This window comes from Pieris brassicae, chromosome 13 (assembly GCF_905147105.1).
Source record: "Pieris brassicae chromosome 13, ilPieBrab1.1, whole genome shotgun sequence".
In the NCBI taxonomy this organism is placed as follows: domain Eukaryota; kingdom Metazoa; phylum Arthropoda; class Insecta; order Lepidoptera; family Pieridae; genus Pieris; species Pieris brassicae.
Window position 1 is genome coordinate 3233841 of NC_059677.1, and position 260909 is coordinate 3494749.

Sequence of the window (260909 nt, forward strand, 5' to 3'; positions counted from 1 at the left end):
GTTCATCGAGAGCAAACAACGTATACGGCGAGACTACGTTGAGGTAATAAATGGACTTCCCAGTCAGTTATTACATAGCCTAGCGTTAACGAACATAAAATTGAAAAATTATTGGTATATACATTTATCGCGTTAAACAAGACTGCTATGGTTACATTCATACAATCAGCGGTTTTCTAATATTAAGTTTCTGATATTCTGTAAATAGATAAATTAAAATATAAATATATACATTTAATAACTTGAAGTAGCCACTTTACTTAAGCTGTTCGCTGTAAACCACTAAATAAATTTAATCAAGGATATATAAAGATTGATATATGAAGAACACTAAGACATATAATATTTCGACAGATTTCACATAACATTTATAAAACACAAAAACATTTGCATATTCTTCAGCAAATTTGTATCAAATATTTTTATTTAAGTTGTTTGAGAGTGATTTAACAGTCAGTACATTTATACAATATGGGACTAATTACAAATTGTAGACGGATGTTTGAAAATAACAATTGTCTTTATTTTCATAAAAATAATTAAAAATATAAAAATAAATAAAAGTAAAGCACGCGAAACGTCGAAATGTAAATTATATAAAATAATTATAAGTTTATAATAATATATAGCTTCAATCCTGTAAAAAAATGATTTCTTTAAACTATAATAAATTTAAAAAGTTTGGTCCCGGTGGCAGTGAACCTATAACGCTGGTAGCATTTCCTCGCTATATTACGAAACTTATTCGTAGAGTTAGGAAAGCACCAGCAACGGTCACCAGGCGCAAACATACCAAAGGCCAGAACCACGAAAGATGTTGCGCCTACTGAATGCTGTCTGCAACACTATCGACATATTTATGTGTTCGCAGAGTGAATTCTACCTATTTGGTATTCGTGTCTCTATAAGGTACTGAGTATTGTAATGAAAGGCTCTTCAAGACACCACTATTTAATACGAATGTTGGTACAATACTGATCTATATTAAACATCAATACATTGGTATCAATCATGTAGGCACAGTTCATCCCCCTTAATAAAAAAATATATATATAGATACATAGCAAATGTTACAATAACAAAGTATAATAATTTTTATAACACTTCATTCATGTAGGCACAATTCACATTAGCAATATTGTGTTTATTATGTATTTAATATTATATATTATATTTTATCTCGGCATTCATCTGTAATTATAATGAATGTATTTCTATAACAAATAGAACGTAAATCTTTAATTTACGCCTGCACTTAAAACGTGCCTGTCTACTCCAAACAGAACAAAATGAAATGAGGAAAAACTGTTATAGTTAAGACGTTAATTTTTTACCACTGGCTGTGCGGTATCGGTCAAGGGAGATGAGAAAGGGCTAACGAACACAAGTAGCATCTCATACCAAAGCCCGTGTTCAGGGATCAATATAATTGATGTCTGCTGTCTCATCTAAATAAAATCCACTGTTAGAATATATAGTTTTATTGAATAGGTTTGAAATTGAAGACACATATATTTTATGAATTGTTTATTTTTCACTCGCGTTTCTCTCAAGAGTATGGGATTTACATTTTTCATTTATTGAAAATTTGAAATATTTCACCTGCGCCCACTAGCGGAAATCCAATTTGGCCTGGCTTCCGAATTGTGTAAAATTATGTTTACAAATCGATGTATTTACATTCGCATATTGCGGGATTAAGCTATCGAATAAAGTGGATGAAATGAAACTCCGCTCTTTAAATCAACCTTACCACAGACAATGCGTAAAATCGAAAAGTTATTGTAATAGAATGGTCATGTGAGCGTATTTGTTTTACAGCTTAAGTTAAGTATGGCGCAGGATTATCAAAACTAAAAACAATAATGGCAATTATAAGTTCTAAAACTTGCATGCATAAAATTATAGATCACAAATTTTATCACAAACTATATTAGAATATAAGCTAGAAAGGGAAAAATCCAACAAGGATTAATAAACAATAATAACCAAATAAGCCAGTGGCGCTACAACCTTTTTAGGTTTGGGCCTCAGATGTCCAAATCTGCTTTTTGATCATTTATCTTATAGATAAGAATCAGCTTTCTGTGACGCCTTTGACTTCTTGGATCTAAGGCAAGCCGGTTTCCTCTCAATATTTTCGTTCACCGTTCGAGCAAATGTACACACAGAAAGAAAGTCCATTAGAGCACAGGCGGGAATCGAACCTACGATAGAAATACCTCTAATACGTTCCCACCAACGCATTTTCGGTCCCAACCTGATACCTCTTGATCTACGTTCCTTTCTTGGCCTCCAAGTTCCTTTCTGTACCAAAACAGCAACTATTTCGATGGGTTTAACGTTTAATTAGGTTATCATAGACTAAATTCAAGAACAAGTGTCGATTTGAATCGCAAAGTCGTATTTCACGCGTTTTGCGCTACGCTTACCGCACACTGGTCACACGCGTCATTTAAGAATTCCCACGTCATAAATGTAATTGTACCGCCATATGGCCGGTGTGGCCATCAACTGTAGCCAACGACTTAAACGGGCGCATTGTTATGTGGAATGTCATAAAGCCTTGTGCTACTACGCGATGGCTTGAATCACTAACTCAATACTTTTCCATACACTACACGTTTCGTTCGTCACTTTGCTCTTTCTACACTAAATAACTTTTAATAGCTAGAATGTCAGCTGTTTACAAGACTATTTAGAATCCTCCTAGACTCAATATTCCACCATGCGGTACTGGATAATTGAATCATTATTTGAACTATAATCGTGTATGGAAGTTTATCGTTGTTTCTCTTAATAACTGACAGTTATTTTGTATTCATAATAACAAATAACAATTCGCCTAGTATATATAAAGAAATTGTTTAAAATGTGTATACGAAATTGTGTAATATTAATGTAGTTGTTCCCTTGGAAGATGTTGGGCTTTGGGATGGGATGCTACTTGTGTGGACACGTTTGCCCCGTCTCACCTCCGTCGGACAAGCAAAAAAGCTAAATATTAATTAATATATTGGGCCGTGTGGTTCAAGAGCACAAGCGTTTATTAAACACTTAAGTTGGCACCTGGTAGATAGTTCCGGTGAGCACAGAGCTGGTGCTTTTCTCAACCAATAAGTATAGCAATACAGCGAGGAAGTACTGACAGCGTTAAAGGTACACTGCCACAGGGATCAAACTTTTAAGGTTAAGAAAATTGTAAATACTGTATATTAGATTGTAATCATTACTAATAAACAACATTTACAATTAGTATTTGAAACTAAACAACGGTATTTGCATAAAAATCCCTCAAGTAAGGTAATGTCTATCGAAGTACAATTATATTTACACGCATGCGCACACCATAAAGAAACTCAGCGCAGTGGTGCAGCGCATTTACGCTATATACGAGATACGAGTTACGACCTACTCCTGCGCAACCTCTTACCTCAGTGTGCGTTTAACAGCCTTCGACATTACACGCGTTTTGTGTTTGTTAATTCGTGTTTTGTGTATCATGTGTTGTTTTGTGTTTTCTTATAATGGAATTAGGTATGTAGTTATTCCATAGATTATAGTTTCAAGTTGAATCTAAGTTGTGTAACTTAAGAGAAAATATATACGCTTATTTGTATTATGACATCATCAAGATCGCCCACAGTATGCTTTAAGGTTGTGTGAAAAATTTACGTAAATTGTTGAACAAGTTTCGATTGATAAATTTGTTGAATTATCTCGTAATTGACGAAGTTCTAAGTACATTAGCATGATACCAGCTTAACTTTAGACGTACTTAGTCAATTAAATTGTCGAATTGAACATTGATTGATCTGGGCGTAACTTAATTTAATTTTAACAAAATTTTACGTAGAACTTTTGCTTTGGATTACCTTATTATTTATTAAACTTGACCACTGAATTATTTTTAAATAATATACACATTCGTCTTATTCAAATACAAATAACATATACAATTTATAATTAAAATGTTTATGAATTACATAGTGTCCGACGTTATGTTAGCTATTGATTATGTAATACACACGAAGTATGATTTAATATATAATGTATTCATATAGGTAGCATTACACTCATGAACTATATTGCCAGTTCTCAAATTAAAAGCGTAGAAAAATGGCAAGAAACTCTCCACTACTCTTTTCAATGAAGATGCAATATGGAGCTGTGAACTCCACCTGATTTGGTGATAACACTCGTTCGGGATCAAACAGTTATAAAAATCGACGCATGTCTCGCATTGAAGATGACCTACATCTTAAAAAGGCAGAGGCAGAGACGATGCGAACTTGGCGAAACTGATTGACTGACACATAAGGTAAGATCATTTGGCCGGTCACCAACCAGATGGACCGATGAGAGAAGCGCTGGGCAAAACCGGTGGAAACACATTGTCCGCTCCAGATGTTTTCTTGATGACCATGCTGAGACATGAGCCATGACCAAGAAGAGAGATAAATTCCTATAATCATATACACTGTGATGAAAGGACTCCATGACTGAGTTTCAGATACTAGACCTAACGCCAACTATGACTTCTTTTCTGTATCTTATTTTACCTTCTGTATGTTCCTGACTCACTAGATTTAAAATGCCTGCTGAAAGATGAATCCGGATTTCGTACTCATGGTTGTGATATAACAACACTTCCACCATCAAACTAAAAGATTATATAATAAATACTAATTCCATTTTACATAGAGAATTTTCTGTAATCGCTTTTTCCGTAACGAAATTAAATTTTCATGATAATCATATTCATAATTGTATTGAGATTTATTTTTGAAGTGAAATTTCTTTATTAGCGTTCGAAAAAAATTTAGCATCACATTTTTCGGTTACACGTCACAATTTTCCGTTACACGTTTTCTTGTTCCTACCATGGTTGATTCAAAGAGATTCAAAGCTATTAATAAGAAAAATATTTAATAACGATAACAATGATAGTAATAATTCTATTACAATTAATTAAATTCTGTAATAATCTTAGTACTAATAAGGTAAAATTAAATAATTATATCATGTCTATGATAATAAAAGCCTTTATCTAATTTCACTTTATTTAACCATTTTCTGTAAAGTTGCATATAGTAGATCATTTTTAAAATTATAAGACACTTTTTCATTTGTATGTGTTGTTTTTGTCCAAAAGAAATGTCTCCGTGTCTTCGTCAATGCGTATCAATAAGTTTCACTTCTTACGTGTACACACGTAGTAGGTACACGCACACATTTTTTTATTATTATTATTAAGTTAAAACATCCTACGAACTTTTAAGTTCCGTGTCTTAGGGTGAAATTCTAAAACGACACAGCGTGTATGTCAAGGATGAGTGGTGCTTGTGCGACTCTTATCCCAGTTCGATCCCAAGCCCAACCAATAGATTTTCTATTTGCGCATTTACCAAGTACGGTGAAGGAAAACCATCGCGAGAAACCTGCCTGTGTCAGACACAGAAGGATGATATAGGATATTACTTGTGCCATCCTACTCTATACAGAATGTTCTAGATTTTAATTTCTCTACTATTATTGGTATTACTGTTTACTTTAATTTCAATAAAAAATGAAAAAAAGAATCAAGCCGGTTTCCTCACGATGTTTTCCTTCACCGTTCGAGCTAATGTTAAATGCGCACATAGAAAGACAGTCCATTGGTGCACAACCGGGGATCGATCTTACGACCTCAGGGGTGAGAATCGCACGCTGGAGCCAATAGGCCAACACTACTCCTTTAACATTTTAATTTTAATAACTATTCAAAATCGTATATCAGGCACAAAATGCTGGCAACCAACTTGCATATTAAAAAAGAGTTCACATTACAGACATAGAAATCTGAGGCCCAGTTCTAAAACGGTTGAAGCGACACTGGGTGTTATGTAACTAAATCCAGACTGAGTCTTGCTTGTGAATACGTCTTTGATTATGTACCTATAGGTAATTACAATAATATCAGTCTTTGACAGCTACTATATGCTATACACGTATTCCAATCGAACGATATCCATCTATTTAGTTTCGAATACGGCCACGGACTGGTTCTTTAGTTTATTAATGCTATGGGAATATACTCCTGTATGCCAATATCTAACACGTTGACATACGAGAGTCATACTTAAATCTGGACTCCGAATCTCTGCTATAAGATTTGTTAATCGCGACCAAACCATTTTTATATAATTCATTCATTCAATATTGTTCTATTGTCAAATTTCACCAAGTTTTCAGTATATTTTGGCCAAAATATAAGCACTGCAGACATATTTAAAAATATAATTATCAAGCAAATATTATTTGAGAGTGTAGAACTGAATGAAGAAAATAATAAATAAACGACATTTATTTCAGAGACTTTACTTATTTTATTTATATATTTATTAACACATCGTTGTATAAAAAATGTAATAAAAAGACACAAATAAAAAGGAGGACAACTGGCGGCCTTACCGCTTTCGACAAATCTCTTCTAGGCAACTATCGTGAGAAAAAAAAGTTAACAAGAAGATTTAGACAAAACTAAAATAGGTTCAAAAAAATAAACTAGTAAAGGACACATGAAAAATAAAAAGTGCACATGAATCACGATAATATTAGATCACTTAAATATATTTATATCTTCTCTTCATTCCATGGTGTGTGTGCTCTTTTTTGACAAAAGCTTCCAAACCATTTCTGTCTGCACCGTACAACTGCCTGCCTGCTTATGTAAATCTAGTCTGACCATGGGCACCAGTTTAACACTTTGTTTCTGCTTTTATTATGTGCTCCACCCATTTCCACTTAAGTTTTTTTATTATATCATTGTGACCTCTGCTACAGATGGAATGATTTTGTTCAATAGTAGTTTTTAACCAATAAATATGGAATAACTAACCAGGCCTAGCGAGGTAGTTATCAAGTATGTAAACTTGTCTTGGCTTGTCTGTAAACGGCTTGCTGTCTTTTACAAATAAAGATTTATTTTACTAATTATATGGATTTTGTATACTGTAAAATCAAGTACTGTATACAATTTTTTTAACCTAATAATAAAAATTATTAAAAAGAAATCTAAACAAATTTAAAAAGTTTGGTCCCTGTGGCAGTGTACCTTTATTATATAAGACATCTTTTATTATATCATCTGAAACAATTTTTTAACATATTGAATGTTTTGTGATGTGTGTTAAACGTTACGTCATTATCTGTATTTAATTACATCATTTCCCGTTTAGCGCCAGACGCTTAGTACGTAATATAACGTACTAGGGCACTAGGGCCATTTTTGTCTTCTCTGAGTAAGAATATTAACCTTAGGAAAGGACCTGAACCTTTGAAATACGGAAGTTTCTAAATTTTAACTTTTCTAATGTTATTTTTAAATAATTGTTAAAGTACATACACCGTCGCAGTGGTGTTAATAATATGCTGTATGTTAAGATATTATTACCATCATTAAATATATGTTAAGATAGTTGGAAATAAATAAAAACAGTAAAAATTTACGAATATTTATTTATTCAATTTTACCACAGCATATATAATAAACATAAAAAAATCTACGGTTTATGTTACAATTTCCTTATCTAAAATGTTTGACAATTTAGCTAAACATAAATGTTACAAGAAAAATACAATTAAAATACATAATACAAGATAAAATTAAAATACCAGAATTTTGTTAAGGAGAATAAAAATTACCACCAAATAAGCATCTTAAGTTCGAAAAAGGCACTTAGCAATGATTTCGTAAAATGATAATCAGCCCAATAGTATATGAACTCAGGATAAGTACTGTTTAATCTGTTATAATCGCGTAGAATTAACGAATTTAAAACGTCTATGTTCAACGGTCACTTCCGAATCTATTTGTATAACCACACATATATATGTTATACAATTGAAGGTAATGGTAAATATTTAATTTAAATTGAATGTCAAATGCCAGGGGAACTTGTATTCCATTAAATATTAGACAAATACACTAAACACCATCTGCAATAGACAATAGTTTTGCTTAATAATTTTTACCTCTTCAATAACACTAAAAATTACTAACAAAAACATTCTTATAATATTCATTACTATTAAACAGAACTTCTGAAATATTTTAACATTACATTTTAAAATTAAGCTTATTTTAACAAAATGCAAAAGTACTTTATAGATATGGAAACAAAAGATGTAACTTTGAGTTCAAAACTTTTGATCAAAATGGCAAAACTAAAGTTAGTTTGACTTTCCAGCTTTCTAGACTTAAATTTACTACTACTATATACTATGTGTGGTGTGTTTTACGTTCCCTCATAGCGGATACAAACAAAGGAACCAGATACTACATACTACTTTTTAAGCGCTGAAGTTACGTTCGTGATTTGTTTTTAATATGTAAGGTGATGCTTCTGTGCGTGACACACGCCGTCGACTTGTTGTCTAAGGCATGTCGGCTACCTCACGATGTTTTCCTACTCCGTACGAAAGAGTCTTAAATGCGCCCATTGACAGCAAGTTCATTGGCTTTATCAGCAGTACATAGTGAGAGAACTTTTAGGTTTTTTTAATGTAATAGGAGGCAAACGGGCAGGAGGCTGACCTGATGTTAAGTGATACCGCCGCCCATGGACACTCACATTGCAAGATGCTCGCAAGTGCATTGCCGGCCTTTTAAGAATTGGTACGCTCTATTCTTGAAGGACCCTAAGTTCGGAAACACTTCAGTTGGCAGCTGGTTCCATATAGTGGTGGTGCGCGGCAAAAACTGCCTTAGAAAACGCTCAGTTGTGGAACGACGGACGTCGAGGTGATACGGATGGTATTTCGGATTTTGCCTTGACGTCCGATAACTGGCTTATTATAAAATTTCTGAAAAATACTGTTAAAGAATACTGAAAAAAATGCACGCGAAGCTTCAACAACAACTTGAAGTATTGACAACAATTATAAATAACTTGACTGTATTATTATAATGAAAATGATATTTGAAAGCCAATTTTGTATGATTGTGCGGATGTAAATGTATTCGAAATGTTTTAATTACGAAAGCAAGTACAGCACTACTAGAATAGATGTAAGATATTTATTAATTAGTATTTCGCTGTATACTACCATATATGGGCATGCGTCAAGGCATGAATCAGTGACTTATTAGTCACTTGTGTACATTGAATAAGTCAAGAGATGTTTACGGATATCAATACAGGAAACCGCAATAAAGGATTCCGCCTCTGATAAAAGAGCGGCAAAGCTTAAATACAGAGTTAGGGAAGAAACCAAAATGTATTTAATCCTATTGTCAACAAAGTCTAAAAGTGCGGGCGAGATGAACTGGCAAGAAATTCTTCGCCAAGTTTTGAGTCATACAAATTGCCATCAATGTTTGAATCACTCCAAGGATTAGGATCGTTTAAAGTAAGAAATTAAATATTTCGGACATATGCTACCTGAAAACCTAACACATAATATCGATATTGAACGGGAACTTAGGGCGGTGGCAGCCAGAGGTAATATGTTGGCTCGTAGATTTGTTCGTTGTAAAAAACAAGTGAAAATCACAATTTTCGAGGCGTATTGTCAAAACTTATACACGAGTAATCTATGGGTCGACTATACTGTCAGGTCGCTAACTGCCATGCGTGTTCAATACAATGTTTTTAGGATACTCTTGGGATTGCCTCGTTTCTGCAGTGCTTCGGAGATGTTCGCCCAAGCCCGAGATTTCTGGGCTATTATTAGAATTAAAACATGATCTCTGTTGAGCCATGTACCGGGTAGTTGAAACGCCATCTTGTAGGCTGTCGGCGACTATCATGAGGAATTTTGTGCGTACACTTGTCGGTACAGATCGACTGGTGTATGCATAGATTTCTTCATGAGTTTTATGTTTAGCTTTTTAATAACAATATACTAACACTAGTCTTTAAGTTTATGCTAACATAATGATGGATTATTTTATCTGAACAAATAAATAAATAATAATAATAAAAGGTGGTCAAATTTATAAAAATTGTTATTGATTAATTTACATTGAACGAGAGCTTTGAATTTCTTTAGTGATGATATTCTATCAAACACACTTCCAGAGAACCTTCCAGCGCCTCCTGTCTGTACCACCTCGGACTGGTAGTAAATGAATTTATTTAACATCTCCGTTGACGTTCATAAGTGTACTTGGTTAACTATGAATATTTTATAGTGAGTTTGAGATTGAAAAATCCAGAGGACGCACGATTTGGATTGGGAGACGTTGTCACAAATCTTTGGAAAGTAAATGCATTGTTTCTGTAACAATGAGTCAAGACGAGGCTTATGGAATACAATATACAATTCAAAACATTTAGTAGTTAAGATAAACGGCCGCCTAAATAGATGAAACTATTAATTGTCAATTTACATTAATTTTCCATATCTCGACCTAAATGTTTATAGTTATAATAACTCAATTAAAACTAACGAGAGTTAGTATTCAAAAGGGTTTTCGCGTTCTAGTTCGCTTGGTTTTGTGCATATTGTGTAGGTAAGGTTTCCGGTTCAATTATTATATTTACTCGGTTAGATGTAGACTTCGATATTAATAATATCGCTGTTTATTTATAGTATATAAAAATATTATTTACATTCTGGTAGGATGAAGTTTTTCCTTAGTTTTTCTACGTAAAACGACGAATATTCACGACATTTGTCCCATATTAATTTAATCATTATTTTTATGTAATTATATTTTCTTAACTATACATTGTTTCTCTCAATATTATTACATACAATAGGGCCGTATACATGCAATATAGTATAGTATCATTGTTGGCGACTCATAAATAAAAATAGAAATACATTATAAGTTAGATAAGAATATTGTTAGCGTCCGTATAAATGTAATTGAATCTGAGTTGTAAGTTAAAGAGTAATATTGTTGGCGGCTTATATATAGAAATTAAGTATGAGTTATAAGTTAGGTAAATTTATATAATTTTAGTTAGAAATATGGTTTAAATAAATGACGAAAATGCTTCGCCGAATAAAAGGGTCGCGCAGCTCTCGTCGCGGTATACTGTTGTAGTACCTAAGCTCGGCGCATTTACGCAAATTCCCTTTCCTCTTGCCTCGACAACGAACTGGGACCCACGACTAACAAAACAAATTCTTAATATTCCTAAATTTATTCATTTTAAATAAGGATTATTTAATGTTTCTGTGGATTTTCGTTTATCACTTTAAATACATGTGAATGTTAAGTAGTCTTAGAATAAAAAAAAACACTACATTCAATTATTTGGTGGTAGCACTGCGCTGACTCGCATTATTGCGTTGCAGAGCCAGAGCAGCGCCAACTCTGGAAGCACTGGTACCTACTGATGCATATACAGACATAAAGCTGGGTTCATACCAACGTTACGAGGTGTAATTTAACATTCGCATCGAGCATGTTAAGCTGTGTTCTAAAATCTGTCTTCAATATTTGTTCTCGCTTGAACTGTGCGATCCATATCCTCTCAGGCAAGATGTTGGACAGAGAGGTTATGTTGGGATCTTTGTTTCTACTAAATTGTTAATCCAAACTGGTTCTTCTTTGTATTTTTCTATAAAATACAGAGTTCTCTATTGACTCCCTTCGCTTTTTCAAGAAATGATACCAGAGGAAAGACGTGTACTCGTGTGCTCGTGACGCTGGCTTCTCCGTAACACGTACTAACTGCACGAATGCTCGCTGTGTAATTTCACGTTCAACACACCAACTATGCCAACAACTCAGTTTTGTATCGCGCAGCCTGGACATACAACGACCACTATTTAAGCCTTGACCTGTTTCAGCTATCGCGGAATATGGTTAAAACGAGTTTTAAGAATATCCATAGCTCTAAATCATGAGTACACCCCACATGCACACCTTCACGTACATACGCAATAAGATAATAATAATCAATGGCCTTACAACCTTTTCAGGTCTGGGCCTCAGATTTCGGTATCTGTTTAATGATTATTTGTTAATCGATTCGATTCAAGATTCGAGGCAAGTTTGTGCCTTCTGTGCCTGACGCACGCCGTCAACTTTTTGGGTCTAAGGCAAGCCAGTTTCCCCACCATGTTTTCACCGTTCGAGCGAATGTTAAATGAATGTCATAGAAAGAAACTCCATTGGTGCAAGTCAAGTGCCGAAGCCACTACGCCAACACAACACACAACACTGCTCACGGACATACATACCCTCACTTTTACACTATCACACAATACAGCTAAATTAGGCAGTACTTAGTATAATTGAATAATTTTTTGTACATTGTTTTCCTTCTGTTGTAATTTAACATTTTTGTGTATATTATGTTTTTCATCTTGGGTATATGTTTTGTATAATACTACTTAATACTTAATTCTACTTTACAGTGCAAAATATCCTGCTATGGAATACCTAACCAATTTATATCAGAAGAGCTCAGTCTTTAAATTTATTACAAATTTTCTTTTTGATCATTTTTCTTCTGTCTTGTAATTAGCTACTTATGTATATTAATTGTGACGCATTAACCCTTGGATTAGCTTGTATATTTAGTATATCTTTTTTTATTATTCTTTTACACTTCTGTTCACCCTCTGTACGAAGTGTGTATATGAGTTTCTTTTTTTTATTGTTCCATTAAGGGTTACCTGGAAGAAATCGCTTGTTAGCGATAATGCTGCCTGTGCCTAGTTACTTATGTAATCTTAACTCTAATTTCATATGATTTTTTTGTATGAGGTAAGGAAATGTAAGAATTCCAAAATCATTGAGATTACAACGAAGCGATTACATACCTTATTCAAAAAAACTTGTCTTATTGTTTGAATTCCTGTCTTTCTCTGTCAAATTGCAATTACGCAACGATATATCAGTTAAAAGGTTACAATAAAATAATGGTTTGTTTAAATTCTGGTACAGTCTTGCCATTTTAATAATTTTATCGTTAAGGTATAAAACATTTGTAATAGTTTTTATTTACACTGCGCCTCAGGTCTTGTGTACGTTAAACCGCGTGTCGGAGGTGCTTCGTAAATTATTTATGTAATTACATGTTCGCAAACAAACTCCTTATACACTCTGATTAAATTTGTATTAATTAATGCTTAAGTAGGATAACATCTGAACGTACGTAACGTTAATAATAAAAATGTGTGCGTGTACTAGTGTACACACGTAAGAAGTGAAACTTCTTTATGACCTTATTCTTCGAAAAATGATCTTCTATGTACAACTTTACAGATATTGGTTAAATAAAGTTAATTAGATAAAGTTTAGCAAAATGCTTTTATTATCATAGATATGAATACAAATAATACAATTATTACATTTTACCTTATTACTACTAAGATTATTACAGAATTTCATTAATTGTAATAGAATTATTACTATCATTGTTATCGCTATTATATATATTTTTATAGCTTCGAATCTCTTCGAATCAACCGTTGTAGGGACAAGATATGGCGAGTAACGGAAAAATGTGACGCGTAACCGAGAAATGTGACGGTATTTTTTTATTATTACAATAAATGATAATAATAAGGTAAAATGAAATAATTGTATTGTTTGTATGCATGTATATGATAAAAAAATCTTTTAGTTAAACATTATCTAATTTAACTTTATTTAATCAATTTCTGTAAAGTTGCATATACTTAGTAGAATTTTTTTCGAAAAATAAGGTCATAAAGAAGTTTCACTTGTTACGTGTGTACACTAGTACACGCACAGAGATTTTTTTGTGTTGTCACGTCAACTATATCTACGTTTGTCAGCCATATCATAACATTACAAATTTAAATTTAAATAAAACTACTCAAAGTACACTAATAATAAATGTCTTTTTGAAACTTAAAATTTATGAATGTTAACATTGACAGTTACTTAATCAAGTTTTCAACAAGAAGACATCCACTTCCTTTTATGCAGCATATTCTGGATAAGTCATTTACAATTTGAAATTTTGTTGCAAAGGATCGTGAATATTAAAATCTCGTGTCATATTCGTGGATGTACTACTTGGAACATGTAAACAGATTTGTTTAGACAAGGTTAGGTAGTTAAGTGTTTCACGTTTTTAGTTGATTAGACCAGACAAAAATCAATTAGGGAAGGCGTTCTCATAGTAAAAACGTAGTTAATTAAATTAGCAATAAATCAATAGCGCTACAACCTTTTTAGGTCCTGTTTCATGTTCCAATCTAATAGGCAAGTTGGTGATCAGCCTCCTGTACGCACGCCGTCGACTTTTTGGGTCTAAAGCCGGTTTCTTCACGGTGTTTTTCTTGTTAGAGCCAATGTCAACCGCGCACATAAATAAGTCAAGGTGTAGAGCCGGGGAGCGAACCTACCACCTCGGAGATGAGAGTCGCACGCTAAAGCAGCTAGGCTAACACTGCTAGATGTACCACACCTAATATGATGAAATGTGGAAAAATTTTATCATAACGGACAATGTTAATCTCGGCATACTTAAATCTGGACGACTTCTAGTGTGTCTTATCTCAATCTTACACCCTTAAGATGGCGGTGGAGCTGATGTGTTTTTATTTAACAGCAGAAGGCTTTGAATGTACCCCACACTCACCTCGTTGGTGATTGAATTCTTCGCCTTCTATCATTAAATTCAAAGATTAGCGCTCAGGTTTTATACTAAAAATCGTTAAAAAATTGAAACAAAATGAGCAATATATAATCGATTACTATAGAGTATTTATCCATAATACATTAATACAAGTTATGAAACTCAGATAATTTTAGGATATTTTTTCGAATTTGGCGTCAAGTTCGTTTATTTAATGTAACATGAGTGATACACAGAAGGCTCGCTTGCCTTTAAAGAATTGGTACGCTCTTTCAAGGACCCTAAATCGAATTGGTTTAGGTATACATCAGTGAACAGCTGGTTATACATAGTTGTGCTGTTTTTCAAGGCAATTTTTGCCGCGCACCACCGCTATGTGGAACCAGCTGCCCACTGAAGTATTTCCGAACCAATTCGACTTAGGGTCCTTCAAGAAAAGAGCGTACAAATTCTTAAAAGGCCGGCAACGCACTCGCGAGCCCTCTGGCATTGAGAGTGTCCATGGGCGGCGGTATCACTTAACATCAGGTGAGCCTCCTGCCCGTTTGCCCCCTATTTTATAAAAAAAAAAAAAAACTGCCACGCTTAAAATAGTCAAATGAAAGTTCATCGATTTCGTTTGACCATCCTTGTAGTCAAGTATATAGATAGGTTTACAATTGTAGCCAGTACATCTTCATCACTCTGATTGAGTCACAGACGGAGGAGCTATGCTACACACAAAATCAGGTCGAATTGATAACCTGCTGTTAGTGAATGCCATGTGTAGATTGTCGTACATCTAGTAGGTTTAGTACTTATTAGATCTATTGCTAATTTTAGATGTAGGTGTGATTTATGGCGTGTTAATGTAGGCGTCGCCCACCTGTATCGGAAGTATTTTTTACTTGAATATATTATCAGATGTTACGAAATAAACCAACCAAAGATATCTGCTATCGTCATACTGTCGAATACATTATTAACATAACGTTTCAAGTGCTTTTCAGCAGCTGTAAGCGAGGGACTGTCACTTTGTGTTGTCTATGATTGATGTGAGATAGTAAAAATATAAATAAAGCAATCGTTTGTCAAAGGGACCTCAGCACAGTATTCTAAATATTAAACGAATTAAGAAAATACAATAGTCAAGTATACCAAGCAATTGCAATGGTGGGCGGGACACGTGGCCATCTTAAAGCATATCAAAGTAGAAGATGGACAAACGTGTCCATCTTCTCATCTCCATCCATCTCACTTAAGGAGTAGCTAACGGCGCAAAGGACGAGGCCAAATGCATTGGTAGAACGACCTTTAATTCCTTCCTTCCTAAGGTCCTTCAAGAAAATTATTAAAAGGCCTGCAATGTACGAGCCTTCTGGCAATGTGACTGACCATGGGTGGTATCACTTGACATCAGGTGAACCTCCTGCTAGTTTACATTACATAAAAATAAAAAGAACTTGCTCCAGGTAGCTTGCGTTAGTGGAAATGGTTTACCTTAATAGAAGTCCATACCTGTAAAGATTTAATCATAATGTTTATTTTATACTCTATATATATTATATAGTAACTAAACATATATACAATGTGTTTTAAAGTAAATCCTTCTTCAACCCTTTTAAATAATTACGAATTACTTGTGATATTACAAAATCATTCATAACTTTTATATTACGTATATTTAGGTAATGTGCGTGTATATGTATAATAAGTATAAAAAAATGTGTTTGTGTTTTTGTAAACATTCTTATTAATATGTAATTGATTTTAAGAGGAAATTATTGGCATTTTGATATATGATATTGTGTTCTTCAAATGTCACACTAACACATCTATTGCCTCAAATATAATTTGAACGTTGTTTGCAAAATTAACTACTTAGTGAGGAACTAACTTGATGTGTCAGTCCCTCTCACAATTCTTCATAAGTAATTGGTTTAATTAAAAGAAGTTTTAAATACTGTAAAACTAATATTGCTTTACGAGAGTATAATGTCTGTTTCATTCTCCGAATCGTTAGTAGTGATCGCTCAATTTCTTTGTTCAAAGAAACTCAGACTTGCAATATTGAAGCAATTTCATCAACATTAAGGGAGGTGGAAAACTAGTTGGAACTTCGGCTGCTTAGAGACGGAACTTTATAAAGAGTTCAGAGTAAATGATTTTCAGAAAGAGGTTTCTACATTTATATGCACATTTATAAACATTATAAGTAGGATTTCAATATTTTGATGTTTTTGTGAATAACAATCAAATATACAGTATATATGTCGCAGTAAAGTAGTTAAATCAGAGAGTTAATTGAATCTCTAATCTGATAGTTGATTAAAAATACATATTTAATCTTGTTAAAAAAGTTCCGTCAGACAAGTGAGTGCACGAAACGTTTCTTGACGACTAACTGCTTTATTTAAATCAAAATGCTAGCGACTTGATTGAATATCGATATTTAACCAACTATCTAGAGATTCAATTAATCTTTCTGATTAACTACTTTACTGCGACATATACAATTTTTAACCTAATAGAAATAATTAAACATTAATAAAAATACAATTAAAACAAATTAAACAGGTTTGTTCCCTGTGACCGTGTACTTTTAACGCTGGCAGCATTTCCTCACTGTATAGCGATCTTTTTTTGTTCTTAAATATTAAATATTTTAATTCGTACGAATGATATACTTCCTTTTTTATTTGGGAAACAGTTTACGGAAGCAAATATATGATTTATATGTAGGATTTTGTTTGAATAACTTTGACCGATAAAAAATTGATTTTCTATAAAGGCTAACAAAATAAATGCAAGGCGATTACCTTGTATTATATTTTATACGCACGGCTGTTAGCGAGCAGGAGTACTACCTAATCATAAGTGATTCGGTCGCCCATGACCAACGACTAACGAGTAGGTACAATGCCATAAAGCACGAAAAGCACAAAAACAACTGGCCTATTAAGAAATAATCATGAAAACTGATACCGAAGTCTGAGAACGTTTACATTGTTGGATTTCAGCCAATTATATAACTGTTTTTACAAATTACACCTTCCCAATCCAGTACAAAACAGGGAGAAAAACGTTCGGAGATAAATATTTAAAGTCAAGTCATCAGTTAGTTATATCATAATGTTCATTGTTTCTTTCCCGAAATCTTGAACGCTGACTAACAATTTCTTTTGTTCGGAAATTTCTTAGTAAAACAGATTGGGCGAATAAGGCTTGCTTTTCGCTTAAAGGCAGCCAGTTAGACTTGTACTTTTAAATGGAATTTTGTTGTTTAAATAATTATTCTTAGTTTTTGAATAGTTTTGGTTGCTTGATACCGTTTCAGGCATTACCTTTTCAATTGTGTACTGTGTATACTGTGCAACGTGTACAGGCACAGAAGGCCGACTATAGCAACGAACATACACACCCATGTAACCCGCCTCCAATAAATTTCCTAATTTGTTTATGATATTGTTTACAAAATTCGTTCCAGAAATCAAATACAAAGATTGAACATTATTCACTTTTTGATAATGCATATGTATCCTTTTAATCGAATGAAAAATAATCTTCAACCAGTAGTTTTGAGCTTATAGATAAAAATAATAGTATTTAAAAGATCACATTGTCAACTTCCACAGTTAAACTTTAGATTTTTTATAGTTTAGAATAGATTTTCTATGCGTCCTTCTGGTTATGTACGAGTATATCGTAGTATAAATGCTTGTAAAGGAAAGCTCCAGTCTAGACTAGAAATAAACACAATGAGAAGTGTTTTGAAAGCAGATACTTTGCGAGACTAATAAACTAACAGAAATATTATTATTTACGAACAACTTAATTTTATGAGACACATACTTTTTTATTTGGAAAAAAATATTGAACTAACAAAAACATGACTAAATATTGATCCCTGTTTTAATGAGGTGCGAATGCGCTAACGTCAAAGTCAAATTAACTTAATATAGGTAAACAAGCACACTTATGAATGTCAGCAAAGAAGTTAAATTAATTGTAAATTTAAATTTACCCGTCCGCAAGTCAAGGGCAAGTTTCAAGGTCAAGTTTTGGGTCATACAAATTGTTTGGACTGGAGCAAATCAATCCCATGGATTATTACAAAACTTGCCATGGTTGTCGAGCTGTGGGGCTGGGTCAAAAATAATATAAAATATGTTTTTTATGGTATATAAGATACAGACATTACTTATTCCACGTCAATAATTTGAATCAGTAGCCATGCCTACTAATCGGCAAAGAAGACAGAGGGTGTAGGCCGAGAGAAAATCCGGTGTGTAGCGAGACACCAACCACTAAAAACTGAGGTGTTAGGCCCGTCAGACGCCTTGAAGATAGGCCCTCGGGGTTCGCTAGGGTAGAATACCTGGGCTTAAATCCGATATAGAGACTGAGACAAAAAAATATGTTCCTAAGTAAGCTCCCATTATGTTACTGAGATACTAATACGTAATACCTCCTGTTACTGTCAAGCAGCACCCTGCAATTTCTATATCTATAGCGACAAAATAAGTGTTCAATTCTATTTTTTATTTTATTCATAATTACTTCAGATGTACTCAAAAATGTGACTATACACATAAATCTCTTATATTCCATCCTGTTCAATCATAAAACCCCTTCCTATCTCAAAAACGATTTCAAATGTTTGAGAGCCCAGCTAGCTTACGCTCTTCCGAAAACTATATCCTTGAAATCCCATCTCAAAACTATTACTTGGCGAATCCTTTGCGGTCTCTGCAGTGAAGCTATGTTACTTCCCTAACCACTATTCGTTGAGCTCCTTCTCTATCTTTCTATTAATTTCTACTGTACAACCATTAGCTGTTAACTGACCTAAAATTAGTGATTCATGTGTCCTTTTTTTAAATTTGTCCTCATCACTGCGTACATATGTTGCAATTGCTTTGTCTTGTTCTGTTAGTTTTGTCTAATGTCTATATGTCCTATTTTTGCACTTCTTGCTAGGCTTTGTTTAATCATTTTTCTCACAGTGGTTGCTTGGAAGAGAACACTCGATGGCGATGAGGCCGCTCCGTGTATTCCATTTCATTTAATGATGTCAATTGTAATATCTGCAACGAAGTGTTAATAAATAAATAAACATCAATAGTATTAGAATACAAAAATAAATTGTTCATGAATAAAGAGAAGTCTGCAAATCCGGGGTCACACACTAACAATGCTCATTAAATTCCAAAAAGTAATATTATTAACAAATTATTATGTGAAATCGCCGCATAATTGAACAAATATTTCCATTGAAGCTATTTATTAATCGGAAAATGTATGACACTATGTGCATTGTACACGTTGCACCTAACCGAATTCAAAAAACATTGATCCCATGTATTTTTATCTCTACGTGAAATTATCATTCTTTGTCTTTTGGTGCCTCTCAATTACTGGAGATTGACCGTGCCTCGTGAAGCGTATCTTATCCTGTGCCTCCCAGCAACTCTTCCGCTATTCCCATCCAATCGTTAAATTCATTTAATTCTCTTGGACAAAACCTATCAATAGAAATAAGAAATATTCTTGTTAATTTTTTTAGTGCGTTTTGAAGACGTTTCTATTGTTTTTGAAAAACCAAATTATTTACGACCAGTTTAATTAGATAAAGCAGGAAAAACATATCAACTTAAGAAGAATTATGTGAAATCGTCTCTAAAATTGACGAGTGACTACTGTGTTCTTGCTTGGGCGACTTCAATACTGCGAAGTCGTCCAAGCGTAAATATGTGTACAATCTTTCTAGTGCTCAATCCGATTCATTGTGAGCAATAATTCAATATTTAAAAACACCGGTGCCGCGACAACGTTTGAGGTTTGGGCCTCAGATTTCTGTATCTGTTTCGTGATCATTTGTTTTTTTCTAATTGGGTTAGAGAGTCAGTCTCAAGGCATGCCGGAAAGTCGCTGTCTTTCACGGCAAATCGAAAAACCTCAGGTGAAATCAAACCGTGGATCTCATGAGAGTCACATGCTGAAGCATCTTACGATGCAATAATTAATATACATACAAGTGTGTGTGTTAAAAATTGTTGAATCTTGAATAAATCATGAGTCAACTTTAACTCAATATCAACGCAAAATAGACATGACGCTATGCCTAACATATTTTACACCAACATATAATATACATATTCATGTTTGAAACTTATTTTTTACTATATCCGTCATACTAAACATGACATGGGCTTAAATGAAATATACTAGCTACCAGATTTGCACATATATTACAAATATACTGCCTAAGTAAATATTGCCTAAGTTGCTCACAGATAAAGAATTTGTAGTAAGAAGTTGTCACTTCTATATGTAGATGAAATTGTTAAATTTCATCAATTTTTATAATTAATCTCTAATTTACCTTTTTTCACATATGTTTTTTTAATTCAGAAAATGATCAAATACATAATAATTTAAAGCATACACTGTATAATGCTTTCTATCTCATTTTCTCCCACGTAAAATGTTATACATTTATGTGTCTGTCTCTTTTTACCGTCGATTTTTCGTTTCATCGACTTTCAAATCTTAACAATGCTAAAGAATTTGTCACTTCAAAAGCGTTGAGAGAAGAAAGTGCGTTTTTTGTTGGCTGCAGGTTTGCGTTGTGTGTGATGTGTGGTTGTAGGAGTATAAATTTGATTTATTGTACAATTATAAAGTTGAGGTGCAAAAAGGTTTCCTATCGGATATCTTAAGAATGACTAAAGCAATGAAAAAATCAAGTGAAATCAATAACACACAATTCACTTTGAAATTTTTAACTCTATGTAACATTCTTACTTGAGGAGTGTTGGCCTAGCGGCTTTAACGTGCGACTCTCATCCCTGAGGTCGTAAGTTCGAGCCCCGGCTGTGCACCAATGGATTTTCTTTCTATGTGCTCATTTAACACTCGCTCGAACGGTGTAGGAAAACATCGGGAGGAAACCGGCTTGCCGTAGATCCAAAAAGTCGACGGCGTGCGTCAGGCACAGAAGGCTGAAAGGCGATTATCATATCATAATATTTAGTTTTGTGCCGTGTTTTTAAACATTGACTTAGTACATCAACCAAACCATTGTCTAGCAACTGGGGCCAGGTCTTCTTCCACCTGCCACTTTGTCTTGAATGATTAGTTGATATTTTTTTGTTGTTACGTCCTTGTCTTTAATTAGATAAATCACTTAGTGTCGTTGACAGGCGATATTCTACAGGTTGTAGGTGTCAATATGTCTTGAGACCACGTTTCACGTCATTTATACTTGTAACACTAGAAAAAAAAGAATTAGCAAGAAATAAAGTTGTTAACTCGTAGGCTGGTAGAAGGAAGAAGTCGTGGTTGGGGAAAGTATCTGAGTATACCGGCTTCCTATCAACCGAGGAGCTTTTTAGACTAGGGCAAGCTTTAGCAAGAGTGGCACTATAAGAAGATGAGGAAATTTGTCAAACATGTTATATTCTTTCGGAAGCTACTTAAAACTTATTAATCAGCACACGGAAAAAGAAAACAAAAGAACTAAATGCGCGTTGATAAAGGATATACAATTTAAATTCAAAGTGTTCCAATAGATAGGCTTTTAACGTCCAAAGGACGGAAGGTAGCATAGGTATACTGGCATGAAAAGCCAGTATATTTTATTAGATGGGTAGAAGGGTTTTAGTGGACAGAGTAGAAGAGGATCTACTACAGTTGAAATCCAAGCAATTGGCGAGAAGTTGCACTAGACCGAGGAAGGTTGTCGTTTTGGAGGCAAGACACTCTTTGGGTCTCAGAGCCAGCGGTGAGGGTGAGTGAGAAGGCCTTCAGTGAACTAGGACATTTACATTTAATGCGCATTTGCACAGGCCTATACTATAGGCCACCGAAAAAAATGTGTGCGTGTATTAGTGTACACACGTAAGAAGTGAAACTTCTTTATGACCTTATTTTTCGAAAAATGATCTACTATATGCAACTTAACAGAAATTGGTTAAATAAAGTTTAACAAAAGGCTTTTATTATCATAGACATGAATACAAATAATACAATTATTTAATTTTACCTTATTACTACTAAGATTATTACAGATTTTTATTGTAATTTTTGTTATTAATGGCTTCGAATGTCTTCGAATCAACCGTGGTAGGGACAATAAAAAGAAAGGCGCCTAACGGAAAAATGTGACGCGCAACGGAATTATGTGACTCGTAACCGAAAAATGTGACGGTATTTTTTTTACAACGCCGATAAAAAAGTTTCACTTCAATATTTTTTTTAATAAGCGACGTAGTAAGGGCTGTTGCAATATGCATGTGGCGGTGTCCAGGCCACATAGGGCGCATGCATAAGTACCGATGGACCTGCATTCTCCCTGAATGGAGACCTCGGTAGAACAAAACACCGCGCCTCCACCGACTACGTGGACTGACGACATCGTCAAGAAGGTTGGCTCCCAGTGGATACAGAAAGGCAGGACTTACTGGAGGAAACTGGAGAAGGCCGTGCATAAACAGACCAAATAAAGAGACTGATGATGATGATATAAACCACTAACCAAATCGGTAAATTCTTGCTAAATCAAAGTAAATATATGCAAGATGTAGTCTAGTTACTCAAAAACCGGTTTGGAAATTACATCAAGTTCTCAACGTGAATTGTGCAAATTACTATTTGTGAAAACGAGTCATCTGTCATAACGCAGTCACCTTTAATATAATTTATCTATATATATATATTTATTTTCCAACACACAAATACCTACATAATGATAATAATTAACATAAAACTCAAATTAAAAATAATTCATAAAGGTAAACTTATGATCGTCAACAGAAAAGATATTCAATTGATTGTAAATTTACATTTACTAACCGGCGTCCATGCGTCGGTCACTAAAATGGTCCCTAAAATATCGCGAGGGGGCCATGCGTACTTGAATTCGTGTATGCGGTGATGTTAGTTATTTGGTCTATTAAAAAATAATTTATTTATTTATTTTAAAAGCCACACTAACGAAACACATCCAAATACTTACAGAAAACACACGACATATAACAACACGATAGATGCATGTATCAATCATGTCATATTAGTCATCAATAACAAATGTGCACAACATTTAAGGGGAAACAACTTAAACATTAAAAGCAATAGACAAACCAGACCAAAAAATACAAATAATAAATAGGTAATTAAAATTAATTTAAAAGATTGGTCCCTGTGGAAGTACCTTTAATGGCGAAATTTCCGCTGTATTGCGATACTTATTCGTTCAGTGGAGAAATCACAAGCTCTGGAGTCACCGGTACTATCTATTTAGGAATGAAATCAAAGTTGAAGGAAAGACTCTTACATTCATTCTAGATTACTTTAATACAGGAAGTATAAACGACAAAAGTTTAAAGAAAACACTTTTTTACCGGATCGAAGCTTTGTATTATCATAAACTTATAATTATTTTACATAATTTTAATTTTTTTCCGACGTTTCCCGGAGTTGATTTCGACTCAAAATAAATACAGATAATACAACTTTCTCTTGTCCTGTTGTCTTCAGTCACCGTGACCGCTGCATGCGAAACGTCGGAAAAATTTAAATTTAGAATTATGTAATAATTATAAATTTATAATAAAACATAGCTTCAATCCTGTTCGCGCTAAATCAGTGTTAATCAAAGGAGGATGACAATTGTCGATTTGACTTTGACACACGAACCGGAGACGGTAGGTGGTGTCCCGGCGTAATGGCGCAAGGGAGTTTAACTGTCGCGCGCGCACTAAATATATACCGCATACCGTATAGCATTTACTTTTTTTTTGATTCATCATTGAAGGATCCAGTGTTTGGAGTGAGATATGACACTGTTGATGGTAAGTGCTAGTTTTAGTCTTATCGATTATTGGATTCCTTTTTTTATTATACTGTCATGCGACAGCCAAACCAGCGCATATTATTTCACCGAAGGAAGGGAGCATCCTGGATATAGCTTCCGGATACCCAGGCCCGGATATACAGCTTTTTTGGTCTTTGTCGAGCCGTATATGTATCATATCTCTTAGTTAGGCATATTTATTTTCGTATCTTTAACGTATTTTAGGTGCGTAATTAATATCTACCTACATCACTTTTTTCTAAAAATTGTTTCACAGTTAACGTTAGTAATAAATCTGTTTATGGTTAAATTTAATCGTATTGTTGATATTTCATTTTATTTTAATATTTATATTAAGTTAATTTTGGAATAGTTAATAATTATTTGTTAATAACATGGATAAAAGAACAAGAACAAAGGCCGGTGAATGTTCACCAAACGAGTAGGAACATGTTCCAAGTTCCATATTATTATTGCAAGCACGACAAAATTCGTATTTTTCTTAGATTCAATCATTATATGATTTAACGTTAAACCTTAATAGTAAGGAAGACGAAAAAAAAATCCAAATCAAAACGTCTAATATTCAAGTACTTCCGATATAAAAGTGTTTTCTTTAAATGTGTAAAAGTTATGTTAATAAAAGACAATACTAACGACAAAAGTATGAAATGTCATCAATATCCTAAATCCAGAGACGAAAGAAACTCCGCTACTCCTTTTAATCGTTAGTAAAAAGTAGCGGATCATAAGTAGTTCCATTACACCAACTCCATGTGCCGTAAAGAAAGGTAAATAAAATATAGTCAAAAAATCATAATAGATTTAGTGAAATAAACCTATTATTTCAACCATAGAATCATGGTATATCATATTCATTTTTGTAGTCTGTGGCCTATTAATAATCTGTGGCAGTACCAATTTCGCGCGTTTCTGTTATTTTTAATAAAAGAATATTGATATCTAATATTATGTATTATTACTAGAAACTTAAAATCATTGAACAGATGTTAAAAATATTCGTTTTCTATATGTTCATAAACTTCTATACTTCTACTTCTATACTATAGGTATCAGTTAGTTTTACGAGTTCGCCTTATGAACTTCAGCCCTAACAAAACTATTTCAACTTAATTGTTTACACTTCTAAACTAAAATACGGAACGATAAAATAGCTAGTCTCGAGAAAGAATTCTTTGTTTTCGTTTCCTTTCTCGATTGAGATGTATTTGGAGTGAATTAACTTTATTTTCTTAATGAAGCCTAAGAATCGTGTAATTAATATCATTATAGAAATGTGGATTAATAATTTTTCCACTATATTTTAGTAATAGACAATTTTATATTTAAAATTATGTTTTCTTTTTATGCAAATTTCAAAGTCATCTGTCAGCTGTCAAGTCTAACATAACTCATTTTTAAAGTGAATGTGTTAGTTCAATTCACTTATAATATATTATACTAGCTGCCCCCACGAACTTCGTTCCTCCTTAATGAGATTTTACTTAGCCTACCTTTTTAGAACATACCAACATGGAACATTTTGCTATACTACCCCAGAGACTGTTCGGTTTTCCGGAATGAAATTTTTTAGGTTTTTCTGTGAATATTTCTCTACATAAACCTCAGAGTTAAAATCATAATTTTCTAATTAACAAAATATAGGGGTAGGTTGGTGAAAATTAGGGTTGTATGTATTTTTGTATGTTGTATCATAAAACAATGTAAAAAATAAATTTTCTAAAAAAAATGTAAACAAACTTTTTCACTAAGGGGTTTGAAATATAGATGGTAGCTTTTTTTTTTTTTTTTTATAAAATAGGGGGCAAACGGGCAGGAGGCTCACCTGATGTTAAGTGATACCGCCGCCCATGGACACTCTCAATGCCAGAGGGCTCGCGAGTGCGTTGCCGGCCTTTTAAGAATTTGTACGCTCTTTTCTTGAAGGACCCTAAGTCGAATTGGTTCGGAAATACTTCAGTGGGCAGCTGGTTCCACATAGCGGTGGTGCGCGGCAAAAATTGCCTTGAGAAACGCTCAGTCGTGGAACGTCGGACGTCGAGGTGATACGGGTGGAATTTTGTATTTTGCCTCGACGTCCGATGCTGAAACTCAGCTGCAGGTATTAATCCGAACAACTCCTCTGAACACTCCCCATGGTAAATGCGGTAGAAGATGCAGAGTGACCCCACATCTCTACGCAACGCCAAAGGATCGAGCCGCTCGGAGAGGGATTGGTCATCGACGATTCGAACCGCTCTTCGTTGGATACGGTCAAGTGGAAGGAGCTGGTACTGGGGAGCCCCCGCCCAGAGGTGAGAACAGTATTCCATGTGGGGCCGTATTTGCGCTTTATAGAGTTGCAAGCGGTGGCCCGGAGTGAAGTACCGTCTCGCCTTGCTGAGCACACCAAGCTTTTTGGAGGCTAATTTAGCCTTTCCCTCCAAATGACCGCGAAACTGAACGTCGTTCGATATGTCAACGCCAAGTATTCCGATGCTGGCTGTGGCTTCAAGAAGAGTGTTTTCGAAAAGAGGAGTAGCGACAAAGGGTATTTTTTTCGCGGAAAACGCGCAAACTTGTGTCTTCTTGGGGTTAAATTGGACTAGGTTTAGTCTACCCCAGTCCGAGACTCCACGTAAAAGAGTTTCGACTTCAGACACAAGTTTGTTCCGGTACTCATCGACAACTGCCCGAGAAATACCTGCCCGGCCAGTGTAAAGAGTATCCCCAGTGCTGTCGTCCGCATAGCAATGAATGTTGCTAAGTTGCAACATGTCATTGATATGCAGAAGAAACAGGGTCGGGGACAGAACACAGCCTTGTGGGACCCCAGCATTCACGGGTTTAAGGTCGGAACATGCTCCGTCGACGACGACCTTGATGCTCCGATCGGCTAGAAAGCTGGAGATCCAGTCGCATAATTTCTCAGGAACCCCGTAGGCTGGTAGCTTCGAGAGCAGTGCTTTGTGCCACACCCGATCGAAGGCTTTCGCTATGTCCAAACTAACCGCTAGTGCCTCCCCCTTGGACTCAATTGCCTCTGCCCATCTATGAGTAAGGTATACTAGAAGGTCACCAGCTGAACGACCACGACGAAAGCCGTACTGATAATCGCTAATCAGCTGGTGGCCCTCTAGATAACTCAAGAGCTGGCCATTAATAATGGATTCCATTATTTTGGAGAACAAGGAGGTTATTGCGATTGGGCGATAGTTGGATGGATCAGTGCGATCGCCTTTTTTAGGGATCGGATGTATCGAAGCGGTCTTCCAGCACTTCGGGACAGTGCCGAGCTAGTACAGGTACCGGAAAAGGCGCGTCAGGACCGGAGCCAACTCAGGAGCACATGTACGCAGCACAATTGGAGGGATACCATCCGGCCCGCTCGACTTATGAATGTCCAAGGAAGATAGTGCTCTGCGAACAGCACGTTGCTGGAATGTGATTTCCGGCATTGAGTTATCACACCGCGAAATCGCCGGTGGTGATCTCCCCCGGTCATCCAAAGTCGAGTTGGACGCAAAGAGACAGCCCAAGAGGTCGGCCTTCTCCTTCGCAGTGTGGGCGAGCGAGTCATCCTCTCTGTGCAGCGGTGGTATCGATGGCTGACAAAAATTCCCTTGTACAGCTTTGGCGAGAGACCAGAAGGCTCGAGTCCCAGAAGGGAGTTGGGCCAATCTCTCGCCAAATCTGGCGATGTGCTCTGACTTTGCCTTAGCGATTTCCCGTTTGAAGGACCTGGAGGCTGAGTTATATGCTTTTTTATGTTCGCTGGTATTGGCATCACGAGATATCGCCGCTTCCGCCCATGCATTAAAGCATTCTCGCTTTCGACGCGATGCCGCCTTGCAAGAACGCTTAAACCAGGGCTGTGACCTGCCACCGATCGGCACCGCAGAGAATGGAATAAAAAGTTCCATGCCCTGCAGAACCACTTCGGCGACAGAGGCAGCGACGGAATCTGGAGCTTCCGACGAAAAGCACATAGGCCCCCAAGGGTAGGACGCAAAGAAAGACCGCATCCCATCCCAATCTGCTGACCGATAGTGCCAAATACGACGACAACCCGAAAAACGGGGCCGAGGAGGGCGCGTAGTAGGCACAGTACTCCGGACCACACAATGATCCGATGAACCCAATGGCGGGTCAACAGAGACTTGATAGGTCTCCGGATGTGAGGTCAGCAGAAGGTCCAACAAAGAGGGTTTATGACCATCCACATCTGGTATTCGCGTAATCGCAGGGACCATTTGTGACAGGTCGTAAGCTAAAGCAAAGTCGTGAAAGGATCTTCCCGCGTGATCGGTGGTTTCCGAACCGAGCCAATCGGCATGGTGGGCGTTAAAATCGCCAAGTATCACGATTTCAGCGGTAGGAACCCCTTCGAGCAGGGAATCTGTAGCCATTTGGATGTGCTCAATGAGTCGCTCAGTTTCGGTATTTCCGCTATGGGACCTATACAGGCATGCGTAGAATCGCGGATGGTCATCGCAGTCTACGCGCAGCCAGAGGCTAGATAGGTCCCTTCCTTCAAGCGACCCGAGGCGACGAGAACAGATATCCTCTCTGACGTACACGCAAACTCCCGCCCGCGGCACAAATGAATGTTCCAATTTGTACCCCGGGTAGGAGAGGTAGGAAGTATCAGCCGGGAAGGATATCTGAGTCTCAGTAAGGAAGAATAAGGCCGGCTTCGCAGTTTCGAGGTGAAAGTGAACCGCGTTAAGATTAGAGTTGAGCCCCCTAACATTGGTAAAGTCCACTGAGAGCGTGGAAGGGGATGCCTTCGGTAAATTCTTCCGTTTGCCCCGAGATCGAAACTTATAGTTTTTTGAGCAGTTTTTGCCCACCCCAGAATACGAAGGGCAGCCTGTGCATCCACCACCGAATACTGATTGTTCCGATGATGGACGCTCAGAGGGGGATTCTCCACAGCGGAAACGTGTGGTACCCCCCTGGGGTAATCTCTGTTTAAACTGCATCTTCATATTCTGGGGGAGGGGGGAATTGATGGGCTCCGGGAGTCGAAGCTGATACTCAGACTTATTGAATATGCCTAAAAAATTCATCAGACACGAGAATTTTATATCTATAGAGCTATTTCGAACAATATCAGATTAAAATTCCTTAATCTGTTTTTTAATGCAAGTAAATGATCAGCTTATTGGGTCTATCTAATATACAAGAAAATGCATAGTTGCAAACTAAGATTTTAGAGAATCCAAATACAAAGGCTATCCTAAAATACGCTTTTAAATATAAAAATCGTGGACTCCAACCAGCTAGTATTCCGTAAACTGCATAAGCCGTACTCCGTAGCTTTGATGTCACACCCTTAGAATCGCGTATCAGTAGCGCTATTTTTACAGAATCTCACATTTAAACCTAAAACTGGTAGTTATTTTGCGTTAAAATGTGGCAGTAAAGGCATAATCAATCACCTCAACTGACAATACGTCATCTGGTGGAAACTCACGCTGAAACTTCCGGCTCTGAAATTGACGACACCTAAACGCCATTTTATACCTAATAGGCCATAGACTACGTATACTTCTTGGCCATTTAGTTAACATTTATTAACATGAGTAGAAGTTGGGTTAGTATAAGGTTTAAAAAAAGGTTTTAGCAGTCTAGTTCTGGTTGGCCACTTTTAAGGTAAAAGCCTCCTCCATATTTTCCATTTCTCTTACTTTTTTTATCAATGCATTGTTCAGAACTTTGTCTTTTTTTAATGACCAGACGTTGAAATTGCATAATTTTATTTATTGTTACATGAGTTAAGTTCAGTTGCGGTGGTTGTATGAATATGTTCAGATATATGTTAAATAAAACACTGTGTTTGAAGAGTATTAACTGGTTTTAATGGTTTAATTAATTAACGTAAAGTTAAGTTAGTCGGTTTGCGACTCTAACAAAAACTAAGAAACTTATCTAAGAGTTCATAAATCTAAGAGACACTTATGTTATTGGACATTATCGGAAACGAATATGTTAAATTAAAATTTATGAGTGGACAAAACTAAAGGGATTATTTTGGCTTTAACAACGCGATTATTGCTTACATTTCGTTAACGCTTCTAATTATTAACTAATATATGTAATTTGATTAATGTTAGGCTACATAACTCGTGAAGCGCCTTTTATAGATTTTAGTACTGTCCCGTTCTTCGTTTTTCATATGTAATGGAATCGCTTTCCCCACGGGGATCAGCCGGATTGGGGAGTATTTTGTCAACGTGGTAAATGTTATTGTTGTATTTTCTTTGCTTTGCGGGTTTGCTGTGTTTTATTTTCTTTGTTTATTGCTAGATTCTCGAGTCTTTTATTTACATCAAAATAACTAAATTAAAAAGCCGGCAACGTTTAAAGGGCTAAATAACGACAATTATATTAATTTTAAAAGACTGGCAATTCACTTATGAGCCTTCCATATAACTTGACATCCGGTGAGCCTCCGGCCCATTTGCTTCCTATTGCATAAAAAGCTCAATATAGTTTCTTTAATTCCTTAGTTTATTCAAATTTTCAAATGGAAACATACTGAAACGCGCTAACAAATTTTTAACAAGTTATTTGACCGCTAAGTTTACTTCTTGAACTTAGCCACTGGAGCATTCGGGCCAGTCAGTGGTTCGACTGCTCTAGTCCTCTTTTTGGGTTGGAGGAACAGTAAAACATCCTTACTCCACTCTTACATGCCTTAAATCCTAGGAAGAGTCCTGGTATCAGGTATCAATCATATCAATTGAAATCGAAATGGCCGTCGTGTTAATTATTGAAGTGTTCTCACGTTACTAAATATGTTATCCAAATCCCAGACTAGAGTTATAGATATATATAGAGTATACTGTCAAAATCATAAAACAATTTTTTCAACAGAACATCTTGGAGAATAATTATTTATGTTTTTTTTAATAAACGTAATATTTGTATTTTGAGATTTTTTAAACTATAATTAATAACAATTAATAAAATCTGTTAACACAAATGAAAGTGGGTTCATTGCTGTTTATAGTATAATGTATATTCTTATTACTCTTATATTGTATATACCATTTTTTTAAAAATTAAATAAAGGACCCATACTAGCCTATCGGGCAAGCAGCCAGTCAGATATGTGACCGAGTAGCTAGGTAGCAGGGGAATGTCGAAGTCTAAGTTTCTTAAAAAGGGACATTATTAACTTAGAGGGTTGGCGTCTCACGCCCTGCCCGGGCGACAATTACTCCGGAAGTATCGTCATGATATTTATGGGCGAATCGGAGCCCGCTGACCGGCGCCACCCGCGTTACCTCTCGTGCTATTAATGTCAGTGACATGTTTGACAATCTTGCCGCAGGATTTTTCCAGCTGCGATCTGTGCTTAAGCAACATGTCGGATAGCCCATCCCGGGATACCCTCATGCCAGTATCGAGCTCCAGATCACACCTGGCCCTTTCAAATGTTGCACAGTCAACAAGTAAATTAACCACTGTTTAGTCGGTTCTGTCGTCACAGTCACACACGAGGCTCGTCTTCAGTTTGATTCTGTGTAAATAGTATCCAAAAGCTCCGTGGCCACTAACATTACAGTGATTATGATTTTGTATCTATGTTTGTAATTTTTGATACAAAATCTACTGGACCGATATCAAACCACCAATTTGCATCTTCACTAACTGACATATATTTATAGGCAAAAAGGATATGGATCCCTAATAAAAATGCAATGATCCAAAGCTTGAAATAATTATCCATAAAAAATCCTTCATTGCGTGCGTTGTGGAAACTATTGATCATAGAAGAAAAAAAAATTGTACACATATTATAGATCGTATCAATATCTACAGAAATAATGTTTTACCCATGGGCAATTCTATGTTGGCCTATCCCGAGTCGGAGTTCTGAAATTGTAAAAACTTTACTGCCACAAAACAAAACTACTACTATGTGTATAGGGAAGTTCTAAGACTCTGAAATTCTACAAATAAATATCTTCTCTAATATTACAGAACAAAAGAATTGCATTTCATTTTATTTTTTGATTAAAACTGACTGATTAAAAAAATCTTTCGTCACCTACTTCAAAACAAGAATTGTCCAATACCTGTAGAGTATTTTTAAATTTACTAATGTCGGAAATTGTACGTAACATCATTACTAATTTAAAAATGTATTAGTTATAAGATCTTTGTAAAGTATAATATGTATGTGATTAGATTATGAATGTAAGTGTGTAATAATTTGAAAGTAAGTAATTAAAATATAAGAAAACTTTTATAATAACAAAAATATATCGATAATCCGACTTAGTAGAAGAAAGTACCTCGAGACTGATATCTACGCAAGTGAAACCGCGGCGCATTGCTAATTATTAATAAGCACCTTGTCTTTCGGTCCTCCTAAACGTCGCCATGTTGATGTGTCCTTCGCTATTCCCTATATCGCCTCGCCACTTCATCATCCCAACGCCTCACCTGCCTTCCTAGCCTAAGTCTTTCGCTCCTAGCGTACCACTCTGTTACGTTTCTTTGTCTTCCCTTTTCTTCTCTTTCTTCTTAACACAACACTGATTGACTGATTTTGATACTTGTTAATACATAATTAAAAAGTTTGAAACTGTTTAAATCTTTCAATTTGTGAATACAATGCGCAATTATCATAAAAATTAATTGCATTCACACTACGTGATTGCATTCTGTATTCTTTAAACAGATGGAATTAATATAATTCCTGTAATTTTATTTATAAATGCAATAAGGCATGTATTGTACACATGTCTGTGTAAATATGTAAAATTTAATCCCATTATGTAATTTACATTTAAAAATTGCGTATAGCGCCACCTGGCTCTCGGTAGTGTAAACAAATAAAAACAATTATAAACGTAAACATTTACTGTGTTTTTTTATTGTTACCTACTTCATCATATGCTTTCCGTTGTTCCACTAGTTTTGTAAGTTATTTTATGTTTTATGTAGTTTTGTACGTTTAGATAAGGAGAGCGCAAGAAGTACAAAACCTATTTTACTTCTCACAGTGGTTGCCTGGAAGAGACCGCTCAAAAGCGCTAAGGCTATCAGTTGACCTCCTTTATATTTATTTAAATAAATGTAGACCTCACAAGGTGTATTTCAACTATTTTCAGGTAACAGAAGGAACTGACAGCCGATTAAAATGGAGGGCGTCAGGGTAACCCACCATGGGCTGAAGGCTCACACGCCCGAAGGTTCAGCTGGCCGTATCACGCAGGCCGGGCTGGCAGCTCGCAGTCCAGAAGGCACTGCAGCAAAGGCCATGGCTATAAAGGGCCATGAAGATCTATGGGTCGAGATCCAGGCGAATACATTCCGAAATTGGGTTAATGAAACATTAAAACCTGTGGATATAAAGGTATTGGTTATGTTATTTGATTAATTTGTTGTCTTTGTAAAAACGTGGTTCAATTGTTAAAGACTAGTGACGCACTCGCGAGCCCTCTGGCATTGAGCGTGCCTTCATGTGTCAGATGAACCTGCCCGTTTGCCATCTTAAATATCAAAAAAAAATCTTAGGTAATGGTGTAATTGGTACAAATTATAGTTTTTTGTGTATGCCTAATAAACACGGTTACTTATACAATAGGTAATCACTACGCTTTAGTTGATATATCTATAGAAAATTATGTCCAAAACAGTTTTCTCATTCAACCCAGACAAAGCAGCTGGCCGATAGTGAATATCTTTGATGTTCTGTTCACGCAATTCCCAACGTAGGGAGTTTAGGCTTATTTATACAAACGAAATCTTAATTCACGATTATATTGTAATGAAACACATAATTACGATTTATTTATTATTAAGGTAAGTTGTCAGGGTATAACTATGATCTATGCGTTGAAAAATATTTAATTTAATTAATTCTCATGTGAAATGAAAAGACATACGCGGCGACACTTTTTGAAAGAGAAGATAAGAAGGGTTGCCTGAAAGAAATCGCTTGTTAGCGATAAGGACGCATGTTGCCTAATAACTTATGTAACTTACTTACTTTTTGTTTTTTGTTTGTATAATTATTTATATTTATTAACACTTCGTTACAATACAATATAAAAACAATTGAACATAATTAAATCAAAAAGAGGGCAACTGGCGGCCTTATCGCTCTCGAGCAATCTTTTCCAGACAACCACTGTGAGTAAAGAAAAAAAATGTTTTAAATTCCATAAGATAGGCAAGTAGTGCAAAAATACATGTTATACACAGTCATTAAGACAAAACAAAAAAACAAACTATACTAAAAAGATGATACATTAAAAATAGAGAGTAAAAAGCCACATAACTCAGTATATTATTGTAACAAAGTATAAATATATAAATAAAAAGTCTCGTGACTGGCGAGCGTCTGCAAATATACAGTGTACAATGTAAATTCATATAGAGTAGGTAGGAACATAAAAATGCAGCCAGAGAATTAAGTTGCAAACAATTATCTACAGATTGAAATTTTGTCACAGTTAGATAACTAATAAAAAAATTAAATGTGTTAAGTTAAAAACATTCAGCCATTTATTTATGCTCTCAAAAAATTAGGACGATTAGATTCTTATGAAAATATTTTATAAAAAGGCTACACACGTGTGAAAATGACATGGAACTTAAGAAGTCACCAGACCAGATCCATGCAACTTCCTCACAATCGAGTGTGAGGATGACGCGATGACGCAGCACAAAACTCACGAGGGGACTATTTGTATTGCGAAGCCGCATGGGTCCGCCAAGCATCCGCGAATACACAAAAAAAATCAATGGCGCTACAATCTTTTTAGGTCTGGGCCTCAGATTTCTCTCTGTTTCATGATCATTGTAAATCTAATAGGCAAGTAGGTGATCAGCCTCCTGTGCCTGACATACGTCGATTTTTTGAGTCTAAGGCAAGCCGGTTTCCTCATGATGTTTTCCTTCATGATTCGAGCTAATGTTAAATGCGCACATAGAAAGAAAATCCATTGGTGCACAGCCGGGGATCGAACCTACGACCGAATACAATGTAAATAAATATATAGCAATTAGGTATACATCAAAACAAAAGAAAACTATAATAGACAATAATTAACAGTGCAAGGTTGCTAAAACGACAGCGAAAGGTCACTGGAGTTGCTAAATATGTCAACCGCCATTATTAATCACAGTTTCATTTTAAATCCGACACATTCTGTGACAACATCAGCTTGAAATCCTTACCAAGATACAGCCATTACAGAGGTTGGGGCTGCAAGTACCAATTAACCACACTAAGCATGGGAAACGTTCACAACTTCTGATTGTGCCTAACTTGCTCAAAGATGCAGCACTGACGCGAAATTCCAACTCATCCATAAATATCATGAGGATATATTTGGACACCAAGCCCTCTAAGTTTAAGCAAATAAAAGTTTTTTTGGAAAGTGGAGTGACACATCTGCCGCCTAGCTTCTCGACCTGAGCAGATCTGCCTGATCATGTGGCAGGGATCCTATTAATAAAATAATAAATGGGGATATACTGGAGCGCGTCATATATTGATAGTATCCATGCCCTACGTATTTTTAATAATATACATATGTTAATCTGATTGTTTCCATGATGGGGCTGGTCGTGCGTGAGGGTTGAAAATGAAAAAAAAAATGCACGCGATTTTCTAAGGGGTGAACCTTTTTGTAGGTAAATATTATGTATCTCTGGCTGTATTTTAGTGTAATTGTTTGTTATGATATATAATTTTTGTTAGCTGCAGGATTACGAAATAGATAAATTAACTTAAACTCTCGTCTAATAGTTAAGTGCCAAATAGCTCTCGCCGCTAAAGTTAATTCTGTTTTCCATCTTAAAATTATATGAACAGAATCTCGTTTCACAGTGTACGCTGTAAAATCGTTTTTACAGTTTATTTCATATTAAACCGTAAATTTTGTAACGTGGAGATGACGGAGTTTTGTTTAGTCGAGAATTTTAATATTCAAACTAGCGGATCCCACATACATTGTCCTGTAGACACGTCTATCCTTACACACACAAAAATCTAATAAGGTAAATCATTCTCGACTGTGGTTGAACACACAAAAAATGTTATCAAAATCTGTCCAGCCGTTTAGGAGTTTAAACACGAACACTTGCACAGAAGATATATATATCCCACATACCAAACACACAAGTATGCACTAGAACGTCCACAAAGAACATTCACACGGTTCCTAGAGTACAAAACCCCCAAATTTTGCTACAGAAGTGATTATGTTGATCGATTACAGAAGTTCAATTTGCACACTCTCGAGGATCGTCGTATGATTGTGGACCTGGTGTTTTTGTACAAATTGATGCACGGCACGATTATTTGTCCAGATATTTCAAAAAAGATTTACTTCGTAGTGCCTAGAATCAACGCAAGAAGAAGACATACTGATACTTTTGTCGTTCCACAGTCCTTAACCAATCTAGGTAAACATGCGCCCCTCAGTAGTATACTTAGGAATTTTAACCAATGTAATTGTAGATATGGTCTTGGCGTGTATTATGACTCACTTCCTAGTTTTAAGAAAAAAATTCAGTCATATCAGCCATAAGTCATGTAATATTTTCCACGTTTCAATTTATTTATGTTCAAAGATACAAATACTTAAGTAACTCTGTCCGCTACCATTTATTAGAGTCAATGTTGTGTACACCTATTAGTAGATTGCATGCTAGAATAAAACCCAATATTGTTAATTAGAGAATGTATACATGTAATCTGTTGGTTTTCCTTAATAAATAAATAAATAAATATATATTATTATGTATATTAACAAACTAGCAGCTTAATAAGCTGATGCGCGTGTATTTGGAGATTTTTAAAAGAGTTCAAAGAGGGTGCCCTTATTATACCTTCCGGACGCCTATTCCAGTCAGCTACTTCTCGTTTTGGAAGAAAGTTCTGTAGGGAATTTGTGTTATATTGAGTAGTTTTCAGTTTTAAAGAACTACCCCTCAAATGTGTATTTCACTTAAAATAAATAGCTTCTCAATTCCTGGAACATTATAGTGGCCAGTGAGGATCTTATAGCTTTCAATGAGATTTCCTCTTAATCGCCTACTTCCTATATCAGTAAGGCCGAGCTTGCGCGTGCTTTCAGACAGTCATTGTAAGATTTGTTCCCGAGTCACCTGATCATTTTCGTGGCTTTTGAACCCTTTCAATCATACTAATATCGTTTTTGATATAAGGATCCCAAATGCTGTAAATATACCGTATATTTGCTGTATAAATAAATAGCCTAGATACCGACTGCAGCGCCATCTGCCGGGCTGATTAGTAAACTTAAACAATTCAGGACGAAACTCAAATAAACTCAAACATTCAAACCGGTCCAGCCGTTTAAGAGTTTATGTTGAAATATTTAAACACATTTAATCATGATATAAGTTGTAATACAAATATTGGTCCAAACGTCAAACCTGGTGGTATATGGACCTCTCGCTCCAAGGGATCAATCTCTCCGCCGTATTCTGGAATAGCAGAATAGAACAGTATTCCCGAATAGCAAGTAGATCATGCCCACAAGTCGATAAGCCATGTATTCCGAAGAGATTTGAATCACATCCAGCATGATTAGATCCCACAGGGAAAGTGATAGCACAGCCAACCAAACCTGACGACGTACACTTGCAGATGACGCAAAGAGAGTTGGAAAGACTTATAGCGAGATAAAAGAAGCTGAAGACCGAACGAGATGAAGCTCATGGTGGACGCACTCTGCATCCAGGGGTCTTAGGACATTCAGTCATTAAAAATATACTTTTGATCAGAGAGCCATGTGACATCTCAGCTCGTGCTTCGTGTTACTATGACAATTTTATTTTTAAACGGCTTGAAGTTAAACAGTTTTTTTTATAGAACAACGGCAAACGGGCAGGAGGCTCACCTGGTACCACTGCCCATGAGCACTCTTAATGCCACAGGGCTCGCGAGTGCGATGTCGTCCTTTTAAAAATTGGTACGCTCTTTTCTTAAAGGAAGAATTGGTTTGGAAAAACCAGCATCTTCTTATAATAATTATTTGAGTAGTATGAGCCAACAGAACACGTGCCAAGTTTTGCTAAGTTTTTAAGTTTGTATGGTTTGGCAACAGTAAGACGTATAGGGATGTTACTTAGGTTCAAGTTTCATTAAAATCGGTTAAGTATATTTCTGATTTAATTTTTTTATTTAAAGGTGGTCGACCTGGTCGAAGATTTAACAGATGGGACAGTCCTCTGCTCCTTGGTGGAAGCACTCCAAGGTCGTAGGCTTAAGGGTTGGAGCAAGAATCCAACCAACCAGCACCATCGGTTGGAAAATTGTACAACCGCCTTACAAGCTATTGAAGATGACGGGGTCAAATTGGTTAACATAGGTAATTTTTATTTCTATCACGCCGTTTTGCCGAAGGCAGTGACCACCAAGGTCAAGAATATTCAAAGACATTTATCTGTGGTTACTCCTTGCGCGAGTTATGCAACCAAATATTAGTTAAGTTACATATATATTTTAATTAATCATAAGAAGCGTAAACAATGTAAGCAATCATGGCAGACTTGAAGCCAAAATGAGTAGTTTTTTTCCACACTCCAAAATTGTAATTTAACATTTTCGTTTCCAATAATGTCCAATACCATAAGTGAGTAGATTTGTGATCCCTTAGATAAGCCAAGTTTGTTTTTGTTAGCGTCGCAACCTCACATTTAATAATTTTGTATTAGTTATAAGCTCATATTTTAAATTATTAAAGTCAGTTGTTAACCAGCTTCAATGTGTCATTCGCGTTTCGCGCCATTTTGTCTGATTCTTTTGACATTACACATTTTTACAGATGGTGCAATTAATTAGTTGTTTTTGAATTTGTTAATTTTTCGGTCTTTATCGTTACTTAAAGCTTGTTTTGATGGACATAATATAACATTTTTAAGTTGTTACATTTATGTTTATTGTTAATTCTTTATTTTACAGGAAATGTGGATATTGTCAATGGAAATCTAAAACTAATATTAGGGTTGATATGGTCCCTAATCGTCCGATACCAGATTGGAAAGAGTAAATTCCCACCAAGGTTCGCCTTTATTTTCATTTTATAAAACCATAATAGTGTGATATTATAGCTTTTGCATATGTCTAGTGGTGGTTACAAATTTTCAAGGTATATCATGTATCTATATAAGTTTTTGCTGCCCTTGCCTCAATGTCTAATGACAATTGTCTTGTCCTAGATTATTTTAGAATTCAACAATTTTGTTAAAATTGCCGTTAAATAATTTTTGGCCTTGACTTCTGAGCTCAGAATTATACACCCACTACCAGTAGTAGGACTAAAGTCAAAGTCAAAAATGATTTATTCATATAGGTACACAATATACACTTATGAACGTCAATAAACAAGAAATATACATTAAATGCTTCTAATTTTACATTTACTGCTACTAGAAGAGAAAATCTGCCGCCCTAGAACAACAGCCTACTCTACACTACTACTCTAGCCTAATACAAAGTTAAACAATAGAGCAAACCTCTACGCGTGAACTGAGAGGAGAATTGGCAAAATATATTTTTATAATTCTTCTTACTCACTTTTATACATAATAAATAAAATAAATCAATGGCGATACAACTTTTTTTTAGGCCTGGGCCTCAGATTTCTGTATCTGTTTCATGATTATTGTTTAATCGAATAGGCAAGTAGGTAATCGTCCCTTTGTGACTGACATACGTCGACTTTTTGGGTTTCCTCAGGATGTTTTCCTTCACCGTTCGAGCGAATGTTAAATGCGCTCATAACAAGAAAATCCAGTGGCGCACAGCCGGGGATCGAACCTACGACCTCAGGGGTGAGAGTCGCACGCTGAAGCCTCTAAGCCAACACTGTTACACTTCTCCTTATTTGAATGTTTGATAAGTTTCTCTGACATATTAACAATGATAGTATTGTAGAAAATAATAATTGTACCAAGATGTATATAATAAAAATTGTATATTTTTTTATACAAATCACTGTATGTTATAGTCTTAATTATTATTTAAAAAATATATCTAGATACACGGCAGCAACATTGTTAGCCTGATCCCTGAGGTCATAGGTTCGATCCTCGGCTGTGCAATGGACTTTCATTTTATGTGCGCATTTAACATTCTCTATAACGGTGAAGGAAAACATTAGAAGGAAATCGACTTAACGATAAAAATCGGCGTGTGTCAGGCATACGAGGCTAACATTACTAACTGATATTTGCTTACTAAAATTAACTGTTACCTAATCCGACATTAAACTGCGTCGTTGATTTTTATCGTATTTGTTACAATGAACATATCTAAAATTATACCAGCCTGGTATTTCTTAATTGTTGACAAGTATCAAAATGTCTTTCCTGCCATTTTTTAAATGGATGAATTAGTTATGAAATTTTAAATTTTAACACTTATTAATTTCGACGACAACATTCTTTGTTTGTTTGTCTGGCACGTATATAACGTACGTATTTAGTTCTGTTGATATTCCGACATGGGAACAGACGACATATAACTGGCCATGTGAAAAACATGGATTTTCAAGATTAATGCCACAAACAATTAGCGATTGTAATTATTTTATATGTATTTTATCTATAGAATAACTCGAAGCATTTATTTTAAATGATAGCAGCAAGTAATCTGTCAATGTTATGTCAAATGCCGTGAGGTTACATGAAAAAAGATTAAATTCTAAAGGCGCTATGCACTGAAAGAGAAATTTGCTTTCGTAACAAAAGTATTCTTAAATTTTCTAATTTTCCGCGCAACTTTATAAATTTTATCGTTTCATAAGAATCTTTTCCTGACAATAACAAACACAACAAGATTTTTTTGCGAAATCGGTCAAGTCATTCACGCGTGATGCCGTGGCCAAGGGAAATAGAGATTCTTTTAGATTAAAATCCATAATGAAACTCAGACTGTAAATTTTGCAAAAACAGTTCGATTCAAGTACCGAACGGTTGAAATATTCGTTACCCCAGAGTTGTATCGATAACAACTTTAACAGACATAATTTAAATTATGACGTTATATACAAATTTAACGTCCTATTCCATTGAGCCACTTTTACCTTTTAATAGTCGTTAATCTACTAAATAAAATTACTTATAGGCAGCATTTTCATAGATTATCTTATTTTCCAGGAAGCTTATGTTATCTTGGCTCCAGTCGAGCCTGCCGGAGTGCCGTGTCAGCAATCTTACAACTGATTGGAACAGTGGAGTCCTGCTTTCCGCCTTGCTTGACCATTGCAAGCCGGGAATCTTCCCACATTGGAAGGAATTAAGTGAGTAATATTATTGCAATTGTTAAAATTATGGAATTAATCGTAAAAAGCCGCTTAGGGAGCGTTCAAGTATTACGTAACGAATTTTGGGGGGGGGGTCCTCTTGTAAAACGATACGATACGGGGCGTGGATTAAATTACGCGTTATTGATAATATTATTTTCGAATTTCCAGTACATTACACCACATAACGGTAAGTTTTAGGTATAAAGAGTCACTGGGGGTGATCACGAAACGTTTTACTATTGGATACAATTGGATTGGAATCTCTAAAAATTGCGTGACGTAATACATCAACGCTCCTTTAGCTGTTAAATATTTTCGTTTCATTTTGCGATAACATTTTAACTATTGACATAATGAAAGATACATTATTATTTCCACGTAATACGAAATGATAATGCTCATTTTGAATTTGGAGCAGTCCACTCACACTCCGACGCTCTTACAACTTGATTACTAACATTGATAAAAATATTGATATTTTAAACAATATTCCAAAATACCGAAACTTTGTTTATAATGCTCTTAATGAAGTTGAGTTTGCATTTAGTTTTAGTTATCTATTTTTGTGTTTTTATTTTTGAAGTGAAACTTCTTTATCGGCGTTGGACAAAAAATATCGTCACATTTTTGGGTTACGCGTCTCATATTTCCGTTACGTGCCACCTTTTTCTTGTCCTTACCACGGCTGGTTCGAAGGGATTTGAAGAGATTTGAGATTTGAATAACAAAAACATATGATAACGATAACAATGATAGTAATAATTATATTATAATATGTGAAATTCTAGTAATAATCTTAGTAGTAATAAGGTAACATGGAATAATTGTATTATTTGTATTCATATCTATGATAAGAAAAGCCTTTTGTTAAACTTTATCTTATTTAACTTTATTGAACCAATTTCTGTAAAGTTGCATATAGTAGATCATTTTTCGAAGAATAAGGTCATAAAGAAGTTTCACTTGTTACGTGTGTACACTAGATACACATTTTATTTTTATTTTGTGTTTGCTTGTTGAACTGTTTGCCGTTTTAGCTTGCTTCCGTATATAAGTGATGTTTATGTGTACAATATTTCGAATGTCATTTTCTTGTATACTTGTATGCAATATGCATACACGTATTAGAACTTCTAAATAAATTACGAAACACTTTATTTACTCGGACACTAATACTTGTGGAATACTGCTTAACAAGAAACAAACAAAACATTTATGATTTGGACTTTAAACTCAAACAACAACAAACATTGATAATTCGTAAATACCCTTACTTAAATTATAATTAAGAGTATAATAACATTAAAATTATAAAATTATAAATTGTGTAAACCAAGCGCGAAGCTAAGGGGCAACCTTTCTCAGAGAGCTTTGTAGTTTTTTTAACCTCCTTAGAATGTGTTGCAAATGATTTAATAAACATCTGAATACCACAAAGATTATACCAACTTTTATAACAGAACATTATATAATAATCAGGTTATCATTATTATAAATACATCGTTATTATAAATACATACATCACCAATTACATATCAAAAGTTTGACAGCTGACACTACGAAATCCCAAAAAAAAACTTTAAAAATTACTTTAATTAATGACTACTACAATAATTGAAACTAAACTGAATATGACTATTCAATCGGCCTGATCATACATATATATATATATCAAAATTCTATATTATAGACGTATTACTTATTGATCGAATCAAGGCTATTAGTGGTTTTTTTTAAGAAATTACTGTTGGTTTTAAGGACCTTTACAGTTCAGCTCGGTAGCTTAGCTCGGCGGGAATGGGACAATAGGTGATATTTTGTTTTGTATAGAAGTAATTTGAATAGAATATCGCTGTTGGCCTCAAGGGCCTTTACAGCCTAGCTCGGGCTGTTTTGGCGAGCGTAGCTCGACCTGAATGGGCGTTTTTCCAGAGTCGCTGGAAAACGTCTTACAGGAGACTCTGTGTTGTGACTATTGGTATTTATACTATTTATTTTTTGGCTGTAGGTATTACTTATGCGGGTCAAAGTGAGTATAATGGATATATAACACGCACTACTATACAATATTTTGTAATAAATATAATCTATATAACTCAGGTAAAATCAGCGCTCTGATAAATTTTAATTTTGAGATGTCTATATTTTTTTGCTTTTCTCTTGCGTTAAATCATTTTAGGTCGCATTGTCTATACATAGTTTATCAAAAACTTCCTTTACGTCTAAACATTCTTTACGAACAGCTTTTCAATCCCAAATCCGGATTAGGCGATATTTTTTTTCCTATTTGCAAACTATTACACGATAAGCCGATAAAGACAGTTATTTTTCCAATAAATAGGGATAATAATATTTCTTTTAGCCGTTTCGTATGTAACGTCTACCTGCAAGTACTTATGTCTCTTTTCATTCAGCGTAAATAGAATTTGTCAGAAAGAGAGGAAAGTGTGCTTTAAGGGGGTAACTTTTGTTATAAAGCGTTAGTTTAAGCGTTTGTTTGTTCACGTTAATATAAAACATTACAAGTTTAAATTTTGGTGTTGGATTGAAGAATTTCGAATTTACGTGGCTCAAATCGTTGGGCACAGTTAAGCACATTTCAACTCTTCAATTTCCCTACATAAACTCATAAGTTTATTTAAAAAACTCAATCTCCTTCTCGACCACTCAATATATAAGAATGCTAGTTGTTAGATTTTTTTCATTTGTTACCGGGTCTTCATTATAAATAATTTGAAAATTAATAAAGTTTTGATTACTCTGGAATAATGTAGCAGGAATCTAATATATTTTGATTTCGCCTTTATGTATGTTTACACACATAAAGACGAAATTAATTAAATTTTAACTGAATTGTTTAGATAACTGAACTTGTTTTTATATCAGAAATCAGTTACACTCTAGAAAAAAAATTCTTTCAGATCGTCACGAAGCTGTCGAAAACTGTCGGAGAGCCATGAAACTAGCCCACCGGGAGTTGCAAGTACCAATGGTGTTGGAACCAGAGTACTTGGCTTCGCCCTGGCTGGATGAATTGTCTGGTATGACATATCTGTCATATTTCATGAAACCAGATTCGTCAGGAATGAAATCCACCTTGGACTGGGTTAATTCAAGATTGGAGAGACCCATATCTAACTTTACGGTAAGTTAATCAATTGTCAACTGTCATTTGTCATCTGTCAAATATACAGTGCAAAAGTGGTCAAAATAACTAAGAACGTCATTTGTTTGTTTTTGTGTAACCACTCTATGGAACATTTTTTAAATGTAAATAGGTGATCACTAAGCCACCAATGTATGTATGTAGTTTGTACTCAGTTTCCGCACTTAGACGCCCATTAGACCGTTGTGCGTAAAGTCCTGGCTAATTAAGCCATCTTAAAGCCACAAGATAGACTTCAGTGACCAATACAAAACTATAAGTGTTTTGCTAGAAATCAATACCTGAAGGTTCGCTGTATAATCTCGGCTAGAATTTTCCTTTGGAAAAGGTCACATATACAAAGCACTCTGTGAACTGACAAAAAAGCTTTGTGCCAAAGGTTTTGTAGCGCTGTATGGTTATGTTCAAATAAAGTACTTTGTTTGATGCTGGGTAACAGCTGGATTAAATTATTTAAAACATGTGCTTATAACTAAGATAACATTCATTAGTAGTTGTTCGATAGATTAACAAAAACTGACTTGAATCTAAATGACACTTATAAATTACAATTTAAGAGTCTGGTAGAATCTAAAGGGCTCATTTTGGCTTCAAGCGTGCGATCGCTTAACTTGTTTACGCGTCTTAATTTTTAGCTAATATATACCTTAACTAATGTCAGGTTACATAGCTGTGTAATATAGTCTGTGCTACAGATTATCAAATCGTTAGTTTGTAGATCTATTAATATTGGCAAATCAAGTAAACCACATAACGGTTTTGAACTAATTTGACTTTGATGTTATTAAATTATAATGACAATGGCAGCTGATACCAGCGCAAATATTTGTCGGATAAATATCATAACTCCATTGATATTGACATCGTCATTAGCGTTTAGTGTACGAGCACAGAAGACACAAATCGTACAATTAATTTAGATTCACTCTAACACTACAAATAATACTTTAAATTATAACGATCGACCACAAAACACAGACCCAACTCGGTCTACCGTCTCATCACCACAATGATCCACTGAAAACTCAATCAGTACTGTCCTGCGTTCCCTGAACGTCCAAAATCCAGATGACGCCCCGACGCGACTAGAGGCATATCCTCGTACTTGAACAATATTCGTGCTTTTAATCGGTAAATAATGATTCTTAATTATTATAAAACAGTTAAATAATCATAAAAGTAAATCGGATCAAAATATATTATGTCTAGAAGTAATAGAAGGAATCTCAATCATTAACAAAATCAACTGTCAATTGACTCGATAATAACGTTTCGTTCCCTGACTTATCTACGTATGATAATGATGTTTTCAACCACAATTTGAAGCATCACACCATAGCATTAGTTTCCGTAAAAGATTTACCATTCATCATCTAAGTAGATTAAATTTACACCATAAATACCGAACCACTTAGTAAGTTCGAGAGATTAATTGTTTTGTTTGTATCAAACATAATAAATGTAGTCTTGTTTTTCAATGAGATTTTATTATTATAATCTAAAATGGTTTGTTCCGAGTATATTTTTAAAATCTTGAATCATTTATTCATGCTACATACGTATAGTTTGTATTTACTCTTCTTAACGTACAAAGTAATAATACATATTAAAAAGCAAATTATAACAAATTTAAAAAGTTTGGTCCCTATGGACAACGCTGACATTTCCTCGCTGTAATAGTTAATAGTAATTAACACACACATATTTTTCAATGTTCATGTCAATGTGCCTTCGAATTTAAAAATCGTGTTGATATAATAATAATAAAGCCCGTTTATTTCTAATATATAAAATAGTTACAATAATAGACAGGTTCAATTTGTTTTATAAAGTATTTTTGGTACTCAGAATCCTAGCTTTCCTTAGTACCATTTATTGGAGCCCTTCACGGTTCCTCCTCCAGATATTTACAAATTTCTTTATCCATGGCTTTCTGTCTCCATTTGCCTCTTGGGTGCCCTCTTCCCTTACTACCATATAGTTGTCTTTAAATTCCATATTTTTTCTGCGTATTTTGCTATATGGCCCGCCCATTGCCAATTGTTTTTGACATACGGGAGTCACACAAGCGTTTAGTCTCGATTCTGATATCCCAACTTTTTTGATTTAGCACACAATTGACACAACATCAATGACCTAATATTAAAGAAATGTTTGTTTCAAAAACTGAAGCACCAAGATACGTTGTTCGAATAGTATTCTTGTAGTAAAACACAATTATACCATATTCATGCCAATAAACGATTACTATTTCAATGATTTAAAAGCTGAAAAATATAGATATGTTTACGCACAACTGACCTGTTAAGAGTCTAAGTGCGGAAACTGAGTCCACAAACATACATAAATATATGTTAATACGACAAATATTGTAGAATAAAACGTAGGTAATATTTAACAAAATTTTCGAGTTTTCGAGAGTTAAAACACTACTTAATAATAATCCTTTGGCGTTACAACGCTAAATGACAAGACATATTTCTCTAACAAAGAAACAAATGCTATTCCTTCTGTCTGATAAGTCGTCGATTTTTGGATTTAAAATATGCAGGTTTCTTCGTGATTTCCTTCACCGTACTAGCGAGTATAAATGCGCACACGGACAGAAAGTACATAAGTACACAGTCGGGGCTCGAACCGACGACCTCAAAGATGCTCTCTGCATTACTTTTGCTTGCTCTTAAAATACCACAATTTAGTAACACTTACAATAGTTTTTATTATTATGATAAATAAAAAATATAAATTAATACATTTGAGAAATGTAATTCATTTGTTACGCTTTTAGACGGACTGGAACGACGGACATGTGGCGAACGAACTGGTGAGGTCCATGGGAGGTCCTGCTCCTCCAGCCAGTAAGCTCCGCAGAGACCCAGCCCGTTGGGAGGAGAACAACCAAATGGCTATAGATGCTGCAAAAAAGCTTGGTATGTATTGTCTCGAGAAAAATAAATAAATCAACACTACAACCTTATTAGATCTGCACCTCAGATTTCTCAATCGATTTTTTTGGGTCGAAGGCAAACCGATGCTCACGATGTTTACCTTCACCGTCCGAACGAATGTTAAATGCGCACATAGAAAGTCCATTGGTGCACAGCTAGGGATTGAACCTACGACCAACACTTCACGTAATACTTATGACAAGAAAAAACAGATTCTAAATAAAATAATGGAGAACTAGCAGAAATCTTTTTCTTTCTTAAATCGCCGATGATCTGGTACCCAAGCCAAGTCGAGGGAAAAAGCGGCACTGCACCATCCTTTTCTCTAAACAGTTCAGGCCACTTTCGACCTTCGGCCTTTAACTCTCTTGTGGATGAAACTTGTAGCCAGACTTTTTATTTATATTGAATTTTCAAGAATTATAACTAGGTTCGTAATTTTGTCACTCACTGACTGATCGATCATCAAAACCCTGGCGGACATAGAGGTTTCAAGAATTCAAATTTTGCATACTAAATACTGTTTACAGTATAAACGAAGCATTTTACAAATGACACATATTATAAGTGTACACGCGTAAGAAGTGAAACTTCTTTATGACCTTATTTTTCGAAAAATGATTTACTATATGCAACTTTACAGAAATTAGTTAAATTAGATAAAGTTTAACAAAAGGCCTTTATTATCATAGACATGAATACAATTATTTCATCTTACCTTATTAATACTAAGATTACAAAGTTTACAAAATTTTAGTAATTTTAATAGAATTATTACTACCAATGTTATCGTTATTATATATTTTTATTGTTAATGGCTACGAATCTCTTCGAATCAACCGTAGTAGGGAGAAGAAAAAGATGGCGCGTAACGGTAAAATGTGATGCGTAACCGAAAAATATGGTGTTTTTTTTTAAAACACCGATAAAATAGTTTCGCTTCAATAAAATTGTTTATTGCGATGACTGGGCGTCAAGTTCAGTTTCAATAATTTTTAATATTGATATGGTCGTTATGAGATGTCGTTAGGTTTGCTAATCACGTAATAACTTAAGACAGCGGGACTAAATAAATTAACCGACTTGTTGTTACATGGATCTTACAACTTTTTACGGTAGAATAACGGTTTTGAGATGTGCTAGTTGTACAAGATTTGTTTAAGACATAAGACAACATTTATTACTAACGAAACACACAACGAATTATGGAAAGAAAAAAAGGAATAAACTAAATTTTAAGGGTGTATTGTGGTTGACAGCTCTAGCCATTCTGCCAGAGACCTAAAGTTAGTTTGCGCTAAACAATAAAAATAATGTTAAAATAATAATAGTAAAAATAAACAGTATAACTATAGAAGTGTTGGAAGTCTTGTGTGTCAAAGTATATAGAAAATGAAAATGTGTATGTGTACTAGTGTACACACGTAAGAAGTGAAACTTCTTTATGACCTTATTCTTCGAAAAATGATATACTATATACAACTTTACACATATTAGTTAAATAAAGTTAAATTAGATAATGTTTAGCAAAATGCTTTTATTATCATAGATATGAATATAAATAATAAAATTATTACATTTTACCTTATTACTACTAAGTTTATTACAGAATTTCATTAATTGTAATAGATTTATTACTATCATTGTCATCGTTATTATATATTTCTGTTATTAATGGCTTGGAAACTCCTCGAATTAACCGTGGTAGGGACAAGAAAAAGATGGCTCGTAACGGAAAAATGTGACGCGTAACCCAAAAATGTGACTGTATTTTTTTCCAACGCCGATAAAGAAGTTTCTCTTGAAAAATAATTGTTATTAAAACTACTATAAGATATATATAAATAAATATTTTTGGCCGGTTTTAAAATACTTATTGCTGCAACCATTACCGTGGACCACAGGACAAGGAATAAATAATGTTTTATGTAAATGGCATGTATAAATGGCCACTACACACATTATTATTGACACAATTTCTTAATTATTAATAATGCTTTCGTAGAATATATGTAATTATTATTTATAAATTAAAATAAATAATGTAATAAACATAAAAAAGTTTATTCAATTCCTACTAAGTGGACTTCTGTCTTAAAATATTACGTGATTAGATAACCTAACATCTTACAGTGACCACATCAATATTAAAAATCTTTTATGTTTTAAATAAATAGATTGGGCCATCGCACTCAACAATCTAAATATATGTATTACAAGTGGGAAACATTGTTTCAGTATCCCTTTCCGTCTGACCCTCAAGAAAGAAGGAACAAACTTGAATCTTTTTAATTTTTTACAGGCTAGCATTAAATTGGATAAATATAATTGGTATATTATTAAAATTAAGTATACCAGGATAACATATAATTGCAGGAGTTCAGCCAGTATTATCAGCGAAGGACATGAGTCAAAGCGACGTGGAGCACTTAGGTGTAATGGCTTGGGCAACGCAATTCCGGAATATTCCACCGAGGCCGCCCGTCCACGACATGTTGCGGGTTGCGCTCGATTCCACTTCGGGGAGAGTGGGAGAACCTGTGAGTAGATTTTTCTTCGCATCTTGGAGATTAACTCATTTATTTCAGATGAGACTAGCAGGATAAATTGCTTGTATTATATTGTTAAGGTAGTTTATATTGACTGGATTAGCCGAGTTAAATACTCGATCATAAATCGTTTTTGGGAAGAAATTTTTAACTTTTAAAGGGCGCTGTCGCCCTTCTCCACAATTCTATATTTTTACTGTTTTCTGTAACTGCCTGGAAAAGTTAGCTTTATTGTTATTTATAGTTAATTGTGTGAAAAACATCCAGCCATACATCTTGAATTTTATATACTGATGCGCCGACCGATGACAAGCTTTTATAAATAAAATAACATTTTTTTTATATTAATCAAATAAAATGATTATTAGTTATCAAAACAATCAAGTATACAATTATATAATCCTACATAATAAAAATAATAAATAAAAAGTTGGTTCCTGTGGCAGTGTACCTTTAACGCTGGCAGTATTTCTTCAGCACGCAAGAGCACCAGCCCTGGTCACCGGTACCTATAAAATCGACATTGGTTAAAAGTAAAATTCAATTTCAGACATATATAAAAGTCCAGAGCATATCAAAAGACTTGTCGATGTCGGATGTAAATGTGTTAATTGTGAATCCACTTGAGCAAGAATCCAGGTTAAAGCTCGATTCGAGAGGCGCCGGAGAATTCGTACCTGAGCACGCTGGCATGCACGAGATAGTTCTCGTTGTTGATGATATACGGTTGGTATTTTTTTTTACTCTTCAAAAATGCAGCTAGAGTTTAACATTTTAGATTTAAATTGGTGTAGATTTGTCAAACTCAAACTCAAAATAACTTAGTAAAAGGCTTTATTGATTAATTTACGTTTTACGAAAGTTTTATAAGGCAACTCCTTATGTAGTAATTTTATTTTTGGAGCCTGCTGCCCGTTTGCTCACTGTTCTATAAAAAACATTTTTGTATTTATTTCGATACAATTGATAACAAAAAAATAACGCTTACCGACAATTTTTTATTAAAAGGTCGTGATTGAAAAACTCTAAAATATTTTTACAGTGTGGATGGGAGATATTTCTTCAGAGTACTTCCAAGATTGGTGTCGGTCCCGCCTCCTGGTATGGCTCCTTGCGCAGCTGGGAGCCTGGTAGAAGTGTTGGTTAGCGCGACAGGTAACTTTATAGTAAATTTAAACTCTAACAATATTGTTTTTTTTTACATATTAAACAATGACGTGATAGTGGCTTTTACTTTCTTCATATATATACTAACGTTTTAAACTATTAATTTGTGCGTGTACTAGTGTACACACGTAAGAAGTGAAACTTCTCTATGACCTTATTTTTCATAAAAATGATCTACTGTATGAAACTTTACAGAAATTGGTTCAATAAAGTTAAATGAGATAAAGTTTAACAAAAGGCTTCTATTATCATAGACATGAATACAAATAATACAATTAGTTCATTTTACCTTATTACTACTAATGTTATTACAGAATTTGCTACTATCATTGTTAAACGACATGCTATACCTACTCCGCTGGAGAAAGTACTTTTCGAATCAACCGTGGTATGGACGAGAAAAAGATGAAGCGTAACCGAAAATTGTGACGCGTAACCAAAAAATGTGACAGTAAATTTATTTCCAACGCCGATAAAGAAGTTTCACTTCACTTAAAAATTCATTGATTAATTTTATACCTATTATTTACAATAATTCATTATATTTTCGGCTTTTTTAATTAATCAATCTGTCAATAATTCTTAGAAATCCAATATATCATAACATCTTTATCGACTCAAAACTTATCAAACCTTTGACAGTTATCTCTTTTCTAATATTTAATTCGTACGTACATTAAACCACTTCTAAAGGGGAAAAAATCAATTCAAACCCGATTCTGAGATTAGCCTGGAGATTACCGAACGTTATAGTCCACTGCAGTGTTATACTTTCAGGAAGGTGATTAGATTTAAAGGCGATGTGCCTTTATAGGGAGAGTATTTGGACCATATATTTTGACAACAATTATAAATAACTTAACTGTGCTTATAATTATGACAAAATGATAATTATTATGACATTTGCATTTCATATGTCAAATTGTGGCGATTTTTATAATTATTTTACTGAATGTTCCACTTTGTTTCCAAATAAACAATTTTTTATAATTATTAACAGAGATAGTAGGAAAAAAATACTGTTTTGCACAGTAATTATCATGTAGGTTTCGATTCTATGATCATAATATATACATGTATGCTAGGTTAATAGCTGATAATATAGCTTTATCGTTGCATTTAAATCGGTCGCTACATTTTGAACTCATATATATAAAATATATTTCTCTGTATTTTTTCAGTCCTGATTTTCTTATATTATCGCTGTGATAACTGCTAACTTTTCAATAACAACCAAAACATTCCATATGATTATTAAAACGACTCGGTTTCCAGGTGCCCCACGTCGCCAAGATATTGACGTGACAGCTCATTCACCAAGTGGCAGAGCTGTCCCATTAGAAGCCAGGCACCCTCCGGCTTCAGCGGCTGGCACCACAGCATCCAGCGCCACCTTCCAGCCCGATGAAGCTGGCACATGGACCATTGCTATTACGTACAAGGGCAAGCATATCCAGGTAAGTTAGGTTTTCTAATGGCATAATATAGAAACTATCTGCCACCATTATTAGTCATGTCACTTAAATAATTTTGATGGCCGCAGTAACAAAAGAAAAATAAATTATTTTTATAAATTAAAATAAAACTATGTTTCGCTAAAAATAAATTACATGTACATGATATAACAATTGCTATATAAAACGAACTATTGTTGATCAATACGAATATTTGTCTTTAAGCATAGGACAGTTTGAGAAGATGTTGTTTTGAAGAAGGTTACTAGTGAAAGTATAAAGTTGTAACTAGGTATATGCTTTTCGTTTCCGAAAATATACAAAATACAAACATCCAATCCATCCAATCCAATTCAAACAATCAATCCATTTACATAACACGAATTATTTGACTAATTCGCCAAACTATGTTACAATACAATTTGTGAAGATGTTGATAATTTCCACCTTACCAAAGAGGGTGTGAGAAAATATTGTCGCGGGAAGACTTTGACTTTAGCAGTAGTTATACTTTCTTTTTTCTTTAATTTATTAACTTGTAGTTTGTTTAATGTTTAATATAAGTTATTCTTGTCTATTAAAGTACTTCATTGATTTTGCTTTGTATAATGTCAAAGTGTTTTCTTTTATGGTATATTTTTACCTTAAAATTATCCTTTAGCTGATCACCTACTTGCCTAAAAAAACAAATGCTCGCTGATTTTCAGAGGTCAGACCTGAAAGGTTGTAGCGCCACTGGCTTATGTAATACTACAAAATAATATTTTTTTATAGTTTCAAATCTGTTTGAATAACTTCATTATTTGAATACACAGGGAGGTCCATTTACATGTGAAGTATTCGACCCAGCGGGTGTGCGGCTCAGCCCCGGTGCGCTAGAAGGCGCCGATGCCCTAAAGCCACACTCCTTCGAATTGGACACAAGTGGGTGCGGTGTCAAAGGTGACCTACAACTCGACATAGTGCATGACAAGCGCAGTGTGATGTGTGCCCTTGAGAAGTTATCGCCGACTAAATACAGGGCGACGTTCATGCCGAAAGCTACGGGGAAACATAGGGTAATGTTTGCCAATATTTACAAATAATAATACAGGGAATTGTAATCACTATGACGGTAATATCACACATAAAACACCACATATATATTGAGAAAATAAATAACAATTCTACCTAATATATCACAGTAGCAACAGATTACATAAAACCCAAAGAAATAGATTAAACCTTGATGGCTGGAAGTTTCCACGTTCCGAGCCGAGAAATCGATTCCGGGTAGGGTCTTTTCTGGAATAAAACAATTGGTGTTTAAAAAAAGGATACTCCTCCCTCAAAGGCCGGCAGCGTACCTAATTAAATGGGTGTCCATAACTCGTTTGCTCCTTAATCATACAAAAAACTTAGCAAAACTACTTAGCAACAAATTAGGATATTTTAGGAAAACTATTCTTATTTATTGAACACTGAAAAGGAACTTCTTGCCCGTATTCTCTTTTATATTATACACGATAGACATATCATATTATAATCGATTTGGAAATCGAAAAAAAATAAGTGTTGGCAAAATAAATTCAGTTTTTTTATTATAAGCCACTGATTGCTACTAAAATTACTCTGGATGTTAAATTGAAAAAACACAGTGTATCTATATCATCAAAGATGTTGGGGGTAATCGCTGGATTTACTAATCTTTTGAAAATTCTTTCACTAATATAAAGTAACATTATTTGTGAGTCAGACTCTAAATATGACTTTGCAAAGTAAGAAAAAAAACGGTCTAACGAAAGCCTTATGTACTATGCATTAACTATGAGATATGCATGATTTGTAGAGTTTTCTAGCGTTGTCGCTCGCTCTAACTTTAACTCTTAATAGCCATGCGCCATACTCGTGTACGGGTGAAACTTGTGGTGACTGGTCGTAGTTGAATTCGTGTATGCGGTGATGTTAGTTATTTCAACTTTGTATTTGCGTGTTGCTCCCACGAGTCTGTAAGTGCGTGCTCGTATTTCACCATGCCTCCTGCTGATAGTAGTAGTAGTAGTAGTAGACAAATCTTTGTCTTTAATATATTTTATTATTATTAATTAACTAATAATTACTTAAGTAGTCATGTGGAACATGGTGTAATGGTTGCAGCTCCTTACAAACGTTGTGAAAATAAAACTTGGCGATTAAAAAGAATGACGGAGAGTATATTGCCAGTTCATCTCTTCCGTTCTACGCCCTTGATTTGAGAACCGGCAGTAAACGTAAAATTATAAGCATTTACTATGTATTTCTTTTTGACGTTCATAAATGTGAAATTTTGTAATCGGATGTAATCTAGTTTCTATACCACTAAATGTTTTTTTTGACAAATATTTTTGCATTTATTTTTTATGATACAGTATACAAAAATACATACAACCCTTAATTTTCAACCCTCTAGGATCAACCCCTATTTTTATTATATAATTATTTTTATTAAACTAAAAAAATGTTTCCTAGAAATAAAATACATGGCAAAACGTTTGCCGGGTCAGCTATATATGATATTATATATTGTACTAATTATATTAAATTAAAATTCTCCAGCTATATATCTATTTCAATGGTTACGATGTTCACGGATCACCGCATGTGTTCCGTGTGGGGATGAAGTCAAAAAGGCCGAGAGATAGCGCCAGTCCCTCGCCATATGCAGGAATGTCAAGTCCAGGTATTTATTTGATATAATCTTTTCGCTCTAATATTTATTTAATCTACAGATGACAGGGCAATTAAAGTTTGCGATAAAAATATATTTATAAGAAAGTTGGATTACTTCCGGTTTCTATATTTAATACTAACCGTTATATAACGGTTATATCAACTGTTGGTATACGAATTAAGTCACTTAAACGGATTAAGGCAATAATTCTTCTATTATAATTGTTGAATAATAATACATTGAATATAAACACTAAAAATAATATTAGTTTTTTGAATTCTCTTAACACAACGCTTTTTATATACGCTACTTATTTGTCTCTTTCTGTCATAGTGAGTTATCGATATGATTAAAAGAGAGAGTTCAACATAGGACTGATTTCAAGTTTTATAACTTTTATTCTAAATATAAAACTTATTTCTTATAGGTTGATTCTATAGAATTTTCATTTAGCTATTGTAAAATTTCAGTTACACGCTTAAGATCAGAAAGTCCGCATATATATGAATCGAACTCGAGCAAATACGGCCGACGCGATGACTACAAAGACACCAGAGAGAAATCTTTTGACGTCACCGACACATATTCAAAGATTAATAAGGACAAAGCAGAAAGTCCTATTTATAGGACCACTAGTCCTTTGCGCAGAGCGCCCAATTACGAAGACCGTGACTATTACAACACAAAAGACGGCTCCAATTCATATTCAAGAATTAATAAGGAATATAAAACAGACAATAACAGGGCAACTCCTATACATAGGTCATCCAGTCCTATACGCAGAACGCCTAATTTTGAAGAACGTGATCTTTACAATAGCAAAGATGCCACGGATTCATATTCAAGAATTCATAAAGAATATAAATCAGATCACCAAAGGACAACTAGTCCCGTACAAAGAACATCCAGCCCTTTACGCAGGACACCTAATATTGAAGAACGTGATTTTTACAATAGTAAAGACACCATCGATACATATTCTAGGATTAATAAAGAAATCAAAACAGACATTAACAGGACAAACAGTCCTATACATAGAACGCCGAATTTTGAAGAACGTGACTATTACGACACAAACGATGCCACCGATACATATTCGAGGATTAATAAAGAAATCAAAACAGACATTAACAGGACAAACATTCCTATACATAGAACGCCGAATTTTGAAGAACGTGACTATTACGACACAAACGATGCCACCGATACATATTCGAGGATTAATAAAGAAATCAAAACAGACATTAACAGGACAAAAAGTCCTATACATAGAACGCCGAATTTTGAAGAACGTGACTATTACGACACAAACGATGCCACCGATACATATTCGAGGATTAATAAAGAATATAAAACAGATCACCACAGGACCACCAGTCCTGTACATAGGACGTCCAGTCCTATTCGCAGGGCAACCAGTCCTGCTCGCAGGACATCCAGTCCGATTACCTCTAAATATTTGGGTTCTCGGCTCGATAGTGCGCATAGAGCGACCAGCCCGTTTGGAAGTTCGCTAACCAGAGAGAGCCCTTTGAAGCCTGCCAGTCCAATTAACCGGTACGTACTAATTGTTTGTCTAGTACAAAGTGAATTGTATATTACATTGTTTATTTTGGTTAATGGAGATAGAACGTTGTTTTATGGGTATGAATAGCTAAAGAAGTATAGAATTGTCGCGTCGCTTTTTATTCAAAATTCTTATGAGAATAAACTGTGGTTGGATTTTTAAAATATAAAATTTAAAATATGAAATATAAAATTTTATATTTGTCTTTGTTAATGTTTCATAGTCATTCTATATGAACACAAATAACATAGACATAGACATAACAATTATTACGAACAAAACACACACACAGAAACACATAAAAAAACAATAATCAAAAAATAAAAAGAATAATAATAGAGAGATAACATTTTTTTTAAAGAAAAAGGTTTAATTGTGTAATGCGTGTGTGCTGTAGTTGTAATTGGCCCTGGCTCAGCATTACGCTGAGGAGCAGAGTTGTTCCACAGCGCTGGTCATTCTGCCAGAGACCACAGCAGCTAGTTTGCGCCTCAGTCGCAAAAAAAACAAATAGGAATCTAATACTCAGTAGAAACAAAAAAAAATAGTAGAAGTTAGCAGTGTAAGCAAAGAAGAAAAAAATGTAAATTAAATTAAATTAAAAATAAGAATAAGTGTTAAGAAGTAGATAAATAAACATTTTTGGGCGGATTAAATGCTATATAACGTGAGATTTTTGTTAAGTGAGTAGATATTTTTTTTATAATTGCGACGAAAATTAGATTTTAGTTGAAGATTTTTCAACGGAGGAGGAATTTTATTCCAACATTTTGTCGCGCTATATTTAAATTGACTCAAAATGCGCTAGATTCCGGGGAAAGTTATGCGTAATGATAGCTTATAATAACATTTTTAAAGAGCGAAAAATCTTTGTAAGTATAACAAAAACGAAAATACACGAATTCCACACGAGTGAAGATGCGGGCGACCTTGTTTAAGTAATAAAAACCGATACCGCACAGTAAATAATAAAACACCAAAAAGAGGGTATCGTCCATCAAACGCCAGTTGCTGCCTTTTATACGACTCCTTTGCCCTGTATTAAAAAAATACTGTTTTGCGGACTTTAATAACGACTAAATATTAATTTCAGTGTCAGCAGTCCCACAGAGCGATACAGCCCGGTAACGACAACTAAGAGAGTAGTTGAAAAACATTCGAATTACAAAATGTACAGTTCGTACAGTGGATCGCAAGACAACATCGATCACAGTCCTTTGTCATCTTTGGAAAATGAGCGATTGAGGCGATATGGCAGTCCAGGTACAATTCTTATTAAGACTTATCGATAATATATATAAGTGAAACGTTTGCTTTTCTAATCAACTTTCTGTGTTTTTTGTTGAATTTACGTAAAACCGCTTTCTGGCGTGGCGACGCGTCGCCACACCGTACACATTACTGCATATAGACTGTATATATGTATATACCATCGTGTATATATATATATAGTATATATTGTTACAATAATAATTATTATTCTAACAATTAACAAACAAATTTATTGTGAAAAATTCATTATTGATACTTATAATTTACGATTTTAGTAATATATTGAAATAACTAGCTAAGATTCTTGAGTTTACTAATATATTGAAGCCAATTAAAATTTACTAATGTTATGTCCAATACTTTTGTAACATACTTCAGTTACCATCGACCAATTGTCCTCAGAGGCAACATCGACATAACTATTACCGAAGTCACTGATTAAACGAATTAAGTAGTCACGATTTGAAATAAATTCGTAAATTTTTGTATTTAATGAAAATAAATGTTTATTCAATAAATACTCATCGATATCTGGAAAAAATCGTAATATTTTATTTTATCATTATGACATATTTAGTTCCTATCACAATATGTTCTTTTCTGCATATTACTTTTACAAAATAATGTCGATGTTTCACATCTGCCAGGCGTCCCGTGACGGCTCACATTTTTTTTTTTTTTGTCTACGGTTGCCTTTACGAGCGATTGTTAGATGTGAATATATGCAGTGAATTAGTGTATAGCCGAAGTGGAATAGCAGGGATGAGAGTCGCTGAAGCCACTAGGCCAATACCGCCCTTCGTTGTCTACTTCACGTTGTCCTTAATACCTAAAACACAAAAAGTTAATACTAATCTTAATCACAGTTCATGCTAGCTTCCAGAATACAATTTAAAAGAATCACAAAATTTTATAAAGAAGATATAAATTTAATTATTTATTTGATCTGGAATTGTAATACTACTTATAGGTACTGGAGATGGGAATGAAGCGGATCCAGGTGGAAAGAACTACGCTCAAAAGAACTCGTGGGATTCCGTGGAAAGAACAAGACAGATGCTCACTAAAAATAGGTTTGTTTTGACGTGAAATAAACGTTTACGTTGTTGTTTATTTTATTGAACAGGGCGTAAACGTAGGTAGGAAGCTGAGATGTTAAATGATCATTCATAGACATTCAATACCAGAGGGCTCGCGATGCGTTGCCGGCCTAAAATATTCATCATAACTGTCAAGTATTTTAGAATAAATAGATTTTAACTGCAGATAATGAATAATAATACTAACTATGATGTGTTGTATTTTTTTTTTTAATTACTCAAGAAAAGCAATGATCCTTTTCTAAAACTATGAATATCCATGTCCATGGGTGGCGGTTTGGCCCCTGTTCTATAAAAAAAGAACAAAATTTACAAAAAACAATAATAAATGCATTGCACTTCAAACTACAAATTTTAGTATCTACTTATTTCTATGTAACTGGTGGCAAACGGGCAGGAGGCTCACCTGAAGTGATACCGCCGCGCATGGACACTCACATTGCCCGAAGGCTCGCAAGTGCGTTGCCGGCCTTTCAAGAATTGGTGCGCTCTTTTCTTGAAGGACCCTAAGTCGAATTGGTTCGGATATACTTTAGTGGTCATCTAGTTCCACATAATGGTGGTGCGCGGCAAAAACTGCCTTAGAAAACGCTCAGTTGTGGAACGACGGACGTCGAGGTGTTACGGACTACTAGTAATTTCATATAAAAATACCTATTCACTCAATAAGGCTTTTTTGAAATTGATCAGCCCACTACCGAATAGCAGCGCAGAATATTTGAACGCATAATGAACGTTCAAATAATAATCAACAACTTGGTTATACACACTCCTAAATTATGCTGAAATTTAATAATAATAAATAATAAAATTTATTTGAGAGACTTCTAAATACATCATATTTCCATTATCGCATTAATTCCTGGGTATGTGTGTGCCCATTTTGGCAAAGGTCATCTGTAAATCCCGCCATTTCTGTCTGCACTGAGCCACATGTACCATCCACTGACGTTAATCCACGTTGAGAGTCGCCGTGACCACGCACGCTGTAAATCACGCGAAACGTCGGAAAAATTTAAAATAATTATAAGTTTATATAGCTTCAATCCGGTAAAAAAGTGTTTTCTTTTAATGTGTAAAAACTATGTTAACAAAAGACAATACTATGTTAATCCAAGTTCTAAATTATTTTCCTATTTTACGTTTATTCTATATTGGACACTAGGTTTATACTTATTTATGGTTAAAATAATAAATTCGTATCGGTTATTGCATTTACGTGATTCATATTTTAGTTTGCTATTATCTGTTACGTAGTTTGGATACAGACCGCCACGGGCAGAGTACTTTAGAACGTGAGACGCAACGCAACACCCAACTCAACAAGTTCAGCGATTTGTCCCACGACGCGTTCAACCAACAGTTGGATAGATTGGCCGACGAAAGGCAATCGGACACTTACACACATGTAAGTAATTGTGTAATGAAATTGAAGTGGACTGTCAATGATAAATAGCTTCAAAGTTTACTGAGCAATTGCTCTCCAATACGAACTAAATTTATATTCAACTGCTATGATCAAATTTAGTATTAATGAACTAAATAAATAAAAATGTGTTCATTCTAATTAGCAGTGTTTGCCTAGTGGCTTCACAGTGAGACTCTTACTGAATTCGTAAGTTCGATCTCCGGCTGTGTACCAATGGACTGTACGTCTATGTGCGCAGACAATCGCGCGAACGGTGACGAAAAGCATCGTGAGGAAACCGGCTTGCCTGAAAAGAATCAAAAATCTATATTGCGAAATATAGGCAACTGATAGTTAATAGCTTAAAGTTATTTAGTTATTTAATATAAAACAATTAGGCCTACACACTAGGGGCGTGTTTCTATTCTAAATGATGTAAAATATTTTCTGTTACAGAAAGAGTTTAAACGCGAAGTTCGCGAGAGCTCTTACGTGGTTCGCGACTCATCCTTCAGCAGTATGGAGGAGAAGCGTCAGGAACAGCAGTCTTTTTTATCCAATAGGCCCCCCCGCGACCCTACCGGGGGGGCCAATTCTGAGACGGACGCAGCCCATGTTCGTTTCAGGTGAATATTTTTACTTCTTATCTCTCATAATAAATACATTTATATTCACAATAAATGCCGGTTAACGTTTTCAACAGTATTTTTTTTAATTCTTTATGGCTTTTATTTATGCTAACTGGGAACAATGTACTTCGCCAGTGTCTTGTAGATGAAGAAGACACGAAGAAGATTGATCTATAAAAATAATAATTAAGTTAATTTTGAACATGCACAAAAAATAGTTGAAATTCGATTGTTAGTTTTGAGACAGCACAGACTACACAAATATGAGTAAAAGCATTATTAAATACTGTTTACTATTTATGAATAATTTATATATATTACACTTTAATTCTATTGCTTTCTATATATTTACATAAAAATCTTCAATATGGACTAAACACAAACATTAACAACAACAGTATTTAATTTTCCGATAAACGAAATGACGTTTTTGCTTTTAAGAAATGTCTAACGTTTGACAACTGTACCTATTGACAGACAAGATGGCGGATTTTTATGATCAGCTGTTACTTTTTTTCATTACTTTATGGACGCTACTAATAGTGTAAAGGATTTTTAAGACTTTATATTTATTTTCGAAGAGATGTTCATTGATTGTGTTGTGCGTGATCCATAATTTATCACACGGCCGGAACATTTGATTATATTACTAAGCGTTTCGCTGTGGTTTTAATATGAATACGTTATGGTTTTAATATTAAATTCCTACCTTCATCATAAATTGTCTAAGGAGTGTTTGTGGGTATGAAATATTTGTGATTTTATTTAGAGGGAATGATTTTTTCATCATTCTAACCTCTCTCATTGTTCCTATACAAATTGTTTCCTTATCCCTACGACTGACCTTTGTATGCCTTTTTCGTTATTAAGTTCGAGTCCAGGATATATCGAGCTATGTACTCAGGGCTTATATTAATTATTTACTATGTATCTACGACCTCACCGTCCTTTGTAAGAGAATGTTAATTATAACGATATTTCAGGAAAGCATTTCTTTGTAAGTGGCTTATTAAGATCTGGTCGTCGGATTTGTATATCTGTGATCATTTTGTAACATATTCAAAAGCATACTGGTGTCTTTGAGATGTTTCATGCATTATCAAGTCCATTGGTTCATAGTTGGGGTTCAAACCTAAGCCCTCAAGGAGTGTAAAGCGACTAATCCAATCCTGCTATTATAAGATAGTTTTATATAACTTGTTTAAGAGTTTTTTTTTCATGAGGTTTAGAACAAAATACATTATTATATACACAAAACCAAAATTACACGACAAATAAATTAATGTTCAAATCACCGAGAGGGCTTTTAAAGAGATTCTAACGGATTTTTAGAACTTATTGCGCTGAGGACGCATTTTCAATTTACGTATTTTTATGGACTACTTCATTGTTGAAGACACCTGTGTTCTATTTGAAACATTGATTGTTATTTTATCGGAGACAACTCTTTCGTAGAACAGTGTTTGTTAGTTGTAATTCTTATTTACGTTATGTGTTGAGTTAGCGATAAAAACTATCATACCTAACTAAAAAAATCAGTGGCGCTTGAACCTTTTATTAGGTCTTCGTCTCAGATTTCTGAATCTGTTTCAAACTCAAAATTACTTTATTCATATAGGTAAACAGGTACACTTATGAACGTCAGAAAAGGAGTTAAATTAATTGTAAAGTTACATTTACTACCAGTTCGCAAGTCAAGGGTGTAGAGCGGGCAAGAAGAGCTGGCAAGAAACTTTCCGCCACTCTTTTTAATCGCTAAGTTTTGAGTCATACAATTGAACTGGAGCAAATCAATCCCAAGGATTAGGATGATTTAAATATTCGTCAAATTTATAAAAATCTTTATTGATTAGTTTACGTTTAACGAGAGCTTTAAATTTATTTATTGATAATTCTCTAATTTCGCTTGGGAGTTTGTTTTAAAACGAATACGATTTATATATACTGCCCATAACAGAAAAAGTAAATAAATGTCTTAAGAAAAACACTTTTTGAACGGATTAAAGCTATTTATTATTATTAAAACTTATAATTATTTACATAATTCTAAATATATTTTTTTTTAATAATTATAAGTTTTAATAATAATACATAGCTTTAATCCGTTCAAAAAGTGTTTTTCTTAATGTGTAAAAGCTTTTTTAACAATACAAAATAAATGTCTTCTAGTCAAGCACTTTTTCCAAGATGACATAAAAAACGAGTGGAGCATGACGTACAGACCCGAGCGGTAACGTAACTTCGGCTCTGTAGATCGAGAGCAAACAACGTTTATGGCAAGAAAACCCTTGTTTTTTTTATGTAATAGCAGGCTAACGGGCAAGAGGCTCACCTGATGTGAAGCGATACCGCCGCCCATGGACACTCACATTGCCAGAAGGCTCGAAAGTGCGTTGCTGGCCTTTCAAGAATTGGTACGCTCTTTTCTTGAAGGACCCTAAGTCGAATTGGTTCGAAAATAGCCTTGTTGTGTTTGCTACCGCGGCTAATAAATGGACTACCCAATCAGATGTTAGATAGCCTAACGCTAACCAACATAAAATTGAAAAACTATTTGTATATACATTTATCACGTTAAACAAGACTGCTATGGTTACATTAATACAAACCACAGCGGTTTTCTAATGTAACATATTCTGACTATATTTTATTATTTTGTATAATAAAGAGAAACAAAATATATACAATTTCATGAACATTTGTCAATATAATAGGCAAGTAGGAGATCACATCCTGTGCCTGACACACGCCGTCGACGTTTTGGGTCTAAGGCAACCTGGTTCCTTCACAATATTTCATTCCAGCGAATGCTACACATACACATAGAAAGAAAGTCCATTGGTGCACAGCACAGGTCGAACCTACGACCTCAAGGATGAGAGTCTAACGCTGAAGCCAGCACTGCTCTGCTGATGCTGTTTCTGTATTAATTTAAAGGGATTTTTTTATGATTATTAGTTATTATAAGTTTCACCCTTTTGTGATTTTCATTTTTTTTAAAGATATCAAAATCGCTTATTAGCGATATTCCCACCGATTGCATATTGCTGTTAAGTTAATATCACCATTGTATAACACTTATTTGTGCGAACAGTGTAAAGAAAATACATATTTATAGTACAACTAGCTGCCCCCGCGAACTTCGTTTCTCCTTAATATGGTTTTAGTTAGCCTTAATACCGTGACACGACAGAATAATTTCACTGTATTATCGTCACTATAATTTGAATTTGATTTACACTTCGGTCTAAGTAAAACGTGGTTGGCTATGCTAACACCAAAAATTAAAAAAGTAGAAATAATTGAATTTCACGGTATTTCGTTTATTACAAAATAAATTTAATTTATACTTTAGCCTCAATAACACAGAATTGTAGCTTATATGACACGTTTGTCGGTTTACCATAGCAGTGCCATCTATTGATTACTTACTCAATCCAGAATCCAATGGAATTACTGTATAATAATTTCATAATAATAAATAGAAGTCGATCTAATCGAATATTACACAGGTTATAAACAAACGCCATCTTGTCTATCAATAGATTGGTGTTAAGTCTGACAGTTGTTTAAACGTCACTTATTCTGTTCAAATAGTTCAAATAGTTCAAAGAAGTCCTTTGTTTATGCTGTGTTGTAGTTTCATTTTTCAACGGCTTAATGTTTTTGTCACAGAGCAGTGTTGGCCTAGTCTTAAGTTCGATCCCCGGCTATACACCAATGGATTTTCTTTCTATATGCGCATTTAACATTCGCTCGTACGGTGAAGGAAAACATCGTGAGGAAACCGGTTTGCCTTAGACCCTTAGACCCGATTTGACCGGCGTGCGTCAGGCACAGAAAGCTGATCACCTGCTTGCCTATTCAATTAACAAATGATCATGAAACAGATACAGAAATCTGATGCCCAGACCTAAAAAGATTGTAGCGCCATTGATTTTTTTTAAATGTTTTGTCATAATAACAAAAAGCAACGTTACTAATACTTACAATGGTTATTGATTTAAAAATACTAAGTATATTCGTCTTAATTGCTTTAATTTATGGATTCAGTGCGCGGTTTTTGCGGTTAAATTTATAAAGAGAAATGTTTCCGTTTGGAAGGCACTCACGTCAAATCTCCTTTCACCTACATAGGAGATCAGACTTAGGATGAAAGTCTAGTTAACAAAAAAAACTTTTAATCTAATTTTTAATCCGGCCAAAAATGTTTATTTATCTGTTTGTTATAATAGTTTTAGTAACAATTATTCCTTTTTAACACACAAGTCATGAGTCTTTCATGACTTCTTAACTTTTTCTGTTTTTTTCTACTATTTTATTATGACATTCTTTTTCTGAGGGCGTATGAGGCGCAAACTAATTATTGTGGTCTCTGGCAGAATGACCACTGACCAGTGCTGTGAAACACGTCTGCTCCACAGTATAATGCTGAGCCAGGGCCAGTTAAAACCATAACACACACATTACACCCTAAAAATTTACCTTATTTTTTTTCTATCCATATTGTTTTGATTATTATTATTTTGTGTATGTGTTTCGTTAGTAGTAAATGTTATGGCTATGTTCTAAACACTATTTTTACCGTATCATACAAACACAAAGAGACAAATGCGTATTTTAGTTAAATTTTGATTTAGAGTTCAAGTGGGTATACCTAAATTATTTGACGTTTATCAGACTTAGTGTTAACTTTTCATTTATTTGTTACAGACCAATTCAAAGGGATATTAGAGGAGCCAAAGGAATAGTAATAAAACCATCTTACAAAGGCGTTTTGGGACAGCCCGTCGAGTTTATAGGTAATTACAAGGCTTGAATTAATCTTTAATTAATAAGCAAATTTAAATAAATTTTAACTTTGCCTTTGATAAGTGGCACAGTAAATTTTCAACTGTCTCAAATGTCAAAATGACTTTTGACAGATCGGAGCAAGGTTGTCTAGTTTACCCTTCATTATTTGCCACCACGTTATCTTTTCATAAGGGTTGAGGTGTGGACTAAAAATTAGCTCTTATAAGGTCCGGGACGTTGGTTTCAAGCCAGGCTTGAGTTGTTCGTGCCTTATGTCCAGGTGCAAAATCCTGTTAGAAAGTTCACAGTATATTTTTAAAAAGTGTATTATTGAGAGATTTCACAACATGATCCAAGACTATATATTGATGCGCTTTGACTGAAGTTTTTACTCCTTTTTCACAAAAATGTAATTTCATGACAGAAGAAACGCCCCACCAAACCATCACTGACGCAGGATGATGACCACGTTATACCTTTCTCACCACTTGAGCAGCTTCTTTAGAACCGTGATCATACACTTTATCATTTTGCTTATTGTAGTGTTCTTCAATCGTTTAATTTTTTTCATCAGGATATTTCTATGCTTTTCACCTGCTGTCGCGATAGATAGAAGACGTTTTGATCGAAAAGAGGGAATATCAGCGATTGGCACCGAGCTTCAGGTCTAGTTTTATAATACAGGAGGAATCCTATAGGGAATCTTTATTTCTTGCGATAAGATTGATTGCTTCCTAATAGAGCTTCGACGAATTCTGGCTTCAACAGCATTAACAGACTATGTTGTTCTAACAGCACGCGACCGCCCCGTTCTTTTCTAAACTTCGATAAACGAAATGTTGTTGTATCTATTGATAGTACGATATACGCACATTCGGCTGATACCAAGCTTTTGAAGTGTCTGGAATATATCCGACGGCTCCATTACTACTCTGTGCAAGGCGATCACTCCAATCCTATTTTCTTTAACACCCCTTTCCATATTGTAATTTGATAATGAACACGAAATAATATGTAAAATGGCGCAAAATCGAAAGAAGTTTTTAAAATAATACACGTGTTCCAAATTCAAAATAATTAAAAAGTTGAAAAAATAAAAAAGTTTTTTTGTAACATTATTTATGGCGAGACATACTGTGGTGAACTTTAATAAATAAATAACTTTTAATTCCCTATACAACTCGAACATTAAGGTTTGTCATACTTTTATTTAACTTGCTATGGCTGAGAGTGAATTATTGATACCCAATTGTATTCTTTTATAATGTTTGTATTTTTTAATATAATGATACGACTGCTGCAAAGGATTCGAATTAAGAAAACGCCTCATTGCAGTGGACGCAAGCGGCGCAGGTCCTGGTCAATTGGAGTTAGAAGTTTCTGGCGGTAATGGATCCTTAGTGGCCAGCTCTGTCAGGTCTCTCGGTGGAAATCGATACAATGCGGCATTCACGCCAACGGTACTCCGGCCCCATAACGTACGGGTCACATTTAACAACGAACATGTACCAGGTGAGCTAATTTATGACTAGGATTGCGAAAGACACACTGTTCAATGTATCTAAAAAGGATTTGCGTTTAAACCTACGGCTATACGATGGTATATATGCCTATAAAGCCAGGTGCAGATATCTGTTTATTTTTTAAATTAGTTTTTTTGCAATCGGGCAGGTTCACCTGTTAAGTGGTACCGACCCGCCGCCCATGTCAAGTAAAGTCAAGTCGAAAATCATTTATTCATATAGGTCAACTTATGAACGTCAATAAAAAAAGAAGTATACATTATATTCTTCCGTCATTTCACAACTGAGCGTTTTGTAACGCAGTTTTTGTCTTTGGTTAACATAGCTTTTACACATTGAAAGAAAACAATTTTTTAACCGGATTAAAGCTATTTGTATTACTATAAACCTAATATAAACTATTTGTATATAATAATATTGTTTATATTAATACAAATAGCTTTAATCCGGTTAAAAAATTGTTTTCTTTCAACGCACTTTTTGCCACGACCACTATGTACTACACACTAAAGTATTCCCGAACCAATTCTAATTAGGATCCTTCAAGAAAAGTGCGTACCAATCCTTAAAAGACAAGCAACGCCCTGTTGAGACCACTGGCATTGAGAGTGGCCAGCGGTATCACTAGACATCAGATAAGACTTCTGCCCGTTTCACCTCTGTAATTTAAGAAGTAAATAAAAGACGATTACGCGTTTGAATAGTGATGAAGATTTCTACGAGATTTGAGAACTGATAGAATTTCATTTATCATTGTACTAACTGTGTAAATGATATTTTGATATAATTAATACAGAGTTAAAAGTGTAATATTTCAAGTCAACATTTATTTTATCACACACACACTTATGAACGTCAATATTTAAAGTGTAATGACTAAATTTACATTTTCTAAAAATTAAATTCATGAACGAACGTGTGATTATCTGGTCTCTTTGAAACCTAAAGTAACTGGTTTATCCCACGTCATGGTGTTAATAAGTGTTGCGGTTGAGTCATACATTGTCATAAGCTCGCAATACTCATGGTACTCCCTCAGTTCCCAAATCAAGGGCGTAGAACTAGAAGAGCTGGCAAGTGAATTTCCACTAATATTTCTAGACTTAGGCCATTAAAATCTACTGACGGGCTATTTCAAAAAATTTAATATATATTTATAAGAATATAACCAAAGCGCACGCGCTAATTTCTATAGCCTATCTTTACATTAGGTCCTTACATATGAAATTGGCGTATTTCGTACTGGTCACTTTAATCACGATGTTCTCCTCTTTGGTAAGGAATTCCAAATTAAAATTTGTACAGCTATTTACTCATGTATTTGTGCTTCGATGACCGTCATTCATTTGTTTTTTGTCTTCTTTTTTTTCTGTTTGCGTAACACATTTTACAAAATGGAAAACTTAAAGTATCGCATTATTTACGAGTACGAGTTCCGCCGTGGCACTAGTGCTGCGGAAACGACTCGAAGGGTGAATGATGCGTATGGCGGTCATGTTGCAAAAGAAAACACAGTTCGTTTTTGGTTCCAACGTTTTTGTTCTGGAAATATCGACCTGCAGAACAAGCCCCGTGAACGGCCTGACACCCAATTTGATAATGAAGTATCGAAGGCTATTGTGGAAGCGGATCCATTGCATACCATGTCCGAGGTAGCTGCAGGCTGCGGTGTTAGTGATAAAACTATTTTAATTCACTTGAAGCAAATTGGGAAGATTAAAAAGCTTGAAAGGTGGTTACCTCACGAATTGACTGAAGCAAACCGGCAAACGCGCGTCGACTGCTGCGTTACATTACTGAACCGGCACAATATTGAAGGTATTTTAAACCGAATCATTACCTGTGATGAAAAATGGATTCTTTACGATAATAGGAAGCGCTCAACGCAATGGTTGGATCCTGGCCAGCCAGCCAAATCCTGCCCCAAGCGAAAATTAACCCCAAAAAAGTTACTTGTAAGCGTTTGGTGGACTAGTGCCGGTATTGTTCATTGCAGTTTTCTCAAATCTGACCAGACTATTACGGCTGATGTCTATTGTCAGCAATTGCAAACCATGATGGAAAAGCTAGCGGCTAACAACGTAGGCTTGTCAATCGCTCCACGTCACTACTTCGCTACTTCACGACAACGCTAGACCACACACTGCACAACAGACGGCTACCAAATTAGAAGAGCTTCAATTGGAATGTCTAAGACATCCTCCGTACTCCCCGGACCTTGCTCCAACAGATTACCATTTTTTTCGAAATTTGGACAACTTCTTGCAAGGGAAAAAATTTAACTCTGATGGGGCAGTCCAAATCGCCTTCACAGATTTTATTGATTCCCGTCCGACTGGTTTTTTTAGTAAAGGGATCAATGAAATACCTATGAGATGGCAAAAGTTTATAGAAAACAATGGTTCATACTTTGATTAATTAAATATATTATATTTAAAAATATTCGACTCTTTTTTCCTCCCATACAAAACGTCAATTTCATATGTAAGGACCTAATATTATATTAGTAAAAGATTTAAAGTCGTCTCGATGTTAGAAGTTACCTATTACAAAAAAATCCAATATTTTTTTTTTATAGTTTCCCAATTTTTTATATGAAAAACTGAACTAGCGCGCCCCTGGTAGTATTTGGAACTGCGGATACACAGTGATTGTTATCAATATATATTATAAATCTTTCATATTCTCTTGAAAACTTTCCAAAATACAAATCTTTCCTCTATATAATATTACTACAATGTCAACTATAAAAAGAGATATATCTACATCTCGTCCATCTTTGAATGTAAACGTAAAAAGGTTAAAAATATACTAATTTCCCAAGTAAAAGGTACTAAAATTCTAGTTTCAGTTTTTAGTGTAATATTTTTACCTCGTCCACCGCCTGGGGCTTGCCGTCGCGTAACACTAATGCGATTACTCCCATACGCTCCCGAATATATTTTGAACTTCTAAAAATAATATTCCCTTGAAAAATCATATTTTAGGCAACAAATTTTAAATATATCTTGATGATTCATTTATTTACAAAATTTGCCAACGCTTGATACATTCATTGGTACGTAAGAAAATAATATAAGCAAACAATAAACTCGAAGAGAAAAAAATACATCAATTCATAAATTATAAAAAAGAAAAATTAATTTCAAAGTGTCAGGGGAGCACATATCCAGTGATAGGTCGTTTGTCCAATTGCTCAATCTGGAAATCTGATCGTTTTTATAACATAGTATAAAAACGATCTGTGACACACGCTAGTTATTCTTACTGTTTTTAACTTTGATTCTCACCCGATATGTTCTACATCCTTACGTTTATCTTCTCAAAAAAGAACGTCTTAATATAAGTACTAAAATTTCGTTAGTATTTTTTAATTTTAATAACACTATAATCACTTCGAATCGAAGGAGGTTTTTGACATTAATTAATTCTGCTTATTACATATTAATTTAGAACATCTTAATACAGAATCAAGACTACGCGTACGACTCCAGCCAGACTGTATACTGGAATTTGACTTGATTTGCAACGGGATGTTGGCGTTTTCATTCATATACATTTTGTAGTATTGACATTCGTTTCATAGACAATCTAATTCTTGAAACTCGTACTTATAAAACTGAATTATTTGACTCCTCCTTCACTGTGCAAAGTATCCTGCTATGGAGTTCCTTACCAATTGATATCAGACGAGCTCGATCTATAAATTTATTAAAAAATCTTCGTTTTGATCATCTGCTTCGTAATTAGCTACTTAAATATATTGAGACTCAATTAACCTATGGATTAGCTTTTACATTTCTGTTACATATTATTATTTATATTTTTTCTTTTGATTTTACTTTATTTAATTTTAGTTACGTGATTTTTATGAGCTGCTATGTTAATTAATTATGCACTTCTTGTACTTTACCCTTTGTAGATGTTTCTGTTTATATTGCTCCATATTAGCCTGGAAGTAATCGCTCGTTAGCGATAAAGTCGCCCGTTGCCTAATAACTTACTTAACCTGCTTTATATTTGTTTTTTATAATATTTATTTTGTATATTGTAGTAACGAAGTGTAAATAAATAAATAAATGAATTTTGGTTATACATGTCTTCTTTTAAAGGAAGGCTATCACCTAAATTGTCGCAATAACGAATCAACTTTACGTATCATAAATTATTTAATATCCTTTCCTTAACGCGGCATAAGCAGTGTTGGGTTAGAGGCTTCAGCGTGCGACTCTCATCCCTGAGGTCGTACGTTCGATCCCTGGCTGTGCACCAATGGATTTTCTTTCTATGTGCGCATTTAACATTCGCTCGAACGGTGAAGGAAAACATCGTGAGGAAAACAGCTTGCCTTAGACCCAACGGCATGCATCAGGGACAGAAGACTGTTCACCTACTTGCCTATTAAATTAACAAATGATCGTAAAATGGATATTGAAATCTGAGGGCTAGACCTAAAAAGACCCAAACATTTTTATTTTAACATCATTTTTTACAAACTCTCTGTACAAATGCCAATATACGATACACGTAGTAAATTGTGATATAACCTAGAATTTTATTTAAAATATATAAAATCAATTTTTCTCCCTCTTGTAAAAGTCTTACAATTAAGAACTGTGTTGTTGAGTTCTTTGATTGTTGAGTTTCTGTATAGAATGAATTATGACAACAGAAGAACTAAGACTGCACCTCATATGCCAAAACCCAATAAATTTTTGACATATGATGAGATTTCGCGTTAAGTTTCGTTCCTGAGATACATCATAAATCTCAAATCACTCAAGTTACAGAGAAATCAATGTTACTAATCTTTGTCTCAATTTGCATTGCAAGCCGTACGTGTCATTTAAGTGGACTACCAGATGCAGTGAACACATTACAAAAATTAATAACATATATATTATTAATATAATTTTCCCTCTGGCCGGTAATCTACCCCAACCGTCAGGCTCAGCCCGGAGCTAAGCAATTTAAAATAATAATGAGGCTTTATAAGTATTTTTTGCTAAACAACTGGCATTGATCACAAGGTTAATAAATTTACAAGAAACCAACCATTTTTAATTATATTCGGAAGCGAAATTAATTTTTGTGCCAATCTTAAAGTAATGCTAGTAGTAACTTTATCGACTAGCAGTAGGTTCTCGGATTCCCGACGCCATTTTGAATACCTGCGTGACGTCACGCGTGGGCGCGGACAGGTCGCTTGCGCATTCACATTTAAGCCGCAGTGGAGGCTATGCCTCTCATACAAAATGTACGAATTTAATGCACGCAAAATCTCTGTGATCTTTTAATTAAGAACATTTGAATTGTGATTAAGTGTGTGTAGTGATACTGTGTAGTGTGTTGTGTGTCTTGGATTTTGAAGTAAGTAATAACGAATTCATTATGTGGGCGAGACACGTCACACTTAAAACCTATATACTAGTTACCTACATGCATAGCTTTTGTTTCCGTGTTCCAAATTTGAAAACACCGTGTCACGAACCACCGTACGTAGAATTTAGATTCTATTTTTGAATATCTTTAAACTACTTGTTATTACGTAAATCTAAATAAGGGATTTTTAAAGATTGATAATTTACGAACAGCGTTTCTTTAACTATAATCTAGTCAAATATAACAAAATACTATCATATACCATATCCGTAAAGCCATGATTCCTCTTAAGATTAACATCACATTAGCTTATGTAAATATACATACCGGAGAAATTTTAATTATTGAATACGTAATATAGAAAGTCCAATAAGTTTTACAGTAGATCAGTTTCTAAAGATGAATACAGAAGCTTGTTCAAGTCTTTCACAAAATTTGTGTTTTGTTGTCTGAATTATAATGTATTATTATTAACAGTAAACAGTGGCTACGTATACGATTCCCAACTTTAACGACGTGCAGTTGAACCTTTGCAAATAGAAGTTATATAAAAATCTTACTAAAAAAAAAAAAAAAAAAAGGTTTCAAATATATGTCTGCCATACGCCCGAGTAGCTTTAAACGACATGTATTATTAATCAAATAATTAGTTATAATTATATTAAAAATTTCATTTTACACAATCCAAACACTGATTAATGAACAATAACTAAGCTTCATTTATTCCTTTAAAAATTACAAATACACACATCCATTATTTTCAAGGACATCTTATAAAGTCTCCAATTGGCATTATCTCTCTCTGTCTTGAGCATTTTCTCCCAATCTTTTGCACCAACTTTCTTAAGCTCGTCGTGATTGATGAATAATTTAACTTAATAAACACTGCTCGTTCGAACTTAGACAGTTACCATTTAGTTTATTAAATTCAATTCGACATAACAAGCACAAACAAACAACTGATTTCTTAACCACAGAACTTATACCAAGTTTAGTGTTCTGTGATGAGGCTGAGGTTTTAGCTTGCTCGTCTCAATGATGTCTTGAATGTATAAACTTAGTTTATTTTCAAACGATTGTTAACATTCAATTAAGTTATTAAAGACTTATAAGTATTATTAGTAATTCTAGTGTTCTGCAAGAACGTTATCGGCTATTTACGGAAATGAATCTTATTGTCGGTCCCTAGGGGCATAAACAAGAGTACCAGGCCCACTTAACAAAGACGTTGTACGTGGCCATTGTAAATGTTCGCAGTGCGAGTTGTGACCAATATTACGTTCTATTCCTTTTCTAAAGTTTTTTTTTATTATTGTTATCACAACCGGATAGGATAGTTGTACAGTTGATTTGTATAATAAAAAATGTTTTCGTCATTCAAATTCGTGATGTATTCAAATTGTATGAACTAGTTTCAATACATGTGTCCTTCAATGTTTCGATTCATTGGACATTAACAAACCGTGCGTTGAACTCTTTTCTATAGACCGGTTCACCCTTTACTTATAAAAATACCTGATAAGTAAGCGTATATAACATATATACCGTGGAAACGTTAACTTTTTTTTTACGTTTTATTAGTATTTTTATGTTCAAGCTTAGGTCAGGTCAGGATTCCCATTCCACTTTTATGATGACTATAATCATCTAATTCAAATATTATTTCAACTAGTTTCGACAGAAATCTTCCAGCTACAAATACACGCGGGAAGTCGAATTAGAAAATATCGATACAAATCAATGCAAATAAAACTTTAACGGATATATACATTATGTATTTACTAACTACTGGTGGTAATAGTCCGGGACCGTTAACAGGTCGTATCTGATTCAATATCTGAGTATTTTCATTTTAAATGAAATTCTAGATACGATATTAGACCTGGAGCAAGCACTAGTAAAACTAAACAACCTCCAGATCTCCAGCAGGTAGTATCAAGGTAAAACGGCAAGAACAGTTATCACCTAATAGTCTCGGATCTTTTCGTAGATATTTATAAATAGCAGAGGTTTAGTCATTACTAATTTAACAAAATTTTATTTAGTTAGCAATATTATATTATTAACAAAACTAAATTACTTAATGTGAATTTATTAAATGTTAAATCGAGTAATTATAATTATCTAATTGTATGTGATCAAGTCAACAGGTCAATATTATTTTCAATTTTGTTTGCCCACGTCACACTTCATTACTTATTCCTTACCAATAAAATATTATTATGCCTTTATTTCTGTCTAGTAAAGTATATAAAACATTTGTTTTAGTTACATAACCTAACATAATCTAATAAGTCAGATGTGGTCAGTCTTTTGTTAAAATAGCTTTTACACATTAAGAAAAACACTTTTTGAACGGATTAAAGCTATGTATTATTTTTAAAACTTAAATAACTATAAGTATTAAAAATAATATATGTTAAATGTCAAAAGTATCACAGCTGCAGATAACACCTTTCGTCTTCAGTCACAGTGACCACGCACACTGAAAAGTACGCGAAACGTCGGAAAAAATTTAAAATTTAGAATTATGTAAATAACTATAAGTTTTAAAAATAATACATAGCTTTAATCCGTTCAAAAAGTGTTTTTCTTAAAGTCAGATGTGATTGGTGATCAGCGTGATATATAGGCGTCTTCCAGCTGCTTTCATTCTTTTTAAATATTACTCATGTCCAAGTTATGCCTACCAATAAAATTCACAACTTCTAAATCGCTATACAGTATTGAAGAATTTCCGTACCAATAAAATGTAAGTGTTGCTTAACTATCTTCCTTTAAAATCCTTCTGTAGAAACATTACCTGTCCACATCGTATCCCTAACTTTCTTACTAACTGACGTGAGACTGAGCTTAAATTATCGTGATTCATGTGCACTTTTAACTTTTTATTTTTCATGTATCCTTTTTTAGTTTAGTTTTTATCCTGTTGTTAGTTTTGTCTTAATAACTATACGTAATATGTATTTTTGCACTTCTTGCTTACGTTTTCTAATTTAATAAAGAGGAATCTCACAGTAGTTGTCTGAAAGAGATCGCTCGAAAGCGACAAAGCCTCCAGTTGCGCTACTTTTAATTAAATTATGTTCAATTTTTATGTTTTAATGCAACGAAGTTAGGAAATAAATAAATAAAAATATATATTTATAATTGTCTCAGACATCGATTACATTTTAAAAGTAAATCCGGTCTCGCGTAAGAGCCTCCTATTTCCTTCTATTGTTCCTTGAACATTTTTTGGTGTGATAAAGCCCATCTTGGCCGTGGCCAACGCTTCTTTTCCCAAATTGGCGACTGTTTCAGCGTACGTGAGTTGATCTACAATAGAGATCTCTAAACAAATTTAACGACAAGTTAAATATTTAAGAATGTCATATGAAAACCGGTACTTTCTTTTCACGTAATTTAATGGTGTTTAACTTGCTTACGTACCACAAACGTGTGAATTCGGAATCTGTGTCTAATGGAAAGTGTTCAACTATTTACCGCAATACCGTAGGGAATCGTAACACATTTTATTTTATATATATAATTTATAGTTGTGTAAATATATACTAAACATAATATATATAAATATAATATTTTTTTTACAATTCTAAACGAATACTCACAAAAATAACTGACAGACAATTAGAATGGAAAATTGTCCCTAAACTCAATAGGCGCTATTCCCTAGGGAACCCTTAAAACGGCTTCTGGAGATATACTTAAATGGGCCCCAGGTCGTCCACAAAACTCCATCCTGTTCTGTTTTGAGCCTCGTATTTCACGCTCAATGGCTTTCCAGCTCTCTTCTCCTCATCTACAACTATACGACGCCAGGTTTCCTTGGGATGGCTACGCTTTTCAAGCAAGCAGGAGATTAACTGCTTGCCTGAACAGCTGTACCTGGTCCGGTAGTGAGAAGACACTTTAGAGCTTCCAGAAAAAATCGGTCTAATGTAGGTTACCTCGCTAATTGGTAAATTGTGATGACATCCTCACTTCAGCAGCACTAGGTTGTGAGCAGGAGAGAGCGTGGCTGTAGGAGGTCCCAGGGTGAACTCGTACATTTGGGGTTCTGCTTATACTAGTGTTCATAATACGGCAGATGGTTTGTTGCCCTTTTTGAGACAATGCTGACCAAACTTCGGGAGGTATTCGCAAGTGAATGTTCAGCTCCAATAATCGTGAGAAAGACATCGAAGGTATTCAATAACAAATATCATGTATCGAGAACGAATAGATCAAGTTACACTTTGTAAACTTTTTAAATATAAACTACCAGTAAGTATAAAGAAAAGTTTACATTACATTTACATCTTCTCAGTCGTATTTTTAATTGCTGAAGGTTGCAGTACCTAGTAAGTTGCTGAACGTACCTGCCATGTTAGTGTTATCTCTCCACTTTGTCCAGTAGAGTTTCGCTTAGCGCAGTTGATTGGGGAGACCTGTGAGAATCGTGAGTCTGTCCCATCAGCATACTTTAACATATGTTTGTGTCTAGCACTGAGTATTCAGCTTCGGAAACTAGAGAACGTAATGATCACGTGTTATGAAATAAAAAATAAATACTTAACAAATGAAAGGAATTATTAGATGTTTAATTGTTTTTTTTTTTAACCTACCTTTCCTTCACCATATTTATGTAGAATATATATAAAATTCTCGTGTCACAATGTTCGTTCCCATACTCCTCCGAAACGGCTCGACCTACTCTTATTTTTTATGCATATTCAATAAGTCTGAGAATCGACTATTATCTGTATTTCAAACCCCTAAGTGCCAAAGGGTGTCCACCCCAAGTTGATTTTTTTATTTTTTAGACAATTTTTTTTGTTTTTATTTTTATGATACATTGTACAAAAATACACATAACACCTATTTTTATTATAGTAAATAGTTATATTTATAAATAATATAATGGAAAACCGACGTTTACCGGGTCTGCTAGTATAATATAAACATTGTTTTATATACAAATCGCTAGAAACCTATGCCAGTTTCCTTACAATATTTTCCTTGAGCAAGTACTCAGTGACTATGTAGGGACTTATTTATTGTTGTGGTGCGAAACTGGATTTCGAAGCCACGGCTTTCAGATTTGTGAATGGCATGCATTAACCACTAAAAGACATTACTAAAAATAAATATCTCAAAGTCAAAGACCCGAACCCGGGAATCACCTACATAGTCTATAAATAAAATACTTTTCCTTTATTCCAACGCTTGTACAAGTCTAAACTGCATTGCGGCAGATTCTAGTTAAAAATAACTGTATAATGTTACCTACATAGGTAACTTACCAAGTTTAGTTCCGTAATTAACTTAAGTTAATTAAGTTTAGACTTCAGCTAATATGTTAAAACTTGTAAAAGATTTGGAATATCTTAAAACTTTGGAAATTGTAATAAATAATTAAAATTTGATATAAATGTTCGACCGTTCTAAACTGTACTTATATTATTATAAAGTAAAGATGTATGTATGTTGGGAATAACTAAAAAACTATTGAAACTTTCGATAATTCTGTGACTATTAAAATGCTACATTCTTACTGTTTAACGTAAGTTATTTCTTTCTTAGTACGACACGAACAGAAGAGAACTTCGTATTAGGTCCTTACATAAGAAATTGGCGTTTTGGAGTCAAAGTGTCTTACTAGACACTTTGACAAATACCTACTCTTTAATTATTTAATAGAACTCTGATAAGGAAGTCGAAACTGCCTTCAAAGATGTAATTCGTCCGAATGCATTTTTTTAGTAAAGGTATCAATTAACTTTAAGATGACAGACGTTCATAGATAGCAATGGTACTTTGATTAATTAGATAAACTTTATTAAAGAACAAATCTACTTTTTTATTATACAACCCGCCAATATGACATATGATGACATATACCAATACTTCACATTATCTCTTGTAGTTATTTCAATCAACTGTCATCTGTCAATGTCATTGCACAATTCCAAGCTAGCGTAATTCACACAGAGAGGGAAACATTCGCATGAAACATCAAACCAAGCATCGTTTATTCATTTGTTTAGGTAAAGGTTTCATAGTAAACATTTCTTATTCAACCTTTTAAGATTTCCATGGCTCGTTGTTGTGTTCTAAGATAAATGCGGACGTTTCAATCTCTCTCACATTCCAGTATTCATTGTGTACGACATGCAAACAATCCGACTGAATTGTTTCCGCCGACTGGCGTTAAACAATAGTGAAACTTCTATTACGTTTTGTGGCTCCATAGCTAATCTACTAAAGTGAATACTGAAATGAGGTCAAATAATTGACCTTAGAGAAACAACTATTATTGAACTACTCTTATTCCTGCGGCTTCGCAGGGCTGGATATTTTCGCATTATTTTCTAATTCTTTCGTTTAATAGACGGTGAGCCTTTTTAGACATCAATACCGGTTTTTTTTCGAACACAAATAGATAGTTTTCTCTTTAAAGATATTGTTAGCGAGTGTGTTTTAATTAGGTTCAATAAATATACATTACATGCAAACGCATGCCTGCATAAATAGTCGCTCAAGATTCAGAATGTACAACTCTGACTGAAGAAGTGCCGTTGTGGTATCTGGGCTACTCGGTCGTAACTGCAAAAGCCCCATAAAAGACAGGTTGAAAACGGTCATAATGTACATGCAAAACATTAATAAAAAATTCGTTAAAATCATTTTACTTCTTTTATGAAAAGGTAGCAACGGGTTGGACATTTGAAGTTAAGTTTTTTCGCCACCCGCAACACCAGAGAAGTCAATCACGTTTAGGAAGTACCTGGAATGGCTTTTTATAAAGATTTAGCTACTTTTAATTTTATACTTATTCATTAAATCTTAATTATCGTACTCTTTTCACAATTCTTTCGTCTCATTGGATTAACGCTGTTAAAAATCTTCGAAGAATCTAGAGGAAGTTGTCAACATGCTATTGTTGTGTATGGTCAAAGCTGCTCCATCCGTTCACCAGTCAGGTGACAAATGATTCGGATTTGCAGCAAATATAGAGATATATTATTATAGATTAATAGTTTTTTATAATAATAATTGAAAAGTTTAATACTTTTCGCCGCGTCGTGGTTAGTTTATTGTTTTATAGGAATGAGGTATTCAAAGTACAATATACTTAAGAAAACACTTTTTAAACGGATTGAAGCTATGTATTATTATTAAAAACCTATACCTATAATTATTTACATAATTTTTAATTTTAATTTTTTTACGACGTTTCGCGTGCTTTACAGCGTGCGTGGTCACCGTGACCACATAGCTTCCAATACATAGCTTCAATCCGTTTAAAAAGTGTATTAGTAATGTGTAAAAGCTATGTTAACAAAAGACAATACTATGTACAATATACTTGTCCAGTCGGACAAAGTCAAATCAACACGTATCTGCAGAAGGCTGTTTACCTATTGTGTCTATAAAAATTAGCAAAGAATCTTTTACAATTTTCGGTCAAATTTTTATTTATAAAGTGATGTTGTAATTGTTATGACTATTCTGAATATCCCATTTTTCGATCATAATTTTGATAAATTTTAAATGTATGTTAATTAGCCGCGGTCAGTTATTACAAATTTTTTTTCATAAACACAAAAATTCTCGAGTTAACCCACTACAACTACTATATACTATCACCGGTTTAGGTGTATCTCATATGTTGCGGTTACGTAGTTAAGGAGTGTGTTAAAACATAAATATAATCAGTAACTATTACCCGCGGGAAGAACGACCCTTATGAGGAAAAAGAAAATGGATACAATTTTCTTAAAAGTAATTTAATATCATACAATTAACCATTTGAAAATAATTATAACAATTTTAATATAACGAATGTATGCGTGTCGCGTTACATGATAATATGAAATGCCTCTTCAACAAAATGAAAATATAGTATATGCTTTACATTAGAAATCAATATAAATGTAACATTATATTTGTAATAAATAATGTTATCTACTGATTACATTTAATTACGCTCGGGAAAACGATCGCTAACAATTGTATGCTACACTGTCGCAATACACAATGTATGGTTTATAATATTAAATATATTTATTTATACGTTCTAAAACAAAGCGTACGCATACAATTATACAAGAAAATATGACGACACTAATTTTACACAGATACATACATATTGGCATATAAGCAAGGAAAAAACAAGCAACCACAAAATAAAATATTAAAATTATAACTAAAAAAGTAATAACTAAAACTACATAAAAACTTGAACTTCATTAAGAGCATGATTAGTTTTGTCTTAATAACTGTGTATAACATGTATTTTTGCACTACTTGGCCTATCTTATGTAATTTAATACATTTTTTCTTTCTTTACTCACAGTGGTTGCCTGGAAGAGATCGCTCGAAAGCGATAAGGCCGCCAGTTGCCCTCCTTTTGATTTAATTATGTTCAATTTCTTTTTTTTATATTGTAGTGTAACGAAGTGTTCAAAAATAAATAAAAAATAAACAAAACGTTAAGTTGGTAGACTCTTGTAAAATATATCAATATGTATTTAGCCGTATAAATATTTTAATTTTATTATGTCGTGAATAACCTTTATCGTCCTCTGTATCACCATTAAAATTTATAACAATTTTACTGTGTGGTACCCACTTAAGCCAATTTAAAAAATGCAATGTAAGCTTTCGTTAATTAAATTATATAATAATAGCAATAGCCTTTTAATTCAAATCCTCTTACATTTAAATACGTTTCTATTTCAATCTTCTTTTAGGTATATATGTGGTCTTTTTTGCCAAATGGTTTGATTGTTATAAATTTACAGTTTATATGTCACTGGCCTTAGTATATATATATATGTTAATGATTTAAATATGTTCGACGTCCTGGTGGATAGAAAAACTGTGTACAGTTTGTGTTTCCACCACACCAACTTCCTTTATATTAAGAACATTTATACAATAAATAAATAAATAAATAAATCTTGTTGTCATCCTCTTTTTTGAACACCAGTTTAGTACTTTTCTGTTCCTCTTGCCATGTGCCCCACCCATTTTCCACTTGAGTCTATTTATTTTTATTGTAACATCTGTTGCCTTAGTTGCTTTTCTTAAAGCTGTATTTTTTATTTAGTATATTCTTTTATTTCCTATAATACATCGTACAATCGATCTTTGTCAGATTTTAGCTTAAATAAATAAGTAGGAAGTTTATACATAACTGAAAGCACTTCCGTCATCTGTACCAGTCAGTGGCAATGATAGGGTTTTTTCTATTATAAAGATACAAACTCCTTGAGCATTAAAAAGGAAGTGGGGGGAAGTTAGAGCATCGTAAACAGCGCGGAACACAAACGTCAACTGATTTACCAATCACGCGATCGACGCGTTACTCTAAGTGAATACGTAAAAATCGCCTCTGCGCAGGCAAGGACATTTGCTCATATGATATATAGATGTTTGCCGGTATCTATACGATATTTATAAATATTATATTCTGCTTGACACTTGCATTTTTCATATCTCAGTTGTCAACTGTTCTTGACAACTAGAACATAAAGCTCGAAACTCTATTGTTGAACTGTCAAATGATTGTCAACATGCATGACGTTGTCATAATGATCCAGTGGCACTACAACTCTATATCTTGATTTTATCTGTTCCTTTGATCATTTTTAGCTCATAGATAACTAGATGATTAGTCTGAATCATGCCGGATTTCGAAATGTTTTCCTTCACCGTAAGAGTGACTGTTGGATGGCAGAATGTCCATTGGAATACACCCGTGAAGCCTTAGTTCGACTTTAGGTATTGTCTTGTGCTTAAGACTTAACACTGTGAAGGTAAACATTGTAAGAAAACCACAGGCACAGAAGGCTGATTACCAGAAGAGGTGACATCTGAGGCGTTTACAAGTTATAGGCCGCGCCACTGGATTATTATTGTAACCATATACACATAGGGAATAATCCTGGCACTATTATTTACCCCTTAAGATTTTACCTTCATAACTTTCAAACTGTTATAGAAAGCAATGCCTATAAGCAAATGCTTTAGAAAACTAGAATTTCCATAAATACTTTTCCTGCCATACCAGGAAGAACTAATGTGAAGTAAGAAACCGGATAGTACTGTGCACTGCAACGTTATAACGTATTATTTAATATGTTATATAAATATTTTATATAGACCACCCATGCTCGATTTTGTTTAAATGTAGGTCGTTGTTAATGTATTTATTATTAGTATAATTTAGATGGATTTGTACTCCCACTTCCTGGACATCATATTCCTTAAAAAATAGCGAGGGAGCCGCCAGTCTACTACACTAGAAATGTGATGTATATGTCGCAGCCAACTAGCTTCATCAACCGTTCAATTAACAGCCTAGCCATTTAACTAACGTTCTGAAAGCTGTTCAGCCAGTTGATTAAACAGCTAGACAAATGACTTGGATCGATGACGTTTCATAATTGCCTAGCCTGTTGACTGTTTATTTATATTTGATTCCACTGTCTGCCACTCTGAAAGTCGAAACGAATCACTTCAAACTGACAATATGACGTTGGCAAACCACAAAAAAGCAACATGTAAAATGTGAATTTGACTTAAGCAATTTAATTTACAAACACTGGCACTGGTCCCTTTTGGACCCTGAATCACTTCGAATTGCCATCAGCGTCTGCTTAGGAGTACCCATATGTATCCCTGTGGCATTGAAGTAAGTAGCTTATTCAGGCAAATAAATAATTATTATTATATAGGTATACTTATATGTTAGAAAACTTACGAAAAATGCCATAGATAACTAATATTATAAAGAGCAAGATTTGTATGAAATAAATTCGAAAACTGGTATCATTATCACTAAAACATAACTGAATACTACTTAATTGTAATTATAACGTTAAGAAATTTTTGAATAAAATTATTAATTTCAATATTAATTTCTACAATTATTTTTTTAAATTAAATGTAAGTCAAACCAATTAAAAACTAAATTAGAATCTCGATTGAGTCCAACAAAAACGAAAGCTTTACAAAATCTAAAACCGTATAACCGAGTTTTGTAATATTAATCTAAACACAATTTTATACTTTTAACGGAACAAATCAATCATAGATTACGCAATTAATCCGCTTAACGGAAGCATGTTAATCGTTTCCATAATATTTTTGCGCAAATGACATTCCACTTTGTTAATTAATTAAACATGGCATATCTTCGCACAGCTGGACATTTGGTTTCTAATTCTGGAAATCATCATCATCATGAGCTCTTTACTCCATTTCTGGATATAGTCCTTTTCTATCTTCCACCAGAACGTCTTGCACTGGCCTCTCTGCATCCACTGGAAGCCAACCTTATTAATATCATCAGTCCATCTAGTCGGTAAGCCGCCGCGCGATCTTTTGTTCTGCTGAGGGCTCCATTCAAAACTGCGGATCCATCCTGATCTGCCACCACCACCACTTAGATGTCACATCTGGTCTTTCCACCTTTTCGCTGGCCTCATTTCTTATGAGATCGCGAACAGACATGCTAAGCATTGCACGCTCCATCATCCGATGTGTGACTTTCCGGGCGTTCTGTGATCGTTATAGTTTTGGCTGCAGAAGTATAAACAGGCAGGATGAACTGGAGACCTTTCTTTTGGGTGCTGTAGAGAGGAGTCCCCGCATTATCTATCCATTGGCTCCAAAAGCTACCTGCGAAATACGACTTCAGCTTGACTCATGCCGGTGAACTTCATAGCGTTATAGGAGTCCGAGGAGGCGGCGAGTACTTCGCCGTCCTGCTTTTTTACCTCCTATTACAAAAGTAGTTGTTGAGTTATGACTTTATAATCATTGTCGTCCCGTACTCATTACCTAGGTCTAAAATCAGAAATATCTTCCAAATTCCTCCTACAAAAACCAACGTATGAGTCCAAGCGCCTCTCTTTCGAATTCATCGCGATTTGAACGGATTGAACAGTGCTTATCCGGAGCTAGATATATTCGGGATTGGTCTAATCGGCTTTAGAGCATTGTTGGGAACCTATCTCGAACCTAATTCGCTGTTTTGCTGATGATTTTTTTTATTATACGTTTTATTTTTTAATTTATTTTTTGAAACACTTATGTTTACTTCAATTGTCATATATTTTAGATGAAAGATTATATAAAATATGCAGTAGATTAAGTACAATGTATGACGTGGTACGCTTTAATAAATAAATAAAAATGTACGAAAGTACAATCGTTATCCCTTTTAAATATATAGTCCACGCATTTTAAACCGAGTCGTCGGGCAATAAATGTCACTAGCAGTGGGAATGTGCACGCAATGCAAACCGTTATCGATATTCAGCTACCTGCGCACGCACTCTGATTCCTGATTGGTCGTTACGAGTTGGAATTGTTGTTTTTCTATAAATATAAGATTTTTTGTTATAACACTGATTACGTTACTTACGCTTCGTTACGCAATACGCACAATAGAGAATTTATTCTCTTACGTGGTTTCGAAGAAATTAAATGCCGACATTTATCTTACAAATTAAAAACTTTTATTTTCACATAGCGAAAAATTATCCCTACGTCCCTACCTCTTTATCGATATGTACCTCTACAATTCTTACGCCCATCACTACACCTGTCGATAAGATCTGTAAGTGCGAACGAGACCGATAGATAAATATTATTTATGACCCGAAGATGCGTCGTATATAATGCTTCGAACATATAGTAACAATGCGTGTAACATTTGTACAAATGATTTAGTTAAATTCTTGGTTAAATTTTAGTGACAGTAAGCTTGGAACGTTGCTAATTAGTAAGGACTTTGAAGCGTTGTTTTAACGGTAATGTTAAATGCATGTAAACTGATCAGGTTTTAACTACGACGTGTTAAACCGTTCTAAATTGTATATCTAATTAACCGTTAAATTCATCTTTTACATCACATTGGTAAAACAATTTGACAGAGCGAATAATGATAGACTTTTATGAATATTTGTTTGTTATGGAAGAGCTTGGAAGCAGTACCAGGGACACAGATATTTTTTTTTACTTTAAAGGATTCCCAAATCTAACACATTATTAATAACAAAAAAATTGCGATTAAAAAGAGTGGAGGAGAGTTTATTGTTCTTCTACGCCCTTGATTTGAGAACTGGCATTAAATCTATCAAATTTGACGCATATATATATAATTTTTTGTCGTTCATAAGTGTACATTGCGTTACCTATATGAATAAATTAAATTTGACTTTAATTGTTGTCAATTGAATAAACACATTTTATTTGTATTTATGTATTTATCAACATGACAGACAAATACAAGAAACGTAAAAAAATATAGTAGTTACACGAAAGACATCAAATTTGAAAATGTGAGTGTTCTAGGAATTTCACCACAGGTAAATTAGAGGTTAATATTTTATTTTAAAAAAATGGAATTTGTAAGTTTTTTTATGGTTATTGTAAACAAAAACGTTATAATCGCTGTTACAGAGCAACGACGCTGAAGTAGAATGTAGGTTACTTACTTTACGTCATGTATAATAGTATTGCCAATAAATAAAAATTAAACATTATAAGGGGAATAATTTGAAGTCATGCAGGCTAACTTAATAATTTATTGAAATGTCTTTATATATATACTAGTATCCAGAAATACAGTTCTAGGCTTAATGTGACACAGACTTAAGAACAACTGATATGATAGTTTGTGTTACATGTACTATTACTATAATATCTATTAAGATACCTAGCAATCAGAATCGTTCGATATTTAAAACATTGCAAATAATATTGCAAGGAATAAAAATAGATAAATATTAGCTGTATTTTAGTATTGTTGTTAGATAGTAAAATTGACAATGTCAGGCTGACATTTCAAAATGGCGACGGTAGTACCAATTTTAGCCGCCAAAATGTCACAGACTGACCGCCTAAGAAATGTGTCAAGATTTTCGATTTATATGTTTTTCCGATATTCCTAAAAATCCGTGAAATAATACAAAGTTTATTATTAGAAATATAACTCACATAAATTCATAAAAATCTGATTAGTCAATTGCGTACGTAAGTACTCTAATTTTTTATATAAATTATTAAACGTATTTATAAAATTTACCTTGCAATTTCTTTGCTATAAAAAAACATTATAAGTAAAGAATTTATTTTAAATAAATACGCGTTTAGTAAAAAATGAAATATATTTTCTTTCTATAATTAGCTGAAAGTCATTATATGATATTATTTTAGAAAAGATTCTTAATTTTATTGTAAGCTTTCGTTATTTTCTAATGATTGATCGCCCCTTTGTTTTGCTTCGTATAACTCGGTATTATCGTAAAATGAATTTTATCACGTTGTGTTAAGCTTCTTTTAAGCTTCAAGCTTTTCTTCTTAAGGTCTTTGAACTGTTTTCTTTTAGTAAAAATTAATCTTATTATAGAAAAAATAATAAGATTCGACTAACATTAAGCACTTACTAGTTCCTTTGCGTAAAACTCGTTCTTATTTCTAAACAGTGTTAGTCTAGCGGCTGCAGCAGCTCTCATCCCTAAGATCGAGAATTGGCACCAATGGATTTTCTGTCTATATTGTGTAACTATATGTATGAATAACATTTAACAATGGCAATGTTACACTATATTCTATATAATACAAGAATAACGTGGCGAAACCTAGTAAAAATAAAATGTGTGCGTGTAGTACACACGTAAGAAGTGAAACTTCTTTATAACCTATTTTTCGAAAAATGATCTACTCTATGCAACTTTACAGAAATAGGTTAAATAAAGTTAAATTAGATAAAGTTTAACGCAAGGCTTTTATTATCATAGACATGAATACAAATAATACAATTATTTCATTTTACCTAATTACTACTAAGATTATTACAAAGTTTCATTATTTGTAATAGAGTTATTCCTATCATTGTTATCGTTATTATATATTTTTGTTATTAATGGCTTCGAATTAACGGTGGTAGGCACAAAAAAAAGATGGCGCGTAACGGAAAAATGTGACGCGTAACCGAAAAATGTGACTAGTTTTTTTTCAAATGCCTATAAAGAAGTTTCACGTCAAATACCCACTAGAAATAAACAAATGATCACGAAACAGACATTAAATGTTGTAGCACTAGTTTATTTATTGATTAGGCTGTAATGATGTGCTGCCGAAACCCAACCGCATATAAAGAAAAATGATTTCATTAAGTGTACTAGGTTTTGTATAGTATTTTGAATTAATATTATATTGCTTTATTGACAACCCAGAGTCGTAAAGAGGGTACACATATACATACTTCAAATATATTTAAAAAAGACATAAGTCTGCCATGCTCAAACTTACACTGGAATTCGATATTTGATCATGGGGTGGAAGAAAGATCCTCTTTGCTCCAACCTATAGAGAGAATCCTCGAGCAGTCTCTAAACTGACTGGTTCTAGTGACTAAACTCCAGAAGTTAATGGCCTCCTTAGCTGTTCATACCATTGAAGTTTTTGTCTAGATTGTTTCAGTGTTTTGTTCTTACTAATAAAATCAATATTAGTTACCTATTAATTGACATATGAAGAGATAAACCTTGATTAACCTTAGGTTCAGATTCAAGCGTCTAGAGAGACACAAACGTTATTTTATTAATATTGTCATTTGTCCAGGGTCTCCGTGGGAAGTCGACGTGATGGCAGGACCGGTGGGGGGCGGGGGAGAGCCCACCCGGCTGATCCCCGCAAGGGTACCGGCCGTTTTTGAAATATCTACCGCGCATGGTGACAACACATTTACTAAGAATGAGGTATGTTTATGAATCGATAGTATTAAAATAAAATTAACCACATAAATTGTTTTCCTATTACCATATTTGAGGGCGTTAGCCAAAGCCTTACAAAATATAATACAATATTTCACAAGAAAACAATTTATAATTCACAACTTCAAGTACATGGGCGGCCAATAAATTATTCCCTACAACTTATTATATATACTATACAGTATTTATATATTTTAGATTTTTACAATGAGCTATTTGATTAATCATTTCAGATTATTATTATTTACTATAGAACCTATAAAATAATATATTTAATTCGGAAAAATCTAGAACCCGCCAAAACGGGTCTATAGACAAAATGGCGTCCCTACGATACACCATGCCAGTAACGTAAACAAAGGTTTTTACGTCTTAATTATCATTCATAAAGTACACGAATAAATATATATTATTTCTTTACCTCGACGAAATTAACTCTTAAGATACTATTAGGATTAGAAATATTCTGTTTTCGACTTATCTGTGACAGATTCGTGTCACGTGACTGACGTTTAAAAATCAATATCACTTATATTTTTTAAAGGTTTTACTCTATGATGAGGCTGTATTTTATTTTATTATTCTCCTTTTTTATTCCCTATCTGCTCTCTGCTAATGCAAACGAAATGCAGAGGTTTCTTTTTCCCTATAATATATATATGTAATAACAGGAAGTCTAACTTGTAGTCCAATTAAATACATAGACAAAACATGATGAAACATTTTTTCAATTTAAAAAGCAAGAAATATAATTGAAAGTGCCGCAAGATATGTGTAACATTCTATTACTGGGTTATTATAAAAAGTTTATAATGCTTAAATAAATGAATTGAATGTAGTTTAAAGTTAAACAAATCGTAAAAGTCTTGAACAAATCTAAACATATTAAGCATTAAGGATGTGTTGCCATACTTGTTTTGATTTGGTGTAGAAATGGCCAAATAACTTGTATTTAGATGCAAATAATTAAAAAAATGGTTTTTGAAGTGAAACTTCTTTATCGGCGTTGGGAAAAAAATTACCGTCGCATTTTTCCGTTAAGTACCGTCTTTTTCTTGTCCCTACCACGGTTGATTCGAAGAGATTCGAAAATATATAATATCGCTAACAATGCTACATAGTAGTAACTCCATTACAAGTAATAAACATTTGTAATAATCTTAGTAGTAATAAGGTAACATGAAATAATTGTATTATTTGTATTCATGTCTATGATAATAAAGGTTTTATTTAATTTCTGTAAAGTTGCATATAGTAGATATTTTTTTGAAAAAAATAAGGTCATAAAGAAATTTCACTTCTTACGTGTGTACAAAAAAATGTGTGCACTAAACACAATTTTTTTTTTAGAAAATCACCTTGTGCAGCATGGCTACAAATATTTTTATCTTAGCTAAAGCTTCCTTAATATAAATATTTAATACGACGTATGGCATTATATGTACCGTCAGCAAAGTAAAGTATTTTTCAAAACTCATTTAATCATATAATTTGAACGAAGAGCGATTTGAGTCTTCGACGACCAATCTCTTTCCGAGCAGCTTGTTCCCTTGGCGTTGCGTAGACATGTGTCTCTCTGCATCTTCTACCGCATTTACCATGCAGAGAGTTCAAAGGAGTTGTTCCGATTAATACCTGCAACTGAGTTTCATCATCGGACGTTAAGGCAGAATACAAAATACCATCCATATCACCTCGACGTCCGTCGTTCCACAACTGAGCGTAGAGTCATTCGACTTAGGGTCCTTTATAGAGCGTATACATTCTTAAAGCCAGCAAAGCACTCGCGAGCCCTCTGGTATTGAGAGTGTCCATGGGCAGCGGTATCACTTAACATCATTTGAACTTCCTTCCGTACGTTACCCTGCTGTATAAAAAAATTTAACCAGTGAGCTTACTCTGTAAATTTGAAACGCTCTTAATAAAGAGTGTGACTCGCAAAATTGCTACAGATATTGAGAGAACTTTCGATCTTTCGAACGTTCGGCGATTGCTTTCCTAAGGTTAGGTTCAATGAAATAAACACTGTTTATAGTTTCACTACAAATAACTGACAAATGGCATATAGAGATGACGTAATAGCACTAGAATAATTTAGAAGGGGCCATACAAATATTGAAAATCTAAAAAACTAAACTTATCTTTTACTTTATAAAAAAATAAAAAATCAGTGGTGCTCAACCTTTTTAGGTCAGGGCCTTAGATTTATAATCATTTGTCAATCTAATAGTCTATGATCAGCCTACTGTATCTGACACACGCCGTCGACTCTTTATGTCTAAGGCAAACCGGTTTCTTCACGTTGTTTTTCATCACGGTTCGAGCAAATGTTTAATGCGCACATAGAAGGAAAGTCCATTGGTGCATAGACGGGGATTGAACCTAAGATCTCAGAGAGACGCAGTCTCGAGCCACTATGCCAACACTTCGTAAAGCAATTACAATTTAGAGATTGACAATGTTTTTCCCTATTATACACTTAACAATAACCTAATTACCACCAAAACTTTAGGAAAGACATGCCTTTAAATTTTCGTTACTCAATCACGCCACAACGGATCTGGAGGCGAAGAGATTGATCGTCTGGAATAGCGCATAGGCTTTTTAACCCGGGAATTTACGGTCCCCGTTATATATATGTCATTGTCACACGAACGAAACTGGCAACACCGAATATTGCAGATACCAACATCACGGAAATAGATCGCGTTAATATGGCAACATTTCAATAGACTACTGTCAACGGGCACAGATCATGAAACAGATACAAAAACCTCAGTTGTAGCGCCAATTGTTTTTTTTATATCTATTAATGTGGCTATGAATGAGCATGAAACATTTATTAAATAGTGATTTTGTTTATTTAACACTTCGTTACCTTAAACATACATATAAATTATTACGCAACAGTTTTAGTAACACGCGTTACTGACCGCCATACTAAAGAAAAATTAAAAAAAATAGCTACTAAAAGTAAACTGCATAACTAAAATAACACAAAAATAATTACAGGGAGTACTACAATTTCTATACTAAAACCTATAAATATATAATAATATGCTCTATAGTTCCACCCGCATTTATTTGGTAGCACGATGTTATATGGCCTTAAGATTATCTCGCCAAATTGTCTTAAATATTTTGTTTGATTTTTGTAGACATTGATGTCCGATGAAAAGATCTTCCGACTAGTCATTAAAAATCGAATCGAATTTTGGAAAAAAAATATTATTCAATAAATGATTATTTGCGTGACACACTGTTGTTGATATAAATTTAATATAATATAAGAATTTACCAATTTTAATATGACTAATAATGTAAAACTCCTTTAAAGACAAATTTGCGCGCCATAGTGTGTAGCAGAATATACGAACTTACTATTGTACCACCTTTTCGTACCAAATTATTGCAATACATTATTATTATTATTATAATTATTATTATCTTCTATAAAACTGCAGTACATCACTTTGCGCTATTGTCAATATCTTCCGCAGTATACGCGATTTTGAAATTTTCGTGGTATTTATCACCGCCATTACATACGGAATCTTAACGAAAGAATATTCCAATTGTCCTTAAGTTTTGTAGCCTCGATAAATCAAATCTTTCTTCTTTATAATATAAGATTATCTAATAACAAGGTAGAAGACATATGATCAACACAGAGATAATGAATAAATTTAACAAAAAAATTATAACCCAAAATAATTATTGTAACAGAATGAAATTACGAATATTAAATAATGATATTTTGTTGATAGTACACAATGACGTTGATATTTTGCGTTAAGTACATTTCCTATCGGATTTCCATTTAGCTTCCTCCACGCCTACAATTCCCACTCAAAACGAGTTAGTACGTACATCACAAATATGGAAAATAGCACGGAAAAACTTGCCCATCATTGCATTTTCACATGGCTTTCATTTACTAAAGAAAATACGTAATTTATTTATTTATAATTCAGTAAAATATGATTAAAGTTGAGTTTTAATTCATTTTAAGGCCGAAATTATGTTAGAAAGACATCGTGAGAGACAAGTAATAGGTATTTATTATAATTACCATCTCTAGAGATATTCGTGATGCAACTCGGCTGTCAGTTGTCACTGTAATGACACTTAAACCCAGTCAACTAATACTTAAAATGGCGGAAATATTTATTATTAATATTATTTCTTTTATGTGTTTATAAACAAAAGATAATTAAGAATATCCTTGACAATGAATTATATACCTACTTGGTGTTAATTAGCCATGTGATCTATTAATAAAAGTTTTAATTGCTTACATTCGTAGTCATCGATAGACTGAATTCGCTATGATTACCATTATCCTCTGTTCATTATTAGTCTCGGCAATAAAAAAAATATGTGTTAGAAGATATACTTCTTTGACGTAACAAGATATAAATCTTTTTAATAATTTTATCTTTCGCCTAAGTTTTTAGAAAAACCGACACTAACAATAGAAAAAAAGGTATTTAATACATTGAAAGTTTTATCTAGTTAAATAAAGTTTATTTAAATATCACAAAAAATTATTTTTACATACTTTAAGTATTTCATGTGGAACATGGTGTAATGGTTGCATTTCCTTACAAACGTTGTGTAATAATAAAAAAAATGGCGATTAAAAAGAGTGGCGGAGAGTTCATTGCCAGTTCTTCTCTTCCGTTCTACGCCCTTGATTTGAGGACTGGCAGTAAATGTAAAATGAGATGCATTTAATGTATATTTCCTTTTTTATTGAATAATTAATATGAATAAATGGTTTTTGACTTCGAAGTAATGAACATTTTTTTTTTATTTTAAAATGTTGACTTCGATAGCTTCAGGAGTCGGTTTTGGGCCAAGTTGTGTGCGCGCCTCGTAAAATTTTACTCTCATCATTTATCCCGAACGCGCCAAAAGAAGTATTACTTTAAAAAATACTTATTAGAAGAATTAAATAAGCGCAAAAACACAAAAAGGTTATTTTAATTTGTAGCGTTCGCTTCAAAGACAATAATACAAGCGAGTAGCATTAGTTCTAACGGAGTATGAAATGCATTTAGGTAAATTATTCAAATAGTAATCTAAACTAGTTTGACCGTGCATTAAGCGATACACGAAATAAATATATAGATTCTCAAGTCTATTTGTATAAAAACTTTATATATATTCGCGTACTTATTGTGGACCACTGAACGCTGAGTTCGAGCGTCTGATCTGCTTCTTCCTTGGGCAACTCCAGTCACAGACAATATCATCTTTGACAATATGTCTTTCGCTTTGATCGCAGATACGATAGCGAATCTAGAGGTCAATGACACGTATCGTACTTCCATTGTCTACACTCGATGACAATTAAAACGTAGCCCAAGGCGACCAGGCCAGGGTCACTATGAACATCTCCAACGCCATGAGTAAACTAGTGGATGTGTTGCCGACATTTCAGTACGCTCTTCACCTCGCCCAAAGTCAGAAAATACTTACTGTCAGCTGGTTCCACAAAGAGGTAATACGCGGTAGAAAGTGCCATAAATCGCTGTTGTATTTTTTAGCAACAAAGATGTTCTACCAAATAAAATAACAACTAAACGATTACACCAACTAATTAAAAATATTACTGTAACATTTTGGATCCTATGGCTCATGTTCATTTACCACACACCACACCTTATTTGAAGAAATAAAGTCGACAATTTGATATATTGTTGAATCAAATGTATGCGAATTAATACATCATTTATTATTTAAACAAGGTCGATAATATTAATAAATCTATATAAAACTGGACCAACTGGAACTCTCCGGAAGGTTTTTATGTGGTTTAAATGTACAGAAGATATATTTTACATTAATGACATTACTAACGTCGTCCACAAATGGGCGTTTTCTAAGGCAGTTTTTGTCGCCCACCACTGCTATGTGGAACTAGCTGCCCTCTGTAATATTTTCGAACCAAATCGACTTAGGGTCCTTCAAGAAAAGAGTGTACATTCATGGGGAATATTTTCACGAATTGCCTTGAAATACCAGCCTTGCGAACCTTCTGGCAATGTGATAGTTCATGGGTATCACTTAACATCAGGTGAGCTTCTTCCCAGTTTGCCTCCTAGAATATTAAAAAACTACAATGGTTTTACCAAGCCGCTATGACCTTCAAGGTCGCCCTCGCACAGATTCTATTGGGTTTATAGATCCCCATTTTAATATTGAGTTTGCGTACCACACAATTCCAAGTTTGTTCATCGATATTGAGAGGACTATTCACAACTTTCGTTTTTATATGATGTCATTTAACCTTTCTGTGTATCTGTTTCGTGATCATTCTAATAAAATAAAAATATATGTTCAGTACGGAATATAAGATACAGGTATCACTTATTCCACGTCGTTAAATTTGAATCAGTAGACCCTACCCATCGGCAAAGAAGACAGAGGGTGTAGGCCGAGAGAGAAAGCTGGCGTATTGGGTCTTAGAATCTTACTATGTTTTCCTTCACCCTACAAGTGTTACCGAACATAGAACGTCCATTGGTACCCAGAACTACTTTAACAATATATAAAGATGATTAATTATGAAATATATACAATGTTATAAACATTTCTCTCATTATTTTTAAAAGGTTGTTTTCTTTTGATGTATTATTTGAAATGCTCAAAGCTACATACAAAACATCTATTCAACCATTTTGTTCAAAAGCGCGTTAAGGGAGCGAATGAAACTCAAATTCGCTCAACATTCACGGTTTGTATCATAAGTTTCGTAATTTTATATAAAAAGCTTTTATATAGATGTGTATATAAAATATAATGTTATATTATCTGTAAAGGCTTTAACCGGTGAGCGTTGATAGGAAATATTTAAATTTTCTTGTTTTTGACTGTGACACATGTCAAAATGTACTGGATTTGACATACCGAGAGTATGGTCTTGACTCTGTGGACCATAGTCTAAAACGTATTGACATGACAATCTCGTCTTGAGCGTTGTCAAATATGTCAATTTACATAGAGAAAAAATGGTTTGATAGCTATAGATAACTAAATTAAGTTTGATCGACGTTCTAGCCTGAATTGCCTATGAGCGGTAATTTTGCAATTTATGGAATAATTTGATAACTAGGTAATGTATAAGAAAATTAATATATTTCCTATAAAACGTATAGATATAACCCATGGCCAAGTAGTAATGCGATCTATTCTTAACCCTTGGGTCGTTCACTCAGCCCCCAGCTGTGTTTCAACAGAACACTATCTCGTACGGAGAAAACAATCATCAGGAAAGGAAATCACATCATAAATCCAAATCCGTTAGACATATTATTAGTCTTAAGAGAATTTGTAAACAATTGTAATATAATTAATTAAAAAAACATTTATAACATATATCTAGTAAAGCATAGAGAACTAAGAATGAGGTGTAATGTGAGGCAAGGACTCCGTAAGTACCTATAATAGTACCACAGTATTATCATTGTTTTTATTTAGTAAGTTATAAGTAATCTTGTAAGATTACAATACATTAGATAAGCTGTAGCTTATCCATATTATCAAAGCCAAAACATTAATAACAAAATATATGAAACAGAAAACATAAGCACGTTGATTGTTAAAAAAGAAAACTGAAATTAAACATTAAACAAACGATAAATTAATATTTTAAATCAAAAACTAAATTGTTACTAAATAAAGTCGGCCTACTCGCTTCCTAAAATATTTCCTTACATCCTCTTTCGTAAGCCGTAAATGTCTTCATAATTTGTGTTACAATTAGTTTTTAGGTTTTATAATGCTTACGCGAGTTATTTAACCTAACATTAGTTAAATTACATATATATAAATATTATTTAAGTTAATAATTAGAAGCGCAAACCAAAAGTCAGCAATTATCGCACACTTGAAACCAAAATGAGCCCTTCAGTTTTTCCCACACTCATAAATTGTAATATAACATTTTCGTTTTTGATAATATATAAATACAACCTAATATAAGTGTCACTTACATTTATGTATCCTACAATAAGTTAATTTCTTGTTCATTATAAGCTCAAGTTTGAAATGATTTAAGGCAGTTGACACCCAGCTCCAAACAAAGAGTTGCATTTATCATATGTTTGTGTGTTATGTTATGTTATATACAACAACTTTCTGTAGCTGTTCCTCTTTTGTTAAGATATAGATATTTATCTATTTTTAATTAATGAAAGAAATTTTATTTGCTTTACGTAAAACGTTTCCAAATGTATTAGTATTTTTATGTCAAAGAGCTGCTTAGTTATTGGTGAAACCATGAGAGAAAAGTGACAACATTCGGCCCCTTGGGTGTAGCGCGATGGCACAAATGTATATAGTTAATGTTAAAATAAAACGTATTGAACTATTTATAATGCATAGAAGCTGTATTAATGTTAAGTAGGTTGATAAACTCATTGTGAGTATAAATAAAAATTAATTGAAAGTTACGATATGTGTGTGTTTTATTATAATAAATGGTATACATGGCAATTTTTAAGCAAAAACAAAGAAAATTTTGTTTGACATTTAATAAACGTGAGAAAGTAGGCCTATTATAATATGGGATATTTAGGCAACCTTTTTTTAGCCTGTGCATCATCAAATTTTCTATGGACTCTAAAATTATACCAAAACAGAGTATAATTACATTTCTACAATCTAAAATTTTACGAATTTGCGTATTTGCATAATAAAAATTGTCGTAGTTTTATTTTTTATTTGTCTATCATAAGAATATTTATGATTATAAGAAGTTAAAATAATAACACTATATTCTATTCACAGGTTGGTGTAAGTGTCACAGCCCCGTCGCGACGTCTTTTGACATCCAGAGTTTTGGATGTGGCAGAAAGACCTGGAGTTTTCAGAATCGAGTTTACGCCAGATGAAGTTGGAACGCACCTAATTGATGTGAGTTTAAATTCCAATGTTCTAATCCTTTCAATTAAAATGTTTAAAATGGCGCCAAAATTTAAAAGTGCCTTGTTGGATCTGACAATTGACCGACATAAATTCATTTAATGAATCGGCTTCAAAGTGAACTAAAAATGCTTTTATTTCTATTTATTGGTTTTGTTACCAACATTATTTATTTATTTTTATAAAAGTCTTCATAGGCTTTTAATTTATTTATATAAATTATAAATGCCAAACAATATTTATAACTTATGCACTACATTTTTTTTATCACTAATTCATAATTAAAACATTTACATTCGTCTCTCAAACGTGTGACAAAAGATTAAGGTATCTTTTGGAACTTGATAATTTGTCATGTCAATCATCCACAACGGTCCACGGACGAAGGAGCGTGAAAATAAAAAGTTTCGCCAAATCTTCAAACCTCCTTTGGTTTCTTGTCGTTAATATAATATGTCATGCTATTTGATTTATGTCTGCGTAATAAAAATTTTTACACCGTAATTTTAATTAGATACATATTTTACATAGTTTTATTTATTAGCGTAAATATAATTAATGTGATTGAAATAATAAAACAATAGATAAACATAGACTTAGAGTATGATATAATATTAATAATAGCTAAACATTAGGAACAGAGAAATTCTTAAGCTTTGCGTAATTTAAAAAAACCCTATCACGTCAAATGACATAGACAATGAATTGCAACATTCAACGTTAAAATTTAGGTAGAATACAAATTGGAATTAATTTCCGTTACCAAAGAGATTAATTTTATGCCTTTCTATAAAAAAACAATGGAAAAGAAGCAAATACTATTGTTCGATTTCATCAATTGTTTACTAATTTTTATCGACTTTGATAATATATTAGTGTAGTCTATGGTTCTATTTCGTTCTCATATATAAGAAGTTACTGTCATCTCGAAAGTTGTGAATAATTTGCAAGCATATTCCAATTACGCAAATATTTTGCGCAGTGATGAAAATAGACTAAATAATGTTGAAACAGAAACAATACGAAATTAAAATTTAATTGGGAGGTAAGTTAATTATATTAATATTAACGAATATTATATTCATTTTAGGTATCAATTGGTGATGAAAAACTAGCCGCTGGTCCATTGATTGCCAAGGTATACGACGCCAGCCTCATCAAAGTGACCGACGTGGGAAACGCACTCGTTGGACAACAAAGCCAATTTAGAGGTGACCTTTTGTAAAACAATACACAATTTAAAAACTATTCATTATCTATTTTATATATTTTTAATGCAAATTTGTGAGCCTAAAGAGTATAGACTGATTGATATTTATAATCTGTGAATACTTTTCGAGTCCATAGATAAAGTTATAAGTTTATGATTAATCCAACTTATGTGTCATGTAGTTGTGGTTATAAGAAAAAGAACCTAAAAGTTTAGCTCAAGTAATGGCAGCTAATTAAATTTTCTTTAACTTTTTATAGTCGATGCAAGTGCTGCGGGTGAAGGGCAATTAGAAATTTCAATCAACGAAGGGGAAGTCCCTAATCATGTACAAGTAAGTATATTTACATAATGTTAATACGGTTACGTATAAATGCTTTAAGTATATGAATGAAGTAAATTTGTTTCGATGGAAAATCAAATGAGATATTATAATTTGATATTTCTATCTATTTAAACTTTAAAATTTTATTTTTCTCAAACCTGGTTCAATATGCATACAATATAAAATTGTCTCAATATATTTGATTCAATCTTTTTATGATCTGACGCATGTATTGTTTTATTTACATATTAATTAATTTCATTCCCTAGATCACCAAAATATTAGTTTGAATTACGATTTATTTCCCATTGTTCTTATTTAGAAATATTATTAATTATTTTTTTATTTCGATTGTACATATGTACTTGTTTAATTTATTAGTTTGACATCGCAAACGATGTTTGCTTTACAATTTACATTAATTAAGCTCAATCACTTTCGGATAAATAGCAACTGTTCATACTGACTTTAAACGTTTTAAATGTATATTATGTTCGCCAAAATTAATTAAAATAGACAGTGAGTACCTTACTCATGACGGATATTTAATTTAATGCGTAGGTTAAATTATTATAATTATTTTTAGGTGGTGGGTGGAGGTCGTTGCCTTGTTTTTTGGAGGCCTGAAACGCCGACGCCTCATCGTGTTGACATTAAATTTAATGGAGAGCCTGTGCCCTCCTCGCCTTTTGTATTCCACGTGGCACCTGCGCAAAGAGTCACTATTGATACTACGCAAATAGGTTAGTACCAATTCTCATTAAGTACCCATTATATCGTAAAATAACTCATTTATTATTCTAAGACCTAGGGGTCCATTTATAATAATATGATTTTTACATTGTTAGCTGCTGTTGGATATCTAACGGTATGTAGCATAGAATGGCATTATTCAATCAATTTTAATTTTCAATTCAATAGATCATAAAAAAAATACTTTGACATTTGTGTTATTAATCTCTGACAGTGCATTTGACAACTGACAGTTTATTTTTTTTACGATGAGTAACTAAGTAATCAGTAAATTGTCGATTTTTAAATGTAAACAAAACTATGAAAACAAACTTCCGTCGCACCAAATTCCAATATCGAAATAATAAATATCAAGAGTCTCTATCTTAACACCTACCGAATATTGGCTATTTTTATCTTTAAAATAATATTTTTAAAGTTATTATTAATAGGGAAATATTTATTTTCAGAACTAATACCTGTTGGAGAACTCGTATCATGTTCAGTACGAGTGGAAGGCTCTGGAGGTGGAGAGTTAAATGTTACGGTCAAAGGACCAAGAGGCGAAGTCCCCGTTCGTCTAACTGGGGATGTAGTCTCTGGTCTGGTGGCTAGTTTTACCGCCAAAAACGTCGGCCCACATACACTTACTGCGCATTATAACAATCAAGCAGTTCCAGTAAGTTATTAAGTATAATCGTAATTGTCTCTTATTTAAGTTCCTCAGGCTTGACTTGACTTGATAACCAAATACTAGTTATAGCTTTGCAAGATCTTAGTCAAAATAATCAATTTGTTAATAGTTAAAATAGATATAGCTTGTTATGAATTAAAGAATTGCGATTAACTTATTTATACTATATACTGTATATATTTAGTTTTAGATATATTATCAGTATAACTCAAGAAATTAAGCTAACTTCACACTTAATTAACATATTTGTTTATTTATGCTTGGTTTTTATTTCAGGGCACCCCATTTATATGTAAAGCATATGATAGCAAACTAGTAAGTGTGACAGGAGGAACTTTAGCCCGTATGGGTGTGCCAGTACAGTTAGCAGTAGATGCAGCCCAAGCTGGGGAAGGAAATCTAGAAATTACTGTGGCTGCTAGAGGTCTTAACATTCCAACTCAAGTGCATCCACAGGTATGATAAATCTTATATTCTACTCTATTATTTTGCAATAATAATTGGTTTGAGAAGATTGAGTCTGAAATCAAGCTACAACCAAAGTTCTAAATAAAGTTTTAAAACTAGCCTTTAGACCTAATATTAATAACAAAGATTATCAGTTTTTTATAGGGTCTGGTTTACATTAGATTACAAATTCAGTTATCTGACTTATGAGGTATATGAATTATATTTTCATTTGTTTTTCAGGGCAATGCAAGATTCACTGTCTCTTTTACGCCTACTGAAGCATGTGAACATGTTGTCAATGTGTCATTTAATAAAGTGAGTATATATTAATTATTAATTTAGTCCATACTCCTGTCCTAACATACCTGTTTATGGTTTGAGTCTACTAAGATCAAAAGATAGTCATTGCTAAATACAAAAATATAACAATAGGAAAATCATTGTATTGTCTTTTGTTAACATAGCTTTTACACATAGAAAGAAAACACTTTTTTACCAGGTGAAGCTATGTATTATTACAAACTTATACAACAACGTATGTGGTCACGGTGACACCTTTTGTCTTCAGTCACCGTGACCACGCACGCGAAACGTCGAAAAAATTTAAAATTATGTAAAATAATAAGTTTATAATAATACATACCTTCAGTACGGTAAAAAAGTGTTTCCTTTCAAGGAAAATCATTGTCCAAGTCTAGATCCTTGACAATTACTCTTTTACTTAGAAATTCCTATTTCTCTTCCTCTATTTATTTGATAACTTGTGTACTGCATTATGTTGTGTTCTGAATTTGAATTTTCAAATTGAAGGTCCAAATCAATTTAATGTATTTAAATGATAAAGTACCGTCAAAGTTTGTTATAACAACATCAAAGGGACTACTCCTATTTGGTTGTAAAAACCAATAGTCATAACAGCAGATATAGTTGTTAATAAGTACCTAATAAATAGAATTCAGCCGGGACCCTTGATTTTGGTCAATATAACCGGTATGTATGTCCTACATGATGTAAACGGTTTTGACTGTATTCTCAAAATAATGGTTGTCTTACAGTATGAGGTAAATGATATGAAAACAAGTGGTATATACCAAAGTAATGAAGAGACAGCACCATATATTTTGTGATGTTTTTAATTCTAACTACTTATAATTCTTTTGGTGCGGAGAAAAATGATAAGAGAATTTATTTACGATGCACGCCGTCACATAAAACCGACACCCGCACACCGTCACAAAAAAACCGACACCCTGAAGTTATCGTAGTCAACATTTTAAATTAAGAAATGTCAATTTCTTTAGTTATGTAGAAATATTTTTTTGTGATATTTAATTAACTTTATGTAACTCTAGATAATGCGTTGTGATAAAACTTGTATTGAATATTTTACTATGTTGTGTCGTTTTTTCTACAAACGCAGAAAAAGGCGGAAGATATAATTTTAAAAAAGATTTTTATCTTAAAAAAGATTTTTATCTTGTTACGCTAAAGAATAACTTTTAACGCGTGGACATAAGTACACACACAAGTTTTTGAAGTGAAACTTCTTTATCGGCATTGGAAAAAATTACCGTCACATTTTTGGGTTACGCGTCACATTTTTCCGTTGCGTGCCATGTTTTTCTTGTCCCTACCACGGTTGATTGGAAGAGATTCAAAGGCATTAATAACAAAAATACATAATAACGATAACAGTGATAGTAATAAATCAATTAATGAAATTCTGTAATAATCTTAGTAGTAATAAGGTAAAATGAAATAATTGTATTATTTGTATTCATGTCTATGGTAATAAAAACCTTTTGTTAAATTTTATCTAATTCTTTATTTAACCAGTTTCTGTAAAGTTGCATATAGTAGATTATTTTTCGAAAAATAAGGTCATAAAAAGTTTCACTTCTTACGTGTGTACACTAGTACACGCACACATTTTTTTAAATTAACATTTTTCATTGGTATCAATAAAGTGAAATATTACTGTAGATGAAGTCTGATTTCATAAAAATAATTTAATATATAATTGTATTATAATTTATTTATAGATGAGAGTGCCAGGTTGTCCTCTAGTCATTGATGTGTCTGAAGGTGGTGTAAGTGGTGCCAAAGTGACGATACCAGGTCCAGTGCCACTTCATCAGCCAACATTCCTTACCTTACATCATTCCTCCGCTACTTTAGAACAAATTGAAGTCAATGTTGAAGGTAAGTTGTAATATAACATTTGTTTTAATGCTAAAGACCTTGAATTATTACTTTTTATAAAGAAGTTTTTCAATGATGTGTTGTTTATTAAATTTAGTACATAGTGTCCAGAAGAGTTGTTCAGATGCCTGCCAGCCGTATACATACTTGTATTGATATAACAAATATATAAACTAGGGATGCATCAATACGCCTTTTTGCCGATACCATACCGATACCAACGCTTATAAAATTAAATTAAGGTAAAATATATCAAGTTTGGTTAAATTTTTAATTTATATTTAAAAATATAGACAGTCACAAACTTGGAATGAGATTAAAGGTTAAGTTATTAAAACTAAGAATTAAGAGTAATAATTAAACTAAATAACTGTTAATAATTAACATTGATAAGATTATTTGTAATTCTGTAATTTATTTTATTTGGTTTAAAATAAAACGCGATAGCAGTTACGAGCCAACTAAAGCCAGCGAAATGGAATTGCGAGTGAAACAACAAACTGAATAAAACTCGGGAATTCCCCGGGCATAGATAGTCCGTGACTTATTAGCAGCGAACTAGATCAAAGCGGTTACGCTTTAAATCGCGAAATTTAAAAAAAACTATCATAACGGCAGTAAAGTATCCTCGAAATGTAGGATGCATCCCTAATATAAACAATGTTAGTTGATATGTACTTAGATACAGTCTTTTCACCCCGTACAAAACAGATCGAACCTTGTTTTTGCATTGCATATTTTATTACAGGCTGGAAATGAAAAAAAAACACATTAAGGGGCTAGAGGGAAAGATTTAGCTTTGCTACTAACACTTACGATTCTCATAATTCTAATTTAGGTTAAGTAATACGAGTACCGCTACCGATGACATGGTGAAAATATGTTTTTTTTTTAATCAAAATAAGTTGACATTGGCAGATCAATTAGCTGTCCTAATCATGGTTAACATTCGTTTGGCAACAGTTGCTGAGCGGCAAGAATGTTGCTGGAAGCTTTATTACCAATAAAGGTTGTCCACAAGCTAAAATGTTGCGGTCTCTGTATCTGATGTATACAATGCTTTTGATTGAAACAGAACAATTTTTTGCATTATTTTATCACTACAGACATAAACAAATGGTCGCAAACAAGTCCTCTCGTCTACATTTGTCGATTAATAGATACCGGCAAACTTCTTGAGCATTAAACAAGGGAGTGGGGGAAAGTTTGAGCATCGTACACAGCTCGGGACACAAACGTCAACTGAGTTACCAATCACGCGATCGACACGTCACTCCCCGCTCCTTAAAAATCGCTTCTTGGCAATGACATTTGTTCAAAATGTTTGCCGGTATCTGTACCGCTCGACAGGCGAGATCTCAACGAACGGATGTTGACGCAGTGTCTCAGAACATCTCCGCAACGCGTTGATTCAACATTGTTGCTAAACGAATGTTTACTATCAGGCTTTGGAACCCAAAACATATTGTCTAATTCAATTTAAAAAAAAATCGTGAAAGCATTTTTACAATTAACCTACAGTAATTATATCAAGAATACAAGTTATGATGTGTTTTAGAATGAATTTCTTACCTCGTCTCGTTTCTCTGTCTAATTTGTAACTTATAACGGTTTAAATAATGTTTTATTGGTTTTGAAATAACGCGTTGTTGCTGCCTGTTTTTTTTAGTAAATCTATTAAAAACGTGTGTGTATGTACACGGGTTAGAAGTTATACTTCTTTGGCGTAACAAGATAAAAACTATACGAACATTTCATCTTTCGCCTTATTCGACGTTTGTCGAAAAAACGACACTAACAATAGAAAAAAATATTCTCATAATTTTTCCCTAACGCGCCAAAGAAGTATAACCTCAAAAAAACTAAAAGGTTGACTATATCTAACTTCAGGGTGTCGGATTTTTTGCGATGGTGTGCGCGCATCGTAAAAAAATACTCTTAATTTTTCCCTAACACGCCAATAGAAACTTCAAAAGTATTCAGATGTCATCTGTGGTCGGAAGCGGTCTTTAGGTACCTATCATGTGGTCATCAGCTTCGCCCTAACTTGCTCATGTAGATCAATATATTGTATAACTCTCTAAAAATCTAACTTTCAAACATTGGTGCTAATTCTTTTAAGTGAAAAATTACTCATACAAGTTTTTGTAAGAAAATCTAAAGATCTCTGGCAATATCACAACATTTATCAATACTGTCCTTTGTAGTGTTGCAATTTTAACAGTTTATTGCATCCTTCCCACTCAATTGCCGGCAACGCACCCGCATGTGTGTCCATAAGCGGCCTTTTTTAGGCGTCCCGTCAAAAACTTCTAAATTTTCTGAAAAGTGCCAAACATCTTACAATTATTAGTATTAGCACTAATAAAAATGCATGACTTGGGGAGCTTAGAATGGAAGCGTCAATATCAGATAGGATTAGATGCTAGGGGATAAATTTAGGGCAAGTTAGGGCGTTGCGGTGAGCTGAGAAATGATGGGGCGTAGGTCCAAATGGGGCTTCGGTCCCGGCTGCAGTCTCAGCGGCTGGTGCTGGTACCTTTCGAGCGGAATTCGTGCCGAGAGCTGTTGGCGAGCATCGCTTGAATGTTCTTGTCGATTCTCAACCGATACCGGCCAGCCCGTTCCACCTGAAGGTATAGTTACTTCTTAAGTTCTGTCATTTTCACGCGTGTACATTTATATATGTATATAATTCTATAGCTTATTTTTATAAGTATATTATTTTCCTCATGTGCTATGTTGGAGAGAAAAATAAAATTACGATTTGGGTCCATGATGTTTTCCACATGCTAGACTCTGAATTTCCATAGTCGAAATAGAATATAATATATACATTTATTTACAATTTTGACGATACAGAATTCTAATACCAAGTTCAGAAAGTTGTTGCACGACGCTTTAAAGCATTTTGGAACATATATTACATGAAATAAATTGTATTGTTTAACTTCAATCACTTTTTATCGACAAACTGCGTTTTTAATTTCTATAGTACGTCTAACGTTGACAAAATTAATTAAAATACCATATTTGTATGTATTCATTACAGGTGTATGATGTAACTGCCATACGTGTTAAGGATGTAGCTCATGGTACTGTGGGGAAACCTGTCACATTCTTAGGTTTGTATGTTATTTCTTTCCCAGTGTAGCTCCAACCGCCCAAGGACACTGGCAGAAGGCACGCAAGTGCGTTGCTGGCTTTTTGTTAATTTTATTACACCGAGTCAAGTTTGTTGCCGGTATCGTTTTTTATAGAACAAGGGGCAAACGGGCAGGATGCTCACCTGATGTTAAGTGATATCGCCGCCCATGGACCCTCAATGCCAGAAAGCGATAATGGCGGAATTTCGATAAAAAAATAATGTTCTCATTTTTTATATTATAGGAGGCAAACGGGCAAGAGGCTCACCTGATGTAAAGTCATACCGCCGCCCATGGACCCTCAATGCCAGAAAGCGATAATGGCGGAATTTCGAAAAAAAAATAATGTTCTCATTTTTTATATTATAGGAGGCAAACGGGCAAGAGGCTCACCTGATGTAAAGTCATACCGCCGCCCATGGACCCTCAATGCCAGAAAGCGATAATGGCGGAATTTCGAAAAAAAAATAATGTTCTAATTTGGTATAAAAAAATGAATAATACGTATAAGTATAGAATTCATTTTTTATTTAATAGGAGGCAAACGGGCAAGAGGCTCACCTGATGTTAAGTCATATCGCCGCCCATGGACACTCACACTGCCAGAAGGTTCGCAAGTGCGTTGTCGGCCTTTCTGCCGTGTTTTGTAAACGTATGCGCGAATGCATGTATGTGCGTATTATATGCCATATTATTAAATAACAAGTCTAGTTCAATCAAAATCACGTTCAAATTTTGGAAGATTTTTCTAATGTTTATAATTTCCAGTTGAAACAATGGCCGCTGGGCCGGGAAATTTAGAAGTCACCGTCAACGGTGGTAGAGTACCAACCGCTGCTGCTGCTCAAGGCGCCCACACGTACGCCATCAGCTTCACCCCAAGGGATCCGAGACCGCACACCGTCGAGTTGAGGTTCAATGGCGACCATGTGCCTGGTAAGAGCTTTTGCTTACAATTTTGCTGCCTACTCATTATTTCATATCTGTTTACCATTAAATAAATAAAAAATTGAAAGGCCGGCAACGCACTTGCGAGCCTTCTGGCAATGTGAGTGTCAATGGGCGGCGGTATCGCTTCACATCAGGTGAGCCTCTTGCCCGTTTGCCTGCTATTACATTAAATAAAAACCATTAAGCTGCATAGAAAATCCGTGTTTGAGAAAACAAATTTTTATGGCCGGCATTACTGATCGGCTTGATTCTCTTTCTCTCTCTCTATGCAGAGACATTGCGTCTCCATGCGTTAGAAATAGTAATATTGTGAGTCTTCTGAAGAAGTTTTTGGGTTGAACTACGAAATCGTGTTGATCTCACCTATTACAGTTAATATCCCATGGTGACATCGGGTTCGATAGGTTTTGTATACCTGGACCAAATCCAGGAGGTACTGGTAGGGTTAAGTTATATGTAGAATAACCGAATATGGTGAAGATCATGGATCTGGATGTAGGGAGAGAGGTAGGAACAGTAGCAAGTGGACAACGTGGCTTCTTTCAGGAAAAAGTCGTGATAATACAAACGGTAGGAAAGTTGGGCTAGTGGCTTCTGCGACTCTCATCCCTGAAGTCGTAGGTTCGATCAGCTTTGCACCAATGGACTTTCTTTCTATGTGCGCATTAAACATTCGCTCGAACGGTGAAGGAAAACATCGTGAGGAAACCGGCTTGCTTTAGACCAAGTCGACGGCGTGTGTCGGGCACAGAAGGCTGACTACTAGATTAACAAGTGATCATGAAACAGATGAAACTGAGGCTCAGACCTAAAAAGCTCGTAGCGATTTATTTTTCTAGTATTTCAAAAAAAGCTTCGAGAAATCAACATGGTTCTATTATCTATCTTTATCTCTATAATCAGCAGCTCATGGTCATGGTCTAGCACCTCTCACATTATCTATTATGTATAGGACGTAAAACTATGTCCAGCTTCATCAAAGTCCAGGTCAATTCGTGTGGTATCGCATTATTTTACTCATGGACGATCGCACAAAAATGTTAGAGGAGATTGTTCTGGATACCATGGATTGTAAAAAGAAGCAACAAGAGAATGGATCTCAACCAACTGAAGATCACCACAAAACGGTCAAGGGATTCTTTTTGGCAATATTTCCAGCAGAGAACTGGATAGTCTCGACAAACTGTGAGAGCTGAAGAAGTAGGGGTCGATCGTCTACTTGGTATGAACAAATAAAGAAAATCACGGCTCTCAACATCTCTAATGAGACAAGCAGAGGGTAGAATGAAATGGAGGCAGGCCAACACGGCTTACTTTAAAATACAATATTTCGTTTAATATTTTACAGGCAGCCCATTCGTATGTCATGTGTCAGCGCCGGCCCGCGTAATAGGCGCTGGTTCGGGGGAATCCCCGGACAAAGTATCAGTGGGCGATGCGTATACGTTCAGTGTTGATTCGCCCGCCTCGCCACACGTGGAAGTACTCGGACCAGCTCGAAGACCAGTTCCAGTGCAGGTGAACTCTCTGACTTTGATTTGTTTTGCTATTTATTTATAATATTAATTATTTGTTTCGGCAAGTCTTAATTGCAATCATGCGCAGCTATATTGTTAGTTATAAGATTTAGGCATATAAATATATTTTTTTAATGTTTTTTTTTGTAGGATAATCGGTGTAGGTGTAATTTTGACGTTTTATCGAATTAGTTGTAACTGTTAAGGTAGAATAATGATCTGGAAATAAATAAATAAATGTCAAATACAAGTTTCTGGCTCAAATTAAAACGAATATTTTCTACACTATTTTAAACGCTGGATAAAATTATAAATAACTAGTATTGTCTTTTGTTAACATAGCTTTTACACATTGAAAGAAAACACTTTTTTAGCGGATCGAAGCTATGTATTATTATAAACTTATCATTGTTTTACATAATTTAAAAAAATTTCCGACGTTTCGCGTGCTTTCCAGCGTGCGTGGTCACAGTGACTGAAGACTAAAGGTGTTGAATGTGAAAAGTATCACAGCTGTAGCGAATGTTGTGTTATCTGTATTTATTTCCCCGGAGTTGATATCGACTAAAAGATTATGTAAAATTTAAAATGATGTAATATAATTATAAGTTTATAATAACTAGCTTCAATCCGGTAAAAAAGTGTTTTATTTCAATATAAATAACTATCAGTATCCCACGGTTTCACGTGCGTACAGATCTTGTAGTAGTGGAAATTCATCTATAGATATGTTTTTGTTATCATAAAAGTTTTTTTATACTTAGTTTTCTTTGTTTTTAATTACTTCCTCCCAGATCATTAGATACACTAATTTTTTTTAATTGTATAAATGGTCTTAATAGAAAGGACGTTAATGTGGTGGAAACACAAACTGTGTAACAGTTTTTCTGATAATGTAATCAATATACAAATTTTACTTTACAACGAATATATATTTTAAATTAGTAACAAAATTTACGTAGAATCTCCGATATTAGAAAAATTCAAACTCGTAATATAATTGATGTCAATAGTATCTAGATGTTTTTAATTGGTACAGAATTTTTTAACCTGATTATTCAAAATTAAAACAAAAATTCAAAATGCAAAACATTTTTCTGCGTAAGAGAAGAGATTTATTTGTAGAACTCCAGTTTCTTAGAACTTCCCTATATACAACTTCCCAATGAAGTTCTGACTCGGGTTAGGCCAACATACCCCACGGGTAAAATATTATTTCTGTATATGTTCTATAAAACTATATATGTCGCAGTAATGTAGTTAATTGAATCTCTAGACAGTTAATTAAATATAGCTATTCAATCAAGTCGCTAGCTTTTTGATTCAAGTAAAGTAGCGTCGAAAACGTTTAACTAACTGTCTGATGGAAAGCCAGCGTGTTGATTAAAATTTTTAAACAAGACTCCGCCATGATTATTCCATTTGTTATTTTTATTTTGGTGAGATCATGAACTGAGCTTGGAAATTCCAAGTTTTGCTTTATTGTTAATGGTTAGGTTAGTCTTGTTGCTAGGAGCGTTTAGGAAACTCGTTAAACGTTTCGTTCACTCATTTGTCTGACGGAACTTTAGCGACTTGATTGAATATCGATCTTTAATTAACTGTCTAGAGATTTAATTAACACTCTGATTTAACTACTTTACTGCGGCATATACATTGTTTTGTTATTCATATTTGATATTTTTTATGGATAGTTTTGACACACCTTATGCCTTATTATTTTCAGGTATCGGCTGATGATACGATAGGTGAAAACGAAGCGAGTAAACGGTACACTGTATCGTTTGTACCTGTCGACGTTGGGGATCATAGTATCGAAGTGAGTTTTTTTTTTTAATGTCTTTACGTAGTATTGTCTTTTGTTAACATAGCTTTTACACATTGAAATAAAACGCTTTTTAGCCGGATTGAAGCCTATGTATATGTATAGCCTATGTATTATATACTTACATAATTTTAAATTTTCCGACGTTTCATCACCGTGACCACGCACGCTGTAAAGCACGCGAAACGTCAGAAAACTTAAAATCATGTAAATAATTATAAGTTTATATTCATACATAGGCTTCAATCCGGCTAAAAAGCGTTTTATTTCAATGTCTTAACGTAGACTAAAATGAACTTAAAGAATGCTCTCGATGTCCGTCGTTTTGATTTTCTTATTAGGTGATTGCATCATCAGTTATTATTTACTTTTTTACAAATATTACCCACACATTGTCTATGCTTGAAAAGGAAATGCATTTTTGTAATGTGTTTCATAAAAAAACTCTGTGCGTGTACTAGTGTACACACGTAAGAAGTGAAACTTCTTTATGACCTTATTTTTCGAAAAATAATCTACTATATGCAACTTTAGGTTAAATAAAGTTATATTAGATAAATTTTAACAAAAGACTTTTATTAATACATGAATACAAATTATACAATTATTTAATTTTAACTTTACTTTTAACTTAGTAGTAATACTACTAAGATTATTACAGAATTTCATTAATTGTTATAAAATTATTATTATCATTGTTATCGTTATTATATTTTTTTTTTATTAATGGCTTCGAATCAATCAAAAAGATGGCGCATAACCGAAAAATGTGACGGTGAATTTTTTTCCAACGCCGATAAAGCAGTTTCACTTCAAAAACACGTTTATGTAACCATTATTTTCAGTTTTGCTTACTTTTGCTGACAAGATGTGGAGGGGGGGGGGGGGGGATAACTAAATAACAAACAATTGTCCCAAGACCCTGATGAAGAACTGCCTGTACTGTACTTCAGCCTGGGACTGCCAGCATAAACATTATTATTTATCACGCTTTTAACCTTGTCAAAGGTGCGCGCAGGCGCAATGGGCGGGCACGTAGAGGGAAGTCCGTTCCTAGTCAAAGCGTACAGCGCTGCCCGCGTCTCCGTCACGGATATATCACCAGGCACCGTCGGTCGACCGATATCCTTCACCATCAACGCTTCCCATGCCGGTGAGCTCATCATTTATTTGTATGATGGATGTATCATTCAAAAATTCAGTAAGGGAGCGTTCAAGTATTACGTAACGAATTTTGGGGGGGGGGGGTCCTCTTGTAAAACATTACGATTCGGGGCGGGGATTGAATTACGCAATTTATTTTCCACTTTCCAGTTTACACCACATAATGGTAAGTTTTAGGTATAAAGAGTCACTGGGGGTGGTCACGAAACAGAAACGTTACGGCGCGTTTAATGGGGGGGGGGGGTCAAGAATCTCCAAATATTGCGTGACGTAGTACTTGAACGGTCCTAAAATTATAGTTAGGTAGCTTCGGATTGCCTCCATTGTCGAAAGAGTGCAGGATTTCTCACCACGCCGCTCTGGTCTCAGCCATCCAGAGACGATTGCGAGCGGCTGGATGGGATGCCTTTGATCCCATGAACGGGACGGGCCTAGGTATGGGATGCTACAAATGTGGACACGTTTGCCCCGTCTCACCTCCCTTGGGCAAGCACTAAAGCTGGTCACAGAGCAGGACACCTTTGGAGTCATCGCTTAGCAGGGGCAACATAGATATCCGCAGCCAAAGGCTCCATGGAGACCTCGGTAAAACAAACGACCTCGCGGTCGCTCATCTAGGTGGACTGAGGACATCGTCAGGAAGTTGGCTCCCAGATACAGAGGCAGGGCGTACTGGGGGGAAATAGAAGGAGCCCTGCCTCTAGAAATGGATGCTGATTATGAAGTTATCGTATTTATAGCATAAGTTTTTGTGTCTATGGAAACTGTCCTTCAATGCATTAGATAAGGCGGCGCCAAAGCCTCACTTTTTCACTGTTTTTCAACAGGATTTAGAAGAATATGTCTTTAACAGGTGCTGGCAATTTGGAAATAATCGTCGCCGTGGCCGGTAGGAATGTGCCGAATTTTGTGCAAAGCGAAGGAAACGCGAGGTTTAAGGTAGGAATATATATTTTTTAATCTTAATATATATAAATCTCCTGTCACGATGTTTGTCCGCGATGGACTCCGAAACTACTTAACCGATTTTAAATTAAATTGGCACACCGTCAGCAGTCTGGTCCAACTTAAGAGATAGGATAGCTTAGATCTTAAATTATAGTCACAATTTTATTTTATTGCAAATTATTTGTCTATAATTAATTGACAGTCACAATTTACATAACTCCAAAAGATTCTAACAAATGTCGATACTTTTCGACTGGATTGAGTAAGTAATCAATAGATGGCACTGCTATGGTAAACCGACAAACGTGTTAAATAAGCTACAATTCAATATCATGATTACCACGTGTTATTGAGGGTTAAAGTATAAATTAAATTTATTTTGTAGTTAACGAAATACCGTGAAATTCAATTATTTCTACTTTTTTTTAATTTTTGGTATTAGCATAGCCAACCTCGTGTCACTTAGACCGAAGTGTAAATCAAATTCAAATTATAGTCACGATAATACAGTAAAATTATTCTTTATGAATTATTGATTTATAAATTATTCGTTATGCTCGCTTAAATGTCATTGTTTGTGGCGGCGTCCATGCGTCGGGTTCCCTCTCTCCCTAAAATATGGCGAGGGGGCCGATCGCTGGCCATGCGTCATACTCGTGAACGGGTGCTTCTTGTGGTGACTGGTCGTAGTTGAATTCGTGTATGCGGTGAAGTTAGTTATTTCGACTATGTATTTGCGTGTTGTTCCCATGAGAATGTAAGTGCGTGCTCCTATTTCACCATGCCTCCTGCTGATGTCACCTGGAACATGGTGTGATTGTTGCAGCTCCTTACAAACGTTGTGAAAACTAAAACTTGGCGATTAAAAAGAGTGGCGGAGTATTGCCAGTTCTTTTCTCCCGTTATACGTCCTTGATTTGAGGACTGGCAGTAAATGTAAAATTAGAAGTATGAAGTAGTATTAATGTATGTTTATTTTTTGTTACCTATATCAATATATGATTTTTGACTTTTGAATGGATTAAAAAATACATTAACTAAATTTCCAGGTGAATTTCAAACCGACGGAGGCAGCTCCCCACACGTTGTCCGTTCGTTTCAACGGACACGCCGTGCCCGGCTCGCCGTTTACGTGCATCGTGTCTGCGCCCGCGAACGCACCGGATGCGCGTGCGTCGGGCCCGGGTCTCACATCGGCTGCTAGAGGAGAAAACACCGAAATTAATTTAACCGGATTCCACTGTAAGTTAATTTGTATGAATTTTATGTTATTATGTTTTTATAAAATATGTTTATGTTGGAACATAAGATACAAGTCGTTAAATTTCGATAGACATCCCTACTCATCGGCAAAGAAGACAGAGGCCGAGAGAAGAAGCCGGTATAATAAAACTCTTGGTACTCTTTTAAAATAGCAAATCATCAAACAACACGTATTGTAAAATAAATATCGTAAATTTATTAGAAGTAGCCTTGTCCAGCACTGGTCCCAGGCTCTTTTATCATCGTTGTGGTGGGTAGTAACCTTTCTTTGCCTTGTGTTGTGAATAAAATGGTCGGTAGTGACGAGGTTTGGAATGCAGTGGTATCCTTCAATGAGCATGTTATGCTACAGAAGGAGACAGCAGAACGAGAGAGGAAGACCTTTAGGACGAATCCTACGGGGAGAAAATAGAAGAAGATATGCTCGTCTCCTACCTCCTATGTAGTGTGTACTGCACCGGAGGTTTGTGAGAGTATCATGCCGTTGAGGTCCTGGTAGAATGCGACAGCGACTATACCCCTGCAACCTTTGAGGGCAGGGGATGCGCAAATGTATTTCCACCTCGGATATAAAAAAGGCCCTTTTATCAACAAGATAATCGTGAACTTTGTATTACATTTCTTAATTTTATTAAAAGGCAGAGATAACAGAGCCTCTAGGATGTTATTAAAGAGTATCCATTGGTTCAGGTTTTCATCAAGAAATTGTATGCATTGTTCATTTGTCCAGGACAGGGCAGGGGTTGGCGCGCCTTTCTTTTGCCTACTACTAGATAGATATTTTCCTTCATTTCGTACCACAGCGTAACAAAATGCAACGATTCGTAATTGTTGATGAGAACTTTCCCTTGTATTTTTACTATATACAATATGTTGTTAAACATTATTGTCACCAAACGGCTTAGGGAGCGTTCAAGTATTACGTCACACAATTTTTTGGAGATTCTTAACCCCCCCCCCCCCCCATGAAACGCGTCGTAAAGTTTCTGTTTCCAATGGTAATAGGTTTCGTGACCAACTCCAGTGACTCTTTATACCTATAACTTACCATTATGTGGTGTAAAGTACTGGAAAGTGGAAAATAATATTAACAATAACGCGTAATTCAATCCCTGCCACGCATCGTAACGTTTTACAAAATGCGTTACGTAATACTTTAAAGGATTTCATTAAAACTTTGAAACTAGTTTAAAATTATTGAACTCTTGTGCTTTATGTTGGCAACGTAACATTGTATATAGCCTAATAAAATAAATACGAAAAAGCAAGGTTAACACCAAAAGTAATTCGTGTTAAATTAAAACTAAATGACCACTAGTTAATAATGTGTTTACAAAACAATAATGCATAAACAAATTGTTTGTAATTATGCTTCGATGCATTGTGTTGTCGTTAAATATGTTCTGTGCTAATGTGAAACGCTTGGTACCGCAAGGTATCTTCAAAGTGATATACCAGATTGATAAAATTGAACTTAATTTGAAATGTTAGTGTATTTTAAGGTGACAAGTGTAAAAGACACTACGGAAATGATTAAGGGATGCTGTGGTTTTTTTTTGTTACACAACACGCCGTTAGAGTTACATATAGTAGGTCCTTACATATGAAATTGGCGTTTTGTATGGGAGGAACAAAAAGTCGAATATTTTTGAATATAATATATTTAATTAATCAAAGTATGAACCATTGTTTTCTATGCACTTTTGCCATCTCATAGATAGTTCATTGATCCCTTTACTAAAAAAACCAGTCGGACGGGAATCAATAAAATCTGTGAAGGCGATTTGGACTGCCTCATCAGGGTTAAGTTTTTTCCCTTGCAAGAAGTTGTCTAAATTTCGAAAATAATGGTAATCTGTTGGAGCAAGGTCCGGGGAGTACGGAGGATGTCTTAGACATTCCAATTAAAGCTCTTCTAATTTGGTAGCCGTATGTTGTGCAGTGTGTGGTCTAGCGTTGTCGTGAAGTAGAAGTGACGTGGAGCGATTGACCAGCATAGGTTGTTTAGCCGCTAGCTTTTCCATCATGATTTGCAATTGCTGACAATAGACATCATCCGTAATAGTCTGGCTAGATTTGAGAAAACTGCAATGAACAATACCGGGCACTAGTCCACCAAACGCTTACAAGTAACTTTTTTGGGGTTAATTTTCGCTTGGGGCAGGATTTGGCTGGCTGGCCAGGATCCAACCATTGCGCTGGGCGCTTCCGATTATCTTAAAGAATCCATTTTTCATCACAGGTAATGATTCGGTTTAAAATACCTCCATTATTGTGCCGATTCAGTAATGTAACGCAGCAGTCGACGCGCGTTTGCCGGTTTGCTTCAGTCAATTCGTGAGGTAACCACCTTTCAAGCTTTTTAATCTTCCCAATTTGCTTCAAGTGAATTAAAATAGTTTTATCACTAAGACCGCAGCCTGCAGCTAACTCGGACGTGGTTTGCGATGGATCCGCTTCCACAATAGCCAATACTTCAATACTTCATTATCAACTTGGGTCTCAGACCGTCCACGGGGCTTGTTCTTCAGGTCGAAATTTCCAGAACGAAAACGTTGGAACCAAAACGAACTGTGTTTTCTTTTGCAACATGACCGCCATACACATCATTCACCCTTCGAGTCGTTTCCGCAGCACTAGTGACACGGCGGAACTCGTACTCGTAAATAATGCGATACTTTAAGTTTTCCATTTTGTAAAATGAGTGACGCAAACCAAAAAAAAACAGAAGAAAAAAACAAATGAATGACGGTCATCGAAGCACAAATACATGAGTAAATAGCTGTACAAATTTGAATTTGAAATTCCTAACCAAAGAGGAGGTATGTGAGGTCAAAGTGGCCGTACGACAAAACGCCAATTTCATATGTAAGGACCTAATATAATATAAGACTAAATAAAAAAAATGCGCATAATAAATAAGAATATATTAGGACCCACGCTGGTTCTCTATTTTTTTACATACTCTATTAAGTCACAAAAGCCTCGCAATTTATTTTTATCGGCGTTGGACAAAAAATCGTCACATTTTTCGGTTACGCGTCACATTTTCCGTTACGCGCCTTCTTTCTCTTGTCCCTACCACGGTTGAGAAGCGAAGCCTTTAATAACAAAAAATTATAATAACGATAACAATAATAATAATATTTCTATTACAATTAATGAAATTCTGTAATAATCTTAGTAGTAATAAGGTAAAATGAAATATGTAATAATAAAAGCCTTTTGTTAATCTTAACTAACCAATTTCTGTAATGTTGCATATAGTAGATCATTTTTCGAAAAATAAGGTCATAAAGAAGTTTCACTTCTTATTTCTCACACTTAATGTGTACACTAGTACACGCACGCATTTTTTTCTATATGATAGAGCAACGTTCTCAACCAGGATTGCTCAAAAAGGCACTCATCGTACCCCATGGACACCCTTTAAAGTGGATGCGTTGCGTTGACGGCTTTATTGTTCATAGATGATGATTCATTTTGAGAAGTATTCCAGATGTTCTCAATTACTATATGAATAAAAATTGTTTACTGATATGTACGCACATAACTTCCGAATGTCGGCACCAATATTTGTTTTCCGGCGTCAGTTATCATCTGGACAAGTTTTTGATAAAATAAATAATTCATTTAATAAAAATAATTGAATGAGAAACATAATGCCCGGAAATTAATCTGTTAGATATATATCCTTAGCGGGTTCATATATACATGTAACATCCAAAACAAATACTTTTTATTTCAAACCAGTACTTGCTGAGATAAACAAAATGATTGTTGTTCCTCAGCATGCGAGCCAACAGTATCTCTAACTGGTCCGGGGGGTGCGAACGTACGTACGCACGTGAATCCCATGGGAGAAGGCCGTTACACGTGCACGTATACGCCCGAGGTGGTCGGCCGTCACAGCGTGCACGTACAATGTGGGGGAAGGCATGTACCGGGATCACCGTTCGTGTGTAACGTATACGATGTCCGACGGGTGCGTGTCACTGGATTGGGACCTGGAGGTGAGGCGTTGTTGTATTTAAAGTTGATTTTAAACATTAATTTCATTTTTTTTCTTTGTGATGTCAGCTGGCTTAATTTTATTTATTTCTTTTCTTTGCCCTACTGTTCAACACGTGAAAAAATAAACAAGAATTTTCCATTTCAAAAACCATGAATATCGATCCAGCCGTTCTTGAATATAAGTGTTCGAACAAAGCCTTGTTTTACGTCTTAAGATGATCAACTGTTTCAGAACTAGAAGGAACCCTGGAAGGCCTGAATCTGGATGAGAGTGGGGAGGAGGAACGCGGCGTTGAAGTTGGCAAACCTGTTACTTTTAGTGTTGATGCTGCAGGGGCCGGTGAAGGGACTCTTGAACTGGTGGTGTCTACGCCTTCCACCACTGTTAAGGCAGAGGTACATAACGCTTTACGACTATAATAATAATAAATAAAACCTTTATTTTCTGACCATTATAGTCTATTCTCTAAAGGCGCAAAGCTTCAGCGTTTGACTCTCATCCCTGAGGTCGTAGGTTCAATCCCTGGCTGTGCACCAATGGACTTTCTTTCTATGTAACGTTAGCTCGATCGGTGAAGGAGAACATCGACCCAAAAAGTCGTGTGTCAGGCAGAGAAGGCTGATTATCTGGTTGCCTATTAGATTAATACATTATCACGAAACAGTTATAGAAATCTGAGGTCCAGACCTAAAAAAGGTTGTAGGTTTTATTGTAATATTTATAAGTAATCATATATCCAGTATTTACTATATCCTATTTCACCATTCCTCCTGCTGATTTACCATATCATGTGGAACATGGTGTAATGGTTGCAGATCCTTACAAACGTTGTGTAAAACAAAAAAAGAGTGACGGAGAGTTTATTACCAGTTCTTCTTTTCCGTTCTACGCCCTTGATTTGAGAACTGACAGTAAATGTAAAATTAGTAGCATTTAATGTATATTTATTGTGTTACCTATATGAATAAATGATTTTTGACTTTGACAATAAACGTTTAGTTATTGTTAATTGAAGTCGTAGTAAAGGGCGATTTTAATTCTGCTTTAGTTTATTAATCTTGTTTGTCTGGTTAACCTTCAAGATGATTGTATAAAACTGAAAAAATGAAATATTTTGGTTAAAGGTGGTAGCTGTTGCTCGTGGCCTATACGATGTGACGTTCGTGCCCGTGTCACGTGAACCGCATAGAGTCTCCGTGACCTTCAACGAACAAGCTGTGCCAGGAAGCCCTTTCATATGCAGGGTCAACGAGCCACACACGTATGTGCAAATAGGTATGGACAAAAGGAAATGTCAAGATTTTAAAATGAAGTTCAGATTATTTATCAGGCTTTAAAAATTTTAATGAAAAATTCAGAAGTTCCCGCCAAAACGCTTCTCTAGCCAAAATGGCATAGCACCGTAGGACATATACGTACGTACGTAGGTACGAGGTACGATCTCTTAAAGTCTTACCCCTCAATCCTATTACGTCAGTTATCATTAGGACACAAATATTGACTGACATACGTCATCGTCGATTCGAATTCGGTCACGTGAATGACATAAAAAAATAAAAATTTTAATAACCATTTTTTTGGTAAATTCAGTATGACTTACAAGTTTACTCCATATCTCGCCATTTTGAAAGACGTAACTACCTACAATCTGCGCTTCCAAATCACTGACTGTGACGTCATACCCTGAAACGCGCTTACGAAGTTACTACGATTTAAGATGTATACAACTTCTGGTACTTTGATACTTGGTCCTTCGGGCCAGTCAGTGGTTATACTGACGAGGAGCGTCCCTTCAGATTTGAGGAACTGTACACTATTCTTCCTTCACAATGTGTCAAAATGGAGATGACACACATTTAGTTAAATTCGTAAAGGCCGGCAACTCACTCGCGTGCCCTGCATTGAGAGTTTCCTTGGGCGGCGGTATCACTTAACATTGAATAAACCTATTGCCCGATACCCTCTGTTCTGTATAAAAATTGTGTGTGTGCTAGTGTACACACGTAAGAAGTGAAACTTCTTTATGACCTATTTTTTTCAAAAATGATCTACTATATGCAACTTTACAGAAATTGGTTAAATAAAGTTAAATTAGATAAAGTTTAACGAAAGGCTTTTATAATCATATACATTAATACAAATAATACAATTATTTAATTTTACCTTATTACTACTAAGATTATTACAGAATTTCATTAATTGTAATAGAATTATTACTATCATTGTTATCGTTATTATATATTTTGGTTATTAATTTCGAATCTTTTCGAATCAACCGTGGTAGGGTCTAGAAAAAGATAGAGCGTAACGGAAAAATGTGACGGTATTTTTGTTTACAACGCCGATCAAGTATAAATCTAGCTTTCAATTTGAATGTAAATAAAAGTTGTTTCATATACGGTTATAGGAACGACAGCTACAATAGAAATAGACGAAAACCTAACAGATGTTGAAGTTCTATCGCCCACTGGTACAAGAGTAGCAGACGTTTTTGAGGATGAGGGAATCGTCACATTCCCCGTGTCTCGAATCGGGAGATACGTCATCCGCAGCCCTCGAGGGTCCGTCGCTGAGGTGGAGGCCCTGGATCCTTCAGCAGTCAAGGTTCTGTCCATCGGAGAGGCTCTAGCGCATCGTCCAGCTATAATTACTGGTAAGTTGGTAAGTAGGTAAAAGGCCGGCAACGCACTTGCGAGCCCTCCGCCATTGAGAGTGTCCATGGACGGCGGTATCACATAACATCAGGTGAGCCTTCTGCCCATCTGCCCCTGTTCTATAAAAAAAATCATAATGCATGGGTCATTCTCAAATCTCCACATCCGTCTTGGTATGAGCTGATCTTCTCCAGTACTAGCAGGGTTTAGTCACTTTCAAACCAGGTCATCCCAACGCGTATGTATACTGATCACAAATATTTCAGTAAGCACAAGCAGTGCTGGGAGCGGGCGTCTTTCAGCTCGCGTGACTAGCTGTGGGCGAACAGTTCCACATTCGGTGCGAAGGAGGGGCGGGTCCAGGACGGAGCTGGTGTGGCATCCGGCCAGGGCGGCTCCTCATAGGATCACCTTATTGTGGAGTGGGATACCTATTGCGAGGGAGGCCTTGATGGTGGATGTGATGCCTGGTCATCATGGACAGGAGGTAATAAATTAATTTATTAATATATGTGTGAAAATATCTATTTACTATAGAAACATGTCATGACTTATGTGACTTGCTTAACAAGATACATATATTTTAGACATATATATATGTCCAAGACTATATACTGGTGTAAATAAAACCACAATTTTCACATTATTTATTCCTATTTCCCAAAATATCCATCCATTTCCCATAAATTCCATTTATTTAACATTATTCCCATACATTTCCCATAATGTCCATCCATTTACCATAATTTTCATCCATTTTCCTTAGTTTCCATTTATTTCAAATAATTCCCATCCATTTTCCACAATCTCGATTTATTTCAAACAATTTCCATCCATTTCCAATAATTTCATACATATGTTCCGCTTCTGAATCTTGCCTTCCCTTATCCCCTTAGACTGATTTCAAATATGCTTCCAGGTATCAGCCTCTGGTCTCGGCCTGTACCAAGGTCAGGTCAGCCGCGTCTCGTCCTTCAGTATCGACACTTTGGGTCGCGCGGCTCGCGAGTTCGACGTCGTGGTATCGGGCCCCGGGACCAGAGCTTTGCCCGTCCGCTGTTATCAAACCAAATCTGGATTGCTTCAGGCCGAGTTCACCGTAACCGAAGTCGGGCAGAGTACTATAGGTAATATATAATGAATTACCAGCTCGATCCTTATGTACAGTGTAGCTAAACAGTCCGGCTATGTACTCGTACGTACGCTTCCAAAAAATTGTGTATAACCCAACTTCTGCACTGATATACATGACTCTGATGGATCTGATTATGAAAGTGAGATGAGAGGAGATAAATGTTCCAAATATGGTCATTAACCAATGGAATTTACTTTTTAAGTGCGGCATTACCAAATATCTGGTGGCTTTCTGGGGGTGCTGATGTTATAAACTTTGTGAGACTGTTCAGCACAGCTAGTTCTGGCAAATGATAATATTCTGTTGGTCAGTCTGCTTTTATAGATATTCTATAGGCAATTGTAAATAGAGTTCTCTTCTTTATGAAGAATAAACGACATAGTAACTCTTTTTTTATTAATTTGGGGGACATGCGAGGCTTTCAAAAAAAATTATTTCCTATGTTTACAGTAACTTAATAATAAAATTTATTATAAACAAAAAAAATCCTAAACCTTTCTATAAAAAATTATAAATGCAATTCTTATGAATTGAGCCTTTGTGCACTAAGTATAAAAAAAAATCAATGGCTCTACCACCTTTTAGGTCTGGGCCTCAGATTTCTGTATCTGTTTCATGGTCGTTTGTGAATTAATTAAGCAAGTATGTGATTAGCCTTCCGTGTCTGACGCACGACGACTTTTTGGGTCTAAGGCAAGCCGGTTTCCTCACGATGTTTTCCTTCACCGTTCGAGCTAATGTCAAATGCGCTGATGGAAAGAAAATCCATTGGTGCACAGCCGGGGATCGAACCTACGACCTCAGGGATGAGAGTCGCACGCTGATGCCACTAGGCCAACACTGCTTTAAATATAACCTCTCCCCAATATTCACTGTGTAGTACCAATACTGATCCATAGGTGGCACCACTTGCTCTATAAAACGCGGTATCGAAGTGTCCTCTAGAAATCTCGACCATAGGGACCCAGAGCACGTTGAACACACATTCACTAATGGTCCGGACGATCCAATTACCGTAGCTAACAATAAATTAAAATAGCCAAACACAGATTAGGGTAAAAAAACCGTGGAAGGCGAGGATCTTTACTTCGCACTTCGCTCACTCCAGTGAGCTTCCGTCCTGCCCCTCAGGCGATTGACCACCCCGCGACGGCCCAAGCCGAGGTTCGAGTCTCACAGGAGACGCCCTTGCGCTAGCCGCGGGATAAAACGCCATTCTGGCCGAGCTACGCTCGCCAAAACAGCCCGAGCTGAGCTGTAAAGGCCCTTAAGGCCAACAGCGAGATTCCATTCTCAAAAAAAAAAAAAAAAAAAAACGTTGAACACACATTCACTAATGGTCCGGACGATCCAATTACCGTAGCTAACAATAAATTAAAATAGCCAAACACAGATTAGGGTAAAAAAACCGTGGAAGGCGAGGATCTTTACTTCGCACTTCGCTCACTCCAGTGAGCTTCCGTCCTGCCCTTCAGGCGATTGACCGCCCCGCGACGGCCCAAGCCGAGGTTCGAGTCTCACAGGAGACGCCCTTGCGCTAGCCGCGGGATAAAACGCCATTCTGGCCGAGCTACGCTCGCCAAAACAGCCCGAGCTGAGCTGTAAAGGCCCTTAAGGCCAACAGCGAGATTCCATTCTCAAAAAAAAAAAAAAAAAAAAAACTTTGAACACACATTCACTAATGGTCCGGACGATCCAATTACCGTAGCTAACAATAAATTAAAATAGCCAAACACAGATTAGGGTAAAAAAACCGTGGAAGGCGAGGATCTTTACTTCTTACTTCACTCACTCCAGTGAGCTTCCGTCCTGCCCCTCAGGCGATTGACCACCCCGCGACGGCCCAAGCCGAGGTTCGAGTCTCACAGGAGACGCCCTTGCGCTAGCCGCGGGATAAAACGCCATTCTGGCCGAGCTACGCTCGCCAAAACAGCCCGAGCTGAGCTGTAAAGGCCCTTAAGGCCAACAGCGAGATTCCATTCTCAAAAAAAAAAAAAAAAAAAAAAACGTTGAACACACATTCACTAATGGTCCGGACGATCCAATTACCGTAGCTAACAATAAATTAAAATAGCCAAACACAGATTAGGGTAAAAAAACCGTGGAAGGCGAGGATCTTTACTTCGCACTTCGCTCACTCCAGTGAGCTTCCGTCCTGCCCTTCAGGCGATTGACCGCCCCGCGACGGCCCAAGCCGAGGTTCGAGTCTCACAGGAGACGCCCTTGCGCTAGCCGCGGGATAAAACGCCATTCTGGCCGAGCTACGCTCGCCAAAACAGCCCGAGCTGAGCTGTAAAGGCCCTTAAGGCCAACAGCGAGATTCCATTCTCAAAAAAAAAAAAAAAAAAAAACGTTGAACACACATTCACTAATGGTCCGGACGATCCAATTACCGTAGCTAACAATAAATTAAAATAGCCAAACACAGATTAGGGTAAAAAAACCGTGGAAGGCGAGGATCTTTACTTCGCACTTCGCTCACTCCAGTGAGCTTCCGTCCTGCCCTTCAGGCGATTGACCGCCCCGCGACGGCCCAAGCCGAGGTTCGAGTCTCACAGGAGACGCCCTTGCGCTAGCCGCGGGATAAAACGCCATTCTGGCCGAGCTACGCTCGCCAAAACAGCCCGAGCTGAGCTGTAAAGGCCCTTAAGGCCAACAGCGAGATTCCATTCTCAAAAAAAAAAAAAAAAAAAAAAAACGATGAACACACATTCACTAATGGTCCGGACGATCCAATTACCGTAGCTAACAATAAATTAAAATAGCCAAACACAGATTAGGGTAAAAAAACCGTGGAAGGCGAGGATCTTTACTTCGCACTTCGCTCACTCCAGTGAGCTTCCGTCCTGCCCTTCAGGCGATTGACCGCCCCGCGACGGCCCAAGCCGAGGTTCGAGTCTCACAGGAGACGCCCTTGCGCTAGCCGCGGGATAAAACGCCATTCTGGCCGAGCTACGCTCGCCAAAACAGCCCGAGCTGAGCTGTAAAGGCCCTTAAGGCCAACAGCGAGATTCCATTCTCAAAAAAAAAAAAAAAAAAAAAACGTTGAACACACATTCACTAATGGTCCGGACGATCCAATTACCGTAGCTAACAATAAATTAAAATAGCCAAACACAGATTAAGGTAAAAAAACCGTGGAAGGCGAGGATCTTTACTTCTTACTTCACTCACTCCAGTGAGCTTCCGTCCTGCCCCTCAGGCGATTGACCACCCCGCGACGGCCCAAGCCGAGGTTCGAGTCTCACAGGAGACGCCCTTGCGCTAGCCGCGGGATAAAACGCCATTCTGGCCGAGCTACGCTCGCCAAAACAGCCCGAGCTGAGCTGTAAAGGCCCTTAAGGCCAACAGCGAGATTCCATTCTCAAAAAAAAAAAAAAAAAAAAAACGTTGAACACACATTCACTAATGGTCCGGACGATCCAATTACCGTAGCTAACAATAAATTAAAATAGCCAAACACAGATTAGGGTAAAAAAACCGTGGAAGGCGAGGATCTTTACTTCGCACTTCGCTCACTCCAGTGAGCTTCCGTCCTGCCCTTCAGGCGATTGACCGCCCCGCGACGGCCCAAGCCGAGGTTCGAGTCTCACAGGAGACGCCCTTGCGCTAGCCGCGGGATAAAACGCCATTCTGGCCGAGCTACGCTCGCCAAAACAGCCCGAGCTGAGCTGTAAAGGCCCTTAAGGCCAACAGCGAGATTCCATTCTCAAAAAAAAAAAAAAAAAAAAAACGTTGAACACACATTCACTAATGGTCCGGACGATCCAATTACCGTAGCTAACAATAAATTAAAATAGCCAAACACAGATTAGGGTAAAAAAACCGTGGAAGGCGAGGATCTTTACTTCGCACTTCGCTCACTCCAGTGAGCTTCCGTCCTGCCCTTCAGGCGATTGACCGCCCCGCGACGGCCCAAGCCGAGGTTCGAGTCTCACAGGAGACGCCCTTGCGCTAGCCGCGGGATAAAACGCCATTCTGGCCGAGCTACGCTCGCCAAAACAGCCCGAGCTGAGCTGTAAAGGCCCTTAAGGCCAACAGCGAGATTCCATTCTCAAAAAAAAAAAAAAAAAAAAACGTTGAACACACATTCACTAATGGTCCGGACGATCCAATTACCGTAGCTAACAATAAATTAAAATAGCCAAACACAGATTAGGGTAAAAAAACCGTGGAAGGCGAGGATCTTTACTTCGCACTTCGCTCACTCCAGTGAGCTTCCGTCCTGCCCTTCAGGCGATTGACCGCCCCGCGACGGCCCAAGCCGAGGTTCGAGTCTCACAGGAGACGCCCTTGCGCTAGCCGCGGGATAAAACGCCATTCTGGCCGAGCTACGCTCGCCAAAACAGCCCGAGCTGAGCTGTAAAGGCCCTTAAGGCCAACAGCGAGATTCCATTCTCAAAAAAAAAAAAAAAAAAAAAAAAACGATGAACACACATTCACTAATGGTCCGGACGATCCAATTACCGTAGCTAACAATAAATTAAAATAGCCAAACACAGATTAGGGTAAAAAAACCGTGGAAGGCGAGGATCTTTACTTCGCACTTCGCTCACTCCAGTGAGCTTCCGTCCTGCCCTTCAGGCGATTGACCGCCCCGCGACGGCCCAAGCCGAGGTTCGAGTCTCACAGGAGACGCCCTTGCGCTAGCCGCGGGATAAAACGCCATTCTGGCCGAGCTACGCTCGCCAAAACAGCCCGAGCTGAGCTGTAAAGGCCCTTAAGGCCAACAGCGAGATTCCATTCTCAAAAAAAAAAAAAAAAAAAAACGTTGAACACACATTCACTAATGGTCCGGACGATCCAATTACCGTAGCTAACAATAAATTAAAATAGCCAAACACAGATTAAGGTAAAAAAACCGTGGAAGGCGAGGATCTTTACTTCTTACTTCACTCACTCCAGTGAGCTTCCGTCCTGCCCCTCAGGCGATTGACCACCCCGCGACGGCCCAAGCCGAGGTTCGAGTCTCACAGGAGACGCCCTTGCGCTAGCCGCGGGATAAAACGCCATTCTGGCCGAGCTACGCTCGCCAAAACAGCCCGAGCTGAGCTGTAAAGGCCCTTAAGGCCAACAGCGAGATTCCATTCTCAAAAAAAAAAAAAAAAAAAAAACGTTGAACACACATTCACTAATGGTCCGGACGATCCAATTACCGTAGCTAACAATAAATTAAAATAGCCAAACACAGATTAGGGTAAAAAAACCGTGGAAGGCGAGGATCTTTACTTCGCACTTCGCTCACTCCAGTGAGCTTCCGTCCTGCCCCTCAGGCGATTGACCGCCCCGCGACGGCCCAAGCCGAGGTTCGAGTCTCACAGGAGACGCCCTTGCGCTAGCCGCGGGATAAAACGCCATTCTGGCCGAGCTACGCTCGCCAAAACAGCCCGAGCTGAGCTGTAAAGGCCCTTAAGGCCAACAGCGAGATTCCATTCTCAAAAAAAAAAAAAAAAAAAAACGTTGAACACACATTCACTAATGGTCCGGACGATCCAATTACCGTAGCTAACAATAAATTAAAATAGCCAAACACAGATTAGGGTAAAAAAACCGTGGAAGGCGAGGATCTTTACTTCGCACTTCGCTCACTCCAGTGAGCTTCCGTCCTGCCCTTCAGGCGATTGACCGCCCCGCGACGGCCCAAGCCGAGGTTCGAGTCTCACAGGAGACGCCCTTGCGCTAGCCGCGGGATAAAACGCCATTCTGGCCGAGCTACGCTCGCCAAAACAGCCCGAGCTGAGCTGTAAAGGCCCTTAAGGCCAACAGCGAGATTCCATTCTCCAAAAAAAAAAAAAAAAAAAACGTTGAACACACATTCACTAATGGTCCGGACGATCCAATTACCGTAGCTAACAATAAATTAAAATAGCCAAACACAGATTAAGGTAAAAAAACCGTGGAAGGCGAGGATCTTTACTTCTTACTTCACTCACTCCAGTGAGCTTCCGTCCTGCCCCTCAGGCGATTGACCACCCCGCGACGGCCCAAGCCGAGGTTCTAGTCTCACAGGAGACGCCCATGCGCTAGCCGCGGGATAAAACAGCCCGAGCTGAGCTGTAAAGGCCCTTAAAACCAACAGCGAGATTCCATTAATAAAAATGAATTCCTGTTAGGTAACTAATATTACTTGGGAGGTTGCACTCAAGCTATTGAACGCCTTTCAATATTATTAGCTCCACTGCCCAGGATTTACAGGACACGGTGTCTCGTTCGAAACAGTCGCCATAAACCTAGAAAATTGTCATCGTCTTGTAATTGACAATTGTATCGCGCTAACTGTTTGTAAATATTATCTTAATATCGTCGTTTGCTTTTCAACGTTAAAGTGTTCGCAAGGCACCGCAATCAATCGCGACCGCTTACCGTATTATATATTTTACCTAACCCTTAAACATATAATGTCATAGTACTATCGAGAATGTAAGTGCGTGTTCCTATTTCACCATGCCTCCTGCTGATCGAGGATCTTTGACAATCTGAGACAAATATTTTTAATTTATTTTATTATTTATTACTTAAGATGTCTTTTGGAACATGGTGTAATGGTTGCAGTACCTCACAAACGTTGTGAAAACAAAAACTTGGCGATTAAAAAGAGTGGCGGATAGTTTATTGCCAGTTCTTCTTTTCCGTTCTACGTCCTTGATTTGAAGAATGTCAATAAATGTAAGAAGCATTTGATGTATTTTTTTTTTGACGTTCGTTTGACTTTCCCTATAACTTGTATCCTACCATACGCAAGACGAACACAATTGGATACAAACAGTCTTTGTGTAATTTGTTAGTGTGTATAAATTGTGTGTGTGTATAAATTTTAAACAACCAGTGGCACTAAAACTTTTAAAGTGTGACCTCTGAATATCTGTTTGTTGTATTGTATTTTCTAATAGGCAAGTAGGTGATCAGCCAATACCTGACGCTGTCTTGGTTCTGAGACACAACATTCCTCACGATGTTTCCCGTCCATACGAGGGTCTAGAAAGTCCATTGATGCACCGTTCGTTACTATGATGTTGCGAAGGTCAGCTCTGAAAGTTTTTTCCATCTTTTCAGAGGTGCTGCATCTATCGAAGCCGATCACCGGCAGCCCGTACACGTGTGAATCCTTCGATCCCAACAAAGTCATATTGTCTGGATTGCCAACCGGAAATCTGATCGCCCACACACCTATTAACTTTACTGGTAAGTTTTTTGACGTTTATTTTTTATTGAAGTGAAACTTCTTTATCGGCGTTGGGAAATAAAATACCGTCACATTTTTCCGTTACGCATCACATTTTTCCGTTACACATTTTCTTGTCCCTACCACGGTTGATTCGAAGAGATTCGAAGCCATGAATAACAAAAATATATAATAACGATAACAATGATAGTAATAATTCTATTACAATTAATGAACTTCTGTAACAATCTTAACAGTAATAAGGTAAAATGAAATAATTGTAATATTTTTATTCATGTCTATGATAATAAAAGCCTTTTGTTAACTTTATCAAATTTAACTTTATTTCAATTTCTGTAAAGTTGCATATGGTAGATCATCTTTTGAAAAATAATGTCATAAAGAAGTTTCACTTCTTACGTGTGTACACTAGTATACGCACACATTTCTTTATATAATTCATTGTATTGGCGACTATCTGTGCGTTTTTCTATTAAAGTCTGGTACCGTCATTTTCGTTAGTTTTTCTGGTGGTTCCAGATTGGTTCACATCAGTAGTTTTGACTAGTATTCTAATTTATTCATTAATTAACACTTTGTTGCAAAAAAAATATTAACTTAAATAAGAAGTGCAAAAATACATAATATATATAATTATTTATACAAAACTTAAACAAGACACATTAATCACGATAATTTTAGATCAGTCTCACATCAGTTAGTACCATGGGGACAGGTAACGTTTATACAATAGAGATTTTAATATATGTCAGAAATTATGTCATAAAAGACGATGTCATTTGTTATATTAAAATGGCAACACCACGCAATATCATAGACATGTTACAGGTTGTAATATGTCAAAATCAATTTCTCAGTAGTGCGTAGAATCCATCGTTAAGTACAGCTCTCTGATGCGCACGCGCAGGTGCGCACTGACTGTGTTCTAAATGTCGAACAACGGCCTGCAGCATATATACCAGGCAACAAACCGACAGGAAATTCGCCCGAAGTTAGGTTATAGTGCCGCCCATGGACACTCAATGCCAGAAGCCTTAAAAAAATTGTTACGCTCTATGGAATTCCCCAATTAGAAAATAATCCGTGGGCAATTCGTTCCACATAATGGTGTAACCGCTCAATTTAAGTTACTTGGAAAAAATTACACAACTGAGCCTTTATAAGGCAGTTTTTGACACATTGGCTATGTGTAATCAGCCATTGAAGTATGTCCTTAACAATTAGATTTGCGTCCTTCTAAAAGCGTACGAGCTCTTAAGGCCGCGGAGCATCAGGCAAGCTTAACTTAACATAAATAAAATTATTATTTTCAGTGGACACAAAAGACGCGGGCGTGGGTGAACTAGACGTGCTCTGTGAAGCAATGGGAAGGAGACGCGTGCGCCTGCCCGTTGACATAAGGGAAGATGGGACTCTATACAAAGTGAGACTGAGGCCTACAATGCCCGCTCATTACAGGATATATGTTACTTATGGAGGTATATTTGTTTGAGATACTACCCCTTATGACAACGATTCGTTATAACTTTTATGTAGTGATATTTTGTTTTGTTGTTTTTATATTGAAATACTATTCGTAATTGCATCAAAATCAAAACAACAATCGACACACTCCGAAGATTATATATCAGAAGATTATGTCAGAGATTACGTGATAAATGAACTCAATGCCATTCGTTTTATTAGAATGGTAACATCAAGCAATGCCATTCGTTTTATTATAATGGCAACATCAAGCAATGCCATTCGTTTTATTAGAATGGCAACATCAAGCAATGCCATTCGTTTTATTAGAATGGCAACATCAAGCAATGCCATTCGTTTTATTAGAATGGCAACATCAAGCAATGCCATTCGTTTTATTAGAATGGTAACACCACGCAATATTACAGATTGTTAGTTGTCAATGAGTTAAGTCAATTTGTCAGTAGTGCGTAGAATCGATCGTTCAGTTCAGACTGCAGTAGCTCTCTAATCGGCGCCTGCGCAAGATGTGCGCACTGACTGTGTTTAAATATTAAAGATATAATATCGGACGACTGTAGTAACACTAATTTTGCAATTATTAATCGCGTTGAATCTGCGACATATATATATATAAAGGAAACGTCGAGTTATCTTAATAATATATACGATGGCATCTGTATATATAGTTTATATAAAAAATAGGTGCAAGTGTCCCCGGAAGCCCGATGTCCCTTGGAGTGCTAAGCTCCCGCGCAAGTATAGCAGCCAAATGTTCGGGAACGGGACTTGCGCACGCGCACGTTGGCAAAGAAGCGGCCTTTACAATACACTGTGTGGATGATACGCCACCCACTGTTCAGGTATTTTTCAACTTATTTTAATATATATGTGATCTGTGCGTGAGTTGCCTTTAATTGAGACATTTCTTGATTTCATTTGTAAATCCCTCAACATTTTCAATTGACCAGTGTTTTGATATTTTTTCTCCATTTTCATATATGTTTACGGTTTAAGAATAAATTTATTTCTCATAAGAATTGCACACATCATGCACTTACTGATAAACAATATGTTAAACTAAGATTAATAATTAGAGCGCACAGATGTAGGTACATAAAAATTTTTTTTAAAAATGTGGGTAGACATAATAAAAAGCAAAACATCGAATTTTTTACTAGATGGCAAGTTTATATTTATTTTATTATTTTGATTAGACTATTGAATTTTTAGTTTATTGTTCTATTTATATATTTTGGGTACATATACATTGTATATAGAACATTTTAAGACCGTATTTGTTTTTGTTTAATTTAAGTAATTACGAATGTATATTTTAACTTTAGAGTTATATATATATTAGTTCTATGAGGGTGGGTCACTAAGTTTCATGTCTATGCAATAAAGTAGTTAAATCAGAGAGTTAATTGAATCTCTAGACAGTTAATTAAATGTCGATATTCAATCAAGTCGCTAGCGTTTTGATTAAATAAAGCGGGAGAAAGCATAAATTACAGTAAATCTGCTTGCATTATACTAATTTTAAAAATTACAAATACTTTTTACTTCAAAAAATTATCTACTATATGCAACTTTATAGAAATTGGTTAAATAAAGTTAAATTAGATAAAGTTTAACAAAAGGCTTTTAATATCATAGACATGAATACAAATTATTTAATTTTACCTTATTACTACTAAAATTATTACAGAATGTCATTAATTGTAATAGAATTATTACTATCATTGTTCTCGTTATTATATATTTTTGTTATAAATGGCTTTGAATCTCTTCGAACAAAAAGATGGCGCGTAACGGAATAATGTGACGCGTAACCGAAATATGTGACGCGTAAATTAATTAAAACGCCAATAAAGATATTCGCTTCAAAGGCGTAGATAAAAATACTGTCAAGAATACAACCAAAGCTATTTCAGGTGGAAAGACTGGAAGGTAAGGAGGAAGAGAACGATTCCGGGTTGCTGGAATGCAGAGTGACGGCTGGTGCTCCTCGGGAGTGGTTGTGCGCGTACATACCACTCGTGGTCGGACAGTATGAAGTTAGAATATTCCTGCCCTCTGGACCTTTGCCCGGAAGCCCCTTTTCAGTCAAGGTATTTGATCATGTATATTGGCGGCTCTGATAATATATTTGTTGAGCGAGGAGATTCATCAGCTCTATGTTCACCAGTACTGTCTATCACCAACTTCTGTGTCTAGGAATCTTACATAATTACGTAGGTAAAATATATTATTTTTTAAGCGCGTAATGGATAACAAAATAATATATTTAGCATAAGTTTTGCCAATTATATAAAAACATAGTACAGGATTTATAATATTTTTGACTTGAAAATGGAAAATGAAAATTGTTAAAATAGCTTTTACACATTAAGAAAAACACTTTGAAAGGATTAAAGCTATGTATTATTATTAAAACTTATAGTTATTTACATAATTCTAAATTTTAATTTTTTTTCCGACGTTTCGCGTACTTTTCAGCGTGCGTGGTCACGGTGACTGAAGACGAATGGTGTTAAATGTCATACAGCTGTCATACTTTTGTCCGCTTTATTCCGTTCAAAAAGTGTTTTTCTTAATGGTGTATATATATAAAATCTATATACTGTGTTATCAGTATCATATTATCAAAACGTACAATACCTTTTAGGTCTGGGCCTCAGATTTCTGAATCCGTTTTATAGTCATTTTGGATGTGAGAGGCCAGTGGGTGATCAGCATTCTGTGCCTGACACACGGCTTTTTGGGTCAAAGGCAAGCAATGCGTACATTGCTTAAGCCACTAGGCCAACACGGATCACACTCGATCCTATATTGGAACATATAATGTTTTCATAGGTAATAGACACATCGGCGATAGTAGCTGTGGGTGGGTGGGGAACAGACAACTCGGGAAGAGTTCGAGCTCCCTCAAAACTGGTTTTGGACACAAGCAACGCGGGACCTGGAACCCTCGAGTGCTTGTTGGCTGGGAGACATCAACGTAAGTTTAATAAGCTAAAATCCATGAAATTGTTATCTATATATATAAATGAATCCCTATTTCCCTTCGTCACGGCATCACGCGTGAACGGCTGGACCGATTTCGCTGATTCTTCTTTTGTTGTGTTTGTTTTTGTCAAGAGAAGGTTCTTATGAAACCATGAAACATTTTCTTATTTTTCAGTGCATAGCGCTTTTACAATTCAAACTTTTTTCATGTAATCTTCTGGCGTTTGACATAACATTGACAGAATGCGTGCTGCAAATGTCAAAGAGGATGTAAGAACAATTAATATCGTTTAAACAAATGCTTTGATCGGAGTTATTATATTGATAAAATAGATATAAATTACAGTCGCTAATTGTTTGTGGCATTAATCTTGAAAATCCGTGTTTTTCACATGGCAGTTATATGTCGGAATATCAACAAAACTATCTATATAGGCAGAAAAACAAAGAATTTTGTACATCATAAAGCATTTTTAGTGAATTATACCAATTCGAAAGCAATATTCATAGTTAAGACAGTACAACGTCTGTCGGGTCCGCTAGTTTTGTTAATAATTATGACCTTGATGATGGGAATTATCAATAATTGCATTAACACCAAAAATACCTACTTTGTTCTCGATAATGATACAAACATTGAAGTGCATCCATTTTGTTTGACCCATACACGTGTGTCATTCCTAACTCTATGGTCCAGTTAACAATTTCACAGTTTTAAGATTGTAATTTGACGGTTTCACTTCGATAGATTACAATGTACCGAATAATAAATTTGTAAGCAGTACGTTGAGGTCCACAATCACAGTTCACCATCTCGCGAGATAGATTACAACCTAACGGTATTTACGATTTTACAGTTTTATATACACATATATTCTATATTGTGCTGTAAATCTTCTGAATAAATAAAAAGCCCGATATTATATTAATCTTTAACGTTTACGTAACGTTACTAAGGGAGCGTTCAAGTATTACGTAACGAATTTTGGTGGGGGGGGGGAATCCTTTTGTAAAACGTTACGATGCGGGGCGGGGATTGAATTACGCATTTTTGTAAATATTATTTTCTACTTTCCAGTACTTTACACCACATAGTGGTAAGTTTTAGGTTGAAAGAGTCACTGGAGTTTGTCACGAAACGTTACGGCGCGTGTCATGGGGGGGGGATCAAGAATTTCCAGAAATTCCGAGACGTAATTCTTGAACGCTTAAGCCTAAACTAAGAATGCATGTGGGAAAGGGACGATCCTACAAATGTCTACCTACCGCTAAGTCTTATGTAAAACTCAATAAGTACAATGAACAATATTCTACAGGGGTAGAAACTGTGTCCGGCCGTGCTGTTGTAACCCTAACAGCACCTGAGGGTGTCAGTGGAGAACAAGAGTTGGAGCTAACGTATAACGGGGCGTTGGTTTCCGGTGCTCCGAGGAAAGCGTTAGTTGCTTCTGGGAACACGGCTGATAGGGTCACTTTAGCAGGACGAGGATTGGCCCATGCGGCTCCCCACACGCCCGCCGTGTTTACTATTGGTGGGTTGAAATACATTTAACAATCCTATTTTTCTGGAAATTTCTTATAAGGTCTTGTTGTTTAATTATAGTATGTACATTTAGATTTAGTTTGGTAAATGGTTTGGTTACGATCGAAGGCCATTAGAAAGTATATTGAAACTTAATTTTATATAATTTCAGAAATTTTCGAAGCTGACATTGTAATTTTCCGATTTATATACGACTAGCTGCCCCCGCGACCTAATACCGTGACACGAAAGAATAATTTCACTGTATTATCGTGACTATAATTTGAATTTGATTTACACTTCCGTCTAAGTAACACGTGGTTGGCTATGCTAATACCAAAAATTAAAATAGTAGAAATAGTATTTCGTTTACTACAAAATAAATTTAATTTATACTTTAGCCTCAATAACACGTGGTAATCATGATATTGAATTCTAGCTTATATGACACGTTTGTCGGTTTACCATAGCAGTGCCATCTATTGATTACTTACTCAATCCAGTCGAAAAGTATCGACATCTGTTAGAATCTTTTGGAGTTAAGTAAATTGTGACTGTTATTTAATTATAGACAAATAATTTGCAATAAAATAAAATTGTGACTATAATTTAAGATCTAAGCTATCCTATCTCTTAAGTTGGACCAGACTGCTTACGGTGTGCCAATTTAATTTAAAATCGGTAAAGTAGTTTAAGTGTCCATCGCGGACAAACATCGTGACAGGAGATTTATATATATTAAGAGGATTATCAAAAGTTTTTCTTTGCAATTTTATTACTATTTACTCTCAAATACTATTCAGAATTCACTTCAAAAAATAAGATAATTTATCATATGTCGACAAAGAACACTTCATCATCAACGATCATTTAAATAAAGCTGGGAGCCATTTATCGGTACCGATAAATTCACCATACATTCCAAAAAAACATGTGATATGACTTGAAATATGTGGACATAGATGGCAGTGCAGCGGGTCTTGGCTCTCCAGAAGCGTCACTAAACTCTCCAGACGGGGAATCGGTTCCCGTGGCGTTGACAGCTGCAGGGCCTGGTCTGTGGAGGGCCACATACACACCCAGAAGAGCTGGAGATCACCATTTGAGGGTTCTATGGGCTGGAAGACTTGTCAAAGGTACAACTTTAATGTGTGCGACAGATTTGTATGTTTGCAGCGTATGAACTCTATAACTCGAATGTCAAAGGAAATGCAAAAAAATCGAGTTAACGAGTTTTCGACTTAACAAGAACTTCGAGATACATATGATGTAACTGCTGAAATTTTTACTGACAGATAGATGCACGATTTCTAAGTGTATTTTTAGATTTGTAGAGTCGAATTTGAATAACAATTCATCTAAAGTTTTGTTTTACATATATTTTTTTTATATATTAATGAAATAAACTGTATACTAAAAAAATTGAAGAACTCGAATATTTCTTTTAGATTTTCGAGTTATAGAGTATAAATAAGTATTATCAATACCTCGTAGGGAAATCACATGCTTCTGGTTTTTTTTTTTTAAATCGTATATATACCTATATTTTTCCCCAAAAAAAGAAGTTTTTTTTTTATTTTTTGCATATTTTCTACATTTCCTCAGTATACCTTATTTTTTATACCTTTCCAGGTTGCCCCCTAACTGTAAAAGTGAGCGCTGGTTCCGAAAGCGGAGACGCCTCCAAAGTGGTCTGTTCCGGGGCAGGATTGACAGGAGGAGTTGTTGGCAGAGATATTCGATCCTGGATAGACACCCGTCGAGCCGGCCCCGGCGAACTCACTGCCCATTGTACTGGCCCTAATAAGGTACATTTTACTTAATCATCAATATTATTCCTCAATATCGTTTTTATTTTTATTTCATATCACTTTCAGGTGGCATACTGCGAGCTATACGAACACGGCGACGGCACGTTTACGTTAAACGTGAAGCCAGCTGAAGCTGGAAAACACGTGCTCAGCGTACAGTTCGCCGGCGAACACGTCCCGGGCTCGCCCTTCACCCTCAAAGTGGCTGGAGCTCCTGATCCCTCAAAGGTATTTAGGAATTATGTGAAACTTACTATGGAAAGTCTATACAACGGCTGTCAAAAGCTGTTCTAAAGCCCGTATATCTCAAGTATTGTGAAAATCTTATTACAGGTCTTAAAACTACACTTAAGTTTGATGAAATTATTTTCATTGTCAATTGTATCTGATCGCGTGTAAAAAAGAAAAAAGAGATTTTACATGGTTGAAATAATTTTGGAAATTATACAGGTCCGCGTATACGGTCCAGGCGTTGAAGCTGGTGTGCTAGCGACTTTTCAATCTCGGTTTATTTGCGACACTCGCGGCGCAGGCGCAGGCCAACTGACCGTCAGAGTTAGAGGGCCCAAAGGCGCCTTTCGCGTTGAGATGCAAAGGGAAAACCAGAAAGACCGTACCATATTGTGCAAGGTATATAAAATCCCTTTTTCATATAAAATTGGTTTTTCCACAGACATTTAAAGTTCATATTTTAATCTTCTCAGCTAATGTCAATGTCAAACTGACAAACACTCAGAATACTTGACAGTTGACAGTTATTGCCCACGCTTACAAGCGTTTTCTACATAAACTTTTTTTTTAATCATTATACCGTGCCAAGTTTTTTAATCTATGGCATATTGTTGAAAAAATACTTTAAAAGTTATAATAATAAGAAATTTATTAAAGGGAAACTATATTTCGCCTTACCATAACTAATAGATAATATTTTTATATGTTACTAAGAATAGCTAATATTTTAAAATACGTTATTTGATTTACGTATTATTTGTGAAAACTATATGTTTGATTAAATATATATGTCGCAGTAAAGTACAAGAGAGTTAATTGAATATCTAGATAGTTAATTAAAAGTCGATATTCAATCAAGTTGCTAGCGTTTTGATTTAAAGCAGCGTCGAAAACGTTTAACTAACTGTCTGATGTAAAGCCAGCGAGTTGATTAAAAATGTAAAAAAAGACTCCGCCATGATTATTCCATTTGTTATTGTTATTTCGATGAAATCGTGAAGAACTGAGCTTGGAAATTCCAAGTTTTGCTTTATTGTTAATGGTTAGGTTAGTCTTGTTGCTAGGAGCGTTTAGGAAACTCGTTAAACGTTTCGTTCACTCACTTGTCTGACGGAACTTTAGCGACTTGACTGAATCGATCGATCTTTAATTAACTGTCTAGAGATTCAATTAACTCTCTGATTTAACTACTTTACTGCGACATATACACATTTACACAAGACTTCATTTCACTTACTACTAAGTGTTATTTGAACATTGTCTATTGGCACGACCTTGCATAGCTCTCATTGGTGACGATTGGAGATTCTCAAAATATGGAGGATTTGACCATGGCGCTTCAGGAAGACCTGGATTTGATATCTATATATGCTTTTTACAGTTTTCTCCCACCGAACCGGGTGACTACCGCGTGGAAGTGCGTTGGGCTGGTCGCCATGTCCCGGGCTCCCCATTCCCCGTCATGATATTCGATACTCAGGAGGAATTACGCAGATATCTGCAGGCCACCGCTGCCTAAGCACTAGCTATTGGTTAATTACCCATACTTGCATCGTAATAATTCTAAAAATTGTATTTGGATCCTATTAGAAGGTTCAATGCTTTGTTAAAAATATATGTTTATTTAGGATAATTAATCCGGAGGAAGAAATCTCTATGGCCATTGTGTCAGAGACAAAAAGTTTTGTAAAAAATCGATATAAATGTATACAAAAATTGCCGAGAATTTTAAATTCAATATGTAAAATCTATTATATCAATAATGCTTTATACTTGCGGTACGCTTGCGGTGCATAAATTCCGTCCGTCGTAATCGGTGGTAGATAATAGATTATATTAAATCACATGTTAACATTATTTTTAGAATATATGCCATATATTTTGAGATATAGCGAGGAATGTAAAAACAATATATTTATACAAAATAGATGGCGTGGTTGTCAATTTCTTTTTTGTCTTATTTTTCGAATGGCCAGTAACATTAAAATATAAAAACTTTTTTGGCATAAAAAGCAACAAATTTTTATATAGTCTGTGCTTAGCAAGTGATATCATACCATACCTCCTTGTCAACTCTATATTTTCCACAGACGTTTAATAAAAAATATTAAAATTATATTTGTATATACTGTGAATTGGTATCCTCGCTGTATGCGTAAATAAAAGTACATTAAAATATATTGTTAATATTTATTTACATAGTTTCGTAACTAACTGTTTTCTTTGTTATTTAGGAACATAAGGCTTACATTACACTAAGGAATCATAAAAAATAAAGGAATTACCTTTTTGAACCTCAGTGTAATCTAAATCTTATCTTCTATTACGTATCATCGGTTACTAATTGTTAACAAATACAAAATTTAAACGGTTTCGTGTTTTATTTCCCAAAAAGAGTGGCGGAGAGTTTATTGCCAGTTCTTCTCTTGCGTTCTACGCCCTTGATTTGAGAACTGGCACTAAATTTAATATTGGAAGCATCAATTCTATTCTTGTTTATGGCTTTTATTTGTGCCAACTGGGCACAAGGTACTTCGCCCGTGTCGTGTAGATGGAGAAGGCACGGAGATTGATTGGTAAGAAGGATTTAATGTATATTTCTTCGTTGACGTTCATAAGTGTACGTTGCCTTACCTATATGAATAAATGATTTTTGACTTTGTTTACCAACATTTAATTTAATAATAATGATCAAAGTAAAATGTCAGAGTGACAGAATGGCGCCAAAGCTACCACAGATAACTGTCATGCCAACAGCCTCACAACCTACCAAGAATATAATTCATGTAATTGGCCGCACTACTGATAACGGAAATATGTTAATTAAACATATCATGATGTCAGGAGGAGGTACTAAAGGCAAGGTAATAATTTAGGAATGAAGTTTGGTTTAGAAGCAGCGAGTTCAAAGGCAAACATTAACCTGAAATTTAACCCAGGATTTCCAGTACACCTGGTTCTTTGAGGTTAAAAGTTCTAAAATTGTCACTTCTATCATTTCCAATGTGTTTAGGACATGTATGTACACCTCATCATTTAGCAAGGCTTCGTATTGTTGGTAGTAATATTTGCGACCTCGACTATATTCTTTTCTTGTTCCCAATATGACCGCACCTCCTTTCTGTATTCCTAACAATTACTACAAGTTCCGTTTCCGGATCTCCTGCTTTTTGCTGTATCCTTAATTGTATTACAATGTATTATTTTCTTTCATAATCAACAATAATATTATGTTCATATTTTGTTTTGAACTAGCTTATCCCTTTGTAACCTTTTGATGTCTTTGTTTATTATTACTCGTGTGTATTCTCCCAACTTTTTCCTTGAAATATCATAAGGCTAAAACTATTGTTATAATATATTTTAAAAAAATTTAATCAAAATAAATCATGTCGTTTCATGCCATGTCCTGATAGAGTCAATTTATACTAGCGCAGATTCGAAGCGTCTTTCCAAAACTGAACATAACAAAGTCAATATTAACTCCACAGCGTAACGCACACATTACTTCTGAGATTTTAAAATACGATTTCTTTCAAGTGTCTTTGTAATCAACCACTGTAAGTCAGTAATGAACCATGTACCAACAAATAACAACGCGTAAGGAATTGTAATCTTACAACTAACATACATATTATAAAACAAAACACTTAAACAATACAGAAAGCCAAAACAGATAACATAGATTAACAATATATATATGTAAGAGAAAACAAGTGCATAAATAGACACATATTTTTAAAAAAAAATCGCTAAAGAAAACTGAAATTTAACTTTTGAAAATAATACTACACATTTCAAATTACTGCTTAAACAAAATCAGAGCCTTCCCGCCTCTTCAAAAAATTCCTCACATCTTCTATGGTGAGGTAAAAACATCAATATTCTTATAGTTAGTGTCACAGTTAGGTTATCGAACCCGAAACATTGGCGAATTATCCAAGCTTTACATGAATTAAAACTCAAACATCGTAGGACATTATTGAAGTTGAATAATAAATAAATAATAAATGTATTCAAAATATATTGCAAGGAAAAGTACCTTTAAAAGAGAATACAAAATCAAAATTCAAAATATCTTACGTAATCTGATCAGTAAATGAAAAATGTATGAATACAGAAAAAAATATATTAATACAAAAAGGAGCAGTGTTGGCCTAGTGGCTTCAGCGTGCGACTCTCATCCCTGAGGTCGTAGGTTCGATCTCCGGCCCGGCGCATCAATGGATTTTCTTTCTATGTGCTCATTTAACATTAGCTCGAACGGTGAAGGAAATCAACGTCAGGAAACCGGCTTGCCTTAGACACCAAAAGTCGACGGTGTGTGTCAGGCTGATCAGGCTGATCTACTTGCCTATTCAATTCACAAACGATCATGAAACAGATACAGAAATCTGAGGCCCAGACCCTTAAAAAAAGGTTGTAGCGCCATTGATTTTATTTTATTATATTAAACATATCTTTTACACATTGAAAGAAAACAATTTTTAACCGGATTAAAGCTATTTGTATTATTATAAACTTATAATTATTTTACATAATTTTTAAATTAAATACTAAATGTTAATCAACACCCCAACGGGTGAAAACATCGCATTTGGGTTACCACAAAAGATATTTTAAGATGAATTTCTCATTGATGGATTCAATATTAAATCCAACAGATAAATCATAATGGGATAAAAATGTAAAAGTTGTCATTAGTAGATGCCAGAGAGTATTATTATAGATTTAGTGAATGACATAAATATTATTAATATAAATGATATAAATTCCCCGCTAACTTAGTACATCGATAAGCTGAAAAGAATGAAATATATATCTAACCTTAATAGTAAAGACAAAACATTGATTCAATCACAATCTGAGGTTTCTGCAACTTCAACTCAATCTTAATACATCAATAAATTAAGAAACTAAAGTAATTGGGATAAATGGACCTCTCATTAGAGTTACATCGCATATATTATGATATTTCACATCCAGCCGGTTACAGTAGTGTCAATAAATTAACAAAGGCAATGATTGGAAAAATGTCATAAACTGATAAAAAAAACATTAGTTACTTTCCCAAGAAACACATTACATAGGTTATAACAACAAATCTCTCGTAATAAATATATTGTATCAAATAATAATTAATTGTAGTAACCTGATTTACATGATTTAAGAACTTACACACAATATAATGATGGATATTTATATATTTTGTGTATTATTGACGTATTTAGTAAGTAATAAGTATGATTGTGGTAGAACATAGTTATAGTTAGCATCTTTCAATTAGATAAGGATACGGAATTTGTATCTGAGGATGTCCAAACTTATTTCAAATATAAATTATTTCAAATAATTCAGATATAAAAGCAAGTACAGTAGAACGATTTCAGAGAACATTGAAAAATGTGGCGTTATTTCACACATAAGAATACTTATCTATGTAACGGAGATTTTACAAGATTTGGTTAGTTTTATAATCACAGTGTGCACTCTAGTATGAAGATGGGACCATGTGATGTTAAAATGAAAATGATTATGAAAGTTTAGCGGAAATTATGCCATGATGAATAGACTTGTATTTCAAGTTTAAACAAAGTAGGTTAGGTTTAGGTTTAAAATTGGTGACTATGTAAGAATTACAAACTTTAAACATGTATGAAAAAGGGTATGAAAGTAATAGGAGCAGTGAAATTTTTATTATTTATTCGATTTAAGACCGCTTCCCGTGGGTTGTATGCCCTTCCATTTTTATGTAATAGCAGGCTCACCTGAATATGTGTTAAGTGATATAGTCGCTCACGGCCTTTCATGAATTGGTTCACTCTTTTCTTGAGTGACCCTAAGTCAGGAAATACTTTAGTGGGCAGCTGGTTCCACATAGAGGTGGTGGCAAAAACTGCCTTTGAGACGGCCAGTTGTGTAACGACGGCATCGAGGTGAAACGGATGGTATTATGTATATTCCCTTGACGTCCGATAGTGAAACTCAGTTGTAGGTAGTAGAGTGAACAACTCCTCTGAACACTCTCCATGGTAAATGCGATGTCCTCTTCCGTTTTGGATCTCGCTTAAAGTAGTTGTGTATAACCCAACCCGTGTTTAATTAAATTGAAAAAGTTTGAAAATTCTAATAATCAAATATTACCAAGTATTAGGATAACAGTGCATCGTATTAGTAGCCACCATTATTTTGATTCACCACCCAATTGCTGACGCCCCCAGCCCATACGCAAGTTGCAGGAAGGAGTGTCAACCAAGGCTACACCCCCGACCAGTGTTTGAATCCAAGCTCCTTGCCATTTCTGCGGTCTTGGTATAAGATCAAGGTAACATCACTAACACAATGAATTCCTTGGAAAAAACTACGTCAGAGCCTCACTTACAGGGACAAGAAGAGCAAACCTTTGTCAATTCTAGATAAAAACGTAAAAGGTATGCAAAAACACAAAGTGAGGAAATTTCTGACTTAAGGGAAGAAATAAAAAATAAGAATATAAATTCTTGGGGAGAGAGCCATCAAAAGCAAATGTACAAACTTACTCCCAGTGATTTTTGCCGTTAACGTGAGCAACTCAAATATAGAAAAGTCTTTTTTGGCAGAACAAAATTAAGAGTTTAAAAAAAATCAGAACATAAGAAGACAACCAAGAATTGATATGAGGAATGTACCTCTGGAATGTAAAGAATCTAACGAGGACCTCATAAAACTTATGTCAAACCTTGCGCAAAATATAAAAATAGAAATGAACAAAGAGGACATAAGAGATATATATAAAACTAAGAGAAACTCTTCTACAATTTGCAGGGGGCCCCCGAAGGACCGACAAATTTTTGTCAGGCACATTACACTTCTTTCACAAATCAGTAATCTTATTACCGAACGCATCCTAATTTACTAATCTAGCGATCACTCCGATTCCAAAGTCAAGCTGCACCGCACCGTCTAACAATGCTTTACATAAATTTCGACAATGTTTTTGGTTATGGGAATCCCCGAATGATGTATTAAACTTTCAGTCTGATAGGAGTGAGTGGCGTTATTTTGCGTTTCGTCAGATATTTAAAATTGAGTAAGATAAACAGGAGTTTTGATTTATTTCCTGACACTGGTACTTACTGTGACGAGATTTTAACCGGATATATGTATAATATAATTGATATTTGGATTCAAAACTCTGGCCGATGTTGTCCAAAATATAAATAGTGACTTCTCTGAAACTTCTACAAGTTTTGGCCCAAGGGCCCCAGCCTCGTTTAAGGTAGCCCTGGTTCCAACGTAGAGATATTGTCCATCGAAGAAATAATCAACAGAAACTCACCGTTGTTACGATGATGAAAAGATCACTGGATATACAAATATCCAGTGATCGACTCGACTCTAAGTCGAGGTTCGGGTGAGCAAGTCCAATAGCCGCCCAGTGCATCGTGATCCGCCTCCGCCGTGACTCCATTAGGCGGTTTTTGGCGTTCTGTAATACAGTGTCACTAACAGTGATTCCCACCAAGGCCCAACCCAACCGCCCCCCCCCCCCCCAAGTGTCCATAGACGTCACTTAACATCATTGGCGTTTGGGCCAATCTTATAAATAAAATAACAATTTCAATCAAATATTTATTAATCTTATAGTAATTACGTAATTTATCTAAAAATGATACAACAATCAATTAGATCTTACTCGCATCTTAAACTTTTATCAAAATATGTAGTATATACAAATTATACATATTTACAGCGGTTCAATTATTATTAAAAAAAAATCAATATAAAAAATACAAAGACTAGCAATTACAACATTATATAAATAGTAATTTAAATTTATTATAGAGAAGGGCATAAACAAATGCAAACGAAGAAAAAAATTCCTACTACATATTGGTTCGGTGTCGTACTGGAAGATACTAAGATACTTATAAGATATTTCAATGAATTATTAAGTTAGCCTGCATGGTAAATTTTTATATACTGGCAATACTGATATATAATATACAGCGTCATTCTTACCGGCAATGAAACGTATGTGACACTGTACAAGCATTGTACTATATGTCACGCGCTTCGACGCCATATTGTCTTGTGTTTTGGCGTGTCTCATTATTTTTATTAAAAATTATGAATTTTTAAAGCCTTAACAGAATCAAAAACAAATTTGTATGGGTTCAATGGTCACTAAAAAAACTGAAAGTTTTTAAAAATACTGTCAAAATATAAATAAATACAGTGTAAACTCGATTTAACGACAAAAAGCGTCGAAATCGTTTGTTTTTCTTGGTTTAACTTGTCCTCCAAACAATGATACACTCTGCATAGCATTACACCCACTCGCAATAACGACAACAATTGAGTAATAAAGTACATTTTAAGTTGCTAAAATTAGTAAAAACTGCGCAGTTGTGTACGGTCTTATGTTGCTTTATTATCCAACCCCGCAATAAACTCGACTGTCGGCATCATGCATTCGAACTTTCTAAGAAATTTGTTCTTTTGTTTACAAATTGGGATTGCTACCACGTGTAGATTGTTGTTGACTAATAAGTAGGAGTCAAAGATTATCTATACTCTTTCTTCTCTCCATTTACCTCTCTATAACGCCATAAATGCAGTATCTTAAATATCGTTATAAAGAGTTTACATTGTATATTTTAGAGCTTAATATTGGTTCCAAAAGATTTTATATAAACTTAAAGCACTTTTGCTTATCGTGAGGTATTCGTGTTTTGAATAGAACTGAGTCCGCCCTAAACTGTGTCGAGAGAAGTGGAGTATAGCCCATCACCTGTAAATATTAATGAAGCCATCATGAATGTCGCTTGATTTAGCTTGAGCGACCCCCAAGAGATCGTAGGTTCAAACCCCGGCTGTATATTGGACTTTCTTTGACCGCATAACAGTGGAAAATATCGGCAGATTTATGGCATTGAAGTTTGTTGGAATAAAACATCAGGAAACTGATACAGACATATAAATATTATATTTTGTTTCAAAAACTGTTTCTAAGAAATTTTAAGCTTTAATAAGATCAAGAAATCTTATAGTAGTGACTCACCTGGGAAAAGAATTGTATGCATTTATGCCTTTCGTGGAAGTGTGTTTCGTCAGCCGACAGCGTGACCGGACATCCGGGACAGCGGAAGGTCCATCGCGACGTCACCTTCATAAAAAAAAAGATGTGTGCGTGTACTAGTGTACACACGTAAGCAAAACTTCTTTATGATCTTATTTTTCGAAAAATGATCTACTATATGCAACTTTACAGAAATTGGGTAAATAAAGTTAAATTAGATAAAGTTTAACAAAAGGCTTTTATTATCATAGACATGAATATAAATAATACAATTATTTCATTTTACGTTATTACTACTAAGATACAGAATTTCATTAATTGTAATATAATTATTACTATCATTGTTATCGTTAATATATATATTTGTTATAAATAGCTTCGAATCTCTTCGAATCAACCGTGACAGGGACAAGAAAAAGATGGCGCGTAACAGCAAAATGTGACGCGTAACCCAATAATGTGACGGTATTTTTTCCATCGCCGATAAAGAAGTTTCACTTCACAAAATCTCACAAATCTAGCTCCACTTACCGCATGTTACAGATCGTAATTTCAGAAGTTGATAATCTTCAAAAGTATTACCTTAACGGGTGGTTTTCTGGTGATGTGCGCCACCAAAAAGTTCATAGCGATGTCTTCGCAATTCATATATTCATCCACATAGTCCCTCACCGCTGAAGGGAGTACACGCCAATAGGCCCAGAGGTAGTACCGGTGGACGAAGGCCGCTCCAGTTAAAACCATGCTGAGCTCACAGCTGAGTAAAAATAACGAGAATAATTTATTTTAAATTAATTTCATACAAAAACCAACTGTAGAATCGAGCGGTGGTATCCTGTATAGTCGAGTTCAACTATATCTTACTCTATCGGCTACATTGTGTGCAAAAGAGAAGAAATAGTAAAAAAATCTAGTCGATGGAAAACGGCTTCGTTTCATCGACGTGAAAATGACCCATCAGAAATTTATACTCCTGATTTCCGGATTCCTGACTCGTGATTTTTAATCGCCATTTACAATGAATACCTAATATAGAACATTAAAAAAATTGAGCAGAAAAATCGGGACAAAACTAAGAAGACTATTGTATGTCAAAAATCTAAAGTTTTTGACATCCCGGGAATGATCGATCTAGGATTTTTATTTTTGAATTTTTGACCAATCTGTAATGAAGTTGAAACCCATTTGTAATAACGGTCTGATACAGATACCGGCAAACTTCTTGAGCATTAAACAAAGGAGTGGGGGTAAGTTTGCGCATCGTACACAGCTCGGGACACAAACGTCAAATGAGTTACCAATCACGTGATCGGCACGTCACTCCCCGCTCCCAGTGATACCTAAAAATCGCTTCTTGACAATGACATTTGTTCAAAATGTTTGCCGGTATCTGTAACCCAATACTAATCATGATTCCACGCTTCTAATTCTATATTTACCTGTTATATACCCAAAACTTAATTAATCATTAGCTGTGGGAACGAATTAACAAGGAATATCCCTTTTATTTAGAACAATTATTATTATTTTGACCCATTTAAGTCCGAGGCATTTCGCCTCGGACGAAATGGGTTTTTCCCGCGACTATCGCAACTCAAGAGCGTCTCCTGTGAGGCTCAGAGTTTAGTCCTTGGCTTGGACCATCAGGGAGTGGTCAATCGCCTGCAGGGCAGAACGGAAGCTCACTGAACGAAGTACGAACTACGAGGGGATGAAGGTTCTTGTAAGAAATCTCGCTGTAAAGGGCCTCTTCAACTCGGGCTGTTTAATCGAAGCTCGGGTATTAACCCTAATAAAACCATCAAACAATACTAATACCGCGTGTGAATGTGCTGGCAGCGCCATCTTTTGAGAGAATAAAGTACATACCTGTAATTAGAATTGTAGAGGAACCCGTTGTTAAAGTTCATATCCCAAGCGTGGTATCGTCCAGGAAAACCAACGATCCGGTCGCGATGTTCACGCCACACTCTGAAATTATATTAATTATAATATATATATATATATATATATATATATATATATATATGGTGGTTAGAAGAAATATAAGCGTTAACAGAAAGCGAATGGAGAAAGAAAGGCATAGAGAGAAAAGTTGGAAAAAGCTGGTGGAGGCCTTTAGCCGTGACGGAGTTCCGAGTGACAGTGATTTTATTGATTAATTAACGTTTAACGAGGGTTTTGAATTTATTCAGTGATAATTCTCTGCTGGCCTAGTGGCTTCAGCGTGCGACTCTCATCCCTGAGGTCGTAGGTTCGATCCCCGGCTGTGCACCAATGGACTTTCTATATGCGCATTAACATTCGCTCGATAGGTGAAGGAAAACATCGTGAGGAAACCGATTTGCTTTAGACCCAAAAGCCAAGAAATCTGAGGCCTTAGACCCAAAAGCCATGAAATTTGAGGCCCAGATTTTATATTAAATACACACCTGAAAGCGAAAACAATTTCGTCATGTCGTAAATGGGCGTCGTCATCAACACACAATACAGCCTCAGTCTCAATGAGGTGATATGGAAGGAAACGATTGTTCAAAGAGTTCCGCGGTGTTCGAACTACCGCCACCGGAGCCCCGGATTCTGGCCAGGTCATTGATGGAGAGGGGCCGGTCACACCATTCCACACTACAACCACCTAAAAGAGCGTAAAAGAATTAAAAATATCTGCCAAAAGGAAAACATATATAGATTAAGAAAAACACTTTTTGAACGGATGAAAGCTATGTATTATTATTAAAACTTATAATTATTTACATAATTCTAATTTTTTTCCGACGTTTCGCGTGCTTTCCAGCGTGCGTGTTCACGGTGACTGAAGACAAAAGGTGTTGAATGTCAAAAGTATCACAGCTGCAGAGAAAGTTGTTTTATCTGTATTCATTGCCCCGGAGTTGGTATCGAAGTCGATGTAAATAATTAGAAGTTTATAATAATACAAATAGCTTTAATCCGGTTAAAAAAATGTTTTCTTTCAAAGTGTAAAAGCTATGTTAATCGTAACCACGCTCTGCTATAAACGTTTTTTTTACCCGTTTGCCTGTTTTTACCCTGGGCCACAATGCTCAAACCGTGCGGGCCATAAAAACAATAAAAAAAAGCTATGTTAACCAAAGACAACACTAAATACGAACCTTATTCAAATACGGCAGCCCCCTTAACCTCGCCAGTGCTGCTGCCAACACCGCCTCTCTTTCATACGTCAATATCACTATTGTGAACTGTTCCCTCGGCCTATCACCACCTAGTGCCTCACTAAATTCCTTCCCTGAACCACCAGCCCCAGCCCCGACCGGTCTAAACCCAGCTGCCGACCCCAAAAACCTCGCTTCAGACGTCACCGGAGGATCCCAGGGCAGTTGGGGGTAAATCGAGAACGGCTCCCCCCAATCATTCCACATCTCATAACCGTGCAGTAGAATTAGGGAATAATTCCGTCTGTATGCTGGACTGGGGTAGGGCGCTTCTAGGGGCCCTAAGGTCTCCTCCGGCTCGGAGTCAACAGCTGGAGGTTCCATCTTCAAAGGATAGTACGACTCGTTGAACGCCGGCATACCCACTGATGCAACAGCTGGTCTCCCTGGGATGTTTAAACGCGTTCTTATCACTGCTAACAACGTATCGACGCTCGCTTGCAACGAACTCATATATCTCTCCCAGAGAACGCGTCCCTGTCTCCTAAATACCAGTAAATCTGCATCGGATAAGGCTCGGAGCAAGAAATGCAGTTCCGTACACCTCGCTTTAGGCAAAGACAACGTCGCCCGACGCCAATCTAAGACCTCATCATATGGCAAATTCAGTCTGTCTCCTCCTAGTATAACTGGAATAGCACCAGAACGCAACGCTTCATACAATCTCGCCTGTAAAAGAGCTGTGGAAGCGTACTTCTGGTCGGACGGTGCCAATATCAAGACAAAGGTAGAATCTCGAAGGATCGCTCGTCTGGACCTATCTGTCCCGCATAACGCCCAATCACCAATGGGCAGAGTCGCTCGTCTCTCAACTGACGGATCGCATTCGAATTGTAAGAAGAACACGTCAGAAGATGCTGCCGCTTTGGCAATGTTTTGGAGTGATTCAACCAATTGCTTGTCGTTGTCTTTGTTGGTTGCGGTCGCTGGTGAATGTGAGCCCTGAAAACTGCAACGCTATTGTACATACAAGCGTTTCGGTTTTAAATTGAAGATTTTTAAAGCGCTTTCGAGACAATCTTCTTAAAAATATTCTAGAAGACGAATGAATCTAGAAATTTCAGAATACTAAATATAATAATAGAAAATTCATTAGCCTTGATGTGACAACCGCGACGTGGACCCTATGTACCTTAGAAGATATTTCCTCCTTGCTGGGGCCATTGGGGCACATTCGGACCAGACATCACCACCGGGCGGTCCCAAAGCCGGAGGGGTTATGACGTCATATCCCGGTCTAAATCGATCCAGTGTGAACGTCGACTGGGCAATTATCGCTCTCCCTGTAGATGATCCAAAGAAAGGATCACCAGACCCAACAGATAACTCTCGCCTGGCCAAGTTTAATAAAACATGATTTCGGCCATCACCACCCCAGAATGGGAGGGATTTTATCGCAGTTTCGTTTAGCATTTTATAAGGCTCTGTAGATCTGAAATTAAATAGCAGAGATGAGAACAGTACTCCATGTCCCCACATGGAGTACTCGGAGCTACATGGAGTTGGGTACTCAATTTACGGTTTATACAGTTCCAAGCAATAGCCCGGAGTGAAGCACCCAAAGACCCTCTTGCCTTGCATACCAAGCTTTATGGAGGCTAATTTAGCCTTTCCCTGCAAATGAACGCGAAACTGAAGGTCGTTCGATATATCAACACCAAGTCTTCCGTTGCTGGTTGTGGCTTTAATAGAGTCTTTGAAAATAAGAGTAGCTTCAATGGATGTTTTTTTAACGGAAAACTTGATAAAAATTAGGGTAACATTGCTTAACGTAAAAGCTTGTCAAGATTTCCTCCTATTCATAGTAGAATTATTTATTTATTTACAACAAAAAATACAATCCTATACTAACTCATATCCAACCAACCAAACCTCGAGACCAACCAATCCAAAAGAAATTTATCAGGAAAAACACAAATACGTAATAAAAAGACAAAATATAACTTATTTTATAGGCACTAAATAATAGAACTTTTGTCAGTTTACTCAACGGACAATGAAAAAGTCCGTTGTGAATGTAATTCGTAAACGTAAAGTTATAAATCATATTATCTTTCCTTCAGAATGTTAGTCCTGGCTGGGTGCATTATGTAACGTTCCCATTAGGCACATTAGCTAAGGCACTGTACATTATAGCATAATGCCTGTCTATATTTGTATTCGTCGATAAATTTTAACTAATAATTCTTAAGATATAAGCTTTATACATAATATAAGGATCCGACAGACGTTGTCCTGTACACGTCTTACATAGAAAAAAATATCTAAGAATATGAATCATTCTCAAAGATATATATATATATACTAGGTGTTTATTTATTTGCTGTCTATTTATCTACCAGGTTGATTTGTTAATCCAAACCATTCCTTCAAATCGGTCCAGCCGTTAAAGACAATACACACGTATTGTAGAATTATATCTTCATAATATAAAAAAGAAAATAAAAACTTACACAGTCTTGGTGTTTGGAAATGCTTCCCCGATAAGCACCAGATATAAGCAGGCCTCATTTGGGTTTCGTGTCAAGTGCGCATTATAACTTACAGTCTGTCGCAATGTCGTTTTCAAGAATCCATCAATCTCTGCACTAGCCAACGGTGAATATATATCGGGGTCATAGAAGTAAATTGGAAAGCCAGAAGTCAGGGAGCACCTTGAGTGATCAAAACATGAGTGCATACGGCAATTAATTTCTAAGGAAGGATTTAAGGGGGTAAGGGTGGAGGGGGGTCGAGAAGGTAATATTTGATCTGGTGGGGCCAATTCTGGGGAATCCCGACGAATGGCTTCGAGCTGTGCTAGCCTGGCTTGATCGGCTGACACTCTCAAGCGCTGTAATTCCGCTGACGCTCTAGCATATTCAGCCTTTACACTATCAGCTTTTGCGCTTGCTAATGCTGCTTCTTTCTGTAGACGTCCCCGTCTTTCCTCTAATTCACGCAGTTCTGTGGACACAGATGCCTGAAAAATACAGTATTGAGCAAGTTATGTTATAAAACTATCCACCTGAGGTTATTCAGGTCTGGATCGGGTGGTGAGGATCAAACTAAACGGTGAATTCCTCGGACATGACAAGTACAGAGATATTTGTACTCTATAGTTGTTGGTGATATGAGGTGCCCAGACTGCTTAGAAGGAATGGCTATGGGATCCGGTACCGAGGCTCTATACTAACTTAACACTTACTGTATGTCTAAGTAAACCCAAACTTATAGATCATCTGATATAAAGTAAAAAACCCCAGCCCATGGACGCTCACACTGCCTGAAGTCTTGCAAGTGCTGTACACTCTTTTCTTGAAGAACCCTAACTCAAATTGGTTCGGAAATACTTCAGTTGGTAGCAGTGCAGTAGTGAAAGAGGGGAGCTCCCGCACAGAGGCAAGAATAGTATATGTGGGGCCAAATTTATGCTTTGTAGAGTTCCAAGCGGTACCCCAGAGCATAGTACCATGTCTCTTTACTGATCACACTAAGCTTCTTAGAGTCTAGTTATTTTAAATGACTTCTTTATAATATATCCAATATATTTGGACAATCATATTATATCAATACATACCTTAATTCTTAACATTTCTTTTATCCTAAGTTTTAAGTCATCTGCGTTTACACTTGATATATCGGCTAATGAATCTAAATTATGCATTGCATTTAATCCTAGCGTTGATGATGATTCATACTAAAAAAAGGAATTTATTTGAAATAATATATTACATTCATGATTCACAAATTATATAAGACTTTTACAGCTACTAATTACTAATTTATTAATAATTATTAATTCATTAATAATTAGTTTTCTGTGATTACTAAATTCTATTACTATTGTTTATATTGAGACAGACCCAGATGTTGGAAACCAGAAAACCTACAAAGAAAAAACAATGAGTGACACAGAAATGAGTCTTCCCTATTCCATCAAGACACTTTTAGCATTCCAGAATTAATATTTGTTTTTGTTGTGGTATATTATTAATAGACTAGAATCTACTTCAATATACTGACAGACACATGAAGTATTTCAAAGTTAAATAAGATGTTTGACACATTTCTGTGAATTTAAAAGTAATTAAAGCACAACTTTCTTATGAAGAATGCAATGTAACAATTTATTTGCATAGTAAAGGTTTATTACCTTAGATAAATAATAATGAGTAACTAGAGGAACTAGGAATAATATCACAGACACCATTAATATGACTCGAGAGAGTTTAATATGCCCTAACCACTGGAAAATTTTATCGTGTAAATGCATTATTGAAGAGAAAATTAATTCACTTTAACTCTTGTCATTAGACACAATAAAGAAAAATAAATATTCATATTAAATAGGCTATTGTGTTATCACCACATTTTAATTGACAAAACACGTCTATAATATGCTGAAATGTGTTTATTTGCGTTTAAAGTAGAATAATCTCATGATAATGCCTCCGAAATATTAGATTTTAAAATACACAAAAAATACGCTCTTGACTTTGCATAGGATTCTCAGACTACGACTAATTTCGACTACAGTTCCTGCACATACGTCAGACTCTTGTTGCACCACAGATAGTAACAGAGATTTATAATTTAATAGTCTGTACATGAACAAGGATTAATGTTAAGGGTTAGAATCAGAAACCGCGATTAACTACGTTGTGACATACGGGAGACACACTTAATTTCGTTTTTAATATCACACTTATATTGTATATTATGTTGTGGTGTATATTATTCCGCTATATAATTCACAACTATGAATCCTATCCTTAATTGTATTATTATTATAATGTATATTACGCACGCTGAAAAGCACGCGAAAAAAATTTAAAATCATGTAAATAATTATAAGTTTTTAATAATAATATATAATTTAATCCGTTTAAAAAGTGTTTTCTTAATGAGTTTGGTGTTTGCAACGTTTGTTTGTGGCCCAATAATGACTATTAGGTACTTACATATGAAATTGGCGTTTTGTATGGGAGGAACAAAAAGCCGAATATTTTTAAATATAATATATTTAATTAATCAAAGTATGAACTATTGTTTTCTATGCACTTTTGCCATCTCATTGATCCCTTTACTAAAAAAACCAGTCGGACGTGAGTCAATATAATCTGTGAAGGCGATTTGAACTGCCCCATCAGAGTTAAATTTTTCCCTTGTAAGAAGTTGTCCAAGTTTCGAAAAAAATGGTAATCTGTTGGAGCAAGGTCCGGGGAGTACGGAGGATGTCTTAGACATTCCAATTGAAGCTCTTCTAATTTGGTAGCCGTCTGTTGTGCAGTGTGTGGTCTAGCGTTGTCGTGAAGTAGCAGTGGCGTGGTGCGATTGACAAGCCTAGGTTGTTTAGCCGCTAGCTTTTCCATCATGGTTTGCAATTGCTGACAATAGACATCAGCCGTAATAGTCTGGCCAGATTTGAGAAAACTGCAATGAACAATACCGGCACTAGTCCACCAAACGCTTACAAGTAACTTTTTTGGGGTAAAGCTGGGGTTTCGCTTGGGGAGGATTTGGCTGACTGGACAGGATCCAACCATTGCGCTGAGCGCTTCCGATTATCGTAAAGAATCCATTTTTCATCACAGGTAATGATTCGGTTTAAAATACCTTCATTATTGTGCCGGTTCAGTAATGTAACGCAGCAGTCGACACGCGTTTGCCGATTTGCTTCAGTCAGTTCGTCCACCTTTCAAGCTTTTTAATCTTCCCAATTTGCTTCATGTGAATTAAAACAGTTTTATCACTAACACCGCAGCCTGCAGCTAACTCGGACGTGGTTTGCGATGGATCCCCTTCTACAATAGCCTTCAATACTTCATTATCAACTTGGGTCTCAGGCCATCCACGGGGCTTGTTCTGCAGGTCGAAATTTCCAGAACGAAAACGATGGAACCAAAAACGAACTGTGTTTTTTTTGCAACATGACCGTCATACACATCATTCACCCTTCGAGTCGTTAAAAAACTCGTACCCGTAAATAATGCGATTCATTAAGTTTTCCATTTTGTAAAGTGAGTGACGCAAACAGAAAAAAAACAAGAAAAAAACAAATGAATGATGGTCATCGAAGCACAGATACATGAGTAAATAGCTGTACAAATTTGAATTTGAAATTCCTAACCAAAGAGAAGGTATTTGAGGTCAAAGTGGCCAGTACGACAGAACGCCAATTTCATATGTAGGACGGGCCTAATATTTTGTTTATTTACGTGCCCATCTAAATGAAAATAGGCTTCGTCTGAAAAAATAATATTGTTGAAGCTCCGAAATCACGTCGTAAATTGTGGTCATTAATTAGGCTTGTTGAAGTTTATAGGGGTGCAATTGTAAATCAAATAATTCGGCGCAAAGTAGTTCTTGATACAGAAAGCTCAGCTGATTGCCTAAGATTGCGTAGTACGGAAACTTAATCAAATTTCATGCATCCATAGTGAAAGCCTAATAAAACGTCTAACAATAACGCATGAATCGGCATTTTTGTAATAATTTTTTGCACAGAACGCACGCTGTTCACCCGTGAAGTGCTCCATCGCGACTAAATTTCCGAGAACCAAGCTACAGATCCCCACCTACCACGCTCAACTCCCTTTTGCCGTTTCAACGCTATAGCGTTTTTGAATTCGTACGCCTCCGGGGCCTACCCTGTATAATGTATACGTTCACTTGAACGTTCACACACAAATTGAAAGTTGCTCAACACGAGAAACGTCGCGAGTAGGTACAATCAAGAATTATCGAGTAATATTTATTATTTTTTTAACAATTTGAGTCTTCACGTGGCTTGCCATTAATTGTATTAGCTTATTTTAAAAAGTTTTTCCGATATAGTGGTCATTGATCGTCTTATCCTTTACTTGTTCAAGATGATGGCTTTACCCTATAAAATTGCCACTTGTCTCACTCGAATCTGCATCAGATGTTTATCTGTCAGATGTCAGATGCTATGGGGCCTGAATACCAAATTATGTGATGCAAAAAATTTACAATTGCAAGGAATTGTTTTCTAATATCTCGCTAACTTTGCCTTTCTTGTTCAATTTGAGACTGGGCCAAGAAGTCAATAGTGGAATAGCTTTTTAAACCATTCTGTAAATTAATCTATATCAACATACAATCTTTGTGCTGTCGACTTGATTCGTGACATTTCAGGTAAAGATCCGGGTGATTCTAATAACACACTCCTGCACTTGATGCAATCTTTATATTTTCTAGCCCGAATATTCGACACGAAAAGCAGTAAATGACATCCTTTTTTGTGAATAAATCATCTAGCGCCTGTCAAAGTCTAGCACCGTTAACTAACCTTATAATAATATTCATAAATAAATCAACTTTAACCCGGATTGGCCCTTGTATTACACAAGCTCAGTTCGGTCTACATCAGTAATTGTTATGGGCCACAAACTGGGGTCATTTTGAGGATTGAGATTCAGATATATAATTGATAAATGTACGTTATAAACGTATAAATGTATCGAAATCATTCATCCGGTGCGCAAAGGCAACCGTGTTTTTTTTTATTTGTTTTATCTAAATTGCGGTAATGTAGACGATATTTTATTTACAAAACAAGTGAACGCAATTTTCCCAAAAATCAATTAAAATATTAGTGCAAATTTGATTGGCAACTTGATAGATATATAGGTAGATAGATATTTGGTATTTAGCAAATAATTGATGTACGCACTAATCATGCAGCCGGATATTAGGGTAAGATCTATAGAGCGCACTTAACTTTCGAGTTTAGTCACAGTCGGTATTTATAGAGCAAACAGCGAAACCCTCCGAGTGCGTCCTTAACTTAATCTTAAGTCCACGAAATCTACGACTTACCAAAAGCTTTGACTATAAGCCTAACAAAAATAATGGCCCAAATTTTACTTTACCATCATATCTTTTACTTGACTTTTCAATTTTGTCGTAATAAAAAAATTAACGGTGATGCCATTGATGTAAACTTCTTGCTTGAAACTATCAGCCAAAACTTGATGACATTGTCAATCTGTTTTGTTAGTGTCTGTGTAAATGTATCTAATGTAACCAAAACATATTTTAGTGTTAATTTTAGCTTATTAAAACCTTATACTCATGAAAGGTTTTCTCTTATTTCAATCATCTTTACTGGAGGTCCATTGATTTTGGGAAAAATAGGATTTGAATTTAAAGAAATGATAAATACCTATGAAATACATGAAATAAAATAATTACACATTATTATTTATATAAGCCTTCTAACCCCATTTTTGGGAGATCTTAAAAATAACTGGTGTGATAACGTATCTGTCACCTGGCAGCACTGGCATATGTTGACATTTTGTCAAACAACAACAAAATTCAAAATATGCGATCCGTTCTACATAACAAAATTATTGTCATCTTTAAAATACATTTTCTAAAGGTTACTCGTATATTTCTAGTTATTGCAATAATAACAATAAATAGAAGACAGTATGTGTACCATTTTTGACGTTTAAATAATAAATAATACGTTTAGATAATAGAGAAGGTATTGCATGAAATGAAACATCAATTTGTATTTTGTCATTTTCTATCTTAGCTTTTGTTAAGCTTAATCTCACCGTTAAAATGTCTTTAAATACTAAAACATAGTTTCTGCTTAGTGTACACTAAGTAAAGTTTTTCGTGAGTAAAATTTGAGCTAAGTCTAACTGTGCTCTATACATCTTTAGTTAAATAAATAGTAATTTAAATTTCAGTGAGGTTTGGTACCATTGCTTTAATGTAGTACATATTTAGATAGGCTAAATAATATGTTTATTATAATCCCTTAATTTGAGAACTAACAGTAAATTTTAATTCGGATTTTGGGCAATGACTGCCATAGACCTTATAGAAATTAGGAACATTTAATTTTTATACTAGAAGTTCAGTCAATTAATATTGCTATCAACTACGTAAGTGAATTTTCGAGTATATTATAGATCAAGGTTACGGACCTTTTGTATACGAAAATATAAAAACTAAGTATTTGAAAACATACACATATTTTACATTGCCATTGCGGAACTCCCTTTTTCATTTAGGGAATCTGACTGTTCCCTAACTCATGTAATAAATTCACCATGTCCGCGACATGCGTGCGTTTCAGCGCACAGCGCGACAGCTTGTTATTAGATAAAACGTACAGATACCGGGAAATTTCGCGCGGGCCACAAACGTCAACTGACTTAACCAATCACGCGATCGACACGTCACACTCCCGCCGTTAGCCCCGTCCAATCCTCTCCCAGTGATACCTAAAAATCGTTTCTGCGCAGGCAAGGACATCTGTTCAAGATGTTTGCCGGTATCTATAATTTTATTTGAATGATGATAACCATTAAAATATTAGCTAATACTCTACTTTAAGGTTTTAATAAAATGCTACTTTTCCAGTTTCCGATTAGTTTTTGCATTTAGGAATTAATCAATCAGTTAACGTAGGCGCCCGAGTTTCGTACTGATTAATATAAAAATACACTTTAATGTGTTATTAAAACAATTTATTGATATAATAGAGTTTATTTAAGAACCGAATAATACATCTTTTGATCTCAACCCTTAGTCTAAATTAAAGTTAAAAGGTACAATGTGAAATAATTATTTCTATGTAAATTTAACTTGCCTTACTATTAACAAACTCATTGTCTACTTCTACTACTTCATAATCAGTGTGCATGTTATAGTCTGTGCAATTTTCATGAATTAATAAACAAAAACAATGAAACATTAAGCTGCAACATTTGCATTTTTGTCCCTTACTAGAATCTCCTAAACACTTTAAATAATGTTCAGATGTTTTCTTCGCATTTGTAAAGTGTAAATTGCAATTACCACATTTAAATATCGTGCGCTTTTTATAAACACCAAAAACGTCGACTACATATATGGTTTTAATATCTTTTTTGTGGTGGTTTTTGAGGTGATCAAACAAAACATTTGGTGAGAAAGGGATTCCACATTTTGTACAATATTGTTTTATTACTCTCCCAGGACTTTTTTTTATATGTTCTTTTGCTTGACTTTTGCTCATATAATGTAAATTACATTTAGCACATTTGTATAGGACAATTTGGCCATCGGTATTTCTTATATCTTGTTCCATAATTTTAACCACATTAGTCTTTGAAGATGTTGAATCTTCATTGGCTTTTGAAGATGTTGAATCTTCTTTGGCTTTTGAAGATTCTTTACTCTCTTTTGGATTAAAGACAAAAGTATGTATATTATCTTTTATAAATTCTGGATCTTCTGAATGTAGTTTCATATGCCCTTTTAATTTCCCTTGCTCAAAGTAAAGATCACAAAGTTTACATATGGCTTTAGCAGCATCAACTAAGCATAAATGTGGGGAAATACATCTTGCATAACGAATACATACAAAACATTTACTACACTTATAAAAACAGTAATCACAGACAATACCCATAAATGTAGACACAAGTGAGCTTTTATTAAATCCCGGAATTAAATCACCTAGAAGCACTACTTTCATATTGTTTCCAGTAAAACTATTCAAATTCTTATGTTTTAAAAGATGACATTCATAATCACTGTTATATAATAGCAATCCACAATTATTGCACTTTTGAAGATCTTTTATATTACAAACATGTTTTAAAAATTCAGCTTTGTCAACAACACCTTCACAATTTCTGCATCTATAGACTACATAATATGGTCTAGAAGAATTTAATTTTATCAATTCATTAATTTGTTTATCATTGTCCTGATTAAAAGAAACTATTCTGATATTTTTCATGTTAAATGAATTTTTGTGCATTTGTACATGTTGAGATAAAGCAATTTGTGATATAAAAATGTTTTTGCATACACAACATGAATAGTTTTTAATATTATGACCGCCACATCCATCCACATGACTGAACAGTGTGGATCTTTCAATGAAACATTGACATTTCACACATTTATATTCTGTATATTCGGGATTACCCTCTTGAGATATTTCTAGTTTTATTCTACTCTCAAATCTATAAATAGAATGGAACAGTTTTTTGCTGATTTCTTCCAGTGATAATCCATTAAATAGATGCTTCAACCATATATCATCCTTGGCGCCATAATAATATGGTTCAAAATAGTACACCTTCATGCCATCTATAGAATCTTTTGAATTAACACATCGTTCCAGATGTTCTATGTTGTTTTTTGGGTCCCTATTATTTAATAAATGAAGTTGACAATGTTCTATAACCTTATCATAAGAATAAATTTGTCTAAAACATAATTGACAGGAATATACATCATACTCAACTATGTTTTTAGCATTTTCTTTGAATTCTACTGCTCTGTTTACATTATCCTTTTGAACATTACTAGAAGAATAAATTTTGTCTGTAATTAGTTGTTCAATATTACTTTCATTTAGTTCATATTTGTGAAATGGTAAATGTAATTTGTGCACAATTTCGGAAAACTTCATATTGCATATTGAACATATAAAATCTGCCTCTTTTCCACATACATGACTGTTTAAGGTAAATTTGTTAATAAAATGTTTATAGCATCCTTCACATTTTGGAAAATCGGGCATAGGTGGGGTTATTTTTTTACCAGTTTTCAAATCATAAAATAGAAAGTCTTGTAACGTTATGGATGGATTTTTGTAATGTAAACTTCTATGAGCCATTATTCCCTTATTAGTGAAAGTTAAACCACAATATCTACAAGCATATTTAATTGACTTTGCACATAATGATTGGAGATGTACTTTATGTATTATTGTAACGAAGCATTTGCAAGTTTTACAATAATATAATATTAAATGACTGTTATGTAAAAAATTTTTAAGTGAATCTATTTGAACTAACTCTGGCTTACTAATAGTTTTTTCTATAAGTTTTAAAATGTAAAAATCTGTATTATTCATAAAACATGCATTGTGAATATCTCTATGGACTATTTTTAATCTTTGATCTATGAAAATATCACAGATTTCACAATACTCTGATGGTGGGGTGTAAGAATTACATTTTGTATAGTGTTGCATAAATTGTTGTTCCTCATAATGGATATTGCACTTTGAACAAGAGTATAATATTTTAGAGAATGTTTTTTCATTTATCTCAATAGTTGTGAAAGATTTTGAACATGTGTGTTGTCTTACATGATATTTGCCTTCATTTCTCTTAAAAGTAAACTGACATTCTGTGCACTTCCAGTGATATCTATATTCACTATGTTTTGTGTGATTTAGTGCCACACTTGCGGATATGAAGCATATGTCACATTTACAGCACTTAAATACAACATCTTTTAGTACAAATATATTCAATATTTCCTTTTTAGTGGGTTTCTTGGTGTATACTCTTTTCGTTTTTAACTTTGAGTTTTGTTTCTTCTTTAATGATATAAGTTGATGATTATGTATGTGACGATTATAAAATCTGGTATTGCTGCAATGCTGTGTACACAACTCACATTTTGTATTAAATGGTACCCTTTCACTTGGAAAATCCTCAATACAATGTTTTATTTCCATATGCTTAGTAAAGAAGTCTTTGTTTTTGAAATAGTGATAACACTTGGGACATTTAAAAAATAACTGTGTTTCATTATTATTTACATTTCCCTCTTGTCCTTGAGCACTGGAATTTTTATCCGCATTGTTTTGAATGTTCAAAGTAACAGACAAATTTTTCTTATTTAGAATACAATTAGACTCGATTAATTTAGCATTAAGAGATGAATTAGCTTGTTTATTGACTTTAGGCTCAAGTATGGCATACAAATGCTCAATAAGTAGTTGCTTGGATTCAAATTTTTTAGGGCAATGGAAGCATGTTACATTTGGAATAACATTTTTGTCTTTAATAGAGTGTTGTGTATTATGCAACTGGACATTTTTAGCCAACTTAGAGGCTGTTCTTTTCTGAATAACATTTATTTTATGTACATTCTTTAAATGTCTAGTTAAATTACCCTTTTGATAAAAGTTATTACCACATTTATTACATATATGTTGTTCATCATGGATAATCCTTCTATGTTCTGTTAAATAAACATTGTTTGGAAAAAGAATTGAGCATACTTTGCAAAATTTATTGGAGTTTAATAATACTGGTTTTATGTCTGATAGAATAATTTTTACCTGCTTTGTTATATTATGTTTCATAGAACTATATGAAGTTTTGGTTGACTTTGGTTTTGAGCCAATGATTATTTTGTTTTTTAAAATGCATGCAGTGTTTGATTGTAATGCATGTTTTTTCTTTCCAGTCCTTTGTTGATTTTCATCAAAATGCTGAGGGTCAGCTGTTTCTAATTGATATTCACCTTTCAGGGTTGTATGGATATCATTTGGTATATTAGTAACTGAAAATTAAAATTTCAATTTGTAGTTACGATTACTACCTACAATAACTACTACAAGCTCATAATACTTAATATAATAACTACCATGATTAATTTAGTTTTTATCTAAAACGATGTGCTAAAGTTATTTAACTCAGAATCTATTACCTTCAGCATCTTCATCATATATTTCCTGTTTAAGCGCGGTTATATCCGGGAAAAGAACACGTAACTCAGGATTTTCAAACAAATTGTGTTCTTCAATATCTATATCTGAATCCATCTTTAATATTTCTTTATGCTTACAGAAAAAAAATGTTTTGTTTACTGTACTTCGAAATAAAAACCCATGTTTAATTTTAGTGTATCTAGTCCGTTACATAAAATAATAAATGCATAACAAAGCTTTAAGAATTTTTACTTCGTAACTTAATAAAGAACTATCAAGTATCAATTCAATTCTTGTTTATAGCTTTTATTTATGCAAGAACTATATTTTCAACTTTTTTAAAAATATTATGGCAATAGTTTTGACTTTATGCCTATTTTAAATTTTTAAAGTTTAAAGTTTTAACTTGTAAATCTGAAACATAGATAACCCGTGATCTAAATTCTTATGTCACGCATGTCAGAGTGACTTGGTCTCGAGTGTCAAGAGATAGCAAGAGTAACCACAGAGTATATAAAAAATGTATTTGAAAAGTCAATAGTGACCCACTAACACAAACAAATTTGTATGTAGATACTCACGTGACAAAGCGTGACATAATGTGCTCAATACAAATTTTGCTGGCAGTGGGACACGCCTGACGCCAAGTGATTTCGTCTCAAGCCCCAAAACAAACTATTTAATGGAGATGTTACATTTTATAACTATCGAATTATGATAATATAGTAATTGTGCCATACGATCGAATTGATTTCCAAATACGAAGACTCCAAATCTTAAAAAAAAAATTTAAATTAATTTTGGAATTGCTGATAATAAATTTGTCATATATAAGAGCGGTAACTAAATAATAGTAGTGATTATCTTAAGTTAATTTCGACGATTGTTTATACTAAGGTACGATCTCAGTGATGGTTCCATTTTTGTAAATACAATCAAATTACGTCTGTCCTTCGTATACATTTCTTAAGTGATTTTATCTCGTGTAGTAACACTTTGTTTATAGATTTGGTCACTTCTTAAACAAATCTCATTTAACTTTGTAATTGTTTTGCAAAAATATAATGATACATGACCTATACAATTTCCATTAACCTTATAAACTTTAATTAATTTTTAGTTTTGTTATATTTGTGTGCAAATTGTGTAATAGTAATGTGATATCAACAATTCAATATCTCCAAACCGTACAACGAAAAAATGTTGTTTCTTTTGAAAAATACCTTCTATATTATTTCTCCATCTCATCACATCAAACACACACCGATCCTATAACTATAATAAAACACCTAATATAATATTTCTTATCTTTCAAGTAAAAGTAAATGTTTGTAACTAGGTCATTTGATAATTAAAAAAAATACTTAGCGTACGTATTACGTATTGTTGCGCCTAGTTAAAAATAATATATTTTTTTGCACACTTTTTTCTAATAAAGACAGGACAAACATTGTTTTGTCTCCTTCCTACGCTAATGCGTAGAATATTTGGTATAGGGTTGCGTAGAATATTGGGTAATAGGTGTTTAAAATAAACGATCATATCCCTTCATTTGTAATTTTTGCAGTCCTTTGTTATATCTTCGTATCAAATTGTATTATTATTAATAGTATATTGTTATCAATAATATACAATATTAATTGTATTGTAATCTTGCATATCCTTACAACAACTAACATCATGCTATATAATTTGATTTGCTAGCTTTGATCACAGGAATTGACATTGACATAAATACATGTCATCAGCCAGCTGATTTTTACATTACATGCCAAAATATTTTAATATCTCAAACGATTGTTGTCATAATTCCTATAGCAAATTGTCATTTGTTTGGGAAACTGGAAAATGAAAATGGAGTTTTGTTACGCTTTTAATGTAAAAATAATTAATTATAAATTATGAAGTTAATTACTTTAATTTTTGAATCCTACCTTGGTTAGGATGGAGAACACTACTCCATTTCAACCTTGGGCCGTTGAAGAGAGTTCAAAATTAGTAAAATCAGAGAGAGAAATAGCGGATGACGCGAAACTTCATCGGGAAAATGTCAATCATCCAAAACATAGGCAAATTGCGTCTTACGATAAAGAAACTATTGTTGCTTCAAGTAATAATCCGGGACCATCAACTTCATCGGAAACGAGCTTGGATCCAGTTACTGGAAAGGAATCCAAAATGGATTCAGGAAAAATTGCTTCTATGCAACAAATAGTTGAAAATACCATAAGGTAAGTGTACAAGTAAGTTTTATTCTGTATCTGGGAAGTGAAGTCCAGAATAAGAAATAGGTTCTATATGAAGCTTATCTAACTGCATTGTATATTTGATTTAATCAGGTCTGTTATTCCTATACTTATTTTGTTTACATATGCAAATTTAAGTGAAAAATCTCTGTGCAAAACACTCATTATTATTGAAATCCAACTTACAGTAATATCTCAGTTTTCTATGATTATATATTCACTCTGCTGTTATTTTAGTAGATTTAAATATTGGTTATTCTAATTAAATTGTGTTCATTATTTAATCTTTATTTAGTAATAAACATTAATATTCATATACTTTATAATATCTAAATAATCACAAAACATGCACACATATAATTTAAAAGTAGATTGATTTTAAGAGAGAATCTTTAACTATAGAAAAAAATTATCTTTTGATTATTGTATTTTGTTGTGTTATTGTACCCATATTAGGTTATTACCCATATCATAATCATAATACTTGATACAAATATTATGTCACTATTCCAGTGTGCTTAGGAATATCTATATTGATACTAAAAGCACACTCGATCACTATTATTAAACTATGTCCTAAAATTAATAAGTGCATCAATATAAGTATTTAATTTTTCTGTATGAAAATGCTCTTTCTATATAATTGTCTGTACCAGTACTAACTAGTTAAGTGTATTTCTATTAATATATTCTAATACACTTATATAATTTCAGCCAAGATGGAAGACAAAGGGTTGCACAATTACTGGAAGCAGTAGAAGCCCTCAGCGGTGCTGAGAGGTTGTTATTATATCTCCGTTTACCAACTGGAGTTCCCCCACATGATCCTTTAAAACAACCTGTTAATCCATTAGGTTCAAGGTGAGTGTAAGATGTATCTCAGTCTACTCCAAATGTTTTTGGTTTTTAATTTTAGGAATTAATAATTTGTTACATTAATTACTCAGACGCTAAGAAGTTAAATTACAGTGATATATAAATATTACTAAGGTAAAGAGTTTGTTTACAAATGCATTTTATGTATTATTTTTAAATACATAATAATTATACATATTAAAATTAACCCAGGTGAAATTGTAGAGAACAGGTAAGTTGTCATATACATACATGATATAGTAGTTTATAGCAAATTTTCTGTACAATCCAAATTATCATTGCTAGTTCTGACCAAGAAGTTGCGAGACTGATTTATTTTGAGCTTTTTGTGACTACCAACTTTCTTGCTGTTTTTTATTAGTAAAACCCTAAGCTGGTGATTTTAACTTATAAAAGTGTAAATACTTTATTTCTTAACATCTGTGACTAAAGAAAACGGAAAGGGTTATTTAAAATATTTTGTTTTGTCACAATATTTTTGAATCTCATTGTATAACAAGAAAGATATTTAATGGAGGCCTTAGTAAGACCTTCTTTGACTAGGAAGTTAGCATTATTTTATCCCTCTATGTTATGAATGAGCTTATAAAGCTAAAACACCGGTACTTGTCCTTTAGTTGCACATCTGTCCCATTGGAATATGTACTATAACATCTTAGGCCGGTCTTAGTTGACATTACTGCATTAGCTGGTTGGACACTACACCCCCATTCCCACATTCTTTGGATTTAGATAAACCAACCCTAGTAGATTTGTATAATTAGATGGCGGCCCACACAAGCGATCAAGTAACATCAATGTTGATGTCCTTAACGAGCCAATGTCCTTAACGATTTAGATCTACATTTAAAAAGGTTATCCACGATAGATTAATAAATTCTTAACTATTTTTTCATTCTAATACAGTGATTTTTATGTTTCTAGAGCAGAGCTTCAACAAACTGTCACCTGGATACAAACACACTTGGAAGTAGATCCAGATGTTTCTCTACCAAAACAGGATGTCTACGATGAATATATGTGAGTATTATATTATTATTTCTATGCGTTGGATTGTCTCCCTGCCAAATGGAGAGGAGGCAGATGGCTTCCATGCGTCGTACTCGCGAACTGGTGCATTATGTGACTTGGATCGGTGTATCCATTAATTATTTGCCTTGAGTGTTTATTGCCAGCTCTTCTCGATGTACTTCCTTATTTGAAAACTAAGAAACTAAGAAGTATATGAAGAACTGTTCAGTTATGTAGTATATTTTGTTTTATTTCTTGTTTTTGCATGTTATTCTGTAGGCAAAATTCAGGGATGTTGGACATATTTCAGTCTTACTGAACAAATTTTAATGAAGCACTCATTGACTCTGTAATTAATTCAATGCCCATAATGTTTTCACAATTCATATGGCTATCACTCGCGCTATCGAAGTATAGCTCAGTGTGTACATATGACCTCGAACCTTGGGGCCAGTCAATACGAGGATCCTCCTCTTAGGTTCCACATAATCATTTGTCTCTTTTTCCGCTGTGATCGTGTTTGATAAGGCGATATATCTATATATATATATAAAAATGAATCCCTATTTCCCTTCGTCACGGCATCACGCGTGAACGGCTGGACCGATTTCGCTGATTCTTCTTTTGTTGTGTTTGTTTTTGTCAAGAGAAGGTTCTTATGAAACCATGAAACATTTTCTTATTTTTCAGTGCATAGCGCTTTTACAATTCAAACTTTTTTCATGTAATCTTCTGGCGTTTGATATAACATTGACAGAATGGGTGCTGCAAATATCGTCAAAGAGGATGTAAGAACAATGAATATCGTTTAAAATAAATGCTTCGATCGAAGTTATTATATTGATAAAATAGATATAAATTACAGTCGCTAATTGTTTGTGGCATTAATCTTGAAAATTTATGTTTTTCACATGGCCAGTTATATGTCGTCTGTTTCCATGTCGAAATACCAACAAAACTATATATATAGGCCAGAAAAGAAGAAAGAAAGAAAACAAACAAAGAATGTTGTATCATAAAGCATTTTTAGTTAATTATACCAATTCGAAATCAATATTCATAGTTAAGACAGGACAACGTATATCGGGTTCGCTAGTTTAAGACATTTTTTTTTTAAATTGAAGCTTTTATTTTTTATTTAAGCTTTTTAATTTAAATATTGTGTGATAAAATGAAATCGGACTAGTTTTTTTCGATTAAGTACATAATATAATAAACCTATAACGCGATTTCCGTCCCCCATTTAACGCGGAGATTTCTCAACTTATATTTCTGTAGTGTGAAATTTATAATGATTTGTCAAGTCCATAATTAGAATTGCATACCTTTGCACGTTCAATTGTGTTGTTATAAAATTAAACTACTATTTTTTAGATCAACAATCGGGTTTATATATACTCCTATAACGCGGTCTATGGCGTTAGGGTGGGTTAACTGTATAACCATAATTCGTTTTTCTAAGGACAAATAATCAAACACATTTTCTTATTGGTCAATTGTGTGAATCGTGAACCAATTATTATAATTACTGTTAAGTTCTGTATCGGTCATTATTCATACACGTGTATAATTAATTCTCTGTATATAATTTATTTGTATATATCTGTGATAGGTATTTTTAAATCCAGAATCAATAAATATTTTTCTATATACGTCATCTTTTTATCGCTTGCCAGTATTGTATAGTAATAAAAAAAAAACAGTTGTTCTCGTGTTATGTAAACGATGAATGCATTATTGATTTATTCATCAACGTGGAGTCTTACTAGCTGATCAACTTCCTGGGTCCGACACGTGCCGTCAACTTTTTGGGTCTAACGCATGCCGGGTTTCTCATGTTTTCCTTTACCGCATGTAAGGGTTTAATGCGCACATAGACCATTGGCCCACAGCTGGACATCAAACCTACGATCGCATTAATTATTAGTAGACAATTCAGATAACATTTATTAAGGAGGTAACAGCTGGCCTTGTCGCTAACAAGCGCATCCTCCTAGCAACCCTGCAGGGAAGTGAAAAAAGAAAGAACAATCTAATTTTAATAAAGACAATAAATACAATTATGAAATTTACGACGGAAAGGATTATTTATTTATATTTCGTTGCGGGATATACGGTGCATTTAAATTATTAAATAATACGAAGGGAGCGGTCTTATCGCCTTCGAGCGATCGAGGCACTGAAAGAAAAATTAGAAATTGGAACGCAAGAAGTGCAAAATATATACAATTACTTATATCAAATCAATTATATGTAGATAATGAAAAAGGACGCATAAATTACATTATTTTAAGGTACTAAAGTTATGGATACGAAGTGGACTGGTAATGCTTGTACAGGAAAGATTAAAAGCAGGAGATAAGCACATAGGCACTGGAAGCATACACGGCCTCACCGTAGAGACAGTGTTGAAGTCGCCAAGAGCAGTTATGTGATGGCATTTCGTGGATATGGTTTTCGTAAGAGCATTTTTGCTTATAATAATCACAACGTAATTTTATTGTTTGTTGACGTCACACAGTAATACGATAGGGAAGCATGTTATAATCGTAACACGTGGCCGCTATCAATTTTTACGTAATAGTAACTGATAAGTCGTAGTAAGCTTCAATTAATATAACTAAAAGTTCGTTTTCGTTCGATACGATGATTTTACTGAGACGTTAACATACACTGAGAACTAAGTTTCAAATCCTAAGGTGAGATTCATTAACAAGACTCGAAGAATTACTCCTGTATCTGAAAATCCATCATTCGTATCTTTATACGAAGTCGAAGTTCGGCTTAGTGATCGCCAATGGAAATGGGCTACTTGAACGCCAATCTGGCGTCAGCAAACGTGAAATTATGTAATTAAAAATACAGTTGAATGAATGATGTAACACACCTCATATGGAATACTGCTCACATCTCTGCTGCTCTCCAGCTTCTTTCCATGCCGAATTCAGCGGAGGGTTAGTCGAATTGTCAATCTCCAATGTAATCCCTGAGCGGCTTGAATCTTTCTCTCTAGGCAGAAATTGCGTCTGTGCGTTATCAACAAAGAGTACTATGGAGTGTTCTGGTTGATCCATCAACGTACGAGCCGTATTAATTTCAGATTTCTCCAGATCCGCATTACCTTTATGGCTGGAAGTCTTCCATCGTCCGCTTCACTAGGCAATTTCTTTTGAGAACGGGCGAACTGTGGAATCGATCCTCGGTGTAAAAATGGAGCACAGTCCTCCATTAAAGGCCGGCTTCAATGACTGCCCTTTAGGAGCATCCTGTAGGCTCGCTTGTCCCCCCTCCCATCGTATAAAAATGTTTTGGTGTTTTAAATTAATTTATATGCTTAAAATTAAAATTACACACTTCTATTAGTTTATCTCTTGTGAAATTGAAATTATTTTTTCTCCTTATATCTACAATGATATTGGCTGACGTTTTTTTTATGATATGCATTTGTTTCTGTAATTAATATCTGTTGGCTTCACAGATTAGTAACAATTTTTTTTCTGTAACAAAAACAAGGAGCCAAACTTCACGATTGACAAGAACTTCATGAATACTAATTTCATTATGTGAAGTCTTAGCCTTCGACCGTCATACAATGGCATCTCTGAATCGCCTTAATCTCTGATCGTTCCCCTTGAGCGTAAAAAGGAATGTGGTTGCGGTCTCGGTAGAATATGAAAACAAAAATTACCCGAGGCGGTATAAGTGGGTATTGCTTATTCAATCTCTGAATAGTAGAGATTCCTTGGGGGGTTGCGAAATTTGCGATGCGGCTTTTTTAAATTCTCTTCTCGTACGTTCTACTCCCCTGATACTCCCGAACTGTGACTTGGCCTTCAAATCTAGAGAACGCCTTTTTCTATAGTGCACCACTGCTTGCCAATTAGTCACTTGGAGCTCGTTGATTTTCAGCCAATTTTTGAAGTTCTTTTCCCCATATCCCGAGACGACCAACAAGATTGTCAAACATGTAACTAACATTAATATCACGAGCGGTAGCGCCGGGCAGCGGGCTCCAACTTGGCAAAGGGGAGACGCAAACCCTTTAAGTTAATAATATCCCTTTTTAAGAAAGGGGAGACTTCGACACTCCCCTGCTGCTTAGCTACTCGGTCACATATCTACCTGACTGCGTGCCCGATGGGCTAGGAAGTAGGGGTCTCTGTTTATAAAATAAAAAGACGACCTACAGAGTCTGGGGTCTTAGCTTTACCTTCTTTTTCTGAAATTTTATCATTGGAATCGCTTCCTATTGCGATTGCTACGTTTGTTATCTTTTATCTTGTCATATCACTTGTGATTTCTTAACAAATTACTAACCCAAAGCCCTTGAAATTAATATTTAATCTTGATTAATCTTTAAGGTTAATATTGTACACGTAATGACTTAAAATCTTCATACTCAATGATACTCTATCTCTCTCTCTCTCTCTTAAACGGTAAATTAAAAAACTACTTTTATATGCAACAAGCGGACCCCACAGACTTCGTTCTGTCAAAAAGATTTTAAATGTATTTTTTGTTCCTACCAATTTTATATTCGGCGTAAAAAAATCTCATGAGGGTGATGGTTCTGCCATCACCCTGATGATAGGCCGATGTGTGAGGTTCTACGACTCACGAACTTTGGCCACTCTTCTGTGACCCACTAAAAAACCCCGACTGGGATTTCTGCTAGAGGGCTTCAACTAAACCTGATTGGAAAATAATCTAAAAGGATAGTGTTCCCACTAAAAGTGTATAACCTCATTGATATATTAGTATGTATTCAAATAATTTTGCTCAGATAGGGATATTAAATTAATAATTCAAAAATTAAATCCTTTTTTAACGCGATTTGTTTGAGGGAGTGCTTGTAATTTAATATGAACTTTATTGATAACAATAAAGTTCAAATTGACTCTACATTTTATTTACAAAACGTTTGTATGGGAAAAAGAAAAGGGCTGTTTTAGGGTTTTCCCAGAAATTATTCGAATTTTTCTCGCCGTAAAACCAACCTTTGACTTCAACGAACAAAAAAAAGAATTGGTACAATTGTTCCAGGCGTTGTAGAGTTATGCGCTTACTAACACATTTTGCGATTCATTTTTATATTATAGAAGATTGTCGCGCTAATAAACAAGACTGCTATGGTTACATTAAACACAAATCACGGCGATTTTCTAATCTAACATATTGTTACGAAGACGGGTCGACTGCAATGTTTCTAGATTTTTCCACTAGTTAGAGAACTTTTCAGCAAGCTGTAATATGATTTCTGACCGTTTCAGGAGAGGGTCAATCACATATTAGAAAATTGTAATTTTCATAATGTTACCCTAGTTTTCAGGAAGCTGAAACCTTTTTTCAGTCGGTTTCAGAACATGTGTAGTCGAGTGGTGCAGTTTTCAGGAGACCCGTTTTCAGGCGTTTTCAGGCCTAGTTATACCCCTTTGATGAAGGAATATTCTAGACCGAACTTTCTAGGTGTGAGACAAGGACGACATGATACGAGAGAGAGAGAGAGAGAAGATCAGAACTTTCTCGAAACTAGACGAGCACTCTAGAACGCCGTACGACAAGGACGGAGCAACGTGCGAAAGAGACAAAGAGTGCGAACGTTCTAGAATTGCGCAATCGCTACTCAGTAGCAAGCCCGCCTAGAAAGTTCTCGAATATTGTTTAGAATTATTCCCAGGGATATATAAGCGAGCCGAAACGCGACTAGTCACTTAGTTTTGAATGCGATTACACGAGAGAAACACCGAAGCGATAAAGTGCGAATAAAGTGAATATAAGTGATAAAGTACTGTGTGAAGTGTGCATAAGTGAAGTATTTAGTGACTGTGTTTTTGTGTGTTATTAGTGAATCTCTGCAATTAATTTTGTGCCCATAAATTCCTCATTGATTTTTTAAGAAATAAACCCTTGAAGAAATCTACGGCATTTTCTATCCGATCCCCTAGCTCGTAACATTTTTGTGATTGTATTATATTTTTTTGTAAAATAAATAAATTTAAAAAAAATCTAGTTGGTGAACGGCCATTATTATTATATATTAATGCCGGGATATTTTTCCTTGTACCAACTACGATCAGTTTCTCCAAGTTCTCATTGCATGGCTATATAACATGAATTAATGTCCTGTGAGCTTTGCCGTAATTGTTTTACATCTCTTGGGTTATCAAAGTTTTCATATGGATATAAATTGGAAATTCAGTAATTTTCATCAGCGACTTAGATTTCTAATGTTCTGTCAAAATTTAGTTGCAAAGTCTTCTTCTCATCTGTCTTATGATAGCCTTGATTAAGCTTAGATTTCTGCAACTATTTCGTGTTCATTTTACTGAATTGCCAAGGAGGTGCGCGAGCGGCTTGATCCTGTGACGTGGAGTACAGTTCAGGGATCTCTGCATCTTCTACCGCATTTACCATGTAATTTGGATTAGTCGTTTTATATAGAGCGTTATATAAGGCACTTTTTGCTGCGCATTTGAAGAATTCCTCAACTAACGCCACTTACAGACCTTCAAGATACGAGCGTACCAATACTGAAGAAAACTAGGTGATCCGCCTTCTATGCCTGTATATCTTACACACTCTAACATATATCTATATCTTACATATATCTATGACATGCCGGTATCCCCAGAATATTTTCCTTCACTCTTAGAGTGTTATATGCGCACATAGAAAGTCAATTGGTGCACAGCAGGGGTCAAATCTTCGACCTCACACATTCAACACTGTTACTACAAATAGGCAGTTCTTTATAATTTTAGTATAAGTAATTTAGAAAACTTTTTTCAGCGCTCACTGTATGAGTAGTAACATGAAACCTTTATCGACAGCCGATTTTGGGAAAGTAATGAAGCAGGTCTACCCAACTGTGAGGCCCAGGAGATTAGGGACGAGAGGGAATTCCAGGTAAAAGAATTTAATTAAGACTCTGCAAGCCAGGAGCGTATGTTAAGGCCGGCAACGTACTCGGTCTTCAGAGTAAGTAACAGGAGCAAACGGGCAGGAGGCTCACCTGATGTTGAGATATACGGCGGCCCTTGGACCGACCCATGACCGACCGCGGGCATTTTATCACCTTTAAAAATTGCGGCCTAATGGTCTCAGATTTCTATATAGTCCAAACCTACCTGACATAAGCTAATAGATCGCTTGGAATGTAACTGCGAGACGTCGATACGTCTTGATTCGGATAAATAGAACTAGTGGAAGGATTTGGAGGAAGTCTTCACTCCGTTGGATGTCGCGTAATGTTAAATATGACATGGACATAACTAGTATTACTAGTATTACTAGTATTACTAGTAACTAGTATTAATTGACATGGTTATGATTTTGTTTCCATATGAGACTGGTTGCCATAGTAACGAACACGGCAGAACATGACAGCGCATGCGCGGTCCAATATTCACAGAATTATTTGTATTTTATTTTAGGTACTGTTACGCAGGTCTTCGTAAGAAAGTTAAGCTTGAAGTCCCTCAGCTTCCAGATTTGGGAGAGTCATCCAAGGTAATTTTATTGTAAGAAAAACCAGGCGCTTCCTCGTGGCATGGGATTCCTGTATAATTTTTTACGTAATACACAAGTAGGTGATCAGCCCAGTCCCTGTTATACGGTCGGTACGGTTTTTCGGTCAAATTTCAGTTTCATCACGATATTTTCCTACACTGTACGAGAGAGTTCAGAGCCCCCTAGTTCAGAGCACAGCTGCAATTCGAAGCCTTCGAGACTTTCTGGAGCACACGCTCCAACACTGCTTATTTATAATTAATATCAAAATAGTTTCTAACGACTCTTATTTAAAATTCCGACATCGTTTTCTTTTAAAATCATAAGATATCTACAGCACAAATATATGAAAATATCGCTTAATAGAAATAGTATATTTTTCGCAGAAATGGCGCTGGTATTAGTTGCCAGTATGATTATAATTTAATAAAACCAAAGTCATATTAGTTCAAAACCGCTAATACAAATGGTTTATTAAATGATAATGACAATGGCAGCTGACACTATCAACATTGCCTCAACATAAATAATAAAGACCGAAATTACTACAGACTATCAAATAGTCGTTAATTTGTAGATCCATTAATTTTGGCAAATCAAATGAACCACAAAACGCTTTTGAACTAATTTGACTTTGATGTTATTGAATGATAATTACAATGATAGCTGACACTGCCGCTTTGGCTCCCACATATATATTATACAAATAACTAACAAAGAAAATTTTATTACAGGAAGGTCACATCGGAACCAGCGAACACGAAAGAGTAATATGCGAGTGGGCCGAATCTAAGTTAGGTAAGTAATTAATATTAAACCTCGGAAAGTACGTCATAACTTTTGACACTGACAATATGTCAAAATTCAATTAATTGACATATAGAAGTCTTACTGTGACGTAATGATCTGTTTATGCCACAGACTATTGATGTTAATTTATGAATTTGCAAACGGAAATAAACTTATGTGTCATCTCAAAGTGACAGTGGCAGGACAATGAATGAATGAATCATAGAGTATAAATCACTGCATGAATGAAACATAAATTTGTCTTGTTAACTATTTTTTCGTAAACGTTTAATCACTATTAAAATACGCATTAAAGTTATCATTGCGATGTGTGTTCTGTGGAGATTTTTATAGCGACCACTTTAACCAATCTAGCGCTTTGGACGCTGGATCTAGCTGAATGTGATTAACATTTATTTTACTTTACAGTCCCTAATTTTGTACAAGGTCTGCTCAAAAACAAATTTATTCTATATAATCTCCAAACGTGTATTTTCAAAAGAAATAATAACTGCAGCGACTGCGTACTTGGGTTATACTCCCGTACTTTCATACAGATGAGATATTCATAGGGGATTACGTAGAGTTAATGGTGAAAGAATGTTTCGAATCGGTCCAGTACTATTGGAGCAATGCACAAATATTTCCTCTTTAATTATAAAGACTACAGTTATTAATATAAAGTTATTAATAACTGTAGATTTCAAAAATATTTTTAAACTGTCCTTCTGGCGCTACAGTAATAATGAAAATCGATGAAGAAGCAAAAATCTTCGAATTCCAGGTGTTAAATTCGGCAGTATCACGGAGCTGTCCCGTCACGTGGGTCAACTGATGGTGGGAGCCCGACCTGGACCTTCCAGTGCGTCTCCACCGCCTATGGCAGTACTTGGTAAACGGCAATTTATATTATATATAATTTTTTATTCGCTCGCGATATTTTATTTTGTTAATACAGTGAACACGTTGTTCTAGGAGTATTATCGAGAAATCGTTTTTTTTTAAAATTCAATAAAGTTATTGAATTATATTTATTTACGTTTAGTTTAATTTAATAACAACACAATTAATCCCGTATTCCAATTTGTATCACGCACAACGGACCTATTGAGAGTCTAAGTGCGGAAACTGAGTCCACAAACCATAACCAATTTGTATAACGATGTCGTCTAGAACGCAAAAGGGAGAATGGTTTGACAGCCTTTGAAATAGGTTACAATTTTTATCCTGTCACAGAAGAATAATAATCTTCCAATTTGGTTCAGTCGTTTGGGTACAATGGCGGTTTCGCTAACAGAACGAAACTTATCAAGCGGAATTTCTGTATCTGACTGACCGCTTTTTTTCCCCCTTGAATGAAATGCTTTCTTGTCGAAAATCCACATTATTCTGGTACTCGACGCCATGTACTGCGAAATATCAGGACAATTCAATAAAAAACGAAAGTAAAATCGTAAAATCATGAATGTGTGCATTCCCTTTAACCGAAGTACTCTTTTGTCTCTTTCTGTCAAATTGAGTTTATGTATGATGGAAAAAGACAGACATGATAAAATCGTGATGTTAATTCTCATTGTAGGAAGCAAATATTTGTTCCTTTTGTTTGTATCTCTAAAACGACTTAATCTATTTTAAATATTGTTTCATGATTTATTATTAAGTTAGGGAAACACGTATCGACGTCCGTCGTTCCACAACTTAGCGTTTTTTGAGGCAGTTTTTGCCGTGCACCACCACTATGTGGAAGTATTTCCGAACCAATTCGACTTAGGAACCTTCGAAACAGGAATTCTTAAAAGGCACTTGCGAGTCTTTTGGCAGTGAGAGTCCATGGACGGCTATATCACTGTACATCAGATGAGCTTTCTGGCAATGTGAGTGTGTCCATGGTGTCACCTACCATCAGATTGGCCTTCTGGTAAAATGAGCGTGCATGGGGGGCGGCTCCTCCCAATAATTGGTCTTAAATATATGAAACTTGATTGTTTCAGTACCATCAGAAGAAACTTCTGGCCCTCAATTGATGAAGCAGCTAAAACGGAAGATACAGGTATAGTAATAGTGTTTGAATGTCTTTTTTTTGAAACCTAATATGGTATGAGGTACAACACCTAGTTAATAATGTATCATATTGTGCATGTATGTATGGAGTTTAGGCTTCTGCCATGATGTGTATGAACTAAATATTTTAGGGCACACCGGGAAGACCAAAGAAGAACAAAGCTCAGGAGATCGTGGAATCGCCCCCCTCTACCTCATACGTGCCCTCGGTGAAGCACGAAAGCGAGATGGACCCGTACTACCAGCAACCCTACGTTTATGAGGTCCGCCCGCCTTTTCCCTACTCGGCTCCTCCCCGCGCCCACCCCCCCCACGAGTATCGGTCCGAGCCCTATTTCGAGCCCTCGTACGCCCCCCGCGACCTGTCCCTCCCCCCAGACCCGGCCCCCAATCTTCCCATCAACCTCAGCAGCGACGCCTCCCTCGATCTGTCCACGGAGCGTAGCGATTGGCAACGCAGACGCCCCCCCGACCCACGCCTCCCCCTGCCCGGGAAGAAGCTCATCCTCGAGACGTACCAGAACGAAACGCAGACTTCGCCCCGCTCTACCCACGAGACGTACCTGCCCAAGAAGATGCGCGCCGCCGAAATTCTCGGAAAGGCGCCGAGGCAACCCGACGCTTACGAGCCGGCCCGTCCCGAGCCTTTTTTAGAGGATCCAAAAAACTTACCGAGCCGGTCCAAAAGCACCGCCGCGGCGCTGGCCCGGAGACAGGAGGCGGCGACTCCAATAGGGGCGAAGGCCCCGCTTAGGATTCCCACTGACGCTACCCACGACTCTTGCTGCGGCATCGACGGCATCAACATCAAGACGGGCGTCATCTGCGGCGAGAAGCACTCTGAGATCCTCAACCGGGAACGCGTCATAAGTATCTGCAATATAGACAAACACGATCTCGACGACTACCTCAACGAGAACAACAGCCAGGAGCACGAGGAGGAGCTGCTCAAGTACTTTCACCCGAAAGACGCCGACAGAGAGAACGCGAACCAGTCCGCTTTTTTAGAAACTAGTCAAGACGTCCCGGACGAGCACAGTCAAGGCAAGAACGAGAAGATTTCCCAGCTCCGCGAATTGCTCGCGAAGAATTTAAAGAATTCAAGCGGGACTAACCCGGGAAATTCGGAACCCCAAGCCCCGGCGGAAACCTTTCCGGTCAACAAAACCAACGACGCGGACGGCTTCAAACCCGTCAGTTTAGACGATACGGTGAGGGATCCAAATTTCCCCGCCCATAATGAGAATTTAAGTAAACAGTGCAACTCGATACTGAATGGAAATGGAAATTCGACTCCATACAATTCGGAGAATACTACACAGCTGATGAATATGGGAGCTCATCTATACAATGGTAATTGTAACAATGAACCGCAAAGTCCAACGACCAGAACTCAGCAGTACGACTTCGTTCCCATATCCGATGGATGCCATTCACCGAGAAATTTTAATTCCAAATCACCATTGGGGTTCAGTCAGCGAGTCAATAGTCCGACAAAAGTTTCCAAGCCCGTTATTTTGAGCGGCTCACTCCAGACATCACCAGTATCCCATAGCACCGCGGCCAGTCCTTTCGTCAGCCCCAGGAACACGCCAGTTCCCAGATCGCGCTTATGTTCCAGACCCATACCCAAACTGAACGGCCGAAAACGTCGCAATCCCCTGACATTGGGAATGATCGATCCCTGTACAAACAACAATAGACCGTTTGCAGTGCCAAATGACCAAAAATTCGTGACCAAAACTGCGTGTAACACGAACGTGAAGTATTCGCCAATGTCTGCCCCTCCATCACCGAACATTCTTTCCCACTACAAATACCAAGTGCTCCAGAACTCAGTTCCCAATGGTGTCAATAATGTGTGTCTCTTCGCGAATTCCTTTCGAGATAACGTCAACGGGGACAGTGGCCATCCCCTGTCTGCCGATCCGTTATCGAGTGAAGTGAGCCAGTTCTTCCAAGAGCCAATGGCCAACTATCGTTCGAACCACGATTCGACGTTCAGGTCACAATCGGTGCCCCTGAAACAGGCGATAAACAATATGACACTTCTCAGTTACAATAACACTCCAGTGGGTTCCGTCCCACCCACGCCGGTTCCGAATGAGTTCTGCGATTTCGGCTCCCTAGCCGACTGTGACATATCGAGAGCTGGTCTAAACCCGGAGACTTTGGACAAAATATACGACGCAATAGATAGTAGTAACGAGGTACTTAACGCGGGATCGACGACCTTACTGAACTCCAGCAGTTTGACCAACGGTTGTGACCCATTACCAGAGCAACAGATATTGACGGATGAGCATTTGAACTCGTTCATACCCAGTGGGGAGTTGTTGGAAAGAGGCGGCCAGTTCACGGAGAGCTTCACGAACGATTCATCCAGCGAGAACGTTGAGGAATATTTGAAGCGAACGAGCAGTATAGAGTTTCAGATCTCCGAGTTGGAGACTGATAAAAATAAGTATTATACGTCTCGCTCGGTTCCCAGTACTCCGCTTCCGTTCAAACGTGCGCCGGAGTTGCAGATAGATTCACGGCGTTCGAGGGAGTTGTTCGCGGCCGATACGTTCTCTATGACGAACGGTATATCGTCCAAGTCGGTGCCGTCGACGCCGCAGTTGGTCGAAGACAGGAGCATCTTCAGCTATAGCAATAGAGATTTTCTTATAAATGGAAACTCTGTTGAATTGTGCGGAACTAGCCAGGTTAGGACGCTGGTTGACAGTGACCAAGGCCTCACCTCTCCCTTGGACGTGTTGCGCGAGGACATTCTCGATCCGTTGACGCCTGCCGCCGATCTGTTGGCAGACTTAGATAAGATAGACGGAGCACCATATGTTGACCTATAGGGTAACTCTACACATGTCGTGGTTCGATCGTGGAATTGGTCGTTTCATGAAATGGCGAACGATGTTAGTGAACGAAAGTGCATATGTATTATTCTGGCATGAGTCTGATATAGGTGGAAATCACTCTTGTCCCTGAAGATTCAACCATTTCATATGACGATAAATTCTCTGTCGGGCCACGCCGCTTTGCCTTCAGTGAAGGTACACTCCCGACAAGTCAATGAAGCTAGTTATTTAAGTGAATATATTCCATAAATCGTGAAGTAAACTCGCCGTAGGGTCCAATGGAGTGAATAGTGGAATTCGAAGCTCGTGCCTACAATGTCTCATCATCGAAAGTTTTATATGAATATTTTGTAAATATAATTATTGGCGAATCGTGCCAAGCACGACGAATTTGATTTCTTTGTAGATAGTTAATTGAAATGAATTTATGGTAAGTTAGCACAAAGATTTAATATATTTTATTATGGATAGGAGTTTTTGATATTGGCCACATGTGATGTGGCCTGAGCTTATATTGATATCGTTTTATTTGAAGCTAATTTCTCCTTTTTAGGGAATCCAAATTTTTTAAATACAATCAGTTGGGAAAGAGATAGTTTGGGCTTCTGTCACATGATGTGGTATTTTTTTTTAATCTAAAGCGGGATATGAAGCGTAGATTAAAGAGTTCGTTTCTACCGTACTTTAGTCTGTGAGTGTGCCTGGCCATATGTTCTTTAAAAAGGGTAACCATGGCAACGACCACGTTGTGAAGCCAGTCCCACGGTGTGACAGCGTTCTTCAAAGTCGGGGCTATCTCTTTCCATGGGGCAGTGCTGTTATACGCGAAATCAACCACCTTTAATTTTGAAAAACCGCCTTTTTATATTTATTTTTAAATTTTTGGTCTAATCCACTGAGGTGAGGTGGAATTTCGGGTCCAATTTACAATAAAGGGATGTAAAGTTGGCGTTTTAAGTTATTAATAAAAAAAAATTGACACGCACTGACGCGAAATTCGACGCCACTTGAACCACTAAAATGACAAGCGGAACAGTTTTATCGAATACACGAAAACTATTGCGTACGATAACTATCCAGTCAGTTCGTGGCGTTGCCATTTAATATTTGACTAGGTCAATGGAACTATGTTTAATTTTGCGTAAACGCAATATTAATTGTTTTGTCTTGTCTTGCGATTGTTACGCAGTGCCTAAAAATCCTTAATGTTAATTGGGATTTTAACAATGTACATTTCTAGTACAAATGACAGCTACAAAGGAATTTAAATATACAACTGTTAGAGAATGGGAAGACTATTTGTATCTAGATTATTTTAAATGAGATTAAAATTGCAACATTGTATGGAAATATGATAATTTGTTTTTATGATTCTGGATACAGACATGTATGACACAAAACCTGTAACATATAATTTCAATTCACACTATTCTCGTTAATCGAATTTTTATCATAATTGAGAAAAAAGTTTGGTTAAAATGCGGGTAGGTACCGACATTATGAATGAAAAACACGTTTACTCATCTGTGTTTTCCTTGATGTACACGTGTTATTAAATAATTATAAGTACATTTTAATGTCCTTCAAAGATAACTGTAATTAAAAACTACCCTCAAAATTTTTAATAATTATTTGTTTCATAAAAATTCTTCACAATCTAAAAATTTATGTTCCAGGATTTTTGTCATACATTAAATTATAATTAAATATGTACGAACATTGTATATAATTTTTATTGATTAATATTCAGTATAAAATACAGTATATAGGTGTTTTGTAAATACTTTATTATAAGTATAATATTATTTTTATAGAATCGCCCATTTCATATACTAGACTGCTGCACACTGGTGCTAACTTTAATGTACACTCAGAGTCGTATGATAAATTAAGTTAACAACTGATTTATGGAAGCATAGATAAAATATTTTTTTTGCCTTCCAATTGCATCTAGTGAATTACAAAATAGCTTAAGTAACCGTTAACGCTTAATCTACGACTCTAAGTAGACCTCGAGACCTATTTGATTAAATGGTTAAGTAACAGCATGAACATGTACCGGTACAGGTACCCTCCTTTTTTCGATATTAAATGTATACGTAAATAATTGTAATAACTCGTGCTGGGGCTTTAAAGTACATAAAAATTAGCACTCATTATCACTAATCCAATTAAAAGTAATTGACACGTTTTTATGTACAGATAATAAAATTACAGATTATATTGTTGACATTGTAACTTGATTCCATTTATGTGTGTATGTCTCTAAGATTTTAGTCTATGTTTCATTTGCAAATATTTATGTGAAGTACAAAGTTTTTAAAACTTTCGAATGAACAATTTAATTGTATGTTTTCTGATTCCTATGGCATTGAATGCCTCTTCAATTGAATGAGGTTCCCATACTGTTGAAAACAGTTATATTTCGCGCCTAACACAAAAATCAATTTAAAATGCTTATAGTCACGAGTACGCCTGCAGCTCCGACTTATTTAAAGCAATTATGATAAAAATATTTTACGTAGAAAGTTGGGTACTCCTTATAAAATTGCGGGTAGACGCAAAAATTCACTGAACTGATTTTGTTTGTATAATTTGGATGATACAGATTTTATTCAAATTGTCGTCAGTTATAAAAGTTTTCAATTCAGCGCGTTCATACCCTCATCTAAGCTTCTAAAGATGAAATTTATAAAGCGTCTATAACTTAAGATTAACAGAAGAATACTTTATAAAATTCAACGTTAGATATAAACGAAAACGGTGGCTCGTTTAATTGTGATTGGTTGATGTGTAGTCTGTGATTGGTCTAGGTTTTCGACCAATCACAATCAAGGACCGTCTCGCCCGTTTATATTATTTGTTCTCATTGTGTGGACGCGCTGTGGATTATGTACATAATTTAAAATCATGACATGTTCATTCTTGTTTCGTTATTGTTTTTTATTCGTAGATATTTTTATTAATGTACTTTAAGGAATTAAATGTATATTTTATAAGTGAAAATATCCATGTTGTTGATTAGTGTTATGGATGTTGATTTTCACCATTTGCTATGCAGTGATAATAAATGGTATATTAACGATTGTCTTTGTTATATCTATCCATTGAGTACCTTACCTTGAATGATAAAGATCTAAAGATTTGAAGCTGGCTCACATTCTGAGTCAAGACTTAACAGAACAATAACATCTCTATATATATAATTCTCAAAACGGCTCGACTGATGCCTTTGATTTTTTTATGCATATTCAATAAGTCTGAAAATCGGCTACTATCTATCTTTCAAACCCCTAAGTTATAAGGGGTGTTCACCCCAAAAAAATCTATTATTTAGACAATTGTTTTTATTTTTATGATACAGCATACAAAAATACATACAACCCTCAATTGCAACCCCTATTTGTTTATTATAGTAGATACTTCTATTCTGATAGTGGTTACTTCTATTGAACTAAAAAATGTTTCCTGGAAATAATATACAAAACGACTTTTGCCGGGTCAGCTAGTCTATGTAAAATCCAAACGTTTCTAACAGTGCGACTTTTATCTCTTAAATATACCCAGAAAGAGAATGTAATAAGAGATTATGCATATTAGAGAATTAATGCAGCATTTATCTTTATCCAGTATTGGTAGTGGTATCCAGTAGTATTTAAATTGAAGGTAACAAACTATGACATAAAAGGCTCTTATAAACTGAGAGAGGAATATAAGAGATATAAAAGTCCATGGACAATGGCAGGGAAGCAAAGTATTATTTGTCTATCAAAATGATTAAAAACTCGCAACACGATTTCCTATAACGCGGTCCGGTTATACTAGGTAGTATTCTCGTAAAACCATTTTCTTTCACAGACTAGAAATACGAATACGTGTAAACGTTATGTTAACCAAAGACAATACTATGTGAAACACGAATTCAGTAAAGTTATATAAAAACGCAATTGAAACAAGCGCAAAGGTATGCAAAACTAATTATGGACTAAACCATATATAGGCAACCATCGGTACGTGGGCCGGAACCGACCCGCTGTAAGATATGTTCCGACACGCGAGACATTTTGAAAAACTCAATTAAAATAATATTACATTAGGTACTTATAGTCACGAGAGTGACCGTGAAGCGGCAAACATCAAAGAATGCTTACTCCGCCTACACCGCCTTACTCTTCGTAATCACTGAGACTCGGCTTGCTTGATCAATTTCTTTGAGGGTTGCCTCAAATCAAAAGATTTATTGTTTCTCAATGATTCTATACTCCATTTATTCCTTGATTCTGCCTATAAAGGCGGGTGGATGGCCCGAACGTTTGTTCATGTCCCTCAGACACAAGGTGACATTGTTCAAGGCCTGCATCGGACCGAGCATGACACACGCTAGCGTAGTCGTTGCGCATTGTGCCCCCTCCTATATCCACCGGCTACAGGTTCTTCAGTCGCAATTCATGGGAATCGTGACCGGTGGGACCTTCTACGTGAGAAACGTCGATCTTCACCACGACCTGGAGAGCCCTACCATAGGCCAATGGATGAAGTTGGCGTCCACACGCCACTTCGACAAGACTAAACATCATCCCAACCCATTGATGCGTAAAAGCATCAATTACTACCTCTTCCCGACAAATCTTTATCTTAGCAAGCTCCCTATCCAAGTCAATACAATTGGAGTTATAGAACCCAGATTCAACAGACATAAAACATATTAGTTTTTTTGATAGTCCTTCATAGCTTGGCCACCAACAGATCTTGTGTTCTAAGTCTATTCGAATCCAGAATGTTATGAATGTGGTAGTAAAAACCATCAACTTTATTCCTTCAACATATATATTTCTTTCAAAAAATATATGTTCATTTTCCGTTTATAAATTGTATGCATGGTTGAAAAGTTGCTGAAAATATATTTGTTTAGATTATTACTCAACTATGAATTCATTTCATAATTAATACATACCTCCACTTTCACGTCGTACGGTCGATTACTTAGTCTGGTCTGTGGTATTACTTTTCCACGGATGATTCCTTCTCCACCATCACGGATTTCGACGACCGCCTGAACATGATGGCTTTGTAAAAGTTTATGCCTTATATTTTTTAAATAAATTGAACATACCGTTACTAGTAATACGACAATCTATCTTACAATCAAATAAATACGTAGTAAAAATGATGTATGCTGTGAATTTGAAAGAATATTTCATGGTTCGTGTAATTACTTACGTTTCGACACAGATTTTCCGCGAAAAAAGTCTGCGTAAATATTGTGAAATCCACACTTAATAATAGTTTGGCTCATAATATCGATTATTCTCTTTTAAATAAACAAACATCCAAAACGTGCAGTGATTTTTATTCGAATCATATGTTCACGTCTATGAGAAAAACGACCTCGAGTTGCCGCAGTTAACCGACAGATGGCGTTGACGTAGCGTTCCAAGAAGTGCTAAAGAACTCTAGTTACTGCCGGAACAATTTTTGAACGACTTCAAAAACATGGAAGACTGTTTCAGTTTATTTGCTACTCCTACAAAATGTAATATACAAAAGGCTTCAATACACTTACAAATGGAGTTGATCGAGATTCAAGAAAACTCACTCCTAAAAAACAAATTTGAAGACGTAGAGTTGTGCGATTTCTACAAAAAACATCTAGAAAATGACACTTTCCCGCAGCTCAGAAAATTCGCAAGAAGATTGATTTGTGCGTTTGGCAGTACTTATAAATGCGAACAGTTCTTTTCATTGATGAAAGTCAATAAATCAACACATCGTCCAAGACTGACTGACGATAATTTGATAAATTCTTTACGTTTTTGTATAAGTGGAATTAATCCAAATATCGTTGGATTTGTTTCCCAAATTCAAGCTAAAGTGTCTCATTGATTTAACTTTCGTAGTTTGTGACAATTGCAAATTTTACTATTTAATTATAATGTACCATTTTTTAAATTGCATTTTGTTATTTTAATAAATTCTACTATAATAACATTGTTGATGCCTAATATCTATCGCAAAAAATATTGTCACTACTTTAGTGCAGTAAGTACTTTTAAACGCGGCCCGCGAACGTATTTGCGCGCTAAAGTTTGGCCCTCAACATGTCAAAGGTTGCCCATGGACTAAACATTATAAAGAAACACTACAGAAATATGACTTGAGAAACTTCTGCTTTATATGGGAGACGGAAGTTGCGTTATAAGACGGTATATGCATATTTTTTAATGATATTCTACAGTCTACTCTCAATATCCAATATTCATAACCATGCAACGTAAATTAAATAAAAGGCAAAATTAATAAATTATATATTTTATTCAAAATATCAGTTAATAATTTTAATATACAACTTATATAACATAAAAATAAGTTATATTTACAATTTAACCGACATGCCGATATGGGATAATTAAATTTCGACCATATTTGTCCAAAGACAAGAGGTTGGACATGACATATGATATGAGTTTGTCTGTGATATATAAAACTGTCAAAAACCACAGAGTCCCCTTTTGCTTTCAAGAATAATTCTTTCCTTGATTTACAGATAAACCTTTTGCCGTCATTTTTTAGAGAACAATCCTAGATTGAAGGTTCTAACTGTTTATTTCTGTTTGCCCATAAATTTTACCTTGAAAGGGGTTTCCAACTCATACTTAGTTTCACGGAGCTACCTCCAAAATTTTGCAATAACTTATTATCTCTCGCATTTTTTTCAAATATTAATAGTTTTTATTTGTTCCATCAGTTACAGTTATTAAGAATAAAGCGTGCTATTTTTGGCTCTTAAAGAATGATCTTTTTAAAAATATATGAAAACTTTGCGGACGACTTAGACGACTTGTGGAGTAACCTTAGTGTTACTCATAGAACTCTAGTGTACCTATGGGTGTGCGATGGCGAAGGTCAAACATTCGCGATACCAAGGGCCGGTTCCACAGACCCCCGTTTACATCTTTATATGTTTAAGGTCGCAGTAGGGATATTTTATATCTTGTTATCATTTTTTTGGCCATTACAGTATTGGCTTCGTACTGTTAAGATAATCTATATATTTTTGTAAATAAATAAATAATAACATTTAAAATTAATGAAAACCTATTAAGTACAATGTCTCTTACGCGACTAACATTTAAAAAAAAACATGGCGATTAAACGTGACGGGGAGTTTGACATCCGTTGACATCCCTTGGAGAACTGACAGTAAATGTACATTTAAAAGCATTTGACGTTTTCTTTATTATTTTAGATTAAGTTTGGTAATTCTATAATTTTTTTAAGTGTTGTATTTATATTTTTGTGATTTGATTCAATTCATTGCGTTCAAGTATTACGTCACGAATTTTTAGTTATTCTTGACTGCCCCTTCAAACGCACCGTAACGTTTTCTGTAATCCAATAGTAAAACGTTTCTTGACCACCCTTGTGGTTTAAAATACTGGAAAGTAAAAAATAATATTATCAATAACGCGTAAGTCAATCCCCGCCCTGCATCGTAACGTTTTACAAGAGGACCCCTCCAAATTCGTTACGTAATACTTGAACTAAGCACTTCTTGCAATTCAACCTTAATATATTTTTTTTATTTTTCTTTAGGCTTGCCAAGAGATCTGGCCGCCCGTTGCATCCTTAATAACTTAATATTCTCTGTTTTTCTTTTAATGTAAGGTATTTTAAATAAATAAAATTAATTTCATTTTAAATAATAGTCATTAATTAAAATATTCTTATACATAAAACGTTATTCTATTGGTGTTTTCATATTTCCTGGTGTTTTCCAAACGTCGTGAGAAACCAATCGGGAAGAATTGGGTCATCCTCATGCTCATAGTTAATGCATTCAACGCACATGTTTGGCACCAGCTCAAACTTCAAACTCGTTAATGGAACACTTTTAAGATCGATATCTTTGTCGCCATATTTACGTCTCATTTCTCGGATAAAACATGTTTTCACATGCACAAAGAACGTATTCAAAAAGTTGAAGCAAACATTTGGGTCCCAAAATTGCTAGAAATAAATATTATTTAAACACGATGCATTCGTTTTTGATGTGAAACTTATTTATCGGCGCTGGAAAAAAAATTACCGCCACATTTTTCCGGTACGCGCCATGTTTTTCTTGTTTCCCTACCACGGTTGATTCGAAGCAAATTAATAACAAAAACATATAATAACGATAACAATGATAGTAATAATTCTATTACAATTAATGTAATTCTGTAATAATCTTAGTAGTAATAAGGTAAAATGTATCTTCAAGTCTATGATAATAAAATAATGTTCCGGATTTAGTTAATTAATTTTGGAGCAGTGTTTGCCTATTGTATTGACCTACCCTCAACCATGAGGTCGTGCGTTCGGACCAATGTGCGCAATTAACATTATGAAGAAAAAGCCTATACCACGTTTTTCTAGATCCAAAATTGACGGTGTGACAGTCACTGATCACCTCCTTGCCTATTAAGAAAAATAAATATCACAAAACAGCTAATGGTTTCTTCTTTAAATTTCCTCATTGCCTGATCTCCTGTTATACGATATGGTCTATTATTAATCTCCATTGTGCTGTGTAATTTACTAAATTTGACATACATAATGAAGTATGATTTGTACTTCATACTACATACATATAACATAATATCGTATCTGTCATTTTTCGGATTGCAAGGTGTTTTTGTAAAAAAAAATCAAGACTGTAGGGGGTATAAGGCAGTACTTAATAATCCGACAAATTCGATAATCTGTGACTGCCCTGCAAAATGGGAGTGAGTATGTGAGGGAGTGAGTGAGTGATTAATTGAGTGAGTATAATATAAAAAGAAAATGTTATTTCTGCTGTCCAATGTTTAGATACTAATTTGTACAACAATACTACAATAAGCAATAGAATAGAATATAAAGAAAAAGAAATTTACTTTACTTTCATATGTACTTTTTTGGTAAATAAAAATGTACTTAATTGTAAAAAAAGGTGGCAACCCTAATTGTAAGTGTTCCTGTCATAGACTTAAACTTACCTTTGACATTTTTGGGAGATCTTTAACATTGATAGTTTGTAACTTCTCAACTATACCATTATCATTCCTAAAACCACATAATATTGTATCTATTCCAACAAGAAATGATTGGCACCACCATTTTTTTGTCCTATACTGTCTGCAGGATAATAAACATTTTGATTTAGCTCTTAAATAATATATATCATAAAGAAAAATTGACTGCTCATTGGATACACATTGTTTCTGATGACTTAACAAAAACTATCACTTCTTTATTTACATTCTTATCAATTTTTAACATACAGTATCACAGATTGCACCAAGGGTTTAACTCTGAATTGGATCGGTAATAGGACCATTTAAATATTTATATTGACCTTACCTATAACTTTTTTGTTGATGGGGAAATTCTAAGTGTCGATTTGTTTTAAGCTCTATGAATTCTTTGTCTTGTAAATAATTTAAGACATCATCATCTGTATGTGGTGCTTCGGGAACTTCTTTTTTATCACATCGAATACCATCCATTTCAGCAGCATATATAATTTTATGACTGTTTAGTGTTGTCTTAAAGACACATGAAAACTCCTCCATTTCATTATTAGGCACATTGGGATTTGGTTTTACATTGGGTTTATCTACAATAAATTTATAATTTAAATACTAAAAAATATCAGTAGTAATCGAATTTTTGATTGTGATATAATAGTTTCATTAAATATTGGTTTATTGTAGCAGGTGATAAGTGATTGTAATCTTAGTAATGAATCATATACCAGATAGAATATACTGTTCAAACTTGAATCCCCATGATGTAAATAATTTATCTTTATCACTCATATGTTTTTTCTTTAACTTCTTGATGTAGGTGTCTCGTGCACATAAGTATATATTTCCCTTAAATAATAGCGCCACAATTATCCAAGGTTCTGTTTCATAAGGCGTGTTGGTGATGCAGGTCATTAAGCCCCGATAGCAAAATATTGTAGCAGAATCTAGCTTGTTTGGAGTTGTAATATTCAATCGTTTCTCATTGTTGGACAAGAACTGAATTAAGCGATCCAACTTTACATCAAGTTCAGGTGGTTTCCTTTGCACTTCATCTACTAGTAAATTAAGATCAAAATTTACGGTTTTATTTGATATCTTTCTTGCATATTTAAGGTTTTCTAATCCTATATAACCTATAATTTCTGGGCGGCCGAATTTTGGAAAGGGTTTAGCATAAATGGTAGCACTGGTAAGCAGCAGCTCTGATTGTGAATTCATTTTGAAGAACTATTTAAAATTTCACTACAAAAGTTTTTTACTGTTATTTTAATAAAGCATTTCTGATCAATAAAAACAAAAAACAACTATGCTAGGAGTCATTGCAAACAAAAACAAGGTATGGAATGTAACACAGGTTACACTGTATAATACCACAGATGAATTCTTTTTTACAATTGACATTTGACAATTGACATGTTTATTGCTCAAATACCGGCCACCGGGTCCGTGTGCCTTTGTGTTGGATTTTAATCATTTATAATTAAATATTAAGTGAAACAATGGATTTTACTCCGGAATTAGTAGCTTTACAAGGAGCCATATTGTCAGTTGATAATACTCATCCTTTTACAAAAATAACAGCTAGAGGAGGTAAACAAAAGTTTTTCTCACTTTCTATTTTTTTTCAATTAAATGATATGCACTAAAAATATTTATCGTATTTTACAGGTAATGAAAAAAAACTTGAAGCCATCATAAATGCGTTACAAGAGTTTTTATCTGCTAAACAATTTGATCAGAATCTGAATGAGATAAAAAAAGATCTTTTAAGAAAATTTGCATTCTATCTAGTGCTGAATGCAGATTTGGAAATACTTCAAGAATTAGTTGAATTAGATGGAGTTGGTTCAGTTATATGGACAATACCAACAATCCCAAAGTGTTTACTAAATGAAATTTTATGGAAACTTAATATGAGATGTTCCGTTGGTGAGATTATTATTTATTCCAACCCGCAACTATCTCTACAACTGACAGAAATTTTAATAGACCACTTTAAATATTTTCACCCAACTCAGTGTTTAAAAAACCTTCAAGTGTTGGTTGCTGCTTGTTATAAATTTATATACAGATTAATATTTTTTGATACCACAAGTATAGAATTAACACAAGCTGTAAACAATTTTCATACTTGCTTAAAATATTTTTATGAACCACCTAATTATAGAAAACTTGAAATGATTAAGAAGGATGACAAATATAAGTATGTGGGTAATAATTTATATATATTACTTGATACAATAAATGACTGTTTCAGTGAATATGTAAAAACACAAACACTTAAACTACCAACTTCCTATTCAATTTATGAATTGTCATATAAAGAAGAATCTATAAAAAATTTAGAGGCATATACTATAGACAACTGTTCTCATAAAGACGTTAAAGAAAGCATTGAATACTGTAATGAGGCATTATTGGACACATGCAAAGAATTAGTTAAGGAAGTAAGTGTTGAAATTTATTGTGCTTGGAGTGAGTTTGAAGAAGATGACAAAAGTATGCAGAAGACAGTTGGAGAAATCTGCTATAAAGTGCAGACTTTTTTACGAAATATTCCAACTGCTTGTGAACATCCTGTAATTTCTATGTTAGAGCAAATATCTTGTAAACCTCTGGACTGTGTACAAATTATTAATGAAATAGACAATCAAACCCTTGTTCATAACATAATTAATGATGATGAAAAAATTAAATGGATTAGAGCTATATTGTATCGTAACGATTTGTGCAAAGATACAGTTCTTATTGAACAATTGACATTAAATATATCAGTGTTAAATGAAGAGGAATGCAGTAAATTATTTAAAATGTGCATAGCTCATATTACTGATGCGTTAGACGTTCATGAATATGTAAAGTTATTAATGATAGAAGCATTTCAACAGTGTAGTACAGAAAAGAAATTTGAGCTTCTAGATGAATATTTTAAAGACAGCTTCAATGATAATTTAGAAACTAAAAATTTTAGTCATATGATCATTGAAATATTTAATAAGTTAACTATGTCGTCAGACACAGATATGTCAGAAGTGCTTTGTGTATTCTTACAAAATCCCAAACAAGTCTTTACTAAAATTTTTCATGTGGCCGCTGAAAACAATCAACAAACTCAAATGATGGTGAATGTAATGGAATATTTGAAACAGTATAGAAATAATTATTACGCCAATGAAACAGAATGCTGCATTTTGACAGTCACCAAGGAGTTGATGGAGAGTGATATGATGAAAGAAAAATTCTTAAATTACATAATGTTTTTGGCTAAGCTGAAGTCGGCAGACATCATACCAAGCTCCAAATTGTTTCTTTTAATAATAATGCCATGTCTATATGATAGTCTTTTAAATAAAAACATAATTGGAATTCACATGCAGTGTAAATTATTACTTCAAGGATATACATTGAATGAACTTGTTGAATATAGAGCTCCACTTGTGGCAATGTTGGGCCAAGTATTGGAAACAGTCAGATGGAAAATAACAATGTTCCATACAATGTCACCACTCACTCTGCATTATGGAATTGAGTTACTTTCATCCATACTGGATACATATTCCGAGCAAATACCAGGTATTTCTGATTAAATTATAATTTTATATTCTTAATGTCTTCAGATTATAACTATAAAGTTTTAGTATGGTTTAAAAGGAAGACAGCATAATATCACTTCTGTTTCGTTCTCTTTTCAATTTATATAAAAGATTGACAGGTTGTAAGAACTATTTCCTTTAAATTAGGGATGCATCCGGTACCGATCCCGATATATCGGCATATTTTAATTGCCGATACAACGATACTTTAAAAAAGTTAACGCGCTTGTATAATCTAGTTCTTTGCAAACGAGGCACAGACTATATACGCCCGGAGAATCCCGCGTTTTTTATTGTTTGTTGTCTCTCTCACCCGTTTTGTCTCCGCGTAGAATGTTTTCGGTATTAATTAAATAAAATGCAGATTTAGAAAAATCTTATAAATCTTAATTGTAATTATGAACAGTTATTTATTTTAATTATTCCTCTTAATTCTTAGTTTTAATAACATAGTTTGTGACTGTTTATATTTTTTAATAAAAATTAAAAACTAACCAAACTTGATATATTTTACCTTAACTTAATTTAGTTTAACAAGCGTTGCTATGCTTAGTATCGGCTAAAAGGCCTATCGATGCATCCCTATTTTTATCAGTTTTATAATAGAATAATTTTACCAGAAAAAAAGTTAGAATATTACTGATAAATCATATAGCAGATGAATCCCACGATACAAAAATACTTTAACAACATAAAACTTTCAAATGTTGATAAGTATTTCACGCTAAATATATTTATTATTTTCCAGAAAAAGAACAATCTTGGTTAAAAGTAAAACTAAGGAACATAGACCCGTTAAACTTGTATTATTTTAGACAATTATGGAATCCACCTGGAGACACATTCCTTGAAGTTATCACGGGCGTTCATATTCATAAAGAAATGGATGTGGAACAGCTCACTGCTAGATTGTCAAAGGTTACTATTTTGATTTTTTAATAGACATCGGAGCAAAACGTAGATTTGATAAATATGTTTAGTTTGTAAAATTTACAAATATTTTAATTTAATTTGAAGTTAAATGAAATTAGTAAAGAAATCCGGCAATCTTTATTATTTATTATTTCGTGCAGCGTGATTACGTGAATTGACAAAGTGGTTCAAGTTCTTGACGTACTCAAAGAAACGAATTCAGATATAGTATAGAAGCGCAGACTGATTCAAAGTGGATCTGCCCCCTGTTCGTAGTTGGTGGCGCTGGTCTGTCTCGCTCTTTCTTCTTCGTCTAGCTTATTGTTCGATTTGGGTCGCAGTATATCCTACGTTTGAATTCGTTGCCGTGTCTTTAGAAATACCTGGGCAGCCGGTTTCACATAACATAGTCGATAAAACGAAAAAAGTCACGAAAATTTCTAAGATTTAACGTAGGAGAAAATGGGATAGGAAGTATTATTAATATGTAAATTAACTAAGTTTCGGTAACATAAATGACGCTAAAAGTGTGCCTCAGATTTCTGTATCAGTTACGTGGTCATTTATTTTTCTTACAATATAGCCTTCTGTTCACACAACTTTTCCAAGTTCCTTCCAATGTTTTCCTTCCGTAAACTGTTGCATGCCGGTCATAGACAGAGAGTTCATTGATGCACAGACGGGCTCGAAGCTACATCAGGGACGTGCACACTGAAACCACTGCTTCCTCAGCATGATCCTATTTGACCGCTCTGGCGTAGTTCTCGACTCTTCGACGTAAAACGACCTATTTCTGAAGCCGTAAAGATTATGGGTGATACTGTCATAAAAAGGCTTTATAGCAGTGTTGGGCTTCAGCATGCGACTCATCACCGAGGTCGTAGTTTCGATCACCAATGGCCTTTCTGTCAGTGTGCGCATTAAGTCAACTGGAATGTTTCAAATCCAAAAAAAATGACGTGTTTTCTATTTGTCTATGAAATGAAAAATATCAAAGAAACAAATGCAATCTGAAGCCAAGTCCCAGATATGTAGGGTTATTATTATTCTTACTTGATGTATAGAATAAATTTTGTCGTTTGTTTGTATCATGGTAATAAATAGGCCTCGTACAAATCGTTTATCCGTTTTATAGGTATTGTGTTCAACTACACCGGAGGAGTGGAATCAAATTTGGAAAGATCTGAAAATATTTACAAAGCGACATTTATATAATATATTCCACGAAGCTGTGCTGTTAATCGCCATGGCGGAGAGCAAACACAGGACGGATGAAACATGGTCGTGTCTTATGTATTGTTTTGACAATTTTATTGAGATGACTCGGGTGAGGAAAACCTTTTGCTTTCTTTGGTTGATGATGTGGTGCTTTTTACCATATTGAAATCCTTATTATTTTTACGATCATGCAAATTAAGAAATCTCTAAAATTAATGTCAAGTAAAAACACTTGTTACTTTTATACCATCAGACTTTCATAAAAATAAACGAGAATTAAATTAAAAATAAAATATCCAAAATTACGCAGTTATCTTTGTATGACATTGCGAGGCTTGGCGCGAACTATGACCGGGAGTCAAAATACAGCACATGTTTGCTGTACTATATTTTATTTTTCAGATAAAAGATTTTTCATGAATATTTTTTGTTTCAGTGCCATTATTTGAACAAAGAAATGGATGAAAATCAAACCAAGGATGTCGTGGAAAAAATTATTCTATTAGAAAATTTTGTCAACGAAGATATTGATGTATTCTCGAGCAAAGTTTTGCCGATTTTCACTTATATGGCGGAAAATAAAGATTATTCATCAATGTGGAACTCGTTGAATCACAAAATAAAAAACAAAACGTTTTCAGATTTTATTAATAAACATATTTTTGGTTTTCATTAAATATTTTTTATATAAAGTTGTTTCTCTCGATTTTTTTTAGAAATTCTTAAAGGATTTTTGTTTGTTGCGAGTGAATCCACAATAATGTCCCAATTCTTTGCATTTTTGGCATAATTCACTCGCATGCTCCTTATTCTCATTTTTAGATAGATCTGAATTGCATAATTCTCTCTGAAAAAAATATATACAAAGTAAAATAATATAGATATGGGGCCGTACAAGTATTAAGTAAGTATTATAGGAGGTAGACGGTCTTTAATTTTTTATTTGGTGGTTATGTCAACAATTATTATTTGCTACACATGACCCAGACATTGTCTATGCTTGGAAACGTAATGAATCTCAAGAAGTACTGGTCAATGTACCAATATAACACTGAGTGAATGAATTCGGAAGCCAGTATTAATCTAATCCAGTGGCGCTACAACACGAAATGGTCCTTCCACTCAGATTTGTCAACGTGTCTTCAATAATTTTTATTTCATAGACACGATAAATCATCGTCTTTCTGGATTTGTCGATGTCGGTTTCCTTGACCGTAAAAAGTGTTAATTGCGCCGACAGATAGAAAATTCCAAAGAATACTGGCAATTAATTTACAGTAATATAACTAAATATTAACATTTAAACCTATTTTAATATAAATCTAGCTAAATAGTTAGGCATGCATCTGGACAAACGTTTAACATGGGAAGACCATTGTTCAGATTTCATTTGAACATTGACCAACTGCTGACACGGCTCACGTGTGTTTCAAAATGTTAATAGCTGAAGGTAATACACCAACAGCTCACTAAAATAATATTATGTATGTGTGTATAGGTGTAACTAGTATTTAAGATATTGTCTTTGAACAATAAATGAGATTTGAATATTGCTCTTACGTATTCATTGCTCGCTTCCTCTCAAAGTGGCGAAGACTACTTCAAGCCCTTAATTATCGTGGTGAGCCTGCCCGAAAGCTTTGAGATAATCCCACCACCTCGAACCTTTGATCCTACCCGTAGGGCTCCGTCTGTTACCTTAGGTCTCTTGGTGCAGATATCCCGTACTTATTTATACATTCACTATTTGTGTTAGGGTACACCTGTAGGGCTATGTGTATGCTATAGGGATCCGTAGGGTTGTTAGGTTCTTACATCTCACCCTCTCATATATTTAGTTATCTAGTGCAGCTTGCTCATGCATACATTACATATACTATACAGATACATACATCTCTGATCTTGACGTACAAGACATATAAAGATTAAACACACATTCCCCTATCTAGCAAGATGTACATTGGTCCTTCGAGTAAAAAAACATTTGAACTACGCAGTTCCTCTCTTTCCCCGTAGGTACTAACGCTTGAGTGACCCACAGGCTGGTGAACTCCCACTCCCCCAGAGTGCTGGAAAGCACTCTTGCGGTAGCGAATCGGTCACTGGCCTACCAGCGGATCTCACCAGTGTTTTGAGAAGTCGCATATACCGTACTGAGAGCGCAGATACGCGCAGTACTTAGTTGACTAGGGTTAGGGAAAAAGATATTTTGAAGAATAGAAGACGAAACCTACAAAAGTATCAAGGTCTCTCAAAATTGGGATTTATATACCATCAACTAAAGGAAGACTTAACTTTAAAAACATTAAATTGCATAGAACAGGATATTTGGACATAATAACTATTTTTTTTAAAGCAAATAAGAAATATCTGTGTTATGTCTTCGACATAAAGCAAAAGTACAATGACCCTAAATATAAACATTGTTGGTATTATGACATCGATGGACATATGATTAACGCCAATCGACAAAATTATGTTGTTTACTATATTTTTTTTGTCAACGCTGTACATTCTACGTCCATATATCGTAACATGTCAACAACCTGGTCATAATACATTACTTCAAGTGTGACCAATTTATAAAACTATCGATAATACAAAAAAAAACTCGACCACAAGCATACATTCAAAATATTCAACAATGCGATTATTGCTCCTGGCACTTCAAAGCATACAAATAACACCGTACCATTAGCCACAGCTATGGTACAGACAACTTCATGCGACAGATGCCACATGGCACACACAAAGACAAAGAAATGTCAAGACCAAGACGATTTTGTGATAACAGATAACTTGTGTCACTATTGTACCAGCTAATAAAAATCCCAAAAAAGACATATAAGATGGACTATACAACAAAACTTAGGTGGATTATGAAAAATAATCACAAACACAATACATAAAACTACAAATGCAATACAAAAAACTACAAATACATATAAGACGACGACTTGGGCGACAGCCGCGTCAGCACTCATCAAGGGCTAAAAGGCCGCCCCCGTACCATCCTGTATTGCAGGGCGCGAGCCAGCATACCGCCCGAAGGGGGCATAGGCCCCGAACGGGCCAAACCACCCCCCTTTCGAGGGAGGGTGTAACAAGATATTCAGATTAAAGTCAGTTGATATCTAGCTCCAATTAAGAATTTATTTATTTTAACATCCCTCCAACAAACGCTACTAAACGAAACTCGCGTCAGCCGTATCAACGGTTCTCAATATTCAATTTAAATCTATGGCTGAACAGCCGGGATTCGAATGTAGGCCTCATAGTATTTAGAGGGCATGCCTGGACCTAGGCTTTACTACTATGGAATACTCTCACCAACTCGTAAATACTCACGTAATTGTATGCGTAGACCTGTATTTTGCATCTCTTACATATTTGGTATGATTTAGGCCAACAAAGTCTGCTATTCCAGTATCTCCCGCAACTCCGACATTTGTATTCACCGTAATATGGACCCTTCTGTAATTTTTAGATATTATAATATTAGACCCGACATATATATATATATATATGTATATAATATAATCTTTCTTATTTTAGTTTCTTCTTTTTTATGTTTAATGATGGTTTCTGTTTCATATATTTTGTTTATCAATGTATTCTGCTTTGTGTGTCTACGTGTTTTCTTTTATAACTGGTATGTGTTAGCTGTAAGATTAGTTCTAAAGAAATAAATAAACAATTCTATAGGCTATTTAACATTCATAGAAGAAAATGAATGGAACATTTACGTGCGACGCGTCAATAAACACGAAAATTATAACGGATTTTTTTACTTGCATAAATATCACATACCACTACAACCTTTTAAAGTTTGCGCTGCCTTTTTAATTTAACTTAATGCGATACGAAATAAGTCCTTATTTAATTATCATAATTAATGACGAGAATTTAATTGCAAACAGTCCTTGAGCGAGACGCGATGATGAACGAATATCTTAGAAGATATCACAGTATTGTCTAAGTAACAAATTTATTGACACTGGCTCGTACGGTAAATTAAAATCCGAGGAACCAATACGCCTCTGACCCAAAAGTCGGCAGCGTGTTAGGCACAAATGGATCACCTACTATTAAGGAAAATTATCAAGAAACAATGACGCCAAGTTCTAGATATAGGACCAACGGTTTTCTTTTAAAAAAAGTTATAGATGTTTGCTGCTGTTAATACATACAAAAAGGCAACATTCAATTTTATATGCCTTAACAGTTTTTTTTTAAATTTATGGTGTCTTTCCTACTCTGTGTCTATGGGCTTGTACATTGCTTCTTCTTGTTTGTCTAGTTAAATACACTTTTAACTTGTAATTTATATAAAAATATAATGAAACGTTCTTTAGACCAAATACAAATGAAGGGATATTTACAAAAACAACACAACTTTTTAGAAACAATTTCATAGGAATTAAAGAAAACTCTCTGCAATCCACATTTTTCTCTGCATAACTAAAAACTTTTGATAATGTATTCATTATGATGTATTTGATTAAGGACTTGAGATTTTTTACTATTTAAACCTGCCATTGTGGAGAAAAATTATTATATGTAATGTTCACTAGTGCTCTTTTTGTAAAAAAATCCACTTATGTTATTTTTGTAAAAAATAAAGTAAAAGTTTAGAAAATTAAATAAAAAAACATATCGCTGCTTTTCATGAATAACCGCACAATCCAAAATTTTGAAAATACTGGTTTAGAACACCGAAAGACACGAAATAGTCTTTATTTCATGCGCAGTAAGACTCACATTGATATCGGCAAGCCGGCGCCATGGCACGCATATATGTCATTATGTGATTGGATCATTTACGACGCCATTTTTGTGCAACAACCGACGTTCGCTAGTTGCTATTACTCTTTACACAGTCACTCTAAATTTCTCGTGAATAATGTCACAACTCCAAATAATTGAGTGTTAATTAACATTATTCACCATAGCATAACCAAAATTGTGTTATTCTTCAGGGAAATTCAGTCCAATGGTTTTAAAATAAAACCAAAAAAAAATAATTTATAACAGGGATATCTTTCATGAATATTATCATAATCGCAATTGTGTTACTATTACAGACATGTTTTTTTTTATCTTGTAGAACATATCACCACTTATGTCATTCTAAACAAAAAATTGAGAACTACACAAGTACAACATTTTGAGTTATCCTACTATTCACAATAATATAACAAAATTAATTTTGTCATAAGTCAAACACTGCTCAGTTTTTTTTAACTAATTATGATATACAAAGGTAAGAACCTAAAAATTTTAATGTTAAATAAAACCTTGATTAATACTCTTTAGATATATGCATTTCATGTTTTCATTTCTCAAATATATTAAAAGTTGTGACAGCAAATATTTTGTTTTATTTTCAAATGTCTACCCTGTAAAATTTGCTTTTTTGTGGTTTGTGCGGATATTCATGAAAAGCAGCCATATCTTAATTAAGTAGTTTATTAGATATCAATCATACATTAAAATAACCTTTATTCTTCTCCTCCACTTACATCTTCATTATCAACATCAATATCTTCTCCTTCCTCTGTTATTTCACATAATTTATCATAAATAATCATCTTGTAGGGTTCACTTAAATAATGTTTCAATCTCTGAAGGTCATTGGCTTTATTTACATTTAATGGAATTCGAGCCTTGTACAATGGACTGAAATTTAGTTCTGAAGGCAGTGGACGCTTTGTCCGTACATGGATTCTTGTCCATTGTCCAGTAAAGTTATACTTGACCAAGACAAACGGTTTTTTGATCTATTTTAATAATCCTTGCTTCTTTAATTTTCATAGGTGGTTTACAAGTTTTTTAAAAAAAAGGCTCCAGTGTCTTTTCTAGATCAAAAAACGTCATGAGTGATACTTTTTATTTCAAAAGGTGATGGATGTTTGCGTGCCGTTTTAATCAGGTCTTCCCATTCTTCTGGTGTTTCTACTGTATGTTTTTTTTTTCAAATTATCAATTAAGGGAAAATCCTGGTCGTTTGGCAGGATTATTTTTTATAATAGTTTCCTTCTTTTCTTTTTAAAATTGAATTAGAAAATTCCTCGCTTGGCGCGTAGTCGGACATTTTTGACAGAAATAAACAAAACTTTTTTTTTTCACAAAAACTAGACAACTGCGTTCTTTACACAACAACAAAATCAACAGACAACTCGTAAAAATGACGTATTTTTGTAAAAAATACACGCAATTGTGTAGTTTTTGCAAAATATACTTTATTTTACCATGTGCTAATTAAGATGTTTTTGTCAAATCGAATTTCACTATCAAGTGTAACTTTTTTTATAGATTAGAATGCCATATTTAAAAAAATAACGTTAAAAATGTTAGTTATGTAGTTTTTGTAAAAATCCCTTCAAGTGTTTCTATAGCAATTCACTTCCTCTGTACAAACACATTTTGCGAACAGATGTAATAATATTATTTGCACTGCTAGCTGATAATTCTGATCTTGCGTAATATAATACGTTAGTAATATTACCTATAAGTTAGATTATGTTACTTCTAGGTTGAAACTAGGCATTTGTGTTTAAATAAAGCCATTGTTCCGTCACGAATTACAACTTCAAAGACGAATAGAACATTTTTAAATTGCATATTTCATTAAATTTTTGTAGTTCTAAATCTAGTTTGTTATCATTTACTTTTAATGTATTAGTTTCTCTTTTATATATGTAACAGTTACAAAATACTTACAGAATTAGAACGCTTTTGGAAACCAGTTCTTCCAGAACTTTCTCGTCTTGTCACCCATTCATGACATATTTGGCAGCATTCATTCACAATTACCAAATTATTAACTGCTTTTCTATTGCAATGGCGGCACGTCTCGTGATTCTAAAAACACAAATTCGAAATGCATTGACATAGCATTTTATTTATATATTCAATTTAAAAACACTTGTATGTGGAACAAAGATTGATACAATAAAAGCTCTATACATCAAAACTTTTAAGCAATCGTTACCTCGTCTGACCAAAAGCAACCCATTTTACAAGATCACCACTTAAAATATATCAAAACTATTTTGTATTTGTCCAAACAACTGAACTAAAATCGTTGTTAAATTAAAATGACCATTACTCAGAACTAACAACAATGCCACTTTGTTTCAAATTACAATTCCTTTTAAACTCGCCCAAGCGAAATGCAAAATGAATCCAATATCTATAGCATGCACGTGCATAGTGGCGTGTTTTGTAAAAAGTTTTTGTTTCGCTATTTGGCAAAAATTCCCGTCTAAAGAGTAAACATTTAAAACCAACGAGTTGGGATAATGAACATAATTAAAACTTTACTACAATTTATAATTTATATCAATATACAAACAATTTTTTAATACAGGCTGTTTGTTAAAAATATTTATATTATAATTTATTACTATAACATAATAACAATGTGTCATAAATTGTCATCTGCAACTTTTATCATTAATACTCCGGTAAATAGGCTATCTCGCTCTTACAATTTAATTACTAACATTAATTAAAATATTGATTTATTTTAAAACAATTTTATTAATTTTATTTTTTTTATTTTTTTTTTGCTTAACCTCATTAAGAGTAAAAATATTTAATGAGTGTTAAGCATCTGTTTATTACATTTTTAGTAGCTTGTGTGTTTTTAGTTGGTATCACTGACACTCAACGGAACTCGGCAGCAGCTTGTGTGTCGCCACTCGTCGAGTCGCCAGGACGACCGACCACGCTAACGATAAATTATTAAAACTACTGTTGATAGTAATGACTTCAGGTGCCACTTTATTGTTAAAGGTTGGCTGTTAACAACTTGAATTGCTGGTAATCTTGAGCTAGTCTAAAGTTCCTCGGAGGATGTGATGTCAGTCCACTCTCGTACATTCTGCAACCTCGTTCTACCTTCTACCTGCCCGTCTTGCCTTGAATTTTGCCCATGATTTTAAGCTGCAACAAGTCGTATCGGTCATGACACACGTGTCCGAGATATACGACTTTTCGTATTTTAACAGTCATGCTTGAATTGCCACATGCAATCAAGTGTTCTACCAGCTACAAGCGTTACAGGTTTAATAGTATTAGGTCCTTACATATGAAATTGGCGTTTTGTCGTACGCCACTTTGACCTCAAATACCTCCTCTTTGGTTAGGAATTTCAAATTCAAATTTGTACAGCTATTTACTCATGTATTTGTGCTTCGATGACCGTCATTCATTTGTTTTTTTCTGTTTGCGTCACTCATTTTACAAAATTACTACATCTTAGTAATTACTACAACTTAAAGTATCGCATTATTTACGAGTACGAGTTCCGCCGTGTCACTAGTGCTGCGGAAACGACTCGAAGGGTGAATGATGTGTATGGCGGTCATGTTGCAAAAGAAAACACAGTTCGTTTTGGTTCCAACGTTTTCGTTCTGGAAATTTCGACCTGAAGAACAAGCCCCGTGGACGGTCTGAGATCCAAGTTGATAATGAAGTATTGAAGTATTGGCTATTGTGGAAGCGGATCCATCGCAAACCACGTCCGAGTTAGCTGCAGGCTGCGGTCTTAGTGATAAAACTGTTTTAATTCACTTGAAGCAAATTGGGAAGATTAAAAAGCTTGAAAGGTGGGTACCTCACGAATTGACTGAAGCAAACGCGCGTCGACTGCTGCGTTACATTACTGAACCGGCACAATAATGAAGGTATTTTAAACCGAATCATTACCTGTGATGAAAAATGGATTCTTTACGATAATCGGAAGCGCTCAGCGCAATGGTTGGATCCTGGCCAGCCAGCCAAATCCATCCCCAAGCGAAACCCCAGCTTTACCCCAAAAAAGTTACTTGTAAGCGTTTGGTGGACTAGTGCCGGTATTGTTCATTGCAGTTTTCTCAAATCTGGCCAGACTATTACGGCTGATGTCTATTGTCAGCAATTGCAAACCATGATGGAAAAGCTAGCGGCTAAACAACCTAGGCTGGTCAATCGTTTCACGCCACTGCTACTTCACGACAACGCTAGACCACACACTGCACAACAGACGGCTACCAAATTAGAAGAGCTTTAATTGGAATGTCTAAGACATCCTCCGTACTCCCCGGACCTTGCTCCAACAGATTACCATTTTTTTCGAAATTTAGACAACTTCTTGCAAGGGAAAACATTTAACTCTGATGACTCTCTCACTCTCTACATCCAAATCGCCTTCACAGATTTTATTGATTCCCGTCCGACTAGTTTTTTCAGTAAAGGGATCAATGCTCTACCTATGAGGTGGCAAAAGTGCATAGAAAACAATGGTTCATACTTTGATTAATTAAATATATTATATTCAAAAATATTCGACTTTTTGTTCCTCCCATACAAAACGCCAATTTCATATGTAAGGACCTAATTACCATTACCTTTATTTTTGCAGTACTAATGGCCAAACCGTCATTTACGCTCACATGGCGCACTATATTTATAAGTGTTTGGAGGTCTTCTACTGATAAAACTATCAAAACTGTGACATCTGCGTACCGTAGATTGTTTATGATTTTTCCAAGAATTACAAATACAATAATGAAATTTACATGTTTAAAAGCAACAGCATCCGAATTGGATAAAAGATTTTACAACTAACAAGCAAAAAACCACATGTATGGTGTCCGATTCCTACATAATACACATAAATGTTGCAACGTTTATCTCGTAGTTAAAAAAAAAATCTCGTAGTTAATGTTACACCCTCCCTCGTGAGGGGGGTGTTGTGTCCTGTTCGGGGCGTATGCCCCCTTCAGGTGGTGTTTATGTTCGCGCCCTGCTGATACAGGGCGGTACGGGGGCGGGCATATAGCCCTTGGTGAGGGCTGCGGCGCGCGGGGAGAGTCGGTCTCTACCCGCTGCGCGCAGCTGATGGGTTGCAACGTTTAGCTTAACAGCTAGTTTATATGTTCTTGTTTTTAGGTTTCATATTTTGGTATTTATGTCAAGTGTCAAAAATGATGTTATTATGACATAATTTTAGACGCTAAAAAATATATAAATTTACTGTTATTATGATAACATTTTGTGGTTGCGATGAGAAAAATGATATAAATCATGGAGAAGATCACTTTCCAAGTTCTGAACAGTTATGGGGAATGACAGGAGCAATAATTGCGACACTTTTGTGTTGGTTGTATTACTATAAGGTACGTTAGTGATAAACCGGAGATTTCCAAAAGAGCGAGAGCTTTCATCTGCTAAAGAGCACCATAAAAAAATTGTTTGTATGATTTATGTAATATATATGTTTTACAAAGTAAATTAAATCATAACTATATCAGATGATTACGAAAATATGCTCACAATTATTGACAGGATAGTATTGACAAATATAGCCTTGTACTTGTCAATATTAGCTACTTTTTCTAGAACATTTACGAATGCATAGCCCTAACATTAATATAAATTAGACGTTACCCACAGTTGAGTAAAAAGTACAGTAGTTTTTGCATTTAAATAATTAAAATATTAACTTCACTTTTAAAAGTTCTCTCTTAGCAATACATTCTCTTAGATCTTAAGTTTATCTGTGTAGAATAATGTGAAATAAAAAAAGACAATTTATTTATAGCATTTGATGAAAAAGCCGAGTCTACAGCCTTGCCTGGACATAAGACAAACAGGGGAACCAAGACCCCACCATGGGTACTGTCAAACACCTCCGAGAAGGCGACGAAATTAAACACCAATATTATATTAAAATGTTTAATGAAGAATATATTTTATATAAATAAAAAAAACTCAATTGCCCTCTATAATAATTTTATTAAAAATAATCGAACATATCTCTAAACAGATTAATTTAAGTGTAATTTAGTGTGCGTTAGATCATTTGATAAATGACAAAGAGACTGCAAGTAGTGTCAACTCTTTTGATTATATGACGTAAACGCTCCGCAAACACATTAGGCAGGGATTCTAAACAGAAAGTAGATTTTTTTTTTAACGACCGAGGGGCAGCCTGTCCTGTCCTGTCCTTAATTTGTTAGGGGATATTCGAAAATTGATTAAAATTACTTCGAATTTGAATTTCAATTATTATATTTTGAAAAGTTTGTTTCGTTAACAATTCCTAGTAATTTTTAATATTATGTATGTTACATAAGAATTTAGAAAGGCTAAGGTTGGGCATGGGACAAACACTGCCCTAAACAAAAGCGTCGAACGATAAACGCACGCGTCCTTAACATCGAACCGAGTTTGAGTTCAAGGTCATAAACCAAAATGACCATTGACATCCAGCCTTCAGGCCTGCCAGTGACTGTCGTGTAGACTTAAGTTGAAGGAATGGCACACCTTCCTTCCTCAACAGCATAAAATTTTTCATCAAATGATCCTACATCTCGTGAAGATGTGTTATGGCACAATATGGCTTGTATAGAAAAATACAGTTATCTTAAAAGTATATAAATGAGATTGAAGATTGTTTAAGAACCAGTTTACGAAATGGTTTAGTAATTTTGACAAATCTCTACGTGCCTATTGTAGTATGCATGTAACTTATTGGACCCACATATTGTTACTTTATAAATTCTTTGATAAAAAAACACGATGTAATCTTCAACTATTGCCTGATTTTGTTTTTATTCAATAGCGAATCCGTAGTTTTCGTACGTTAATTTGACGCAGTGCTGTTACTAGATATTTTATATGAAATATTTTATTTTTTACGAGTTATTTAAATAAAAATCACTTGGCGTTAAACAAGTACAAAAGACAAAGAAATCTCGCGAACAACACTGTAAGTGTGGTAAGTAACGGGTTCAACGCCTATATACGGGTCATTTATTATTTTGTTTTTTGGAGTTTCGTGAAACTTTTTTTTTAATATCGATTACATATACATTTAATGTATCATAGTAATTTTACGATTTCCGTTCACTAATAAAATCTATATTTTCGATATTTTTGTTAAATTATGTACGTAAACTTATAATAGAAATAACATATTGAATTCCGTTTCGTCATTACCTTTAATAAATGTTTTCAGCAAGTCCCTCACTATGGAGCTAAAACTGACAGATGTCAAATGTGATATATCAAATTGGTCTAACCATAAATAACCACACGTTGAGCCCCTTTACTTATTTAAAAAATGAACAAATAAAATTTTTCTAGTTATTTAATTAAAATGTATAAAAACGATATTGTGTTGAACAGTATTTGATACACAGGTCACGCATTAATTGTGAACCACGTGTTTTTTTTACTAAACGCGAATCGTTTTTTTTATTGAACCCCATTAAAAAATCGTATTAATTAAAACTTCATTTAAGTTTCAGAAGCGAGACTCAGCGTCAAGTTCCTACTTCCGTACGTCAAAAATGTATTAGATTTGACAGCCACACTAAATACTTACCTATACGATAACCCTTAGACAACTGAAAGGTTTTATATAAAAATTTTAAGCTTATTAAAGTATAAATATATAATTTTCTTCACGTGTTTGTGTTCTCATGATTGTAATTTATTAATAACTATATTTTAGTTCCTAGTTTGTCTTAAATCAACTTATGTCTAAAAAATAAAATGGAAGAACAATATGCCTTTTTAATCGGCTATATAAAATTGTAATTGAAGTATGTATATACTAGTTACCTAACTAATGAGCCGTTCAAGTATTACGTAAGCACTATAGGTGGGAGGGGTGGTCCTTCTTATTTGGTCACATTTGGTGGGTTTTACACATTGTCTATGCTTAAAAACGAAATGCATTATCGAGGATTCCTACAATTGCAGTAAATCTTCTTACGTAATACTTGAACAGACCCTAAGATACTTATAAACAATCAGTATTACATATTACATAATATTAACGAAAGTAATCGTTTCAATTAACCTAATGCCATGATAACAAACATGTAACAGTAGATTTTGTATGGACTTGATGGGAACTCAGAACGTCCCAGGAAATATTGCTAAAAAAATTATTAGTTAAAGCTGACATTAAGGTGACACCTGTCGATACAATAATGTCAACGACTACGATGACGTCATACCCTGAAACGCGCAAACAAAGTTATTCCGGTCGCTAAGGATATAATACTACGACCTTCGGATTCCAATAAAATAGCCGACACGGTTCCAAATGATCACAATATTACCTCATGACAAATATTTATTTAAAAAAATGAAAGGCAGCAAAACAATGTCATATTAGGGTAAAAAAAACCGCCTTCACCGGGGCGGGGTCTTGGCTACTTCACACTTCGCTCAGTCTCAGTCAGTCAGCATTCTTTTCATCATGTCGTTAATAGAATATTCACCAGTGACAGTTAGATTTTAAAACATGACACGAGAAAATGAATTAGACATTGACATATATTCTAGAACGTACATTAAAACCGAATGATTTAGTATTTATAAATCAAATAAAATAAATTCTTCTCTATGAGCGGTCACGTGGCAACAATCCAAATTATAACGCTGTAGTAAAATATTTTTTTGTAGATTTAAAAAATATATTTTAATATAATAAATTTCTATATATAACATGATAAAGATCTAACCAATTGATCCAAATATTGCGACTTGCAAACGTCAAAACTACATTCCCCGTTCGCATATCCTTTTGACGTGATGCAATAATTACATCAAAGTTCAGTTATGACGTTGTCACGTTAAACTTATCCGTAAACTGACTTACAGACTACTATTATATATAAAAAAATCCTTATTTGTCTACAACTTAATTTTTATACTACAATTTATAAATTTGATAGACCATAATTTCACACTTCTTTACCTAACGAATGCAGAATCAATAAAGCACGATTGTTTAAACGCATTTTTACTTGCAGCACGCTTGCGGTGCCTTCATAAATTCCATATTTGAAAAAAATATAGATTTTTAAACCGGATTAAAGCTATTTGTATCATTATAAACTCGTTACGGCGACCACGCACGCTGTAAAGCACGCGAAACGTCGGAACAATTTAAATCAGAAATTATGTAAAATAATTAAAAGTTTATAACAATACAAATAGCTTTAATCCGGTAAAAAAATGGTTTTCTTTCAATGTGTAAAAGCTATGTTAACCAAAGATCATAAATTCCATATTTGAAAAAAATATAGATTTTTAAACCGGATTAAAGCTATTTGTATCATTATAAACTCGTTACGGCGACCACGCACGCTGTAAAGCACGCGAAACGTCGGAACAATTTAAATCAGAAATTATGTAAAATAATTATAAGTTTATAACAATACAAATAGCTTTAATCCGGTAAAAAAATGGTTTTCTTTCAATGTGTAAAAGCTATGTTAACCAAAGATCATAAATTCCATATTTGAAAAAAATATAGATTTTTAAACCGGATTAAAGCTATTTGTATCATTATAAACTCGTTACGGCGACCACGCACGCTGTAAAGCACGCGAAACGTCGGAACAATTTAAATCAGAAATTATGTAAAATAATTATAAGTTTATAACAATACAAATAGCTTTAATCCGGTAAAAAAATGGTTTTCTTTCAATGTGTAAAAGCTATGTTAACCAAAGATCATAAATTCCATATTTGAAAAAAATATAGATTTTTAAACCGGATTAAAGCTATTTGTATCATTATAAACTCGTTACGGCGACCACGCACGCTGTAAAGCACGCGAAACGTCGGAACAATTTAAATCAGAAATTATGTAAAATAATTATAAGTTTATAACAATACAAATAGCTTTAATCCGGTAAAAAAATGGTTTTCTTTCAATGTGTAAAAGCTATGTTAACCAAAGATCATAAATTCCATATTTATCATTTCCGTATTTCCACATTTCTGCATTAATTTTTATCTATGGCACATTAAAACTAGACCGTACAATATGCGTAAATTTGGAATGTTTCAATCCACCCTAGTACGTACCGCTAAAATCATAGACAAATACGCTCGGTCACGTGACCATGCCGACTATAGCAAGTCGGTCACGCCACGATGACTAGTCTAGAATCAACAAGTACTATTTAAAAAATAGTCGTCGTCCTTCAATTTACAGTCCTGCAGCAAATATTTGTGTTCATCATCAACACGGCCGCGCTTCAAAAGATATACTAAAATATATTGATAGGGGAAAACGGGGACATTGTGGTGGAAGAAAAAACGTAATTTCACACGCTCTATGATCTTCATGTCTACGAAGCAATAGTCTGCGGAGCAGCAGCTCCCAGGTGTTCTGGAACAACGACTAGATGATAACGGTTGACCGTGGTTAAAAAAAACACTCATGGCGCTACAACCCTTTGTCTTCAGGTTTCTGTGTGTTTCGTGGTCATTTTACTAATACTTAATACGCAAGTAGGTAATCTGCCTGATGCCGAAATTTTCCTCGAGTCTAAGGCCTGCCGCTTGCCTCACGAGTTTTTCCTGTACACGTGTTACACAGCAACATAGACAATAAAGTCCATTGGGACACAGCCAGAAATATAACTATACAGATCTAACTGGAAAGTTATTATTTTCCACTTTCCAGCACTTTATATAATGGTGAGTTTAATGTATAGGGAGTCACTGGGGATGTTCACGAAACATTTTACATCTCCAAAAATTTCGTGACGTTATACTTGAACGCTCCCCTATACTGGACCAATATTGATATTGGACTGTGCCTAAAGCCTGACTGATAACTTTTTATTGTTAAAACATCAATTAGTCTATTTGAATTTTACAATATTACTTTATACCATGGTCAATAACCAAATATATGAACAGAACATTTTTTAAAGATTATAAACATGAAAATATTACTAAATACAATATACAAACCTTGGATCATATGTGACCGGCTTCGCTTTGAGTGTCTTAAACACCATTTGGTAATATTGCCTGTATTTCTTCTTCATTATCAACACTATTTGTTTTCCCTCAAATGGAAACTTGGTTGGTTTTTTCTTAAGCTCATTATACCAAAAGACAGCTGCCTTCGCAACTTCAACGCTTGTATTGTCTATTTCAACAATTTTAGGATGTTTCAGCCATTCATACATACTTTCCTGGACAAAAAGTATACAATATAGTTATATTTAAAATCATCTGCTAATATTTGTATTATCTTCATACAATGTATATAGAGTGTGTGCGTTAGATGAAGTGCGTTTTAGCCTATACAATAATTATGTCTAAATTCAAATTAAAAACCATTTACTTAGGTAACACAATAACAAAACTATATAATAACGATAACAATGATAGTAATAATTCTATAACAATTAATGTAATTCTGTAATAATCTTAGTGGTAATAAGATAAAATGAAATAATTGAATTATTTGTATTCGTGTCTATGATATAAAAGGATTTTTCGAAAAATAAGGTCATAATGAAGTTTCACTTCTTACAAGTGTACACAAGTACATGCAAACATTTTTTTTACAATACCTATCATTTAGCAATTCAAATAATAATGTTATTACTAGTTAAAAACTCTTTGTTTTTTTCTTTCGTTCTATCATTCATTGTCTATATTTACCTGTAAAAACTTCTTGCATCTAAAGCTGTCATAGACGAAACTTATATGTAGCAACGACTTTCCCGTCGCTAACGCGCATACCATCATCCCCGTAAATGTATCATTTGGCAACACTGATATGAAATGTGTTGCCAGCATTTCCATCTTAGTATTTGCAGCCACGACTCCACCCAACTCATTTATCATCGCTGTTATTCTATCGCGGTCCTGAAATAAAGGTATGTGTTTAAGAATTTTATTCAAGTTATACTTCTTTTGGCGCATTAGGGAAAAATTATGAGAGTAATTTATTACGATGCGCGTGCACACCGTCACAAAAAACCTACACCCTGACGTTAGCTATAACATATATATTAATCTTAATATATATAAATCTCCTGTCACGATGTTTGTCCGCGATGGACTCCTAAACTACTTAACCGATTTTAAATTAAATTGAGCCGTGAGCAGTCTGGTCCAACTTAAGAGATAGGATAGTTTAGATCTTTAATTGTAGTCGCAATTTCATTTTATTGCAAATTCTTTGTCTAGAATTAATTGACAGTCACAATTATCTGTTAACTCCGAAAGATTCTAACAGACCGATACTTTTCGACTGGATTGAGTAAGTAATCAATAGATGGCACTGCTATGGTAAACCGACAAACGTGTCATATAAGCTACAATTCAATATCATGATTACCACGTGTTATTGAGGCTAAAGTATAAATTAAATTTATTTTGTAGTAAACGAAATACCGCGAAATTCAATTATTTCTACTTTTTTTAATTTTTGGTGTTAGCATAGCCAACCACGTGTTACTTAGACCGAAGTGTAAATCAAATTCAAAGTGACGATAATACAGTGAAATTATTCTTTCGTGTCACGGTATTAAGGCTAACTAAAATCACATTAAGGAGAAACGAAGTTCGCGGGGGCAGCTAGTATATATATATATATAGAATTCAACATATTATTTTGTGATATTTAAATAATCTTTATTTAACTAGGTAATGTGTTATAATACAACTCTCAATGTATTAAATATCTTATTTATATTGTTAGAGTCGTTTTTCTACAAACATACAATATTTTTTTTTAAATATTCTTATCTTGTTACTTCTCACGTGAAAGTACACACACGTTTTTTAATTTCATTTTGGGGTCTAAGGCATGTATCATTATTTCATTAATCGTAGAAGATAATGACCATTGCGTCAGAAAGAAAAGCCCAATTGAGCACAGAGTTTGAATGACTCTGGGTTAAGAGATTCGTCTCTTACTAGCAATTTTATATATCTGGCCTATTTAAAATTACCTTAAGAATGCACTCTCACTACTCCTAAGGTCTCTTTTTAACTTTATCACATTCATAGTGAGAATACACAATATTTAAATCTCACACACACTCACTCCACTGGAACTGCAACCGAAAAAGTGTCTTGACCGAAACGAGAAAATTCTAGTGCTAGTACTTACATGAATAAATTCTGAAAGCATAAAAATTTTCTTATCGCAAGCACATATAAGAGTTTGCTTCATTTTCCACGAGTCCTCTGAAGTTCCACTCGGGGATCCATAGTCGCTATCTGAAATAAAATTATATTATATGCATATAGATAATGAGATACGTTTTGTTTTTCGCGCTGGAGTTTTAATAAAATAAAAATGGGAAAGCGCATTATTGGCGGCAAAACGGAGGCAGCCACAGATTAGCGCAAAAAAATATAAACTATGTACAGACTATAGAAATGGCGCTTGATAGCAAAAATACATCCTTAGCCTTATATTTCGCGAAAATGTTTTTTTTTTAATCAATAACTACAAACAACTGTACACGCTTCTCTGAAATTTCTATTAGCTGTAGTGATCTTACTTCAATTTTGAATGTTGTACAAAGCCATATTAAACTCTGGAATATTTCTAACTTAAAAAAAAAAAAACGGTCACCTAAGGCAATTAACGTTTTAATGTCGATTTCAGTTAATTAAATGAAATTTAATTGTCTGACGTAGTCTGAATATAATATAAACGTGTAATCTGAAATGCGTTAAGTGAATTCTGGCAATATTTTAATTAATTTTTGATGGTATCCAAAAAACCGGTCTAACTAAAATAAAAATGTACACGGTCAAATAATAAGTGGTCGCCAATAAAGACTAGAAGATTTTTGTACTTTTTTAAATTGGATAAAGTAGTATACTGTATTGTAAAGCGGAGTTGTAATTTGTGTTACAGAGTAACCCTAGTTTTAGGTGGCAAAAAACGAAAATTCAAATGTATCTAACTTAATATTATACTGTAACATCATATTAAAATATCAGGACTTTTTTCACACTATAACAAGATGTTAATATATTTCCTTTAGCCAAATAAACAAAATCATATATAATGCAACTGTAAAAATATAACTTACCCGAAACAGTTTCCGGATATGTCGCTTGAACTGTACTCACAACCTGAGTTTTTGAATTGACAATTGGACTGTAACTAGTCTTTCGTTTATCTTTATAATTCTGTATTATTTTCCGGAATGGTATATAAACAGAAGTCTTTGCTTTTCCATTTTCAATAAACTTTCGAAAACTTACTTTTTTAGGTGTACTCTGTCTGCTAAATGACCTACAAAGGATGAGTATGCATTAAGAACATATTTTAATGGTTTTTAAACCTAAACTTACTATGAAAGGAAAACAAAGCAATAAAAATAAACTGATCGATCACACTATGTCACTATAATACTTGTGTAAGGTCATGCTTCCCAAAATGAAACAATAATACCGGAATGGACTAAGACTGCCAGGGTTTTGCGAGTAGCAAATTGTTACTATGTCATATTTAATACTAAATTTGAATAATTAGTATTTTAAGGTTTTTCCGAGTGAAACTTGTTTTTGATTGTCGTATTTGTGCGTAAAGTACATAATAAAAGCAAAGACCCAAAATTATTTGAAAAAGCATACAAAAGTATTTACTTAAGTTCTATGTTAGTTTAATCTGAAGCTGAAGTTCCCAGGCATGCCAATATTCAACTCACTCATTTCCCAACTTAGAAAAGAAATTTTTAATTGGACTTGACGTGTGTGTAGGCTTCACATCAACCTTTTTACACTCAATTTCTTGATATATATCTTCAATAGACCACCCGATTTGACGTCTGACTGCTTTTGGTTTACTTGTCTTTTCTATCATAGGAGCAAAATCTACACAGTCCACCCCATCACTTGTGTTATGACTGAAGCTGCTGTCGTTGCTTATATCATGGTAGAATGTTCCTTCACTCATGTTATTGTTTAATTTACTATGATCTACCTTAAAATGTATGACTCTAAGGTGCTCTAAATATGCTAACTTAGCGGTGAATAACTCATGACAAACTGGACAGACAAAGTGATGTAGTTTTACATTTGTGGTACATTTGTTTAAATGAATGATATAGTCATCATATTGGTCATAAACTTCATCACAAAGCACACATGAAACTCTCATATATTCTGGTATTTGGAAGTTGGAAGTAACTGGTTCTGGAAGTCGTATGGGATGCTTCATATCTGTAGCAACTAATGTTTCATTGCTACTTGAATGTTGTAGTTCATTATTTTCAATAGTGCATGTTACATGGCACCTATGACTTCCAACATTTCCATATGACTGGCTGCAATATACACATTTTATAGATTCAATATCACTGTCAGTCTCATCACTAACAGAGTAATATGAATTCTGAGAGTTGTCGTTATTTAAACTGTCATCATTCTCACTTTCAATAGATGCATAAGTTGAATGCATAAGAAATTCTTTTTCACAAAATTCATTAAAATCAGTTGTTGGTGGTTTGTCTACATCAGCATCTGAAAAGTATATAGGACATATATATATTATGTAAATAAATGTGATGAGATGTAAAGTAATCATTGATAACAAACCTTGCTTTCTGAGAAGGGCATCAATTCTTTCACATTGTTGTTTGAATAAATATGAAGTGCTTAAATGTTCTATGCACGATGCGCAGACACGATCAGAAAACCCATCGCCTTCATGTATCTAAAATTAACAAAATTTTGAAAAAAATATGAATGCCCATTACCGTTATTGGGCTGATTAGGGATGGATACTCACCTTCACATTAGCAAATGACATAACCATATCGGAAAGTTTAATGTTATCATCTTTTTCGTAAATAGAACAGAAGTCGCCGATTTTTAAACACAATCTACACTTGTGAAACATATTAGGATAAAATTACCGGTCTATAACTACTATGAAATTAAAGTGAACATTTGCACCACACCTCACAGATAACAAAATACATATTTTAAAAGTTTTAAATCAAATAGGTAGTAAAGAAACGAGTTATTAAGTAATGCTTGCTGCAGTTAGGATTTGGTACTTGAATTAACGGGAATACATCAAAGTTCAAACATGAAACAGGTTTTATTATTTTCAACTCAGTTTACAAACTACATTGCACTTACATGTTTAAAATATAACGAATTTTATGACTGCTGACAGTCGACAGTTCATAAACGTAAAACTGAAATTATAAAATAAATTAATTAAATGTTGTAAAATTGTTATTTATCTTTATTTTTAATTTTAAAAATTGGGTCTTTTTATGTTTGTACCCTCAAATAAAGGTTTCACCTTAACAAATCTCTACTCTCTCACAGAGAAGAAATTGGCAAGAGAAGATTTTATAAACTTGTATATGGGCATAGATAGATTTTTTGCGATAATTTAGGGCGAAATCTCCCCGTCCTCTAACTTTGTGCGGCTATACAAAGGCCATTGATGTTTCAGGAGGCTCATAGATGGTATTTTACTCTTAAGTTACATCTATTTTTGTGTAGTTATAGCATTTAAGCTAGTTCTCTTAATGTTTTGGTTTATATTGCAAAATAAAAAAATCAAAACGTATGTTTTTTGCATGTCCCACCCCTACACCTACAAGTTCGCGGCTTAGATTAATATTAATGCTTGCTATTTTTTGTACGGTTATAAGTGTATACAAACTTAGTTCTGTTTGTTTGTAATTATAGGCGTAGAAAAATACTTAACTTATAACTTCCCTTTATATCTGTGGTTCCGATTGTCGAAAATCTTAATCTTGCCCATTAAAGTATCGACCAAGTGAAACTTAAAAAAATATATATATTCTAAATATTGTTTTGAAAATAATAAGCTTAATAAAATAATCAACGGCAAACTAATTGAGAAGAAGTTCCTTTGCAAACAAACAATGTGTATAATTTTTCTATAATGGATAAAGGAAATGTTTTACCAACACTTAATATTTGTTTTCCTTGCCGGTATTCCATATTTCTTAAGTCTGGATGGAGAATTTGTTTTTGATGATACTGAAGCAATCTTGAAGAATAATGACGTTACATCAGTATCGTGGTCAGAGCCGTTTAATCACGACTTTTGGGGCAGTCAAATAGATAGCTCTCTTAGTCACAAATCGTATAGACCTCTTACTATTTTAAGTTTCAAGTGAGTTACCACAAGATCAAATTTTACAATAATACTCAAAATACTTATATAAATTTATAGTTTTTTTTTTTAATTTCAGACTCAACTATTTAATAAATAGGAGACAATTATCTGCATTCCAATTTAAGATAACAAATGTAGTACTGCATATATTATGCTCTACTTTGTTATTGATTATATACAAGATTATTTTAAATAAATGCAACTTTAAGCATTCAAGTTGTATGGATGTGGGATTCTCAGCAACATTGTTATTTAGCACACATCCCATTCATGTTGAAAATGTGTCTGGTATTGTAGGAAGAGCTGATATATTAGCAGCAATATCATTTTTTCTATCATTTTTAATGTATGATAAAGCAATGACCGGGCAGTGTTTTGGTTATTTGTTAATTTCTCTCTTATTTTCTGGAACTTCGATGCTATTTAAAGAAAATGGTATTACAGTGTTGGTAAGTTAGCATTTTAAAAGCTAATAATAATTTAGTAGCTTAATGCCCTTTCATACATATATGTTATTTTTATTACAGGGTTTTTGTATAGTATATGAAATTATTGCAAAGTTGAAATGTATTAAAAGAGATTTAAAAACACATAATATTAACAATATTAGGAAAAAATACAACACATCGATATCTAGATTATTCATTGTACTTTGTGCAATTGTCATTTTATTATATTTAAGATGGATGGTTATGGCTGGAGTGAAACCTGTATTTAAATCAACAGATAATCCTGCAGCATTTGCCAATAATTCTTTTACAAGGGTGAGTAGTTGACAGTACAAAGAAGCAGTGCCGGCCTGATTCTCAATCCTGAGATTGTTTTATTGAATCACGGCTTTGCAAAAATGGCTTTTCTTCTGCATGTCTATGCCTCATATAAAGTTACATGTCTTTGAATTTATATTTGTTACAGATTGCAACTCACAACTACATCTATTTTATAAATACTTTACTGCTTGTCTGGCCTCAGTGGTCTTGCTACGACTGGTCCATGGGTTGCATTCCCCTTATACAAGATTGCTCCGATTTTAGAATATTATTTATAATTTCATTATATGCAGCATTATGTTTGTTTGGTGTGTATATCTACAAGTCAAGAGGACATACTAGGTATGCTTTTTACAAATAATAAGAGTTGGTTTAATCACTTAAATGTCATGGCTACAACCCTTAGGTCTTGCATTTGAATAATGGCTATGTTGAAAAAATACTTTCTATTTGCACTATTAACACTCGTTCATATGGAGAAGAGAAAAATAGTGAGGTATGCCTTAGAATCTAAAGTCAACTGTGTGTTGGCCCTCAGCTGTTGAAAAAAGATCATTTACAAAAAATATAAAAAATGACAGTTGTGGCGACACTTTTTTTAAGATTCAAACAATTTATAAGTTTATGAATAGTATAACATATATATATATTTTTTCAGGATATTAATTCTCTCCACCAGTCTCATGATAATACCATTCTTGCCAGCCTCAAATCTTTTTTATCCAGTTGGTTTTGTTGTGGCCGAAAGGATTTTATACATTCCATCTGCAGGATATTGTCTGCTTGTTGCTGTAGGTCTTCAAAAGATAATTGTAAGACTGAAATCGTTGGTTCTTAGAAAGGTCAGTTCCTTATTCACCTTAATATGTGTTACGCATGCTCCTATTTTAGCGTGCCTTGCTGTTAGATATACTAAGGAGATAAAATTGGTGCCTTTTAGCCACATCATAGTTCAAATTCTATTAATGTTTTTGAAGTAATCCCTCAAGGACACACCTGTGAATGTTTTACTAAAAAAATTGAACCAAGCAATGTGCTTACCAACCACAATGTTGTTTCGCCGGGTATAAATTTAGGGCCACTAAGTTTATGCGGCGGTATAAATATACGTGGCCAAACCAACGCTCAGCAGGAATAAAAAAAATATTAATTTATATATGTATGTTGAGTATTATTTAAGGATATTTAAAAAATAGTTAAGAGGGAAAGTAATGTAACTAACTTTCGTTCTAAATACTAACTGACGTGAGACTGATCTTAAATTATCGGGATTCATGCGGAGTATATATTTTTCATGTATGCTTTTTTAGTTTAGTTTGTTTTTTGTTCCTGTTTAGTTTTGTCTTAATAACTGTATGTAAAATATATTTTTGCACTTCTTGCTTACCTTTTCTGATCTTATACAATTTTTCTGACAGTGGTTGCCTGGAAGAGATCGCTCGAAAGCGATAAGGCCTCCAGTTGCCCTCTTAATTTAAGTATGTTCAATTTTTATATTGTACACCGAAGTGTTAATAAATAAATAACCGAAATATAACCAGATAAGTCTTCAGCCTCTGAAGTAATTGACGTAACAAAACCAGTAGTACGAGCTCTTGGCCTCAGAGTACTATATGTGTTTCGATTATGTTTGTGATTTTGGGGTTTGGTACGAGCTAGTATTAATAGCGGACATGAAAGGCAAAGTTAGCCGTTATTCCAGCGCACACTCAAACCACTAGGAAAACATCACCATTAATATGATTATACTTTGCCAGAAGGCTAACCAAAACCTCCCTTTTTTTCCCACTCATAAAACTTATTTTCTTTTTTATTAGATTTATAACCAGATATTTGTAACTGATTGCCTATAAATGGTCTTTCCTCCCTCAAAGGACGGCAACGTACTAATAAAAATGGTATATAACGCCATTTATGGCTGTCCCGTTGTCTTATGCCACTATGCCACATTTACAAAACTTATTATCATTTTTATTTCGAAGCGATTTATACAAAGATTTTTTTTACTAATGGCCTTCACTCAAGGGACGGCAACGCACTCATAATTGATGGTCTACAATTTATATTATATTTTTTTTTTTCAGTTAACATTGTATTTATTTTACTTCGTCGTATTAATATATGGGCTGAAAAGCGCTCAAAGATCATTTGAGTGGCAAAATGAATTTAAACTATTTACAAGTGGGCTTCAGGTCTGTCCCTTAAATGCAAAGATTCATTATAATATTGCAAAAGTTGCTGATGCAAAGGATAATTTGACATGGGCCATGGAGGAATATAAAGAGGCAATAAGGCAGGTAAAATATAATTAAAAAATGTTCGAGGGTAGTTTCAAACTAGATATTTAATTTGAGGGCTACCAATCGTGTTTTTATAACTTGAACAAGGCAATCGAGCAGGTAAAATATAATTAATAAATTATCCAAACATACTTAGAGATAAACTAAATGTAGAGTGAGAAAATAAGGCCGGTGAAATATAATTAATTAATTAAAAAGTGTTCGAGGGTAGTTTCAAAATAGATATTTAATTTGAGGTCTACCAATCGTGTTTTTTTAACTTGAACAAGGCCATCGAGCAGGTAAAATATAATTAATAAATTATCCAAACATACTTAGAGATAAACTAAATGTAGAGTGAGAAAATAAGGCCGGTGAAATATAATTAATTAATTAAAAAGTGTTCGAGGGTAGTTTCAAAATAGATATTTAATTTGAGGTCTACCAATCGTGTTTTTTTAACTTGAACAAGGCCATCGAGCAGGTAAAATATAATTAATAAATTATCCAAACATACTTAGAGATAAACTAAATGTAGAGTGAGAAAATAAGGCCGGTGAAATATAATTAATTAATTAAAAAGTGTTCGAGGGTAGTTTCAAAATAGATATTTAATTTGAGGTCTACCAATCGTGTTTTTTTAACTTGAACAAGGCCATCGAGCAGGTAAAATATAATTAATAAATTATCCAAACATACTTAGAGATAAACTAAATGTAGAGTGAGAAAATAAGGCCGGTGAAATATAATTAATTAATTAAAAAGTGTTCGAGGGTAGTTTCAAAATAGATATTTAATTTGAGGTCTACCAATCGTGTTTTTATAACTTGAACAAGGCAATCGAGCAGGTAAAATATAATTAATAAATTATCCAAACATACTTAGAGATAAACTAAATGTAGAGTGAGAAAATAAGGCCGGTGAAATATAATTAATTAATTAAAAAGTGTTCGAGGGTAGTTTCAAAATAGATATTTAATTTGAGGGCTCCCAATTATGTTTTTATAACTTGAACAAGGTAATCGAGAAGGTAACATATAATTAATAAATTATCCAAACATACTTAGAGATAAACTAAATGTAGAGTGAGAAAATAAGGCCGGTGAAATATAATTAATTAATTAAAAAGTGTTCGAGGGTAGTTTCAAAATAGATATTTAATTTGAGGGCTCCCAATTATGTTTTTATAACTTGAACAAGGTAATCGAGAAGGTAACATATAATTAATAAATTATCCAAACATACTTAGAGATAAACAAAATGATGAGTTAGGAAATATAATTAAAATGTCATTAAATATAAAAAAAATTGTTAGAGGAGTTGCTGTCTTATAGTGTAGTAAGTCTTCGTTCTAATACATAAGTAAGATTTGTATCTGTCTCATGAGTAGTTGTCAAGCTAATAGGCAAGTCAAGATCATCCTTCTTCCTGCTTCACTGTTTGAGCGAATGTTAAATGCGCACATAGAAAGGTAATCTATCGGTACCGGAGATCGAACCTACGACCTCAGGGATGAGAGATGCACTACTATATATTATACAATTTGTAATTTTCAGATTGTACCCCGAGTATTATCAAGCAATGAACAATGTTGCAAATTTGTTGAAGAATCATAAACAATTTGGCGATGCCGAATCATATTTAAGAAAAGCCCTCGCACTGAAGTATGTATTATATTCTTCCAACTTCAAATAAAGAAGTTTATCCGTTAAAAACAGAAACCAAGGTCTATTCTGGACTTGTGTCTTGGACTGTGGACTTCAATCTAGTTCCAGGAGCTGGCATCTTTGTGTTTAATCTGTGTGAAGCTCAAAACGTCTCAAAACGGGATTGTGACCTAAGATACGAATACGAATAGACTAAAGTCATCTTTGATGTCTGTTCTTGGAACTGTCCCAAGTTTCATCGAAATCAGTGTAGTGGTTTTTAATATATATGCCTTTGTTGAGAAATTATATCGTTTATAATTAAGATATTTGAAGTTTTTTAAAAATATTATTGACATTGTTAAGGAATTTACATATTTACATACACTTATTAATAATTATTTAAGTTATTATTATGGAAACTAATTGATTGTTACCTAATAAAGGAGACTTAGCGTAGAAACGTCAAAAGTTTTCACATGTCAATGATATGTCAGAAGTATCCTTCGAGTTACATTTACCATAGGGTTCCAAAATTTTTCAATTTTACTCTAGGCTCCAAAAATTTTTCAATTTTACTCTAAGGTTTCAATTTTTTTCTATTTTACTCTAAGGTTCAAAATTTTTTCAATTTTAATCTAAGGTTCCAAAATTTTTCAATTTTAATCTAAGGTTCCAAAAATTTTCAGTTTTACTCTAAAGTTTCAAATTTTTTCAATTTTACTCTAAGGTTCCAAAATTTTTCAATTTTACTCTAAGGTTCCAAAAATTTTCAGTTTTACTCTAAAGTTTCAAATTTTTTCAATTTTAATCTAAGGTTCCAAAATTTTTCAATTTTACTCTAAGGTTCCAAAAATTTTCAATTTTACTCTAAGGTTCCAAAAATTTTCAGTTTTACTCTAAAGTTTCAAATTTTTTCAATTTTAATCTAAGGTTCCAAAAATTTTCAATTTTACTCTAAGGTTTCAAATTTTTTCAGTTTTACTCTAAGGTTCCAAAAATTTTCAATTTTACTCTAAGGTTCCAAAAATTTTCAGTTTTACTCTAAAGTTTCAAATTTTTTCAATTTTAATCTAAGGTTCCAAAATTTTTCAATTTTACCCAAGAGATCCCAAATTTTTCAATTTAACCATAATGTTCCATAATTTTACAGACCAGATTTTCCGGCAGCCTGGATGAATTTAGGCATCATTCTGGCGAGTACCAAAAGGTACAAACAATCGGAGATGGCTTACAAAAATGCTTTGACGTATCGTAAAAATTATCCAGACTGTTATTATAATATGGGGAACCTGGTAAGAAAAAAAAAATGTAATCTGTAAACTGTACATGACTTTGCTCTATTGTCAATAGTTTCCACAGGTATATAGGACTTTATTGGATAAATAATGTTTTGAAAATTCTATTACCTATAAGCCTCCGCGATATTGGTGTCGACTTAATATATAATATATTAGCCTACCTTTTAAATACATACCAACGTATGGAATATTTATGCTACCCCATAGGGACTTCGCTTTTCCAGAATGAAAACCAGAGTACTTATAAAAAGAGCAGTGTTGGCTTCAGCGTGTTACTCTTCCTGAGGTCTTAGGTTCGATCCCCGGCTGTGCACCAATGGATTTTCTTTCTATGTGCGCATTTAAGATTCGCTCGAACGGTGAAGGAAAACTACGTGAGGAAACCGGCTTGCCTTAGACCCAAAAAGTCGACGGCGCGCGTCAGGCACAGAAGGCTGATCACCCACTTGCCTATTCGATTAATAAATGATCATGAAACACATACATAAATCTGAGGCCAAGACTTATAAAGATTGTAGCGCCATTGGATTATTTTTTTTTACTTATAAAATTACATTTTTCGTTCCATAAAAGCCATCCTCAGTGTTCAATGAAAATATCGCTTGCCCCGCGGAACACACAACACATCAGTCGTAATAGTGCTTTACGACTGTTTTCTCATATTCTCATTTTTGCAAAAAAAAAAACGCTTTTACGACTTTGCTCCCCGGGGTTAGCAATATTTAAAAAAATACTAAGATTAGTCCAACCGTTTTCGAGTTTTGAGCATAGTACCTGTATATTTAAAAATACATTTTAGTATTTGGAAATAAATAAAATCGACACGGCTATGGAGTCTTGGTTGAACGCAATAGAGTTGAATCCAAAACATAACTCGGCCTGGACCAATTTGCTGGCGATGCTGGATAATAATGGTGAGTAATTGGGTAATTGGCGTTGTTAAACAAGCAATCTCTTCCAGGCAAGGCCCTAGATAATAACATAAGATAGTCTTAAATGCATAACTAAATAAACAAATAAAATAACACGTAACAATGTAGACGTACTCAATAAATCTAAAAAAAAACACCTCTTAAGAATCACGAATTAAAATGACGGTAGCACATGTCTTTGGAAAAAGTAATTTTATAATTGAAGCGGTTTAATTTCTAATCTATCTACCTTCATAAACACTAAATCAGTTTAATTGGTAATTTGACTAGACTTTAAGGTTAAACATCATAATTGCAATATGTGTGGGTACCCACATAATAATATTTGTTTACAATCTTGGAGTTAGGTACAAAGTGCGACTGTAGGAACTGTTTCAAGTATACGATCTTTAAACTTTGCTACGTTCTATGTTTGTACATGAAAATTAAATACATTATTCTATATCATTTAAAATATTCTGAATAATATTTTAATTACAATAAATAAGACGCAGGTGTTTCTTTGTTAAGAACCGAAAATCGACTGACTCCTGCTTGGGATATTCATGAGTCTTACCTTTGCTTACCTAGGCAAAGGTTAGCAATAACGGGTATAACGGATACGGATGTAGTAGTGTAAGGTTATATAAATAAACAAAATATAGACATCAAAAAAAATGTGTATACTTATGTACACGCGTTAGAAGTTATACTTCTTTGGCGTAACAAGATAAAAAATATTAGAAATCGTTGTCTATGTTTGTAGAAACGACACTGACAATAGAAAAAAGATATTAAATTCATTTAAAGTTTTGTTATAACGCATTATCTAATTAAATATTGTTTATTTAAGTATCACAAAAAATATTTCTCCATAATTAAAGAGATTGAACTTTTTTATTTTAAAATATTGACTATGCTAACTTTGTTGTTGTGTTGTTGTCGATTTTTTGTGACAGTGTGCGCGCGCGTCGTATAAATTTACTCTCATAATTTTTCCTTAACGCTCCAAAAGAAGTATAACTTCAAAAATTTTCATTATACATATGCATTACAATGTGTAAGATTTTGGAACCCTTTTAAGTAAATAATACCTGTCTCAATAATATACTTAAAAGTTAATTCCATAAGAAAATACTCAGATAATCCTTTACACAAACGAATGTTACAAAAATATTTTTTTAGGTGAGATTGACAAAGCTCTGCAATTAATACCCAAAGCTCTCAAAGAACTGCCGGCATCACCGTCAATAAAATTCGCGGTGGCGAATATTTATGGGAAAATGGATAAATATGAAGACGCAGAGGAATATTTTCTAAGAGCTATCGAAATATTTGGAATTAATGCGAAACCTATACATTTTGCGAATTTAGGTAAGCTTACCGACCATATTTCACCAAAAAGTTTACGAATACACCACAAAAAAGGTTTTTCAACCGATTTGACTTTGACGTTATTTTATAAGTGACATCAATACAATAGCAGCTGACAGTAACGCCATTACTTTGACATATTGTATCCCTGAATTTGTGTAGTGTTAAACATTACATCTTTCTTTATTATCTGTATTTTTTATTACATGATTGATCGTTTGGTGTCGCCAGATTCCGTCACATGGCGTACAGTCCCACATACTTTTGTTGGCCGATAAGAGCGTCGCTGTTGTGGATTAGCCATTTTCCATATTGAATTATAAGCGGAATGATTTGAAGTCATTGCTAATTTAAAAATTTATTGTAATGTCTTAATAAAGGAATGTATACTAGTATCTATAAAATACAGTTCTAGGCTTAAATAAATGTTACACAAACTTTGTGTAAAACTTATATGACAGGTTTTGTTACCTGTACTATTAATAGAATATCTTTTATGATAAGAAAACACTTTTTAAACGGATTGAAGCTATGTATTATTATTAACCGTTTGATAATTAAAACTTTGCCATAAGGCATAAAAATAAATACATTTTAGTTGGATTTTTATTAGATGTTGGTAGATTGTAAAACTGACAATGTCACAGTCTGACATTTCAAAATGGCGTCGGTACCAATTTCATCCACCGCTGACTAAGCCTAAGTTTTGACATACGGAAGTCTAGTTAGTCATAGTTCGTGCGTGGCTACCGAAAAATTTACTAATGTTAAGAAATGTTAGCTTTATAATTACAAAACACACTTTCAGGAGTTTTGTATCACCGCTGGAAGAAATATGATTTAGCCGAAACAATGTACCGAAAAGCTTTGGAGATTCAGCCGTCATTTGGAAGCGCACTCAAAAACCTGGACAATTTAAAAAGAGTTAAAAAGAGAAATAAATAATTTTATAATTAGTCTTGTATTATTATTGCTACCTTAATTTTTATCATTTTCATGGTTCGATAGCTTTGCGGCAGTTTCATATAACAATAAACCTGATTCTTTTAAATATCATTCCCACCTCTTGGCGGGAACTTCCCAGTTCCAATTCTCGCCTGACAGCGATTCGAATTGTTGATTCCATCCCTTGGCATTGTATAGAGATTTAGGATAGCACGATTACCACGGAGAGTTGAGGATGTTGTTCGGTTTCACCATCAACAATCTGACTACACTAAATCTTATGTAACCACTGACTACATATGCCTTGTAAATGACAATATATATAATGCATCTATCGTACAAGTCTCCTAAGACTATAATACTTACGTTTACGTTTGAAATTTAATTTTCCGCTTTGGGTTTCACTTTACATTCATTACTCTATGTAGCGAATCAAAAAAACAGCCGCTGTGCCTTGAGTTTCTGTAGCGTGTTTATGATTTCAATAATATGCCAATATACCTTAATAAAATCCAAATTTAATTAATTTTCATACTCGGTAATCAAATTCGACATATTTTAAATTTATGTCGAGTTAATAACTGTTTTTCAATATTGGATTATACTCTTGGCGTTTCAAATGTAGAGTAAATTATTATCATAATAAGAGTTGTCAATTTTAACATGGAAACTGTAATGTTGGAATTAAGAGTATTCCATAGCTTTCTGTCTAATTATACTCAGATACAACTGGCGCCGGATTAACGTCATTTATAATAGAAAAGCTAAACGAATTTAATTTGGACATAAACTACTGAAGGTTATGCCTTGATCAAGGACTAGACTGGATCTAAAGCTCCGCGCTTTTTTATACACAGCTAGCCATAATTTAAATTTGATTGTTAATGACGCTGCCAACCGCAATCATCACACGATTGGGTTTTTTTTTAATATTGTGCAAGAATTATATAAATATGTTTGTCCTCTTTTTAAAAAATGTAATAAATATGTCGTTAAAAACAGTGAGATATAACATTAATAAAGTATTTAATAATTTAATTCGTGTTTTATTTTTCGCAACAATTGGCAAGAGGACGTATTTACCTATTTAAGTAAGTATATTAAACTAAAGAACATTTTTCTTTTGGTCTTTATTAACAAATAATAAAAAATACATTGAAACTTGAAGATTCGTAAATATAGGAGGCGCTTCATGGGTTTAGCACACAGGTGTTGGCGGAGGTCGGCGCGGCACTGTCAGTAATACAGTGTAAACTCTTTATAACGAACTAGAGGACCCGACAGACGTTGTCCTGTCTTAACTATGAATATTGATTTCGAATTTGTATAATTAACTAAAAATGCTTTATGATGTACATCATTCTTTGTTTATTTTCTTGGCGCGTTTATAAATAGTTTTGTTGGTTTTCCGACACGGGAACAGGCGACATATAACTGGCCATGTGAAAACATGGAATTTCAAGATTAATGCTACAAACGATTAGCGACTGTAATATAATAACTACGATTGAAGCAATTTATTTTAAACGATATTCATTTTCGGTACATCCTCATTGACGCAGTATGCAGTACGCGTTCTGTCAATGTTATGTCAAAAGCCATAAGGTTACATGAAAAAAGTTTGAATTGTAAAAGCGCTATGCACTGAAACAAAATTGGTATCGTAACAAAAGTACTGATTCTTAAAAAAAATCTTACTTTCCGCGCAATTTCTTAATTTTTTTCTTTCATTATATTTCTTTCTTCTGATAATAAGAAACGCAACAAACGAATTAGCGGAATCAGTCCAGCCGTTCACGCGTGATGTCGTGACCAAGGGAAATGGGGATTCATTTTTCTATAACGAATGTCATTTTTTCGTTATACGGAGGGAAGGGAAAAAATACCTATACTATTTATAGCACGTATTAAACTTTTTCATTAACACATAACGCATTTCTTTTACTGGCCATTTTTCAGTTTCAAAGTTTGTTTACGACTGATAATACACCTCAAAAGGTTAGTTTTGTAAGCTGATTATAAAAACAATCACACTTAAGTATGTCTAATTATGAAAATATTTCTTCGTAATAGAGAATGGATGTTGCGTTATAAAGAATGAATTAATGTTTGAGTTACGCCAAACAAATTTAACTTATTTTAGGTTATAGAGAAATTTCGTTATAACGAATGATGTTATAAAGTGTTTACACTGTATTTACAAAAACGAAGGTGCTTTCCCTCAAGTTTTTTATACGAAAAACAGTCAGTTTGATACCGTTATATCCGTTATATTGCCAGTGCTTTGCTAACCTTTAATAATTTGTGCTTTTTTTGTGAAGGACTTTAAAATTTAATTCGAATATATTGAGATAATATCGCTTGCCCCGGGGAATAAACTGGTAAAGCACTATTACGACTCTTAAGGTTTTCTTATTTTTGGCTTTCTTGGATTATGTACTAAAACTGTAATTTTCAATTTCAAAACATTTTCCTAGTTTCACAATGATAAAAATACTCGTTTACCAAATTTTACCAGTCCCGAGATAGATTGCAGCAACCATACATTTAGTTTTAGTTTAGATTCTTGTAAATAATCATAAAAGTTAATGCCACTGTTTAAAAACGAATAGAGTGGTAATAACATATCTCTGTTTCACCAAGGTCATATATAAGGCGAAAAGAGTGACAATCGCAAATCGTAAACGCCTTTGCTCTTGTCAGTATTGAAATTTAGTTATTTTTTTACTATTTACACTTAAATACATACAAATACGTATTTTAAAAACAATTGCTCCCATAAAATTAAAATCACAATATAAAGAGGACTACAGAAAGCTATTTGCATTTTTCAAAATTATACCTATACACGAGAAAGTGCAACTAGGATTATTAAATGAAAACTACTTTACAGAAAATTACCTCAAAACAATTAAAACGAATTTCTATTACCCAAATACAATAATTTATATGGGAAAAAAACATTAGATTACATTATTCAAAATTTAATAAACTCGATACCAGCTACACTTCTTACTAATATAACAAGAAACAATATTAAATTTAAATTTTAAAAAATACTACATAAGTCAAACAAATTATAAATTATTCTATATTATATCGTCATTAAAACATATTCGAATATAGGAACTCATCCTGTATGTGAATGAGAATTCTCGACAAGAACAGGATTCTTGCATCGGCTATCTATGGCGCGTCAGTGTTTAGATTTGTTTATGACGTTTTACGTGCAATTTAAATCGTTTCAATGGTTTGATTGTTATAAATATAAATTTACAGTTTATATGTCACTGGCCTTAGTCACTTATATGTGTGTTAATGATTTAATTATGTTCGACGTCCTGGTGGATAGAAAAACTGTGCACAGTTTGTGTTTCCACCACATCAACTTCCTTTATATTAAGAACACTTATACAATAAATAAATAAAAAAAATAAAAAAATACATAACAGCAATGTTTAAATTGTAATAGGAAAAACAAAAGCTTTCAATTGATATACGTGGGTAACACAGAACACTGAAAATGTTTAGCTGGCCAGTTAGAAACATTGGTAATAAAAACTCTTTGGTAACCTAATGTAGTATATTGCATTCATTTGTCATTTGTTTTTATGAATTAGCGGCAAATCTAAAACGCTTGTTACACGTGAAAATGAACCTAAAGGCCCATTTGAGAGTTTGCGTACGCGACTTTCATACATTACCCATAGCATTATCGTATCAAAATGTTTACATACGGGAAGAACTAAACTCTCACCTACGATTATGTCATACGAGAATCGCCATGGATTTATCGCTAGGCGATAATTTCCTAAATCTGTTTACACATCGACATTTTAGTAAGAAGATTCTTACTTACTAAAATGTATCTAGACTAGTATAAACACGATCTAGTATAACATTTTTATATGTTCATACGAGTATCGTACAAATCGGATTGAACCGTTTTGAGTGCGAGATGTTTCATTCGAGTTTAGTGATTACTAGGGAATCTCAAAAATCTTTTGAATTTGGCGCTGCCGATAATATTAAGTTCATTGAACTTTGTTGAAGTTACGAGTGTTTGTGCAACACGAAAAATGAATGTTTACCCAACATCTTCTTTCCCGTTTAATTAATTCTTGTCTTAGAACAGAGACTTAGAGCAGATATAATTAAAACACACTTGTTCAGATTTCATTTGGACATTGACCAATTGCTGACACGGCTCAGGTGTGTTCCAAATATTATTAGCTGAAGAGTAATTTTGTAATATTTTATTCCTGTCGTATTTATTTATTCATTTCTTGCATCCTCTCAAAGTGACGAAGACTACTTCAAGCCCTTAATTATCTTGGTGAGTTTGCCCGATAGCTTTGAGATAATCCCACCACCTCGAACCTTTGATCCTACCCGTAGGGCTCCGTCTGTTACCTTAGGTCTCTTGGTGCAGACATTCCGTACTTATTTAAATATTCACTACTTACGTGTTAGGGTACATCTGTAGGGCTTAAGGATCCGTAGGGTTGTTAGGTTCTTACATCTCACTCTCTCATATATTTAGTCATCTAGTGCAGTTTGCTCATACATACATTACATATACTTTACAGATACTCCTGACATTCAATACATATAAAGATTAAACACACATTTCACAGTCCACTAGCTAACAAGCTGTACAACACTCATGCACTGCACTCATGGTAGCAACTGGCTCAAAAGCTCGAAATAGGATTATTGCTTTTGAAATTCTGTTTATACGGACACAATAAATTTTCCATTGCGAGGCAATTGGCGCCAAAGTGGAAGAGCGAGAGGTATGAATGTTTAGACGAAGAAACTGTTTTTTATTTTTCGATAAACGTACCTTCGAGACGGGAAACTCTCCATCTAAATGGGCATTTAGACGAGAAAATTTTCGGTAAATGATTTATTATGACTTTTTTTGTGGGCTCACTCAACAACAAAGCTATGATAGGCTGCGATTAGCATTTCTTAATAAAGCCCCATCTCGTGCCATTATTTACAATTGCTTTAACGAGTTTAAGCGTGGACGTAGCAATCTCAATGATGATCCGCGTGAGGGACGTCCTTTAACAGTGACTACTGAAGATAACACCAGTGCTGTGCGACGCATGGTCTACCATAAGAAGGGCAAGCCTAGGCATTGGTATGAGTCAAGTTCAAAAATATAACACGAACATTTAGGCGTCAGGAAGCTTTGTACCAGATGGATTCCCCATACTGTTGCCGATGACCAGAAACTCCTTCGCATGGACTGCTGTCGCCAAATGTTAGATAAGCAACGGCGGTGACTCAAATGCTGTATTTGACATCGTCACAGGTGATGAAAGCTGGATATATTCCTACAAACCCGAAACCAAAAGACTATCAGCTCAGTGGGTGTTGCCTTTCGAGGATCGGCCAACTAAGGTAAAGAAAGGAAGAAGTCAAGGAAAAAAGATGATTCGGGAAGGTAATTTTGCGACAGTTGTGCTAGAAGATGGAGGGATAGTTACTGAAGACTGGTATGTCAAAGGCTGTTTGCCTGTTGTCTTGGAAAAAATTCGACAGCAGTGCCCTTGAAGCAGGATGAATGGCCCCACTGCTTTTCTCAGTGGTTTCATCGAATGGAGAGGAACGGAGATTACTTCGAAAAACAATAAAAGTATTGGCAACTTTCTACATTAAGCCGGTTTATATTTTCTAAACATTTTCAGTGTTACTAGGTATATATAGATATATTTGTATAACCTTTTATTTTTCCTGAACAAAATGGATTTTCCCTTTACGACTGTGTTTCCCGGGGCAAGCGATATAACCAACCAAATAAATTATTAATAAATTGATTAAACTGAATCTTATACTTGTTTTTTTTATACATAAATTATAACGAAAACGAAACGAAAAATACAAATGATTTTATTATAAATAAATAAAAAACAATTTGTTGACAGTTATTTAATGTGACATAGAAGAAACTGTAAATTCCGTAGCCAATGGTTGAAGCGTGTGCTTTATGTCTAGGGCGGTCCTTGGATCCCTCAGGGCGGCGGCTGCATGGGCAAGTTGTAATGCACACTCAGGTGGGGCAGATCCGCCTAAAGACGCACATTCGCGCTCTAAAGCTCCACCCACACATGTCAAAAGCTCGGAGAACCCAAGAGATATTGCAGCACGGCGGAGACGGTTCAATTCCTAAACAATACAAAAAGTAGAAATTAAAAAAAAAACAATAAATTTATTTATATACTCTGTGTTATTTCTTAGACTTAAAATTTCAAATTAAATAATTACAAGGGCCCCCCAAAAACCTTCTCTACATGTGATTCATGCACCAGATACCGTACCAAGATCTAAAATTGATAATTTATAAAAAAAAAACGAACAAGATGGATGCTTCCCGCCAAACCTACTTCTCATCAATATCTTTTTTGTATATAATCTGTGATATTATGTAAGCTTAAACTCTCCATCGATCAAAATTGTAACTATTTTACGATCACAATTGTTTTATTGTTTTGTGCTTAATTAATCTTAACTATATATTATATAAAATTGAGTCCCTATTTCCCTTGGTCACGGCATCACGCGTGAACGGCAGGACTGATTTCGATAATTATTTTTTTGTTGTGTTCGTTATTATCAGGAGAAGGTTCTTATGAAAGAAGAAACATTTAATAAAATTGCACGGAAAATTAGAAAATATAAAAATACTTTTGTTACTATAGCAGTTTTTTTCATTTCATTCAACATTTGATGTAACTTCATGGCGTTTGACATAACATTGACAGAATGCTTGCTGCAAATATCGTTAAAGAGCATGTAAGAAAAATGAATATCGCTTAAAACAAATGCCTCGATAAGAGTTATTATATTGATAAAATAAATATGAAATAATTACAGTCCTTGTGGCATTTGAAAATTCATAATTTTCACATGACCGCCGCCGTTTTATGTCGCCTGATTCTTTGTCCGAATACCAACAAAACTATTTATACGCGCCAAAAAAAAAAAAACACAAAAAATATTGTATATAATAAAGCATTTTTAGTTAATTATACAAATTCGAAATCAATAGAAACAGACAGTTAAGACAGGACATCGTCTGTCGGGTCCACTAGTTCAAAATAATAAACGTAATTGTAAATTTGTACAACACAGATAATATAATAAATGTGTAAAATGTATAAAAAATTTAAACGGTTTGAGAACATTAGCCGTAGACTGTACCGATGTACTTAACTCTTGTCGCTTTTGGCCAGTTTGTTATAAAAAATATTCAGTTTTACTATTAAATTATAACTCATTCTTCAATCTCAATCTTCAATAATAGAAACTCTTTAGTGCTACATACGTCGTGACATTGACATTTGATATGTGCCTAATGCGTTAGTCTGTACATTATATAATCACACGCACTGACGTTCGAAATTCAAATAAAAACTTTGATTATTGACGCGTTCCATTTTTAAATTTTTACATATATGCTGTCGAGTGAATAATTGTTACCTTATACAAATGTTGTGTCTTATCCGGTAACTTCCTCGCATGTCTCAGCACTTTCTGTACATCCGCTAATAAGGCGTGTGGGCGTGCCCATGCGCATCCCGACCCGCCACCGCTATACGAACGCCACGAGCGTATTGGGAATGATTCCGCTAAAATATCGTTAATATTAGTTAATATTTAACCTAGATAGATAGTTATCAATGGGTTTGTAAAACTTTAGCAGTGTTGGGTTCAGCTTGAGACGCATCCCTGAGGACCAACGGACTTTCTATGTGCGAATTTAACATTCGCTCGAACGGTGAAGAAAAGCTTTGTAATGAAACCGTTTCGACTTAAACTTAAAAAGTCTACGGCGTGTGTCAAGCAGCTGATTTGTGTATTAGATTGACAAATGATCATGAAAAAGACACTAAAATCTGAGGGCCAGACCTAAAAAGGTTGCAGCGCCACTGATTTATTTGTAAAACTTACGGTTCGTTGTGGTCTCATCGATGGGCCCCAATTGGTCTAATGCCCCAAGCCAGGGGGCAGCGGAGGTCCCAGGTCTTAACACACTGAGAAGAAGGCATGACCGCCTCGCGCGGGCTGCCTCACACCAGGCAGATAGTGTTCCCCACCAATCCACCCCAAGTTGTACCACGGCAGCCATACTTTCCACCTATAGGTAACATTATAATGTTACGTTTTTTTACCTTATACATTATAGGCTCACCTGATGTTACGGGATACCGTCGCCCATAGACACTCTCAATGCCAGAGGGCGCGCGAGTGCGTTGCCGGCATTTTAAGAATTCGTAAGATCTTTTCTTGAAGGACATAAAAAGGAATCCTACAACTAAAATAAATCATATATAACAAAAAAACAATCTCAAAAAATTGGGTGACGTAATACTTGAACGCTCCCTTATTCTACGTTTGTAGAAAAAACGACACTTACAATAAAAATATTCACTCTCATCTTTTCCTAACGCGCCAAAAGAAGTAAATCTACAAGAAAACAAAACTTCTGAACTGGCTGTAAATATCAGTTCTGAAATCTTCTAATTTGTACAGTGTGTTAAATAAATTATTTTAGCATTTGAATATAGCTGTCATTTCGTTTAGACCTTCAATTCAGTCTGTCAGAATTGAATTTGACACAAGTTGTCAGTTCGCGCCGTGTCATCTTTTTTACCTATACCTTACGTACCTTAAGTGCTCCGTGGAGTAACACACAGAAATTCGGCACTTTGCTAGGATCTGATATGTTCTCTTCATCAGTCGAACCATCCGTACTTGAACCTTCCTAAAAATTATCGATTTTTAACCAACAAAAACTTCAAAGTAATGAAACATTGTTTGCTGGGATGCTTTAAACAATATAAAAATAAAATGTACACCATTTTTATCATACTCATATCATTATACTCACAAAATAATAAATTAATGACGTAACTCAAATTTAATGTAAAGATGGACAGCCTTGGCACCAACATTGTTATTATTTATTTATAGTCCTCGATTTGTTTTTGGGTGTTTTATTTGTTTCTCTGTGGACACGTAAGCGCCGTCTCAGCTTATTTCGAAAAGCACAAAAGCTGGCGCGGCCGAAAATAGCAGGCGGAAAGTATAACGCAAATAGTCAAGTCTTTCCTTCAACTTTGACTTTGTTCCCTTTGGGGTAGAGACTCTTGGGCCGCGAGGTTCACATGCACTGATAATTTAAGTTGGAGCCTGGTAGGTAGTGCCAATGACACCAGAGCTGGTGCTGGTTAACGAATAAGTATAGCAATACAGCAAGGAAATGCCAGCATTAAAACATTGCCACAGACCAAACTTTATCATTTATTTTTCTAGTTATGCATTTTTAATTATTATTATTACTATGTAGGTAAAGAATAGTATATAGAACTCAATAAAAAAACAAAATGAACCCTTATCGAATTGACCTATATATTATGTATATACGTAGGTTATGTATTTGATTAAAAAATCTATCTCTACACTTTAAATGTTTAATTTCATAGTATTGTCTTTTGTTAACATAGCTTTTACACATTAAGAAAACACTTTTTAAACGGATTGAGGCTATGTATTATTTTTATTTATAATAATAATACATAGCTTCAATCTTAACACGTTTCTTACCTTTGTAGGTGTTTTTGTATCATAATTCTCTCGATTTGTATTATTATTTGTCTGTGCTTGTGGTATTACCAAATGTTTACTTAGAGCTATAGGGGTACCTGTCAAAAAATAAAATCTATTGTTACTAGAAAAAAATACGTTTTACAAAATGTCTTCAGTCAGTTCGCCATATATGTCTGACGATCAGAGGCACGCATCATACCTAAAATTAAATGCTTTATAAGCGGTAGCCGTGTAGGTAGCGGATTAAGGCACCTTGCGATAGTGCGTTCGAATCAGATGCAAATAACTTGTATAATGAAGAAAAACATCATTAAGAAAAGAGTGTACCAATTCTTAAAAGGCCGGCTTAGCACTTGCGAGCCTTCTGGCAATGTTGGTATCCATACCCTTTTACTTCCTGTTACATAAAAAAACGATGACATTTGTCAGACACAGAAGGCTAAATCTTGTCTATGATCACGAGGCCATGACGTTTGTAGCACCACAGAACCAGTAGAAGGAAAAAAAGGAAATTCTTACCCAAGTCCTGTTGAGAAATGAATCCTATAACGTGCAGTTGATTCGATATAGTATAAGTAGCTGATACTCCATCATGCGACGCAGGTGTTGGTGCTGGAAATAGTTGGACCCGCGCTTCTAACTGTCCACACTTTAGTGAACACCAGAATTCTTGGTACTGCTGTTCACACAGCCTGGTCATGGCTGTTATAACCTACAATTATTATAAACAAACTAAATATATATTCCACAAAGCTATGAAGACAGACATCTATACACTATACATATTATATATTTGTACAGAAGTATATACAAGAAAGTTTAGCTGTTCCTTAGAGGAGAAGCACTCGGGAATTGCTCCATCATCACCAAATAACAGTGCATAATGAAACCTAAAATGTCTATTTACGCGAAAAGTGCTTGGATGTTCATATTCATAGAACAAATAATTAATAACAGTTGGAGATAGCCCTGTAAATTGTACTTCTAGACCTACACATACAGCAGGAGGCAGAACTAGCTGCCATCAGGATTATGGTGCTGGAGCTATGGGGATAAATCACTATAGTGCACACACGGCGGTAGAGCATCAGCCTCTCATAGCCGCGCCATGTGATAGGATACCTAACCCACTCATATTTAACAGGAACCACATACAACTGAGAGAATAGGAACATAATCAGTCGACCTTGAATGACCTACGAATATATACCGATGGCTCATTAACTGGGTGTGGCTCAGGCGCTGGCACATTCTCACTTGATATCAACATACATCTAACCTAGGGTACACACAGCTCGATTTTTCATTGTGACTGTGTCCAAACCGAAGCAGGCAGAGCAGCTGTTGAGAATTAATAACTTTTGTATTTAGTTCTTATCCGACAGAGATGGATCTGTTCAGATGGCGCAAATAAATAAGAAGACACACAGCAAACTGTAATGGAGTGTCACGAAGCACTGGAAGCAATAACCTTCACTAACAGGGTTACTCTGCAGTGGATCCCTCAGCAATGGTGCTGCCGACGAGCTTGCGAGACCTCTTCTCGAATGATGCCTGCTGGCCCGTACCGCCCCTCACCTTGCCGTTCTCGCTAGTGCGAACCTGGATTTGCCAAAGATCCATGCGGACTGCGAACATTCCAAAATGCCTCTGCCAGCAGTCAACCCGCAATTGACAATGCGACTTCTAAGCTTAAATAGAACCCATCTCAAAACAACGATAGGAGCAATTACGGGCATCATCTTTTTGTACTAGGCGCGACAGAGCCTTATGTGTAGTTCAGTTCAGAGGAATCAGTCATCCACATAGTCCTGGAATGCAAAGCTGTGGCTAAACGTGCAGAAATACTCTGAGCAGTGAGGTTGCTCCGGGAAGCCAGTGAAGGGCCCGGGAAACTTTTGTGCTTCACGAAGAAGCTAAATTAGCCAAACGCACAAAGAACCGATTATGTGTCTAAGTGCGGACACTGAATCCACCAAGGTAATCCAACAGTTCAATGTGACTAATAAGGTACTTATTATATTTAAGACTTTCTGTTTAGCTGTATAATCTCAACCAACCACTAAAGTAAATACGTAACTAAGTCCATAGTCATTTTTCCCGCCTTTTTCTAATCGTATTTTTTTATTAAAGTTTTACTAACCCGCTCTATTTAAATATGCAATTATAGGTTTTAGAAATTATAATTAAAAATATAGCCATAGTAGACCCATAACTAAAAACATTATGTACTGATAATTGACTTGTTGAGGTGTGCGGAAATGTGTGTGCATGCTTTTAGTTTAACAAATAAATCTTCATGTGCCTTGAAAGTAAACATTATGATGGACGATTGAAAAAAATGCACATTCAGCCATATTAAACCAGCATATATGCATTATATTTATACTTATTTATTCACACATACAATAATTAAAATAATAAACTAAAATAACCTGGGGGTTTAGACAAGGTGCCTTAACAGTATTGTATGTAGAAAGTCGAAAACTAAATTTATATGAAACTTTGTCGACCCCCTGGTCCAATATCTGCCTTAATGCTACAACCTCTTCCAGACAAACTAAAATTGATACATATATATATGTAGCAGATTCAACGCGATTAATAATTGCAAAATTAGTCTTACTACCGTCGTCCGACATTATAATTTAATATTTAAACACAGTCAGTGCGCACGTCCGGCGCAGGCGCCGATCAGAGAGCTACTGCAGTCAGAAGAACTAAGTATGTGTCGTTCGCGATTGATCGGTTCAAAAGAACCAAATCTTCAAATCCTCGCTAACGAATGAGTCACTTCATTGAAAATGATTCGTTCGCTCAATGAGGTCGCGACTCGCGGTGGGTCATAGCGATCCATGGGAAACGAACGAACCAAGCGGGAGCCGACGATGCGGTATTTAAAATTTACGAGAAAGACAATCGAATATGATACTTAAATGTAGGTAAACTGTAGCTAGAATCTATTTTATACTTTTAGTTTGCTTCTACTTAAGTTTAATAAGCTATTCTATGGCAGTACAAATGAGGTTCAATCTTCAATATAGGTCGCGGTTATAGTATTGTTGAACTACTTGAACTAGCCAATATATTTAAAAAAAAAATCTTTTATTCTTTAAAACAAAAAAAGGTCCCATTTCAATTTTATATTTTAGTGCCATAGTGTCCTTTTACGTGTTGATTGTTAACGAAGTGGGCGTAAAAATAATTAATTACGAAAGTTTCTCTTTTTTAAAAAAATAACAAAATAAGTTTAAGAGCTAATATTTATTAAGGAAGGTATTTCAATAATTTATATTTGTAAAGTTTAAGTAGGTAGTAGATACTAGGTAGGTACACTCTACTTAAATTAAGTGAGGTAAATTAATAATTAACATGTGTAATGAATCTAATGCAAAATGATGCCAAGTACGAAGTGAAAAGATAATATCAATCGTAACATAACTAACTAATAATAATAATTTCAAATCGGACCCGATACAGCCCGAAACGATTCAGTTCGAAATGACCTTTGGTTCGTATGAACTATGAAATTGAGTCAATCGTTTGATTGAACGGGTCGAACGAACCAGATCAATTTGTCAATGGCTCAGTATTGATTCAGATCTTTCAGATCGAGCGAACGACACATGCATAGTCAGAACTCAACTATTGATTCTACGCACTACTGACAAATTGACTTTTACGCATTGACAACTTACAACCTGTAAGATTGTGTGGTGTTACCATTCTAATAAAACAAATGGTATTGCTTGATGTTGCCATTCTAAAAAACGAATGGCATTTATTACGTAATCTTGACATATATATATTTTTATAAAGTAACACTTACCCCAGGAACATTTAAGGTGTCCGGACTATAAATGGCACCTCTTGATGTATTACTTATAGTACTGTTAGTGTTACTTGCTAAATCTATTATTTTCTGATACAGAGGTATAGCTGAAACAAAAAAAAAACAAAGCTCCAGAAAAAATTGTAAGCTTGCTTAGAAATGCACACAAAACCCCGAGTTCAGATCCAAGATTTAGACAATTAATAAAAATAGACAAACTGTCTGCGATTTTATTCACATAGTACAATGTTAACTTAACAGACTTAGTGCGAAGTATGAATCCTGTATGTCAAAAATTCATTCCATTACCTTGTTGTAAGCTCTGATCATTTGGGGCAACAACGGGCAATACATTTATTCGCACAGGGTATGTGGGCGGCAAAGGTAGGGCTTGTATTATCCGATTCCTTCCTATTTGACCAGTACCTATACTGCCATCTGTAATCTTTTAAAATTTATTTATTGAGTGAGAATGTATATGGGAATATGTGAATTGCATTTGCAAAATTAAATTAATATCTGTTTGTAAAATTTTACAAAGAACAGTTAATTAAACTGTGTAAATTATGTAAATTAAACAGATAACTGTTAAAATACCAATTACCAAAATAATTTGCATAGGTGTTTGATATCCCCATTCATTTAAGATCAATTGGTTTACACCAATGAAAGCTGTTTCAATACATGTCTTGTCTCCTTCTTCCAGGTGAGGCAACTTTGCTCTGATGTTGTCATATTCACGGGTAAATGGAATTGTTACTATAAGAAAAGCAATGTTTATGTATTTTGTTAATATTCCAATGTATACCCACAATCATCCTTGATATATGTGGAATAGTAAATATTTAAAACAAGATATGGCTGCTTATTTAATTGTATATAAGCTGGAAAGATGTTACCTTCATATGTGGATGAAAATGTAACCAGTGCAACATATTCTAGTTTAGAATGTACACATAGGTAGTCTAGAAATGTATTAATCGCAGCTGAAGCAATCGTAAGCCGTGTATGGTTCTCAGTAGAGTCCGAGGAAGGTACGGGCCGACTCATAGAAAGAGAAACATCCAATAATATCACAGTCGGCATCTTAGGTTATTTATTAAATACAGATTTTGAGTTTCAAACATATGATGTAGCGTAATTGTTGTACTTAAAACACGTTATCATATAAAATGTATAATATTGTATGTGAAAACAAAAATAAAGACAATTTGTTATTATTTTGTTTCTACACATTCAGTTAAGTGCACAGCTTAGGTTGAACTGAAAGACCACAGATTGCTGTGGTGATAATCTATAAAATACTATCTGTATTGCCTGAAGCCATCACAGCCTATGGATCTCTAATACGTTTATGGAGTAGGCTATTCACATTGCACTACATTCAATAAAACTATAAGTAATAATAAAAAGTAAAACAAAGTACAATGATATAGTAAATTATTATCAAAACAGATGGCGCTTATTCAAAATAAAAATCGCGAATTAAAACAAAGGTATAACATTCGGCAAGAATTTTGATTGTTTTCATTAATTTATATAACTGGATATTGATGTTTTATTAAATAATATATATATATATATATATAAAAATAAATAGGGAACCTTCGTGGGACAGCAGTAGTGGGACAGTAGACAGCAGTGCTAACTTAGCTTTTTGTTATGTAGACAACACTTTTTGTCAATATAGTTCGTACTAAAAATTGCAATACATAAAATGAATATATTACATATGAAATAAAGCATTAGTAGCAAACAAGAATGACATATATTATTTTGCATAACCGTCGCGCCATTTATCTTTCTGCACAGACTAGCAAACGAACGGGTCAGTCAGATCTCCAAACTGATTAAAATATAAATATAGATAGCCTACTAGATTTTTTAAAGCTACAAAACGGCGTTTAAACAAAAATTTGATTAAACGATGGAAAATACGGAAAATAATATGGCGTTATATGAAAACGACCTAGAATGTGATGATCAGGAATATAGCCACGATTTTATAACATTACCTTGGGATGACCGGACTCGTACGAGCAAAATCAGCGTTGCGCTATTGTTGGCCAGTATATTAATAACTACATTGGCCATAGTAGCTAATAACTTCATCGTTCATTACAAAAACTTTGATGCGAAAGCTTTGAGCGCGGAAACAAATATTAATTGCAATTTGGTTAAAGTAGATACATATCAATTCGTCGCAAGGATTCGTTCTGTCGTTAATTTAGAACTAATTTGCGTTGGAGCGGTTCTGTCACAGTCATCAGTATTGGCGAATGAATTATGTTTAAGGTCGGGTCCGATTCGGCTACATTTGGGAAGTCCTACTGAGTAAGAATAGTATTTAAACTGTTTTATACATCAGCCATGTATGCCAAATGTCTCTCACAGAGCCTTAAACGGGAACGAATGTAGTAAATACTGTGTTTGATAATTTTCCTTTTGAAGAATGATCGTTTTTTTATGGATTATGAGACAAACGAGCACGAGGTTCACCTGATGTTAAGTGATGTCCGCCCATGAACACTCACATTGTCAGAAGGCTCGCAAGTGCTTTGCCGACCTTTTAAGAATTGGTACACTTTTTTCTTAAAGGACCCTAAGTCGAATTAGTTCAGAAATACTTCAGTTTTATTAATTTATATGAAAGTCTATTATAAGACTATTTTCTAATTAAACATATTAATAAATGTTGTAACTTGAATGAAATCTTACGATAATTATGTTAAATGTTTAATTTGATTAGTTGCTGTGGTAATTTCCATGGTTTTAAAAGCTCGTTTTGTTTAATAAATCCAAATACCATCCCAATTTACCTTGTTTATTTTAAAATATATCGTTAGTAGATTTTTTATCTTTTACAGTCCTCAATGTAAAAAAGGATTTCCCGTGGATGTTTTCGAAGTCATACCACACGATGGCGTCATAACGAAGGCCCTAGTACTCTTATCGAGCTTTGAAGATCTGTCCCGATGCGCTAATTACATTAAAATAGGAAAAAATATACATTTTAAAAATAAAGCCCTAATAATAGGACGGCCATTTCGTGGCGGGCGATCGTTGTCACTTCAACTTGTGACAGTTGACAATATAGACAATTCCACAGATGTCGGCAATTTCAAATACGATAGTGTGATCTGTGTTAAGGACTTGGATAAGTGTCCCGTGAGAGCTGGAGACCTATTAGTTCAAGAGGGATTACTGTATGGACTTGCGTCTACCAGTGTGAATGACAGAGGGCTGAAGCAAGCAGTGTGCTTTGCAAATCTCACTCTAGTTTATAAGGAATTAAAATTGCTTGATGCAACAATTGGTTAGAATCATTGGTGCATTTACACAGATTTTACAATATAATATTCATAATTCACCGTTTTTATAAGGTCATAAAATATTAACATTGGCTACTATAATATAGGTACATAATCATTCGTTATTATATTATAATAATGTATATGACGGGCTATACATCTCATATGTTTTATTTACAAATCCCTGACGCAAAGCAATTGCTTGAAATGTAGTAATTTGCAGAACACAAATTGTTACTCCCTTAGGGAATTGTAATATCTAATAATTACAACATATTTAGATTTTATGTGTAAACAAAGGAAAGCAGACAATTCTGAAATTATATTTTGGCTGCCACATGCTATATGATACTATGTTACCATTGTCTTTGTGTTTAATATAAAATACTTTGATTAGAGTGTCTAGATAAATCGTCAATGTTTATGACCTAGACAATAAATTAAATACATTCACGTAGTCTATATTGATTGTGTTACTTCAAAGTTATAAATAACATCAATACACTCCGAATGTTAATTATAATTATGATTATATAATATGACAGATTTTTGAATTTTTACACACCTCCAAAACTCCAAAATATTACGTCCCATTAGTAATTACTCAATAATTTACCGGTGTATCATTTCATTTTGGATGATCAGCCTTCTGTGCGTGCCACATGTAACCGACTTATAGGTCTAAGGCATACGGTTTTCTGACAATGTTTCCCTTCACTAAACGAGCGAATATTTAATGCACAAATGGAGAGAAAAAATTGGTGCACAGACAGCCAGACGTTGCTGCAGAGGTTTAATCCATATGTGTAGTACAGAAGCGTGCTTTTCCGGGTATTGGTCGTGTTACCCCAAGGGAGTCGAAATAAGTTTAAGGAGATAAATATCAATACACTAAACACTACCTGGTCAATACATTCTTGAAGCCTTGTTGTGTGTACAAAAAAAAAACAATGATTTTAAAACAAATGGTGACTTTCACCTGTATACAATTTAAAAGAGAACTAAGCGTACATTAAAAATAACAAAGTTATCAAGCTAATTTAACATCTTTTCTTTTGACTTTCATAAGTTAAATAAGTTATTTTAAGTTTGCGTTGAGTTAGGAGCCGTGGTTCGAACGCATGACCACAGACCATGCGACCATCTAGACCATAGACAAGAGGGTTGCATGACAACAGATGAAAGGGTTGCAAGCCATTAGGCCAACACTGCGTAAAATATAAATAGTTATATTTTATGCAGGTATTTTATAGACAATCATAGTGTAATGATTGTCTATAAAAACAAACAAGTAAAAAATATTATAGAGTATAATTTTCTATGTCAAAATTACATTTGAAACTAATATTCGTGACACCTCCGTGTATGTCTTCTGTGCTGACGGGACAAAATTCTAACCGATCCTAAATCAACTTCTTCGGGGGCGGTAATTCCTTTCCAGTCCTTTGTTAAATAGTACAAAACTAGTACAGTTAAAAATGTAACAAAGGTATAAAACAATAGTCTATCATTTTTAAATGGTTGAATGAATTGTGAAACACCACTCGGCTTTATTGGCGGCTTACTCTGTTTTATAGATGTAATAACATTCAAGACATGCTGCAACCTGAAAGAACAATATCTCGCATTATTTGGGTGAGCTTTAGATAAACTTACGATACACCTGACATTTAATACATATATATTTAAACACACATTTTACAGTCCACTGGCTTGCAAGCTGTACAGGAGGTGTAGGTAAGGAGGTAATATATACATATATATTTTCTCCTAATAAGGGGAAATTGTTTTAAAATAACTCCCGTAACAAAATAGTGAGAAAGTTTGTATTTAAAGCGAGAATTAACCATAGATACAAGGGGCGTTCAAAAAATAGTGATGCTATAATTGTCCTTGGAAAAAAATACTGTCAGGCGTAACCCATATACTTAAGATATAATAAAAAAGAAATTCTTTTGTTTTTTGAAATTAGAAGTCATTTGATTGCGTCGTGTAAGAACGTGTTCCTAAAATGGATATAATAGAAGTTCCCGCTATGATTATCTCTGTTGAATTTTATTACGGCGTTGGTAAAACAAAGGGGAACCAACATTAGGGGATCATGATCCTCCACATTTTACAGTTGCGCGGTAGTGTGTAGAGTTCAAGCCAGAAAGAACTTCAATTGACGCCCTACATTGGTAGAGACTGAACTAATGATGAAAAAAAAGAACATTGTGCTTTTTTATAGTAGAAGAAAATTTACTATATGTTAAATTAGAAGATATTACGATTTCTACGATATTTGGGAATGATATGCTTTCTGACACGTAGAAACAAACGAGATTGAGAATTACAACAAGATCTTGAACGATTTCGTTTCGTTCTTTCGATTCATAATTATGGACGAAACATAGATTTATCATTATGAACAAGAAAATAAATCAGTGGTCCTACAATCTTTTTAGCTCTGGGCCGGACATATCTGCAACTGTTTCATGATCATTTGCCAATCTAATAGGCAAGTAGGTAATCAGCCTCCTGTGCCTGACACGCCGTCGACTAGGGTCTAAGGCAAGCCGGTTTCCTCACGATGTTTTCCTTCACCGTTCTAGCGAATGTTAAATGCGCACATACAAAGAAAGTCCATTGGTACACAGCCAGCACTGCTCTCTTCAACACCATTATGACCCGGAAAAAAAACAGCAACAGTTAACTTGAAAGATACAGATATGGGCTGATGGTTAGCGATGCGTCATACTCGTGAACGGGTGCTACTTATGGTGACTGTCGTACTTGAAGTCGTGTATGGGCTGATTATTAGTACGTATTTCGATTACTACTTCTTTACTTCATGCCTGCTGCTGACAGAGGACCAATCTTTTTTAAATGTTTTATTATTGTAGTTGATTGCTTAAAGATTTCACGTGGAACATAGTGTAATGGTTGCAGCTGTGTACAAACATTATGTAAAACAAAAAACTAGGCGCTTAAAAAGAGTGGCGGAGAGTTTATTTCCAGTTCTTCTCTTCCGTTCTACGCCCTTGATTTGAGAACTGGTAGTAAATGTAAAATTACAAGAATTTTATTATGTAAATGATTAAATAATTATATAAATGATTTTGAATTTGAATTATCCCCAACTCCTAAGAAATATAGTATTAGTCTGGTCTCATATTAACATGATTGATCGGTTCAAAGGCGGTTTTATTAACAGTGGGTCGCTTCAAATCTTCGACTCTCGCCTTATAAGATTTGACCTTATTCCTCGTGAATGCGACGCGATGTTATGGATGTAGTATATCTCTACAAGATAATACATATTTGTATGGAATATCATAAATGCTGTAAGAGATATAGAGGTATAGAAATTATAGCCAGAACAAATGTAAATTTTACACGCCTGCCTCACGTTGTACTCATCCGTAACATGTGTCGGGTTTACAACAAAACTGTGATTATGTGTTTAGGAGTGGACAGGTTCAGCAACTGTATAGAGACATTTCGAGTACTTCTAGCAACCTGGCATTCTTGCTATCATCATTTCTATTTATGTATTTACATGGTATATTCGCGTACTCTTGGCGAACCAATGTGGTGTTTTTATTAGGTCCTTACATATGAAATTGGCGTATTTCGTACTGGCCACTTTAATCACGATGTTCTCATCTTTGGTAAGGAATTCCAAATTCAATTTTGTACTCATGTATTTGTGCTTCGATGACCGCGATTCATTTGTTTTTTTCTTCGGTTTTTTTCTGTTTGCGTCACTCATTTTACAAAATGGAAAACATAAAGTATCGCATTATTTACGAGTACGAGTTCCGCCGTGGCACTAGTGCTGCGGAAACGAGTGGACGGCCTGAGATCCAAGTTGATAATGAAGTATTGAAGGCTATTGTGGAAGCGGATCCATCGTAAACCACGTCCGAGTTAGCTGCAGGCTGCGGTGTTAGAGATAAAACTGTTTTAATTCACTTGAAGCAAATTGGGAAGATTAAAAAGCTTGAAAGGTGGGTACCTCAAGAATTGACTGAAGCAAACCGGCAAACGTGCGTCGACTGCTGCGTTACATTACTGAACCGGCACAATAATGAAGGTATTTTAAACCGAATCATTACCTGTGATGAAAAATGGATTCTTTACGATAATCGGAAGCGCTCAGCGTAATAGTTGGATCCTGGCCAGCCAGCAAAATCCTGCCCCAAGCGAAAATTAAAACCAAAAAAGTTACTTGTAAGCGTTTGGTGGACTAGTGCCGGTACTTTTCATTGCAGTTTTCTCAAATCTGGCCAGACTATTACGGCTGATGTCTATTGTTAGCAATTGCAAACCATGATGGAAAAGCTAGCGGCTAAGCAACCTAGATTGGTCAATCGCTCCATGCCACTGCTACTTCACGACAACGCTAGACCACACACTGCACAACAGACGGCTACCAAATTGGAAGAGCTACCATTGGAATGTCTAAGACATCCTCCGTACTCCCCGGACCTTGCTCCAACAGATTACCAATTTTTCGAAATTTGGACAACTTCTTGCAAGGGAAAAAATTTAACTCTGATGGGGCAGTCCAAATCGCCTTCACAGATTTTATTGATTTCCGTCCGACTGTTTTTTTTTAGTAAAGGGATCAATGAACTACCTATGAGATGGCAAAAGTGCATAGAAAACAATGGTTCATACTTTGATTTATTAAATTTATTATATTTAAAAATATTCGACTTTTGTTCCTCCCATACAAAACGCCAATTTAATATGTAAGGACCTAATATTAAGGACCTAATGTTAGTTCTGCATGAAAGTTACATCTACGTTGACAACGAGGAGGTTGTTAGTTCTCATGAACTTCTCTTTCATTTACGCTGTTTACACCCCGTGGTTATGTTTTAGTTTCAGATGTAAATACACTTTTAATCTGAAAGGTGATTACATTGATAATAAAACATTTAATTAAAAATAATTGCGTCATAATCTCCTATATAGATCTACACAGTCCCCATGGACACTAAAAGCATTGTTTGCGGGAAAATTATAAGGCGCTTTGGAGATATATTGTGGTCATCCAGATCTCCAGACTTAACCCCAGCTGACTTTTTTATAGGGTACTCAAAACAAGAGTTTATGGTGTTATTATACCGAAATAACGACAGAAGTGAGAGCCATATCAGTTGACGTCCTGCGGCGCGTCTCTTCTCGCTAGTCCGCTTTAAAGCGTGCTTTCACCGTGATGGAAGACATCAAGACGGTGTAATATTCCGTACATAATACATTATAATATTATAAACACAATGTTTTTTTTTTAATATAAGTATTTCAAGTTTAAAATCGACTCTGAGTCACTATCACTTATACTATACTGATTAGGAGAAAACAAGTGTGGGCAGTGATTAATTACTGCTGGTGATTAGTTGGCTGCGTAGTAACGTGATTAGAAGCGTGTTCTATGTCTTTGCGAGTGAACTGCGAATAGCTACGTCCCTTGCGCTCTCCCTTCCCCCTCACTCGCAGCGTGCCTGCCAAACCACGTCAGGACAGGCACACAGGCACCAAGATTCTTCGGTCAACCTGAGAGCAAAGTAATAATCCGTCGTATCTTAGCAGCCAATTCCTTAGAGAGTTGGTAGCTTGCGCAATGAATGGGTCTTCTATTAAACCATTTTCGAAACCAAAATTTTCTTGGTCTTGCAAGTTCAGCTTCCAAAGCTTCTTCGGTTTCAGATAGCACCGCCGCGTTTTATACTTAATAAATAATAAATAAAATATGTGTTTATTCATTTTAAAGTATATATGAATTACAATGTGTAATATTTGGGAACCCTTTTAAGTAAAAAATACCTGTGTCATTCCAGCTCTTTCATGACAAACTTAATTATATATTCCTTAAAATATATTTATATATAATTTAATTACATCTTTTATTTTATTTTATTTATTTTTGTTATTGATTTTTAACTGTTATCAACACGCTTGAGTGCATAAGTGAGTGTGTGAGTGAGTCAGTGTGTGATAGAGTGAGTGTGTGAGTGAGTAAGTGTGTGAGTGAGTGAGCGAGTGAGTCAGTGAGTGAATGAAAAAAGTCTGTAACTACATACTAGGTCTTAGAAGAAGCTCTGACTCTGCGTAGGGTTCATAAGCCAGTCCTTTAGTCGTTTTTTTTAGATTGTAGACCGTGAGCGGATAGATGTTAAGCAGCCTATTTAATGTATTATAGATATAGTCTGCTTGCATATTACGTCTGGCGAAGTCAGTCCTTACGGTCTGAGCGACGACAACATTTCTATTTCTTTTTAAGAAAAACCTACTATCAAATGGTAGCGCTCTGTCTGATTTTAAAATTAGACCCAGGACATACAGCTTCCTAACTGAATGTTATTGGCTGAGATGATAAAGCTCTTCCGATGGGAATCTGTATGGCCGGAACAGCATGCACCTTTAATAGAGCCCTATGTCCCCGTTCCAATACCAAACATTTTATTATATTGGCCGCTCCCCATATGTTTAAATACTTCTTTCAGTGCTTCTTCCAATTGCAAGCACACTTCTCGATGTTCGTCCAAACTTGCTGATCGACAGCTATCGACTACTGAATTTACTTGGGGGACACTAAAAAATAATTGGACACTACTTGCACTAATCATTCTAAATTATTAATCACTTGCACTCGCACTTATCGAAGTGAATACAGGTAAGGTCTAGTCAAGTAAGTTTTCTCATTTAATACGATATAGTATTGAAAGTTAGTGCTGCAGAAGATTGTAATATATGCACGTTCAAATATTCATTAAACGCTTGTCACAAGTTCAATTAAACGTCAAATGATATACCATGGGACATTGGCGACTGTAAGCCAAAAACATAACTCAATTAAAATGTTAATTTCGACCTCATACGTCACTCATTCTACCGATAAAGCCTTTAAGTTTTTGTATTGAACTAGTGTGTACGAAAACCTTATTCGATTCATATGGAAAAGTCAATGAACTCTGGGGAATTGCACATGCGGAAAAAAGTGAGGTCGTAGCATTTGTTTATCTTCGGGTTACCTCTAGTGACTAGTGGTTTGATTATAGCTATATTCTAGGCCCTACATAATCCCTCTGTTTGGGTCTAAGACATCCGAAGTTACGCACAATTTCTTCCTTCAGAGTTACAATAAATTTTAATAGACCATACTAGAAACAGATTGAAGCGGCGGATATTTTGGGTCGCAGAACCAGCGGAGTAAGTAAAAAACTCATTAGATAGCTAGGATCAACTCTGAGAGTTACCTTTCCACCTGGATGGAGAGATTATCCACTCACCTTGTTTGTAGTTGTAGTAGTTTCTTAGGATGTGATTCGTTTGGTATCTGGGCCATTTAGAAAATTTTGTTTGATTAGGCCATGTTAAAGATATTCAATGCCATTACCAGCCAATTTATCTTTTTATATTGGAGCTTAAATTTAATTACTGTAATCACTTGGCATCTTTCAATCTGACACTATACCACAAGATATGTAAACTTCTTTCTTAAGTACCTATTCGGTCGCTACATCGACATAGTCTATAATCATATTTTTTCTGTTCTTTTGATAAATTATTTCGGCGCGGGTATGGTTTCATTAGGTACGACTTTAGAGGAAAAGCTTCATCTCCAATGAAAACAGCATCGCTAGGCAAGTCCAGTGTATTTTCCTCGATACCTTTTTTTAATGAACTTTTATTAAATATACCATCATCGGAGTTTCTTTCCTTTGCTTCAATGTTAACATATACGAAACAAGTGATAATCAAGGCAACCCAAAAGTACAATACTGAATGCATTTTTATAGTTGAAAAATTCTGATCTTGTTCCTGGAGGACGCCTAATCAGTATGTGTTTGCTATCCAAAGCTCCGACACATGAAGGAAATTGCCATCTTGTTGCAAATCCTGTTTGTAGATTGACCCATTATTTTTTGGTCTAGGTACCTAAAAATATTTATATTTATATTTTTTTTGTTTCAGATCGACGAGTTTACTCCATGTTCATCTCACACTCAAGTTAACAAACTATTAAAACTTTAGACTCCGTGATCGATATAATCGATTTAACACCAAAGCCATTTATTAATAATTATATCGTATTGTATTATGTTACGTTGATTTGCAGCTATAAGTTAATAACATTATAATTCTTACTTTTTCTGTAATCTACCTTATGTAGACTGATGACATAGATAATATATTGATTTTGAAGTTTTTTATTCATACCTTAATAAAATAGCTTGTAGAACTCCAACCAAAAAGTAAATAATTGTACTATAAATATTTCTATATATTCTGATGTTTGAAATGAATCCCCTGTAGCCAGAAACTTTAACGTTATTTCTTAATGTTCAAACTTAACACCTGCGCAAATATTACTTCAAAACACCATCGCGGGAACATTGCCGTCAACCACATCAGGCGCTTGAAGATTCTTGATACAAATCTGTCTACTCATGTCACTTGATCTACGATCATTGTACAATTCACATCCTTTATTTAATTATATTATTAACTATCTGGGCATTTAATTTACACCACCTATCCGCTAAAGATAGAACACTAAATTTCCGAGCAGCTATAGCTTGACGCATATTTGTATCTTTTTTTTGTATAGACGTTTCAATTTCTTGAAATAAATATGAGAATTGGACTTTCGTAAACCGAAACATATTTTTGAATGTCTCTTCATCTTCCCATTGTAATTTAAGGCATAATGTGGTAGAAAATGGTTTCTCCTGGCTAGCTATCCATTTTTTAACCCAACATCCTTTTTTCCGTTTAATTAAATCTTGTCTTAGAAGAGCAGATAATTAAAACACCCTCACGCACTGCACTCATGATAGCAACTGGCACAATACCTCGAAATGCGAAATTCTGTTTACACGGACACAATTAACTTTCCATTGCCAGGCAATTGTCGCCAAAGTGGAACAGCGAGAGATGTGAATGTTTCGAAGAAGAAACTTTTTTATATTCTTTCGATAATCGTACCTTCGAGACGAGAAACTCTCTCCATCTAAATGGGCCTTTAGGCGATACAAAGTTCGCCGGGTCAGCTAGTAAACAAAAAAACAAGAAATACAAGAACTTGGTTTTACTATAAAAAACTTATGTTCAAATAATAGTGTATTGCTCATTATTTAGTTAATTAACACAACACAACTTTTAGTTTTTACTTAGTAATTACTTATCTAAAGTAGTTTGATATGCGGATTAGGTACCTCAGTTAAATAACAGAGATTACACTAGATTTTAATGTAATTTTTGCCCATTGAAGTATTTCCGAACCAATTCGACTAAGGGTAGTTCTCTCGTTGAATTCAGCAATAATTATGCCTGGTTTTAAGGCCCTATCCCAGCACGAATTGTTGTGTCAGTGTCTCGGAGTGGACCGCGGTGCGCAGTGACGAGCTGGAGCACTGAGGAACATCGGCCCGTAATAACAATTAGTTGTGTAAAACATTAAATTAACATAATTTTATCAATTTTTTTTTCTGAAACGGATTACTTGGCTTGCGATAAATTATATTGTGTAAATTTCAAAATCATGTTCTATATACATTTTCGTCATAATATGAATTCAAAGTGTCAAAAATTGGCTATGTTTGGATTATTTTCTATCGAGCGAAGTTATTTAAATAGTGTATCGATCTATCAAAATGGATACATAAACTACACAACTCCACCATACATCTTTTTCTATTCACCCTACTTCAAGAAACGATTACAAAAAATGGAAAGAAACAATGTTCTTTATTGGAGTTTGGCGACCGAATAGGTCTTTAAGGTGAATTAGATATTGTTAGACACTATTAATATTGTACGTGGATTCAATAGCTCAGCTTATAAATTAATAGAAACCTTCACAAACGAAACATTCAGAAATCCTCTTAATAAAATTTATTTGAAGATAAGATAAAGAACGGATTTACATAATCACTTTACAAGATTTACGCCGTGTTAGGTAAAGCTTCCATGTCTAATTTGATACTTTTGTAAGAAATAGAGACGTAAAAAGCTTTTAATATGTGCATTATAAATTTATAATACTGTCTATCAAGTATGGGAGAGTTGCCGAGCTGGCTAATAGGGGTTGTTTTTTATAAATACCTTTTTCGGTCTATCTTCCTTGGCTAGTTTATCGCAGGGGTCGTTCCCATTTCTACTTAAATGATTGTAAATATATAGGGATTTGGTTTCTAACAGTTATTACACTTACATTTTGTGGTTATTACACAATTATAATAATTAATCATATATATCTGGATCGCAGTATTTACACTATTGATTCACTATATTTATGAAATTTTAATTTAAATTAATGTTTATATTATGATTATTAACTAATATTTAAAAAAAATATTTTTATTTATAAACACTTCGTTACACTACAGAAAATAAAAAAATTAACATAATTAAATCAAAAGGAGGGCAACTGGCGGCCTTATCGCTTTCAAGCGATCCCTTCCAGGCAACCACTTTTCAAAGTTTATGAGCACCTAAAAATCAGGACAATTTAAAAGGAGATCAAGACCTGGAGTATGAAATACAGAAAAAGGGGAGGAATGCATCCTAATAAGCTTGCCACGCAACTAACCACACCGGACTCAATAAAAAGGCTTAAAAGACGACAAATCCTAAGTCTTCATAGACACGGTTAAAAGAGTGGAGCAGTCTCGATGGAGATTTTGCTCTGAACGCCTAACAGCTCTCAACACATCTGCTCATCTGTCTAGCTGACTGATTGCAAGATAAAGACTTATAAAAAAATAAAAAGTTCAAAGTCGTGTCTTTGTTCTGCATTGTTCATGAGTGACAATAGTGTGCGGCTAATAGCGGTTCTAGCCAGTCGATCAAGCGATGACAGTGAGGATGTACGGGCCATACAGTCTGAAGAGATTCCAATCATGTCGCCAAGCAGGTACTTGATTGGAACTCGTGACGAAAGCGAAAGCGTAGCCGTTACAAGCAAATCTGGCGCAGTACAGTTGCAGTTAGTCTGCCCAATTTAGCGATTAAGTAAGTCATATGAAATCAAAAGTTTTTAATAACCTATGAAATCTAAATATACATTTATTTATTTACACTTTGCAGCAATAACACAGAGATACAGTACAATTGAAATAATTAACTAAGAGGAGAGGGGAACTGGCGGCCTTATCGTTTTCGAAAGATCTCTTCCAGGCCACCACAACCAGAAGACTAAATTTGAGCAAGGAGTGTAATGTGTGTAAAAAATAAAATTGTATTTGAGATAAGAGAGAGAGGATTTTTAGTTAATAATAATAATACATACCTTCAATCCGTTTAAAAAGTGTTTTCTTAAGAGATGGATTTTTGGAGAATGATTACCAGTTCGCAAATTAAGACTATAGAGCGAGAAGAATTGGGAAGAAGCTCTCTGCTCTTTAGTCGCACTCTTTTTCTTTTTAACTCTTATTAATCGCGAAGTTTTGGTTGGGGCGTTCTGATCTGTCCTTCAAGATCTTCCCTTCAGATCAAAGTAAGAACGCAGTACAATGTAGCTGATTAATAACTCCTTTGCACCTAGTAACTTGTAAGGAGCTTTAATTAATACCTTTCATTAATAACAAATAGATTAGTTCTCTCTGTAACGCCCCTTTTATAATGTCAAACATAAAGCTGTTAAAGAAAAAAATAGTATGTAGCCTTTTGTGTAGGTATAAATAAATAATAAACAAATCAATGGATCTAAAACCTCTAGGCCTGAGCCTCAGATTTCTGTAGATATCTGATGATCATTTGTTAAGGCAAGCCGGTTTTCACATTATATTTTTCTTTTAGAGTTAAATGCGCACATAGAAAGAAAGTCCATTGGTGCACAGCCGGGGCTCGAACCTAAGACCTGAGAGCTAACTGGCGTGATACCTTTCAGAGCATGATACGCTTTTGCCTTGGAGGCATCTAAAAATATTTTTGTTAACAGTTCATTCGTGCAGAGACCAACAAAAAATCAAATCTTTCTAATCTTTAGAAAAGAACGTACCAATTCTCAAATGGCCAGTAACGACTTACAAGCCTTCTGGCAATGTGTGTGTCTATGGGGTATCACTTAACATGTGAGCCTCCAGCCCGTTTGGCCTCTGTTACATAAAAAAAAAATAATGTGCCCCGTCTAAACTCCCATAAGCAAAAAAGCTAGGGCGGCCGCAAAGCAGGCGGAAAATAATAAACGGCTCAAGTATAAAAGTCTTTCCTTGTATTTTATTCCGTTTGGAGTAGAGACTCTAAAGATCTTCAATTAATCATTTAGTTGGCGCCATTAGATAGTACCAGTGACCGCAGATTTTATATAAATATAAAATATAATAGTACAGCGAGGAAATGCTGCCAGCGTTAAAGGTCTGCCAAAGAGACTGAAGAAACTTTTTAAATTTGTTTAAATTTTCTGTTTATTAAATTTTAATAATAAATAATTACACGTTTTAATTATTATTATACTATGCAGGTTAAGAATATTGTTAATCAAAGTACGTAATATTAAAATAATCCTGGTAATAGTCGCAATCTTACCTATAATAGAAATTCGTAACGGCCCTGAATTTTTTATGAGGCAACAAGGCAGCAATTAATATTTTTTATTGGAATCTCATCAATATTAAAATCGCTAAAATTGACTTTCTTTATGGGACGACATTTAGTCGATTGAAGCGTTTAATGGAATATTTCTTGTACAAGAATAGGTACACAAGAAAAGATATTTGTGTTCTTAACGTCTCTGCATTAAGGCTATTGTTTTCACTTCCCGTCCCGAATCGCTTAGCTCCTTCTCTATCTTTCTTTAAATTTCTTCTATACAAACATTATCTGTCCACATCGTATACCTAACTTTCTTACTAACTACTACCTGGACGTGAGTCTGATCTTAAATTATCGTGATTCAGGATTCATATCATTCATGTATCGTTTTTTAGTTTAGTTTGTTTTTTGTTCCTGTTCAGTTTTGTCTATATGTGTATACCTATATGTGTATTTTTGCCCTTCTTGTTTACCATATCTAATTTAATACATTTTTTTTGTTTTACCTGGAAGAGATCGCTCGTTAAGGCCGCCACTTGGCCTACTTTTCATTTAATTATGTTCAATTTTTTATGTTAATAAAAACAAATAAAGGCGAATCTAAAGAAAATTTGTTTTATACACAATAAATTTATTACACACAAGGTGTCACACAGTTCATCCTTTTGACACGTAAATTTGACAAAAAAAATTAAAACTGTAATGTATTTTGAAACGTTAGTTTCCAAGTGGTTAAATATGAAAGGGCCTCGTAAGGAGAAGATTCATTGGCGGGTTTTTTGGTTTGCATCATGTATGGTGTGGTAAGGTCGGTGGTGTCCAAAAAAGCCTCCACATTGCAATCAATATTGCCGCTAACAGTTTTGTTCCATTATACGAACTTTGAAGTTGACGTCTAATCAGATTCAACGAAACGCAAAGATGTTGTTGACTCAGCTTTAGCATAAACATGGCGATCATCAGGTGGGCTGAAAAGTTCTTAGGCTAACATAGAAAACATCTTTTATAGAGTTTTTTTTATTATTCAATATAGGTAGGAGAGTATGACCAGAAACAGTTCGCTTCAGCACAACATAGAATTTTTTAAGCATAAACTAATTATTTTGTAAAAATTATGATAAATAGTATAAATGAGGTAAAAGGTTAGTCGACATCACAGGAGACCGAGGAGCTGGCAGCTACCGGATTAAGAATTAGTCTAGCTGTTCAAAGGGTGAACTCTGCCATCTTTGGAACCTTGCCTAAAGGGACTACTTTTAATAATATATTTTAAGGTTAGTTATTGTTTTATGATACATTAATTAATGTTATTTTATTGTCATTTGTATTTTATTACTTACGGACCCGACAGACGCTGTCCTATCTTAACTATGAATATTGATTTCGAATTGGTATAATTAACTAAAAATGCTTTATGGTATACAAAATTCTTTGTTTGTTTTTCTGGCACGTATATAAATGGTTTTGTTGGTATTCGGACATGGGAACAGACGACATATCACTGGCCATGTGAAAAACATGGATTTTCAAGATTAATGCCACAAACAATTAGCGACTGTAATTATTTTACATATATTTTATCAATATAATAACTCTGATCGAAGGATTTTTTTAAACGATATAAATTTTTCTTCTCATCCTCTTTAAAAGTTTCAATTTTATAAGCGCTATCCACTAAAAAGACTTGCGATCGTAACAAGAGTCATGATTACTTAATATGGTGGTTAAGTATTCTTGAATTTTCTAATTTCCGCACTATTTTCTTAATCTTTGCTTAAGAACCTTCTCCTGTACACAATGACAAACACAACAAAAAAAGAATTAGCGAAATCAGTCCAGCGGTACACGCGTGATGCCGTGACCAAGGGAAATAGGGATATTTTTTTAAGAAACGATTGTGCTTTATTTACTTCAATTATATTTATATGTATAAATAGTATTTTTAAATTATTTAATCCACCAGGATAGTTCACTCACCTCCCGTACGACGAAAATGTCATTTTCACGGGAGTTCATGCTCTGAACTACCCTGAAATTCTCTCTTCGTTGATAACTCATAGTCATAAACACAAATCAAAATGTTTCAGTGCATTATCAAGCTATATTATTTTGTTAAAAATGTATTTATATATAAGCATATATGTGAGTCAAGAGGATTATGAGCCTCTAATCTTATCTAAAGGTTATTAAGTAGATTTATTGTGAGAGCAGAATAATATTTACATATTATTAACAATAATCCAGTCGGTCATGCTCTCAAACTAAAATGTCTTTGGTTAACATAGCTTTTACCATTGAAAGAAAACAAAAACGATGTAAAGCACGCGAAACTTAGGAAAAATTTAAATTTAAAATTATGTAAATAATTATAAGTTTATAACAAAATAAATAGCTTTAATCCGGTTAAAAAATTGTTTTCTTTCAATATTTAAAGATATTAATTATAGAATTTGGATCTTATTGGTAAATTAAACTATAAATATAATTTACCCATTTATTATCAGAATGTTTTAATTAAAAAAATATCTTGACAAAACGAATTAATGTAAATATTGTTTTGGATAAATTGCATGAAATATAAGGATTTAATTAATATTAAGGCAATCATACCCTCTTGTTTCGAAGACAAAAGGCTCACGGACACCGCACCAGCGGTATAGCAATACCAAGGAGACAATACCAGCTAATAGACATAACCTGGTATTTTGCTTCCTTCCTCAAAGCATCCAACAAAAGGGAACAGTGCTGTTAACTCCTATAAAGGTTTATTTGTTTTATGGAGTTCTCTTTCTGCAACTCAATTCAAGATCGCAATCGATCAACAAAGTAGGTAGAATTCATAGTGGAGATTTGACAAGGGGGATTTCCATCCCGTGGACATCATTGTTAGCGAAAGTATTCTGCAGAAGCTGGCCTGCCAAAACCGGTGGAATCTGAAATCTTCCTATGTTATTCTACGGACTTGCCGGCGTCACCAGGGGTAGGAGAATCTGAGATGAGTCAACGCAAACAGAAATACGCAATAATGTATATCTTATCATGTGTTATCAGTGGATTAATTATGACTACAGAAGAACTTCGTAATTACTACAGGTTACGCCATTAACCTAAAGGAAGTTCGAATCACTGCTGTGAACTAATGGAGTTCCATATGCACAATTTTCTTATACGGTTAAGGAAAATATTGTGCGAAAACAGCCACGCCAAAAATCGTGTGTCATTTATTATTTCCAGTATGACATGGCCAAATTTCAACTAAACATATTATAGAATTATTATTTATTCATGTATTTGCATTCCATAACGTTACAAAAGATGTTTATTATACTATTATATTATACTATATTGATTAAGTTATTTTATTTATTTTCTAGGTATATTTTTAAATCATAATATAATAGGCTTATACGGTTCACAAACATTTCGCTCTCTGGCGAAGATTCGAGAAAACTATTAAACTGCGAGAGTATAAGAGGAATGGGAAGTTGTTGTTGGCATGTGCGAGTTGACACAGCGAAAAGGTTATATTTCCAGCGGTGGTAATTGTCCGGAACGTCGTCTCATAATATCTTCCAGTAGTATGCGCTTTCCGTTTCGTTATTAATTATTCTAAAACCACGAAGTTCTATTGAAGCAAACCCTAAGAAATTAGGGCGGAGGTAAGGAAATAGTTGTACCTTCTTTTGTATAAGTTTTTAAAGAACTTGTTTTGCACCCTTTTAATCATTACCATTTCATGAGAACCATTTTATTGTGTAACATCGTTAGAAAATTGCTACGATAGTAGGAATAATGAGTTAAAACACGTACCTTTACCCACGTCATAAATAAATCAGTGTATAAGACACGTGAACCTATTAAATTTACCTAAAGTAAATCCAAATTATAGAGAGAGATTGACATTGATATGTTCGCCACGAGTGCCGTGACAGCAAGGAGAGCTTGGACACGAAATTATTTCGATCATAATGAATGATCCATTGTCAACTAATTACATTTTATTTTTCTTTTTTGTTCTACAACAAAAATAATTGGCATGTTTTCCTGCTTATTAAATAAAAACTATATGTTAAGATTTTTAATTGGACCATATTATGTTTCTCTTTATGATAGCGCAAACAGAATTTTATAGAAATAAACGAAATTTAAACTATTCATGGTTCGATCAGTGGTTTCCTTTTTGTTATTTTAAATTAATAGACAGAGATTTTTTATTAAATTTAATTGTAAAAGAAACTTAAGTTGTAAAAAATACATCTTGTAGCCGGTTTAATATGTATTTTTCTTCTTCTTACTTCTTTGAACTAGTATTTTTTTTTATTGTCGTTCTGGTCACACAGTTCTATAATTATTAGTCCACTGTTAGAGATAATTAATTGGATTTGCGTTAAGAAATTATATTGTTACTTTACTCAGATGAGTTTGTTTCTAAGTGTCCTTTTATGACAGTTCAATTGAGGCTCGCAAATTAAAAATAACAAAGTTGAGTTTGGGCAATATTTCATTAACATCTACAAAGAATTTAATATATTTTTATATGGGTAGTAAAGTCAAGTCAAATCATTTATTCCAATTAGATCACCTAAAATGGTACTTTTGAACGTTAAATAAAAAATGTGTGCGTGTACTAGTGTACACACGTAAGAAATTAGATAAAGTTTAACAAAAGTTTTATTATCATTTCTATGAATACAAATATAACAATTATTTCATTTTACCTTATTACTACTAAGTTTATTACAGAATTTCATTAATTGTAATAGAATTATTAAGATCATTGTTATCGTTATTATATATTTTTGTTATAAAAGGCTTCGAATCAACCGTGGTAGGGACAAGAAAAAGATGGCGCTTAACGGAAAAATGTTTCACTTCAAAATACAAAGATGATTCTAGTTGCCCCTGCCTTGTGTCCTCCTTCCTTCGTGTCGAGAAGAATGAGGAAAAAACTCCACTTTTACTCTTTTAAAATAGGACTTACAATATCTGTATACATTAGTAATATATATGTTAAGACAATGTACTCCTAGAACAGAACTACTTTACAGGTCAATTATTGAATTG

The 260909-nt window shown here is 34.7% G+C and overlaps 11 protein-coding genes and 1 long non-coding RNA gene across 18 annotated transcripts; 5 read left to right on the top strand and 7 right to left on the bottom strand.

Annotated features, from left to right (window-relative positions):
* Positions 1-3429: 3429 nt before the first annotated feature.
* LOC123717678 (filamin-B) lies at positions 3430-139888 on the top strand. Of its 3 annotated transcripts, XM_045673812.1 has the most exons (55): positions 3430-3537; positions 33525-33769; positions 38585-38765; positions 39359-39458; positions 41557-41699; positions 44627-44850; positions 47660-47801; positions 50196-50359; positions 50919-51094; positions 51411-51523; positions 52811-52992; positions 53805-54047; positions 55564-55687; positions 56149-57235; positions 58339-58508; positions 59488-59590; positions 60875-61025; positions 61482-61581; positions 61615-61651; positions 66368-66456; positions 67784-67960; positions 88981-89117; positions 97929-98054; positions 99154-99274; positions 99534-99607; positions 100185-100341; positions 100801-101009; positions 101301-101480; positions 101715-101789; positions 103517-103676; positions 106164-106312; positions 106729-106801; positions 107591-107758; positions 109122-109291; positions 111017-111109; positions 112124-112268; positions 113133-113218; positions 114277-114469; positions 118282-118503; positions 118737-118900; positions 119630-119780; positions 120913-121158; positions 121426-121646; positions 122079-122286; positions 129348-129476; positions 130791-130955; positions 131647-131804; positions 132879-133055; positions 133801-133945; positions 135270-135485; positions 136438-136611; positions 137108-137283; positions 137353-137514; positions 137737-137916; positions 138899-139888. In XM_045673812.1, exons 2-55 carry the CDS (start codon positions 33554-33556, stop codon positions 139034-139036), a joined length of 9270 nt encoding a protein of 3089 aa, XP_045529768.1. In that variant the 5' UTR covers positions 3430-3537; positions 33525-33553; the 3' UTR covers positions 139037-139888. The 3 variants fall into 3 exon arrangements, with proteins under 3 accessions (XP_045529768.1, XP_045529765.1, XP_045529767.1); XM_045673809.1 differs by having other exon boundaries at positions 61482-61651; XM_045673811.1 differs by lacking the exon at positions 3430-3537 and adding an exon at positions 4304-4321 and having other exon boundaries at positions 61482-61651.
* Positions 139889-145423: 5535 nt separating this feature from the next.
* LOC123717819 (exostosin-3) lies at positions 145424-154252 on the bottom strand. Its single transcript, XM_045674034.1, has 10 exons — positions 153905-154252; positions 153329-153448; positions 152223-152731; positions 150902-151201; positions 149710-150718; positions 149011-149213; positions 148448-148549; positions 147161-147335; positions 146561-146665; positions 145424-146290 (listed from the first exon to the last, which is right to left on the bottom strand). The coding sequence occupies exons 1-10, from the start codon at positions 154022-154024 to the stop codon at positions 146186-146188; spliced, it is 2748 nt and encodes a 915-aa protein (XP_045529990.1). The 5' UTR covers positions 154025-154252; the 3' UTR covers positions 145424-146185.
* Positions 154253-159272: 5020 nt separating this feature from the next.
* LOC123717812 (zinc finger protein 845-like) lies at positions 159273-163594 on the bottom strand. The gene is made up of 2 exons (XM_045674026.1): positions 163243-163594; positions 159273-163095 (listed from the first exon to the last, which is right to left on the bottom strand). Exons 1-2 carry the CDS (start codon positions 163355-163357, stop codon positions 159377-159379), a joined length of 3834 nt encoding a protein of 1277 aa, XP_045529982.1. The 5' UTR covers positions 163358-163594; the 3' UTR covers positions 159273-159376.
* Positions 163595-165085: 1491 nt separating this feature from the next.
* Positions 165086-183680, top strand: LOC123717651. Of its 3 annotated transcripts, XM_045673740.1 has the most exons (9): positions 165086-165474; positions 166204-166350; positions 167290-167385; positions 174166-174282; positions 174810-174885; positions 175620-175683; positions 176459-176566; positions 177666-177724; positions 177867-183680. In XM_045673740.1, exons 1-9 carry the CDS (start codon positions 165188-165190, stop codon positions 180585-180587), a joined length of 3675 nt encoding a protein of 1224 aa, XP_045529696.1. In that variant the 5' UTR covers positions 165086-165187; the 3' UTR covers positions 180588-183680. The 3 variants fall into 3 exon arrangements, with proteins under 3 accessions (XP_045529696.1, XP_045529699.1, XP_045529698.1); XM_045673743.1 differs by lacking the exon at positions 165086-165474 and having other exon boundaries at positions 166235-166350; positions 167295-167385; XM_045673742.1 differs by lacking the exon at positions 165086-165474 and having other exon boundaries at positions 166235-166350; positions 167295-167385; positions 174207-174282.
* A 4601-nt stretch (positions 183681-188281) lies between these two features.
* LOC123717839 (decapping nuclease DXO homolog) lies at positions 188282-190986 on the bottom strand. 2 transcript variants are annotated; one of them, XM_045674079.1, is made up of 4 exons: positions 190369-190986; positions 189975-190230; positions 189611-189677; positions 188282-188600 (listed from the first exon to the last, which is right to left on the bottom strand). In XM_045674079.1, exons 1-4 carry the CDS (start codon positions 190859-190861, stop codon positions 188349-188351), a joined length of 1068 nt encoding a protein of 355 aa, XP_045530035.1. In that variant the 5' UTR covers positions 190862-190986; the 3' UTR covers positions 188282-188348. The 2 variants fall into 2 exon arrangements, with proteins under 2 accessions (XP_045530035.1, XP_045530034.1); XM_045674078.1 differs by having other exon boundaries at positions 189611-189749; positions 190369-190984.
* Positions 190987-191079: 93 nt separating this feature from the next.
* On the top strand, positions 191080-196068 carry LOC123717808. Of its 2 annotated transcripts, none has more exons than XM_045674022.1 (5): positions 191080-191233; positions 191312-193216; positions 193985-194154; positions 195284-195475; positions 195803-196068. In XM_045674022.1, the coding sequence occupies exons 1-5, from the start codon at positions 191143-191145 to the stop codon at positions 196040-196042; spliced, it is 2598 nt and encodes an 865-aa protein (XP_045529978.1). In that variant the 5' UTR covers positions 191080-191142; the 3' UTR covers positions 196043-196068. The 2 variants fall into 2 exon arrangements, with proteins under 2 accessions (XP_045529978.1, XP_045529979.1); XM_045674023.1 differs by lacking the exon at positions 191080-191233 and having other exon boundaries at positions 191482-191572; positions 191901-193216; positions 195803-196057.
* On the bottom strand, positions 196013-202628 carry LOC123717809 (zinc finger CCHC domain-containing protein 24-like). Its single transcript, XM_045674024.1, has 4 exons — positions 202361-202628; positions 202090-202230; positions 198715-198840; positions 196013-196213 (listed from the first exon to the last, which is right to left on the bottom strand). Exons 1-4 carry the CDS (start codon positions 202382-202384, stop codon positions 196079-196081), a joined length of 426 nt encoding a protein of 141 aa, XP_045529980.1. The 5' UTR covers positions 202385-202628; the 3' UTR covers positions 196013-196078.
* A 7269-nt stretch (positions 202629-209897) lies between these two features.
* Positions 209898-216293, bottom strand: LOC123717899. The gene is made up of 8 exons (XM_045674151.1): positions 215948-216293; positions 215755-215872; positions 214866-215679; positions 214245-214450; positions 213308-213417; positions 211849-212055; positions 211147-211373; positions 209898-210556 (listed from the first exon to the last, which is right to left on the bottom strand). The coding sequence occupies exons 1-8, from the start codon at positions 216056-216058 to the stop codon at positions 210334-210336; spliced, it is 2016 nt and encodes a 671-aa protein (XP_045530107.1). The 5' UTR covers positions 216059-216293; the 3' UTR covers positions 209898-210333.
* Positions 216294-217002: 709 nt separating this feature from the next.
* LOC123717861 (protein O-mannosyl-transferase TMTC4) lies at positions 217003-226550 on the top strand. The gene is made up of 11 exons (XM_045674110.1): positions 217003-217321; positions 217401-217773; positions 217852-218088; positions 218240-218436; positions 218753-218936; positions 220179-220387; positions 221930-222037; positions 223173-223314; positions 224120-224234; positions 225417-225605; positions 226414-226550. The coding sequence occupies exons 1-11, from the start codon at positions 217101-217103 to the stop codon at positions 226548-226550; spliced, it is 2112 nt and encodes a 703-aa protein (XP_045530066.1). The 5' UTR covers positions 217003-217100.
* Positions 226551-232435: 5885 nt separating this feature from the next.
* LOC123717851 (integrator complex subunit 14) lies at positions 232436-241248 on the bottom strand. Its single transcript, XM_045674102.1, has 10 exons — positions 240903-241248; positions 240608-240762; positions 240313-240448; positions 240001-240110; positions 236691-236883; positions 236169-236266; positions 235231-235326; positions 234513-234699; positions 234042-234190; positions 232436-232727 (listed from the first exon to the last, which is right to left on the bottom strand). The coding sequence occupies exons 1-10, from the start codon at positions 241087-241089 to the stop codon at positions 232491-232493; spliced, it is 1548 nt and encodes a 515-aa protein (XP_045530058.1). The 5' UTR covers positions 241090-241248; the 3' UTR covers positions 232436-232490.
* Positions 241249-241904: 656 nt separating this feature from the next.
* On the top strand, positions 241905-243671 carry LOC123717814. Its single transcript, XM_045674027.1, has 2 exons — positions 241905-242337; positions 242871-243671. The coding sequence occupies exons 1-2, from the start codon at positions 241931-241933 to the stop codon at positions 243322-243324; spliced, it is 861 nt and encodes a 286-aa protein (XP_045529983.1). The 5' UTR covers positions 241905-241930; the 3' UTR covers positions 243325-243671.
* A 935-nt stretch (positions 243672-244606) lies between these two features.
* Positions 244607-250763, bottom strand: LOC123717816. Its single transcript, XR_006754877.1, has 2 exons — positions 250598-250763; positions 244607-244920 (listed from the first exon to the last, which is right to left on the bottom strand). It is a non-coding gene; the product is annotated as an uncharacterized LOC123717816 (long non-coding RNA).
* Between the last annotated feature and the right edge of the window lie 10146 nt (positions 250764-260909).

Bases quoted from the DNA above. Each gene is read 5' to 3' on its own strand.
- LOC123717678 (XM_045673809.1), top strand. From the start codon at position 33,554: ATGGAGGGCGTCAGGGTAACCCACCATGGGCTGAAGGCTCACACGCCC. The intron at 121,159-121,425 runs GTAAGTTGGTAA...CAAATATTTCAG, and splicing joins TCGTCCAGCTATAATTACTG to TAAGCACAAGCAGTGCTGGG. The intron at 137,515-137,736 runs GTATTTAGGAAT...GAAATTATACAG, and splicing joins GAGCTCCTGATCCCTCAAAG to GTCCGCGTATACGGTCCAGG.
- LOC123717819 (XM_045674034.1), bottom strand. From the start codon at position 154,024: ATGCATTTACACGATAAAATTTTCCAGTGGTTAGGGCATATTAAACTC. The intron at 152,732-153,328 runs GTATGTATTGAT...TGTATTTTTCAG, and splicing joins AAGAAATGTTAAGAATTAAG to GCATCTGTGTCCACAGAACT. The intron at 147,336-148,447 runs GTATGTACTTTA...ATTTTTACTCAG, and splicing joins CTCTACAATTCTAATTACAG to CTGTGAGCTCAGCATGGTTT.
- LOC123717812 (XM_045674026.1), bottom strand. From the start codon at position 163,357: ATGGATTCAGATATAGATATTGAAGAACACAATTTGTTTGAAAATCCT. The intron at 163,096-163,242 runs GTAATAGATTCT...TTTAATTTTCAG, and splicing joins ATATGATGAAGATGCTGAAG to TTACTAATATACCAAATGAT.
- LOC123717651 (XM_045673740.1), top strand. From the start codon at position 165,188: ATGGAGAACACTACTCCATTTCAACCTTGGGCCGTTGAAGAGAGTTCA. The intron at 165,475-166,203 runs GTAAGTGTACAA...ATATAATTTCAG, and splicing joins ATAGTTGAAAATACCATAAG to CCAAGATGGAAGACAAAGGG. The intron at 175,684-176,458 runs GTAAGTAATTAA...TTCGAATTCCAG, and splicing joins GTGGGCCGAATCTAAGTTAG to GTGTTAAATTCGGCAGTATC.
- LOC123717839 (XM_045674078.1), bottom strand. From the start codon at position 190,861: ATGAATTCACAATCAGAGCTGCTGCTTACCAGTGCTACCATTTATGCT. The intron at 189,750-189,974 runs GTAAGGTCAATA...ATTATCCTGCAG, and splicing joins CATCAACAAAAAAGTTATAG to ACAGTATAGGACAAAAAAAT. The intron at 188,601-189,610 runs GTAAGTTTAAGT...ATTTATTTCTAG, and splicing joins ATCTCCCAAAAATGTCAAAG to CAATTTTGGGACCCAAATGT.
- LOC123717808 (XM_045674022.1), top strand. From the start codon at position 191,143: ATGGATTTTACTCCGGAATTAGTAGCTTTACAAGGAGCCATATTGTCA. The intron at 191,234-191,311 runs GTAAACAAAAGT...CGTATTTTACAG, and splicing joins AAAAATAACAGCTAGAGGAG to GTAATGAAAAAAAACTTGAA. The intron at 195,476-195,802 runs GTGAGGAAAACC...TTTTTGTTTCAG, and splicing joins ATTTTATTGAGATGACTCGG to TGCCATTATTTGAACAAAGA.
- LOC123717809 (XM_045674024.1), bottom strand. From the start codon at position 202,384: ATGGGTTGCTTTTGGTCAGACGAG. The intron at 202,231-202,360 runs GTAACGATTGCT...TTGTGTTTTTAG, and splicing joins GTTGCTTTTGGTCAGACGAG to AATCACGAGACGTGCCGCCA. The intron at 198,841-202,089 runs GTAAGTATTTTG...TAAAAATTACAG, and splicing joins TCCAAAAGCGTTCTAATTCT to AAGGGTCCATATTACGGTGA.
- LOC123717899 (XM_045674151.1), bottom strand. From the start codon at position 216,058: ATGTTTCACAAGTGTAGATTGTGTTTAAAAATCGGCGACTTCTGTTCT. The intron at 213,418-214,244 runs GTAAGTTATATT...ATTTTATTTCAG, and splicing joins ATATCCGGAAACTGTTTCGG to ATAGCGACTATGGATCCCCG. The intron at 211,374-211,848 runs GTAAATATAGAC...CTTTTTGTCCAG, and splicing joins GATGCAAGAAGTTTTTACAG to GAAAGTATGTATGAATGGCT.
- LOC123717861 (XM_045674110.1), top strand. From the start codon at position 217,101: ATGTTTTACCAACACTTAATATTTGTTTTCCTTGCCGGTATTCCATAT. The intron at 217,322-217,400 runs GTGAGTTACCAC...TTTTAATTTCAG, and splicing joins CTTACTATTTTAAGTTTCAA to ACTCAACTATTTAATAAATA. The intron at 218,937-220,178 runs GTCAGTTCCTTA...TTTTTTTTTCAG, and splicing joins AATCGTTGGTTCTTAGAAAG to TTAACATTGTATTTATTTTA.
- LOC123717851 (XM_045674102.1), bottom strand. From the start codon at position 241,089: ATGCCGACTGTGATATTATTGGATGTTTCTCTTTCTATGAGTCGGCCC. The intron at 234,700-235,230 runs GTACGTAAGGTA...TGTTACCTATAG, and splicing joins TACTCCACGGAGCACTTAAG to GTGGAAAGTATGGCTGCCGT. The intron at 234,191-234,512 runs GTAAGTTTTACA...ACGATATTTTAG, and splicing joins CGATGAGACCACAACGAACC to CGGAATCATTCCCAATACGC.
- LOC123717814 (XM_045674027.1), top strand. From the start codon at position 241,931: ATGGAAAATACGGAAAATAATATGGCGTTATATGAAAACGACCTAGAA. The intron at 242,338-242,870 runs GTAAGAATAGTA...TATCTTTTACAG, and splicing joins CATTTGGGAAGTCCTACTGA to TCCTCAATGTAAAAAAGGAT.